Raw genomic sequence first — 237,811 nt, 5'->3', positions numbered from 1 at the left:
CCCAAAGAGAAAAAGCATACGATTTGAATAAATTATCTCATCAAACTAGTGTCGAATGGCCTGAGGTCTGGTGTGCATGCATACATGTGAATACACATACACACATACACACACTTACCAAGCAAAATATTCCATGTGCTCAGGGTTCATTTTCCAAAAGCTAACCAAGGGTCAGTCTTAAGAACATGCTTTCCTTGGAAATGTGCAAGATTTGAGCCATCTGTCTTATTGAGTTAATTCTTTCCTGCTTGGGTCTTTCTTTCTTCTTAAGAAAGAAATCTAATTTTCTGTATCTAAAGTTCATTCTCTGTATTTCTCTGTATTATCTTATAAAACAACAATTCACTTAACGTATAGAGAACAAAACCAACAGAATGAGTGAGAACGCTCAAAAGAAAAAGTGGCTTATAGATTGCTAATTGTTATAAAATCTCTCTTTTTTTATGTGGAATAGTTTTAGTGGAGCATAGGAGAAGACAATTAGATTATATTTCTTGCTCTCCCTTACAGCTAATTGTGACCATGTGACTGAATTCTCATTAATGGAATATGTATGTCAATTCTACTGCACTGCTTAAAAGGAAATTACTTTCCTTGGGCTTTTTTATTTCCTAATTTCTATGGGAAAGAGGATGGGTCAGCAGCCCAGCTTCCACCACACTGTCAGACAACATCTTAATTAGTGACAGAGCACTAAGATGAAATGGAAATGTATTCCTGAGTAGCTTGAGGAACAGAGCTGCCATTTTACACTGACCAGCAAGATTATTGGGACCAAAACTATACCCTAACCAAGAGGGACCTCCTGGCACCAGCATAGCTCTGCTGGGCCAACCTGGAGACAATAGCCCAACAAAATGATCAACAAGACTATGGCCAGACCAAAGCACCAAGGACTGCTGCCATGGAAACCTCCAACCATTTCCATTTCTTTCCTATGTAACACTGAGACTTCTATCAGCACCTTCAAGACAGATGTTAGGCCATTAAACCTTTGACCTTAATGGTATGATCACATTGAGAGTGAAGCTACTTTTCTGCCTTCGCCACTGCTTGTCTCTTTTCTTGGATAGGTAGCTGAGCCTAATCCATTGGGATTCCCTGGAGACAAGGCTTTTTCCCTACCTCTGTTAACACCACAAGTAAGTCATACATTTCCACAATACCTAACATTATTTGATCAAATTAAAATTAGAAAAACCAAGATCCAGAAATTCTGTATCTGATAACATTTTCCAAGAAATTCTTATGCATGTCCAGAATGAGAAGTACACAAAGATGTTCAACAGGCATTGTTTGAGGTGGCACAGAGTTAAAGGTAACCTATTTATCTATCACTAGAACATATATAAACAGAATCTGGTGGGTTTATAGCAGTCAGGTATTTTAAAACAAGTAACCAGTTTTATGGTATGGGCCACAAGTAATCAAAATGAATAGCAGTCTTGGTGTGGGGCAGGATTCTAGACACCTCTCACCCACTCCTCCAATAAAATAAAAAATTTAAAAACCAAGAGCTCCTTGGGGATATACCCAAAAGACTGTGACACAGGTTACTCCAGAGGCACCTGCACACCCATGTTTATTGCGGCACTTTTCATAATAGCCAAGTTATGGAAACAGCCAAGATGCCCCACCACTGACGAATGGATTAAGAAAATGTGGTTATCTATACACAATGGAATTTTATGCAGCCATGAAGAAGAGCAAAATGTTATCATTCGCTGGTAAATGGATGGAATTGGAGAACATCATTCTGAGTGAGGTTAGCCTGGCCCAAAAATCGTATGTTCTCCCTCATATGTGGACATTAGATCAAGGGCAAACACAACAAGGGGATTGGACTTTGAGCACATGATAAAAGCGAGAGCACACAAGGGAGGCGTGAGGATAGGTAAGACACCTAAAAAATTAGCTAGCATTTGTTGCCCTCAACACAGAGAAACTAAAGCAGATACCTTAAAAGCAACTGAGGCCAATAGGAAAAGGGGACCAGGAAATAGAGAAAAGATTAGATCAAAAAGAATTAACCTAGAAGGTAACACACATGCACAGGAAATCAATGTGAGTCAATGCCCTGTATAGCTATCCTTATCTCAACCAGCAAAAAACTCTTGTTCCTTCCTATTATAGCTTATACTCTCTGTACAACAAAATTAGAAATAAGGGCAAAATAGTTTCTGCTGGGTATTGAGGGGGTGGGAGGGAGAGGGAGGGGGTGGAGTGGGTGGTAAGGGAGGGGGTAGGGGCAGGGGGGAGAAATGACCCAAGCCTTGAATGCACATATGAATAATAAAAGAAAAAAAAAAAAACCAAGAGCTCAGCATTAACCTTGTGGATGCTGGATTGTGGAGGGACTGAGAGATTTACTGAAACAGCTCTCAGGAGAAACCAAAAAGAGACTTTCTGCTAATCCACGTGAAATCACTTATATGACCATACACAGGCATGCAAATGGAAAAACAGACCTGTGTGGAGCACTAGGCATTGGTTAGAATAACAGGACTACATATTTACATGGCAACATGAACTGAACAATAAGAAATAAAATAAAAATTATAGCATAAACCCATTTAAATTAAATATATTTGGACACAAGCAGCACTGCATATTTTATGAGAACACAGAACCAGAGGATATACTTCACTTGCACTTGTTACATGAGAAGACAGAAAAGGCAAAGCAGATCGGAAATGAAGACAATAAATAAATAAGAAAGGACCTTGTGTAGATCAATGATGATAATGTGTCAAAAAATTCAGCTTACAACTAAATTTCTTTAGTCCAGTCAAATGTGTAGTCAGCCTGTCTCTATAAATGTTTTGTGTTAATGGGTTATACAGAAGAAAATAACCAGATCACAGGCAAAACTTTTATCCAAAAAGCTTGACTCTGCAAAGAAATACCACTTTTCTTTTTTTTTTTCTTTTTTTTTTTAATTTTATTATTCATATGTGCATACAAGGCTTGGTTCATTTCTCCCCCCTGCCCCCACCCCCTCCCTTACCACCTACTCCGCCCCCTCCCTCTTCCCCCTACCCCCTCAATACCCAGCAGAAACTATTTTGCCCTTATTTCTAATTTTGTTGTAGATAGAGTATAAGCAATAATAGGAAGGAACCAGGGTTTTTGCTGGTTGAGATAAGGATAGCTATACAGGGCATTGACTCACATTGATTTCCTGTGCGTGGGTGTTACCTTCTAGGTTAATTCTTTTTTAATCTAACCTTTTCTCTAGTTCCTGGTCCCCTAAAATACCACTTTTCAAGCTCAGTTCATAGGAGGAAGATGTCTTATTAGGTTCTTAGGGGAGGAACTATAGAAAAGATGGGATTTAGGCTGAGTCTTAAATAATCAATTAGATTTCTTCTGGCAAAGATGGGAGGTGATAGGATTCCTGATAAAGAAAACAATACTCACAAAAGCATAGCAATGGTGGGGAAGAATGAATCATGTAAGATAGGTGGTATAGGAGCATGAAGGAGAAAAGTCAGGGATACACCACTGAGAACAATTTGGGTTAGAATCTGAAAGGATGTTAAATTGTAGAGAAAGAAATGCAAAAAGAAAAAAGCAATTGGATTTGTTGCTATGATTATTACTAACAGAGAGACTACACATTCAAAGCTATGCTTTAGGAGGACTGATCCTGCCACCCTGCTTAGAATGGATTGAAGAGAAAGGTTCTCAGAAGAACCTAGAGATGTAGCTCAATGGCAGAGCACTTGCCTAGCATGCATGAGACTCTGGATTCCAACTCCAGTTTTGAAAAAATAAATAAATAAATTTTTAAATATAAAGTCAAACAGTGAGGAAGCAAAGAAATTATCAAAGTTTCTTCTTGAATAGTAAAATTAAATATAAAAAAACAGGCATGAAAAATACAGATAATAATCTATAGGCTATGTGATTAGAAGTGAAACATGAAGGTGAAGCCATTGTTTATCTCAGACATAAGTGATCAGAGGGGACAGCAATTGTGTCAGTGAAGGAAAAGAAAGGGACATGGGGATGGATATTAACTGTAGGACAAAGAAGAAAAATTTTTTGTGATAGGAATTTTGAGATAGGTAATACACGAGCATACTTGTTGTTCAAGCAAGAGGGATGAAATCTTCTTGCAACCTGGAAATGATGTCATAGCCTAAAAACACCATTATATTCAAATTATGAATTGAAGTCAGAAGTAAAATTGGGAAGAACAAGGGCAGGAATATTGCTATTTCTTGCTGTTCTTATTGTTCATCGGGTATACATAGATCTAGCAGCTCTTTTTCCCCTGTGTAAAATGACTTTACCCTTGTCTCCAGAGAGTCATGTATACTATTCTAGCAATGATTTTTCCCAGCAGAATTTGAATTTGGGTAAAAGCAAATTTTATTACTCAATAAATGTCCTGAAATGTTTTCTGGCAATATCATCCTCCCTTATAAATGACAATACAAAAATGGATATGCAGAGATTTACAAATAAGAAATAAAATGAGATTTGCCATTTGAATTCAGGAACATTTTTCGCTTTTAAGACAAAGTGTTTGACATAGATGGGGGATACATTTTGAGAGCATAACTACCACCACATGAATATTTGCCACCTGAATATGATTCTAAGACACATTAAAGCTCCTATTTCTCTCAGGTCTAAAAGCGATTTCAGAATAGAAAACAGTATTTCTTAAAGTGGTTAGGGATAAATGGTAATTTACTCAAAAGCTATTTTCTGAGGGATTTTTTTATAAACAAACTCACAAGTTGATTATTTGAAGCTCCCTCCATTCCTTCCTATTTCACAACTCTACTATGTTGATATTTGGGAAACCAGTGCACTCTATCTGTTATTTTATTCTGTTTATTGATAAAACAGAACACTCTTGACAAAAAGAGAACACTCTTCAAGAATGAGTGATACAGATTGCACAGGTGAATGTGCTAAAAGTCCCACTGTGCTCTAAAATCATTTTAAAATTAATTCCACTAAACAATTGTTTGTTTCCATCAAATTGCCTGAAAGTCTTAATTGTGAGCCAAGGTGAGCAAATACTATTTGACAAACATTGTGCTGCATTAATTATTTATCTTCTGTTGGATAAGAAATGTTCCTATGGGGACTTTGGGGGGAGAAAATATGTAAACTTATTTTCATACTTAATGATTATTTTCTTCTACATTCCCTGTCTTTTTTGTAGGCCAAATTTCCATAATGTTCCACCCCACCATCATCGTTTGAATATTAGTAAATTCCTGGAAGATAAACTTGATCAATTTTTTTCATAGCTTAAACTCACCAATGGCTTTTTTATCATACACAACAAGATTTTCATTCTTGGTTTTCTTCCCCAGTTTACCTTTCACTAGCTCTTTAGTCTTTTTCACCTTTTCAAACAACTGGTTTCTAGGTTTTACAGTTCCTCTAACACTGAGTGCTCTTCTATGCCTCTGCATGATTTCTGATACAACTTGCTCTGTCCAGGATCTTTTTTTTTTTTAATTCATATGTGCATACAAGGCTTGGTTCATTTCTCCCCCCTGCCCCCACCCCCTCCCTTACCACCCACTCCGCCCCCTCCCTCTTCCACCTACCCCCCCCAATACCCAGCAGAAACTATTTTGCCCTTATTTCTATTTTTGTTGTAGAGAGAATATAAGCAATAATAGGAAGGAGCAAGGGTTTTTGCTGGTTGAGATAAGGATAGCTATACAGGGCATTAATTCACATTGATCTCCTGTGCGTGGGTGTTACCTTCTAGGTTAATTCTTCTTTAACTAACCTTTTCTCTAGTACCTGTTCCCCTTTTCCTATTGGCTTCAGTTGCTTTTAAGGTATCTGCTTTAGTTTCTCTGCATTGAGGGCAACAAATGCTAGCTAATTTTTTAGGTGTCTTACCTATCCTCACCCCTCCCTTGTGTGCTCTCGCTTTTATCATGTGCTCATAGTCCAATCCCCTTGTTGTGTTTACTCTTGATCTAATGTCCACATATGAGGGAGAACATATGATTTTTGGTCTTTTGGGCCAGGCTAACCTCACTCAGAATGATGTTCTCCAATTCCATCCATTTACCAGCGAATGATAACATTTCGTTCTTCTTCACGGCTGCATAGAATTCCATTGTGTATAGATACCACATTTTCTTAATCCATTTGTCGATGGTGGGACATCTTGGCTGTTTCCATAACTTGGCTATTGTGAATAGTGTCACAATAAACATGGGTGTGCAGGTGCCTCTGGAGTAACAGTCTTTTGGGTATATCCCCAAGAGTGGTATTGCTGGATAAAATGGTAGATCAATGTCTAGCTTTTTAAGTAGCCTCCAAATTTTTTTCCAGAGTGGTTGTACTAGTCTACATTCCCACCAACAGTGTAAGAGGATTCCTTTTTCCCCGCATCCTCGCCAACACCTGATGTTGGTGGTATTGCTGATGATGGCTATTCTAACAGGGGTGAGGTGGAATCTTAGTGTGGTTTTAATTTGCATTTCCTTTATTGCTAGAGATGGTGAGCATTTTTTCATGTGTTTTCTGGCCATTTGAATTTCTTCTTTTGAGAAAGTTCTGTTTAGTTCACGTGCCGATTTCTTTATTGGTTCATTAGTTTTGGGAGAATTTAGTTTTTTAAGTTCCCTATATATTCTGGTTATCAGTCCTTTGTCTGATGTATAGTTGGCAAATATTTTCTCCCACTCTGTGGGTGTTCTCTTCAGTTTAGAGACCATTTCTTTTGATGAACAGAAGCTTTTTAGTTTTATGAGGTCCCATTTATCTATGCTATCTCTTAGTTGCTGTGCTGCTGGGCTTTCATTGAGAAAGTTCTTACCTATACCTACTAACTCCAGAGTATTTCCTACTCTTTCTTGTATCAACTTAAGAGTTTGTGGTCTGATATTAAGGTCCTTGATCCATTTTGAGTTAATCTTGGTATAGGGTGATATACATGGATCTAGTTTCAGTTTTTTGCAGACTGCTAACCAATTTTCCCAGCAGTTTTTGTTGAAGAGGCTGCTATTTCTCCATCGTATATTTTTAGCTCCTTTGTCAAAGACAAGTTGGTTATAGTTGTGTGGCTTCATATCTGGGTCCTCTATTCTGTTCCACTGGTCTTCATGTCTGTTTCTGTGCCAGTACCATGCTGTTTTTATCATTATTGCTTTGTAATATAGTTTGAAGTCAGGAATTGTGATACCTCCTGCATTGTTCTTTTGACTGAGTATTGTCTTGGCTATTCATGGCCTCTTGTGTTTCCATATAAATTTCACAGTAGATTTTTCAATCTCTTTAATGAATGTCATTGGAATTTTGATGGGAATTGCATTAAACATGTAGATTACTTTTGGGAGTATCGACATTTTCACTATGTTGATTCTACCAATCCATGAGCATGGGAGATCACTCCACTTTCTATAGTCTTCCTCAATCTCTTTCTTCAGAAGTGTATAGTTTTCCTTGTAGAGGTCTTTCACATCTTTTGTTAGGTTTACACCTAGGTACTTGATTTTTTTTGAGGCTATTGTAAATGGAATTGTTTTCATACATTCTTTTTCAGTTTGCTCATTGTTAGTGTATAGAAATGCTAATTATTTTTCTATGTTGATTTTATATGCTGCTACCTTGCTATAGCTATTGATGATGTCTAGAAGCTTCTGAGTAGAGTTTTTTGGGTCTTTAAGATATAGGATCATGTCATCTGCAAATAGGGATATTTTGACAGTTTCTTTACCTATTTGTATTCCTCTTATTCCTTCTTCTTGCCTAATTGCTCTGGCTAGGAATTCCAGTACTATGTTGAATAGGAGTGGAGATAGTGGGCATCCTTGTCTGGTTCCTGATTTTACAGGGAATGGTTTCAGGTTTTCTCCGTTAAGTATAATGCTGGCTGTAGGTTTGTCATCTATAGCTTTTATAATGTTGAGGAAATTTCCTTCTATTCCTAGTTTCTTAGAGCTTTTATCATGAAATGATGTTGGATCTTATCAAAGGCTTTTTCTGCATCTATTGAGATGATCAAGTGGTTTTTGTCTTTGCTTCTGTTAATGTGGTTTCTTACGTTTATTGATTTTCATATGTTGAACCACCCCTGCATCCCTGGGATGAAGCCTACTTGGTCGTGGTGAATAATCTTTTTGATGTGTTGCTGAATTCGGTTTGCCATTTTTTGTTGAGGATTTTTGCATCAATGTTCATTAAGGAGATTGGCCTATAGTTCTCCTTTTTGGAGGTGTCTTTGCCTGGTTTTGGGATAAGTGTAATACTGGCTTCATAAAATGTGTTAGGCAGTTTTCTTTCCCTTTCTATTTCATGGAACAGTTTAAGGAGGGTTGGTATCAGTTCTTCTTTAAAGGTCTGGTAGAATTCAGCAGAGAATCCATCAGGTCCTGGACTTTTCTTTTTGGAGAGACTCTTGATTGCTGCTTCAATTTCATTTTGTGTTATAGGTCTATTCAGGTGATTAATTTCCTCTTGGTTCAGTTTTGGATGATCATATGTATCTAGAAATCTGTCCATTTCTTTAAGATTTTCAAATTTATTTGAATATAGGTTCTCAAAGTAGTCTCTGATGATTTCCTGGACTTCCATGGTGTTTGTTGTTATCTCCCCTTTTGCATTCCTAATTCTACTAATTTGGGTTTTTTCTCTCCTCATTTTAGTCAGGTTTGCCAGGGGTCTATCGATCTTGTTTATTTTTTCAAAGAACCAACTTTTTGTTTCATTAATTCTTTGTATGGTTTTTTTGGTTTCTATTTCGTTGATTTCAGCTCTTATTTTTATTATTTCTCTCCTTCTATTTGTTTTGGGATTTGCTTGTTCTTGTTTTTCTAGGAGTTTGAGATGTATCATTAGGTCATTGATTTGGGATCTTTCAATCTTTTTAATATATGCACTCATGGCTATAAACTTTCCTCTCAGGACTGCCTTAGCTGTGTCCCATAGATTCCGGTAGGTTGTGTTTTCATTTTCATTGACTTCCAGGAACTTTTTAATTTCCTCTTTTATTGCATCGATGATCCATTGTTCATTAAGTAATGAGTTGTTTAGTTTCCAGCTGTTTGCATGTTTTTTGTCTTTACTTTTGTTGTTGAGTTCTACTTTTACTGCATTGTGGTCAGATAGTATGCACGGTATTATTTCTATTTTCTTATATTTGCTGAAGCTTGCTTTGTGCCCTAGGATATGATCTATTTTGCAGAAGGTTCCATGGGCTGCTGAGAACATTGGATGAAATGTTCTGTAGATATCTACTAGGTCCATTTGACCTATTGCATATTTTAGATCTTGGATTTCTTTATTGATTTTTTGTTTGGATGACCTATCTATTGATGAAAATGGGGTGCTAAAGACTTCCACAACCACTGTGTTGGCGTTTATATATGCTTTTAGGTCTTTCAGGGTATGTTTGATGAAATTGGGTGCATACAGATTGATGATTATTATTTCCTTTTGGTCTATTTCCCCTTTTATTAGTATGGAATGTCCTTCTTTATCTTGTTTGATCAATGTAGGCTTGAAGTCTACTTTGTCAGAGATAAGTATTGCTACACCTGCCTGTTTTTGGGGTCCATTGGCTTGGTAAATCTTCTTCCAGCCTTTCATATAAGCATATGCTTATTTCTGTCGGTGAGATGAGTCTCCTGTAAGCAACAAATTGTTGGATCTTCTTTTTTAATCCATTTTGTTAAACGGTGTCTTTTGATGGGTGAATTAAGTCCGTTAACATTAAGCGTTAGTACTGATAGGTATGTGGTGATTCCTGCCATTTAGTTGTCTTAGTTGTTTGAAGGTTTGATTGTGTGTACCTAACTTGATGTTACTCTCTACTGTCTTGCTTTTTCTTTTCCTGTGGTTTGGTGCTGCCTGCCTTTTCATGGTTATGTTGAGTGTCACTTTCTGTGTGCAGAATCCCTTGCAGAATCTTTTGTAATGGTGGCTTTGTGGTCACATATTGTTTTAGTTTCTGCTTATCATGGAAGACTTTTATTGCTCCATCTATTTTGAATGATAGCTTTGCTGGGTAGAGTATCCTGGGGTTGAATTTGTTTTCATTCAGTGCCCAGAAGATCTCACCCCACACTCTTCTTGCTTTTAATGTTTCTGTTGAGAAGTCTGCTGTGATTTTGATGGGTTTACCTTTGTATGTTACTTGTTTTTTCTCTCTTACAGCCTTCAATATTCTTTCCTTAGTTTCTGAACTTGCTGTTTTAATGATGATATGTCGTGGAGTAGTTCTATTTTGATCTTGTCTGTTTGGTGTCCTGGAGGCCTCTTGCATCTGTATGGGAATATCTTTCTCTAGATTTGGGAAATTTTCCGTTATTATTTTGTTGAATATATTACACATTCCCTTCGCTTGCACCTCTTCTCCTTCTTCGATGCCCATGATTCTCAAGTTTGGTCTTTTGATGGAATCAGTGAGTTCTTGCATTTTCTTTTCACAGGTCTTGAGTTGTTTAATTAATAGTTCTTCGGTTTTTCCTTTAATTACCATTTCATCTTCAAGTTCTGAGATTCTGTCTTCTGTTTGTTCTTTTCTGCTAGATTGGCCTTCCGTTTTGTTTTGCAGTTCTGTTTCGTTCTTTTTTCTGAGGTTTTCCATATTTTGGCAGTTTTCCTCTTTATTGTTGTCTATTTTTGTCCTGAGTTCATTTATCTGTTTATTCATTGTGTTTGCTCTTTCACTTTGGTGTTTATACAGTGCTTCTATGGTTTCCTTTATTTCTTCTTTTGCTTTTTCAAATTCTCTATTTTTGTTGTCTTGGAATTTCTTGAGTGTCTCCTGTACATTTTGGTTGACCCTATCCAGTATCATCTCTATAAAATTCTCATTGAGTACTTGTAGTATGTCTTCTTTTAAATTATTCTTGTGGGCTTTATTGGGTCCTTTGGCATAGTTTATCTTCATTTTGTTGGAGTCTGGATCTGAGTTTCTGTTCTCTTCATTCCCCTCTGGTTCCTGTACTAATTTTTTGCTGTGGGAAAACTTGTTTCCCTGTTTTTTCTGTCTTCCCGTCAAGGTATCAGACAAGAAAGTTTCAAAGGTATAAACAGGAAGTGTTAGTGTACTAATCGACAGTAAGCCGAACAAACATTAGAGAGACAGAGAGAGGATTGAAAATCAAAGATAAAAAAAATAAAAACTAAGTAAATGAAAGAAATATCTATATATAAAAATGAATTAAAATAAAATGGAAAATAGAAAATTAAAAAAAAAAAACTTCCAAGTTTTTATGCAATGCAGTTTCAGTCTTAATAATATGGGTGTCCGTCTCAATCTCCAGTCCTGGAGTTGGTGCCTCAGATGTTGTTCTGTAGTTGTCTCATCAAAGGGGATGCATAAAGTAGAACAAAACTACACACTCACACACACACACACACACACACACACCCCACCAAGTGTCCCACGTTCAAATGCAATATAGTTTCAGTAAGTTTTTCGGCTTGCATGTGTAATTCAGTTGTTCTCTCATCAAAGGTAGGGAGAAAAAGAAAAAAAAGAGTCTGGAGACAGTTCTGAGAGTGGTATCTGCAACTGTGGCTTGCCTGCCTGCTGCTCTTAGCCTGCTGTAGCTGGCGGCGTTATTTATGCAGGTCTCTGGGGTGAACTTAGCACTCACCTGGTCCCACAGGCTTTGTTTGCTCAGAGTTCTCCTGTGCGGGAGCCTCTGCTACAGGCTTTCCCCTTTCCAAGCACTGGGAAAGGTGACACTGCCCCCGTGTTGTCAGGCCTGCATGTTTATTTACAGTTCATGTGGGAGGTGGGTCTTCCCCCCTCTCCTGTGCAGCTTTCCTCCTACTGCCACTTTCACAAGCTTTTCTGCTCCTGCTTACTGGGCGGTGCTGCTGCTCCTGCTGGCCGCCATGTTTGTTTACAGTTCACGTGGGAAGTGAGTCTTCCCTCCTCTCCTGTGGAGTTTTCTTCCCTCCTCCACTCTCACAAGCTTCCCTGCTCCTGGTTGTTGGGCGCGTGCCCCGCTCCCACCAGAGCCTCTCCGGCCTGCCCGGCTTGTTTATTTACAGTTTATTTACAGTCCCGGGAAGGATTCCCTTCCCCCAATCTTCAGCACTCAAGGCACCCCACCCTCTTTCCAGCGTGTCTTAATTGTTCTTATTGCTTAGTACTCAGTTTCTCTTTTTTTCCCCGGGTGGAGGTCAGTCTGTCCAGGGGGCTATGCTGCTCTGGCCCAGGCTTGTCTGTGGGGGTACCGCGGTACCATAAAGCTTACCTGGTCCGAGTCTTCCCAAGCCGTATGGGCGCCAGCCACTGGAGGCCCTGGGGGCCCTCCTCATTTCTCCGTTTAATGTGAAGTGGAGATTCTCTGCACCAGCTGGAGGTGTGGAGGGGTCAAAGTTATGCTCAGTGATTATGCCTGCAAAGTGTGTCTCCAGCGTCTCTCCAAGACTTCACTATACGAGGCTCGCTTTCTGCTTCCTCCCTCTAGCTGCCATCTTGGAATATGTCCAGGCTCTTTTCTGTAGCTTCATCTGTATCCCTGAACAGTGCTGCCCAATGTCACTAATTCCATCCATTCTCTACATTCAATCACCATGGCAAAGAGCTATTTACCTTTGAAGATTCAGTTCAAGTTTCTATTGCATAAAGTTTTTCTTTTTAGAAAATGCCAGCCCCACCCCCTACCATTGCTAATTGCATTCTGAAATATATACCCAGTCTTTGCTTTCAGAATCTTTTTTTCTTCTGATCATATCTGTATTATGACACCTATAATAGTCAATCATACTTATTTGTTTCTATATCTCTCTATTAGAAGAAGCACATTTTATGCAGCAGGTTTACATAAAGTATGTGTTCAGTAAGTGTTAGTTAAATGACTGTTCACTATTCTATCTATCTTACTTAGAATAGCCTACCCATTCTAAGGACTGACCTCTTAACTTTGAAAGTAGAATCACTTTATTTCATTGTCCTATTTTATGGGATCTGGCTTAGTGATGTATTTTTTACATAAAAAGATGGTATTGAAAGAGTTGTAAGTTCAGTGATTTGGAGGTAGAGTTCTTATAAAACTGCAGCAGTAATTTTTTTGCTATATGATACTAGATATGTCCTAGTCTGAATGTGTTCCTCAATACAAAATTCATGTTCAAACTTAATCACCAATGTGATAGAGCAAGGACTCTTAGCAAGTGATGAACTTATGAAGGTGGAGCTCTCATCAGTAGGATTAGTGATTTTATAAAAGAGGTTGAAAGGAGCACACTTGTCCAATTTTGCCCTTCTGGCATGTGAAAACACAGCAGTCAAGGCATCATCTTGTATGTAGATATCTGGCCCTCACCAGGCACTTAACCCACCAGTCCTTTGATTGTGGACTTCCTAACCTCCAGAACTATGAAAAATAAATTTTTATTACTTACAAATTACTCCTACTATGGTATTTTGTTCATAGCAACAGGAACAGACTTTTCAATAATGTTTCCTTGTCTCTTAAATAGTAATTGTAAAGGTACTACCTCATAGGGTAGCTACAAGAGTTGAATGAGGAAATTTCTCTAAGGTGGGCTACAGAATCTTCAACAGAGAAAGAGAAGGCATTGTTCAGTTTTAGCTACAACTACATATTAATACTACTTTGAAATATTTTGGCCTGCTAGAGCAAAATGCCTGAGACTGCGTAATTTAAAAAGAATGGAAGTTTATTTCATTCATGGTTCTAGAGGCTGGAAGTGCAGCATCTGCTCAACATCTGGAGTCCTCTTGATGGTCATAACCTGGCAGAGGACATCACATAGCAAGACAAAGCAAACTACTAGTTCAGGTCTCTCTCCTTCTTACAAAGCCACTAATTTCATCATTGGGCCCTCCCTCCTGATCTCATCTAATTCTAATTACTTCCCAATGGCACACCTCCAAACACCATCAACATATATATTTGAGAATTAGGTTTCAACACAAGAACTTCTGGGGAAACATTCAAACTATAGTAGAAAGCTATACAATGGAACTCAATTTGAACTATGCCTATGCTATGATTCATTAATGTATTATGAGTATGTAGGCTCTTTCCTTTTCTCCAACTTTATTTGCTTTCAAATGTGTGCTCTCTTTGTCCAGAAGACTTTAATCAGAGCCTACTGATAGGAACACAGCCACAACCACTGTGTTATAGACAAGGTCCAAAGCTATTCAGCACTCTTGCTCAAAAAGTAGAAATCCTACAATCTTCATCACCACATTCCATAACAATTATCTGTAGAATAAAGATTATAAGACTGAGTAACTGTACTTCTTTCCACTATTTCCAGCTGTATGTCTGATAATAACTGAGCCCTCTCCCCATACTCCCCATGCACACACACACACACACAAATAAATCCACTTGGAAATTAAAGAGAAAAGCAAATTTACTTTCTGTTTTATTGCCTATTTTGAAACAACTCTACATTAGGGGTAATGATAGACTTGGTGAGAGTTATTTTAAATCAAAAGATACTCAATTCAAAACTATTTTTTCGTGAAAATTAAGAAAAGCCAAAGGGTGATTAGAGCTTTTCAATTCATTATTTCTGTTTCCATATACCTGGATGTGATAGTCTTTAAGAACCATCTGTGTTTATAGGAAAGTAGTCAAAGTAATAAATAGAACTAGTCAAAGTGATGAATATAAAGTTAAAAACTTTATGCATGGAGGCTGAATGTCTAAAATATGACTTAATGAAACTTAAAGTTCTCAAAAATATTTCATGTCTAGTAGCTCTACAAAACTCTGAAGTATAGTTTAAAGATGACATGTGTACTGTCAATATACTTTTTCATTTAATAATTTAATATATAAGTAAAGTGCTTTAAGAGATCAATCATTTCTACTTCCCTTTGTATGTGTAACTTCTCTTTTTATGGCTTCATTCAATTATTTTGTGGCAGCAAGTAAATATAGTTTGATTCAAATGACCATCATAAGTTGTCAAAATTAGATGCTTTTAATGTGAACAATTGTACTTTTTTATTCTGTTCCTGAATACTGAGCTACATAACTTGAAAATTTTATTACAGTACATAAAAGCATTCTCTCAACTTCAGTGAATGTAGGAAGCAGCACAGAGCCTAGTTCATAAAAGATGTTCGACAAGGGTATAATAAATTGAACCTAGCTTTCAAATATTTAGTTTGGGATGAAAATAACTAAATCATACATGAATTAACTCTCTATTTGCTGAATTCTAAAACCACAACCTGAGACAAGTTATTCAGCTTGAAAATTATCTACTGTAAATACAATTTGCCTGATCTGTATTCTAGAGGGAAAGTCAGCAAAATCATCTAAATTCCCTTTAGTCTCCTGATAAAAGCCCTGAAAGTGCTTTCTAACTTCAATGTTGTGCCAGAAAGTTCCATACTTCCTAGCCATTATATAGGCAACTGGATCTCCATTCCTACGAAACAACACAAAAAAACTGAGCAACAAATCCAAAGAGAAAGGATGAAGCATGAAGTGGACCCTGTGGCAGTTAAAAATCTTTCACCCTTCCTACATTCTCCTGTGCTTTTTGTTTTTTTTTTTTTCTTCTTCTTTTAAATTCTGTTTTCTGCATTTCCAAGATCCTTGCACAACCATGTAGCCAAAATTTTTCTACTCAACTGCACCATATGGAACTGAATTTGCAATTGAGCAGTTTAAGATGGGCTGCATTCTGGGAAGCTCATCTTCTGGCAAGTGAGGTAACAAAGGATTTGGAGAGCATCGCCCATTGCCACCTGCAGTGGGCAGAAGTAGCAATGGTGCTTTCATTACAGAAGTCTCCAAATGTGATTGGGCAGTCATAACCACAAGATTCCTATCGTTCCTTAGTGGCAAGCCTTGAGAGTCCGTGTGCTCTGTCCACTTCATCAGTAAAAACCCTTCTCACTTAAATGAACAAAAAGGATGTGTCTTTCCCAACTATTAGAGGAAATAACAAATTCTAGATGTCAAAATGCTGTGGCTCTATCTGTGTCAGTGCCATTTGCCACCTCTGTGACTGAAAATAGTCAATTATCTTCGCTGGGCTATGTTTTCCTCATTAATGAATTAATATTGGGAAAAAATTCTAGGTGTATTAAAACTTAAAAATATAAAGTCATTAGTGTTCTAGAGAAGAAATGTGTGCATACTTATTTACAGTTTCAATGAGAAAGAACTTCTAGGCATAAGACATAACCTATAAATAAAAATATATATGTTTAATAACTTAAAAATAGAAAATTGATAACATTTTATAGCAAATAAATACCCTAAGCAAGTGGCAAAGTGGATGAAAGTGTAGAATGTATGCAACAGACCAAAACCTGTTTTTTTTCAAAGGGATTATATTAATAATAAGAAAAGATAACATAAACAAATACCCTCCATGAATAAATAGAAAATTTTTAAAATCCAATATGTTCAGGAAACAATGTTCAATCTCACTCAAATGTGAAGAACTTAAAACCATTCTAAGAATAGGGGAATAAAGGAGAGTGATGGAGGGAATAAATTTAACTAAGATATATTGTAAGCCCTTTTGTAAATGTCACTCCGTACCCCCAGAGCAATGAAATACTGTTCTTCATGTTAAAGTTTTAAGCTGGATGTTACCAAATACAGATGAAGGAGCAATACTATCATTCTCTACTGATGAAAATGTAAGTTAACATAGCCTTTGGAAAGGAAATTCTATCACATGTACTTTGGTGGCATCAATTACATTTTTAAAAACTTACCTCAAGGATAATTTTATAAAATGTGTAAAAATCTCTAAAAGTGTATTTATCACAGCATTGTCTGCAATAGAAAAAAATGCAAAAACCTACATATGCATCAGTATGAACATAGTTCAAAATAATGGAAGGTGGCCACAGTGCAGGACAGTTCAGAGCACCTGAGGAAGATGAACTGTCAATAAGGCCTGGGTGGGGTCTGTGGTCATAGGCCTGGCCATTGGGGAGGAGGAGGGTGAAGGGTCTGGAAGAAATTGGCAGTGGGCATAGCCTGGGCCCAGCCCCATGTTCCACCTCATGGTGACTCATCTGAGCCAGCCATGAAGCTGCAGTGTGTGGTGAATGGCCTGGAGCTGCTGAGCACACCTGCAACATGCACGAGCCATGCCAGCACCTGGTGATCCCATCACACCTCTACACCTGGCCCTCTTAACAGCTGCCTCCTTAAGGTGGGCTCAAAAACAGAAGTTGCCAAGTGCAAAGAGAAATTTGCCAACTCTAAAGATTACACCATCGACTAGACTTTGATACACCTAGGTGCATCTTGGCAGCACTGACCAAGGACAATCACCTGACTGTCCAGGTGCACCTTCACAGACTCCAGTGGGTCTAGCTGTCCAGGTGAACTTCCACAGACTCCAGTGGGTCAACATGGTAGATCTGTCTAGATTTATAGAGAACATCTTTTTGAGGCCAGTTATAGGTTCTCTAAGGAATCTTGCTGAATTTCAGAGTAGACACAGCATGAAGACCCCAGTCAGAATGGAGTAGCCAGGTATCTGTACCACTCAGCAGGTCAAGAATAACAACTGAGTACAGACATGTCCTCAGTGAACCCTGGCTGCCCAGTTTTTAATACTTTTATTAGCATATGATAGCTGTACAGGAGAATACATTGTGATCTTTACATATGTACTTATGGTATATCTTAGTTAGATTTACCTCCTCTATTGTTCTCCCTTTTCCCCACTCTCCCTCTTCTCAGAACAATTTTAATAGGTTTCTTTCTTTTATTTTCATATATGAATACAAAAATACATCAAGCATATTCATCTTCATCTACCCTTTCATTATTCCCACCCCCTTTCACTGGTATCCACCCCCAGAAGAGACCTGTTTACTTTCCTGGCCTTCATTTTTTAAGTGAATATTGATAGTCCAAAGGCATTTCAACTTGCCACTTCAGACCTGAATATATCGTGCTTCAATCAAATTACCCCCATTACTTACTTTTTCTCTATCACCATGCTATCCTAATATTCAACAGCTTACAGTGCATTATATATTATACATTATACTCATGTATAGATGGGTTATTTCAATATTTTTCACTCTCTAACATTTTCTTTCCCTCTCTTGCCTCCCATAGTCCCCTCAGATAGACCCATTAATACAATCTTGTTTTCTCTCTCACTTTATATATGTGTGTATATATATATATATATATAAAATCATGTATGTATTTATACATACATTTAGCTTATAGGTCTAACTTCCACATATAAGGAAAAACATATGACCTTTGACTTTTTGAGCCTGGCTCACTTTGCTTAATATTCTCTAGTTCCATCCTTTTATTACAAACAAGTTAATTGCATTCTTCTTTATGCTGAATAAAAGTCCATTGTGTATATATACCACATTTTCTTAATCCATTCATCAGCTGTGGGGCATCTGGGATGCTTTCAAAGGTGATTATTATAAATATTGTTACAAAAAACATGGGTGTGCATTGGCCTTATTGTATCCTGGAGCACATGCCTTTGGGTATATGCCCAGGAGTGGTCTCTCTGGATCTCATGATAGTTCTATTTTCAGTTTTTTGATGGACCTCCATGTTGCTTTCCACAGCAGTTGCTTTTTCAGTCTTCTGCAGGTGGAAATTCAGTTTTCCCTGCACCATATTTTTGTAGAGACTATCTTTTCTCCAGTGCATATTTTGGGCTTCTTTGTCAAAAATCAGATGATTGTAGTTGTGGGTTTCTATCAGGGTATTCTGTTCCATTCCATTGGTCTTCATGTCTTCAGAATAAAAGAAGCTTTTAATTTTTAATTTATAGCATTTTGTACTGTTTGAATTTCTAACAATATTCTCTACTACCTTTTTTCATGTTGATAAGGGTCATGTGGGTGGCAAGATGAGCCACTTTTTGGTTTTATTCTTCCTATTTTTCTATATGATATCCACCCACCCCCATACCACCCTTAAGTCATTTCTTAAATATGAAACTTATTAAGGACTTATTGGGCTAAGTAATTTCACATTTACTACTTCTTAATACTCACAGAAAGTCCAATGGCTAGTATATATTACCCCACATTAAAGAGTAGGAGAGTGAAACTGAGCACTGATAAGAAATTTGCTAAAAATCATAAAACTTGTATGTAAGACACTCAAGTCAATGTCTTCCTAAACCAAAGTCCATGTTCATAGCTGCCTTCATCAATTCAAGTGGCTGTCCTGCTTATATTTGGATATTCTATACTAGAATAAAGATGAGCCTGTTAGCCTTTCTTTATGTTGAACAACATTGTAAACTAATTATCTCTGTTAATTCCACTTACTGAGAAAAATTACTTTCTTTCTGGTTTTGCTGAACAATCTCATCTAGGTACTAACTATTCAAATATTTGAAGTCAGTTATCATAGCCACTACCTGCCCCACAAATCCTCATCAAACCCATGTTCATATGAAAGTGCACACACGCACACACACCTCCCATAAATCATTCTTCCTGCAGCATCTACAGATTCTATCAAATCAGGCCCATTAAATAGTTCTTGAAGCCATCACTTTTGTATTTCCTCACCATCTGGATCTTGATATCTTATGGCTTTTTGCCTTCTTAAAATTAAAGTTAATATAAAGTAAGTAATTTTCCCCAAGAATGCAAAGCTACCAATAGGTAGCTTTTGAATACAGGATATCTGGCTACTACTTTCTTTTAGGTCAATATTAATATTCCTCATCATACATACACAATAATTTATAGTGATATTTGTGTACATTTATTCACAATCAAATATATTAATAGATTGATAGATGGGTAATCATTTGATAGTCTACCAATATAAATCCAAATAAAACCAAAACAAATCCTTCCTCCATTAAGCTGTTTCTCTCAAGTATTTGTCACATCAATAAAAAGTTTGACTAACACAATGGAGCAGAAAGGGACTATCATGTAACAGCCACCATAGTTACCATTCACCCAAAACAATACAGATAATAGAGCCCACATCCCTCACCCTTTGACCTCCATCGCATTTCCCTCCATTCTACCCACTTTCCACATTCACTCCTGTAGGCCTATATGATACATGATATAAGAATTTTACCAATTTATCCACAGCCACCCACATAAATCCTAAATAAGCTCTTCTTCCTATTTAACAATAATAATGGCTACAATTTTTGTGTTTTGCTCTATAGATATGATGAAAGAGAAATAGCCAATGGATAACCAGCTGGTCCCATTAAGTTGTTTTGTCTTCTTTCTCTAGCCCTCTATAATTCACTGTCTCTGGTCTGGCTTTCTTCCTTCAAACAAAACTGTACCTTGCATTCTGTCTTCCAGCTCCCTTCAATTACCCCTACATTAGTCATCGTTTCTTCATAAAGTCCCAAATCCCTTCCCTTCCATTTTTTCTTTGATCATATTCCATACTCCACTCCCAGGAAAAATTGGTTACAATCCAATCCTTGATGTCAGGATTATACTAAAAATGAACTTAAAAATATTTATTAGCATCAGCTATAAAGAGTACGGTTCCTCCTCCAAATGACACAGGAGGAATATTCTCTTATATTCCTTTAAAATATGACTTCTTAAACAGAAATATTCTTTGACTCTAGGCATAAAATCTGTGTTTCTTCATCTCCTGAGACTTATCCAAAGCATATTTCATTTCTTATCCAAGTTCTTGAAAGGGTTGTGTTTCATGAAATCATTTTCCTGTGGTTGGTGATAATTAATAGCTTCCTTTCATAAAGCACTATAAGCCTTTGCACATTATCCTGGAATTATGCAGAGCTTCATATGTAAAACTGACTTGGACACACTGACTAATTTATTTGGTTTTATTCTGACTCACCATATGTCATTGTTTGTGTCAAATTTTATAAATCTTGCTTCATTTTGGAAAAAAATGATTCATATATAAGACTCAACTGTGATTGAATGAGTTTTCGTACACAATAGAGAACAAACGTGTATGTGTTTATGGTATACACACTTACTTTTCCAGTAATAACCTATTACAAATGAATTTTCACATTTTGACCTAATAAATTCCCACAAGTCATTATTATGTACATTAAAACAATGCCACTATGAAACAGCTATTAAAACTATACTATGAAACTGTCACATGTTTCAGAGACCCTAGACATTGTATGTTTTGAGTTTAAATTCAGAAGAGTAATATTAACCCATCCTTAACCTTGAAGTTAGAAAAACTTAATTTTAGCTAAGCTTTAAGTAATATTCCCAATCAATAAGTAAACCAAAATCAATATGAACATTGAGCATGTATAATATATATTTATATAGAACATCTATCATGTAAGGAGACTAAAATAAACAGGCAGACCCATTAATTTTTGGCACATGAATAGCCATTATTTCAAACATTGGTTATACTTTTTATTCCATTTGACACTATTGAGTTCCTAGTCCTACAATAGTCTTGATAGTTGAAATATAAGTGATCCATGAGTTCTGATGGCTCAATAAATTATGTAAAAGCTAGACACATTCAGTGGTAACCATACTGTGAATTGTGAATTTTGATCTTTTCTTTTTTTTAATTTTTATCATTTTATTATTCATATGTGTATACAACGCTTGGGTCATTTCTCCCCCCTGCCCCCACCCCCTCCCTTACCACCCACTCCACCCCCTCCCTCTCACTCCACCCCCTCAAAACCTGCAGAAACTATTTTGCCCTTATCTCTAATTTTGTTGAAGAGAGAGTATAAGCAATAATAGGAAGGAACAAGGATTTTTGCTAGTTGAGATAAGGTTAGCTATACAGGGAGCTGACTCACATTAATTTCCTGTGCATGTGTGTTACCTTCTAGGTTCATTCTTTTTGATCTAACCTTTTCTCTAGTTCCTGGTCCCCTTCTCCTATTGGCCTCAGTTGCTTTTAAGGTATCTGCTTTAGTATCTCTGCGTTAAGGGCAACAAATGCTAGCTAATTTTTTAGGTATCTTACCTATCCTCACCCCTCCCTTGTGTGCTTTCGCTTTTATCATGTGCTCAAAGTCCTGAGTTGACAATATACTACATAATACTCTCACATGATGTTGAGGAAGCTAAGTTCTCAAGCAGCCTTCCAATCACAGAGGGAAATGACCAACACTCAACAATGGACTGTGATGCTAAGCAATGATATTTGATAAGTTTGGTGCACTGGATGCTTTTTCAATTTATGGCATTTTCAATTTATGATGGCTTTATCAGACATAACCGGATCATATATCAAGGAGCATCTGTACTGTTAATAATGGAATATCTTGAATTTGATTCACATTTTCCAAAGTGAAGAGTATACAAGAAATGTTAAGTTATAATATAGAGAATTCTGTGCTGAAAAAATCTTAAAAAAATTAACTCCATTAAAGTGAAAAAAATTAACTCCATTAACATGATGGCACAGAATTAAAGAGGAATTTGGTACAGATGTAAACATTCATGTCAATACTGGACAGATGTTTAAATGTTACCCTGCTTCCTTGAACAGATGCAATACATAATTCACTGTTCTATTTCAGTAAGCAGACAGCATCATAATGAAATAAACAGACACATTTGGCAACAAGAGCTCATCATTTTTATGAATTAAATTTTTTGAAGATGAAACATTTCAAAGGGTTTTGCTGGAGTATATCATTGTACCTGGTGTAAATTTATTGTCTTTTTTCTTTCTTTCAAAATTGACTAAGTCAAATCAAGTTTCTATGAGATTAAATGAGCTGATGAAAAGCTGTTCCTAAATCTTTGAAGTGGTTTGGGCTTTTTTTTTTTTTTTTTTTTTTTTTTTTTGATGAAGGCAAATCTGTCTTATAGCACGTTGATGTAAATTATAGTAGTGAATGTCATATCTCCATCTGTCCCAACAATCTGTTAAAGCATGCAATTCTTTTCTAGGGAAAAGAGTTCATGATCTTTTAGAACAATGTTATTGGTGCCCTTCTTCCCAATAAACTGTGTCTTGGCAAATTTGACCAATGACCTAATTCTCCACGCTGGCAGAATTTCTTGGTGACATCCCAAAAGCTTATGAGTATGTCTTCTCAATTCTTAGAAAGGGTTTTATCAGCCCTAGACAACATGTGCCACCGTGTGTGTCCAGCCACATCCATGCAACAGACATTGCATTTAGTAAGCACCACGAGACTAGAAGCTGTTCACAACAGCATATTTACTCAGGAAAAGAGGTGAAAGATGTCAAAGATGGAAAATGGAGCTTTCAATCACAGCAAGGGCAAATTGACCACATCCTTAGGGTCTAGTTTTTGGGGCACCACCATTTGTTTGATGGAAAGAGCCCATCTGCTTTCCATTGAGGGAGTTACTTAACATTCAAAGCCCCACTTAATAACAATATCTACATCAATGAGCAAATGAAATTATTTTTGTGACAGTAATTCATAAAGCACCACAAAGATATTATTTCAGGTGAGACAACCACAATTCTGTCTGTGGTAATCATTATGGAACCCAAATCTGTATATTACTTACACATTAGCGCTTTTGAATATTTAGATTTTTAAAAGTCTAAATTTGACAAAGTAAACAAAACATAGTAACTAGAAACTTAGAATATTAACCTGAAAGACATTTTAAAGATTATTTAGTTATCTGCCTCATTTTAAAAAGTTTCTAAAAACTGATTATCAAGAGAGTTAAATGGTGTGGCACTAATCTTAGTAGTGACTAACATAGCTTTACTTAAATTTCTTTGGTTAAGTAAAACCATTTGTGTCTGCAGTTATTTTAAGCTGAGCAAAATAGCTTATTATAAGATTATTCTTTTGCTTTAGAAAAAGAATACTTCACTGTACACAGAATGTAACTAGTTATTGAGACAATGGTATAGGGACTGGTCATGGTAAGGGTGAATTCAATGACATTGTAGTCTCTGTCTGCAAAGAGCTACAGTCAATTTACCAAGGAAACAAAACAAACAAAATCATAGGCACGAGCACAGGCAAGCACCTAACAAAAATGTAAATGTCATAAAGTTTACAAGTGAAATAGGTCACGTCTCAATCCATTACTATGATTGTTGCTACCACATTGCTTTTCAGTTTATGTAGAAGATCTTCTTTCTCCTCTGCAGTAGATCCAATTGGCCTTCAATTCACTTTTCAACTATTATGAGTATAAAACTTTTTTCAGGTCGGACACCACCTACCAATTCCCTCCTTGTACTCCTCTTTCCCCAAGTACAAGATCCCTCTTACTGTCAGTGCTGCTATTATTCACTGCAATGTATGGCGACCATTGATTTATTATTTTTCTCCCTATACTGTGAGATGCATAAAAAGGAGGAAGATCACCTCCTCCAATCATGCTGTCATCCCCTTCTTATCCATGTAGATGTAACCTTTAACATGAAGGTATTCCAAAAGAATGTGCAATCAATATGAGTGCTTTAATGTGACAGTGAAATAAGAGGATAGAGGCAATGCCTTCTACAAAGAAAGAAAGTTTATGGGCTGAAGATGTGACTCACACTGCTTAACCAGTGTGGGTTCAAAGCCCAGTACTGCCAAAAAGAAGTATGGCTTAATAATGAAACTGGTTAAAGATTTTCTTTTGTGGGCAAACAGTCTTGACTTCATTGATCACTCACTGTAGCAAGTCCCAGCTTCCAATGCTCTCCAGCATTTGGAAGAATGATGCTGTGAGCAGAATGCAACATCAGAGAAATGAGAGTAAAGAAAACTGCAACACCATGTTATAGTGAGAGATGAGGGATAGGTTCTATTTGGGAATATTTTAAAAAAAGGTTTGTTTTTTCATAGTGACTCAATGAGACAACAGTCCCACTCCTTATTTTAGGTTATACATCTGTTTGTTCTATGTCATACACTAACAAAACTTTAGTTTGTTTGCATACTCAAGCTTATTACATGATAACTTTTAAGGATCAAAAATATAATAGCAATATTAAGATACATTTTATCCTCACATTTCTATTGATATAAATTTTGAAGACACTATAATATCAAGAATTGAAAGTAAGCATTTTTGGAAAGTCATGATGGCATGCACCTTGGGGAGTCAAAAGCAGGAGGATCTTGAATTCAAGCCTAGCCTACACTACATAGTGAGTTTGAGTTTGAGGCCAGCCTGGGCTAAATAGTGAAACTCTGTCTCAGAAAAAAAGGAAAAGAGGGAGGGATGGAGGAAGGAAATAAATATGTATTTGGGGAATATGGGATGTGTTTACTGCTCATTCTAAAGAAAGTTACAGTTATATTTGCTCACAAATATGCATTATACTTCAAGAATAAGAGTGAACATGTAACATAAATATTGAAGATTCAAAAGAATATATTTTATAAGAAAAATTGCAAACATTACACATAAGCATCTGCAAGCTATCATGAGAACATATATATATATGGTTTTAGATACGTTATAAAAGCAAGGTTTTACTCAGAAAACATGATAGATATGCCCAGGCTGTTGAGAACTGGTATGTCAACAATCATTAAGAGACACTCTTAGAGACTTGTTGCACTTAAGTGCACATTCAGGGAGAAAAAGGCTTTCTGGGAAAGCATTATAAATCCTCTCCCAGTGTTTTGATGTGCCTTTTGATCTTTACAAAAAATGCATTTTCAGTCCTGTGCCCCCAAACCCACCAAACTTGTATAACACAACTCCTATTCATTTGTAAAAGCAAGGGGAAACACATTTTTTTAGCTCAAAGAAGCTATTACTTGCTTTTTCCTAGTTATATTGCATTGTACATTCTATAAACTCTTTTTAGAAAAAGAAAAAATTAGGTTTGGTAATTCAAATATAATATCAAGGAGTTTTAAGAATATGTATCAGGGCCTTGGCTTAATCTGGAACACAAATTTCATTTTTTTAATTCACTAATGAAAGACTCAAGAAAAGCTAAAAAAATTAAAAATCAGAAAATCAAAATCCCATATAACAGGATTTTAAACAATCAAGACTAAATGCTGAAGTGAATATATGATAGATAGATAGATATAGATAGATTAGATAGATAGATAGATGATAGAGAGATAGATGACAGATAGAGGTAGAGACATTGATATATAGATAGATAGAAGTTCCTGGAAGGATATGTTGGTTGAGGTCAATAGAAGTTTTTGGCCTGACCACAGGAAGTTTGGCCTTCCAGTCTCCTAAAGTGTCAATCTGGGGCACCTAAGCCTCACTGCTCCAGATCATGTGGGGAAAAGAGGAGCTAAAGCAACACAAGACCATCACTCACTTGATTTAAACACCAAGCTACTGTTTGTGCTGTGAGCGGCAACTTCTGTTTAGGAGTTGTAAATGTACTCATCCTATACAGAAAAAAAATTTGGATCACATTTATACAATCTTATAGAATCAAAATGATTCAAGGTAATCTTTACAGACTATTCTTTTAAAACAATGCTTGTTTCAATGTAATTGTACAGAACTTACCTAAATTATTCTTTAGGAACTGAATGTAAAAATGTACTAATATTTTCCTAATCCAAATTTCTCAAAAATCCCTGATCACCAGAAGTTTAAAATGCTTGTCAAAATAATCAAAATTTTCCATTCCTAAAATACATATAGTAAATTTTTTGTTGCATTTTCAGGAGACAGATACTAAATGACAATAGTTCAGATAGGTTGATGTATGATAGAGATAGATACATAGATACACAGATGATAGATAGGCAGATAAATATATAAACAAATATAAAATTTAGTTTTTAAATACTTAAACATATTAATAAACATGTGACAAGATATTTTCATTCAGCTTATTTTAATATGGAAACTTAACTGCTTTAATTTTTCTTCTTCTGCCTTATGCATTAGAATAATAGACTAAAGGCCAAACCTAGTGGTTTACCCTGTAATCCCAGCTACTCAGGAGGCAGAGCTCTAGAGGATCCCAGGTCCAGTCCAATCTGGGCAAAAAGTTAGCAAGACCCAATCCCAAAAAACATAGCTGAGAATGGTGGTACATGCCTGTGATTCCAGCTAAGTGAGAGGCACAGGTAAGAGGATCAGAGACTGAGATGGGCCTAGGCAAAAATACAAAACCCTATCCAAAAAATAACTAAAGCAAAAATAGGCTTGGAGAGTGTCTCAAGTGGTATAGCACCTGCCTAGCAAGTGCAAGGTCCTGAGCTGAAACATCATGACAAGGAGAGAGCACATATGGGAGATATAGGAATAGGTAGAAAACCCAAAACATGAAAGCGTTTGATGTCCCCACTCCAGAGGAGCTAATACAGAAAACTTATAGTGATAGAGGTTATTATGAGAAGGGGATCAGTAACCAGTGTAAAGATCAGTTAGAGATGAATCAATATGGGTTGTAACACATGTGTACATGAAAGCATTGCTAAGAATATTTCTATATAGCTATCCTTAACTCAACTAGCAAAAATGCTTTGTCTTCCTTATAAGGGCAGATCAGGACCTGCCTGGAACTGAGGGGGGGAGGGAAGGGGGAATGGGGCAGGGGGGAGGAATGACCCAAACAATGTATGCACATGTGAATAAATGAGAGAGAGAAAGAGAGAATATAATTATAACACTTTAGCTCCTTAGCTCTTTAGCTCCTGCTAGGACTAGAAGATTTTTGTTCTTAACCTCCAGTTTTCATTTGATAGTAATTCAAGCTGAATGGATTTTCAGTATCCAGTGGGGAAAAAATTAAAGGAGAATGACAGGGAATGGGGATGGGGTGGGGATAGAATGATCAGGAGGATGAAGCAAATAGGATCTGAAGATAAAGAAACAAGTATAGGGGTTTATCAAGTAGTTCCCCATAAACCACAGAAGTCATTTCCAAGAAGATGCAAAAAAAAAAAAAAAAAAAAGAAAAGAGGAAGGAAAAGGAAGGAGGGGAGGGAGGGAGGGAAAGAAGGAAAGAGGAAGAGATGGAGGAAGGAGTGAAGGGGGAAGAGATGGAGGAAGGAAGGAAGGAAGGAGGGAGAGATGGAGGAAGGAAGGAAGGAAAAGTATCTGATACCAGGGAAGATTCTAATTGGTGAGCCAAGAAACAGTCATCCTACTTCATTTACTCAGTCCTTAACATGTTATCTACTCAAAACCTCCCACAACCTGCACCCTCAGGATCTAGGCCAGGTAATCCAATATCAGTACTAGAGAGGACTTCACTCTGTCAGAAGGCTGTACCTTATTTATTGGCTGCCCATTGGGGTGATGCTATACATGAAAAAACTTCATTTGCTTCTGTTGTACTCATGTCATATAGCCAGCCCTCAAAATACCCTGAAATATTGTCAAACCCAAAGGTACAAGGGTTTTGGAAATTTGAACAAGTCTTCACACAGTCACAAGAAAGGACTCAACTCAAAAAGTTCAAACCTTCTAAATTGCTGCCTTTAGACATATTTGAATGAAAACTAAATTGAGTGTCCTTCAGACATTCTTTAATGAGTCAAATGATACTTCAGGACCTTTCTGTGTAAGTATAGTACATAGAAAAGACTACATGACAGGAAATTTCTCCCTTAAAAGGTGAAAGAAATCAAGTCATACTTGATAATGTTAAATAACACAAGTCAATTTACTAAGAGTTAATGACCTACCCAGAAAAAGGCTATCAAAGTTTGGAGAGCTTTATGGATGGAATGCTCAAGGAAGGCTTGGGAAAATGATGGAGTTTGAATTGGGCCTTGGAGAAAACACAGTATCTTAGAAGGGAGGATGAAAGTAACAGTTTTTACTCATTATGGGAAGGCATGAAAATGGTTGTCTTCTTATGAATCTACATGGCATACCATGGAAAATATCTTTGAATAAAGGCTTCAGTTTGTAAGTCAACTTATATATCAGATGACTTCAAATGATGCTCATGAACTAATAATAGCCAATTGATGATACCTACAGACAGGCATCATCTGAGTGCCCTATTTTTTGCCAGGTTCTGTGCTTATCATTTGTGATACAACTGTGAGCAAAAATAGCCATGTTTCACTACTAGCATATTAAGGGCAACAGATTTTTAATCAGATACCCACAGATTCATGTGAGACTGAGGAAAATTAATAACCTGTCACATCACTAAAGGACTGAAGGATGGACTGCAGGAGGTCCCAAAAGGTGATAAGTGGTCAAGGAGATACCTCTCCTCCCTAGGGAATGCCCATTTGCATCTGAAAGGCATCTCTTCCATCAGGCAATGCAAACAGACTATAAAACCCCACTCCCCACCCTGACCCATGGGATCACCAGTTTCCAGGTCCTCTGCATTCTCCAATATGCTGTCTTTCTCTTCTCTACAAATAAAATTTTTCTGACTTCTGCTGTTAGAGTCTGTCTGTGCTTTCATTCTCAGAGCGGGCTCAAGAGCCCTGAGCACCCGAAATTCCTGTGTGTGTCATCCATTTTCATATTTGGTGATGCACAAAGGGACCAGCCATCACCTGAGGTCGGTATAGGTTGTGCCAAACTGGGAAAGGCTGCCTAGGAATGTGACCATGAGTATCCAGTACTCCTGTGGAATCTATTTTCCAGGAGATTCACCCCACCACAGCCTAGCTATGGTGGAACTCTCAGGTCGACCTTTTCTCTCTCTCTCTCTCTCTCTCTCTCTCTCTCTCTGTCTTGTTAAGGAGGGTTTCTCCCTTGGGAAACTGAGGAAAAGCTCCAAGCCCACTACAGCTGTACAGCAGGCAATCTGAGGAAACTCAGACGCCAGGTGGGGGATTATACCACACTGCCAATGCTACGTGGGCAGAACCCGACTTCAGTGTGCCAAGGCTTTTTCTTTTTCCTCTCCTTAAACTCTAACTCTCTGTCTTTCAAGATCTGACTCACTTAAGGGGAGGCCCAAAAACAGCCAGTGGAAAGGAAAGTTTGTTTTCAAGCCACAAAAGATGTTCTGGCCAAGGCACTCCTAGGTGTCACCCAAAGGCTGGAGACACAACTTGCTTACCCACCCTAAGGCTCTGAAGGTGGCTAAGTCTCAGACTCCTCCAGCCATGTCTGGGGCAAACAGACAATCATATCTCTTACACTTCCTTCATGGTTTCCGTGGCCCAAGAGTGGAGGTCACCTCTTGCTTCCAGTGCTCCAGTACTGCCTTTGGGCAGGATCGACCTGGACAGCAGGGATGACCAATAATCCTTCATTCGTTGAGCCTGGAAATTCTCTTTTCCCCCAACCCTCAGCCTCTCCTTCCCCTTTGCCAGGCAATTCAGGATGAGTGTCCCCCTCTCACCCTTTGCTCTAAATAGCAGTGAGCTTCTTTCTTCAGGGAGTTTGGGAAAAATTCTTACAGGCACCAGAAAGTGCTAATCTCCAATTTAGGCTTAACTATCAGGTTAATTGGTTAAACAGGTTCCACAGCCTGCCCTCAGGGAGAGGAAAAAAAAAAACAGTTAAAAGGCAAAAACCTTAGGTCTCTGTTTTTGCCACTTATTGGAGCAAAAACCTCCAGATGCTTTCACTCTCTCTTTTCATAGAAAGCATATATGCCTCACAGGATATATAAGGGGACAAAATTCTACTTCATCAGGAGTCCCCATCCATGTCTCTACAAGGGTCCTCCTTCTGGCCATGTGAACCCTCTTGGTTAGTTTGACAGAGTTATTTATTTTTTAATTACAAGCTTTCAGCTGGTAGAGGAGAACTAGGCCTACCTGAGTTGCAGGGCAAACAGGCAAGTCAAAGTAGATGAGAGATTGGTCAAAGATCATCTCAGGGGGGTGGGTCAAATGAGGTATCTGTAAATCCTCCACAACTTTACTCACAAGTGGCAGTTGAAGAAGCAATGGAGAGAGGGATGCCCTCTCCCATTAGAGTTTCTCCTCATCCAGGGACACCTAGATAAAAGGAGAAACCTCTGTTGAGGTGACCAATTTTCCCTTGTTTTCCTTTTTTAGATGGAGAATCAAGCTTCAAAGATCCAGGAAGGATCCCCCCTTGCCTGCCTATTAAAACATTGGAAAGATCTTGATCCAGAAAGTCTTCAGCAAAAGTGACTCAAGGTTTACTGCACCCAGGCTTGGCCACAGTATCCTCTGGGAGATGAGAAAAGATGGCTAGAAGGAGGGAGCATTAATTATAATACCATTCTGCAATTAGATATGTTCTGTAAAAAGGAGGGAAAGTGGACCAAAGTTCCACTGTTCTTTTTCCTAAGAGATCACCCAGAATGGCTAAACAAATGCAGGCTAGATACCCAGACCATGGTAACCCTTTGCAAAAAGCCCCCAAACTCCCTTGAACCAAAAAACCCATCTAATATTCCATCAGCTCCACCTCTTCCCCCTTACCCAGCTATCTCACACACTAGATGTCATTCCACAGGACTCTATCCCCTCCACTTAATTCCTGAAGGGGATAGGGCTCATGTTCTTTTTGGAGTGAGTGAACTTAAATAAATAAAAAAGGATTTAGGAAATTACACAGAAAACCCAGATCAGTACATCCAAACATTTAGAGAAGTCAGTCAAAGCTTTGACCTGAGCTGGAAAGGTGTAATGCTATTACTATCTCAGACCCTCACTTTTCTGGAGAAACAGCAGGTTCTAGATCAGGCAGTCACAGCTGGAGACAGTTATCACTTAGATAAAAGCAGCCCTACAGGCCTGTCTCAGACTGGGCCCTCACAGGAGAAGGAGGAGGGGGAGGGAGAAGAAAGACAAAGCCACTGGATACCTAAAAGGGAACCTCAATTCCCAGTTCCAGCAGGAGATTAGGCAGTACCTAGGTATGACCCTAAGTGGGACCCTGAAAATGACAAGGATGAATGGAGTCATAACCATTTCATCCACTGCATTCTTGAGGGTCTAAGGTGAGCCAAGGTAAAACCTCTTAATTACTCCCAAGTCATGGCTGTACAGCAAGGACCCTTAGAAACTCCATTAGCTTTCCTACAGAGACTTAAGGATACTTTACAAAAGCATGTCAACATTATTATTAACAGAGTCACAGGAAGAGGAAATGGTCCTAAAAGATAATTTTCTAACACAGTCAACACCAGATATCCATAAAAAGAAACTGGTGGCTGAAGGGAGCAGACATCTGGACTAATTGGTCCATGTAGCCACATCTGTATTCTATAACAGGGACTTAGAAAAAGAAATGAAAGACTGGAAAAGGAAAAGAGAAAGGATAAGCGGCAGGAGGCTCTGATCGCAGTGCTCAGAGAGGCTTCCCCAGTGCAAAGTCCAAACCCAAGGACATGCTTTCAATGTGGACAGGCAGGCCATTTTAGGAGAAAGTGCCCACAGAGAAAGTTACATCCAGGACCCTGCCTCATTTGTTAGGGAAAACATTGAAAGGCACACTGTCCCCTGGGAACTGAGGCCAGAGCCTCCCACCCAATCATGGGTCCCTGGGCCTCCCATCCAGGCTCTGTAACCACCGTAAAAACAGAAGAGCCCCAAATTAAGCACAAGGTCAGCCTCCTTATCAATACTGGAGCCAGCATCTCAACTATTCCTTTCTCTTCCAGACCCAGGTCCTCCAAAAAAATTGCTGGTCGAGGCATATCAGGCCAGCTTCTAGATTGTTATTTGACTCAGCCTTTAGCCTGCTCCTGGGGAGATTTCCATTTCTGTCCCTCCTTTTTAATTGTCCCAGAAACTCCTACTCCTCTGCTAGGGTGAGACCTTCTATCTAAATTGGGGTTACAGCTCCTTTTATCCCCAGGAGAGTACTTTTGCTTGCCCCTAATACAGGAACAAGTAGACCCTACAGTGTGAACAGATGGACCCAGTCCTAATTCATCTCAAGGACCCTTCCTGGTTTCCCCATCAAAAACAATATCTTTTAAAGCCAGAAGTTAAGGAGGAGCTAATTCCCATAATCAAAGACATAAAGAGACAGGGACTGCTAATAGACTGCTCCAGCCCATATAATACTCCTATTCTCAGTGTTAGGAAGGGACCTGACAAATGGAGGATAGTCCAGGATCTCCACCTGATCAATGAAGCAGTAGTGCCTCTCTACCCTGTAGTTCCAAATCCCTATACATTTTTAGCCCAAATACCTCCAGGTACTGCTTATTACTCTGTCTTGGATTTAAAAGATGCCTTCTTTTGCATTCCCTTACACTCTAAAAGTCAGCCTATCTTTAGCTTTGAGGACCCCACAAGAAAGTCAGGACAGGTCACTTGGACTGTCCTTGCACAGGGATTCCGAGACAGCTCCCACCTCTTTGTGTTAGCTCTAACCCAACACTTGGCAGAATGGCAATATCCAAAAGCTACTCTGCTACAATATTTAGATGACTTCCTGCTCTGTGGACCAACTGAGCCTGTTATTTCATGAGCCACTGAGTCCTTACTAAACTTCTTAGCAGATAGAGGTTATAAAATCTCTAAAGAAAAAGCCTAATTGTGTCAGTCTAGGGTTACATATTTACATCTTGTCCTGGAGAAAGAAATGAGGTCTCCAGGAGAAGACAGAATCTGTCCAATCCTGACATTTCCTCTACCTAAAACTCCAAAGCAATTGAGGGCCTTTTTGGGGTTCACAGGATACTGTAGAATTTGGATCCTGGGATATGCAGACCTAGCCAGGCCCTTATATCAAATCCTTAAGGAAGCACAGAAGGATACCCAGTATTGAATGGGATGACAAGTCAGAAAATGCATTCCACAGGTTAAAAGAGGCTCTTATGACAGCTCCTGCCCTAAGTCTCCCAGTACAAGACAAGTTTCAATTATATATCTCTGAAAAGGGAAGACTGGGAGATTCCAAGATGGTGGCTAGAGGGAGGAAGCAGAAAGCGAGCCTCCTATAGTGAAATCTTGGAGAGACGCTGGAGACACACTTTGCAAACAAAACCACTGAGAAGAGGCAAAACTTTGACCCCTCCACACCTCCAGCCAGCACAGAGAAACTCCACTTCACATTAAGCAGAGAAACAAGGAGAGCCCCCAGGCTGCCAGTTGCCCATGCCCAGACAGCTTGGTAAGACACGGACAAGGTGAGCTTCTCGGTACCACAGTACTCCCACAACCAGAGCAGCATAGCCCCCTGGACAGACTGACCTCCACCCGTGGAAAAAAGAGAAACTGACTAATAAGCAATAAGAACAATAAAGACACGCAAGAAAGAGGGTGGGGTGCACTGAGCGCTGAAGATTGGGGGAAGAGAATCCTTCCCAGAACTGTAAATAAACAGGTCAGGCAGGCCGGAGAGGCTCCGACAGGAGCGGAGGCGCATGCCCAGCAACCAGGAGCGGAAAAGCTTGTGAAAGTGGTGGAGGGAGGAAAACACAGGAGAGAGGGGAAGACCCACTTCCCACGTGAACTGTAAACAAACTGCCAGCCAGCAGGAGCAGCAGCACACACCCAGCAATCAGGAGCAGGAAAACTTGTAAAAGTGGCGATGGGAGGAAAACTCCACAAGAGAGGAGGGAAGACCCACTTCCCATGTGAACTGTAAATAAACACGCAGGCCTGAGAAAGCGAGTGCAGTGTCACCTTCCCCAGTGTGCTTGGAAAAGGGAAAGCTTGTAGCAGAGGCGCACAGAAAACTCTGAGTAAACAAAGCCTGCAGGGCCCGGTGAGGGCTAAGCTCACCCCAGAGATCTGCATAAATGACACCTCCAGCAACAGCAGGTTGACAGCACCAGGCAGGCAAGCCAAAGCCGCAGATACTATTCACAGAACAGTCTACAGACTCTTTTTTTTTTTCTTTTTCTCCCTACCTTTGATGAGAGAACAACCAAATTACACCTGTTTGCTGAAAAACTTACTGAAACTGTATTGCATTTGAACTTGGGACACTTGATGGGGTTTGTGTGTATGTGTGTATAGTTTTGTTCTACTTTATGTGTCCCCTTTGATGAGACAACTACAGAACAACATCTGAGGCACCATCTCCAGGATTGGAGATTGAGACAGACACCCAAATACTTAAGACTGAAACTTCATTGCACTTGAATTCAGAGGTTTTTTGGTTTTTTTGGGTTTTTTTTGTTTTTGTTTAATTTTTAATTTTTCATTTTGTTTATTTTATTATTATATATATATATTTGTTTCATTTACTTATTTTTTATTTTTATTCTTATCTTTTTTTTATTTTTTATTTTCAATCCTCTCTCTGTCTCTCTAATGCCAGTTCTGCTTACTGTCGATTAGTACAATAACACTCCCTGTTTATACCTTTGAAACTTTCTTGTCTGATTCCTTGTTCTGTTTTCTCCTTCTTGTCTGTTTACTTGTCTTTCCCTTTTCTTTAACTTCTTGCTTTCCATCTCCTTTCACCCTTCCATTCTAAATATCACCATTCTTATTATTACAAGCTAGAAAATACTTAATTGCACACAGTACAGGGACAGTAACAACACCAAGGACAATGACAGGAAGACAGAAAAAACAGGGAAACCAGTTTCCCCACAGCAAAAAAATTAGTACAGGAACCAAAGGGGAATGAAGAAAACAGATACTCAGATCCAGACGCCAACAAAATGAAGATAAACTATGCCAAAGAACCCAATGAAGCCCACAAGAATAATTTAAAAGAAGACATACAACAGGTATTCAATGAGAATTTTATAGACTTGATACTGGATAGGATCAACCAAAATGTACAGGAGACACTCAAGAAATTACAAGACAATAAAAGTAGAGAATTTGAAAAAGCAAAAGAAGAAATAAAGGAAAACATAGAAGCACTGTATGAACACCAAAGTGAAAGAGAGAACACAATGAATAAACAGATAAATGAACTCAGGACAAAAATAGACAACATAAAAGAGGAAACCACCCAGGATATGGAAAACCTCAGAAAAAAGAACGAAACAAAACTGCAAAACAAAACGGAAGGCCAATCCAGCAGAAAAGAACAAACAGAAGACAGAATCTCAGAACTTGAAGATGAAATGGTAATTAAAGGAAAAACTGAAGAACCATTATTAACTCAAGACCTGTGAAAAGAAAATGCAAGAATTCACCGACTCCATCAAAAGACCAAACTTGAGAAACATAGGCATTGAAGAAGGAGAAGAGGTACAAGCAAAGGGAATGTGTAATATATTCAACAAAATAATAACGGAAAATTTACCCAAATCTAGAGAAAGATATTCCCATACAGATGCAAGAGGCCTCCAGAATACCAAACAGACCAGATTAAAATAGAACTACCCCATGACGTATCATCATTGAAACAACAAGTTCAGAAACTAAGGAAAGAATATTGAAGAGAGAAAAAACAAGTAATATACAAAGGTAAACCCATCAAAATCACAGCAGACTTTATAACAGAAACATTAAAAGTAAGAAGAGCGTGGGGTGAGATCTTCTGGGCACTGAATGAAAACAAATTCAACCCCAGGATACTCAAACCAGCAAAACTATCATTCAAAATAGATGGAGCAATAAAAGTCTTCCATGATAAGCAGAAACTCAAACAATATGTGACAACAAAGCCAACATTACAAAAGATTCTGCAAGGGTTTCTGCACACAGAAAGTGAAACCCAACTTAACCATGAAAAAACAGGCAGCACCAAACCACAGGAAAAGAAAAAGCAAGAAAGTAGAGAGTAACCTCAACTTAGGTACACACAATCAAACCTTCAAACAACTAAGACAACTAAATGGCAGGAATCACCACATACCTATCAGTACTAACACTTGATGTTAATGGACTTAATTCACCCATCAAAAAGCACCACTTGATGAAATGGATTAAAAGGGAAGATCCAACAATTTGTTGCTTACAGGAGACCCATCTCACCAACAGAAGTAAGCATAGGCTTAGGATGAAAGGCTGGAAGAAGATTTACCAAGCCAATGGTCCCCAAAAACAGTCAGGAGTAGCAATATTTATGTCTGACAAAGTAGACTTCACACCTACATTGATCAAACGAGATATAGAAGGACAATTCCATACTAATAAAAGGGGAAATAGACCAAAAAGAAATAATAATCATCAACCTGTATGCAACCAATGCCATGCACCCAATTTCATCAAACATATCCCGAAAGACCTAAAAGCATATATTAACACCAACGCAGTGGTTGTGGGAGACTTTAACACCCCATTATCATCAATAAACAGGTCATCCAAACAAAAAATCAATAAAGAAATCCTAGATCTAAAATATACAATAGATCAAATGGACCTAGTTGATGTCTACAGAACATTCCATACAAGTTCTATACAATATACATTCTTCTTAGCAGCCCATGGAAACTTCTCCAAAATAGATCATATCCTAGGGCACAAAGCAAGCCTCAGCAAATATAAGAAAATAGAAATAATACCGTGCATACTATCTGACCAAAATGCAGTAAAAGTAGAACTCAACAACAAAAGTAAAGACAAAAAACATGCAAACAGCTGGAAACTAAATAACTCATTACTTAATGAACAATGGATCATCGATGAAATAAAAGAGAAAATTAAAAAGTTCCTGGAAGTCAATGAAAATGAAAACACAACCTACCGGAACCTATGGGACACAGCTAAGGCAGTCCTGAGAGGAAAGTTTATAGCCATGAGTGCATATATTAAAAAGACTGAAAGATCCCAAATCAATGACCTAATGATACATCTCAAACTCCTAGAAAAACAAGAACAAGCAAATCTCAAAACAAATAGAAGGGGAGAAATAATAAAAATAAGAGTTGAAATCAACGAAATAGAAACCAGAAAACCACACAAAGAATTAGTGAAACAAAAAGTTGGTTCTTTGAAAAAATAAACAAGATCGATAGACCCCTGGCAAACCTGACTAAAATGAGGAGAGAAAAAACCCAAATTAGTAGAATTAGGAATGCAAAAGGGGAGATAACAACAAACACCATGGAAGTCCAGGAAATCATCAGAGACTACTTTGAGAACCTATATTCAAATAAATTTGAAAATCTAAAAGAAATGGACAGATTTCTAGATACATATGATCATCCAAAACTGAACCAAGAGGAAATTAATCACCTGAATAGACCTATAACACAAAATGAAATTGAAGCAGCAATCAAGAGTCTCCCCAAAAAGAAAAGTCAAGGACCTGATGGATTCTCTGCTGAATTCTACCAGACCTTTAAAGAAGAACTGATACCAACCCTCCTTAAACTGTTCCATGAAATAGAAAGGGAAGGAAAACTGCCTAACACATTTTATGAAGCCAGTATTACACTTACCCAACACCATGCAAAGACACCTCCAAAAAGGAGAACTATAGGCCAATCTCCTTAACGAACATTGACCCAAAAATCCTCAACAAAATAATGGCAAACCAAATTCAACAACACATCAAAAAGATTATTCACCACGACCAAGTAGGCTTCATCCCAGGGATGCAGGGGTGGTTCAACATATGAAAATCAATAAACGTAAGAAACCACATTAACAGAAGCAAAGACAAAAACCACTTGATCATCTCAATAGATGCAAAAGAAGCCTTTGATAAGATCCAACACCATTTCAAGATAAAAGCTCTAAGAAAACTAGGAATAGAAGGAAAGTACCTTAACATTATAAAAGCTATATGTGACAAACCTACAGCCAGCATTATACTTAACGGAGAAAAACTGAAACCATTCCCTCTAAAATCAGGAACCAGACAAGGATGCCCACTATCTCCATCCAACTCAACCTAGTACTGGAATTCCTACCCAGAGCAATTAGGCAAAAAGAAGGAATAAAAGGAATACAAATAGTTAAAGAAACTGTCAAAATATCCCTATTTGCAGATGATATGATCCTATATCTTAAAGACCCAAAAAACTCTGCTCAGAAGCTTCTACACATCATCAATAGCTATAGCATGGTAGCAGGATATAAAATCAACATAGAAAAATCATTAGCATTTTATACACTAACAATGAGCAAACTGGAAAAGAATGTATGAAAACAATTCCATTTACAATAGCCTCAAAAAAAATCAAGTACCTAGGTGTAAACCTAACAAAACATGTGAAAGACCTCTACAAGGAAAACTATACACTTCTGAAGAAAGAGATTGAGGAAGACTATAGAAAGTGGAGTGATCTCCCATGCTCATGGATTGGTAGAATCAACATAGTAAAAATGTCGGTACTCCCCCAAAGTAATCTACATGTTTAATGCAATTCCCATCAAAATTCCAATGACATTCATTAAAGAGATTGAAAAATGTACTGTGAAATTTATGTGGAAACACAAGAGGCCATGAATAGCCAAGGCAATACTCAGTCAAAAGAACAATGCTGGAGGTATCACAATACCTGACTTCAAACTATATTACAAAGCAATAATGATTAAAAACAGCATGGTACTGGCACAAAAAAAGACATGAAGACCAGTGGAACAGAATAGAGGACCCAGATATGAAGCCACACAACTATAACCAACTTGTCTTTGACAACGGAGCTAAAAATATACGATGGAGAAATAGCAGCCTCTTCAACAAAAACTGCTGGGAAAACTGGTTAGCAGTCTGCAAAAAACTGAAACTAGATCCATGTATATCACCCTATACCAACATTAACTCAAAATGGATCAAGGATCTTAATATCAGACCCCAAACTCTTAAGTTGATCCAGGAAAGAGTAGGAAATACTCTGGAGTTAGTAGGTATAGGTAAGAACTTTCTCAATGAAACCCCAGCAGCACAGCAACTAAGAGATAGCATAGATAAATGGGACCTCATAAAGCTAAAAAGCTTCTGTTCATCAAAAGAAATGGTCTCTAAACTGAAGAGAACACCCACAGAGTGGGAGAAAATATTTGCCAACTATACATCAGACAAAGGACTGATAACCAGAATATATAGGGAACTTAAAAAACTAAATTCTCCCAAAACTAATGAACCAATAAAGAAATGGGCATGTGAACTAAACAGAACTTTCTCAAAAGAAGAAATTCAAATGGCCAAAAAACACATGAAAAAATGCTCACCATCTCTAGCAATAAAGGAAATGCAAATTAAAACCACACTAAGATTCCACCTCACCCCTGTTAGAATAGCCATCATCAGCAACACCACCAACAACAGGTGTTGGCAAGGATGTGGGGAAAAACGAACCCTCTTACATTGTTGATGGGAATGTAAACTAGTACAACCACTCTGGAAAAAAATTTGGAGGCTACTTAAAAAGCTAGACATTGATCTACCATTTGATCCGGCAATACCACTTTTGGGGATATACCCAAAAGACTGTGACACAGGTTACTCCAGAGGCACCTGCACACCCCTGTTTATTGCGGCACTATTCATAATAGCCAAGTTATGGAAGCAGCCAAGATGCCCCACCACTGACGAATGGATTAAGAAAATGTGGTATCTATACACAATGGAATTTTATGCAGCCATGAAGAAGAACGAAATGTTATCATTCGCTGGTAAATGGATGGAATTGGAGAACATCATTCTGAGTGAGGTTAGCCTGGCCCAAAAGACCAAAAATCATATGTTCTCCCTCATATGTGGACATTAGATCAAGGGCAAACACAACAAGAGGATTGGACTTTGAGCACATAAAAGCGAGAGCACACAAGGGAAGGATGAGGATAGTAAGACACCTAAAAAATTAGCTAGCATATGTTGCCCTTAATGCAGAGAAACTAAAGCAGATACCTTAAAAGCAACTGAGGCCAATAGGAAAAGGGGACCAGGAAATAGAGAAAAGATTAGATCAAAAAGAATTAACCTAGAAGGTAACATACACGCACAGGAAATCAATGTGAGTCAATGCCCTGTATAGCTATCCTTATCTCAACCAGCAAAAACCCTTGTTCCTTCCTATTATGGCTTATACTCTCTCTACAACAAAATTAGAAATAAGGGCAAAATAGTTTCTGCTAGGTATTAAGGGGGTTGGGGGGAGAGGGAGGGGGCAGAGTGGGGTGTAAGGGAGGGGGTGGGGGCAGGGTGGAGAAATGACCCAAGCCTTGTATGCACATATGAATAATAAAACAATAAAAAAAAGAAAGACAGAACAAAAAAAAAAAAGAAGGAAAAGGGAAGACTGGCCTTAGGTATGGTGACTCCACTCTGGGGCATCACTCCCCAGCCAGTAGGCTACTTAAGCAAAGAGTTAGGTCAGGTAGCCAAGTGATGGCCAGGATGCCTTAGAGCAATGGCTGCAGTATGCCTTCTAGTGCCTGAAGCTCAGAAACGTATCCTAAACCACTCCCTAACAGTTTATACCCCCACAACCTAGGTGGAATTTTAAACTCAAAGGAGAACTTTGGCTATCTGACAGCCGTCTACTTAAATACCAGGCCCAGATCTATATTACCAGTAGAATTATACACTGATGGCAGTTTCTTTGTCAAGAATGGTGTCAGACATGCAGGGTTTGCAGTTGTGACAGAATTTGACACCCTCAAATCAGGTCCTCTTCCTCCCAATACAAGTGCTCAATTGGCAGAATTAGTGGCCCTAACAGAAGCCCTAAGACTGTCAAAAGAAAAGAGAGGAAACCTCAATACAGATTCTAACTACATCTTCCTGATCCTGCATGCTCATGCAGCCAACTAGAAAAAAAGGAAAATGCTAACTATAATAGGAGCAGCTTCACATAGAGATAAAAGGGAGATTACTGTAATAGCTTTAGGGATAACTGCATTAATTACAGCCCTAGCTGGAATCAGCTATGGGGTAATTGCCAGTCATGTAACTGCAAAACACCTAACCAAAGTGGAAGAGGACACCTCAGACCACATAGGCCTTGCCATTTAGGACATGCAAAGGTCTTTGTTGTTCCTTGCCTGTGTGGTCATGGACCACTGCCTGGCCCTAGATTTTCTTTTCGCCAAACAAGGGTGAGTATGTGCCATTGCCAATACCTCCTGTTGCATGTATATAAACACTTCAGGCATTGTAGAGGAACGTGCAGATTACATTCTCCAACAGGCTAAATGGCCCCCGGAGCATTCTCTTGAGACTCAGGTTTCTACACAGGTATGGGACCAAATAAAATCCTGGCTCCCCTCCAGGACTTGGTTCCTACCCTTTCTAGGGCCTACAGTTGCCATTATTCTCTTGCTTGTGTTTGGGCCTTGCATTTTTTATTTTATTTTATTTTTATTCATATGTGCATACAATGTTTGGGTCATTTCTCCCCCCTCCCCCACCCCCTCCCTTTCCACCCACTCCACCCCCTACCTCTTCCCCCCACCCCCTTGCTACCTGGCAGAAACTATTTTGCCCTTATCTCTAATTTTGTTGAAGAGAGAGTATAAGCAATAATAGGAAGGACCAAGGGATTTTGCTAGTTGAAATAAGGATAGCTATACAGGGAGTTGACTCGCATTGATTTCCTGTGCATGTGTGTTACCTTCTAGGTTAATTCTTTTTGATCTCACCTTTTCTCTAGTTCCTGGTCCCCTTTTCCTATTGGCGTCAGTTGCTTTTAAGGTATCCGCTTTGGTTTCTCTGCGTTAAGGGCAACAAATGCTAGCTATTTTTTAGGTGTCTTACCTATCTTCACCCCTTCCTTTGTGTGCTCTCGCTTTTATCATGACGCACAGGAAATTAATGTGAGTCAACTCCCTGTAAGCTATCCTTATCTCAACCAGAAAAAACCCTTGTTTCTTCCTATTATGGCTTATACCCTCTCTACAACAAAATTAGAAATAAGGGCAAAATAGTTTCTGCTGGGTATTGAGGGGGTAGGGGGGAGAGGGAGGAGGTGGAGTGGGTGGTAAGGGAGGGGGTGGGGGCAGGGGGGAGAAATGACCCAAGCCTTGTATGCACATATGAATAATAAAATAAAGTATCTGCTTTAGTTTCTCTGCGTTGAGGGCAACAAACGCTATCTAGTTTTTTAGGTGTCTTACCTATCCCCATACCTCCCTTGTGTGCTCTCACTTTATTATGTGATCAAAGTCCAATTCCCTTTTTGTGTTTGCCCTTGATCTAATGTCCACATATGAGGGAGAACATATGATTTTTGGTCTTTTGGGCCAGGCTAACCTCACTCAGAATGATGTTCTCCAATTCCATCCATTTACCAGCGAATGGTTACATTTTGTTCTTCTGCATGGCTGCATAAAATTCCATTGTGTATAAATACCACATTTTCTTAATCCATTCGTCAGTGGTGGGGCATCTTGGCTGTTTCCATAACTTGGCTATTGTGCCGCAATAAACATGGGTGTGCAGGTGCCTCTGGAGTAACCTGTGTCACTGTCTTTTGGGTATATCCCCAAGAGTGGTATTGGGCCTTGCATTTTAAACTTACTTGTCCAATTTGTTTCTTCTCGCCTAGAATCCATCAAACTACAAATGCCTCTGATGGAGATGAAAAGGACCTACTATCGCGATCCCCTCGACAATCCCTCTCATGGTCAGCCCTGACGCTGTAGGCCCCTTCATCGCCCCCTGTCAGCAGGAAGCAGTTACTGAATAGACTTCATCATCCCTATCCCTAACAGCAGTTAGGGTGACCATTGAGAGGGGGAATGAAGGACTAAAGGATGGACTGCAGGAGGTCCCAAAAGGTGATAAGTGGTCAAGGAGACACCTCTCCTCCTTAGGGAATGCCCATTTGCATCTGAAAGGCATCTCTGCCATCAGGCAATGCAAAAAGGCTATAAAACCCCACTCCCCACCCTGACCCATAGGATCACTGGTTTCCAGGTCCCCCTGCATTCTCCAATATGCAGTCTTTCTCTTCTCTTCTCTACAAATAAAATCTTTCCAACTTCTGCTGTTAGAGTCATCTGCGCTTTCATTCTCAGAGCAGGCTCAAGAACCCTGAGCACCTGAAATTCCTGCACGTGTCATCCGTGGGTCATCACTAGTGAACTGAACAGAAAGCATATTAATTCAGAAATAGGTGACCCAAAGCTCATGCTTACTACTCTGAAATGTCTCATGGGGCAGCAGAAAAGTGACTACACTTAATGTAACACAGCAGGAAAACATTGCTTTCATAGCTTTAAGTAATAGGGATACAAATTTTAGTTTAGTGAATTTTCACCACAATTACAAATGTCCCGAATTTGACTGTTGTTCTTTTCAGATGGAAAGTTAAGCAGAGATTGAATTACTGCCTGCCTGATGCATTGTAAGGAGAATTTTACATTGAATGACCTACAAAGTTCTTTTCAAATTTCAGTCATTCAATCCATGATTTTTTTTCTTTATACATGATTACTGAACTAACAGTAAACACCGATGATCCCTGCAGAAGAATATATATAAAACAATCATTTCAAAAAATTCTGTAATTTGCTTGGATGTTCATCTAATATAATTTCCACTGATCAATTTATTTCTTTATTTCTTAAGTCTTCCTCCCAATCCTCACCTGAAAGCTCCTTTGTTGATTTATTCTACTTTTTCATTATCAAATCAAGAGGAAATTTGAAACATTTGGCTTCCTTAAGCATCTTTTAAATGCTCAGCGTACTCTATATCAAATTAGTATTCAACATCATTTCTTCAAAAGCTTAAATTAAGACTTGATTTTAATTACCTCTCAATTACATCTTATACCACTTCTGTGAGTTAGCTATTTTAAAGGAAGTGAAGTTGCTAGGAAGAATTAGATTTTAAAATGCAATATGACAACTTTAGATTTAACTTCTGTTGCAATTATGAAATAGTTCTCCCAAGCAAGCTGCCTACATATAATTTGTTTTCTTTTTTTTTTTTTTTTTTTTTGATTACTTACCTCTCACTTGTCTCCTTAAATTTCCACATGGTCCAATGCCTTTTTTTAAAACAATGTATGGAAAATAAGGTTCTTCAGCTGTCTGATATAAACACCAGGTAGAAATAGACAAAGGCTGCAGGACAAGGACCTCTATATATTTTTCCATAGTTTTAAAGGCCTTGAAATAGTTAACAAAAGATTCATAAATGTTAATCATCTAGACTTTTATTTCCCTTCTTTAACTGGTTTTAAGGGTTTGTCCAGAGCACAGAAATTCCCATTGGTATTTGAGTACATTCATAATGAAGCAAATAGATATAATGTTAGTAGAAATGATGGTGGTGGTGGTAACAGTTATATTTATCAAATATCTAGTATGTCATTTACAGTTATAAACATTAGATAGACAGGGATTAATTAATTTCATCCCAATAGCAACTCTAGGGGAAAGATCCTACTTATTTTGGCCTCATGTAAAGGAGAAAATTGAGACACATAACTAGTTACTAAGTTAGTGAGAAATAGAGCCCCCAGATTCTAACACTGGAAGTGGGGAATCTCAAAACCCTATGTTCTTAGCCATATAGATATTACAAATATCACTAATTTTTCTTCTGGTTTAGAAATAAACAGGTAACTCCCTTACTCCATGTCTTCAACTGTGAATAAAGAACACTAACTGTCTCAAAACACAACATTGTGCATGCACTGCTGAATTAATAACTGCAAATAAATACTTATGGCATCATATTTGCAAAAAGTAAAGCAAAAGCTTTAGATAAGCAAGATCCTTAGTGAACACAGACTTATACCTGAAAGACTTCAGTTTGAAAGCCGGAAGTAGCTTGGGGATAGATAAGAAGAACAGAGCACACAGGACAGTTGTGGGGACAAGGTAAGAATGACTTGTCACTAGAGAGAAGCTGAAGGCAGACAAGTGAGGAATCTTGCAGGTAGACCGTATTTTCAGGAAGAAGTCTGTTGATGAGACAGGTTGAAGGAAAGAGACTGAATCATGACTAGCCCTGGAGCTGCCAATCTTAGATGGCTGGAGAGAAGCAAAGAGTATAAAATGTTTCACTCAACTTGAGGCAAAAATTTTAGAAGTTATAATGACAAGAGAAAAAAATCATATGTGTGGAAAAAAATGAAATCACAATAGGTACAAAATTGATATTGAAGAAAAAGAAACCCATTGTAGAAAAATTAAAAGATTTGATTTAAGAAAATTACCCATAAATTTAAAAAGACTTAAATCTATAGATCAGAGAACCTGAGTATCTCAGCAAGGAAAAGTCCACATGAAACATTCAATAGCAAGGCATTTCTGACTTAAGCTCAGAAAGAGCTGAGAAGAGAGAAAGGAAAAGTTATCTAAAAACCGATAAGCCCAGAACTTATACTTGAACTTTGAAAATGGTAGAGATAAACTTTAAAACCATAAAAGTAATGAGTTAAGATTGATGCAAAAGAAAAGAGCTAAGGTAGAAAATGTACGAATATAATTACCTTATTATTAATCGCAGTAAAGAGTTAATAGACACTATTAGGAAATACAGAAGTAACTGCATTATATAAATTTACAGTTAAAAACATAACCATTAGGGGAAATCACACTAATGACAATAAGTACTTATAAATTAATAATAAATCACACAAAATGAAATAACACAAACTCAAACCACATTGCAAGAGTATCAAGAATGAAAAATAAGAAAAATTTCAATAATATGGTAAAACACATAACACCAAACATTTTACATCAGTGCCTAAACCAGCCCAATGGTTTGGTTCACAAAGACTCCTAAAATGAATCAGAGAGCCAAATGTAAAAAGATGGACAAATATATACCAGGCAAATGAAAACAAAAAGAAAAATGATACTATAATCATTTATATTTGAGGCACAAATATAAAAGATCATACACTACACAAAAAGGAATGCCCCAGAAGAAAATGTGTACAATCTGCAATGCAGGTTACAGGTACGGTTAAACAACGTTGCAACAAACTCAAAAACAAGGATAGGATGTACAAAGAGAAATAGCCAAATGTATCAGTGGTAAGAAACATTAATTTACTTCTCAAATCCTTCATATATCAAGTTAACAAATAATAAGTAAAGATGTAGGAATCCTAAAAAAATATTGTTAATAATGTAGCATGGGATTTGGAGGTGTAGCTCAATGATAGAGCACTTACCTAGCATGCATTAGGACCCAGGTTTGATTGCCAGTACAATAAGTAAATATATAAATAATTTTTATAAGTATTACTTATAAATAATATAAGTAATCACTGTGTGTTCAACCCTGATATCATAAAAAGAAAGATTATACCTACTTTTTACATAGCCATGAAACATTAATATTTCCATTTATGTGGCAAAAAAAAACCCTTCAAATTCCAAAAAGATAGAAACAGGAAAGTCAACATAATTTTGATCACAAAAAATAAAGCTAGAAATTAATAACAAAACCAGAAAGGAAAAATATTCTACCTGAAATTTACAAAGCTATCAAATTAAAATAGAAATAAAAATTAAATGGCAAGACATCTACAGAATAATAGTGAAGGCAACTTATATTAAAAATCTATCCCACAAATGGAATGAAGGATATCTTCATGTATTTTGTCTTTCCCTAATGGCAAGTTTTCATGTCCTCAAAATCCTCTGACTTCTTGTTGCCAGAGTGTGAAGTATCATTTTGCGTCTTCACATTTCACTTGGCATATGTTAGGGAGAATAGAAAAAGAAAACCAACAATTCATTGAAATTGAACTTTGAGTAAGTTAAATGCCTCCTGAACATGGTATCTCTTTCCCAGAAAAAAAAAAAAAAGAAACTATTCCACAGTGCTGAGAGGAAAATTCATGTACATGGTATTTGCTCCTGTATATGTCCATCCTCCTATTTGACTATGTACTCATCGTTAGGAAGAGGGGTCATAACAACTGCTCACCATGCCTGTGTCATCAGAAGCACCTAATAAATATTTCTGAATGACTAAAGGAATTATTTGGGAATGTTAGGAGAGACTTACATATTTAATGAGTAGGTTAGGAGAAAATCTGCAGCCAACTCTGATAGTTGATGCATGTACGATTACTTATGAAGATTGCTGGAGGATTATTTTACTTCTGATAGATCTTTGAAGAACAGAAAGGAAAAAACTAATCTCTCCAAGGTGCTGTGGCAAAGAAAATTATCACAACCATAATGCAAAAAAGTAAGAAATGCATGAGTACCTTTATATCTAAATTACATTTATTTTTAACTGATACATAAACAGATAAAACTGTGCACATCAGTGGGTACCATGTGACATTTCAATACATGTATTCATTGTATAATGTTTAAAGCAGGTTGAACAAAACATTCTTCTCAAACATTAATCATTTCTTTATGCTAAAAACTTTCAAAATCACTTCCAGCTTTTTGAAATACACTGTACATTATTGTTGTCTATAGTCAACCTACTGTCCAGTAGCACACAGGATTTCTCACTCCCATCTCACTGGACCATACCTGTTGACCAACCTTTCCCCATCCATCCCTACCCATTACTCTACACAGTTTCTGTAACCATCATTCTACTCTCGACTTCTAGAAAATCAACATTTTTAAATTCCACATATGAGTGAGATCATGCAGTTCTTGTCTTTTTTGTGTCTGACTTGTTTCACATAGCATAATGTATTTCAGTTCCAAACATGTTGCAAATAATAGGATTTCATTCTTTTGTACAGCTGAATAGTATTCCATTGTGTTTATGTACTGCATTGTATTTATCCATACATTGGTGGATACTTGGTTGCTTCCATTCTTGCCTGTTTTTGTTTTGTTTTGTTTTTTCTTGAGAGAGGTTCTTACTGTGTAGCCCAGGTTGACTTTGAACTCATCATACCCTGCCTTGGTCTCCCAAGTGCTGGGATTACAAGTATGTACCACCACATGAGGCATTTTTGGCTATTTTGAATAGTGTTGCAAAAAACATAGGAGTACAGATATCTCTTTGCTATCCTAATTTCCTTCTCTTTGGATATATGCACAAGAATGTGATTGCTAGATCACATGGCATTTCAATTTTAATTTTTTGAAGAACCTCAATACTATTTGCTACAGTTGCTGCATAAATTTACATTCCCACCAATAGTGTGCAAGAGTTCTTTTTTCTCACATCTTCACCAGTGCTTAAAGTTAGTCTTTTTGATAATAGCCATCCTTACTGGCTGAGGTGTTGTATCTTATTGTGGTCTTCAACTCATTTCCACATTGCTTTGTTGAGCATTTTCTCGAACACTTATTGGCCATTTGTCTGTCTTCTTTTGAGAAAAGTTTATTTAGGACAATCAACCACTTTTAAATTGGGTTATTTGTGGGGTTTTGTTACTTAACTTTTAGACCTCCTTATAGATTCTGGATATTAACCCTTTGTTTATGTATGCTGCAACTATTTTCTACCCCTCTTTAGGTTTTTCTCTTCACTCTGACAATTGTTTCTTTTGCTGAGCAGAAGGAGCAGAAGCTTTTTAGTTTGATGTAATTCTATTTGTCTCTTCTGGGGGCCTTGTCAAAAAAAGTCCTGTCCTTTCCAATGTTTTGATAAAAATGCACAATTACTCTTAATGCTCTCCAGAGGCAAACTGGAGCACTTTGTTATTCAAAACTGACAGTGGGAAACAAAAAGTTTATTCCCTGTTGCAAACTAATCAAAGAAAAGTAAAATTGTAAGAATTTCATACCTATGCTGAGCTTAATCATAAATGCCTGAAATCCCAACTCTTGGATGGCTCAGGCAAGAGGATCATGAGTTCCAGTCCTGGGTTACCTAGTAAGAGCTTTTCTGTTAAAAAAAAAAAAAAAAAAGGAATTTCATCTTAGAAAGGTAATACTGAATGTGTTCACATTTCTTGTACAATTTTTTGACTTGACACTTCAAAATGTCATTGAAAGTCTTGCAGAAATTTTCAAAACTGTCCCACAGTAACCAGTGCTCCAACAAAATACATTTAGGAACTTTTAAAGGTTCATTTTGTAATTTCATAGAAATTTAACATTCACTCTTTATAGAGGATTGCAATTATTGTTGACGAAAGATGTTTCATTCTTAAAGAAAATGTTCTTTTTTTTTTCCTTTCTGATGAAGAGAACTCTAGAGGGAATCAACATTGGTAACTCTATTTTCTGTCTATATAGTTTGCCTTTAGTTTTTACTAGAATATATCTGTATTCCTACAAATCTGTATTGCTTACATTGTACATTTACAACCATTAATTAATAGATTACTACAATTTCATTCGTTATTTTATTATCTTTGATTACTACTAGGGAAAAGTTGGCTCAGCTCATATTTGAGCTTAGTGTTTTGTAGTAAGTCCTCATAAGCAACCTAAAAATAATTAGTTATTAATCATCTGCTAGCTACAGGCATATTTTATAGAGGGAAATTATAATTTTCCCTGAAAAACATTACCAGATGGATCATAGTTAGAATCATTCATTGTTCCATATTGAAAGGTAAATTAATTTTTATGTTCCTTATCAGAATTAGTTTTTATTTTTTTAATAAAGCTTTAATCTTGAGCATAATGTGACCAAAACATATCACATTCTTAGAAATGCCTGTTCTTTCTTTAATGGATTTGGGAAGTGTATGGCTTTTGTCATTTAAAAAAGGAATTTTCTTATTTAATGTTTGTCCTCATCTGCTAAGAATTTAATGTAAAAGACTTACTTTCACTTGCATAATGATATACAAATGGTAGACTTAATTATTTTCCTTAAGAACATCAAATGTCTTGAACCAACAAAGCCCATGATGTCTTCACCAACAGAATAAAGGTTTTTAATTGACCTTTTAAAAAAATTATATAACTTCCTCAAACTGAGTCCACTTTAATTATGTGCACATCAAACCAAGGCTGAAACAATTCGTTTTTGTGTTTTCTACTGTAATAAGACTCAGGAAAAGCAGTGAGAAACCACAAAAGCCATCTGCTTTCTGATGCATGGTTATGCCTGTTTATCTTAAAACAGCACCAACATTTTAAGTGAATATGTTTCTAAATGTGACTGACTTTTTATTGTCTATTTCCCAATATCCTTTATTTCCAAATTTTCTATAACTGATGCCTATTTTTAATGAACAAAGATATTTAAATATGAGAAATTTTATGAAATGCTCATAGAATTAAAGTACCTGCAAATGGGAAAGCAAACAAACATTTGCAGGGGTAAAAGAAGTAATGAAACTGAGATTTATAAAAGATTTTGTCCACACAAACTGGTTTATATCCAAGCAAGAAAAAAATACTATGTAACAAAGACTCTGAAAATCAGATTCAGAAATATTTCTGTTTTTATCGCTAGGAAGGTATGGGAAAAACATTTTCCTAATTTCTTTGATCGGTGCTTTATATGAATTATTGAAAGTCTTAGAAAAAGTAAAACCAACATTCTTAAACTGAATCTATGTTTATACAGACAAAAATGAAAAATTATGTAAGAAACTATTTAAACAAAATTTTAATTGAATTGTCTTAGAGTTCTTCAAATTTGTTCCTAGAAGGGTTGGCAGAGTGGCTCAAGTGGTAGAGCACCTGCCTAGCTAAGTGTAAGGCCCTGAGTTCAAATCCCAGCACCATACAAAAATTGTACATATAAATACTTCCTGAAAAAAATTTTTTTCCTGTTCATTATAAAACTAGACTTTCATATGCACTTTGCAATATAATTTTGCCATTCAAAAAGTCTATTAAGTTTGTAGTTAAAATATATGCCACTGGCAGAGATGAAATATTTAAAGCTAAATAAGAATTGTTCCTATCTTTAGATAGATTCTAATATGAAATATATTACTAAATTACAGAAGTTTTTAATATATTAAAATTATATGCAACAGATAATGTTCAATTAATATATGTTGAAAAATATCTCATATGTAAATATTTTTTCAATCAGAAGAAACTAACCAAGCAGAAATCTAAGCTTTCAAAACTCTCTCAGAAAGCAGCATGGAATGATTCCCCATAACAGTTCATTATTGAAACCGAATGCAATGGGCGGTCCCTGGGTGAGTGCCAAGTCTGCAAGCACAGCCCAGAGATAAAAGGGTGAGAGAGAAAAAGCTGATTGCTTGCAGCAGTAAGGAGAGTACTGGGGATCATTCCTAAAGCAGCAGCTCCCGGAACAAAGAAAGCAAGGATTTTACTAGCGAAATTTACACAAATTCTTATAGGAAAGACTTCCATCTCATGTGGAGGCCTACACTTTTCTGAGCATGCTCACTTTGAGGATATGCTTAGAAACACTTCTGAATGAAGAATTTAATATTATAATGAGCGAAGTTACTCTCCATCACCTAAAAATAGGCAGTAAGAATGACTCAGGGATCTTGGCTGGTTCTTTTTAAGTTTCTTTGGATAACCTTATCTGAAAAAAAGAAACAGCTGGGAAGACAGTGTCAGTCACTTAAAAGGGCAGCAGCTTTAGGTTCATGTACACACAGGATTATCCTTAGCTATTAACACAATTACAGTATTAATAAATTAGATAAAAATACTAAAATCTTCAAGTGAATGATTAAAAATTGCTCTACAAAATTCTTTTATTAAAAAATATGATTACTTTCAATTTAGACAAATGAAAGTCAGAAAAGGGCATAAAAATCTACAAAATCTTGAAGGTAACAGGCAGGATGACTCTTAATTTTCTCACCAAATTCTGATGTACTCTAGCTCTGCTAAACTCTTCTGCCCAGGACCTAGGGTGGAGAAGGGCAGGAAGCTTTGAAAAAATAAAATAAGAAGAATCCATTTCCACCAAAATTTGGTCTGAGCTAAAGTTTGATCAATAAGAATTTAGAGGTTAAATCCTTGTGGATTATTAAAGAGAGCAAGAGGTGTTGGAACCAAAATCTTACCTTATTACCCATAAAACACACTGGTCTGCAACAAAATATCTTGTAACAAACATCTGTCTCCTTCAATAACATCTTCTCTCTTCAAAATCAGCTTTAATCAGAGTAAATCAGAATACACCACTATAGGCCTCATGCAGGACTCTTAAATATGGTTCACAGTTTAGAAAATATCACTTCAAGATTTCAGACAGAAGAATTTAAAGGTTAGGAATCATTTACTTGGCACAAAGAAAGAGATAAAGTTTGACTATAAAAGATCTAAAAAATTCACAGACCCATTTCCCCACCTAAAATGTCTATACTTAAGGGAAAGTAATTTCTGTATAGCATTTATATACTGAAAGTTATTCTAAGTTCACATTCTTAAAGTATCTTTTTTTATTCTGGAATAAAAATATTTTATGTAAATCAACCTTCTCTTATAGTATTCAAAAAGAAAAATCTGATTGTTTGCATACATAAATTCTCTGAGAATGTTCTTCCAAGAATGGTTTCTCTATAAAGGATATACACTTTTCCTCATCAAATGTGATGTAGAAAAATGTTGTGGTATAATGTTTACTTCATTTGTGTTTATATTTTCATTTAGCTTTTTATAATTAGCTTCTGGTAGTCTAGTATAGATATAATGCATTCCAGAAAATTCTGTTTTCCCATGATTCTCTTATCAAATGGAGTTCCCAATATTTAGAAACTACTTAATTAATTCAAGCTCAGTTATGCATAGTAATATATTCCTAAAAGAAAGTCAACTTTGGCTTAAAGAGGTATGTTCAGACTTTTCCTGCTGTTCTAAAAATTAAACAACTATCCATTGCTTTACCACCATTTCCATTCATGACTCTGATCATGGAAAGATTGGAAATCATGCAAAAACTACTTTTTTTTAAGATACAGCTTACTACTGAAAATCTCTAGAAAAAATAGCAATGTACAATTTCTCAGGACTCTCTAACAATGAATAGACCTAGCATTTTTTTCCATCCAGTATCATTTTATTATTGTCTTAGCTATTAATGAATATACTATAAAGATAGGGAGGATTTTATTTAAGTTTAGTTTATTTCTTTCTTCTTTTTATCTCTCTCTCTCTTTCTCTCTCTCTCTTTCTCTCTCTCTCTTTCTCTCTCTCTCTCCTTCCCTCCCTTCCTCTTTCTTTCTCTCTCACTCCCTCCCTCTTTCTCTCCTCCCTATATCATTCTTTCCTTCACTGAGATTTCTTTACAGATAGAAGTGATTAATGCATATTGCAAGAATCCACAGACTTTGATTAGCTTAAGGATAAGTTAATCATCATCCTTTTCCTCTTGGAAATACACACATAAACGCACACAAGTGCTGTTATCAGTTGGAGTCCTACCAAGAAACATTCCTCAAAGAGATTATTTAACAATGTGGAAAAGAAAGATGCCATTAACCACACGAGAATTTGTGTCATTCGAACTTGGTGAGTTCTGTCACTGTAGTAATGGGACTGATAGAAGCTGTGTCCCAGAGTAAAGGAAGCAGCCACAGCCCACAAAGAGACTTTGTAGGAAGAGGAGGAGAGGGAACCAACACTCCAACCTCAGTCTTCTCTGGGTTTTCCATCTCCTGCTATGTGTGGCCATTGGCTGAATCAAATAAAAGCCAAATGGTGAGGAGCTCAAGCACATGCTATTTGGAGTTTAGACTACAGAGATCTCAAATGCTGCAAAGAAAAGTGGAGAATTTTTAGAAGAAAAGGAAAGGGCCTCTTGGAGCGCTACTGTGGCTTACAGGCACATACATAAACTCACTCATACCCTTCCTATTCCCAAGGTTCATACAATTAATAACTTGCCCAGGTGATTGAATTCACTAAACTATCTAGGTATTTTAGGGGAAAAAAGCTTTTAAAAAAAGTTCCAGTAGTGGTTTCAATAGCATAGTCTCCTCAAATTCCATTTTCATGGTCTTTGTGCATAATTCAGAGATGTGATATATATATTCTTTTTCTCATGGAGAGATGATTTATGTTAGAAAAATATTTTCTTTGTTTAATGATTTTAAACCATTCCACATCAATGGTTTCATAGTCTCATGTCCAGGAAAATGTCAGTTTTAGCTAATTATTCTTTACATCATTGTTGTGGTAATGATTATGGTTTATTGAATCACCTCTTTACCAGGCAGCATGTTTGTAAACTTGCATGTGTTTTGTAATACCAGACCTAAAATATCTCAATGAAGGAGTAAGTAGCAATTTTTAGGAAATTTTTTTAAGAAAAGAATTTTTAGGAAAGAACTGACATTCAAAGGCTAAGTAATTCATCCAGGGTCATTGTGATAGTAATGGTGGAGCGGGAGATTCAAACTAACTTTTCCTATCCCAAAGTCTGTTTATTTCTTACCAATCTTGCTGCCTCTCCTTGGATTACAAGTTATCTTCTTAGTTCATCTTCTTGATTTAAGACGCCTGACACCCAAGCAACAGCTAAAGTCCTTGATACCAATGTATTCAGAGTAATCTCCACTTGTACATTTTTCATATAGACCTATACAGAAAGTCATTCATCTTAAACTCTCATCAGCATATCAGCATAGCATATGTAATTTATTTTTACTACAACAATCATTGCCATAAGTCATAGTTATTCATGGTAACTCATTAATAGTACTTATTTTATCTTATTTTTGCAAGTTGTATTGGCACTTATGATAATAATATCCACTCACATTAATGGAAAATGATTATGCATGGAGAGAAGGATTATATGGTAATTGGAGGCTGGGGGTAGGCCTCTGCAAAGTTCCCAGTAAAAGGACACTGGTAATGATAGTGGAAAGGACACAGAGGATGCTAGCAGGGCCAGTGGGTTCCAATGCAAAAAGCAGGGGTGGGAGGAAGTTCCATTAAAAGGTCTAAAATATTAGACTTTTCCTTTTGCTCATAATTTCTGTGTCTTCATGGTGAGTTTTATTTTCTATGTTCCATTATTTCACATGCACTTAATCTTCATAATAACATCACAAATAAGGTAAACTTATTCAAAATTATAGGTGATAAACTGGTGGTATTTGCATTTTTATTCTGTTTTATTTTTACCACTATTTAAATTCTTTAAATATTTTATTAGCATATATAGGAGGTTTGTGTTTGTTGTGACATTTCCAGACATACACACATTATACCCTAGTTTGTTTCATCCCCTTCATTATTATCCCTCTTCTCCCATTCACCTTCTTAAAATGACAACAAGTTTCAGTGTTCCATATTCATACAGTATAGGAAGTACATGAACCCTCTTCATTTAACCTCCCCCTTCCACTAGTACCCTTCCCTTAAATGACCTGTTTTACATTCCTGCCCTTCCTTGTTTTAGTGTCTGTTCAATGTTCACTGTGGTTTTGCCTTGATATTGTACCTGTAACGTGTTGTACTATCTGTAAGGTACTGCCGAATTAAGACCACGCCATGTGTGGAAAGGAAAGATTTATTAAGATCCAGACTGCATGGCTGCACCCCCCCACCAGATCAGGGAGCAGTGACTTGGGTAAATTAGGTAGTGGGCTTTATAGGAGGGGCTGAGCCATGGGGAAGGGAGAGAGTCTCTGGTCTCTGATTATCTGCAATCATCAGATGGAACAGGTCGACATGCCTGGCTAGTTGAGTAACTGGAAGTTCCTGAGTTGTTTTGCAAGCCAAGAAACAATCAGGCAGGGAGAAACAAGCAGTCATAAATCAGGGGGTCTGGTTTCAAGGTGTAGCCTCGGGTCCTTCCACCAGCCCCAAGAATGCCAGGGACCTGACACTATAATCAGTCTAACCCCCTCTATTACTATTCCTTACCCTTTCCCACCTACATCATACTGTTCAATGGTTTTCAGTGCTTTTCACTGTGCCTTGTTCCTATACAGATGTGATGTATATCAATATTATTCACGCCCTATCATTCTTTTTTTCTTTTCCCCCTCACTTAGTCTCCTCTAACAGTCCCACTTTTGCAAATACATCATATATGCATATATATATATATATATATATATATATATATATATGATAATGCCTGTATTTGGATTTCCCTTTCATATATGAGAGAAAATATGCAACCTTTATCTTTCTGAACCTGGCTTACTTTCTTTACATGGTGTTCTTCAGTTCCATCCATTTACCTGTGAATGACAAAACTCATTCTTTTTTATAGCTGAATAATATTTCATTGTATACATATACCACATTTTCTTAATTAATTCATCAGTTATAGGGCATCTGGGTTGCTTCCATAGCTTGGCTATTGTGACTAATGCTGCAATAAACACGAGTGCATTTATATAAACATGAGTGCACTTATATAAGCAAGAGTATTTATTATAACCTGACTTACATTACTTTGGATTTATCCTAAGAATGGATCATATGGAAGTTCTGGCTTTAGTTTTTTGAGGAGCCTTCATACTGTTTTCGATTGTGGTTGTACTAATTTACATTCCCACCAACAATGTATGAGGGTTCCTTTACACCTTGCATCCTCACCAGCATTTGGTTTTTTGTTGTCGTTGTTCTTTTTTTTAATTTTATTTTATCATTTTTACATTTACTTAAGTGTTTGTGTTCTTGATGGTAGCCATTCTAACAGGGGTGAGGTGGAATCTTAGTGTGGTTCTGATCTGTATTTCCTTTACAACCAGGATGGTGAACATTGCTTCATGTGGGTTTTTTTGTTTTTTGTTTTGAACATTTGTACTTCTTCCTTTAAATTTTTTTTATTCAGTTCATTTGCCCATTTCTTCATTGGGTCATTGATTTGGGGGGAGTTATTTTTTTGAGATTCCCTATAAATTCTGGTTATAAATCCCTTGTCAGATGTATAATTGGCAAAGATTTTCTCCCATTCTGTGGGCAGCCTCTTCAGTCTGGTGACTGTTTCCTTGGCTGCGCAGGAGCTTTTTGCATTTCATGTAGTCCATTTGTCAATCCTGTTTCTTAGTTGCTAGCCACTGGCTTTGCCTTTTTAAAAAGTTTACTAAGATTTTGTCTCATGAAAAAGTCAATGCTGTATGCAACTACTAATAATCAGTTGGTGACTCCTCATTTCAGCAATATTCTCTTTTAGATAGATTTCTTATCTATGTTACTACTTGTACTTTTAATATAAACTTGGTATATTTTATTTTTTGCATAAAACATTTCTCAATAATAAGAAAGTATAAATTCTGTAGTGGGTCTCGTGAGCAAAATAAATTAGAGGAACTCCATGCGCCACAGTTGAAAAACCCCAGCTTATCTAGCTACACACGCCAGTGAAGCTGATTTGAATGGGGAATTGTTTTAGAAGTCCATGAAAATATTCAGGGCAGAATGCCAACCACAAAATCTATCTTCAAGTTTACTCACTGGAGTCTGAAAAGGCACATTAAAAATATTGCCAATTAATTACTTTAATTAATAAATTAATAAATTTTATAAGGTACTGCTAAGTTTTCTATATGGATGATTATAAATCTTGAGCCCCATTTCCCAATCCATTAGTTGTTTTTGTTTGGCATATGGAATGGATAATTGGGATAGAAGTGTCTTCCTCCCAGGCAGTCATTTCTAACACTAGTTCACTGAATATAGTAACACAGTTGAATAGGGAGACTGCTTTTGCTTAGATATTTTCCTAGTTACACATCTCTAACACCAATTCCATGGCGACTTAAACCACTCTAGAACCACTGAAAATCAGAAGAGCATCTGAAACATTCTGGAAGGCCTGTCATCACTTTTAGTGTTTATTTTTATTTTTCTCATAAAGATGATGAAACTGTGATTATTTACCAAACACTACTAGATGCTAAGGACTTGTGGGTTTCATTGTTTCATTTAATTTACACAACAGTTTTTTAAAGTATCCTATCATCTTGCAGTGAAGATGGAGAACTGAGTCTTAGAAAAAGTTAAGTAAATTTTTCAGAAGGTATGAAAACATAAAAAGGAGACGGAAGGCCCAGAGTCAGCAAAGTTGATCTTTGCAACTTGGGAATTATCTTGGTAAATGTGAATCCTCACTCTCTGGTCTCCGGAATTTACTTCTGACTGCTCACTCTGCCTAAATGATTTCCAGCCACTTTCTAACTGAGAATTGTACCTAATCATCTTGCTCAATGTCTACAGTGTAAGTAAAGTCCCCAGCTACGATGGTTCAGTTTATAGTTGTTCTGCCTTATAAGAGTTCAAAACTCTGTGTATTCAGTGACACCAGTCCTGGATTTTGGATTTTGATCTTCATCTAAGCTAGCCACAAGCCATATGATATTCTCTTCTGATGCTGGATTGCAGCAGCAAGCTTTATTTACAGTTAGCCATTTCAATAAGGAGACTCTACAGTGAACTGTGTTGCTAAATAATGCTGTTCAGTAGGTTAGGTGAATTACATGCATTTTTAGGATATATTTTCAATTTTTGATGGGTTGGTTAAAATGTACTTCATAGCAAATCAAAGAGCCTCTGTATTTATCAGCATCTATCATTATTTAAATGGTTTTACTTGTTAAATGTCTGTCTCTCCTTTTTGTTTTTTTAAATTTTTGGATCTGCTGGAGGTTGATCTCAGGGCCTGGTGCTTGGAATATAGGTGCTCTACCACTCTTGCAGTTCTTTTTGTGTTTCTGTTTGTTACTTTTAAGATAGGGTCTCACTTCATGTCCAGGCCAGCCTGGACTGTCATCTTCCTTTCTGTGCCTCCCCACTTAGCTGGGATGACAGAAGCATACCACCATGCCCAGCCATTGGTTGAGATGGAGTCTTATGGCTCAGCCTGGATGGGCTTAAACCATGATCTTCCCAATCTCTGTCTCCCGAGTAGCTGAGATTATGGACTTAAGTCACCACATCTGTCCTGTCTCTCCCTTTTGAATGAAAGCTCCATGAACAATAGAAAAGTCTCCTTTTATCTCCTTCTGTTTCATTTCCAGAACTGTACATACTTCTTGACAAATAGTAAATATTCAGTAAATATTTATTAAGCAAATAAATGAATCCTGAGACTACAGAAAATGTGTAAGAGGACATGGTCCTGAACACCAAGATAATGACAGCTCCCACCTAGGATATCAAATTCATGGGTTACTCACACACAAAAGTGGAACATAAAATGAAGAGGGTTTCCTTAGGCTACCTAAATGACTAACTGATATGATATTTATGGAAGTCAGTCTTCTGGTGTTTAGATAATCAGACCAAAAATGTTGGAAATTAATTACTTTAATTTATTAATACATTTATAGGATGCATTTAAGTTTTTCCTATCCATAATTATGAGTTTTGAGCCCATTGTTGGACTATCTGGCCACGTGAACATGAAGTAAACAGCCTCTGAGAGTTCATGCCACAAGGAAGTTTTGTCCATCACATAAAGACATGTTCCCCCAACTGTCAGGAAGCATCGTAGTGGGCAGGGGCACAGGTAGTAAGTGGAAATACTCTGTTGCCCCAGGGCTCACCCCTGACCAGATATGGCTTCCCAATCATAAACCTCATGCAAACTATTTGAGTCCACCCATGTGATTCAGTTCCAGAACAGTGTTACCTTTAAAGAAGTAACAGTCAAATAATACTTAATCATTAAAGCAGAATCTAAGTCTTTGCTCATGTCTCTCAAAAGGCGTCAAGGAAAGCAGTTCAAATTCCTTATGACTACAGTGTTGCCCCTCTTTTTTTTCTCCCCACACACTCTCCAGAGACTCCCATTTTCCAATTTGTCTCCCTCCCAAACACGTTCCCTGCTGTTTATTCTACCTAGATTTCCAATATAGCATTTTCAAATACCTTTTCCCTTGCCTGTTACTGGCAATTACAGGCAAACCAAGGTAATGTTCTGTGATCAACACAACACAATAAATTTTATGGTATCACACCTATAAATGTACAAAATTTCCCTACAAAACATCATTATTTTTTATTTCTCTCCCTATTTATAAATAACTATTATTCATAAGGGTATGCTATCATTTTTTTTTGGTCCTCTTCCTAAATCCACTGGGAAATATTTTATCTTGGAAATAAGCTTCCATAGTTTTAAAATGAGTAAACATTTGCAGGAAAAAAAAGGTGACGCTCAATGACAGGAAAACAGTATTATTCCCATCAAAGGAAATTTTATTTTCCCTCAAATCTTAGCAGTCCTTTCTTTGTTACCAGAAAGATTTTTGAGGCATGTATCGTATTTAGATAACTATTACTGGCTCAAGGAAAAATTCATATACCTGTAAGGTGTACTAATATGTTGCTTCAAAGCTGTGATCCCATGGTTTTATAGTCTCTTCCTAAAGTAAATGGAATCATTTAAAATGTATCTGCACACTTCACAGTTCCCTTTCAAAACTAAAACTCTCTCAAGCCAAAATATCTCCCTGAGGTGAGTTCTTGTCAGAATATAATCATACTATTTTTATTTGAAGAATTTTTTCAGTGGCCCACATACCATCTCTACCTCTGTAGAATATACTGATGAATAATTCCTAAAGTACACTTCTTAGGGAAATCAGGACTATAACTCATACTTGCAAACATATATATATGTATATATGTATGTATGTGCATAGATATACCTATCCATACACATACATGTGTGGGGATTATATATTGAAATTATCAGATTAATAAATGAACAAAACACCCAGCTAAAAACCAGTTGGTGAAAAGGAAGGAATTTAGAGCTATGGAGACTCATGCACTGAATTGTCTTTAGAAACTTGACAGCGTTTCTATCCACCTTTCTCAATGCTGTCCTTTGTGACACAGAAGCTAGAAGCGATGTTTCTCACAATTCCAGTCAGCAGCGTTGCAGATTAAAAAGTTCCAACAAGAGGCATTGGATGGGATTTGAGATGGAGAAGGAAGCACAAATCAAATTATTGTTTCTCCATTGCAAGATTTACAGGCTTCAGCCAATGGTATGCTTTGCATCTGCCTCTGGGTGGTTCCCTGAGAAACATTTTATCTCTGTTCCAGAGGCAACTATGAACATAACCAGTAGCTTATCATTCCAGAGACTCTCCTGATACTAGAACACCTGAAAGTAAACATCTAATTACCTTTCTGATTGATAGATGTTGAATGGCTTTTTTGTATTCTTGACCAACATTTGGATAATATGTGTTATACTTTTGTAAAATGGCAGATGGTCATGAGCAGATTTTATCAGCTGGATGGTAAATTATTGGACATATGTCCTCTGCTTTATGACTTGGTTAGGGCACAGAATCCTATTGACTTTAACAGTATTGTATCTTCTGCCTGTTGGCCTTGATGGAAAGTACTAGTCAAATCAAAATGTACTTATACCTATTATAGGTACAATGTTCTTTGTTGCCAAATAAACAGGGGGGAAAGGAGAATGTCATGGGTCTTGCTCTGCAAATGCTCACTAAACTCCCCAAAAGATCAACAGAGCTTTCTCAAAGGAAGAAGTTCAAATGGCTAAAGATCACACAAAAAATGCTCACCATCCCTGGCCATAAAGGAAATGCAAATCAAAATCACACTAAGATTCCACCTCACTGCTATTAGAATGGCCATTATCAAAAACACCTCTGACAACAAATGTTGGCCAGAGTGCAGGGGTAAAGGAACCCTCATACACTGCTGGTGGGAATGTAAGCTAGTACAACCACTCTGAAAAACAATATGGAGGCTCCTCAAAGAACAAAAAATAGAACTGCAGTATGATCCAGCAATGCCGCTCCTAGGGATATACCTGAAGGAATGTGAATCAAGTTACAACAAAGTCACCTGCACACCCATGTTTATTGCAGCACTATTCACAATAGCTAAGCTATGAAAACAGCCAAGATGTCCCACTACCAATGAATGGATTAGGAAAATGTGGTAATTATATACAATGGAATTTTACTCAGCAACAAAAACAAATGAAATTTTGTCATTTGCAGGTAAATGGATGGAAATGGAGAACATCTTAAGAGAAGTTAGCCAGGCTCAGAAAGCCAAAAGCCACATGTTCTCTTTCATATGTGGAATATAGACCTATATAAATAAGGCAATATTATAAAAATGTGGTCACCATAAGGGGAGGTAACATGCAAGAAGAGTAGGGTAAAAGAAGGAAACTAAGAAGATGAATATGGCTGATATACTGTCTATACAAGAATGAATTTTTTTTATAGAATTCTTTAAGTGGCTGAAACCACCATACGAAAGGGACTAATGTAGAATGAAGAAAAATAGAGGAGATGAACAAACTGGGGTTATAATACATATATACATGGAAGTATCACAAGGAAACTCCCTGTGTAGCTACTTTTATCTCAAACAATTAAAAATGACATTTTGTTTCTTTTTTTTCTTCTAAAAAATTGGAGAACAGAAGCATGGAACAGGAGGTCCTACCCAGGGACGGGGGAGAGGTTAGTACAGTGGGAGGGGGGCTGGGAGGGGAAAGGAGGTAGAAAAGTGAAAAACATACAAAAAAATGTGTATACATGTAAGTAAATGCAAAAATAATACCCACTGAAACCATTCCAGGAGTGAAGGAGGGGGTAAAGGAGAGCTGTGGAGGAGGTGAATTCAAGTGTGATATACATGATACATTGTAAGAACCTTTGTAAATGTAAATGCCACAATGAATCCCCACCCAGCACAACAGTAAAAAAATCTAGTAGGGGAAGTAAGAGTAATATGCGTAAAAAAGTATTGACCAAAGTAAGACAGCATCCCATGTTCGTGGAAGGATGGGTCATCTTTCCCCCTTTTTCATTCATCCATCCTAGTTTACTAGTCAGGGAACTAGGTGGCAATCTCTAACAGAAGTTTTTAGTGAGTAGTACTTTTTCTCAGGGGAAAAAAGAAAAAGCCCACAGAGTTTAAAAAAAGAAAAGAAACAAACAAAGTAATCTGGAGAAAGGGCACTGGAAGAGATTCTGTGAGCAGAGACACTTCTTCCCAATTGATAATCTTGCCTGGAAGACAAGCTAGAGATGGGGTTGAAATATACTTAAAGTCTAAGAAAGCCAAAAGACTGCAAAATACCAGGAGAAATGACATTAAATTGAGACTCTAGAAACCTGAAGTTTTAATCTCAACTTTGCTACTGTCTCTGACTTTTTATTTATTCCTCACTGCTTCGCTTCTCTGAGCTTTCAACTCATCTTCAATAACTATCAAAGTACACTCCCGATCTACCATTCAATCCATCTGGGATGTGAGGACCAGGAGAGGTTTTTCTGTCCTTCCTTCCAAGTAATCCTACAATTCCCCTGGGTATCTGGCAATGTTCCAGTTTCTTTCTGCGGAGATTTCTAGAGCCAAATAGACATGTCAGTTTTCAGAACTTACATATTCAATATATGTGTGATCAAAAAGAATAAGAGAATAAATTATTGCTGTGCATCCAAGGCAAAATCATCCTGAGTCACTTCATTTAACTCAGGAGAGAAACTCTCTTACTGATTCTCACCACCTTTTAAATGCACAGAATTCAACAAAGGCATCTTATAAGGTTCTCCAAGAGCTCCACCAGAAGGATAAGGATTAGCTCTATCTCCTTGCAAGAAATATAAACATACCCTTATCTTTGAATATACAGCAATCTAAATTTGGAGATGCTCATGAATATTTAAGTAATCAGTAAGTAGTAGTAATCATTCCTATTTTATAATTAAAGTGGATGGATCTTATTTTTAATTTAGGGAGAGGTTTTTTTTTTTCTCTCTCTCTCTCTCCCTGTTAAGCAATCACAGCAATTCTTGATTGAATGTGTGATTTATGTGGTAAGAAACATCTATCAAAATAAAAAGTCACTCTGCTCTGGAAAAAAATTACTGGATTAAATTGGGCAAAATTTTTTGACTGTTATGATTTTGTCTATTTTTTTTAATTCTCAAACTACAGATATACAAGCCAAAATATGTAATATTAGCATGCATACCTACATGAATTCTGTGTGACATGAAATAGGAACATGAAATTGCCTTGCATTTATGAAGAAATCCTATTCCTGAATCCAAGTTCACCTTTAACCACAATTCTCACTCATTCCAATTTCTTTTTGTTGTTGTTGTTTTCAATACTACTCCTACAAACTAAACATTTAAGTGAAAGTTTACGCTTTTTAAAATACATCCATTTTTACCTACAATAGGAAGCACAGAAGGATTTAAGCTAATTTATTTTTACCTTAAAATATAATTGAGCAGATTAATTTCATATTGAATTTTCTTGTACTTAGAACAGTTCTAAAGCAACTCTGAGGATGATGATCTCAGAGTACTTTATATGTACTCTGTATTTTATATGTGGAAGCAGATAATTGGTAGAGACAACATGAAGCCCTTCTCTTTCTTCATTCTGTGCCTGTTAGCTTAGCATCAAGGAGATACTCTTACTAGCACAATCAGAGATGAAGAACACCCTTAAACATCAAGTTAAATCATTTACTTTGCCTGGAATTCACCACTAACTACACTTTACTGAATCAGTTGAGCACCAGGCTATTGCACAAGGTAGGAATTCCTTCATGATAGAATCCACATCTGATACATGTTTGCCTGCACTATATGAGTGTAACACTTTGCATGCAGTAGCACTCCAGAATGTGTAGCTCTTCTTCATCAACACAATATTGCCTAAAATTTGGCTCAAAATAAACCACCCCATCTGCCAGTGCTTTTTCTCTGCTTCTTTGAATTTCTCACAAAAAAACACTTAAAATGAGACATTTGTGAAGTCCTCTAGGCACAGAACATAAGTTATTTTTGTTAACTATTTCCATATTAACAGTTATTAGATGGCCTGGAACATAATATTAGAGAGTAAAAGGGCTGAAAAGTTATACTGGGGTTAATACAAGTTAATTTAAACAAAGAGAGAGAGATTCCTTCTTCCCCTTTTATTGATTATGACTTACTTGATATATGTCTTGGGGTTACTTGTTTCTTTGTTTTTTTTTTACTCTAATAGTGTTTTATTTCAGACTCTGATCCTTGCCCCATGATTAGAAAAAGGATGTTGCCTGTTTGCGCCACAGTCCCTGCTGTGAAAAAAAACTGATTTCAGATATTTGCTCTCTTAAACATTCTGCCTTTCATATAGACTCAGTAGCTGGACATGTGATTTTAGAAAGAAAAAGAAGAAGGTCCGTGGTTGTGCTTACCAGCCACCCATCTTGACCCAGCCATCAACCATGGTTGTGAGAATGAGCCTGATGAAAAGACCTGAGCTGGGCATGAGAGAACAAGGTGATGGTCATGGACAGCTTCACAGCTTCTAGCAGCCCTGTCATCCAGGCTTCATCCCAGCAATCGCTTTTGCTATCAGACTAGCTGAGGCTTATGGACCTCTCCTTGTGACTGTTCACAGTCCTCCCACAGTTTCAGCAGGGGAATGGGAATCATCACTGTTTTGAGGATGGGCTGCTTAGAGGGTGCCCTTGAGGCCACTGTCTTGCCATGCAGTCTCCAGCTCCCCTAGGGGTTCATCAGGTGTTTTCAAACACGACATAGTCTGGGACATTTTGGGGTATATCTTCTTGTCCATACCTCAACCAGCCAGAGTCTGCTGCGTGTACATGCTTACAGTGCCCTGGCCATGCTTGAGCAGCGAACCTGAACCACCTAGGCTGGCTCTAAAGATTCCATGAAGCTCCAGCAGACAGCCTTTTATTTGATGTCCCAGACCATGCCTGGAAAACACTGTTCAGTTACCAAGGTGTGAAGCTGGTCATGGTGCGAGTTGTTTAGGCAAAGGTGAACTTCAGTGACGATATCCTTAGCTTTTTCAGGGAAGTCCTTTGTTTTAAAATTGGAATTATATTCTTTTATCTTCCAGATTGACAATTGTGGTGCCGCATTCTTCTTCAATCACTCAGGTCTCTGTTTCAGTCCTTCCTTTGAAAGAGATGACATGCGAGCATCACCTTCATGAGGAATAGTAGGCATCAAAAATACCAGCTGTAATGGCCACATGTGTGGGACAGTCTAAATGTTCCAGATGAATATCCAATTCTGCCTTTCAGGCATCTTCTAGAAACTCCTTTTCTGTTTTGTATTTGGGTTCATAAGTAAGGGGTGTGAAACATTTCTTTGTTCTTACTGTAACTATAGTTGTGGACTGAGTCACCAAGACTGGCTGCTGAGACCAGCATCCCAAAGCCCAGATACGCAAGACCTTGTTTGGTTATTATTGTCAATTATTTTACCCATTATTTTGGTAACATAAATATATTTTGAGTGAGAAGGGAAATGGCATCACAAAAAGTCATGAGTTTCAGAGTCCAAAATGCTTCAGACCACCTCAATCTCAGTCACTTACATCTATCCATGAAATATATCTTTTCTGACCATGTACTGGAGGTGGGGGGTTGACCTTGGGATCAACAGGCAAACAATGATCATTAGGATATGATTCCTGTTCTCAAAAAGTTTGAATCTAGATGTGATGGAAGAGCCATAAAAGTGTAAATGTAACACATATGTGGTATAATTAGAGAAAGCACAGGAAACTGAGGAACTGTGCAAGAAGTAAATCTTTGGAGAGCCAATGATGCCTTGTATAGGATGTGCTTTGGAAAAACTTGTACAGAGATGAATCATTTTAGTTCTAACCTTAGTTTAATAGCATAGAACAGAAAGAGTAGATGGCTAGAAGAACAAGGAGATGATGCAAACATCTTCCTTTGAAGAACAGATCTTTTGTACCCAAATAAATTTTAAGAGCATTTTTCCAGTTTTGTGTTGTAAAGTTGCCTATGCTTGCTTGTCTAGGAAATCTCCCTCAACAAGGAAGCTATAAATAGTAACATTAAATGTTAATTAGTGAATAATTGATTTGATCTTACCATTTTACAAATCCAAATGGAATATTATAGGTTAATAATTGATACTAATGGCTCGAAAGCCTAGCATGGTGGTACATGCCTATAATCTCAGCACTTGGGAGACCGATACAGAATGATGGTATATTCCAGCCATCCAGGGTTGGGCTGCAAAGCAAGACCTTGTCTCAAAAAAAAAGTTATGAAAACAACTTATAAAACATACAACAAATAAGATATTATTCCTTGGAGCCTGGGGATATGGCTCAAATGGTAGAGTGCTTGCCTAGCAAGCACCAAACACAAAGCCCTGAGTTCAAACCCAAGTACCACCAAAAACAAAAATCCAGGATTTAAAATATTATTCCTCAGAAAACTTGTGTGTCACCATCAGGTTTCTGGTTAGGAAAATATCAGCCAGTCTAGGCAGTTCACGCAGAAACAAATATAATAAAGTAAGTTAGTGTATAATCGGTTACAGAGTGGTGCTGTGGAGGTCAAAGAAAGTCCCTCCTGCTGCTCCAGAAGTGAGCACATGCACGCTCACAGGCCTCTGCCACCAGTGGCTCCACTGCATGCAGATTTCAAGTGGTTGACACACAAGAGGACGCTGGGAAGCTCCTGGCAGGATTTTACATATGCCCATCTGTTGAAGCCCATGAACCTGCCTGCAGGAGCAATAATGGCTTCTGCTGCTATTCCCCCTTCCAAATCTTGCACAAGAGACTCACAGGGGTAGAATCCAATCCAGAACCCTGCTGGCATAGATTCGGGAAAATGTTATTATCAAGAATTCAAGAGAAAACATAGGAGAGGGAAAATGATGCTGAATTTTCATTAGACCATCTGGCACACATCTCTTTAAATTCAGTGCTCTCACTTATTAAGAATAATTTTGATTCACATTTTTTAGGAATTTATGAAATTAGCCCTTGCTGCATTTTTCATCCTTTGGCACCCTATAAGGCTTTCATACATATGTCGCTTTCTACTTTTCTCTCATTCTAGACTTACTGGGAATAAAAGCATAGCTAAGTAAAAAGTCCAAGGAATGTAAAAAAGTAGTGAAGACAATGTTCAATCTGCTTTAGCAGCATAACCTATGCAAAATAATGCTCAGTAAATATAAAAAATCCAAGTACAACATGATCAATAATCCTGCTTCTGAGTATTTATCCAAAAAAACTGAAATCAGTATCTCATGGAGATAGCTGTACTTCTCTGTACATTGAAGCATTATTCACAATAGCCTAGAGGCGGAGACAACCCAAATGTGCATCCACAGATTAATGCACTCAATGGAGTATTATTCAGCCATGGAAAAGAACAAAATTGCATCATTTGCAGAAAAGAATATGAAACTAGAGATCATTAGGTTACATGAAATAATTCAGACTGAGAAAGACAAATATTATGTTTTCTCTTGTGTAGAATCGAGATTTTTTTGAGAAAATTCAAAAATTTTGAATATAGCATTCAAGTTTAAAAATGTCACCCACTGTTTTATACAATTAATTAAAAAAATTAGCTCTTTTTCCGACTGGAACCATGAAGGGTACTAAAAAGATGAAAAAAAGGAAATTGCTCTTGGGTTACCTATAAAGTTTACTTTTTCTTTCTTTTTTATTATTCTTTATTTTTATTCCTGTTAGTTCTTTTTTGGTTTTTTTGAGACAGGGTGTTTCTATTTAGCCCAGGCTGTCTCTAAATTCATGCTCTCCTTGCCTCAGCCTCCAGAATGCTGAGATTGCCGATATGCACCACCAGGCCCAGTTTATTTCTATTAAGTTTTTATTTATATCTTATTGATATTTGCCTTGAAGTCTCCATTTGTTTCTAGTTTTTCTTGCACAATACTATAATCATCCAGGAATAGTGCTACAAATACAGCTTTGGCTATATAGCATTTGAGTTAATATTTTTAGAATCATACTTAATAACTATTATATGTCTCTTCCATCTAAGAAATTTTAGGGGGGGCACTTAAAAATCAGCATGGTTGTCATTTTCATTCAGATTTTTAAAAATTAATTTCTATATTATTTAAATCATAATGTGCAACAATACAATGCATGAATTGTCCCTTTGAAATTTATTAACGTTATTACTGAGAATCAAGTTGTACAAGTTTAAAGTGGGCCTTAAATAGAATGACTAGTGTCCTTGTAAGAAGGCATGTAAAGACACAATGGCAAAGAATAAGCTGTGTGGTAACAAAGGCAGAGGTTGGAGTGTCATGGACTCCCAGCAATCACCAAGTGCTAGAAAAGAACAGACTCTCCTTCAGGGTCCCCTGCAGGAAACAACCCTGTTGACAACCTATTGAGCTTTGGTCTCATGAACTCTGAGAGAATAAATTTCTGTTGTTCTAAGTCACCCAGTGTTGTGGTGACTGCTTAGCGGTCTCTTGGAAACCAGTATAATAGATCATCACAATATCTGCAAGTAGTGGCATGTGTATCTCTTTCCTTTAAATCTTTATACTGCATTTCTTTTTCCCAAAGTGTATCATATGTGCCCCTTTCACAACTAAAATTACTATGAAGTTTTTTACCTTTAGTCAACTAATGAGCAAATTCAATTCTTGGGGTCTCTTTAATATTAAAGCAAACTTGCACTCTTAGACTATTTTTTCATGATGTATTATTTTGATACACTTTTGAATTTGGTGGCTAATATTTTATAAAGGACTTTCACATATGTGTTTACATGTCATGTGGGTAACTTTTGTTATGTTTGCCTAGTTTTAAATCCAGGTCAAGCTAACTACATAAAATAATCTGACAGATCTTGCCAAGTTTTCATTTTCTAGAAGAAATTTTATAGGTTTGGAATAATACCTCAGAACTTTGCTAGAATTTTGGCTCAGGAGTTTCAGAAAGGGGAATCTGAATATGATCTCAGTTTATTTTCATGTTTATTAGTCTATTCAGTTTTTTTCTTCAATTTTGTGAGCTTTTATTTTTCCTATACTTGTGAAAGTGTGTATATATTTCATATTGGGTTTTACTTTGATTAAAATATAGCTTTCTTAATATGTTATTTTTAATCTCCATTGTGATTACAGGTTTTACCTTCTTCTTTCTGTATTTTTCCTATTTGCCTGTCATTTTCTGTTTTTCTTTTTCTCCTTTATCAACCTTGCCAGAAGTCTCCCTATTTCCGTAATCATTTCAAAGACCTGTTTGAGGTTTAGTTAATCTTCTCTGTTGCTTTTTCTGGTGTTTTTGTACTGTATTTCATGGGTCTCTGCCTGTTATTATCTTTATACTCAATACTCTAAGTTCATAAATTGAACACTTGAGCTGACTCGTTTTTAATCTTTCTTATTTTCTGATTCAAATTTTAAAGCTGTAAATCACCACTTCCACCCCCTCCTAGTATTACTGTAACTCTGTATTTCAGGGGAAGTGGTATATAGTATCTTTGGGTAAATCTTGTCTCTGGGCAGAGAATGAGCCAATCACTGTGTGAGATTATGCAAGATGTCTCCCCACCTTATGAACAATAAGATATCATTAATATCATGTAAGAAAAAACATGAAGTGAGGAACAAGAAAGTAAGAAACGATTAGTTTCAACCATCCATGTTGATAGGTAAAGGAAGAAAAAGACTAGCTAGAGATGAAATAGATACCGAGTATCTTTTTGATATTGTGGTTTGTGTCAATAGGGCCATTCACATTTTAGGGATAATTCCTCTTGTTATTTTAGGCTCACTAAAAATGTTTTGCTAGTATATCTCCTATTTTTCTCCCTCTCTTTGATCACCAACATCATCCAAGTTATAATCAGAGTCATCAAATCCTTACTATATGCCAGATGCTGTATTAAGCATTAAGGAACTCAGGTAAAAGAAAAGCTGAGTTTCTTCCCTCAAAATTTTAAATCTGTGATTTCTCATCTAGAGCTCCTGATATCCTTGTTTATACATCTTCTTTCTAAGAAAACATTCAACTTATTAATTTTCCTGTACTAAAAAAAAAAAGACTCTATATGTACTTAATAAGGACAGCAGTGTTTTGTAGCTACCTTAAGTGGGATTATCCTCCTCACAACCTAAGTGAAGGGTTGGGTATGAGGGTGAAATGGGAAGAAGAAGTGCTAATTTCCTCACTTGGGCAGTAGTGAGGGTGCCAATCACTAGTATAGAAAATATATAAGGAAGAGCATTCTGGGGAAAGACAACTAATTCAGGATTTGAGGGGTTTTTTCTATTATTGTGTAGATCTCTGGCCCTACTGTGTACTTAATGTTGTACACCAGCAAAGCAAAGTCACTTTCTCAGCAGAACTTACATGTTCCTCATTTTCTGGTCTCTCCTCCATTGAGTCTCTGAATTATTTTTCATCTAAATGTAGTTATAACTACATAGATTTTTTTCCTAAAAATTCCTCTTAAGCCAATTATCTCTACATATTCAGAAATCTACTTCTTATCTTATCTTGTTTCAATTTCTGGACCAAAATCAAGGAAGAGTTATTAATTCTGTATAGCATTTCACATATTAAAAAACAAACACTGTTAATATTATGATCTTAGTTTGGGCTGCTATAAAAGTACCATAAAATGAGTAGCTTATAAGCAACAAGAAATATATTTCTCACAGTCCAAGATCAAAGTGAGAATATGACCAGGTTCTGGTAAGAGAACTCATCCAGGTTGGTTGTTGACTGCCTAGTTCTTATCCACATATGACAAAAAACAAATGAGTTTGCTCTTTGGACTCTTCTTATAAGGGCACTAACCCCATTTGTCATGACTCCACCCTTGTGACCTGGTTACCTTCATAGGTGCTATCTCAAGCACCATCACAATGGGGATAAGATACCAACATATGAATTTAGCGGGAGGAAAACAATCACTTCACAGCATTTACAATTTCTATTTTAGAAATGAGCTTAGGAAGGTGTGGTAACCATCCTGTTGACGCATTTATTAAGGCAAACATCCAGTAAGAAGTGTAAGAATTCTGGCCCTAATACCAACATTATGGCATTATTCTACGGTAAACAAACTGTCCTATTAGATACCAAATTTGTAATATTGTAAACAGAATGTATTAACTTCCCCTTTTGTAAATTTTCTCCTGTAAATATCAGAGTCATTTTCATGCTTTCCCTACCACACACTATGTCAAAACAATCATAAAATTCTTTAAAAGTTCTTCAGTGGAGTATCTAGTTCCTCCTTCAGACATTGACCTACCCCATGCCCTTGTCAACTCCCTCAATGTCACACTCACCTGATCAACACCACACTTTTCTCCCTGTGGACAGTCATGCAAATTTTGTCACCATTTTCATGACTTCCCCTACATATAGCTCTTTATATTTTCCCAAATAATCTTTGTAGCTTAATTCATTCATTTTAAGAAATATTTGGGGGACTGAGTGGCTCCAGTGGTAGAGTACCTGGCTAGCAAGCATGATGCCCTGAGTTCAAACCCCCCACATAAAAAGAATGCCTTATATAAAAAAAAAACCCAGAAATATTTGTTAAAGCCAAGCATGATAGCATATGCATGTAATTCCAGCACTTAGGAGGTAGAAGCAGGAGGATTGCAAGTTTGAGGCAAACCTGGGCTTTCCTTTTAAGACCCTGTCTCGAAACGGGAAAAAAAAGGCCTATCTGCTGAGTCACTATTACGTGGCAAGCCCTATACTCCAGATGCTGGAGCTTCTGTAAGTTATTACAAACATTTATTTGCACAAACGTTATCCCATTAATCTTCCCCTCAAAAAGCTTATGAGAGAATATTAGTAGTATTTTTTCGATTCCTTGGATGAAAAACTGAAATTTAAAGAGCTTATGAATCACTCCAGGATCAGAACAGAGAAAACCTGAAATAATGATTAAATCTAGTTTAAACCTAGTTTATCTGAATTCCACATCATCGCAGTTAATCTTATTGTATTAGTCAGTATTCTGCAGAGAAACAAAACCAATAGTGTGTGTGTGTGTGTGTCTGTGTGTCTGTGTGAAAGAGGGAGAGGGAGAGAGAGACAGAGAGAGAGAGATTTGTTGTGGGGGATTGGCTCACATGACCACAGAGACTGAGAAATCACACGATCTGACATATGAAAACTGGGACCCAGGAAAACGAGTAGTGTAAGTTCAGCCCAAACTCAAAGGCCCAAGAATCAAGGGAGTTGTGCAGTGCGGTTCCTGTACCAGTCCAAAGGCTCAAGAATCAGGAGTGTAAAGTCAAAGGGTAGAAGAGGATTGATGTCCCAGTTTAAGTAGAAACAGAAAATTCATTGCTTCTCCACCTTCGTTTTATTCATACCCTCAAAGGACTGGATGATACTCTTGTGAATTGCAAGGGTGGATCTTTCTTACCCTAGTGAGTCAAATGCTAATCTCTTCCAGAAACACTCTCACAGTCATACTCAGAAATTTTTATAAGTTACCACGGTATTCCTTATCCCAGACAAGTTGACAAATAAGATTATCCTTCACAGGTCCACCCTTTGCCAAGTTGGCACCTAACAAATATATAATGACTGATTAAACTTTTGTTCTGTTTTGATTTTTGTTTTTAACTATTCCAGTTCTACCCTCTAAAATATTTGGTATTCAAGTTCCATTTGGAGCTAGCTAATGTGAATTACATAGTGGCAAGCTTTAAATATTCATAGAAAAAGGAGTCTCAGTGTTGATGCATAGCAAAGAAGTATTGGGAGAGTACAGAAGACAGGACATTAAGGAATCCATCTCTTTGAAATTGCAGCTCATTTAAGCTCCCAAGGAGCTGTGACTTACCAGAGGTAAGTGCAAGCAACCAGTCTCTTATTTTCCCTCTCTACTAAAAAAAAATATATTCTTTTTCTTTCTTTGATGTATAAGAGCTCTGACACTTACAGAATCTTATCCACAAAATGGATGTGTTTCTCTCCGACTGCCTCTCCAATAATTGCTTCCTCTAAATATAAAAATATCTGAGGAGAAAAATAAATGACCAAGAATTATACATACAGTTTACAAAAATTAATACATATTATATGGCTTGCCTTTCAGCATGAGTATTATCCTAAAAATTTTGAAAGACATACTAAAGTTCAAAAGGATACCTTTCCCATCAATGCATGACCTATAGGTCAAGTTTGCTCTGAAATATTGCAGAATTTCAATGAGCAAGGCATTTGGGAACACAGGATTAAAAATGATGGTATGAGAATTAAAAGTAGAGACTTTTGAGATCTGGAAATTTTCACGTGGATGAACTTGGACTGTTTTATGTTCAGTATTTCAACTTTTTGATGTTTTGTACAACAGCACTTGAAAATTTTAAGAAAAATTGTGGAGTGAACAATCCAGCAATTATAAACTAGAGTAAATACATATTTCTATTTTAATCCAGCCTCACTAATTTGACCAGGTTTTTACCTATTTCCTTACTTTCTGAGCCACTCTATAGGATTAGAAACTGACTATGCCTGTTTGAATTTGAGGCAATGTAAATATCCAATATAAAAAGGCCACCTAGAGAGCCATGTATATTATGGAGGAATAAGGAGTATAATTACAAGAGTAAAGGAAGTTGTTATTGCTGATGAGGATGAAGACTAAGAGAAATAAATGTTTTCAGTCAAACATGATGGTACAAATCTGAGATCCCAACATTTAGGAGCCTGAAGCAGAAGGAACATGAGTTTGAGGCCAGCCTGGGTTTCATAGTGAGACATGGTAGAAAGGAAGGAAAAAGGAAAAGAAGAAGGAAGATTTTCAGAAAATGGGATCACTGGCTCTGAAGACAGAATTGACCTGCTACCTTACGGTCTTCTCCCAGCTCTGTTTACTATGTGTGTCTCTGCAGAAACTGACAAGCTTCATCACCTAAATATTGGATTTGAAATATATCAACCCATTGCCAACTTTATGCAAAACAGCAACCAAGAACGTTATAACAAACAAGGAAGTGTCCCACAGATAAAGCTATGGAACACAGTAATGCTTCTCTACCTTGGATCACCTGGAGATTTGTTTAACTTGTAGATTCTGATTCAGTAAGTCTTGGGAGGGGCCAAAGAGTCTGCATTGCAAATGTGATAGGCCCAGACTGGCCTTGAACTCACAATCCTTTAGCTTCAGTCACCCAAGTTCTGTAGGACTGCTAGGCCTTGCACTACCATGCCCAGCTTCACATGAGCTTCTAATGCTGAAAGATATAGAAGCATTATCTGACTATCCAAGCAATGCAACTGAAGATGGGATAAATTGCCAACTGCCTCCTAACAAATGGGAAGATTTCCAAAGCACCAAGAGGCTGGTGTGATCAATTGACTCAATGTCTAGGACTACCATTAGCCAGAAGCTTACCATTGACTTTGAAAGGAACCTCTTACCTTCCAGCTATCTGTGATTGGATGGAGGAATTAAAACATGTATTTGAGTAGTCAAGTAGGAATGGACCAGCATCCAGACTTGTGAAATGGTTATCAACAGAGCTCTTTTTAAATGAACACAGCTTCATCAACTGCTTTTGATAGAACTGATGATGATATTGTGTTAAAAACATACCTAACAATGACTCTAAGTTTGAAAATGAGTCAAAGGAATGAAATTGTACATGCAAACACGTAAGAAAAACTTGAATCAATTCATGTACCTTATTTATCCTCTTATGTACAGACATTAGTGATATATGCTTTTCAAAACCCTATGTCCAAGAGTCCAAAGTATTCTTTATATAAATGTAAAATAAAGACTTTAAGTGCCAAAGTACAGTATCATAACCAGCAGAGAATTTTCCCCATGAATATTTTTTTTCCTTGCTGGCACTGGGGTTTGAACTCAGGGCCTCTCGCTTGCTAGCCAGGTGCTCTACCACTTGAGCCACTCTGCTGTATTAAGGTACATTTTTCTCTCAAATAATGCTTTCCTTAGTTTGATCAAATATTGCAGATTGATAATCAAACATCATACTCCTCTTCTACTAGCAGTCACACATACACAACATTCAAATGATACTTTGAAAATAAAATGAAAGCATGGAAAGTCAACAAAAAATAACCTAGAATGGTTTTCTGTAATTAAAAAAAAAGCTAAATTATCTCCCCCAAAAACCAACCTATAAATTGTTGACTGGGGAGTTGGTAATGTACAGATTGTACTCACAGAGATTAGGATGTAAACTCAGCAGACAAGTACAATTAAACATATAATCACACAAATAACATTGTTTTTACTACAAAGGAAGAATACAGTAACAAAAAGGAATGATCAGGAGGAAGGATGGGAAGGGGATCTTTAAAAAGAAAGCATCCAAGAGAAGGCATGTCCTGATCCTAGAAATAAGTGCCCAATCTTCCCACAAATGCGTCGCAAGCGAAGACAAATGTAATAGGCATTTAATCATTCAATTCATTCCCCATGGTCTGGCTCCATGCTCACCATGGAATCTTTAGATTATAATTTCTTTTTTTCTTTTTTTGTAGTTTTGATAAAGGAAAAAGAATTCTCTCTCAGCAATATAAATATTCTACTTTACCTGAACATTCAATATTTTAAAAAGGTGAATTAATAAGTTAGAACTCTGGACAACACACCAGTCTCTTAGGCATTTGGTTTGGTAAGAATGCCCAGAAGATATCACCTCAGGTCAATCTTGAAAAATTAATTTCTGGGCCTACAGAGCTGACAGCCATATACCCAGCAACATGATGACCTTACCAAATAATGATTCTGACCTTGTCTAAACTGCCAGCTGGCTCCCCAAATATGTACTTCTTGAACTGTAACAATTACTACAATTCTCATAACAAAAAACATCAGAAAAGTAACAGACTACATTTTCTATACCACTTTTTAACTTCTGACTTATTTCCTAGAGGTACAGCTTCTTAATCAAAAGCTACTTTGTTTTCCTGCATTTATGCTTATTAACCTAAATATTAGTAAGTGATTGGCAGATGATAAATTATTCATAATTCCCATTTGTATCTCATTGAGGAAAACTGTAGCATTAAGTTTTACTATGCAATCTCATCTAAACCAAATCATCAGTATGGGCTTCCAAAGGACATACTGAGAATTTATCTAATAATGTGACAAATTAGATTAGTAGAAACAAGGAATAAAGACAAAAGGTAAATATACTAATACTGCCTTTCAAAAGGGGGAAGACAACCATTTAGGTTACCTAATATTTAACATTAATGACTTCAAAGTAAATTATATACAAGTGAGTTGTAGTTCCCAAACTTTAACATATATCAGATTTAGATAGAGGGCTTGTTAAGACACAGATTGCTGGGCTTCATTCCAAAGTTTCAATTTTAGGAGGCCTGGAGTGGGGCCAAAGAATTTGCATTTCTAACAAGTATCCAGATGTTGCTGATGCTGCTGGCTGGAGGTCCATACTTTGAGAACCACTGTTTTTATTCAAGGGAGGTTGAAATGAAGGTAAAAAGAAAAAGTCTTAAGATAGTGTTTGGTAACATGAACTGTGCATTAGAATCACTTGAATGCACCCCAAGCCATTTAAATGAGAATTTCTGAGAGGTGGTGCCCCTCTGCCATGCTTTTTTAATTTTACTAATAAAAAGTCAGTGTGGAGTTTGGAAAAGAGTGATAAGCCAGCTCAACATCTGCATGTAGTCCATCATTGGATACTTCATTGACAAATGACTTGGGACTCATTAGTTTCTTATGTGAATTCATGAATCTCACTCATTATAACATAGAAGTTAGCAGCATAGGCTCTGGAGCCACACTTCTAATCCCACTTCAACTTCCCTGTACCTCACATTTCCCTCATCTGTAAAATAAGAATAATAAAAGCACCTCCTTCTAAAGTGGGATGTATGAGAACATGGCTCTTGGAAATGCCAAGCAAACATTTGCTATTATTATTAATAGTTCTACTGCTGCCCACTGGCCCCTCTGTTACTCCACCAGGATCGCAGGCCCTATCAAAGTACCTTCCATTAATCCCTGATTGCCCCCAAAGTGGTACAGGAAGATGCACTGTAGCTCTTGTAAGAGAATCATTAATGATTGAAGCAAGAGGGTCTAGCACCTTGTTCAGCATTGTGAATTGAGTTACCTGTTTAAGGGAATACTGCCTACCTCTCAGTGTTTTTATGGGTGAGAAACATCAAATTTGTGCAAAATCGCCTCTTTCAAGTGAATGGAACCAACACTGCATCTCTTGTAAGAAAACTATGAATGTTAGTAGCAGGAGGGTCAAGCACCTTGTTTTCCGATGAGAATTGAGTAACTTGTTTAAAGGAATACTGCCTACAACTCAGTGTTTTCATGAGTGAGGAATATCACCTTTGTGCAAAATCACCCCATTCAAGTGAAGGGAAGACTGCTGCAGAAATCAGTTATGCTACTTTCTCCTCTTCTACACCATCTTGTCCATGTACACTACCCACAAAACTGTTTATAAAGCTTCATTTTTGCACTACATGCCTTAGATATGAACGGACTTTAGATTTTCAAGGTGAGAGACTTCACATATGAAGTTGTGCCCCAGTACTCCTCTGTTTGTGCTAGAGAATGACAGTCCCCTGAACAGAGCACATTATGTCCAATGGCTGAACGATTGTTGGAGTCAGTTGCAAGGGGTAAAAAGTATGGATTTAGGTTGATATGACTGTAGCTATCTTGAGTCATAATCACCGTGATTGTCTCGGGATAGCCCTAGTGGTTTTTCCTATATAGTTTCCCAGTGGTGACAAAGAGACAAAACTATTAGAGTAGCATGTGGAGTTTTACCATCAGACCCTAGAAATGTGCTACACTGATGAAGTCACTTTTGCCCTGAACAAATTTGTGGAGATCCACTTAAATCTTGCTACGATGCGTCTGTCAATAAGACTCCCAGTAAGTTGTAATTTGCCAATCCCATCTGTCTGCCTCTTTTCTGTGGTCCCACAGTACCTTGGAGTTGGTTCTCACACACTGGGACTGGGTTGTCCTGGAACACCTACTACTTATAATTAGCATTGAAAGTTCTATTTTCAAGCTTTTTCAAAACTGTAGATTGGTACAAATATATCATTTAACTTAGTATGAAGAGATTTAATTATGGAGGGAGTATACAATAAAGAGGTATAGTCATTGCCTTTAGAGGAGAAAACTACAGTTTATAAAACAGGTGAGTTGCTGAAATCCACAGAATTATTTAATGCTGGAACTAACTCTTTAATGCACAGTCTCTAATATGAAATACTCTACTTTCTTCACTAGGTCAAGTTGCCTCTTTCTAATGATGCCTAATGATGACTTTACTACAAATTATAATTACACTATCAAAATGCTAAAAAGAGTAAGTGAGCTCATTGTTAGAATCCCATCATCACACACATGATTCCTCTCTACTCTTCTGATTGACTACGAAATGGACTAGCTGACATTCACAAGTCTTTTAGTCACAGCTATTCTGTAAAGTTAAAAATTCACATAACAGTACAAAACTAGAATTATAAAGCTCGTAGTATTCTACATAAAGAGTGAGGAGGATCTGGAAAATATCTTATAAGCATCACAATTTAGCTCAAGTACTAGAGGCTCCCTCAAGAAGATACACATAATATTTACTAGTATCCTTCAAAATCGTCTGCACATCTTCTTGTGCAGATTCAGTCTGCAACCACCAGTAAAAGTGTCAATTTTTTCAAAAGTATATGCAATTTCAAATAGTCTATTTTCACCAAATATTCTAATCAAAATATGCTTTGGGTTAAAATTAATTTTCAAATCTTAGTAACTAATTAGGATTTTTAACCTCTTTTCATTAATATATTTATTTATTTATTTAACAAGGCATATTGTCTCCCTACAGATAAAAAGAAAAACTACTGCAAAGGCTCAGAATGGTCAACTCACATTTCCTGCATCTGGATGCTTACACTGTCCATCTGCTTACCTTTATCCTCTACTAAGTTCTTAGAGAACAGAATGTTTCAATTTCTACATCTCTGATGCTCAGTAGATAGGTTATCAAACAGAGTATAGCTGTTACATCAGGGTTCCTGCTACTTATTACCTATGTAACTTTGGACAAATTACTTAACTCTTTTAAGCTTCAATTTTTGTATCTGCATTCTGGGGAAATAACTAAAACCAATCTGATAAGGTATTATGATTATTAAATGAAATAACACATGCAATATTACCTTCAATGTTTTCAATCATTATGTTCATTGAACCACTTAAATACTGAATAAATGAGTCCATGAATCAACAAATGGATGAACACAAGAATGATATGTGGCAATATGAAACAAATGACATATGAGTAACAAAAGCATTATTTGGAAACCTTTTGACTTCCCAACCAAGCTGTGGACATTAAAGAGGCAATGCAGAGCCTATCATACTGAGAAACCTGCTTAAACTTTTTAAAAATATTAATCTGATGGGTGTCAATGAACTTGACAGGTTGTGTTGATACTCTTAGTTGAGTCTTGAAAGGTAATGCTACAGAAATGCATGAGTTTCAATTAAAAAAAAAGTAGCTGGATGGTCCTTTTTTTTTCTTTTATTATTCATATGTGCATACAAGGCTTGGGTCATTGCTCCCCCCTGCCCCCACCCCCTCCCTTACCACCCACTCCACCCCTCCCCCCACCCCCTCAATACCCAGCAGAAACTATTTTGCCCTTATCTCTAATTTTGTTGTAGAGAGAGTATAAGCAATAATAGGAAGGAACAAGGGTTTTTGCTGGTTGAGATAAGGATAGCTATACAGGGCATTGACTCACATTGATTTCCTGTGCATATGTGTTACCTTCTAGGTTAATTCTTTTTGATCTAACCTTTTCTCTAGTTCCTGGTCCCCTTTTCCTATTGGCCTCAGTTGCTTTTAAGGTATCTGCTTTAGTTTCTCTGCGTTAAGGGCAACAAATGCTAGCTAATTTTTTAGGTGTCTTACCTATCCTCACCCCTCCCTTGTGTGCTCTCACTTTTATCATGTGCTCAAAGTCCAATCCCATTGTTGTGTTTGCCCTTGATCTAATGTCCACATATGAGGGAGAACATACAATTTTTGGTCTTTTGGGCCAGGCTAACCTCACTCAGAATTGGATGGTCCTTTTTTAAGCAGTAAAGCTTATGAAAAATAGCAAACAACAAAGAATCCAGTCTAGATTAAAAAAAAAAAAAAAGACTGCAAAGTCATGGCAACTAAATACCTTATAATGGATCCTGGACCAGAAAAGGGGACATTTTTGAGACAGTTTGAAGTTTAAACAAAGCCTATGGATTGAATGGTAGCATTATGTCCAATGCTTACTTTCTGATTTGTAAATAAACAAATCTCAAATCATTCAGAAAAGACTAATGATAATTAGTGCATATGTATTAACATGCAGAGAAAGAGAACAAAATATAATAAAACATAAAATGTTATCCAACTGGAGAATTGAATTAAGCATATCCTGATTTCCTTGTAGTGTTCTTGTAACTTTTCTGTACATTTGAAATTATTTCAAAATATATATAATTTTCTAAATTTCTAATAAGTATATTAGGAGATTCAATATAAGTGGTACTTACAAATCAATTTCAGAACTTATATTTAATGAAACTAGTGAATTCTTTGAAAACCCAGAAGAATATGGGCAACATTGGTCAAACAAGAGCCCTGGGATTTTATAAAGGACAAATCAAAGAAACAAATAATTATTTTGTATAACAAAAATAAGGGAGAAAATTAAATGAATGATAGTGTAATTAACAAAATAAAGAATTAGAAGAAGCTGCTGGATTGGTGGTAAAGATGATAAATTTGTTTTTAAGTAGGTTGCTCATAATGTGATTTAAAGACATTCCAAATTAAACATTCAACTGGCTGTAGGAACCATAAGGATGAAACCCAAGGATGAAGTAGATTCTGGCTTCTAAACAAAGAACTAAGTCATTCTTAGAATAGTTAAAAATTGATGTATAAGTCAACTGTCCTTCAGTTCTAAGAAACCTAATGTAATAAAGTTCTTAGCATTGGTAAATTTGAGTATTGAAAGTAATAGCCTCATTTTAAGCCAAGGATAAAAACATATGCTTTATACATATTTTACCGTTAAGATGACCAATAGCCATTATTCGTAAACAACCACTTTCATCACCAGTTGGATGTATATTTTATTGGAACGAACAGCCTCCTGGTTTAGCTCAGAAACTCCTAAAACATTAAACTTGTATCACTGATAAATTTAGAATATAAAGAAAAACACTCACACACAGGTAAAAGCAGCTTAGCTAGAAAGCTAATTGTAGATAGATAATCTTCTTTGGGAATTGCACTATTAATCTGCTTACATAACAGTAGATCATGATGTTCAATTAACTGAAATGCTTTCGGTTAGCTCACTAGATGATAAAAAATAAATAAGCAGTAATAGTCCATAATTGGAACCAAATACTGAAGCAGGATAATCAACTTTGTAAAAGAATGAGAAAACTTCACATAGATGTCCCATCCATATTCACAGAACTCCGTCACAACCTGATTACTGTTTATAAACTCCTAACATAAGAATTTTTTTCAAAACATTTATTCTATTAGTCACAGTCTAAACCAATATAGCTTTCATTAGTCACAGATGCCACTAGTTATTAACAATTTCCTGAAGGCATTTTAACCTTAATTTCTGTTGCATTTGCTGCTCGTGCATTTTAATTATAAATTAAAAGTAATGCAAATATCATAATCAAAGAAATGGAGAGCATTTCTGCTTATTGAAATACTATATTTAAAATCACTTCAGTTTTAGAAATTCTTCATGTCTGCTGAGTTGTTTTACATCTAGTCACACTACATCTGCAGGTGACTCAAGATAAAAAAATCTAAAATATTCTAAATTTGTCATCACATAAAATCACCCTGCCAAATACATATAAATAGTTTTATACATATTTTATCATGGAAAATTTTCTCTCAGTATCACTTGCTATAAATCAACTTTGTAAGATCATTACACATTTGATGTCATCAACTCAAGAAAAATGAATACATTCAGAAGTTTTCTTTGAATATTTATTTTTGAACTTAAAATTAGTATTTTGCAAACTCTATAAAAAGAAAAATAACATGGAATCAATGTCTTTGGTCCCTTTTGAAAAGCTATAAATCTATAGCATATACATAACGTAAAGAAAATTGTGTATATGTATATATATGTGATACATATAAAATGTTTATTATTTATATTCAGCAGTACTTTAACCTATCTTTGTTATGAGTCTACTTAGAATACTGTGTTGGCCACACAAACTGTAATATCTTAATTAATTGAATGTTGTTTCTGACAACTGTAAATGTCACAGAGAACTCCTTATTCTTCAAAACCTGTCATGAACATTAGTTCTTCAGCAGAGCTTCATTCTCCATTTCATAGTCCACTCACACAAAGGCAGACAGGTCTCTTGCTAACACAACACTGCTCACTTATTCTACGATAGAAGTTGTATTGTGATTGTTTATATTCTCTCCCTTTCCCTCCCTCCCTTCAGTGTATCCAGGACAGAATCCATGTTTGGTCATCTCTATATACCCCACAGCAGCTACCCAGCACCAAAACACAGTAAGATTTCATATTTACTGCTCAATAAAATTATATGCCTTAGTAAATAAAATATCTTAAACTTTGTACACCCAGAATCACATTTTATTTCGTTCAATTAAATGACAAATATTTTAAGCACTTAATTTATAAAAGATAATGTTTCTATGTCATCTTATTTATTAACTTGTATAATCTTCTCCAAATCCTTAAGAGCTTGTTATTCTAGCTTCCATTGTACAGACAAGAGTCAAAACCTGATTTATAGGTGACCTGACAACAGGAGTAAGTGCTTTCTCCTCTAAAGTCTTATAACTGAAAAAATATTCAAATTTAATCATCTACTTTCCTCCCTTAATAAGTATAATGTGTTCAGTATAATGAATTTTTCAGAATTCGGCCACCATTCAGATTTATTATTGGTTATATCTTCTCCTAAAAATAGACACCTGCCCCAATATAAGGAATGGGAGAACTGCTGTTATTTCCTTTCAAGTTACTGCTTCATATTGTCCACTGTGTACCAAGTATTCCCTTTATACTCAATTGTTAATCTTCTCATTAAAATAACATTTAGACTATTTATTCGAGTTTAATTCTGAGGGACCTTAGATAATGGCTTAAATGTTACTTTCTAGTAGACATAGGACAAAATTTAATTTTGTCAGTTTTGTAAACTGAGTTTGTTTTCAATAGTCTGCCAGAAAAACAGAGAACTCCAACCCACCCTCTCATTGCCCACTAGGAAGCAGAGGAGACCTTGACTTGAGAGCAAGTAGAGGCAGAGTCCTCCTCATCCCAATCCCCCTCCAATGGGAGTATATGAAATACCATCACTAAGGATTCCTTCAAAGAAAGATAGCATTTCCCAAACCTGACTCATATTAAGTGAAAACTTTATTACATATCTTTCAGCATTGGTCTGGACAATTTCGTAGGAATGATGTTTAAGTAGAGTAAAACCTAAAAGATTTATATAGACCCCATTTGGTTATAATGTCATGGAACTATAATGCTAATATCTATTTGTAAATGTAACATAAAACTTAAAAAGTAATACAATTAGAACAATGTCAATATGATAGTCAATGCTGTGCTAAATCTAAATTAATAGTCACAACACTACGGTACTCTTCACTACTCTCTTATTTGTATTTTAAATACTATTTTACTGTGTGTTACTTATATAACTTTATGGTATCAAAGAAACCATTTCCTTAAAGACAAACCATTATTTTATGGATGCTTCTCTTAACCTACCTCAAACCCAACTGAAGACATCTTGATGCAATTGGGCCATAGCATCTGTGTCCCTTTAAAGAATTTTTCTCTACTTCTCACATTCTACATCTGCCTCAGCTTCATAGCTGAAAGATGGTCAAAACCATTATCCTCATCATTCACTTGACCAACATTCCGAAAGATTGAACTGGGCACAAGGGATCAAGAGTCCAAAGCAAGGAGCAGCTTACTCTCTGATAAGAAAAAACAGATCTGGAAATAGTTTCAAGGTGAAACATGAGAAAGTAGAGATCTCTATATGTCACAAGGTACATTAGGGACAACAGAGAAGGGACTGTACACTCACCTGCTGATGGCTGAAGAGAGGAGAAAAGAGGCGAGAGAGGGAACTACTCAGCCTGAGCTACATAAATGAGAGGAGGAGCAGCACTGGAAGCAGGAGAACAGTATATATTAGCAAAGACATGGATACAAGTAAGCAACAGCAGACTAGTTCAAAATAATTTACTATGACAGATGCCGAGAGTGAGAAGAAGCAGGGACTATAGATAAAAGAGAAAGCTCAGCAGGAGTCAAAGATGAAGGACCCAGAATGTCTTGGCAACAAGTTTTGACATTATGCCTTAGGGCATAAGGAGTGGCTGACTTGGGGGGTGGGGAGAAGGTAGTGGGGAAAGGGGTAGGAAGGTGAATATGACACAAAAAAATGTGTACACATGTAAGTAAATGCAAAAATGATACCTGTTGACACTACTCCAGGAATGGGGGAAAGAAGGATAAAGGAGAGCTGTGGAGGGGGTGAATTCAAGTATGATATACTTGATATATTGTTAGGACTTTTGTAAATGCCACAATGTACCCCTACCCAGCACAACAATAATTAAAAAAAAAAAAAAAGGCCAATTGCTTTTAATCACATTGGCACACACTTGGGAGCGACTTGGTCCAGAAATTGTGGAATACTATTGGTGAAATTCCTTTTTTTTTTTGTCGTTTGAATGGTTAGAGGGCTCCTGTGCTGAACAAAACAAAATCACAGAATTTATAATGGGAAGGAAACTTAGATACTATTTTGTCATTTCCAAGTTAAAGTAAGAGACTTGCCTAGGTTCTCCCACCTACTACAGTGAAAAATAGTAACCCAAATTCATGTCCCTCACTTTAGAATTCTTTACAATTGTCTCTTTTCTGACCTTTGTGTTGTTTTGCTAGACAAAGTGAAAGTACTCAACTATAATTTTAATGTCTGTGTTAATACCATTCTACTGCCAATATCAGTGTGTAGAAAAGTATTTTAAGTCATTTTGAAAGATGCTTTAAAAAATATCCTTATTGCTTTTCTTCTGGCCTGTGACAATCCTAAGCAATGAATTGTCAAAACAGATCCCAGAATCATAGCTGTCACCTAGCAATATTTAAATGATTCAGTGGACACAGGCCACCGAAAGAGCTAGATAAAATATGCTTTTAATGAAAAACCCAATAGTATCAAACACAGAACCCAGTACTATTTTCTCCTTCATTCAGACAGTTTGAATTTGGATTTGCAAAGTTTTTCAGCATTGTATTCAAAATAATTTCTCACAAAAGAAAAGTGGTTTGGTTTGGGGGCATCTACCTTTTATACCCCCTTACAAAGCTCACACACTACCAGCCAGCCATGCAACATGAAGGCATCAATGTATAATTATTTACAAAAAAAAATGTAGGCAAATGGGAAATTAAATGCAATTCGTATGTAGGGACTTCCTGGTATCTTTCCACCAGTGAATATATTAAGCAGATTCATAAGGGGGTCTGGTGAGTTTATTTATTCCACCAAGAGACCCAGTCTGAGAGAAAATTAGCCACAGACCTGCTGTTAACACTTTCCCTTCTCATTACTTGTCTCTAATGTTTGCATGTTAATATCAAAATGTAATCAACTATAGGAGGATTATTAGAGGATTATCTGACAAAAATCCTAAAAAGACTTCACACATATTTGCTATTTTATTCAGAATTATTTCTGAAGCAATAGTGAAATCGAAAACAAATTTTGCTTTTGAAAACAAAGCAAAAATAAGTAGCTTTGCAAGGTATGGTGCTAATGCCTATAATCTCTGTACTTAGGAAGCTGAAACAGGAAGATCTTGAGTTCAAATTCATTGTAACCTTCAGAGCAAGACCCTATCTCAAAAAAATAAATAAAGGTAACTTTGTGTTTCCAGGACATTTAAATCAAATCACTTATTCAACCAAGTTATTTATTAGACAAATTTCTTTTTGACAAAATGATCAAATCTAAAATTAAAACTTCTAATATATTTTGAAAATCAGTAAAGGACATGAAATTTTGGTAATTTGGAAAACTAAATTTTCCCTTCAAAAGAACTTAATTTTCTTTTATTCTATGAACTATAACTAGTGTACTTTTTATTTCTCCAAATGGCAAAAATACAAAGGACAAAAAGGATTTGATAAGTTAACTCAGGCTCACCTGGGTGTGGAGGGTGGTTTAAATGTTTTGGTTTTAATTTGAAAGTGCATAAGAGAAGTTGATCCATTAAAAATAAAAATAACTTTAAAAACCCTTCCAATAGAACAGAACATCAAGGAAGTTTGGGCTTTGAGTAAAGAAAAAAGGGTCTCAAACAATTCACTTTCTTGTACCTGTATCGTTCAAAGATTTGAGGCCCAAATTTATACAGAGAGAGAGAGAGAAAGAGAGAGAGAGAGAGAGAGAGAGAAAGGAGAGTAAGCAAGTTTTTCAGTGATGTGGCTGTCAACCACCAGAATGACAGAAAAAAAGAATTTTAAAAATAGTTACCCCACCAACAACAGGTGTTGGCGAGGATGCAGGGAAAAAGGAACCCTCTTACACTGTTGGTGGGAATGTAGACTAGTACAACCACTCTGGAATAAAATTTGGAGGCTACTTAAAAAGCTGGACATCAATCTACCATTTGATCCAGCAATACCACTCTTGGGGATATACCCAAAAGACTGTTACTCCAGAGGCACCTGCACATCCATGTTTATTGCGGCACTATTCACAATAGCCAAGTTATGGAAACAGCCAAGATGCCCCAGCACTGACGAATGGATTAAGAAAATGTGGTATCTATACACAATGGAATTCTATGCAGCCATGAAGAAGAACGAAATGTTATCATTCGCTGGTAAATGGATGGAATTGGAGAACATCATTCTGAGTGAGGTTAGCCTGGCTCAAAAGACCAAAAATCGTATGTTCTCCCTCATATGTAGACATTAGATCAAGGGCAAACACAACAAGGGGATTGGACTTTGAGCACATGATAAAAGCGAGAGCACACAAGGGAGGGGTGAGGATAGGTAAGACACCTAAAAAACTAGCTAGCATTTGTTGCCCTTAACGCAGAGAAACTAAAGCAGATACCTTAAAGCAACTGAGGCCAATAGGAAAAGGGGACCAGGAACTAGAGAAAAGGTTAGATGAAAAAGAATTAACCTAGAAGGTAACACCCACGCACAGGAAATCAATGTGAGTCAATGCCCTGTATAGCTATCCTTATCTCAACCAGCAAAAACCCTTGTTCCTTCCTATTATTGCTTATACTCTCTCTACAACAAAATTAGAAATAAGGGCAAAATAGTTTCTGCTGGGTATTGGTGGGGAGAGAGGGAGGGGGCGGAGTGGGTGGTAAGGGAGGGGGTGGGGGCAGGGGGGAGAAATGAACCAAGCCTTGTATGCACATATGAATAATAAAAGAAAAATGAAAAAGAAAATAGTTACCCCATGGTCAAGAACTACAGATGGGCCCTTTGAGGAAGTGAACTTTATATTGGATTTGCTTTATATTTGAACCTTCACGATGGTTTCGGTTTTTTTGTTTTTGCTTTTGTTTTTTTGCTTAAACTATACAGATAGAGAAAGGTAGGTGAGAAATTAGAAGGAAAGAAAAGAGTAAACCAATGGACAGTGCAATCACATTTAAACAATTCAAATCAGCTATGAAGTTTTGTTTAATCCTCAACTCATAAATTATTCACAAGGGCATTTAGACTCTCAAAAGTTCACAAGCAGAGTGCAAATCACCCAAGCAGAAGTAATTTGCTGCTTTTAAGCCAAAGCCCTTACTAGCTAGGGAGTTGCCTACAGGAATTAACCAGAACAAAATCCTGATTAAACAACTAATTGGCTTGTCTACTAATGAAAAGAAAAACAAAGTACATTTCTCTACCTCCAGACACAGGATGATAAAAACAGAAGTTTTCCAGGACTACCTCAGAGAAGATGTTTAAATCACTCTCAGTAAAATTCAACAAGGTGATGCCTACAGAAAGAAACAATGAGAATGGACGACATTCTCATCCAAGCAGTCCATCTCAGCAATTCACAACGCAGGTATGTTCTTTACATTCCTGAATCAGTCTTGATTCTTATCGTAACAGAAATTTACACAACAGAAGTGCTTTGATATATAGGATTGATTACCAGTGTTATCTGGTTTCCATCTGAGTTGTATACTGTTTGGGACACATCCTCAGTAATTTACATATTCTGTAAATATTTGCTTAAAGACAGAAAGATAAATGTTTAGGAGATTATATTAAGGTTTGGAAAAGCCAAATAAGACTTTTCATTGCTGATTTTCACTTCTAGCATCATTTCCAAATGAATCATTTCTCAAATACTAAATTACCCATATGATTTAGTTTCAACAAAGAATATCTAGCATCCTAGTCTAGATATTGATGCATTGTAACAATAAATTCTCTAGAACAATTGGTCTCAATAGGGAGAAATTTCATCACTGAGGGGACATTTGACAATGGGGACATTTTTGTTTGTCACAACTTGAGAGTGGGATGTTACTGGTATCTAGCTGCCAGAAGTCCAGAAATCCCACTAAACACCCTAGAATCTACAAGATGTAATCCTTCATGTAAGATTTCTGCCAAGATAGAGGAACACTGCTCTATACAAATCTTTTCTTAAGTTCTAAGACTGTCTGCAAAAAAATGGCTTTTAACCCTGCTAGAAGAACCAGAGACAGTATATACAAGCACATAGTAGGTACTTTCCAACTGGAAATTATTGATATATTTATCATTATTAATAATTTGTGTTTTATGACAGGTATAAGTCCAAAGTGATAATGATAAGAGTGACATTTACTCACAACTATCTGCAGAATAATTTTCATGAATTACTCACTAGACTTACCTAAAAAGGTACATGAGGTTTTTAGAACAATAGCTACTTTTCTGTTGGGAAAAGCTGAATGAGAGATGTCAAGTACAAGCAGGAGTGTACCTCAGAGATTAAAGTAACACAGTCTAATGATTCATGTTAAAGGAGCCTAAAGGATGGACAAAATTGTGATTACTTGACACTGGCCTTGGGAAAATTACCTTTCTTTTCTGATTAATGTTGTCTGTCCTTGTGTAGAGAGGAGAGGTGGAGGGTGGTTCTCAGCATTGCTTCACAAGAGTGCCTTGACTTCTTTCCAATTCTCATGTCAAAACAAATGATACTATATTGGAAAGTTATTTATATGTTTAAAATTCACAGAGTGTCACAAACATTGAGCTTCATATGATCCTTCTGCTAGTCTTTCTGTTTTGCTATATTCATATTTAACCCTTGGCTGTCATGATTATTTTCACACAGAAAACAAAAAATAGTAAAATATTATTTTCTTGAAGAATATAATAGCTACCACCAATTACTATGCACCAAGCAATGTGCTAAGCCCTTTCTAAGCCTTGTTGTACATAATCCTCACAAAAGTCATAGGTCCTGTTATAACTTGCTCCTTAAACGTCATTAACAAATGGCAGAGCCTAGATTGGAACCTGATTTGACCTGATATCAACACCTGAGAGCTAAATCACCAGGCTGTCCTCCCTTAAAACAGAAGGCACTAATTGAATCAGTCCTTTCAGATACTCTGACTGCAGGATACAGGGATGTTAGAAGGAAAAATGAGCAAAAACTTCTTAAAGCATTGTCTTTCCTTCAGAAACAGTAACATTGATGCAGGCATACTAGCTCACACTTGTAATCCCAGCTTCTCAGGAGATGGGGGAAGGAGGATGATGAGTTTAAGGCCAACCCAGGCAGAAGATAGTGAGACCCTGTCTCAGAAACAAAATAAAAGTGGAAGGACTGGGGATATAGCTCAAGTGGTAAGGTACATGCCTAGCAAATGTGAAGCCCTGGGTTCAAGACCCCATACCACGAAAAAAAAAAAAAACAGAAAGAAATAGTAATACAAAAGAAGTATTTAGCCTAAGCCTAGGTAGAATAACTCATATACTGTGTCATTCTAACAACCATGTTTTATTGATGTTAATCACAAAGTGTTCTGGCATCATATTATATCTTAATGGTCATATTTGGAAATTATTTGGATCTGTTTTTTTTAAGAACATGTGGGTATAAGAAAAACATTTTTTAATCTGGTCTTAAATATGCTAAATGTTATCGACAGTATAACAATTGCTGATAGCTATTACATTCTTCAAGAGAATAATATACTAGCCACTTTGTACTCTGTTGAAAATACTCATGAAAGCCAAGGATTAAATATAAATATAGTTTTATTTTCTCCCACAACATATAACCTTTTAAAATGGCATTTAAACAATAAGCCTCTGAAATACAAATAGGTTGAGTCCTATAATGAAATATCTAGGAATGAAAAAAATCAACTTATATTATGCTTTTTAAAAGTGTCATTTAAAGAGTTCATTCACAAACCAAAATATAGGAGATATTTCCTTCTTATCAATAACCAATAATCCAAGAACTACAGCCTAATTCAAATATGCTATCTATTACTTCAGAATAAGATACTATTCACATAAGTCTACTTTTATATGACACAAAAAGACTGTGGTGGAAATTTTTATGATGCATAAGTACTAGGTTGAAGTCAGATGCATTAATCACTCTTTATAAGTTGTCCTGGATTCACGCTTTTCTAGCTATGTGCATGTGAACTAGCTGCTTACCTTCCTATTCAATAACATAACAATAATAACAACAATAACGATGGTGATTATGATGTTGACAGTTGCCTTGAGTGACATGATTACAGTGAGGTTTAAAGAAGACATTTGATTACTCTCCTTTGCATTTTAAAATGCTTCTCTGACAGTGTCCAAAAATAATGTCAAAAACTTCATATTACAGCACATGACACATTCAACGTCTTTGTCCCTGCATACTTTCTAGTCTCAACTTCTCAACCTCTTTCCCACCTAACCACTTCTGTTGTCTCCCTCCCCCATGTACAATCACACCTTAAGCTTTTGCTGAATGTTTTCCATGTCCAGTCTATCTCATCTTTGTAAAATCAAGTCGCTTCCTTCTTAATAGTCCCCTTCCCTTCTCTACAATTCCAGTAGAATTGACCACTCCACCTTTATGGCCCATTTCAATCCTCTACAGATAATATCTTATCACCTGCACTTCCATGCATTCACATTTTGTGTGTGTGTGTATTCCCTCTTGTAGACTGTGCAGCTTAGGAGCCAACCTTTCTATGTTCTAACCTGATAACTTGATTCACTAAGGCATATACTTGGTCATGTCCAGTGTGACATAATTACATCTCAAATGAAAGCTTAGATGCCCAGACAAATATTGAGGTAGAGGCAAAATGAAATCATGGAAAGAAGAGTTATGAATGAAGGGACAAAACTGCCTTCTCTCTGACATTTTCAATTCTACCACTAAAGACCTTGATTAGGACCAACATTAGTGTTGTGCAAAGTGAAAATCAGAATCAGAAGGAACATAAGTCAGAGACACACTAACAAAAACAGAATTTTCATGGCCAAAAAAAATTAAAGGGGTCAAAGTCAATTATTCAATAGTAGAGCCAAGAATGTCTATTTAAGCACAAGAATCATTATTTTTAATAATCACAGACAGATGTTTAATTTTAATGATTGTATCAATAACTGAGTGAAAAACAGCTTTGTATTCTATATGCAACTTCATTTTTGTGTAAACATAACTTCTCTTTTGTTTTTCAAGGAAGAAAACAAAAATGAAAAAACGTCTGTAAAGAGCAAAAGGACTCCAGTCACATTTGAAGAGTCAAACACCAAAATACAAGGTCAGAATGTAATCTGTGGAAAAAAACAAAGTAAGTAAAATGCACCTTTGTCTAAAATGTTTGTCTGGCAAAAAAGAAATGTCTTGACTAAACAAATTATGTAGAATCATTGTGAGATTATGTGAAGAACTTAATATTTACAAAAAACTTGGGCTGGCGGAATTGCTCAAGTCATAGAGCACCTGCCTAATGGGCATGAGGCACTGAGTTCAAACCCCAGGACCACCAAAACACCCCAAAACAAATAGCAAAAAAAAACATTCCTTTATTCAATCACTCATACATCCATTCACCTGATGCTATTTATCACCTACCTTGTGCAAAGCACCATCCCGTGGCCTGGAGATATGGTGATAGACAATACAGACCAACTGTGTGCTAACATGGAACTTATATTCTAGAAAAAATTAAATAGATCATAGACAAGTAGGTGCATCAGGAGCAATGTAATTTCAGACAACAGTAAGAGCTGCTAAAACAATAAAACAGGTGTAGATAGCACATGTCCAAACGTTCGGTGTCCACACCTCTGCTCCTTCCCTCTAAACTCTCTTCATTACCTAAGGCTACTACACTCATTTCTACATGGATGACTCAAAATTCATACCAGAAAAACTTTTAAAGGCTCAGTCCAATATTTTCCAAGTAGGCACTGTACATATATACCTATATGTTCTGATGAATTCCAAAGAAAATGCACTTAATACTGAATCTCTTAACTTTCCCTTTAAATATGCTTCTGCTCCTGACTTCCTTGTCTTTTGTACTATCATTTTTTTAATCTCCCAAGTTCAAACCCTCACACATCTCATTCCTCTACCTGAGAGTCCTGTTAAGGAAATCACTCACCAAATCCCTGTTCACAATAGCAATCAGACTCTCTTGCTTCCTTTGCAATTCCAGTAATACCATCCTGGTTCAGTCCTTCATTGGTTACAGCAACCCTACACTATTCCCAGGTTCTAAGTGTTCACTGTTGTTTAGGACCCCTTTTCATCCAGCCCAAATACTGCAGCTTATATTACTCTCTACTCAACACAACTTTGACATCATACTTCAGCTCACAAACCTAAAGTGTCTCCAGAGTTTCTGCAGGACAAACCCCAGAAACCTTCACTTGACTTCATAGGACCTGGTGCAGTCTATTCCCAACACCCGTTTCAAGCTCTTCTCTACTACTTACCCCCAGGATAAACACTACATCCTAACCAAGCAAGCATAAAAAATGATAGTGGAATCTCCAGAACTGAACATGAATTTTATGAAAACATAAAATTATTGTCATAAAACTAAAACAAATGTTTTCCTTTTCATCTATTAAACAGTGTGTAATGATTTTAATGGCTTTCTATTTGTACTACAAGCATTATTTTAATTCAGCTTTTATTAGCCAAAACTTCCCATCCCTAAGAAGGAAAAAAATAAGAAATACATGAGAGTTATAAGCAAGGTTGTACATAAAGAAATGATTCAGAGGCTAGTGGTATAGTTTCATGATAGAGCACTTGCCTAGCAAGTACAATATCCTGTATTTAATCCCCAGTACTGCAAAATAATAATTATTATTATTAACTTTTAATTTCTTTTTTAAAAATAAGTCACAAAAAAGATTGATAATGAATAAATTCCTATCAAGCAATATTCCCACAGTCAAAAGTACTGCACTGAACATATTGTTCCACTCTTGTATGTGGCTGTTCCTGTTCACAAGAAAAGGATCTATGTGAAGAAAATAACCAAATTTAAAAGAGGTGTACAATAAACACATAATTGGGAGGAAATAAGAGGTTCCCAGTTAGGAGAATAACATTAGAGATTAATTTTTTTCCCGAGTTAATTTATATTTCTATTTTTATAATCATCTCTCTACTTCAACAATAATGAAAATGAGGCATGAATTTTAAAGGGGGTGGAATCAGTGTGAGGGAGGAAGAGGATTAGAGGACACCAGGAGGTGAAGAGGTTCCATGTATATTGCACGTATATGTATGAAGTTAGCATGAGGGAATACTCCAACCAATGTTTGTAAAAGGGGAGGAAATGGGGCTAAGGGAACATAAGGAAAGGGGTGAACTTGTTCAAAGTACACTGCATCAGTCCATGACATTTTCACAATGCAACTGCTTTGTACTATGAATGATTACATTTTTTAAAGTATATAAATAAATGAATAGGAGGAATTCACATTGGTTTCCTTGAATTAATTTATTTACTTACTTAACTTGAAGAACAGCGCTGATCATTCTGATCAGAATGTAAAGACTGAGTTGTTCTCATACAGATAAGGTGTTTTCATCACTGGCTTCCTTCTACATTTTCATCGCAGCCAAAGAAATAGGAAAGTAATAGCTCCCAAATGGTAGTCATCATTCTCTTACCTGCCAAGTGGGATAGGATTGGGGAGTATTCCACAATAAGTTTCTCCACATGAATGCAACATAAAGTCACTTTCTAATTGATGACTGAAGCAAGGCTACTAAATTACTAGATTGTCTTAGTTGGAATATTTATTATGATGTGTTAATGAAAGATGAAAACATTTAATGACCACTTGCTCCATTTCTAGAAAAAATTCACATAAAAAACTTTCACAAGTAGTAAGAATCATATGCCAAGAGGATGTATTAAAAAAAATAGTGAACTTGCTTTTTTCAATCAGTATTTGAAGACCATTAATCTTCAATTTTTAAAAAGAGAGGAAGGCTCTTCTGTAGATCATAAAATAATTTTTTTGTGGTACTGAGGTTTGAACACTGGCTAGACAGGCACTCTGCCGTCCCTTTTTTGCGTTGGGTATTTTTTTATTATTATTATATTATTGTTGTACATTGAGGCATTTACAAAAGTTCTTATAATATATCACAGTTCAATTCACCCCCTTCCATCATTCTCCTTTATCCCCCCCCATATTCCTGGAATAGTCACAACATGGCTCATATTTCCATTTTCACACATGAGTACATAATATTTCCACTACATTAAATCTCCTTCACTCTTTCCTTATATCCTCCCCCCACTGGTACCAACCCCCCAGACAGGTCTTATTTTATCTCCCTGTTCCCTGTGTTTGAAAAGAGGCATTTTTGTTTGCTTAATACAGGCAGTTTCATCATGACACTTTTATGTATATATGTATTTTAACCTATTGGTTCATGCCCTCTATTTTTCTATCTTAGTCCCCTTTTTATGTTGGGTATTTTCAAGATGGGGATCTCTCAAACTATTTGCCTGAATTGGCTTCAAACTACAATCTTCCTGATCTCTGCTCCTGAGTAGCTAGAATTGCAGACATGAGCCACCAGCACCCAAATATAAAACAATCTTCATTGCACACACTGAAATGTGATTAACAAATGGAGGTGTTGAACAAATACTCTACAAATCTACAGGAGCCAAGGGAAGTCAAGGGGAAAAAAGAGCATGGAATTACCAGGATAATTCAAGCTACAGTTCTGCTTGAAAATGAGTTTCTTGATAATAGAGTTTCAAATCTACAATTCTTCACCCAGAAAAATACAACCATTAAGGCATAAGGTTCATATCATTGTGATAACAAGTTTATCCTTATCCTTGTTATACATTTTTAAAGTGTATCTGTAAGCTTAAATTTTTCATAGCTGGTCATAAAAATTCTTGTGGAAGTTTCATTTAACAGAGGAGCTATTTAAGTAGGAAGGAAAGAAATAGTTTCATTTAAATCTGCAGACTTAGCATGTCTTCAAAACATTCAATAAGACCAAGTTAGATTTAAGATATTTTATTTCAAAAAAGCAAAATTATTAGTGTTTAAAGATAGCCTCTGAGATATGCTTGATATTTTTATGTTCTTCACTTCAAAACAAGCAGGTGCAATGTCATAAAATCTGCAGATGTTGGTTTCTGATTATAGAACTCTTATCTTCTGCAGAGCATGGTTTAATTTATATCTGCCATGGAAATGAAGAAGGCAACACATTTTGGATTCAAATAACATAACTAACCAATGTCATCTTGTGATTACAATCATCTTTCTTAGGCTTTGACCTCACTTATATTACATTAAATGCCTCTTTAAGCAAATATTTTGTACCAGTAGAGAATATGTAAATGACTTACCTAATGATAATTTACAGTGCTTTAAAGTAACCTTATTTTAATGGAAATGCATAAAAATTTAGTGTTTATAATAAGTATAGCATGGTAGCTGAGTAATGGCCATGAAAGATTATGATATAACCCCCCAAGCATATTAATTCATTACCTTACAATGATTTTTTTTAAATTAAGGATATTCAGATTACCCAGATATCCTCAAGCATAATCAATGGGTCTTTTTGAGAGGAAGGCAAGAGGGTCAAAGACAGTTGAAGGAGATGGATTGATGAAGGACAGGCTAAGTTGATTATTCTGGGGGTGGAGGAAAGGACAACAAACCAAGGAATGCAGATAGCCTCTAAAAGGTGGAAAAGACAAAGAAACAGTAGTCTCTCTGGAAGCCTATAAAAGGAACACAGCTTTTCAAGCCCATTTTAATCTTCTGGCTTCCAGAACTAAAAGAGAATAAACTTGTGCTGCTTTAAACCAATATATTTGTGGTGATTTGTTATAGCAGCAGTAGAAATTGAACATATATGGCTTTAAAATATTCCAATTTAAAATATAAAAAGTAAGAATTTTATCTAAACATTGATCTACCATATGATCCAGCGATACCACTCTTGGGAATATACTCAAAAGAATGTGACACAGGTTACTCCAGAGGCACCTGCACACCCATGTTTATTACAGCACTATTCACAATAGCCAAGTTATGGAAACAACCAAGATGCCCCACCACTGACGAATGGATTAAGAAAATGTGGTATTTGTATACAGTGGAATTTTATGCAGCCATGAAGAAGAACGAAATGTTATCATTCACTGGTAAATGGATGGAATTGGAGAACATCATTCTGAGTGAGGTTAGCTTGGCCCAAAAGACCAAAAATCATATGTTCTCCCTAATATGCAGACATTAGATCAAGGGCAAACACAAAAAGGGAATTGGACTTTGATCACATGATAAAGCAAGAGCAGACAAGGGAGGCATGAGGATAAGTAAGACACCCAAAAAACTAGATAGCATTTGTTGTCCTCAATGCAGAGAAACTAAAGCAGATACTTTAAAGCAACTGAGGCCAATAGGAGTAGAGGACCAGAAACTACAGAAAAGGTTAGATCAAAAAGAATTAACCTAGAAGGTAACACACATGCACAGGAAATCAATGCATGTCAACTCCCTGTATAGCTATCCTTATCTCAACTAGTAAAAACCCTTGGTCCTTCCTATTATTGCTTATACTCTCTCTTCAACAAAATTAGAGATAAAGGCAAAATAGTTTCTGCCAGGTAGGGAGGGGGTGGGGGGAAGAGAGAGGGGGCAGGGGGGTAAGGGAGGGGGTGAGAGAAGGGGGGAGAAATGACCCAAACCTTGTATGCACATATGAATAAAAGAAAAAGAAAAAAAGAATTTTAAAAAGCAAAATTGAACTTTACTACAAGAAATCATGAAACTCCATAAGAAAAGCAGTGTATTACACAGAAAGGCCATTTGAGAGTTCAACACCTCTGCTACTCTCTAGTTCTTTAGTCAAGATATTCAACAACTCTGAGTATCAGTTTGCTCATGTGTAAAATAAAGACAATACCATCATCACTAGGTTGTGAATGAAAATTAAATTAGGTAGCATATGTAAAGCATTTCACACTGAGGTTGATGACCTGGAAGAGTGATAGAAGGCAGATGAACAGCACAAACACAGATGATACATGCTGTGTCTAAAGAAGCCAGAGACCACTCAACTTCACCATTCATTGCAGTAATGGTCAAGTGTTGCAAAATGTTCCACCATCTCTAAAGAGATAATAAGTGCAAACTTTAATTTGAGATCTTTCAAATTTTAAATGTTTAAATATTTTTAAATCATTGAGAAAAAAATGAACTCTTGTCCAATTCAGTCCACAAGAACATTTTGTGACCTCTACACGGCAGACACTCGATGTGGGTCACATACACGGGCATTGACATCCCTACACAAAATTCCTAGTCTGGCAATGATTTTAGTTACCCTCTTACTCTTCCTTCCTCTTAACTCATGATGTCTGCCCTAGACTTTGCTTTATAAACAAATGGGGTGCCTTGCTGGACTCCCTGTGTCAAATAGTTCTTCAGAGGCAAGACCTCTAGCCTCCAAGTCTGGTCCATTTCCAGGTCTAGAGAGGTGTTCTAGGCCTCACCCTGGCCTCAAGCAAAACTGACCTTGATCCAAACTGACCTTGCTGCGTCTCAGCCAATTCAATTTAGACAGTAATTGAGAAAGATATAAGCTACTCTCAAACACAAACACTGTGTTTTAAAAGAAAGAGCAGGGCAGAAAAGGGAGAAAGGAAATTCTGACTTGTTTAAGTAAGAAATCAATCTTCAGTCCTTAACAGTAACAGTTAACAAATACAATTTAATTTGATCCATGTGGAAAGGGAAAATAAGAGACTATACTGAAATTTAATTTATAAGAATCAGTAAAGGCTTCCTGATCCAAGACCAACCAGTTTGGAATGCATAGGACGTACTATTATGACTAAACGTAGTAGCATGGTCCACCCCATACTATCAGTTCTATTTGTCAGCCAAAAGGTAAGATAGGAATATCTATATTTTTAAGTATGAAATTTTTATCAAAATTGTTTCCATTTCTCCATTTCAGCCAAACAGAAATAGTGTTAGATAGTAAACAACGAGATTTATAAAGCTTAGTGGGAAGTATACTTTTATATATCTGATATGGTGATAAACAAAAGAATTGGGAAATGAATAAAGTTGGCATGTGAAATTTCTGAAAACTTAGTGCATGAAGAAGATAAATATGAACGTGCTTTCCTAGTTTGAAATGATGAAGAAAATTCCTAACAGAGACATTATTAGGACACTTTCAGTGGCAGAAGTTCATTCTAAGAAAACTTGTGAACTGAGTTAATTACTTTGTCTCTCACTCATAGTGGGCATGGCTGCATTTCTCATGACTACTGTGTTTTCTCTGTGCACTGCTCTCTTCCCATCTACTCATTTCTTAGGCCAAGTTCCAGAGAATAGTCTGACTGGTATGGGTAACAATCACTGTTCCCATGGGCAGAGTTCTTCATACCACCATCAGGCTCCCCACCAGCCACACTCTAGGTTAGGTGCCCAGGTATGTGCCATCAGTAACTATTCCTGCATATAATACAGAAACAGCTGCCTCACTGAAGAGAGAGAGGCAGATAAGATTCACATCAGCTAAAAGGAGAAGTTATGCATAGAAAACATACCCCATTTTAAATATCTACTAAAAGAACAGACTCTGGGTGGTAAAAAAAATATTGTTATTACTTGTTCTATAAACTAAAACATTGAGAGATTCTAACCAGCATGGGTAGTGTGTTTTTTTAAGTGCCTTTTTTTTTGTAGTTTGCATGATTCAAATATATTTGCATAATTCAATTAAACTTTGTGCTTTTCTGCTTCTTTCTGCTGAAAAATACAGCTGATTTGTGGGAAGTTGCATTATGTTTTTCTGAGCTCTAGGACTCTATTAAGTAAATGGAAGCTCTTGCATGTCCCACATATAATAGTGCTATGCAGACTGGAAAGAGTATATCTTTTTTTTTAAAAAAGGCAATTTACCTGGTCTGGCTGGTGGAGCACTTTGTATTTATATTGCATTTTTCTCAAATGGAGCCTTTATCTAATCCCTACAGAAATCCCCATGACAAAAGTATTTCTCATTTTATGGATGAGGAAACTATTATAGAAAAGTGACTTTTGCGGAGTCACCCAGAGAATTAGTGATGTAGGGATTAGAGTTCTTTATTCAGTACCCATTGCTGGTATCTCACCACATTCCTTAATATCTGCACATGAAATGTGTTTTCTAAATGAGCCACTCTCAATATAAAGGTTCCTGAAACAAAGCATGACACTGAGAGACAACAAGATCCCAAGGTCCTGACATAATACCAAAGCTACCTTAGATGAATCCATATTCTTTATATTTGTTCTTTGTTAATTTCTATGCTTGAGATGACATATCCTAAAGTCAAAAAACTTCACAAGTACTCTTTGCTTTTGCCTTTTATAATATAAGAAATAAATCTATTTTCTTTCCTATGTAACATCCCTTCAAAGGCTTTGAAATAACTCTCAGATCACTAATCTTTAAGGAATCAAAATTGCTTAAACCATTATTCATATGGGATGATTTCCAGAACTCTCATCTACTCTGAGTCCTTCTCTGGATTTTCTTACAGATTGCACATTCATTTCTTAATATAAAGTTGTCATTTTCTGTTTTTACCAATGGCACTTTTTCAGATTCTATTTTATATGCATGGCTATGTTTGTCAACTTCCTCCTTGTCATTTTACAGTCTACAAATACATATTGTTTCAAAGTGATCAAAGTGTCAAAATTAAAATTATTTTAAGTACATTATATACTTTAACAGCTATGAGATTAACCACAAGCTGAGTCAAAAATGCAATCATGGGTAACATAAAATAATCATTAATTATACTCTTCTTAAAATTGTGGTACTCATTACCTTAACTCAACATGTTAAATCACTGAGATAAAAATAATAGTATCATTTATGCATGTATTAAATGTATCCAGATTTAATCTCTATGAATTCATCCAGCAGCTAGTTACTCAGGTACTGTTGATTCTTAAGGAAAGTAGATTTGTTTTTGAGACAGAATTCACAATGGATTTGGTATCATAAGAATGAGAAATTCACCCAAGTGAAGTCATCCTCCAGAACAAACATTTCAACCAATGAAAGCATTTTCAAGTCTTCTTTTTATATCCATCCAAAGATAATTCAATAGAGTGCTTTCTAATTTACAACTGTATTTCAAATTAGGTTCTTTCTTTGAATCCTTCCTTTTCTAGCACTTATTTGATGCCACTGATAAGATGTGGAAGGTTAATGTGTTTCTGCATCATTTATTTCCTATCTCAAAGAAGCAAGCAGATGTTTCACACCTGCTCTGGTCTCTGTGATGTGCTGCTACGGGGTTCTGAGCAGGTTGAAAGTGTGTTACACAGACCCAGTGTGAAACGTGCCAGCCTGGAGATGGACTCAGCCAGATGTGTAAAGGGCAAACTCAATAGTACCCATTCTTGCACATTCAATAAGAGCAACCATATCAGAACACTTTGATTCCAGATTTCACTATCTGCTATGGACACACATTCCAGGGCAGAATTTGACCAAGTGCACTTGCGAGGTCTGGCAATCACTACATAGTGAGCAAAGAGCGTGACTGCCAGAAAGACTTTGGATAGCTACAAAAGAGGAAATCCTGTTACCCAGGTGTGAAGTTGGGAAGAACTTCAATGTGCAGTTGACAAAGTCTCACCTGGATTCCAGAGCAAGATTTGTCTGTATTGTCAATTTCTCTTTCATAAGGATGATTCAAACACTCAGACCATCTGTTCCTACAATCCTGGCTGTGTGGACAAAAAGATACCCACACTGAACTACAATTGATGGGAATCCTTGTGTTTTAATCCTCTTGGGGTTTTAAAGTTGTTCTACTTCAAATTCAAGAATAGGCAATAACAGGTTTCTCATCTTCATCAACAACTATAAAGTATTTATTTTATAACTAATGGCTTACCCACAAGTCAAATTAGACTCGATTAATTCCCAAATAGCTGAGACTCCTAATAGCCTATTAAAATAGAGGCAGGCTATTTTAGAAAGGTGTGGAAATGTCTCTGGAAGATGTACTAAGGATCTACTTGGAATTAACTTAATCCAATATTATGATGAGTTAAAAAATTCTTACTAAAATGGAAGAAAAGAACTATTGAATAAGAGTCAGGCATTTAATTGGTTCTAGATGAAAAATAACACTGCAAATGTAATACACATGCCATAACTTGAATGAGCAATGATGGTAGATGATATATCATATATTCATGTGTCTTTATATGAAATAGTCAAAAAAGCCCCTTAAGAAATACTGTTTTGAAACTGAGTGTGGTGTTGCATGCCTGTAATCCCAACACTCAAGAGACTGAGTTGAGAGGACTGCCCATTCAAGGCCAGCCTGAGCTACATAGTTAGAACCTATCTCAAAAAAACAGTAATAATACAGTATTATAGATTCAAGACTTTTTCTGATTTTTAAAAATCATTTTTCAAGGTCTATTATAATCCTAATTTTTTTGTTAAGAGCAGATGTTCCTACAAAAATATAAGAACACAATTGGCCATAGCCATTTTTTGGTCTAGACTCCTTTGAGGAGCTCACAATAACTCTAGATCCTCTCCATGAAAAAAAAAAATCCAAGCACAGAAAAAAATCCATGGGCATTCTCCAGGATTCCAGTCCATAAATGCACTAGACATCCATGGCCAGAAATTATGAACTCTGTTTTGAAATATCTTACCATAATTTTCCCAGTGTTTGTGGATATGAGAAAAGGATAGCCTGCTCTTTACATCAGTATAATGTGGTGTAGTGTCAGAGATCTGAAAAAGTGATTTTTTTGTTTGTTTGTTTGAATGGGAAAGAATAACTTGGTCTAAACATAGGGAATACAGATTCTTCTCGTGTTTCTATCAAACCCCTCTTAGTACAAAATTATTTATTGTAAGTGCATTTTAACTTAGAAAGCTATTAGAAACTGGTTAATATACTACATGAGCCTGTATAGAAAGGCCTCTATCCTACAATCTTTGATATAATCTCATACCCATTGCAATATTTCTACTAGAATGTGTTCCTTACACAGACTTCAAACATGTGATTACACTGAGGGTCCTTGGTACCCCAAATAAATTGGTGGTGGGGGGTGCTGGAGGATTTTCCACTTAAACATAATGGAAATATATTTAATACTGCTTTCTTTCATTCTTTCTTTTAGACAAAACTACTATATAATTCCAAAATAAAAAGAGTGTCCTGGGAAATCCAGGGGCTTAAGCTTTCTAATTCACAAACTTCTTAAGTATATTAGTGACTTAGCTTTATGATTCCATTTATTCCTAAAAAGTTCAGGACATCGGAAAAGATGGATTGTTGAAAATTCCATACTAAAAGGCTTATATAGTGAAATTTCTTTTAAGTGATCACCCTCTAATTTACCATTCTTGCACATCCAAATTTTCAATATTAGGTTTGCTTAAATTTTAAAACTGTAATGTATTACAGTACAAAATGATTAATGATTTGAGGCTAGGTTTCAATTATATAAGTGCAGTACATCCAATTAAAAGCAAATTAAAAACTGTGGATAATGAATAACCATTAAATTGTATTATTTTTCTTTATCTTTTTAAGTCTTTTAATATTATATAATTTACTTCCATTAAAAACTTTTCTATGATCCAAATATTTACCAGTGAGTTTATTATTTACTGGGTAAATTATAATTTTGTATATTAATTGAAAATTGTAGGTTTGATGAGAAACATTTGATTTCTGAACTAAAAGTAAAACAAGTATATACTAGTTTGTGTTGCTTCTTTAGAAAAGAAGCCATAGCAAAAGAAAACGAAATCAAAATCAAAGACTTGATTCCATAAAAATTAGAATGCAAATTCTAAAGTGATGCCAATGAGATAATTTCTGCCTATTTTACTTTGCTAAATTTTATGATTCATCAATTTTAGCAAAAGATTGTGAACACTTTAGCAAAATCAAATTGTCTTTTAGATGATGAATGCATTACCTCAGCTTTGCTAATCTCAGAAAGAAATACATGTGGACTTTTACTACCTACCACCCTTCAAAGTATATTTTTCATTGACCTGAGGTATTTACATGCTAAGTCCCCGTGCATAAGGTCCCACTTTGCTTAGCAGAATCCTTGGGGAGGCCTTCATAAAAGGCAAACAGCATCTCCACAGCTTAGATGCCAAGTGTAACTGTGTTGAGAGTGGCACATATTCTATCTCTATGCTCTTTCCTTGTCACAGATAAATCTACTGAGAAAAATTCCTTCAGAGATTTGACCACAAATCCTGACTCTCAAAGTCCAGCAGAACAAACCCAAGCAATGTCAGAGCAGAAGGACTTGGAGACTGGGCAAAAAGGCCCAATCAGGTGAGAGTTTAGTAAGACAAGTATCACATATTGGAGATGTTGCTCAGCTGGCACAAAAATTTGGAAGACCTACTTCCCTCTTTCGTTGAGCAAAAGGGTAAGAGAACCACAAGAATTGCATGAGCCAATGGGTGAGTGAGAAGCCCTCTCAGCACCCCAAGGGTCTTCCCTAAGGAGTATACACCCCAGTCCCAAAAGCAGCAGGAGGAAGTGGATCCAGTGGAAGGCATTTTCCAGAATCCAAAGACAGGGCCCAGCAGGATTCCTAACTGGACTCTGGAGTCCCCATGGAGGTACAAGTGTTAGTTAATGAAAGTTCCCAGCCAACAGTACCATCCCTTGGAAGTCAGGCTGTCTTGCAAGAAAGGTGACCCTTGACTAGGACTGATGGATTTGAATGTTCACACTGGAGTTGGACACATGGGCCCCATTGTGACCAGCTTGGAACTGCAGGCACCAGTGTTTGAAAATCACAAAATGGATGCCCCTTGTGGTGTTGGACATGTGGATGACCTGGTGGTGGACATAACTGGTCCATGGTTCAGTGGGGCCAGGTAAAAGAGAGAATTTGTCTAGCATACTCTGGTTTACATCCTTAAGTTCAACAAGGAGTTGAAGAATACAGATAAGGTGGTGTCAGGGTCCCCATCATTCTGAGGCATAAATCTCAGTGCTGCCACTGTCCAGCAGTTCTGGGCACAAACCCTCCTCCTCTAGGTCCAGGATTTGTCTCTTGAGACTCCACCTGAAGCAGGTCATGAAGTAGGTCTGCGAAGAGGCTCCAGGCATGGTTCCAGCCATCCCCACTGTGCAGCACTGTCCATTTTTGGAAGCCTTCTAGGGTGGCCCGCTGTGCCACACCGTCCTCCTGCTCTCTTTACTCACTGGCCTAGACGTGTATGTTTAAATGAAAGAATTGAAGAGAATTTTCTGAATTCACAAGGAAATCACTTTTTCAATTCTGTAAATATTTTATTGTTCTGAAAGATTATGACTTTCTTTCATCTGCTAAAGAAAGAGCAACATGATAACCGAAAATAATTACAGAAAATACTATCTTTATACCACTTTAGGAATACAGTTTTATAAATACTTCCCCCAAAATAATTGGAAATATCACAAAGAGATGTTAATTTAAATGTGAATCCATGAATCCACAATAAGACACAGCTAGGAATGCCTCATCTTGCCACTTCTTGGCAAGGTGTTATGTGCCTGCTGATTCAACTTGAATTGCTTAACTACAGTTGAGATGATTGCAATGAGCAATAAAACAATAAAAACATATTCTTATTTAATAAGAAAGAAGTATTATCATTGAATAAGAAAAGTACCTATTCCTCCATCCCACCCCCACCCTACCTCACCTCACCTTTCCTTCTCCCAGTGGCTCCCCTACTCTGTTAAAACATCCCTTGACAAAAGGAATTTCCATGATTATCTAGGACCCAGTATACTTCCGATTGAACAATAGGCAGTAGAAACAAAGTGCATTTTCTGAACACAAATTTGTCTGCATATGAAAATAAACACAAGCTCACTCTAAGACATACACACACAAAATGCTCTTTGACAAAAATAAAATTTGACATATCATTTAGGCAGAGAGAATATGCTTAAACTCTGAGGTAAGGACTAGAATCTTACAACAAAATAAGTAATTATTTATATTATTTATATAATTGTTGATGTTTACAGACTGATTTGCACCTCTATTAGCAGGTCATCATTATCTTCACTGCACAGATAAGTAGCCAAGGCACAGAGAGGTTAATTAGTTTGCCTGTATCTCAGATAAGATTAGACTGCTGAAGACTTGAATTCTTGAGTGGAACTTTTTCTCCCTCCCACCTGTACACATTCCTTTAATCAACGTCTTAACCTTCTGAACTAATCTCTTTCTAGCATTTATCTTAATACATTTTAAGTTTTTGCAGTAGTCTGTGGTGGTAGGTTTTCAAAGGACTGAAGGCAAACCCAAAACTAATATTTTAGGGATACAGTCCTTTTAGCCCATGTTCACTCCTAGTATAGTACTTTTACTCTTCTGAAATGTAAAAATGGAAAACTTTTAATCTCCCAGAAAGTAGGTCAATCAGTATAGCTCTAAAACCCAAAACTCCTCCTGGACATGGCTGATAAGACTGCCTGGTCTGCCTCCTACCTCCTAGCACCCGACTCCTATCCTACCTTCCTACCTTTTTGCTCCAGCCACCCCATCCTAGTTCACTCTCTTACGCTTCTCATTTTCCTGCCACAGGCTTTTGCACATATTGTTTTCTCTGCTTCTTCAATTCTTTTCTCTCTGTTAAAGGAAACTAGTCCTAATTTACTCTTACTCACTCTTCAGAAATCAGTGTAACCATTGCTTCTTGGCCTTCATTGCCTTTCCTGGTCTTCCTAACTAGGAAGACTCTAGTATAAGAGTTTTTTCATGCTTTGTGTCTCTGTTGCAATTCATGTGACTATCTGACTCAAGTCCATCAGTCTTATCCTTTCAACTGTGTGCTTCATTATGACAGGGACATTGATGTCAGTTTTACTAATGATTGATGTCTCCTGTACCTAGCTCAATGTCTGACACAGAGTAAACATTCAACAAATATTGATCAGATTAAGTAATTGATGAATCCAAACATATTAGACTTGTTTCTCTGGAATTTCTAAATTTTCAAAACCACATACCTTCTTCAGGAAGAGAGAGCAAGACACAAGTGGCACCCAAGGCTTCCATTCCTGGTCAGAATCATGGGTAGAAGCAAGCATGGCCAGTAGTACATTACAGAGACCGGGAGGACACAATCTTAGGTTCCAAGTCTCAATTCCTTCCTCCTTTTCTTACTTGGCTTTCTATCACTAAAATTATCCTGAGCTGGAAAAATTGGGGTATTTTTATAGGGGGTTGGAGGTACTGGGGTTTGAACTCAGGGCTTCATGCTTGTTAGGCAGGTATACTGACATTTGAGCCATGGCCCCATCCCTTTTTAAATTGAATTATTTTGGAGATAGGAACTAGCTTCTTTACCTGTGACTGGGTTCAAGTGTACTCCTCCTATGTGTCCCATGTACCTGTGATTACAGCAGCACACCACCATGCCAGACTTTTTTGTTGAGACAGGATCTTTCTACAGTTTTGCTTGGGCTAGCCTTGAACCACAATCCTCCTGATCTCTACCTCCCGAATAGGTGGGATTACAGGTATGTACACCCTGCTTTGCCTCAATTTTCAAGTTCTGAAAAATTTTAGGTTATTAATAAATCAAATTTAAAAATTGGTTTCTTATTCTAAGTGCATTTACCTTACCCTCTGGCCTAAGCCCTGGGCTGAATAGGAACTAAAGGTTAATTGGTATTAGAGAAAATGTACCCTGTGAAAATTGTTATCACTGTGTGAGAATTTCAGTGTGAAAGTATTGATGACATCTTTAGTTTCTGTTATGCTTAGAAGATGGGAAAAGGTTGACACCATGAGGAATAGAGGCCTAGAAAATACCATCTATTTCAGTCAGAATTCTCCAGAGAAACAGAATCAATATGATATCTGCATACGTAGAATGAAATTTATTATTGGGGATTGGCTCATGAGATTATGAAGGTTAAAAGTCCCAAGATCTACAGTTAGCAAACTGGAGCCCAAGGAGAGCTCATGGTATAATTCTAGTCCAAGTCTGAGAATTAGAAGAACCAATAGTACAAGTTCCAGTTGAAAAGATGGCAAGGTAAACTCAAAAAGAATCAGTAGGTCAGTTTCTTGTGTGAAGACATGGAAAAACCAATATTCAAGCTCAAAAAAGTCACACAGAAAGACATACCTTACTCTTAGGAGGACCAGCGTTTTTGTTCTATGCAGACCTTCAACTGACTGAATGAGATCCACTCACATTAGAGAGGAAGTCTTCTTTACTCAGCCTAGTGGTTTAAATGTGAATTTCATCCAACACACCTTTGAAGGCACACCCAAAATATCGTCTGCCCAAATATCAGGGAGCCCTATGGCCCAGTCAATTTGACACATGATGTCACACTGAGCTCCATTATGCACATAATTGGAGCTAGCGATCTTGGTTTTTATGGTGCTAGGGTACAGTGTATTCTCACCATCTCCCATTCTCCTTGCCTCATTGAACCCACACTTATTCCAAACTCTTTAATGCAGAACCTCTACACTTGAGCATACAGAATAATTGTCTTCACGATGTCATACAACAGAATCCATTATTATTTACACAACTGACCATCCAGTTTACAAAATGTTTCCTGTGCCCTTGTCTCAAATATCACTTTGAGAAAAAAGAATATTGGTATGTGTTTAAGTATATTATGTCTACTTAGCTATTTATATAAGCACAAAAAGAAGTGATTGAAGTTTACATTATTATAAAGATGTGAATTTCATAAAACAAAAATCACTTCTGTGATTTTTTTAACCTAACCCTCAATAAGATTCTAAATACAACCAATGATCAATTTCCTATCCTCATCATAGTAATAACACTTATCTCAAAGACATGTCAACCAAGAAGAACTTTTTTAAGATATTCCAATATCACTTGTCCACATTTCTGGCTGAAATCCATTTGTATTAAACTAGCTTTCTTTTTCCCCTTCCTTTTTTTTTTTTAATCCTTTCACAACATTTTCTAAATTGTCCATCTGAGAAAAGAAATTCTCTGCAAATCTTCTTCCAAAAAAGCAACCAATTTGTTACCTTGTCAGATGAATCATTTAGCTTCTGAAAGACATGGGGTTCGCCCCTGGAAAGACCCATAGATACCATTTGTCCATTACCAAGAAAAATGGCCTGTTTCTGGATTCTATTCCTTCACATCTTTATTTTTTTAATATAAAAAGATATATTTTGATGGACACTAATGAATACCAAGCAAAAGAAGATGTGTTTTGCTTGGAAATGTCAAGTAACTACATCTGGGAAAGGAGACAGAGTTAAATGGCTGATAGGTTAAGTGGTTAAGTGATGAGTGAGGAAGTGAGTAAAACGTTCAGTGCCCATGACGGAGGTGTACTGCAAGACCGACTTTCACTGTATAGAACATGGCTCTTCATCACCACTGCAACCAATGCTGCTGAGAAAGAAGGTTATTTCTATGAATAGTTTTCATAGAAGAAAGGCAATCAGTCTCTATTTGGGTGGTTTTAAAATAGGCAATCATTTCACAGCAGGCACGATGAGAGCAGAATAGAATTCTCAATGTTGTCAGCGTTCATAAACACTGATGTTTATTGTCTTGTAACTAGAAAAAGCAAGAATCACTGCAGGAAAGATGCTTAAAAATCCATATGTGACTTTATAGTTGAAATAGAAAAGGAATGTCAGCTATTGAGTTTAAAAAATGAAATGCAATTTATACTTGAACAATTTATAAGCTTGTAATAAAAAAAAGGAAACCAGCTATATATTTGTGAGTTTTATACAATGTATAATGAAAATCATGCACCATTACTTTTAGACCTAAATTAAAATTCCCCTGTATGTTAAGCAATACTTTTATAATTAAGCATTAAAAACACTTTGAACAGATTGTCAATTCATTTTTAATAATGATTGCAAACTTATATTTCTAATACTATGACATTAAATATTTGTGAAAATTCTTTGAAAGAAAATAATTTAAAATACTAGGTAAAATATAAAACCATAATATATGGCTGAAATAGTAGATAATTAAAATTAAATGAAATTTCATTTTATTAGTGTTTGCCCTCAGAATTTATTCCACATTTTTATGGCCTGAGTTTATTTTTGTTTTTTGTTTATTTGGAGTTTTTCATTTCTTAATTTTGTTCTTTTTTAAAATTTTTTAATTATCATATTATTATTGTTGCTCTGGGGATACATTGTGACATTTACATAAGTGCTTAAACATATCAGTTAAGTTCACCCCTCCATCGTTCTCCTTCCCTCTCCCCCATTCTTAGAATAGTTTCCACAAGCCTCATTTTTCGTTTTCTACATGAGAGGCCACCACAGGCAATGTCCTCCCTCCCTCCAGACCCTTCTGCCACCACTTAGACTGGGCCTGATCTATGTTCCTGTCTACGTCTATTTTTAAATGAGATAGAACTAAAATATCCCCTTAAGACCAGGAACTAGAGAAAAGGTGAGATCAAGAAGAATTAACCTAGAAGGTAACACACATGCACAGGAAGTCAATGTGAGTCAATGCCCTGTATAGCTATCCTTATCTCAACCAGCAAAAACCCTTGTTCCTTCCTATTATTGCTTATACTCTCTCTTCAACAAAACTAGAAATAAGGGCAAAATAGTTTCTGCTGGGTATTGAGGGGGGGGAGAGGGAGGGGGCGGAGTGGGTGGTAAGGGAGGGGGTGGGGGCAGGGGGGAGGAATGACCCAAGCCTTGTATGCACATATGAATAATAAAACAATAAAAAAATTAAAAAATAAAATATCCCCTTTAAAGACCAGTGATTGACATCAAAAAATTAAGAGTTTGATTAATTCTTAATTTCCTTAATTTAATATGAACATTAAGATGATTTTGGAAAACACTCAATTAAAACACAATTCTTAACTTCCATACTAAATTGCATACCATTTTAAACAGTATACTAAACTTACAGTTTTAAATTATATGACAATAAGTAAGAGAGAGAGTATGTAATTCTGTCAGTTACAAAATGGAGCCCATGATCTCACTCTCCTAGCATGGGTGATTATAAAATATTTCTTCTGTAAGAATGCATAGCATTTAAAAAGTTATTAAGAGTATAGTATATTTGTGAGTCTTTGCTTTTCCTCATGAGGGCAGGAAATGCTCCTCTCCCTTCTTCTCCCCCGACTTTGTCTACACTTTATCCTATTACACTAAAATAATTCTTTGCTAAAACTTTTAAAAAAGGAATATAGTATGTTTGAATGTTAACAAACTGAATCCAAACACATTTATAGAATTATTTCCAGAAACTGACAAATACAATTATTTTAAGCTTACATAAAACATCCATAAAAGTTGATCATATGCTGTGCCAGAGGTGCAGTGTAAAACCTATTCAGGAGCTCTTTAGAAATACAAACGTTTGCATTTTACCTTACCCACAGCTACCTTGATCTGCTCAATAGTGGATAAAAGCCATGAACATGTCTTTAAGCCTTCTCAGGAAAATTGGGCACAATGTCTCACACCTGTGATCCCAGCTCTCAGGATTCAGAAATTGGGAGGATTGCAATTCAAAGATGGCCTAGGAAAAAAGTAAGGGAAACCCCATCTCAATCAGTAAGTCGGCCTGGGGTGCACCTTGCATCTCCTGTAATGTCAGCTATGCAAGAGGCATCGGTAGGAGGATCATGCACCAACATTGATTTCAGGCAGAAACTCCAGACCAGATCCAAACAATAACTAAGGCTAAACAGGGCTAGAGGCATGGCTAGCATGTGCAAATCCCTGGATTCAGAGCCCAGTGCAACAGAAAACTAAACAACAACAAAAAAAATACCTTCTCAGGAAATTCCATTGTACACCTAGGATGGTACAATGCTCTGTCTCTCTAGAGCATAAAGTGGACCTCAGAAGTGCAAAGATTTAATGTCACATTGAATATATTTTCTAAACACTATACCATAAAGCTAGAAGTTAATTTTCTCAAAGCCTCAAGTTTGTAAAACATCTTACACAATTAAAATTTTAAACGAGCTTTTAAGTAACCCTGAGCTCAAAATAATAAATCATAAGGGAAATTTAAAAATACTTAGAAAGGGACAATAATGAAAATTTTACATATAAAACTTGAGAAATGAAAAAAAAACTATAAAGTATTTGTTTTTGCTTTTCTGTTTTCCTCTTTATTTTAGTGGCAATACTGGAGTTTGAACTCAAGACCTTGTGCTTGCTAGTCAAGCACTGTGCTACTTGAGCCACACCTCTAGCCCTTTTTGCTCTGGGTTATATTTTAGATAGGGTCTCTCATTTTTGCCAGGACTGGCCTCCCTCTTAGCAGGGACCTTAGGTGCACACCACAGTACCCCAGTTATTTGTAGAGATGGGAGTCTCACTAACTTTTTGCCCGGGCTGGCTTTGACTCCCACGTAGTGTAAGGATTACAGGCATGAGCCACAGAACCAGGCCCTCTTTTTTTTTATATAACTAGTTGATTTTAAATACAAGTTGATTGTAAATTTTATTTAGGAGAAAAAAAAAGTAAAATACCCAGAAAACAATAAAAAATCAGAATAACAAATATGGTTTGAGTCTTGCCAGATATTAAAACTTACTTAATCATCTATAATTTAAAAAGTATGATTAAGTACATAAGTAGGTAAATCAAAACAACAGATAGAAAATGTAGAAATTGATCTAACTACATATGAAAATGTTATAAGATTGGCATTAAAATCAATAAGAAAAAGATACAGTTAATAAGTAGTGTTGATGTAACTAGATAGCTGCATGAAAAATACTTCAGCTGGATTTATCCTTCACACACACCCCGGTATAAATTCCCAACAAGCCAGAGGTTTAACTGCAATAGAAACATGCTTGATAAATTTTACTACATAAACACACAAAAAAAATACTTAATACCACAAAAAAATAAGCAAAATTTAAAAAGAACTAATAAAATATCCAGATATGAAAACACTCATTGCTACTTTCTTGGGGATTGATCATTTTATTTTTAAGGTTGATGATACATTTAAATTTTGATTTACATTAAGATACTTTAAGATTGTTAATGACTATCAATTTGATATCTTTGTGATGTTGCTGCCATTATTTTCTTTTTTTTTCAAAATTGAATACTAGAAGCCAGTGTACTTTAATTAACAGGCTAAAGTCAACCAATAGAACATATAATCCCAGGTGTAAAAGAGTTGTTCTAGTATTCAATACGGTATAATTTGAAGATCCATCCTTAACTTCAAAGAAACTAATTTTATTAGTAGTATCTGCATATGTTGTGAATATGATACAGTATTCACATACTGTAAATTGTATGTCATATGTTTTGTACTGAATTATCTGCTAAAGCCTCCATTGGTGCTTTCTTAAAGCCATTAATAATGTTGGCAGAAATTAGATGCCATGCACCAAGATGAAGCAGGCTACTTTCAGAAACTGCAAGAGTACATTCTGTTGATGGTTAGACATGAGTCAGCACATAAAAGACATAAGGTTTATGAGTCTGTAGAGTGCCCCTAAAAGAGGAACCAGCCTACAGACATAGCTTGTAGTCCTGTCTTAAATTGCTTCAGTGTTTATCATGGAGAGATGACAGTTCAGTTGCCTATTGCCATAGAAAAACAAAGCAAGCACAATTTCTGTGTCTACTTTCTGTCTTTTGGCATAGAAAGAAGTAAATTAGACAATTTTTTATCACTTTATGGCACTGATATTATGACTTTCAATAGATGGACCTAGACAAATGAGAGAAGCCATATTACAATTGATTGATGGATATTGATTGAAAGATTTTGAAAATTACATGGAGGACGAACTCAGATTTCTAGGATGAATCATGAGTAAGACTCATGAATAACACACTCTGATAATTTGAAAATAACTGAGCAAGCCTGATAATAAAAGAAACAGGAGGAAGAAGAATACTAAGATGAATTTGTGTGACACAAAAATTTTTCCTTTCACAAAAAGCCATCTAGCTGATAGTTGTCATATGGAGAAGGAGAAGACGGTCCACTGATGCATAGTCTCTGATTTTTAGTTGACATTTTTTTATCTAGAGGTCCATATTTTGAAATTGTATGAAAACAAATCAAAATTCTTTTATACAATAAGCCAAACAAAACATAGCTATAAGTCACCAATTTACCATCTCTGCCTTGAAAGAATAGATGAATTTTAAGTAAGTTCACTGTCAAAAAATATAATTCCATTATAAAGTTAGAGATATGGTCTGTAGGAAAACATTCATTAATGCTGTTCCCAGTATAAAATATTTCTAAAGCACAGAATCAGAACTATAAGAATTGTTTATATGTTTTAATTAACTTTATTGCATTTCCTCCAGTTTATTTTGATTGTTGCTTTTAGGATGTTGGGTTATGCTGCAATATTTTTTGATACCTTTTATTTTTAGATATTTTTGCCTGGCACTATTTAGTAAGCAGTTTTGCATGGTATGCAGAAGGTTTGTAGCTAGCCTCATAAATGCGTTCATAATAGTCTAAATATAAATCAACAGCAAGAACCTAGACAAGAAGTTTGGTTGATTCTATCTTAAAGTTAGAATGGGGGCTGGAAAATCCCATTAAAATAGGTGAAGTGGAAGCTCCCCATTGTCAGAGAATAAATGTATGACTCACAGCATTTCCTAAAATCCTTTTGGGAGGAGGAAAGTGATCAGTCAGCCAAGGCTTAGCATTAGATGGAAATGAGCATAGAGAAAGGGGTGTGGGGGATGGATGTCTCCTAGTGACTGCAGCACATGAGAGTTCCACCTAGTAAAAGATCATTTCAGGCATGGAAAATGGCAAAGCTAGCACATTGATTCATAGCATATAGATTTTCAAGAAGCAGCAAAAACGCTCTGCAGATAAGCTGAGGGAAGCAAACCCATAAGCAACCTAAAAGTAGGCTGGCCTATAAGAATCAGGACAGGGAATGGGAGTTTATAAGACACCATGTCCTCTCTCCTCCCTTTGTGAGCTAGGAAGGGACTTAAATGCTTTAGCAATGAACAGCAAATTTATTGGGAAAAACCATTTGCTAGAGTGAGGCAATTGCCAGAAGGACTGGCCAATTCATCTCAAATGTTTAGCACAGGATACATGTAGCTGAAAGTAATCACTTTGTGAATAAAACATTATGTGTTTTACTCTAGCACACTCCTAGAAGGGGAATTACAAAGTGAAAGCAAATATGTATTTTTAAGTTTCTGATAAAATTTTTATGAGTATAATTTTAGGCTTAAATATTATTCTCACTTTAAATACAGATTTTTTTTTTTCATGTAAGGCTGTTTCCACCACCCATGAAATGTCTTGGCAGTTCTTTCTTTATATGGAAGGTAATGTTTTCATTAATTTTTGCTCTATTCTAGCATCCCATACTATCTGGACAGTTTGTTATATAATGTGGTAAAACATAAAACAGAAAGCTTAAATATCTAATAATTCTATAGCAATAAATGTTCACCCTAATTCTGCTGAGACAGTAATAGTGTAGCAATTCGTTTATGTGCCAAAAAACAGCTAGGCAAATTGCCTCTACCTGGCCTAATGATTCATTTCATTGCAACTGTTCATATGCAAATCTTCACCAGTCCCCTAATTCAGGCAGCCAACTGGCAGAACAGGACTACCTGAATCAGCCAAGTACTGGTTATCGTAAGATACAGGCAGACAATGAAGTAATAACCATGCTAGTCGATGCTATAGGAAAAGCAGCAAAGGGACTACTGGACAAAACAGGAACTATCAGAAGAAAAGTTCCATGTGCACATGACTGTGTTGGTAACCATTTCGTCAGTTTCTACTCCTATTTCTCTAAATGAACTGATCCTATTGTGACTCTGTTGGTGTGCTAAGTCCCCATTCACTATTCACAGACATCACTCTGGCGATCTTTCCCTTTCTCTCCTACAACAGCTAATCATTTTTTCCTCTCGGATCATTTCTACAAACCTATAGACATGTTATAGCATTCCCCACACCTAAACAACCATAGCAAAAAAAAATGGCTCTTTTGGATCCATGTGAAGGCCAGTTGCCCTGCTTCCCTTCCACAGCTTTACAGCAAATTACTGAAACCAGCTATCTACATTCACATTTTCTATTTCCTCTGTCCCATGTTCTTCTGAAACTGCTTCAACCAGAATTTTTTTTATTGTTGTGCTGGTGTGGGGGGGGTACATTGTGGCATTTACAAAAATTCATACAATATACCAAATATATCATACTTGAATTCACCCTCTCCACCATTCTCCTTAATCTCCCTCCTCCAGCCCCAGAATAGTTTCAATAGGTATCATTTTTCCATTTACATACATGTGTACACAGTATTTGCACTATATTCACCCTCCCACACCCTTTCCCCACCTCCTCCACCCTCCCACTGGTTCCAAGCCCCCCAGGCAGGACCTGTTCCATCCTCCTGTTCTCTGATTTTGTAAAAGAAAAAAATGACATTTCTGTTTGTTTAAGATAGCTTACACAGGTTATGTTTTTTTCTTCTAGAAAATCAGAGAACAGGAGGGCAGTACCAATTCAGCCTCAAGGGGATGGGGGGGAAGGGTGTCTAGCACTGGCAGGAGGGGAGAAGTGGAGGGGAAAGAGGTAGGAGGATGAATAAGGTGCGAATAATGTATACACATGTATGTAAATGCAAAAATTATATCTATTGAAACTGTTCTAGGCGATATGTTATCATTCGCTGGTAAATGGATGGAATTGGAGAACACCATTCTGAGTGAGGTTAGCCTGGCCCAAAAGACCAAAAATCGTATGTTCTCCCTCATATGTGGACATTAGATCAAGGGCAAACACAACAAGGGGATTGAACTATGAGCACATGATAAAAGCGAGAGCACACAAGGGAGGGGTGAGGATAGGTAAGACACCTAAAAAATTAACTAGCATTTGTTGCCCTTAATGCAGAGAAACTAAAGCAGATACCTTAAAAGCAACTGAGGCAATAGGAAAAGGGGACCAGGAACTAGAGAAAAGGTGAGATCAAAAAGAATTAACCTAGAAGGTAACACATATGCACAGGAAATTAATGTGAGTCAACTCCCTGTATAGCTATCCTTATCTCAACCAGCAAAAACCCTTGTTCCTTCCTATTATTGCTTATACTCTCTCTACAACAAAATTAGAAATAAGGGCAAAATAGTTTCTGCTGGGTATTGAGGGGGTGGGGGGGAGAGGGAGGGGGCGGAGTGGGTGGTAAGGGAGGGGGTGGGGGCAGGGGGGAGAAATGACCCAAGCCTTGTATGCACATATGCATAATAAAAGAAAAAAAAAAAAGAAAGAAACTGTTCTAGGAATCAGGGGAGGGGGAATAAAAGAGCAGTGGAGGGGATGAATTCAAGTATGATATATTTGATACATTGTAAGAACCTTTGTAAATGCTACAATGTACTCCCACCCAGCACAACAATAAAAAAAATGAAAATAAAATAAATGATTAATAAAAAAATAGCTACACAGAGAGTTTCCTTGTGACATTTCTATGTATTATAACTTGAGTTGATTCATCTCCTCTATTTTTCTTCTTTCTACCTTAGTCTCCTTCTTATGGTAGCAACCAGGATTTTATTCTTTCATTAAAACTTTATGTTATTAACTATTACCTGCATTTACCCAAATCAACAATGTCCTTTACCCTGTCAGAGACAATGACCAGTCCTTGGTTCTGCTTTTTTCCACCTATCAGTAGCTATTCACAAGTAATCCTTCACTCTGTTCTTGAAACACAGTTTGCATTTGGCTCCCCAGATTATACTTTATCAGACTGATGTGTTACCTCACTTCACTGGTGTGTCTTCCTCACTATTCATTGATGGATACCCAACCTCTAAACTCTAAGCACCCAACTACATTCTTCGCCTCTTCTTTATTCTTTCTATATTCTCTTAGTGGATGGTTTTATCCGGAGTGATGGCTTCAAGCATCATTGACACCAGAAGACACCCAAATTTATATCTTCAATCTTGGTTTTGCTCCAAAACCCAAGGTTGAATTAACAATTGCCTATGCAATTTCTCCACTTTAGCTATCAAACATGTCAAAATGTATATGTCCAAAAGCAACTCAAGTTTTTTCTCAACTCTTCCAAACCTGTTCCTCCTATAGTCTTTCCCATCTCAGTAAAAGACATCTTCATTCATCTCTTCAATCAAGCCAATCATGCTCTCGTACTCTACAGCTAAACTAATAATGAATTCTGTTGCCTACTCCTTTGGGATGGATCCAGAATCCTGACACATGCTATGTAAACTTATCACTATGACTACCTTCGTCTATCATCTCTCATATAGCTATTGCAGCAATTCCAAATTGGTCACCTAGCTTTTGTTCTTTGCTCTCCTATGATCTATACTCAACAGAATACCCCAAATGGGACTGTTGATGTGTAAATCATTCCTCTGTCCTCTGGATTCTCCAGTGGCTCCTCATCTTACACTGAGCAAAAGCTGAAGTCTTTAGGATACCCACAGGAATCCATGTTAGCCCTTTACCTGACCTAAACTCCCAATATTCTCACCATCTTACTGAGACCCAGCCACACTGGAACATTCTTCCCCAGATCCTATGGAACTTCCTTTTTCGATTCCTTCAAGGTCTACTCAAATGTCATCTTACTGGAGGGCCTTCTCTGACCACTCTGTAGAAAATAGCAGTAACTTTCATTCTCCATCTCTCTTACCCTGATTTGCTTTTTATCATAGCATTTATGACAGTCTGATATATTTTGTTTTTTGTTTTTGTTTTTGTTTTGAGACAGGGTCTTAATATATAGCCCAGGTTGACCTCAAACTCCCAGGTGCTAGGATTACAGTTGTACACCAACATACCCAGCTTATATTCTACATTTTTAAATGTTTGTATTGTCTGTTTCTCTCACTACTAGAAAGTAAAATATTTGAGAATAGAATTTGGTAATGATTACTTCTATATTCTTTATTCCCAAAAGACTCATTGATGTATAGTAGGCCTATGGTAAATGAATGCTAAATGAATTATGGATGAATGAATGATATCCTTAAGTAGTATAATTTTGAAGAGAGATGATATTTTCCCATAAATTTGTGTCAATTCTTAAATCCTTAAATTTAAAACGTTGTCAAGTTAATTTCTCTCAAGTAACTCAGCACATATTTTATGAATGTATTTGATCAAGCTCCATGTCTGATTTCATAATGTTTTTATCACAAATACCACCAAATCTTTTTTCACTGGCTCACAGTAAATTCAAAGTCTAATGTACTTTTAAGCTATCTGGGATCAAGAACAAAAATTAAACCCTCATGCTTTAATTAATTCCACAAATATAAGAACTAGAAGTTATGCATCTGATTTCTTGTCTAGAATTGTTGGTTTCACCTGCAATCATTCTGATGGCTCATGTGATAGCAAGATTTGGAAAAAGCACTGCAATCAGAGAGTGATGGCACTAGGTGTTCACCCCCAGAGTCTAGGATATGATTTAAAACTAATGAAAAGAAAGCAAAGACTCAAGTCTGAGCCTTAGTATGCATCAGTCCATGTAACAAGAGCACCAGACTGTGAGACACAGTAAGCCTTCTATTCAAAGTAAAGCTAATTGGGAAAAGGTTTTGCTTTCCCCCAGGATTAAGATACAAGTGGTGGCCACATGAAAGAGTTCTCAAGGCTGTTGCACTTTTACCTACTTGGAGCTCAATGCAGTGTTTTCTCACACTAATGAGCAATGCATTTACTCACATGCTTTTAAAATTAGAAGCAGAGGGTATTTTTTTAAAGTAATGAATGTTTTGTTTAAGCTGTACCAACATATGTTTTGAAAGAAACTGAAAATGTAACATATGGTTCATGTGGACTTAAATAGGCCTTGTTCAGACATTAATCTGGGGCGGGGGGCACAGGGGCTGTTTTCCTGGTCCACCTCTTTAAAAGCAACACAATCTTTACTCAGTAATCAGTCTATTCTTCTTAGGTCAGGTATTTTGTTTGAGCAGGACTGGGAAAAGTACTTCACTCCTTACTTTGAAAGATAATTTTTAAAAATATTCCCCTCCAAAAATATAAGGTACAATACAAAGAGAACTGTGCTCTGTTTCTCAACAAGTAATTTATACAAACAACTGCATTTAAATTACTATACTTAGCTCACTGTCATTTGGGGCCTCAATAAAGAATGTTATGAAGGTAACAAGTCTTCGTCACCAATAACTGGTGAAAATTTAACCAGCTATCAAAAGTTTCTGTCTTTGTTTCTTCCAATCATCACCTGCTTCTGCATTACTCACGACCCTTGTCCCATGTCTCACTATGATCCACACCATTTGGATCAGCTCCATGCTTTGGGACAAACACAGATTTAGCAAATCTAATAACTTATTATCTCACTGCTCACCCAAGGCCAAAGCCTCAGGCTCCATATATAAACCAACTGGAAGAGTGCTTGTGACTGAGGATGTAACTCCTCTGAGCCTTCTTGCTCCTGTCATCAATGTCCTTGAAATCCAGGGACAACTTTTTTGTGCAGCATCTCTTCCAATTGCAGTCAGAGGAGGTTTTCTACTTTTAAGGGTTCACATGGCTAGATTGGACCCAGCCACATAACCTAAAATAATCTCCCATTCCACACTCTATAGCCCACAGTTACCTTTTGCTATGCAATATAACATACTGACAAAGATGAGGACTTGGACACTTTGGGGAACCATTCTGCCAGCATCTTGTCTTTTACTTCACACCTGAGATTTATTCACTCTGGTAATTTAGTTTCCTGACCCATGGTATAATTTGGGCTGTAGACACTGAGAAAGACTGAAACAATGAAAACAAAAACTTTCTAAGATGATAGGTTTAATTGGCCAAAGAGAAAGCTGCCTACTCACTAACAGAAACACATTCTACTCAAAGTGAAATATTGGCAAAGGACTTTAGCAGATAATTAGAAATCCTAGACAATTTGCTTTTTCCAAGATGCTTTGGGGAGGTGTGAGCAGAGGCTTGTTGTCTGTGAACAACTTTAAATGCTTGGACATGAGCTCATTTACACTAATTTCAAGCCTAATGTTTAACATTAATCTGTCCTTAAACTCAGCAGCTAATACATTTCTAGCTCCTGAGTTGCTAGTGATAGCTGAGTGAAAAAAACCTAGTATCTCCCTACCATTTAGTCATACAGATGACACCATATGAAGAAAGATAGTGTTTTGAAAATCTGGTCCTTTAAACTCGTAATGCATTTTTCTATTTTAACAATGTTCGAAATGACAGATGCCAAGGTAGACCAACAAAATTCAATTTGGACTATAATTTATTTAAGATCAAGGTTGCACAAAAAGAACTATAGAAGTAAATAGTAAGAAATTGTATTCCATATCACAGCTTGGAATATATCACACTGCAATACCCCTGACAGGGAGATTCCTGTCTCACTGGTCTCCCTGACTAGAGCAAGTGCCAATCAACTAGGAAAAAACTTCCAAGTCCTTCATATGCCTCCCAAAGTCCAGGCAGAAAGTCTTACAGAGTGATGCCTTTGGCAAGTGACAAAAGCTACAAGACTTTTGGAGGTATGAGTCACATACCGCCAAAATTTCCACCTTGGCAACCTCAAGGAAGCCAGGTGTCCAGAGATTGATATTTTCTTTCTATTCTTCACCAACACTTGTCAATGGCTCCACCTCCATTGTAGCTATGTTTTCCCCATCCCTGGGTAATAGTATAGGAAAATACACCCAAATAGATTTTTCCCTTCCCTTTTGTCCCTATCATAAGCACAGTCTTTTAATAATTTGCAATAAGTTTTGACAGCTACAAATAAGAATTTTAATTTTTCCAGTATTTATTCCTACTTATAGTATGATTTGCACATGTCCACTAATGTAGGAAATTTGAAAAATAGCACAAAAGTAAAATCCCAACACTCAAATATAGCACCACAGCTATATATAGGTAAATAGATAGATAGATAGATACATAGTTCCTTGTTGAAAAATACAAATGAATGGACAAGTTCATAGTGTAAGATTCAGACAAGGCTTTGCTTGGTTGCACAAGCTCTCAAGCAATATTCAATAGCCCAGCCCTGGCTCCTACTGTGCAGGAGGCTGCTGAAGTAAAGCGTGGATTAAGTGAAGAAAAAGAGGCGCAGTGGCACTCAGTCACAAGGTTTAACCTCTCTGCTCAGAGCTGCTCCCGTAACATGCAGTTACACTGCTCTCTAGTGCCTGTCCTCCAGATGTCATGCTGCAGCTCACAGTCGCAATGGGATAGCTGAGAAAAGATCAAAGGAAAATAATGACTAAGGGGAAGAAGGAAATGATTGGAAAAGGAATTAAGTTATGTGCACTCAGTGAACTTCTATTCCGGGAAAAATAAATTATTATAAAGCTCTTATTTCTTTTCCATCTCCTCACTTACTCCCAATCCTCTTTTCCAACACAGTACAGTCTTTCTTTTGTTCAGTCTGACCTTGGCCATACCTGGAAGGAAAAGAATCACTATAATAAAGCCATGAATAAAGAATATTATGCTTGTTAGAAGTATTTGGATTCATGTGAAAGATTTTAATCCTATTTGAAATAGGAATCTAATGAATACAAAAAGAACAAACAAGTTAAAGGAAAATTAAGAAGACATTACAAATCACAAGAAAATGAAAGATTATTCAAAAACTGTGCTAGGTGGTGAGCTATTTGTAAGAAGGGAAAGAATATTTACCTCCTTACCTCAGATGAAAGAGCCAAAGAGTTCTCAGAAATTAAAATTAAAATCAATTTTTTTAACTATATGAAAATTAAAGTGAATCTTTATCAAATACATGATAAACTTTCTAAGGTGGAAGAAATGACAAAAACAAACGTGAATAATTATATTAGCTCAAAAATAAAAATTTCCCTATGTTAAAAAATAGAGCAGGGAAGACAGTACACAGATAAAATGCTTAACACCTACAGAACACAAAGAGATGAGAAAAGGACTATGACTTCAAAACAAGCAATTAACAAGTGAGAAAAGAGTGATTTATAAGTAAATGCGCACACCTTCTTTCTGATAGTAACCACATACCACTTGCTAAATTCACATGCCACTTTTTGGCCTGACAAGTTAGCAGAAATGTTTTCATAAAAATATCCAATGCTAGAAAAGGAGAAGCAAAATAAGCCTTCTCTCTGGGATTCTTAGAAGTATACATACTCAAAAGTATTCAATGCTACTATTTTGGAGAATATATTCTAAGAAATTATTCTTCAATGTTTAAAATCTTCATGGTCAAAGATGCAACAAAGATGTTGCAATTTTTATATTTATATACTGCGTCTACAACATGAGATGTGTAAGCATTTTAAATGATAGAACAATGCAACAATCCTCAAGAAGCATTGCCCGCTGGTGAAGTCTGCCACGCTTTAGAACAGATTACAGAGTCATTGATCCTCTCAGCTTTCAAAGACAGTAATAGGAGCTGTCTTTGCAGCCTGAGTCCCAGTAAAGTTGCCTCTGGACTCAAGCAACTTCATCTGTTTACCTTTGAGTACATTTAAAGTAGTTACCTTCAGCCTGCTTGATGGCTCATGACTGTAATTCCAGATATTCACCAGGGAGAGATTGGGAAGATCACAGTTCAAGGCCAGCTTGAGCAAAAATTTAGCAAAACCTCCTCTCTACACACAGCCTGATGTAATGGTTCATGTCTGGAATCCCAGCTACACAAGATGAACAGGTAGGAGGATCACAGTCTGAGGCCAGCTCCATGCAAAAAACAGGAGACCCTCTCTGAGTAACTAAGGCTAAAAAGGGCTGAGGATGTGATTCAAGTGGTAGAGCACTGCCTAGCAAGAAGGAGACCCTGAAGTTCAAATCTCAGTCTGCCAAAAAGAAGATACTTTCTAGAGCTCATAATATAAAGAAAGTAAAGAAACATTTTATAGAAGCATTTCATGGTATATACATTAGTGTGAGTTATTGCAGTCATTAAAATGTTTACAAAGCAATTTTTGTAACAAACCCCTTTGAACATCAACTTAAATAGTAACAATGAAAAACAGGACTGCAAAATAGGTGCGGGGCGGGGGGGTGGGGTACTAGCTGGAAGGGAGAGGATGAATGAATGAAGGACATTAAGATAAGGGTATGTGGTTGATGGACTTCATATACCTGTATGAAATAGAACAAAGAAACCTCTTGCAATTGCTTTAAATGGGGCAGGGAAGGAGTTGAGGGGGAGAGACGATGGGGACAATCTAACTAATGTACAATGTAAGTCTAATTGGAATTGTCACTATGACTCCCCCCCATATAATGAACATATTCTAATTTTTAAAAACCTAAAAAAAAGTTGTCAGATTGTAAATAGAACAAAACAATACAGAATTATATGTAACATATAACTCAAACATGTCTGTATGTAGAGCAAAAACTGAAAAAATATGCATCAAAATGTTAATAGTGGCTTTTTTCCAAATAATAGACCTAAAACATTTTTCCTTTCCTTTACTTTCTCTGTATTTCCCAAGTCTTCAATAATTACCATGCCATTTTAAATATTAAAAACTAATTTTTAAAATCTACAATCATAAAATACTTACCAAAGGAGTTCAAAAATACTACAGGGAAAGTGATCGTTTCTGAGTGGTTTATCTGTTGAATGATTTTTTTTTAAATAAAATCTTTGTGCTGGGGGCTGGTGGCACACGCCTGTAAATCCTAGCTACTCAGGAGGCAGAGATCAGAAGGATCATGATTTGAAGCCAGCCTAGGCAAAGAGGTTAAGATATCCTACCTCAAAAACAGCACAGAAAGACCAAGATGGTGGATAGCTGACAGACCCTGGGAACCTGAGCTCCACAATTTTAGAAGAATACTTCAGATTCTCTGTAGCAGGGATCTGGTAACTCTGCTTTTTTGCCAACTAAGATACCACCAATACATAGAGTGTACACGATGTTCAACAACTGACCCTTAAATTAGCTTTTTATAGCATATAACAGCTCCAGAAGCCCAGCACTAGAACCAGCAACAGCTGCCAGCCGGCCCACTGGAAAGCCATTCCCACTCCCCTCCCTGCCTTTTGTTTTATTTTATTTGCTTATTTTTGGCTTCTTTTCTCCTGTCTTGGAAAAGCAAAACTGCAATGCAGAGAAATGCAGAATGAGTTCAACAAGCATCTGGGATGTTCTGGACCCGCCATAATTCGTGAACACAGAACCTCAACTTCTGCCTACCTGCACAGTCCTGGAGTTGATCCAATTCCACCAAGTGTAACTAGTGAAAGAAATAAGGGAATAAATCAAAAAGCTCCTGGAATTTAATGAGAATGATAGCACAACCTACTAGAACCTATGGGACACAGAAAAGCAGTCATAAGGAGAAAGTTTATAACCATGAGAGCATATTAAAAGGGCAGAAAGATCTCAAAGAAATGACCTAATGCTGCATCTCAAACTCCTAGAAAAACAAGAACAAGCTAAACCCGAAACTAGCAGAAGGAGAGAAATAATAAAAATAAGGCCCCAAATCAATGAAATAGAGACCAAAAAAAACATGCAAAGAATCAACAAAACAAGAAGCTGATTCTTTGAAAAGATAAATAAGATTGACAAACCCTTGGAAAATCTGACTAAAATGAAGACGGAAAGGACCCAAGTTGATAAAATTAGAAATGAAAAAAGGGAGATAACAACAAACACCAAGAAAATCCAGGGAATTGTCAGAGACTACTTTGAGAACCTATATTCAAATAAATTGGAAAATCTAGAAGAAATGGACAAAGTTCTAGATAAACATGATCATTCAAAATTGAACCAAGAGGATATTAATCACCTATACAGATCTGTAACACACAATGAAACTGAAGCAGCAATAGTATCCCATAAAAGAAAAGTCCAGGATCTGACAGATTCACTGCTGAATTCTACCAGACTTTTCAAGAACTAATGCCAACACTCCCCACACTTTTCCATGAAGTAGAAGGGGAAGGAACACTACCAAACTCACTCTATGAAACCAGTATTATACTCATCCCCAAATTAGACAAGGACACAACAAAAAAAGAGAATTACAGGCCAATACCTTTAATGAACATAGATGTAAAACTCGTCAATAAAATATTGGTAAACCAAATTCAACAGCATATCAAAAATATCATACACCATGATCAAATCAGTTTCATCCCAGGGTTGCAGGGATGATTCAACATACACAAATCCCTAAATGTAATACTGCATATTAACAGAAGCAAAGACAAAAACCACTTGATCATCTCAATAGATACAGAAAAAGCCTTCAAAACAATTCAACATTCTTTCATGATAAAAGCTCTGATGAAACTAGGAATAGAAGGAATGTACCTCAACATAATAAAGGCTATATATGACAAGCTTATAGCCAACATCATACTAAATGGGGAAAAACTGAAGCCATTGCCTCTAAAGTCAGGAATGGGACAAAGGTGTCTACTCTCTCCTTTCTTATTCAACATAGTCTTGAAATTCCTAGCCAGAGCAATAAGACAGGAAGAAGAAATAAAAGGAATACAACTTTAAAAGGATGTAGTCACACTATCCCTAGTTGCAGATGACATGATCTCATTCCTAAAAGACCCCAAAAACCTCATAGATATCATAAACATCTTCAGCAAAGTAGCAGGTACAAATCAATTTACAAAATTCAGTAGCCTTTCTATACACCAATAATGAACAGATTGAGAAAGAATATGGAAAATAATTCCATTTACAATAGCCTCAAAAAAAATACCCAGGAATAAACTTAACAAAGAATGTGAAAGACCTTTACAAGGCAAACTATAAACCAGTGAAGAAAGAAATTCAAGAAGACTACAGAAGATGGAAAGATCTATGCTCATGGATTGGTAGAACCAACATAATGAAAATGGCTATATTACCAAAAGCAATCTACATGTTCAATGCAATCCCCATCAAAATTCCAATGACATTCATCACAGAGATTGAAAAATCAATCCTAAAGTTCATTTGGAAACACAAAGGGCTGCAAATAGCCAAGGAAATACTGAGCAAAAAGAGCAAGGCTGGAGGTATCACAATACCTGACTTCAAACTGTAATACAGAGCCATAGCAATATAAACAGCATAGTACTGGCACAAAAACAGATATAAAGACCAGTGGAATAGAATAGTAGACCCAGATATGAATCCACACAGCTATGCCCAACTGATTTTTTTAAAAAGGACCAAAAGCATATGATGGAGTTTTAAAAGACAGCCTCCTCAACAAATGTTGCTGGGAAAGCTAGTATCTGCATGCAGAAAACTGAAACTAGATCCATGTTTTTCACCCTGTACACTTATCAACTCAAGGTAGATTAAGGATCTTAATATAAAACTTGATACTTTGAAGCTAATGTAGGAAAGAGCAAGGAATACATTGGAATTAGTAGGCATAGGAAATTACTTCCTAAATAGAGCTCAAATGGCTCAGCAACAAGAAAAAGGATTGACAAATGGGACTACATGAAATTAAAAAGCTTCTGCACAACAAAAGAAATGGTCACTAAATTGAAGAGGCTGCTCACAGAATGTGAGAAAATCTTTGCCAGCATTACATCTGACAAGGGATTGATAACCAGAATACACAGGGAGTTCAGAAAACTAAACTCCCAAAACAATCAATGACCCAGTGAAGAAATTGGCAAGTGAATTGAATAGAGCTTTCTTAGGGGAAGAAGTTCAAATGGCTAAAAAACACATGGAGAAATCTCAACACCCCTGGCAATAAAGGAAATGTAAATCAAAACCACATTAAGATTCCACCTGACTCCTGTTAGAATGGCTACCACCAAGAATACAAACAACAACAAATGTTGATAAGGATGTAGGAAAAAAAGAACCCTTGTACATTGCTGGATAAAATGTAAATTAATACAACCACTATGGAAAACAGTATAGAGCCTCCTCAAAAACTAAAAATAGACCTGCCATATGATCCAGCAATAGATCCTAGGGATATACCCAAAGGAATGTAAGTCAGGTTACAATAAAGGCACCTGCACACCCATGTCTTTTGCAACATTATTCACAATAGCTAAGATGCTATATGTTTCCATATGCTATATGGAAACAGCCAAGATGCCCCACTACTGATGAATGGATTAAGAAAATGTAGTATTTACGATGGAGAAATAGCAGCCTCTTCAACAAAAACTGCTGGGAAAACTGGTTAACACTCTGCAAAAAACTGAAACTAGATCCATGTATATCACCCTATACCAATATTAACTCAAAATGGATCAAGGATCTTAATATCAGACCACAAACTCTAAAGTTGATACAGGAAAGAGTAGGAAATACTCTGGAGTTATTAGGTATAGGTGAGAACTTTCTCAATGAAACCCCAGCAGCACAGCCACTAAGAGATAGCATAGATAAATGGAACCTCATAAAACTAAAAAGCTTCTGTTCATCAAAAGAAATGGTCTCTAAACTGAAGAGAACACCCACAGAGTGGGAGAAAATATTTGCCAGCTACACATCAACAAAGGACTGATAACCAGAAGATATAGGGAACTTAAAAAGCTAAATTCTCCCAAAACTAATGAACCAATAAAGAAATGGGCAAGTGAACTAAACAGAACTTTCTCAAAAGAAGAAATTCAAATGGCCAAAAAACACATGAAAAAATGCTCACCATCTCTAGCAATAAAGGAAATGCAAATTAAAACCACACTAAGATTCCACCTTACCCCTGTTAGAATAGCCATCATCAGCAACACCACCAACAACAGGTGTTGGTGAGGATGTGGGGAAAAAGGAACCCTCTTACACTGTCGGTGGGAATGTAAACTAGCACAACCACTCTGGAAAAAAATTTGGAGGCTACCTAAAAAGCTAAACATTGATCTACCATTTTATCCAGCAATACCACTCTTGGGGATACACCCAAAAGACTGTGACACAGGTTACTCCAGAGGCACCTACACACCCATGTTTAGTGCCAAGTTATGGAAACAGCCAAGATGCCCCACCACTGACGAATGGATTAAGAAAATGTGGTATCTATACACAATGGAATTTTATGCAGCCATGAAGAAGAACGATTCACTGGTAAATGGATGGAATTGGAGAACATCATTCTGAGTGAGGTTAGCCTGGCCCAAAAGACCAAAAATCGTATGTTCTCCCTCATATGTGGACATTAGACCAAGGGCAAACACAACAATGGGATTGGACTATGAGCACATGATAAAAGCGAGAGCACACAAGGGAGGGGTGAGGATAGGTAAGACACCTAAAAAACTAGCTAGCATTTGTTGCCCTTAATGCAGAGAAACTAAAGCAGATACCTTAAAAGCAACTGAGGCCAATAGGAAAAGGGGACCAGGAACTAGAGAAAAGGGTAGATCAAAAAGAATTAATCTAGAAGGTAACACATATGCACAGGAAATTAATGTGAGTCAACTCCCTGTATAGCTATCCTTATCTCAACCAGCAAAAACCCTTGTTCCTTCCTATTATTGCTTATACTCTCTCTTCAATAAAATTAGAGATAAGGGCAAAATAGTTTCTGTTGGGTATTGAGGGGGTTGGGGGGAAAGGGATGGGGCAGAGTGGGTGGTAAGGGAGGGGGTGGGTCGGGGGGGAGAAATGACCCAAGCCTTGTATGCACATATGAATAATAAAACAATATTTTAAAATGTAGCATTTATATATAATGGAATTTCATTCAGCCAAAGAAGAATGAAATTTTGTCATTTGCAGGTAAATGGATGGAAATGGAGAACATCATCTTAAGTGAAGTTAGTCAGATTCAGAAGGCCAAAAGCCACATGTTTTCCTTCATATGTGGAAAATAGACCTAATACAAATACAGCAATATTACGAAAAACAGGTCATACTAAGGGGAGGTCACATATGGGGGAGACGGGTAAAAGAAGAAAGTTAAGAAGATGAATATGGTTTATGTACTCTCTATACAAGATTAATATAGAACTTTTAGACCTGTTGAAACCACCATAAGAAAGGGATTAAGATAGAAAGAAGAAAAATAGAGATGAACCAATTTGGGGTATAATACATATATACATGTAAGTATATTTGTATTAAGATAGCTACACAAGGAAACTCCCTCTGTAGCTTTCTTAAACAAGAAAAAATGTCACCCTGCCTGGGGTGTTAGTACCAGTGGGACAGGGGAGAAGGTAGGGAAAATGTGTGGGATGGTGAATATAGTGCAAATACTGTGTACACATGTATGAAAATGGAAGAATGAATCCTGTTGAAACTATTCAGGAATAGGAGGAAGAAGGGATAAAGGAGATTGGTAGATGCAGTGAATTCAAGTGTAATATATTTGATACATTATAAGAACTTTTGTAAGTGCCATAATGTACCCCCACCCAGCACAACAATTAAAAAAAAAACACAAAACTGGGCTGACAGAGTAACTCAAATGGTAGAGCACTTGCCTAGCGAGCATAAGGCCCTAAATTCGAACCCCAGTGCTGCCAAATAAATAAGTAAATAAAATCTGCTCTAAGGTGAAATAATAGTGATTGTCAGTATAGTAGATGCTGTGATCTACCTGCTTTCCTAATCTTTTAAATTAGCCCCAACAGTCCACAGCTGCCACATTCAAAGACTGGGTAGTTATTCATCTACATGTGATATAGAGAGGATTCTTGTTTAAGATAATTTGATGAGTGCAGGCTCCAGCACTTACCTCAGTACCCCAATTTACAAAAATTATGTATTATTGTTAGTATTAGCTCCTAACATGTACTTCAGAAAATATCTCAACACTGAAAGAAATCAAATCCCATGAACTCTGTAATATTACCAATGTTTGCATGTTTTCAATTTTAAAATTAAAAATGTGAAGTTCCAGTCCATAATTCTATAGCCTTATGCTTGCCAAAAACATTTTTCTGCTACCAAGGAATAGCTGAATTGAAAAGAAAAGGATAGATACTACATGCATAGTTTTTAATTTGGATTATTGTGAGCTCATAGCAATTAAAATAGATTAAAACAAAGTTTATTTTCATAACAAAAGTACTTTGAAAAAGGAAGTACTCATTATGAACTGAGGAGACAAAGATTTTAGTGGAGCTAGGATTTAATATTTGTGACATTGTTTATATGTTATACTATATTTAACACAATAATTATCCAGTAGCTGGAAGTCAGGACTGGGAGTTATTCAAAATCACTCCTTTCCTTTATCCTACCAGGTCATTCACTTTTGATTCATACCATAACCTAAGAATACAGGAAGTGGGAGGAGAAAGGAAGTAAGAATATAAACAATTTAATCTTTATAACTGTATCTAAGGGACCTTTTTTTTTTCATTTTTCTTTTATTATTCATATGTGCATACAAGGCTTGGTTCATTTCTCCCCCCTGCCCCCACCCCCTCCCTTACCACCCACTCCGCCCCCTCCCTCTCCCCCCCTCAATACCCAGCAGAAACTATTTTGCCCTTATTTCTAATTTTGTTGTAGAGAGAGTATAAGCAATAATAGGAAGGAACAAGGGGTTTTGCTGGTTGAGATAAGGATAGCTATACAGGGCATTGACTCACATTGATTTCCTGTGCGTGGGTGTTACCTTCTAGGTTAATTCTTCTTGATCTCACCTTTTCTCTAGTACCTGTTCCCCTTTTCCTATTGGCCTCAGTTGCTTTAAGGTATCTGCTTTAGTTTCTCTGCATTAAGGGCAACAAATGCTAGCTAGTTTTTTAGGTGTCTTACCTATCCTCACCCCTCCCTTGTGTGCTCTCGTTTTTATCATGTGCTCATAGTCCAATCCCCTTGTTGTGTTTGCCCTTGATCTAATGTCCACATATGAGGGAGAACATATGATTTTTGGTTTTTTGAGCCAGGCTAACCTCACTCAGAATGATGTTCTCCAATTCCATCCATTTACCAGCGAATGATAACATTTCGTTCTTCTTCATGGCTGCATAGAATTCCATTGTGTATAGATACCACATTTTCTTAATCCATTCGTCAGTGCTGGGGCATCTTGGCTGTTTCCATAACTTGGCTATTGTGAATAGTGCCGCAATAAACATGGATGTGCAGGTGCCTCTGGAGTAACAGTCTTTTGGGTATATCCCCAAGAGTGGTATTGTTGGATCAAATGGTAGATCGATGTCCAGCTTTTTAAGTAGCCTCCAAATTTTTTTCCAGAGTGGTTGTACTAGTCTACATTCCCACCAACAGTGTAAGAGGGTTCCTTTTTCCCGCATCCTCGCCAATACCTGTTGTTGGTGGTGTTGCTGATGATGGCTATTCTAACAGGGGTGAGGTGGAATCTTAGTGTGGTTTTAATTTGCATTTCCTTTATTGCTGGAGATGGTGAGCATTTTTTCGTGTGTTTTCTGGCCATTTGAATTTCTTCTTTTGAGAAAGTTCTGTTTAGTTCACGTGCCCATTTCTTTATTGGTTCATTAGTTTTGGGAGAATTTAGTTTTTTAAGTTCCCTGTATATTCTGGTTATCAGTCCTTTGTCTGATGTGTAGTTGGCAAATATTTTCTCCCACTCTGTGGGTGTTCTCTTCAGTTTAGAGACCATTTCTTTTGATGAACAGAAGCTTTTTAGTTTTATGATCTAAGGGACCTTTTGTAAATAGAAAATAAAATTAGAGAAAGAAGTCTTACTCTAAGAAAATATCTTAGAATTTTTACCATAACTATCATTTAGATGCAATTAACTGAAAATGTTCATTATAGAAATTCCCACTGATGAATGGATCAAGAAAATGTAGTACTTGTACACAATGGAATTTTACTCAGCCATGAAGAAAAATGAAATCTTATCATTTGCAGGTAAATGGATGGAAAACATCATTCTGAGCGAGGTCAGCCAGGCTCAGAAGACCAAAAATATGTTCTCTCTCACATGCAGACTTTAGATCTAAGGCAAATGCAGCAATGTGGTTGGACTTGGATCACAAGACAAGGGGAGAACACATACGGGAGATATAGGAATAGGTAGAAAGCCCAAAACATGAAAGCGTTTGATGTCCTCACTCCAGAGGAACTAATACAGAAACCTTAAAACGACAGGTTATCATGAGCAGGGGATCAGGAACCAAGGTAAAGATCAGTTAGAGTTGAATCAACATGGGTCGTAACACATGGGCACACAAAAGCAATAGCAGGAATCTCTCTGTACAGCTATCCTTAACTCAACTACCAAAAACCCTTTGTCTTCCTTATTATGCTTATGTCTTTTCTTCAACAAAATCAGTAATAAGGACAGAACAGGACCTGCCTGGAACTGAGGTGGGGGAAGGAGGGAAAAGGGACAGGGTGGAGAAATGACCCAAACAATGTATACACCTGTGAATAAGTAAACAATAAATAAATACATAAGAACAACAACAAAAAGAAATTCCCTAGTGATGAATTTCCATTCTATTTAAGTAAATGGCATTGAGCAATTAAAAACGAAAGACAATATACTTTAATAATTTCCAAGGTGTTGTACAAATGCCTCCAATAGTTAAGTTAATCACTGAGAAAAACAAAACAAAGCACATAGTTTCAGATGTATCTATTAATTAAGTGAAATAAGCCCAAAAATGCCTCTCACAGGATGTTGCTTTCTTTCCTTTTTTTGGAGGGGGGGTACTGAGGTTTGAACTCAGGGCTTTGTGCTTGCTAGGCAGACACTCTACCACTTGAGTCATGCCTCCAGTCCTAGGACACTGCATTTATGCTGTGGAATTCACCTTGGAAATGCTTAGACCTCCTTTTTATGAAAGTGCAATAAAACATTTACAGCAATTAAGCATCTTTGTATTGCTAAAACAAGAAATTGAATATCCTTAAATTTTGTAGAGGTTTTGCTCTTTTACTTGGTTAGATTTGGATTGAAAGAAAGAGAAAATAAAAGAGAAAGATTAAGAGGTGGAGGGAACAGGGAAAGGAAGAGCAAGGAAGGGGAGGAGAGGAAGAATAAAAGTGGAAAAGGAGAGAAACTAAATTTTTGCTTGCAAAGGACTCTCCTCTCAGAAAGCCTGCACAGGAAGATTAAAGGATTCTCCACCTGATGAAATTGGAAGATCATGAGTATTGCTCAAATGAAATACCCAATGAATTTAGCAAAAGGAATCTAACACAATGATATTGAAAATATAGAAAATTAAATCTCTAATCTCATTGCAGTTTTCAGACAACGAAAGACTTGGCAGCTTTCAGCATTTTTTTTCTTTTACTGATTGTTATAATGTCAGTACATTATTTGTCTTGACCAACATCACATATATTCAACAAATATCTAAATACTAAAGAGTGGTTCATCAGAAATGGTAAGTGTATATAACAATATAATATATAATAATAGCACCCAGTAGTCTTAATGTCATTGTTTATCTGTAAAATTAGGGCTAATTTGTGTATTTAAATTATTAATCATTTTAAATTCTACAGAAATTTCCAATAAATAATTATAAGAGATGTAGTAGAGGGAAAATGTCCCTCAAATTTTGAGGGACCTAAAAATTGCACTTTCAGAACAAAAATCAAATTGTTGGAGCATTCCACTTCACTAACCTTCAAAGTGTAAAGATGCACCCAAATATAATCACTACCTCTGTCAATGATGACTAATTGTAAGAAAATAGTTATTAGCTGAGAAAAATAGTAAATTACCAGGATAATATATTAGATGGCCAAACAGACGAGGGTCCTCAGACTTTCTTTCTGCCTTTCAGGATTTTATAATACTAAGACTTACAATAAACAGGGGTGGAAGACTTACAGAAGAGTCCAGAGCATGAAAGTTCAAGAAGGAAGAGAAGTAAGAGAGAAAAAGAAAATATTTTCCCACTAACGATCTGTCCTCATGACCTCAATTGTAAACTGGTTGTGGTCTAGTGTGATCCAGTGTTAAACTGTGAAGAAGTCAACATTTATCTTCATGGTCCACCAATGTCCTTGATTTCACCATTTTAATACTTTTCTAATTTATTTTCAACCCCTTCATCTCTTCCTCATTGAAAATCCCAGCTTCCTAATATTCTCCCTCACCATCCCTTCTCACTAACAATCCCCCTCACTCCACCACCTAAATCTGCTTCAGAAATAAAATATGTTAATTTATACCTTAATACAAATTACATACTCTCTCTCCAAAATGCAAGTTAAGTCTAATTCTATTTATGGAAAGAAAAGTTTTTTCCCTATGAATAAACTGCAAATGTCACCAAACACATGGGGAAATGCTAGCATTTTTAAAAAGAATTATGCTCCATAGAATATTGTTTTCTTTGTTTGTAAAAATATTTTATTTCCCCAATCAAAGCCTCCAACAGGCACAAACTTAAAATATGCTTTCAAGTCCACTCATAATAATTATTAATTAACCTAGACTATACAGTCATAATAATGTTCACATGGGTACAATCAAGTATCACATTGCCCTGATGTCAATGACATTTGTGTTTGAGTTCCAAGGAGAGTCCAAGTAACAAATAAGATGTAGAAGAATCTGTACTTACAAATGAATTGAATCTCATGTATGTAAATGAATGGGTGAACTGACTTTCAAAGAGGAACATGATGGAGAATCTGGAAACTGTAATTATCTAACTTTATACTGATTCCTGGAATAACTCTAGAATGGATTTGGAGGGGCATTCCCCAGTCACAGAGAACTATTTTTCTCATCATTAGCATGTATTACTTGTACAAAGGTGTTTCGTTGTGATTTTTCTATACATGCATGTAATGTATTTTGATCATATTCACCCTCTATTTCTTTCTTATCCTTCTCCCTTAATTTTTTATAATTTTCACAGGTTTCTTTATGCTATTTTCACTAATGAATCTAATGTACTTTGATCTTTTTTTTAACTTTCTTTTGTAATAACGGTTATTTTAAACACTGAACTCTTTTAGACACATCTTTAACACCTGCAGAGGTGACTTTACTGCAAAACTAATAATGCTTAAGTTTCAGAGTAAATCACTGAAGACCTTGAGTTGAGATTAGAATTCAGTTTTCTATCCTTCTTTAAAGTGGACCTAAAATTTTGCAAGTTTCCAGCACTAGAGACTTGCCTGCCAGCAAATAAAAATGCCCAATGTTCACAAGTGGCCACACCACACCTGTCAACAGCTATGGTGCTGTGATCTTTTGTCTCCAGCATGGCCTTGGTGACCAGAATATCACCACATGCTGAGTGAGATAAGCCAAGCTCTAAAGGCCAAACATCACAGGTTCTTGGTTATTTGTGGAACAGAGACCTGAAATGATGATGATAATAATAGTAACAGGGCCTGAATTTAACTGGGGGACTGCGTAGGGGAGGGTTTGTGATAGGAGGAGGGGAAAAGGAAAGGACACTGAGGGGTGAAGAGGGTAGAAGTACACTATATGTATCTATCTATAGATGATAGATAGATAGATAGATGGATAGATGATAGATGAAAATATAACGAAACACTGAAAAAGGAGAGAGGAGGAAACGGAAATACAATGGAAGGGGTGAACGAGTTCAAATTGTATGGTATGCATATATGGAATTACTATAATGAAAAGTCCCCTCATATTATTAAAGAATCCTAATGCAAAATTAAAATAAAATTTAAAAAAAACTTTACAAACCTGGGACTATAGGTAGCATGGCAGAATCTACAATAGTCCCAGTTTCTTGTCAATTGTGGGATATCCTGAGTTCATGTTATTGCATGAAAGCCAAATATAAATTTCACTTTCCAAAAAGATTCAGGAACGAGTCTGCTGACAATTACTTCTTCTCCTCAAGTATCAAATTAAAAGTAACAGATCAATAGGGTGTCTGAAATACTTTAGAAATATTGTCTCTTTAACGTTGCTTTTGCAGTTTGTGCCTATAGAATGATTCTGTCACATTCATGGAGCGGAATTGAGTCGCAGATGCAAACTTGCATGACTATAGATGCTCCTTATTTGCATAAAAACCTGTGATGCACATCCTAGATCTGCACTGACTACAAACAGATCAAATGGAGAACTCCCTCAACCATGCCCATATGATTTATGAGGAAGTTTTACAGCTATGTGCTGTTATGCCTCAGAAACTAGGGTATTTGAATTAAATATGCAGTGTAATACAGTTTGTGACAGACTACACAAATTATTTGCACAAAACATGGCAAGTAAATTTGACTGTAAAATTTGATGATGATGTTCATCAGGAGAGAGGTCCACCTTTCTGAAAAGCTTTGGAAACATGTTATAGTACCATATGGTGTTCCCGGTATTTCCTCTTAAAGATTCTAAGAACCGGCCGAGTGGCTCAAGTGGTAAGAGCACCTGACTAGCAAGCCTGAGGCCCTGAGTTCAACCCCAAGGCAGCCAATAAATAAATAAATAAATAAGAATACTAACTTCAAAGGATGAAAACTCAAACATATAAAAAAAATCCATGAGTTTATAATAACACTGCAGATTCTTAAGTATTTTCCTATAGTTTTTCTTATTAGTCTCCTCTGTAAAATATTACCTTTATCTCATATCTAAGCAAACTAAGTATCCTTCAGTTTAAATATCAACAAACTCATCCTCCAGCACGTACGTCTAAAATAGGACCCAAATATTATGTCTACATTCTGTTTAGTAGTGGTCTATGTCACCTGAATATACTCTACTTCTTAAGAGAAAATATTCATTATAAAACAGTTTGACCTCTTAAAATCAAAATACCTTATAAGGATGAACAAACATTGGGCACTAATTATTTCCTTTTCTGTCTTCCATGGCTCTAATTTGTTTGTAACCTTCTATCACCTATTTACATGCATGGCTTTTCAATCAGATAAAGTGAGCTTCACTTGGTTTGTTTGAAAAGCATAATAGTACTGGGCTTTGAACTCCTGGCCTTGAGCATCCTAGGCAGAACTTCCACTACTTGAGCCATACCTCTAGCCCTGCCTACCCACTCTACTCTTAAGGAAGAATTTACCTGAGAACTTTTCCCAGCCAGACACTGAACATCCTAATTTCTAGATGGTCAAAGGCTGGGAGCCCGTAGTTCTAGGGCTATAAAAGCTGTGGCCATAGCCACATTCAGGTCACCAAAGTTTAGACTTCTTTCCCACAGTCCTGTACACCAATGCGCAGAATCGTGACCTTATTTACAGCTTTGATTATCAGCATTCCCACTTTTTCTCCTTCCCCAGTCTGATTTCCTTTTGTGCTATTTCTGGTTTCTCTGAGGCTCACATGTGATTTTACTTCATTGACTCACACAGTCTTGGTTTCCTTTTTTCTACAAATTGCCTTCATTTGCATTTAGATCATTGAATTGCTCTGAGTGGATCCCCACCCTGCCAGAAACTTTCCACACACACCTCCATTTGCAGTCTTATGAATGAAGCCCATCTCTGCATTGTGCAGTCTTGCTTCAATCTCCAGATCTCAGGCACTTCTGCTGCCAAGGCATGAAAAAAGCCTCAGGAGAGACAGGTATGGGAGCACACAACTATAATCCCAGCTACTTGGGAGGCAGAGACAGGAATATCGAACCCAAGGCCAGTCCCAGCAAAAAACTTAGTAAGACACTATCTGAAAAACAAACTACAAGCAAAAAGCACTGGGGGTGTGGCTCAGGTGATAGAGCACTTGTGAGGCATTGAGTTCAATCCCCAGTACAAAAAAAAAAGAGCCTCAGAGCAATTGGCATTTGTTTACATTTTCTGTCAGGCTTTTGATATCCCTTGTCTCACTGCAATTTACTCATATTGGAAGAAGTTGGCTGACTGCTTTTGGGTCTGTGGTGAGGCAGAATATCATAGTAGCAGCACATGGTACAAAAACCTCTCACTTCCTAGTAGCAATGAATAAGAGGCAGGAAGGCATTAGGTTCCCAACATCCCCTTCAAGGACATGTCCCCAATGACCTAATGGCCTTCCATTAGACTCTGCTTCCTAAAGGTTTTACCACCTCCCAATAACAGCCATGGGCTGTCAACCAGGCCTTTAACACATGAGCTTTCGGGGACCATTTAAGATCCAAACCATGATACTGACTGCTGTAGGAAGAAGCTTGCTCTTCCATCAGGGGTTTTAGGATTTTCCTGTTTAATTTCAGTATTCTGATATTTATGACAGATGAAGGAAATTTATCCTTTGACAACCTCTTTGAATCTGAAGATTTATGCATTTCTTCAGAATGCAGTGTCTTTGCCTAATTTTATCTGCCCCTCCTCCTATAGTCTCTTCTGTACGAACTGTCTAGGAACTTCTAATTCTGCCTTTTGTACCTTTTTTACCTGCCTGTACATCTATCTTTTCTTATCTTTTTTGTGTATACTTTTCATCTCTTGGGCTATTTTCCAGAGAATACTTCAACTCACCAATTTTTTCTTCTGTTATGTAAGTAATTATGCTAATCTCATCTTGTTTGTTTTGTTATTGTTTTGGTTTTTTGGATAATCCATTTTTATCTCTAAGTCTCCAGTTAAATTTTTTCACAGTAATCTATCCCAACTGACATAAATGTCCTCTCTTATGTCTAGAAATATATTAAACTTTTTTGAAATTGTTATGCTATTAATTCTGTTTCCTCAAATGTTAGTTTTTCTGTTTTCTTTAGTGATCCTCATAGTACTGATTTTGTGCAGTTGTTTGGTAATTGTAGGTTTACATGATTACCTTTACACTTGAAATTCCTCATAATTTATGTATACCTGAAGCATACAAAGAGGGGACAGTACGAGGGTCTATCTTGAGGTTAGGGGTATTTTAATCAACATTGTTTAGAATTATTGGCCCCTGTTGATAGTGGAAAGCAGACCAACTTTTAGTTGTTTTAGGAATTTAGAAAATCTCCTACAAATCATGCAACTCATTTATTCCACATACCTGGAAAAAATCATTCCCACTAAGCTCTGTCTCACTACCTCCCTTCCCGAACTCACTACTTGGTAAACCATTGCTGTACATACTGTTTTGTTTACTGTAATCTTTCAATAGTGATTGCAGGTTGAAACATTGCCAAGAGGAGCATAACACTAACTCATCGTCTGGGCATACAGTTCTCCATTCATTCTGCTTTTTGCCATCTACTTGGGCTACAGCTGTGCATCTCCCACCCAAATCCTCTGGATGCCTTAGAAGCAGTTGCTTCTGCTTCCATCCACTCAATTCAGGTTTGGGAGAAAGGCAACTTACTTCACAACTCTGAAGATGACTCTGCATGCCAGTACCCTAATGGTTGACCATAGCCCCTTTTGGTTCCTTGTACCCATTCCTTCAAGGGTAGAACACTCCCAGAAACCTCTCAGTTTGCAACAAACCAATGCTAGTATTTTTTATCAATAACAACAACACTGTTATGAGCCCTTCACAATTTTTTTTGTTTATCTACTTTATTTTTTGTCTCCTCCAAACCGTATTATTTAAGAATGATTTCCTTGATTTGTGTTACAGTTAATGGTAGAATTTCACTTATCTCAAGAGCACAGTACATTTAAAAGCACAGGATTTCATTTTTGGGGACTAGAGTGTATCATAATAACACTGATACACCCAGCTCCTTACTACATAATAGTACTATGTATTTCTCAGCCAGAATATTTTCTTTTCTCGTGTGTGTCGGTTAAGTACTTTTTTCTCTTTATTCATATATTTATATGAACATAAATTGTTTGGGCCATTTCTCCCCCCTGCCCCTCCCACCTCCCTGTCCACCCACCCCCTCACTTCCAGGCAAAACCGGTTCTGCCCTTTTCTCCAGATTTGTTGAAGAGAAGACATAAGCAATAATAAGAAAGTAAAAGTGTTTTTGCTAGTTGAGATAAGGATAACTATACAGAGAGATTCCTAGCATTGCTTCCATGGAGAAAGTGTATTATAACCTGAATTTATTCATTTTTACTAGATCTCTTCTCTACTTCCCGGTCACCTTCCCATATTGACCTCTGTCGCTTTAAGGTTACTGTATTAGCCCCTCTGCAGTGGGGACATCAAGCACTTTCAAGTTTTGGGTTTCCTACCTATCCCCATTCCTCCTGTATGTGCTCTCCCCTTAGCGTGTGACCCAAGTCCAAGAACATTGCTGCATTTGCCCTCGATCTAAAGACCGCATATGAGGGAGAACATACGATTTTTGATCTTCTGAGCCTGGATAACCTCGCTCACAATGATGTTCTCCAGTTCCAACTATTAACTTGCAGATGATAAGATTTCATTCTTCTTCATGGCTGACTAAAATTCCATTGGGTACAAGTACAACATTTTCTTAATCCATTCATCAGTAGTGAGGCATCTTGGCTGTTTCCGTAACTTGGCTATTGTGAATAGTGCTGCAATAAACATGGGTGTGCAGGCGCCTCTGGAGTAACCTGTATCACATTCTTTTGGGTATATCCCCAGGAGTGGGATTGCTGGATCATATGGCAAATTTATGTTTACTTTTTTAACAAGCCTCCATTTTGTTTTCCAAGAGTGGTTGCAATATCTTGCATTCCCACCAGCAGTGTGGCCACAGCTTTTACAGCCCTAGAACTACGGGCTCCTAGCCTCTGAACATCTAGAAATTAGGATGTTCAGTGTCTGGCTGGGAAAAGTTCTCAGGTAAATTCTTCCTTAAGAGTAGAGTGGGTAGGCAGGGCTAGAGGTATGGCTCAAGTAGTGGAAGTTCTGCCTAGGATGCTCAAGGCCAGGAGTTTAAAGCCCAGTACTATTATGCTTTTCAAACAAACCAAGTGAAGCTCACTTTATCTGATTGAAAAGCCATGCATGTAAATAGGTGATAGAAGGTTACAAACAAATTAGAGCCATGGAAGACAGAAAAGGAAATAATTAGTGCCCAATGTTTGTTCATCCTTATAAGGTATTTTGATTTTAAGAGGTCAAACTGTCTTATAATGAATATTTTCTCTTAAGAAGTAGAGTATATACAGGTGACATAGACCACTACTAAACAGAATGTAGACATAATATTTGGGTCCTATTTTAGACGTACGTGCTGGAGGGTGAGTTTGTTGATATTTAAACTGAAGGATACTTAGTTTGCTTAGATATGAGATAAAGGTAATATTTTACAGAGGAGACTAATAAAAACTATATTACGAATCCCATTTGCTTGCATCTCTTCTCCTTCTTCAATGTCCATGATTCTCAGGTTTGGTCTTTTGATGAAGTCAGTGAGTTCTTGCATATTCCTTTCACAGGTCTTGAGTTGTTTGACTAATAGCTCTTCAGTCTTTCCTTTAATTTCCATTTTATCTTTAAGTTCTGAGATTCTGTCTTCTGCTTATTCTAGTCCACTAGAGTGGCCGTCCATTGTGTTTTGTATTTCTGTTTCATTATTTTTTCTGAGGTTTTGCATATCATGGGTCACTTCCTCTTTAATATTGTCTATTTTTGTCTTTACTTCATTTATTTCTGTATTTATAGTGTTCTCTGTTTCACTTTGGTGCTTATTTAGGGCTCCTATGAGTTCATTTATTTGTTTCTGTGTCTTCTCATATTCTTTATTTTTGTTGTCTTGAAATTTCTTGAGTGCCTCTTACACATTTTGGTTAACCATGTCTAGTAACATCTCCACTACATTCTCAGTGATTACTTTGAGGATTTCTTCTTTGAGGATGTTCTGATGGGCAGCATTGAGTTCCTTGGTGTCATTTATCTTTGTTTTGTTGGAGTCTGGAACTGGGTATCCATTTTCTTCATTTCCCTCTGAATCCTATATTAAATTATTTTGGGGGAGAGAATGGTTTCCATCCCTTTTTCATCCTCCCATCACTCCACTTGGTACCTTGCAACTATGTTCTTGATAGGCTATTGGTGGTTTCAGTCACCTGTTTTCTTTCCCCTGGTTTAATTTTGTTTTGTGGCTGTATTGGGTTTATAGCTAAGTGTGTGTGTGTTATTTCTGTCCCTGGTCTTGGTATTATTTCTAATTCACAATAGTAAAACTAACAAAAAAGAAAAACCCAAAGAAATCAACATGAAGAGATGAACAAACACAAGCAAATAAACAAATAAACAAACAAAAAATTCCAGGTTCAGGAACAGTAGAAATTCAGTCCTATTTTGAGTTCTGGTGCTACTCCTCCAGCATCTAATCCTGGTGTTATTTAACCAGAAGCTCTGTCATAGTCTTGCCAGGTTATTGGGTAGTGTTTGCTTCTTCTTTCAGAGGCAACTGCTTGGTCAGCTCCTCCCTCAGTGGGGTGTGGCCGTTTAAGTTTGTATGTTGTCCTCAAGTTACAGAATCAGCTCTGTAGCCCACCAGCTGTCTTGCTTTGGAGTTGGGTTTTCACTATGCTTGACTACTGAGGGCTTGTTTCTTTGCCTTGCCCCCTTTCTCTGGGCAAGGTTGCTGAATATTTTTCAATTTTTCAGTGTCATTTTACTTTGGATGTTGCTCACTGGCTCAGGAGATGAGATTTGTGGACTGCTATCTGCCCTCTTTCAAGCAGAGGCTTATCACTAGCTCATTGTCAGCACTTCTGCTTTTCTAGCCTTTGTTTACTGAAAGTTCATGTGGAGATTAGCTCCTTGCCTCTCCCCGCTTCTCTGGTGCACTTCCAGCAACTCTACCCCTCTACTGTGTGTTGTTTATTGTTCTTTTTTTTTGCAGGGGTGGGGTCAGTCTGCCCAGGGGGCTATGCTGGTTTATCCCAGGGGTGGCTGGGGGAAAACCATGTGACACTTGGTACTCTCCTGTTGGTCTGCCGAATGTCTCCCAAGCAGGTTTGGAGCCAGAGTCTGTGGCAGCCCTCCTGTTTTCTTAGTGCAATGCCATGTGGAGAAGCTTTCTAGGGGCTAGGGGTTCAGGATGTTGAAATTTTGATTCTCCTTGCTGCTTTATTTCTGCCAAGTGTGGCTCCAGTATCTCAGTGAGGTTTTGGAGTCTCAGAACTCACACTGTCTGCTTATATGCACTAGTTGCCATCTTGGGTCTCCCTCCAGAATCACCTTTCACAATTTATGAGCATTAAATAAGTTAATAGGAATTCATATGCCTTCTTTCATATGCTTCTCAGATTTCCTGATTTATTGGTAGCAATATCCTATTTTCCAGAATTGAAGAGTTTTACAAATATTTTTGCTGTCATTTCTAGAAATTTGTAGCATTCAGCCTACTATCTTGAGCTAATTTTCCATTTGCTTCTTCATTTTTTTATTTAATTATTTAGGGGATTAATGGGTTTGAACTCAGGGCTTTGTACTTGTTAGGCAAATGCTCTACCACTTCAGCCACATCCCCAGCCTTCCATTTGCTTCTTAAAATAGCTTTATCCCTTTTTTCTAGACACATATATACTCTGTATCAGTATGCTAGTACTGTCATAACAAAATACCATAGACTGTGTGGCTTAAACAACTGAAAGTTACTTTCTCACAGTTCTGGAACCCAGAAGGTTCTATAGGACTGGTTTCTGGTGGGTCTTGCTTCTGGATTATAAAAGGCCACTTCTTGCTACAGTTCCACTTAGGCTTTCTTCTGTGTATGTGTGTGTGTGTGTGTGTGTGTGTGTGTGTGTGTGTGTGTTTGAGAGAGAGAGAGAGCGAGAGAGATAACACTCTGGTATCTTTCCCCTTCTTATAAAATCACCAGTCCTTTCACCCTTTCACATTAGGATCTCCACTCTTATGACCTCACTTAAACCTCCTGAAAGCCCATCTCCAAGTATAGTCACATTGGTTATTAGGTCTTCAAAGCATAAATTTTAGGGTTACACATTTCATCCATACAGATTCTAATAGAACAGTTTATAAATTAAATGTCAATCTACTTAAAACAAGTAAATAAGAAAAAACAAAGAAGAGTATATGTAAAGAGAGAAATATTAGCTAAAGGAACTTCAAAGTGAATGTAGAATATGTTATCTTTCCTAATTTAAAGTAAGTATACAATGAATATCTGTTGAATAAATGTATGAGATGCTCAAAAGGCACCTCAGAAGTTCTCCAACAAAACAATTTTCAGAAACACCTCTGCATACATTCTTTGACTTTTTCAGGTTGCAATTATGCATTAAAAATGGTAAAAAACACATTCATCCTACTTGTTTCTTACCTACTCGAAAATAAATCCCTGAAATTTAAAATGTTTAGTGAGATGAAATGAATTAATATTGACAATATTTTCATAACATTTTTGTTATCTTAGTCTTAAAATAGTTACCTAACTTTTAATAGGGTTAGGTACCACTACATTTATGGCCCATTAGAGTGTGGCTCACCAACAACAAAAATAAGCAACATAGGCATAACATCCAGCACTGACAGATTAATAGAAGAAAAGCTCTAGAGAGTACACTGCTGGCAGGGTTGGAGAATAAACTTTGGAGCCATAAAAGCATTGTAGCATGTTATAGATAGATCAAAAGTAATTTAGGTTAGGAAATGGTGTGTCATAATATATATATGTACATTGCCATATGTACAAGCAAATGTATATAAACAACAACATATGTATAAGAAAAATGTGATAAACAATTTAAAATTTTCATAGTATTTAGAGGTGAGTGTGAGCGTGGAAGATTAGTTGTTACATCAATTTCTAGCAAAATTTGCTAAACTTTGTAGGCTTAATGGTAGACAGCCAGATATTTTGCTAAAAATCAGAATTTTGTGCTATTTATAACTACTTTCATTCAGAAATATGCCCTCCATCTTCTCCTATTAAAAACAGGTTTATTTTCTCCACATGTAATTTTTGATGGCAACCTGTGCATTTATCCTTAATCATTGCCCAAATATACCAAAGGAAAAAGACCTTTCCTACCTCTCTCCCAAAAACTTCTTAAATTAGAATATATACAATACTCATTGCCTAATTCAGGAATGTTATTCAACAATATAGAAGTAGCAGGATTAAAAGGACTTTTTAACCAACTGGGATTTTAAAAAATTAATTAAGTCACTAAAAAATGAATTCATTCTTACTTGAGAGGAATCTAGCAAAGTAAAGTTTTCAAAAGCTGAAGTTTATTCAATATTTTATTAGTAGAAATGAATGCTACTCAAGTGAGTTTAAAAAGTACTGACTAGAGATCCAAAATATTATCTGCAAACAAAGGAAGAGTCTGTACATTTTTCACAAAATGTTTAGAATGAGGAGAAAATGATGAAATTCAACAGCCTCATACATTTTTCCTAACCAATTTTCTTACAGATTGCCAGTGAAATCTTAAAGTCCTCTGACCCTTGTCCTACTCACTTCATGTGCTACATGAGATACCACTGACCTCCTTTTCAAACCTTTACCTTCCCTAATTTATGTGACATTTTTGTCTTTCAGATCTACCTTTCTAATTGCTACTTCTCAGTTTCTTTTTATGCTACTCCTTAAATGTCAGCAAATTCCAAGGTTGTGAACTCCCAATTTTTTCTTGTTCTGTGTAGGCTCTTCCCAGTAATTTAAACCATGGAATAACTGCCACCCTCTCCTCCCAATATGTGACTCCTACTTCATCATCTCTAGCTCAGACCTCCCTTCTGATTTCCAGACATGAATTCACAAATGCCTGCTGTACTGAATGCATTTAAAGAGACCTTGATTTAAATGACACCTAGTATGTGCATACATATATATATATATATACATATACACATATATGTATGTAAAAATGGATACACACACACATATATCTATCCATCCGAGTTACCCATGTGGTATTACAATTATCCATGTTGTTGTGCATACACACATATATATATATATATATATATATATACACATATATGTATGTAAAAATGGATACACACACACATATATCTATCCATCCGAGTTACCCATGTGGTATTACAATTATCCATGTTGTTGACAGGATTAGTGCACTAAGGCTGCAATAACAAAGTGCCTCAAACTGAGGTGCTTAAAATAGCAGTTTATTCTTACAGTTCTAGGAGTTAGAAGACCCAAATCAAAGTGTTGATGAGGTTAGTCCTCCTACAAGTGCTAGGGGGAGAAACTGTTCCATGCTTCTGGTGGTTGCCTACAATTGTGGTTTTCTCTTAATTTATAGATATATTTCTCCAACCTCTGCCTCTAATGTCAAATGACCTTCTCCCAATGTGTCTTTTCCATGTGTTCATGTGACCTTCTCATAAGCACTCCAGGCAGTAGATTTAAGACCCACCCTGCTGCAGTATTAACTCAAGTACCAATGTTTCTCAACTTATGATAGGTTACACCCTAATAAGGCCATTGTTCAATTGAAAATATCCTAAATTGAAAATGCATTTAGTACACCTAACCTACCAGACATCACAGCTTAGCAACACTATATACTGTAAAGTACCGGTTGTTTACCCTCATGATTGCCAGGCCAACTGGTTTATTGTTATTGTCCAGCATCACAAGACAGTATCATACTGCATATTGGTAATCCAGTTAAAGACCAAAATTCAAAATTTGAAGCAGTTTCCATGGAATACTTACCACTTTTGTACCATCATAGACAAATATTTGTAAGTTGAACCATCATAAGTCAGAGAGCATCTGCAGTTACATCTATAAAGACCTAATTTCCAAAGAAGGTCATATGCTAGGGTTCAGATTGACATGAATTTTGGCAGAATGTTGACAGAAAACCAGTCCCCTAGCCTCAATGTCAATTTATAAATAACGAGAGCAGGGTTTTCAGAAAATGGAAATAAATTTTATTATCCATCACATGAAGAGGAGGACAGAGAAAGCCAACCTCTCAAAGTTCTATCATCACACTTTCGTTTTAAAAGGGAAGTTCTGGAGCTCAGTTTGAGTATGTGACAAAAATGCATGTCTCAGAATAGGTGCTGGACTTCGTTCTTCAGGTGGCCTGGCACCACATCTCCGAAGATGTATGTCTTGGCTGACAGGCTTACTTTTCTGGTGGTCAAAGAGAGTTAAGGGGTAGAAGACTACCTGATTTAATTGAACAGTAAAGGGTGTTAACCTTGTGCTCTCCAGAATGCAGACAAAGGTGGGGAGGGGTGGCAATGTCAGTTTGTTTAACAAGCAGAGTAAATTGGCCAGCATGCAAGCTGGCTGCACTAAACTTTTTTCCCTGTTGTAGTGTTGGTTACATTTCCCCACTGTCAATTTACTCTTTCCATTTCTATGGAAAAGAGGCATCACAACCATCTAACTGTTTCCTATGTGAAGTTAACTTGTGGACCCAAGTAAGGAGTCATCAAAAGTAGATTTTTAAACACCCATTACAAGAATATTAGTCAATGCACTACACTGACCAAACTTTCATACTCTTCCATTTACCCACATAATTTAACTTGCTTCTCTCCCTTTTTCAAGTCTTGTTTCTTCCTTACTACAGCTGGTTATCTTCTTTCTTTTTTCAATTATTTTTTTCTAAACCATAGCTAAATTTCATCCTTCTGATGCTTAGACTTCTGCTATGGTTTTACATCAGTGTCAACTGACTTTTCAAGGAAAATTGTAAGTGATTTAAGATCCTGTTAAAATGTGTAAGTATATGTTAAACAACAGCATATATAACACAGTTAAATAACATAAGCTAAGCACTTCAGGACAAATGCTGTATGTTCTCCTCATATGTTGAAGTTAAGTAATTGTTCATAGAAATAGAGACTGACCAGTGGTCACTTGAGATTAAAGAGCAAAAGAGACAGGAGGGACAGAGAGAGGTTAAATAGTACATACCAAAATACGGTTGGATAGAAGTAGGTGCACAGTAATTTATTCACAGCAATTTATTATAGATTTTATAAAAAACTATACAGAAGTTTGAAGATTATAAATGTTTAAAGAGATAGAAATGCTAATTATCATTACACATTACATACATGTATAAATTACCACAGCATAGTTCATAAATATGTATAATTATTATGTGTCTGTTAAAAAATAAAAAGAAAGAAATGTAAAAAAAAAGAGAGAGAAGTAAAATCTCAATTAAAAAAAAAAATCTAATCATCCTTTCATGTTTGGCTAAACCAGAAATCTTAAAGTAGAGAACATCTTATTCCTAAATGTACATGAAAACTTTCCAAGAGTCTGAATAAGCATAGTTTTTAAAAAATTGGTTTCAAGATATGCACTCTAGGTGTATACCCTTTCTTGAAATCAGTGTTTCTAAGTATAGCTGCAAACAACAAGCTTTTCTTTCCCATCTTGCCTTTTACGATGGCCTTTTTTCCACTTTATACAAGGAAGGTCTGCATCTCACCCATATAAGTCTTCTACATTGCCTTATTGTGCTAAGACCACTGCAAATCCAAAGAGACAGTGACCAACTATGTGGTTTTTTTTTTTTTGCCTATAATTCTGATTGAATTTAAAGAAATGAAGAACTACCAAAATTCTATTCTTTTTCATCAACTTTCTAAAATGAGTTCTCTCTACTTTTAAAAACTCACAAAGTTTATTATAACAACAAATCTTTATTCCCTCATATAAGCACATAAATAAAATTTACAAGTCACAAGCATCTCAAAAGGTGATTCAATGAGACTTTCCTTCTATGTTTGTTTATCAAAATTTGTAAAGTATTTTTGCTATTACCAAATTTTTCATCATATAGTTATGAGGAATAATTCTTTTAAAACATACTCCTTTGGCTAACTGACCACTATTTTTCTCCCCTTGTAATGGCATCCTAATGAATCTTAGCTTCCTTCTGCAAAAAAAAAAAAAAAGAAAGAAAGAAAGAAGTAATATGAACTAGAAGTACCACATATCACTCAAATGAATCATAGTCATAAAATGCATGTCCATCAGTTATTCCCCTTCTATCCCTTTTTCTGTTCAGTCACAAAATTCTCCAAAGAAAAACATATCCATAGCTTCTGTATGCATACAGGCAGAGAATAAGCTCAAAGATTACTCTAGAAAAAAAGTAGGAAACAAAGAAAAGAAAATTAAATACAATGACATTAATGTTCTAGCTCTCACAAAAATATATAATAGTTGAAATATATTTGAGATATCAGCATGCTTTCTAATACTGTTTTCAGTATTTTCCCCATGAGATAGGTTTACACAACACAAAGTGGTGTGATTAAGTGGTAATTATGTGGTCAATTAGGGCTTATAGGTAATTCAGGAAATGAAGAAACATTCTCCTTAGGTCACTTTGAATACCTGACTTTATAGTTAATGATGCATGAATTCTCGACTTTGCTTTTCATAGATTTTTTTAAAGTATTGAGGCATATCAAATAAGGTCAAACAAAAGTTTAGAAGTAGCAAGCTTATTCAACAAGCAATTAGTAAAAAATCTCCCTTGCCCTAGGTCTTGTGAAGTATAAAGAAAAAACATAATTCCTGACCTTGAGAACTTCACAATCTATGATGACATCATTCAATTAAGTTGCTTCAAATATCCTTTTTACTCTTATGACCACCAAGTTCTTCTCACCAAAACTCTATTTTTTAATGCCTCTTGGGTAACAGAAACAAGACCTTATTCAAGGTCCTACAAACACCTTGAACTGAACCTACACAAAAAATAAGAGCTCATTTTTTTCCCATAAACTCACTACATATAAACATCTGCTTTTTGGATTCATATTTATATGAGAATCATCTACATGAATTTAGTCTCTTATAATAAAAACTTGTGATTCTAGATACTTTACTTGAGTTACCAAACCTTGAGAAAATTCACCAAGTCCTGTGAGTTCTGCCTCTAAAATATTTTTTCAATACCTCTTTTCATCTCATCAGCAATAATCTAACTTATTAGAGAACTTCTTCCTTATCTCCATACTTTCATGCTACCCTTCAATCCTTGCTCCCATCATTACTCCTTCTCCAAAATATAAATCTATCTGTTCATTTGCTTATAGTCCACATTGGGTCCTTTTTGCAACTTAATATCAAAATTCCTGAGCAGGAGTTCATAACCTTGCTTTCCTCATTTTGCCTTTCCAGACCCAATTACCACCTTCTCCTACACACACATACACGTACTATTCAACCATACCAAAACACTTCCTGAATATGTCATGTTCTCTTGCATCTTTAAATGCATTGCTCTTGAGACTTAGAAGAACAGTCTTCATTTCTCTGTCAAAGGTCTATTCATCCCTTAGATAACAAACATCCCCTACAAAGTCCCTCCTTGACATTCCCAGCTAAGTGTGAACATAGTACTTTCTCTATATCCTTTGTTATTTACCCTTGTTACTTGTTATTTACTATTTATTTATATCTGTACATCCCCCATTAAATTGTGAATATCTATAGAACCAATCTGTAACTCATTTGTATTTTCTGTACATAAAGTAGAAGCTTAAAAGCTGCTTGTTAGATGAATAAACTTCTAGTCATGCTAAGACTAAGAAAGAATGAATATGTAGAGCATGTTTTAATAGTGGAACTACTCTAAGGAACTTGGGAAAGAAGGGAAAGGAAAAAAGAAAGAGCATCAACAATATTGTAAAACATAACATACGTGAGGTAGAGGATATAACAATATATATTGAAAGCTGTTGAAAAAAAAGGGGTGGGGAGTGTAGGGGTAAGGGAGAGTAATGGAAGCAATTGAATGGACCAAAGTAAAATATACTCACAGTGGGGATACATTGAACAACCCTTTTGAACATTGACTTAGAAATTAATAGTGAAAGACAGGACTATAAAATTTGTATAGTTGGGGGAGATGAATGAAGGAGATTAAAGTGAGGGATATGGTTGATGAACTTCATATACCTATACGAAATAGAACAATGAACCTCTAATTGCTTGAAGTACAGCACAAAGGTGGTTGAAGGGAAGAGATAATGGGGGTGATCTAAACAATGTACGACGTAAGCCTATTTGGAATTGTCACAATTAATCTGCCCTGTACAGTGAATATATCCTAATAAAAAATTTTAAAAAGAAAGAATAAATGCATGATTCAAAATGTCACATGATACACAATAAAATGTATTGGGTATTCTTATGCTTTATGTATTAGTAAAACTTAAATTCTAGCCAGGCACAGTGGCTCACACTTGCAATCCAAGCTATTTGAGAGGCTAAGATTAGGATTGCAGTTTGGGGCCAGCCCAAACAAAAGTTCATGAGACCTCATCTCAACAGATAGTTGGGCCTGGCCATGCACACCTGTCATCCCAGCTAGGTAGAAAGCCTAAAATAGGAATATCGAAGTCCAGGCAGTTCAGGCAAAAAGCAGTACTCTTTCTCAAAACTAATCAGAGCCAAAAGGGCTAGGAGGGAGGGTGTGTCTTTTACGGTGGAATGCCTGCTTAGCAAGCATGAGTCCTGAGTTCAAATCAAAGTACCATTAAAAAAAATAAATTTAAATTTTAAAATTATGACAAAAGGAAACAATGTGATGAAATTTTTTTCCTTTATTGTTGTGCTGGGTGGGGGTACATTGTGGCATTTGAAAAAGTTCTTACAATGTATCAACTATATCACACTTCAATTCACCCCTTCCACTGCTCTCCTTTATCCCTCCCCCCAATTCACGAACAGTTTCAATAGGTACTTTTGCATTGCATGCATGTGTACACGATGTGATGAAATTTATCATATTTTGGTTTTATGGACCTATTTCTGTATTAATATGTATTTAATTTTCTTACACTGTAGCTCAAACTTCACCATTCTTAAACGGGCTTATAAATGTCTTACTCACTATGACACATTTGAAGTATCTTGATGCTGATACGGGACCTTTGACCTTTGAAGGATGCATAAATTATATTATGATCATTAAAAAGTAAAGAAAGAAAAACACCCATAGTCTAAGAATCTGTAAACAATTATAGATGTAATGCATTTGTGGACCAAGTAGGGGATAAAGATTCATGAACCAGAGGCTCATTGTAAGATTCCCCTAAATAGACTCTACATGTTCCAATGTGAACCCATGGACTCTAGTTTGGAAAGGAGATGGAAAGAGAATATGTGGACATGAGAGATGAGATGGATAGAGCCAACATGGAACCAAACAGACCCAGGGCCAGACATGGAAAAGAAGAGAGAGTGTGAGAGTTCGGAACAAAACCTCTGAGGAAATTCAGATCTTTAGGAGATATACTAGTTTATTCACCCTATTCTGCACTAGTCTATTAGTATGTTTTCTCAGAAGGGAAGTTCATTCAAATACATCAGCTGTATTTTTCCATTACTGTCCTTCAAATTACCACAAACTCAGCAACATAAAATGCTTGTTTATTAGTTCATGGTACCACAGATCAGAATTCTGGGTGGACCTGGTTAGATTTTCTAAAGATTCAAAAGGCCAAAATCAAGTCGTCAGTCAGTCCAGGTGAGGCTCCCATTTGGAAGCTTTGGAGGAGGACCTACTTTCAAACTTATTCAGGTTGTTAGCAAAAATCAGTTCCTATGGATATAGGACTAAGGTCCTTGTTTTCTTGTTGCTGCATCTGGTGCTTAAGTTCCTTGTGCTGAAAGGCACTAACTTGTTTGGGTCTATGAATTAGGAGCCAGATTTGACATCTTTATCTCCATTTCTGTATCTGTCTTTACTCTGAGCCATTCACTTTGAGTCACTTTTAAATCTAGGAAGGACAGAATATCTTTACAAGGAGGGGTGGACAAAACTGCTCCCAAGGAAGGGAACAGCAGAGCCTCCACAGGACTGACCACCACCAGGTAACAATGACTTGTTTATCCTGACCAGATAGCTCCTTTCAAGAAATGGTAGCCATAACAGTTTCTCCCAAACTCCTTCCAAAACAAGGACTGAAATAATGACCAACCAGGGCACTCCTGTGACTAGGACTGTTTAACTATGCATACCTCTTATCTCCTGCCCTAATTCTTTTTCTATTTAAACCAAAAGCTCTGTACCCCAAAGATGGGCTGAAGTGTTTTCTTTCCACAGCATTGTGTTGCATAGTAAACCACCTTTCTCAGTTCTTCACCATTACTTGCCTATTTGGCATACTAGGGCAAGTGGCCAGACCGTCATGACATGTGGAACCCCAGAAATGATCAGTTAGCCAGGGATAATTCTTATCCTGTCACTGTCCAAGACTCATGCAATTTTTTTCAGGTTCTTCAAAGTCAGCAATGGAGGATTTATCCCTAGCTTCCCCATTGTGCTTCAAATCTTTTTTTTTTTTCCTTTGTTCTTTTTTTTGTGTGTGTGCTTCAAATCTTTGACTTTCAGCTCTGTGACCAGCTGGAGAAATTCCCTGCTTTTAAAGGGCTCATGTAGTTATAACAGACCCACCTGTGTAATCTCCTTACCTTGAAGTGAACTATGACATATAAAAAGGAGTAATTATGTGACTAAAGTCTATCATGTTCATTGTCCCCAGGATTATGCAGGACATGTATACTGACCACAGGGCATCCTGGGTCATCTTAGATTTCTACCTACTGTGCCAGCTATACCTGTACTACTTCTAGTAATGCAATGTTTTTTAAGGTGCTGAGAGTCCAACCCAGGGCCTTGTAGATGCTAGGCAAGTGATGATTTAATGACAAAATCACAGTCATTACTGCAATATTGTCAAGAATGACCATTTGCTGTTTGTGGATTTTAATTCCTCCAATTTTAGTAGCAGTCTGATAAGTAAGCACACAGTTTCTAATTTCTCAAGAACAAGTTTGCAATCCACCAGAACTATTTCTATTGAATTTTAATGTTTGAATTGTTCTATTCAATTACAGAAAGGGGAAGTTAGTAATCTCAAACATATAAGGAGGGTGAAAGTACTTTACCTCTTCCCTGTACACATATCCTCATGGACAGAGCTCTCTCCCTATGCTTTTTTCTCACTTAGCCCAAAGAGCAAGCCAGTTGGAACCCCTGTTATAAATGAGAATGCTGATGCTCACCTACACAACCTGGTGAGAAGAATGCGCCAAAGAACAGCCCTGTACAAAAGAAAGTTGACAGAGGGAGAAATTTCCTCACCTGAAACCAGCCCACCTACTGGTAAGCATTGTTCCCTGGAAGCACAAGTATTTTGCAAATGTTACAGTTTGGGTTCCCTAAAAGCAGACCCCAAGACAGTGATTTGGGTACAAATGAACCCAGAGTTTTGGACCCAAGGCCCAAACTCCTGGGATTCCACATGCTAGGTCCAGCACTCACTCTAATATGTCAAATAAAGAGGCAGGGAAAGGACATGCCTTGGGAAGAGGCCTAGTAAACACTCAGCCCATCTTCAACCATCTTTGGGATACAGACACAAATGATAGGTTTAAATAGTCAAAGAACTGGGGACAGGGGACCAAGTTATGCATAGTTTAATAGTCCCAGTCACAGATGTGTCTGGTTGGCTATTATCTCAGTCCTTGTTCTAGGAGAGGTCCCAGAGTTGTTATCTGGAGGGTGATCCATCCTGAGGAGGCTCTACTGTTAGGGGTAGTTTCAGTTCCTTTTCATGAAGATGTTATCGTTCTGTCCTTTCTTGAATACAAGGTGATTGTAAAGTGACTGCAAAGAGAGTGGCTTAGAGCAAAGACAAATACAAAATGAAGGACAAACGCCATGATTTTTTCCTGTGTTCAGTTAACTCATGGACCTGAGTAAGGAGTCCATGCTTTTCAGCAAAATCATTCTGAGCACCTCTTGTACAAATAGTTTATTTTGAGAGTGATAAGAGAGAAAGAGAAGGGAGCTAATATCTAGATGCATTAATAAGAGCTCTTTCCCTACTCTACCTCCTGCCTCACAAGGCTTAAAACAGCAGGAAAAAACAAAAAACCTAAGAGTTATCCTAATGAAAGAGGAAAAGCTGGTTCTGCTGGGCCTGCTGTTAACTCCCAGCACTGTGGGCAACCTGCTCAAGAAAGCCCTCAGAAGGGCAGAGTCATAGAGAGCTCTCTACTGGTGACATTCAGGTCCAAGCCATATACTTGGGCCACCACCAGTAGATACTGTATCAGGTTTTATTGCAAATATTAAATAATACCTAGATATACAAAGTACATATTACAAAAATATAAGAATATTACCTGAGTATATCCAACAAAGACATCAATAATGCAATCACATAATGGATGGGATAATTATCAACTTCCCTAATAATTACAGAAATTTACTTACAACAAAAGAAGAATAAAGCTCAGCATAAAATGATACAAATTATGATTATACCTACATAAAATTCTTACATGTATATAGAAAAAGAAAAGAAGAAATTTTGGATTAATACCACAAATACTAATCAAATTGATAATTACATGGGATAGAGTTGAGGGCAGTTCGTTTTTCAAAATGAACTGTGTATTGTAAAATGGTTTATTTTTAAATAGATGAGACTAAGACATCTCAGAGTCATTATAGTTTGATAAAGATGCATTAAAAATCATATTTTGAGCTTTGTTTAACCATAGCTTAAAGGATAGGTGTGAAGGATGTGTTTTAGGACCTTTGTGAATGTGAGGTTTGATTTGTAATACCTCCGTGACACCTTATTACTTGCTATGTAATTTACTCCTAAACCTGCTATGTATTTCCCAAATTCTAGTGTTTTCAGTACTTGGATATTTTCCTCTATTTCATTATTTTATTTTATTGTGTGTATTTAAGGTGTATAACATAATGTTTTGATATATAGATAGTGAAATAAATGCTTCATCTGCTTGTATTGAGGGGGAAGATTTTTAAATATTCTATCTTTATCAACTTCAAGCTTTTTGCTCATTAAGCTAACTTATGCTAACTTAACCTATTAAAATGTTTTCTCTTTTTTTTTCTCAAGCAAAGCCTACAGCTGTATCATCAATACAGGAAAGCAATTCTAAGCTAAAAAAAGAACATTGTTGTGGCATGCTGTGTTGCAAATTCCAGAAGGTGCCTCTGACAAAGTACCTAAAAAGAATTAGACTTCCAAGAAGCATAGATTCATACACAGGTACCATCAAACAGTATCCCATTGGGAGGGCTTGCTATCACCAAGAGTCCTTTTGACCAAAAGTCATAGATAGCTTCTGATTTCCTACATTCTGAAGCAATCCAGAAAGCATAATTTAAGCTATATAATTTGCAAAGGATTGTTTACTCCTGTCTGGTGAAGATAAGAGATAAAATATTCCTAGCTATTTTTAAGGGCCTGGTCTGTACCTAATTACCTTTGGAAAGAAGGCCCCAAAGCACTCGGCAGTATGTATTCTGACAGACGCATAAAAATTTATTATACTGTGTCCATCTTCTTCTATGGCTTCACACAGTTAATTATTCTAATCAAAAAGATACTTTCCCATGGCCTCCCATGGGCAGAGGAAGGGAACGTGTAAAGGAGCGTGGACTGCCTTAGTGGGTTGCTTCACTGCTCTCTCCTCTCAGGGCTACACCCTTCTGGAAGAGGGGTCTTTTCTCCCACCTGCCGTGGACATCCTGCAGCTTAACTGCTGGGAGTGGAGACCTTTTGTGGCAGTGAGGCCTGAGCAGGGTCCCTCTGACTTTTCTTGGGTTCCCACTTTCCTGAATTTAAGTGTGGTTACTCATTGAGATAGAGGCGGGGCAGCCAGGAGACAGGAAGGAAGTTGGAAGTGTTGGTAAGATCTTTCTCCATTCCTTGGACAGCACAATGCTGCCTACTCTGGAAGCAAAATTGTGTTGAATAAACGTTTAGGAGAGGCCCTTACTGCAAATCACTTATCTCCAGAGAATACTGCCTCAATTTGACCAAACCAAGAAAGAGAATTTTTCAGTGTTTGTTCCATGCCTTTTGCATGACTTGTGTGGCTGGATTTCTAGATCGACTGTATCTGCTGTGGCTCTTGCTTGTCGCCATGGCTTATAATTGGAACTGCTGGCTGATACCACTGCGTCTCGTCTTTCCATATCAAACCCAGCACAACACACATTACTGGCTTATTGTGGACATCATCTGTGATATCATCTACCTTTGTGATATGCTACTAATCCAGCCAAGGCTCCAGTTTGTAAGAGGAGGAGAAATAATAGTAAGTGGGGTTTTGGAAAAAGATACAAGCAAATGAACAATAACTAATTGAAGTACAAAAAATAAATTAACAACATTGATTTATTTAATGTTTGACTATCTGTGCATGGAGAGGTCTTTAACACACAGGAAACCCTCAATAACATTGATAAAATAATGAAACTACCACTGAATGTTCACTGCATACTAAAGAACATATATCTCACTATGCCTTAGTTTCCTCATTTTCAAATGGAAATGCAATAGTACCTTGATAACACTGATAGGAAAGTTTGCACTGATGAATATAAAGTACTTGAGTGAATATTAAGTGTCAGGTATCATTATTAGGCTAGGCCATTTGTTTTATAATAATGTCTCAATTCTTTCAATGACACTACCAAAAAAAAAAAAAAAAAAAAAAGATGCTACTACCCCATTTATAGATAACAGAACTGAGGTTGCCAAGGGTAGGTGATTTGGTCCAAAGCATAAAGCTAGGAAGTGGGAGAGCCAGTATTCAAACCCAGGCTTTACCTCCAAAATCATGCTGGTTCAAGTCAGCAAGTAGTCAGTAGTGCCGAGTCTGTACAGTAAAAACCATACACACAGTTTGCATAAATAAGGTTCCTAAAATGTATAAATTACCAATACAAAAAGAAAAAAAACAGTTTAATATACAGTCCTCATCTGTTTGTATAAGGAATAGAAGCAGTTGTTTCCCATCACAGTACAGTCTGCCATTCACTTCAGGATTTTTTTAAGACAGGTACATTTTCACTCATTAGAGGCTACTCAATCTTTTAAGCAACAAGAGTAGTGTTATGAGAAGGCACTAGACTATAATTTGTTTAGGGGACAGACTGTGTCTTATTTATTGTTTCATAGTCAGCATCGAGATGCAGTCCCTGCACACAGTACAGAAGTCAAGCCAATGTTTTGAGACCTGGACACATTGGGAAAACCTAACTTAAAAAACAAAGCTTTCATCACCTCTTAATGCAAATTCACCATGTTGCCCAGTAGGGTGGCCACGAGGCACGTGTGTCTATTCAAATTTTAATTAACCATAATTAAATGAAAGTAAAAATTCAAATTTCTCAGCCACACTATCCATTTTTCCAGTGCTCAACAACCACATGTAGCTAGCGGCTACCATTCTGGATTGCACAGAAGAGTTCCACCATTGCAAAATATTCTATGAAAAGTGCTATAAGGGACTGAGAGAGTAATGAGGCTCAGGTTCTCCATTGAGAGTTAGCCCACAGAGACATGTGACTTGCCAACATGTGCAAATCACAAGAACACAGAACACACCACAGTTATTTATTTTTTTAAAGAATATGGTATCTTCTAGTCTACTTTGTTTTCAATCTGAACTTTCCAAACTCATCACATTCTGTGTTTTGGGTTTTTGTGTGTGTGTGTGTGTTATTTGTTTGTTTATTTGTTTTTTACATTACTGTGGTTTGAACTTAGGGTTTCCCACTTGCTAGGCAAGTGTTCTACTGCTTGAATGATACATCCAGCCTTTTTTATTCTGATTATTTTGGAGATAAGGTCTTGGTTTTTGCCCAAGCTGGCCTGGACTGTTATCTTCCTGTTTATGCTTCCCTCTGTAGCTGGGGTAGCAAGAGTGCCACCACAACTACCTTTTTCTGTTGAGATGGGGTGGGGTCTCACAAACTTTTTGGTTCAGGCTGGACTGAAAACACAAGCCTCCCAATCCTCCTGTTCTCAGCCTCACAAGTAGCTAGGATTACAGATGTGACTCCCTGGTGCCTGGCTAGCTCATCATGGTCAGATGAAGTGGCCTGCCCCCTTAGAAACTAGCATTCTTGCCCTTAGGAGAAAGTATCTTCCTATAGATTTATTCTCAGTATTGGAATTTCATAGTCTATTCAGTTAATCTAAGACAGAAACAGAAACATGTATTTTACAAGGACATACCCACATCTTACAGCACCTACTACTTGGCCCCTTCCCTGGCTAACCAAGAAAATGCGTCCTTTCTGACTGAAGTCTGCTGTGAGATCCTTCTCACAAGTCACAGCAAGGGCTCTAGAGAGCATGCCCTTCAATGTCTGAGGAGGAAGAGCAAATCAAAGTGTGCATTAACTTAAAGTATACATGTTTTTGGAGAAGACAGTTAGGTTCCTTAATCTCCTGAATATTTTCCTTTGAATCTCTAGGAGATCTTACATTATCAAAAATCTGAAAGGAGTTGCTTTGGCTATTTTTTTTCTTTTAAAAAATTTATTTTTCTGGGGAGTGACCCCTATGTTCAAAATCTCTCCTGGAAAGAAATTCTAAAGGGAAGAGCCAAAGCTGTAGCAAAAATTTGATCAAAAATATCCCTTGTGCAGACTGCAGAGCATTAGTTAACTCACCAGCACTACCCCAGAGCTCACTGGCAGCTTGATGAATGATGATGACGGTGTACAAATAAGAAGTAAACAACGCCAAAAAAAGAGCACTAATTTCAACCTCCATTAGATGCACAAAGGGGGAGAAAATCAATGTTTGACAAATGGAAAATGACAAAATCAGTAAAGGGAGACTTTTATTTTCAATTTTCTAAGAGGTCTTTGCACACAATGGAGTGTTAAGGCCAAGAAAAATAACCAATGAAAACACACTCAACAAGCTCTATTTAAAATGCATTATCACAAGCTACAAATATAGAGCAGAAACTAATTGCTTTGTTTATTTGTAAGAAACTTAATGGTTTCTTTAATTTAGAGTAGGTAGTTTTAGCCTTTGAAACTTGATTACATTTTGTGCAAGATTATGTACTCTGAGTCCCTAATCTGAAGACCTCACTACATTAACCTATCCATGCTACCTTTGGTGTACACCACCAACTATTCATTCACCTATTCAATGTTATTACCTACATTTACCAGGTAGACATAGCTAACTATTCTATGTATGTACATTTTTAAGAAATACTGCACCAGAGTTTGAAGATGGAAATATCAATTCTGTAAGGCCTTCAGGGAAAACAGGCAGAGGTGCTAATAGCCACAATAGAGGGAATCAGGAAGGTTTACAAGTTCTCCACAACATTTATTCACAATATCTTCCTTTGAAAATAGTGGTACATAGCCATGTTTATTGCAGCACTACTCACAATAGCCAAGTTATGGATCAGGTTAGGTGCTCACCAACAGATAAATAGATAAAGAGAATGTGGAATATTTATACAAAATGGAGTATTATGCAACTAATGAAGAAGAAAGTTATGTCATTTGCAGGAAAATGGATGGAACAGGAGATCATCTTTTTTTTTTTAGTGATGCAATATATAATTTGGATCTGATTCAGTAAATTGTAGACAGAGAAATTCCCACCTAAATCAGCAGTTTCTTACAGGCATATAAAAATGATCATACTCACATCCCAAGACTGCCAAAGAAACTCTTTGTTTTATACTAGGACCTTGTTACTTATTTAAGTGATCACTTTTCAGTTTTGAAGATTATCTAAGTCACAAGATTAGAGTAGTCACCACTTAGACTTCACCTATAATTAATTTTAAATTGCGTGGTTCCTCAGAAACAGTGAACAGCATGTTATTCATACAGCACAGTAATATATTTTATGCATTGGTGTTGATGGGATTCATTTTATAAGACTGACTTTAAGTAGCTCCCATTTTTTTTATCATTTTTACATTTACTCACATGTATATAAATTGTTTGGTTCACCCTCTTGTTCTCCGATATTACTAAAGAGAAAACATAAGAGATAATATGACAGGCATAGCGTTTTTGCTAGTCTGAGATAAGGATAGCTATACAGAGAGATTCCTAGCATTGCTTCCATGCACATATGTATTACACCCATATTGATTCATCTCTACCACAACTTTTCACTACTTTCAGACCTCTTCACTACTTCCTGGTCCCCTTCCCATAGTGGCCTCAGCCAGTTTAAGATTACTATATTCACTCCTCTACAGTGAGCACATCAACCACATTCACGTTTTTTATTTCTTCCCTTTTCGTATTCTTTCCATGCACGTTCTCCGCTTAGTGTGTGACCCATGTCCAATAATATTACTGCATTTGCTTTTGGTCTATAATCTGCATATGAAAGAGGATATGTGATTTTTGGCCTTCTGAGCCTGGCTGACTTCACTTAAGATGATGTTTTCCAGTTCCAGCCATTTACTTGCAGATGACAAAATTTCATTCTTCTTTGTGGATGAATAAAATTTCATTGTGTATAAATACCACATTTTCTTGTTCCACTCATTAGCAGTGGGGCATCTTGGCTATTTCCATAGCTTGGCTATTGTGAATAGTGCTGCACTATTGAGCAGGTGCCCCCATATTATTTTCCAAAGTGGTTGTCCTAGTTTGCATTCCCACCAGCTATGTATGAGGGTTCCTTCCCCCCTCCCATCCTCACCAACATTTGTTTTTCATGGTGTTTTTGATTATAGATATTCTAACAGTAGTGAAATGGAATCTTAGTGTGGTTTTGATTTGCATTTCCTTTTTGGCCAAGGGTGGTGAGCATTTTTTCATGCATTTTTTGGCCATTTGGACTTCTTCCTTTGAAAAAGTTCTGTTGACCACATCTTTATTGATTCATTGATTTGGGGGGAATTTAGTTCTCTGTGTATTCTGGTTATCAATCCTTTGTCTGATGTATAGCTAGCAAATATTTTCTCCCACTCTGTGGGTGATCTCTTCAATTTAGAGGCCATTTCTTTGCTGTACAGAAGCTTTTAGATTTCATGTAGTCCCATTTGTCCATCCTTTCTCTTAGTTGCTGGGCTTCTGGAGTTCTACTGAGGAAGTCCTTGCCTATACCTTTAGCTTCCAGAGTATTCCTTGCAGTTTCCTGTACTACCTGCAAGGTTTCGGGTCTGATATTAAGGTCCGTAATCCAGTTTCAGTTGATACTAGTACAGTGTGACAGGCACTGCTTCAGTTTCAGTTTTTTACTGGCAGATAACCACTTTTCCCAGCAACATTTGTTAAAGAGGCTGTCTTTTCTCCATCGTATGTTTTTGGCCCCTTTGCCATCAAAAACAGATTAAACTGTTATTTAATCTACATTACAGTTGTTTCAGATTATATTCTTTTTGATGTACTTCTGTCTGTGCTCTGTAAAATTATGGAATTGTTTATGAGAAGAGGCTAATAATGAGTAAATATGCTAACATCTGAGTAGAGCTTCTTCAAAAACTATCTGTTGGAAAAGGATTTAGGTGCAATTAACATGTCCTTCCTAAAGTAAACCTCCCCTGAAGAAATGTTGCTTGCATAATGAGGAAGCTTAAAAGAGAGAGAATTAAATAGGGTGACATTTTAAAAATAAGTGCCTAATTGTTACCTGTAAACATGCTGATCCTCATAAGGCTAATGATTCAAAATTTATTTAGTGCTCTAAAGAAGAGGGATTCTAAAATCACTAGATGGCATTTTCACTTAATCTAGCAAGTTTTAGTTGCATTTACATTTATTCAGTCACAGGATTATCGACTACTCTGAAAGTAAAAGGATAAATGTGCAACAAAACATTCTTCCTGGGTGGAGGGAGACAGTAGTATTTTAACTTACTTGTTTGGCACTTGAAGTGTGTCTGCCCCCTATAAGCTCTGAAAGAGCAGACAGATTTTGCTCAAGGTTGACACATGATATATAAGGCTATCAGCTTAATACTGTCTATGTCTACTTGTAGCTCAGGAAGTCATTTTATTTCACAGTACAAATCATTAAATGGGCATATTATGTATTTTCTAACATTGTTCTGTACAATTTAGTGTATGTATGTAGGTAATATTAAAGCCCAAAAAGTGGGAAAGTCAGCAGCAATTGGAGAGTTAATTAAATAATCTTCAACATTGCTTGTCAGAAGTTTAAAACCTCTGAACTTGAACAGTGTGTATAATTGTCACTGCTTCCATATGTCCAAGTACTAATACTTTAATCAACTAATGAAGGGTGCATGGAAAATCTCTTCTTATATATAACAGGAACATATAAATCCAACATTATCATTAATTATTTTAAATCTGAATATTCATATTAAATGACTCCCTACTCATCTGGTATCTATATGCATTTACTGAATACCTACCATATATTAGTCACTATCAGGAACTGAAAAAGCACAGGTCAAACTACTCATCCACCTTTCTTACTTACTCATGTATGAAGAATAGAATGACAAAAGAAAAATGATGGAATTTTATGCTGTAAAAGTGAGCCCAAGGGTGCTATGAGTCTCAAGGAAAACCACTGGAAGAAGGACATATGTGGTCTATCATGATGATAGTTAGAGTTATTTGCACCCATCCATCCCTGCAATAAAAGAAACACATGTCTTGAGCTCTGAGACTAACATGGGCAAAGTGGCTAAGATGAGAAACTCTGACACATTTGCAGAAATGCTAAATAGAGTAGTTGTGAGATGCTGCAGGAGGCCAGTGAGACAGAGAATGCAGAGGTGTTTCTTTTTCTTACAATCATGTACACTTACAGGATTTTACATAAATAAGGATCTGACATAGAGTACTTAATAATGCCCACCATTGTAGAACAGATAGAGGGGGAACAAGACTTAATTAACACAAGGAAATCTTTGGCAAAAGAAGAGAATGAGCACAGGAAAATTTTAAGAGGAAGAATCTATAGAACTTGGTTGTTGGTTGGATGAGGGTTGAGGGAGAAAGCGGTCCAAAATCATGAAACACTATAGATGAGGTTGCTCACAGGATGTGCAACAGCAACAGAAGGAGGATCTTAATTAGACTTAAGGGGAATGGAGAATGACAATGAATTCATTGGTGCAAACACTCATGAAAGTAATATTAGATGGAAGTAGAAATTTGGTAGCATCAGCATATATGGTGGTCCTTGAAACTACAAAAGTGGGTGAGATTTTTCCAGAAAGTAAGTATAGAGAAAAGAGAATACACCAAAATCTTTAGGGCTGCTGACTTTTATTTTTATTTTATTATTATCATTTTTAAATTTGCATTTACTTACATGTGTATACATTATTTGGGCCACCTCCCTTCCCCCATCCCCCACTTACAGGCAGAACCTGTTCCACCCTCTTGTTCTCTGATTTTGTAGAAGAAAAAGCATAAAAGATAAGAAGAAAAAACATGGTGTTTATGCTAGTTTGAGATAAAGATAGCCATATAGGGATGTTCTTTGTGTTGTTTCCATGCACATGTGTATTACACCCACATTGGTTCATCTTTACCAGACTTCTTCACTACTTCTTAGTCCCGTTCCCATAGTGGCCTCTGCCAGTTTAAAATTACCTATATTTGCTCCTCTACAGTGAACACATCGACCACATTCAACTTTTAGGTTTCCTTCCCTTTCCCTATTCTTCCCGTGTGCATTCTGCCATTAGAGTGTGACCCATGTCCAATAATATTACTGCATTTGTCTTAGTTCTATAATCCACATATGAGGGAGGGCATGTGATTTTTGGCCTTCTGAGCCTGGCTGACTTCACGTAAGATTATGTTCTCCAGTTCCATCCATTTACTTGCAAATGACAAAATTTCATTCTTTGTGTATGAATAAAATTCCATTGTGTATAAATACCACATTTTCTTAATCCACTCATCAGTAGTGGGGCATCTTGGCTGTTTCCATAGCTTGGCTATTGTCAATAGGGCTGCAATAAACAAGAGTGTGCAGGTGCCTTTATAATAAACTGAGTCACATTCCTTCATGTTTATCTCTAGGAGTAGTATCACTGGATCATATGGCAGATCTATGTTTAGTTTTTTAAGAAGCCTCCATATTGTTTTACAGAGTGGTTGCACTAGCTTACATTCCCACCAGCAGTATATGAGGTTCATTTTTCCCCGCATCCTTGTCAACATTTGTTGGTGGTGTTCTTGATGATATCCATTCTAACAGGAATGAGGTGGAATTTTAGTTTTCTAAAATTCCTTTTACAGCAAGGGATTTGCGTTACCTTTATAGCCAGGGATGGTGAGCAATTTTTCTTGTGTGTTTTGGCCATTTGGACTTCTTTCTTTGAAAAAGTTCTGTTTAGTTCAGTTGCCCACATCTTCATTGGTTCATTGATTTTGGGGTAGTTTAGTTTTTTGAGCTCTCTGTATATTCTGGTTATCAATCCTTTGTCTGACATATAGCTGGCAAATATTTTCTCCCACTCTGTTGGTGGTCTCTTCAATTTAGAGAGCATTTCTTTTGTTGTGCAGAAGCTTTTTAATTTTATGTAGTCCCATTTGTCCAAATGAACTTTAGGATAGATTTTTCAGTCTCTATGATGAATATCATTGGGATTTTGATGGAGGTTGCATTGAACATGTAGATTGCTTTTGGTAGTACAGCCATTTTTACTATGTTGACTCTGCCAATCCACGAGCATAGGAGATCTTACTGCTCTCTGTAGTCTTCTTCCATCTTTTTCTTCAGGGGTTTGTAGTTCTCCTTGTAGAGGTCATTTATGTCCTTTGTTAAGTTTATTCCTAGTTATTTGATTTTTTTTTTTTGAGGATATTGTAAATGGAGTTGTTTTCCTCTATTCTTTCTCAGTTTTTTCATTGTTGGTACATAGAAAAGCTACTGATTTTTGTAAGTTGACTTTGTATCCTGCTACATTGCTGAAGCTGAATTACATTTATTGATTTGCATATGTTGAACCATCCCTGCATCCCTCAGATGAAATCAGGGTTTTTTTGGTCATGGTGAATGATCTTTCTGATATGTTGTTGGATTCAGTTTGCCATTATTTTATTAAGCATTTTTTGCATCAATGTTCATTAAAGAGATTGACCTGTAGTTCTCCATTTTGGATGTGTCCTTGTCCACTTTGGGGATGAGAGTAATATTGGATTCATAGAATGAGTTAGGAGAGTTCCCTCCCTTTCTATTTCATGGAAAAGTTTAAGGAGTGTTGGTATTAGTTCTTTAAAGGTTTGGTAGAATTCAGCAGAGAATCCATCAGGTCCTGGGCTTTTCTTTTTGGGGAGACTATTGCTTTTTCAATTTTATTACATGATATAGATCTGTTTAGGTGGTTAATATCATCTTGGTTGAGTTTTGGATGGAGGTACGTATCTAGAAATTTGTCCATTTCTCCAAGATTTTCAAATTTATTAGAAGTAAGTTCTCAAAGTAGTCTCTGATGATTCCCTGGATTTCCGTGGTATTTGTTCTTATCTCTCCTTTTTCATCTCTGATTTTGCTGATTTGGGTCTTTTCCCTCCTCATTTAGTCAGATTTGTAAGGGACTTGTCCATCTTGTTTATTTTTTCAAAGAACCAGCTTTTTGTTTTGTTGAGTCGTTGTGTGGGGTTTTTTGTTTTGTTTGGTTTGGTGTCTATTTCATTAATTTCTGCCCTTATTTTTATTATTTCTCTCTTTCTGCTTGTTTTGGGTTTTGCTTGTTCTTGTTTTTCTAGGAATTTGGGATTTAACTTTAGGTCATTTATTTGAGATCTTTCTATGCTTTCAATATATGCACTCATGGCTATAAACTTTCCTTTTAGGACTGCCTTTGCTGTGTCCCATAGGGCCTGGTAGGTGGTGTTTTCATTTCATTAGCTTCCAGGAAACTTTTTATTTCCTCTATTATTTTTTCTATGACTCTGTCCATTGAGCAATGTGTTATTCAGCCTCCAATTATTTGCATATTTTCTGTTGTTGTTTTTGTTGTTGTTTTAATGCATTGTGATCAGATAGAATGCAAGGAATTATTTCTATTTTCTTATATTTGCTGAGGATTGCTTTGTGCCCTAAGATATGTTCAATTTTGGAGAAAGTTCCATGGGCTGCTGAGGACAATGTATATCATGCTGTTACGGATAAAATATTCTGTAGACATCAGTTAGGTTCATTTGACTTATGGTATCATTTAATTCTAGGATTTCTTTGTTGAATTTTTGTTTGGATGACCTATCTATTGGTGATAGAAGGCTATATTTTTTATTGTTTTATTATTCATATGTTCATACAAGGCTTGGGTCATTTCTCCCTCCTGCCCCCACCCCCTCCCTTACCACCCACACCACCCCCTCCCTCTCCTCCCCACCCCCTCAATACCCAGCAGAAACTATTTTGCCCTTATCTCTAATTTTGTTGAAGAAAGAGCATAAGCAATACTAGGAAGGAACAAGGGTTTTTGCTGGTTGAGATAAGGATAGCCAAACAGGGAGTTGACTCACATTAATATCCTGTGCATGTGTGTTACTTTCTAGGTTAATTCTTTTTGATCTCACCTTTTCTCTAGTTCCTGGTCTCCTTCTCCTATTGGCCTCAGTTGTTTTTAAGGTATCTGCTTTAGTTTCTCTGCATTAAGGGCAACAAATGCTAGCTAATTTTTTAGGTGTCTTACCTATCCTCACCCCTCCCTTGTGTGCTAAAGCTTTTATCATGTGCTTACAGTCCAATCCCCTTGTTGTGTTTGCCCTTGATCTAATGTCCGCATATGAGGGAGAACATACGATTTTTGGTCTTTTGGGCCAGGCTAACCTCACTCAGAATGATGTTCTCCAATTCCATCCATTTACTGGTGAATGATAACATTTCGTTCTTCTTCATGGCTGCATAAAATTCCATTGTGTATAGATACCACATTTTCTTAATCCATTCATCAGTGGTGGGGCATCTTGGCTGTTTCCATAACTTGGCTATTGTGAATAGTGCTGCAATAAACATGGGTCTCCCACCACCACTGTGTTGGAGTCTATATGTGATTTTAAGTCCTTTAATATATGTTTGATGAAACTGGGTGCAGTAACATTGGGTGAATATAGGTTAATAATTGTTATTTCCTTTTAATGTATTGCCCCTTTTAATAGTATGAAATTTTCTTCTTTATCTTGTTTGTAGGTTTGAAGTGTATTTTGTCTGATATAAGTATTGCTACTCCTGCCTGTTTTGGGGGGCATTGGCTTGGTAAATCTCCTTCCAGCCTTTCACCCCAAGCCAGTAATAAGATGGGTCTCTTCTAAACAACAGATTGTCAGATCTTCCTTTTTAATCCAGTTTGTGAAACTATGTCTTTTGATGGGGGAGTGGAGTCCATTGACATTCAGTGTTACTATTGATAGGTATGTGGTGATTCCTGCTATTTAGTTGTTTTTGTTGTTTAAGGATTTGATTGTGTGCAGCCAAATCAATGCTACTCTCTGACTACTTGTCTTTTCTTCTCCTGTGATTTGATACTTCCTGTCCTCTCATGCTTTTGTTTGTTTTCATCTTCTTTGTGTAGAATTCCTTGTAGAATCTTCTGAGGTGGGGGCTTGGGGGTCATATATTGTTTTAGTTTTAGTTTCTGTTAATTGTGGAAGACATTTATTGCTCCATCAATTTTGAATAATAGTGTTGCTGTGTAGAGTATCCTAAGGCTGAAGTTATTTCATTCTGTGCCCAAAATACCTCATTTCATGCCCTTCTTGCTTTTAAGGTTTCTGTTGAGAAATCTGCTGTTATTTTGATGGGTTTACCTTTATATGTTATTTTTTTTTCTCTCTTACAGCCCTCAATATTCTTTCTCTCTTCTCTGTGCATGTTGTTTTAATGATACTATGTCATGGGGAATTTCTATTTTGGTCAAGTCTATTTGGTGTCCTGGAGGCTTTCTGAACCTGAATAGGCAAAACTTTCTCAAGATTTGGGAAGTTTTCCATTATTATTTTATTAAATATATTACATTTCCCTTTGGCTTGCACCCTTTTCTCCTTTTTCAATGCCCATGATTCTCAGGTTTTGTATTTTGATAGAGTTGCTGAGTTCTTGCATATTCCTTTCACATCTTTTGAGTTGTTTGACTAAGATTTCTTCTGTTTTTTTCTTTAATTTCTATTTTATCTTCAAGCTCTGAGATTTTGTCTTCCACTTGGTCTAGTCTGCTGGAGGGCCTTCCACTGTGTTTTTTATTTTACCAAAGGGGCTTTTTATTTCCAGGATTTCTGTTTGATTCTTTTGTCTGAAGTTTTCAATATCTTTGTTCAACTCCTCTTTTATGTTTCATGTTGTCACCTTCAATTCATATATCTCTTTTTTTTAAAGTGTCCTTTGTTTCACTTTGGTATCTATTGAAGTCCTCTCTGAGTTCATTTACTTGTTTCTGTGTCTTCTCATGTTCTTTATTTTTGGTGTCTTGAAATTTCTTAAATGCACCTTGTACATTTTGGTTAACCAAGTCTAGTATCTGCTCCATGAATTTGTCAGTGATTTCTTCCAAGATTTCCTCTTTGAGGGGACTTTTTTGTGGGCATCACTGGGCTCCTTAGTAACATTTATCATTGTTTTGTTGGGGTCAGGAACTGAGTTTCCATTTTCTTCATTTCCCACTGAATACTGTATTGAATCATTTTTTTTAAGAGTATAGTTTCCATCTCTTCTTCTTCCCATTGCTCCACTTGGTGCTGTGCAACTATGTTCTTGATATGTTAGCTGGTGGTTTTAATTGCCTGTTTTCTTTCCCTTGATTTAGTTTTTGTATTGTGACTGACTTGGTTGTTGTCTAGGTTGATGTGCTCTTTCTGTCCATGGCCTGGAGGTTTAATTTAGCAATAACAAATTCACTGGTTCAATGCCAGACCAGTTGTTTACATATTATATAGCAAACCCCTTGGTGATAATATCTATATACAGTGAGAGTTGGGTGGTAATGGTTGTTTGGTTAAAAATTGAAACTTGGGTAATTGGTAAAGATGGCATTAAAATGGGGGACAGAAAGAGGAGGAGTGGGTGGGAGAAGAGGTATGTAGGCTGCTGGGTTTTGTGGCCCTTATGTGTGTTAGGGTGCATTTCCACTGCTGTCATGGAAGGTGCTTGTGTCAGGAATTGCAGGGGCCTGGGCTTGTGTATGGTTGGTACAGTAGGCTAGTCAGTGGGTAGTGAGTGTGTAGGATGAAGAGGTAGTGTGGTGAGAGGTTAGAGAAGGATAGGAGGGGGAGGCAAAGACAGGGTGAGAATGTGGATGAAAGGGGCAGAAAGAGTAGTTGGGAGGGAGAACAATGGATTGTAGCATAAGAAAAGGAGGAAAGTGATGGTAGTAAGAATAAGGATAAGAAAATAGTGATGGTGAAGTTAATAATACAAAAAAAAAAAGAAAAGAACCAGGTACAGCAACAACAAAATTTTCAGTCTGCTCAGTAAGAATTCTGGACTTACTCTTCTGGCTTCCAATCCTGGTATTGGTCCTTGGTATTCTGGACTTTATGGGGGAGGGTTCTGCCCCTCTTGTCAGACACCTTGGGGTAGAATTTGCTAGAGGGTTTTTTTTTTCTTTTTTTTCCACTTTCCTTGGTCTTATGGGACATCCATTGCAAGTGGGAGCTCTGAAGTGGTCTTATGAGGTGACTGACTTTTGAGCAGTATTTGGATCCTTCTGTCCACAGTGCAGATTGTGATTGGGACCTGAGGTAACTCACTGTTGGATCTGCAGATTTGGGAGGCTTTGAAACCAGCGGTGGGGAGAAATGGCATGCCACTTTTCTCAAGGCAGACACTTCCTAAGACTTGGTTTAGTGCCAGTGGGGCACAGGGAGGCACTAAACCTCCCTGGATGGAGGAAAGCAGGATGTAGCAGAGTTTGATTCTGGTCAGTGCTCTATCTTCTGCTTATTGAAATAAAGAAAAAAAAAAGGGAGAACCAGCCAGGGGGCTTTTTTCCCAGGGCAGACACACCCTGTTGGCTGTGCCATACCTGGATTTTTCCAGCTGTTAGGTGTAGTTAAAGGCTGATTTGAGGGTCAGTCCTTGAATTTTATGTGCACTTAATATGTTGGCAGTTATTAGTTTGTCTGGAAGCAATCCAAATTATTGAAGTGTAGTTCCCATGTCTTGAGGAGGGTTCTGGAGCCACAGAGCTTAAGAATACCAATTCCCTACTCTAACCACCATCTTGCATCTTGACCCCTATTACTTTTAAATGTAAAGAAATTTGAGAGAAAAAGTATGAAAGTCACAGTTACACAGTATAAAAAAAAATGTGCTTTTCCCCATAAAAAAAAATTGCAAGAACTTGCATTTCTTTGAATGATAGCTATCCTGTTGGAAATTTCTAGATGTTCCACTGTTCTTTCTTCCTTTCTATCCCCTTGTGGAGGTGGTGAAAAACAGAACTTTCTGGTGGTCTTCACAACTGTTTTGTACTCCCAAGACTTCTCTTTAAGGATCCTAAAATTTTCTCTTTTTTTTTTTTCTCTGTCTCACAAGTCGTCCTGACAAATGGTACAGGACTATGGGTGCAGTACACATCTTAAGTCTTTATTTACAGGATTACACTGCATCTACCGAGGTATTTATTTGGGATAAACATTCATTTTAACTCATAATGCTGTATGTATTAATCTAAATTTCAGAGAAACATGTGACTCCCATTCTAAAACCAACTTAGTTAGAAGTTTGAATGTCTGGCAGAAGATACAACTCCTAGAATTGTTTCTGTAATTCACAGGACTACTCCCCATCTATCTTGGTTTTTGATTGGGAGAAACATCCATCTTGCTCATAATCCTATATTATGCTGAAGTTTACAGAAACATTTAGCTCCCATTCTAAAACCAACTTAGTTAAAAGGTTGAACTTCTACCAATAGGTTCAACTCCTGGAATTGAGACATATTTCACAGGATTACTCCCTATATAACATGATTTTTGTTTGGAGGAAACATTCATTTTAGCTCATAGTGTTATATGTATCATTCTGACTTTCTTAGAAACATGCAACTCCCATTCCTTAACCAACTTAGCTAAAAGGCTGAATGTCTGGCAGTAGGTTCAACTCCTGGATTGGAGCCTGTATTTCAAAGGATTGCCCCTCATTTATCACTGTTTTTAATTGGAAGAAACATTAATTTTAGCTCATAATGCTGCATTATGCTGAATTTCATAGAAACATGTAGCTCTCATTCTTTAACCTACCTAGATGGAAGGTTGAATATCTGGGAGTAATATCAAGTCCTGGAACTAAGTCCATATTTCACTGGATTACCCCTCATCTAACACCATTTCTAGTTGGGGAAACACTCACTTTAGCTCATAATGCTGTATGCCTTATTCTGAATTTCATAGAAACATGCAACTCCCATTCTAAAACCAACTTAGGAGGTTGAATGTCTGAAAGTAAGTTTAACTCCTGGAATTGAGTCTGTCTTTCTCAGGATTACACACTATCTATCATGGTTTTTGATTGGGTGAAACATACATTTTAGCACTTTATGCTGTATTATGCAAAATTTCATAAGAACATATACTCCCATACTGTCAGTATTAGGTAACAATTTGCTGTTTATACTTTTCAGTTTTGTTCAGGGTGGAATTCAATCTGCCTAGGGGCTGCACTGGATTATGTTCCAGGGGGCTAGGTAGGGAAGTTGTGTGTAGTGTGTGTTGCTCACCAGTTGGTTCTGCAGATTTACACAGGCAGCTTTCAAACTGACCAGTGGAGAGAAATGGTATGCCACTTTTCTTAAGGCAAACACCTACTGGGACTGGGTTCAGCATGGTGGGGCATAGGGAGGCTTTCCACAGGTTAGGTGTCCAGGATGTCTCAGGGTCTTCTGCTTTTTGAATAAAAGGAAAGAAAAGGGAGAAATGGCCAGGGGGCTTTTTTCCTAGGGCAGACAAACCCTGTTGGGTTGTGCCATGCTGGGTTTTTCCCAACTATTAAGTACAATTAAAAGCTATTTTAAGAATGTGGTATCTATACACAATGGAATTTTATGCAGCTATGAAGAAGAACCAAATGTTATCATTCGCTGATAAATGGATGGAATTGGAGAACATCATTTTGAGTGAGGTTAGCCTGGCCCAAAAGACCAAAAACCATATGTTCTCCCTCATATGCGGACTTTAGATCAAGGGCAAATACAACAAGGGGATTGAACTTTGATCACAAGATAAAAGCGAGAGCACACAAGGGAGATATGAGGATAGGTAAGACACCTAAAAAATTAGTTAGCATTTGTTGCCCTCAACACAGAGAAACTAAGGCAGATACCTTAAAAGCAACTGAGGCCAATAGGAGAAGGGGACCAGGAACTAGAGAAAAGGTTAGATCAAAAAGAATTAACCTAGAAGGTAACACACATGCACAGGAAATTAATGTGAGTCAACTCCCTGTATAGCTATCCTTATCTCAACTAGCAAAAACCCTTGTTCCTTCCTATTATTGCTTATGCTCTCTCTTCAACAAAATTAGAGATAAGGGCAAAATAGTTTCTGCCGGGTATGGAGGGGGTGAGGGGGAGAGGGAGGGGGCAGGGTGGGTGGTAAGGCAGGGGGTGGGAGTAGGGGGGGAAATGACCCAAGCATTGTATACACATATGAATAATAAATAAATAAATAAAATAAAAGCTGTTTTAAGGGTCAGTCCTTGAATTTTATGTGCACCTAATGTGCTGGTGGCTATTATTTTGGCTAGAAACAATCAGAATTACCCAAGTGTAGCTATCCCATCTCACAGTGATTTCTGGAGTTATGGAGCTCAGGAATTCTGATTCCCCACCCTATCCACCATCTTGGAGCTCCCAGCTGCTACTTTTAAATGGCTACCCAAGAGTCCAAGGACACCAACAAGTTCAACCTAAACATGTAAAAGTAAACCAAGAGTGGTATAATTGCTTCTTTGGAAAGAGAAATTTTCAAGGACAAAACTGTTCCCCAAAATGTCAAAAGCTTCAAAATTTTTCATTCATTTCTTCATTCCTTTATTTTCATTAATATTTACTGGACTCTTAGTATATTCCAGGCCCTAGTTATGTCCAGTTGCTAAGCAAAATCAACCCTGTCCTCAGATGGATTACCATTTAATCAAGTAGAATAACTTTAAATAAAGGACCTAAGAAATGTTATGTATTACTTGAAAATGTGGTGTCATATTAGGATGTAAGTGCTAGAAAAGGTTCCCTGGGTGTAATAATTAGGAAGTTATTTGCATCTTTTGTGCTGTTTGCCTTAATGGAAAGAAGTGAAATTGCCACCACACTTCCATGAGCTAAAAATGAATGTAAGGAAAAGATGTGGAATAGAGCAATGTAGGTGACTCTATGAGAATCTCAACTATGACAAACAGTAGGGCAATAACTACAAGAAAAAATCCATAGAAGTTTTTTTGTTTTAATGGGTAATAGGGTGGCACATAGTTTAGACTAAGGTTGGAAGAAACCAGTAGAGAGAAATAACTATAAAGAAAAAAATGAGAAAATAATTCATGAAGTTGGCTAAAATTAATTAAATTTTATATATTGCAGGTAGATTCAAATGAGCTAAAGAGACATTACAGAACTTCTACAAAATTTCAGGTAGGTGACTCACAAAATAATTTCAAACCTGTTCAAGTAACCCATTACTATTTTTACTTTAAGTTGCATTTCTACAAATGACTCATCTTCCTTTATAACAAAGTTCATACAGAGGAGGTTTTATTGGACAAAGGCAGACCTGAAGCATTTTTTTTGTTTGGGGGGGTTGGGGGTGGCTCCCCCTTTGGTTGTAGGCAGCTCAGACTGACTTCAAACTCATTATATTGTGCAGATGGCCTCAAACTCACCCTCCCAACTGGGTATAGGTGTGAGCCACCACATTTGGTTCAAGACCTGAAGTTATCATTTCTCAATAACTTTATAATATATTCCCCTGTATGTGCAAACGGGTAATTCAATATATGGTTCTTTATTAAGCAGATCAAACTAAGTGCCCATTTAAATTCTATGTTAAAACATCAGTAAAGGAGTATGTCTTGTTTTGGTTACAGAATCCTAGTCTCCAATTCCTGTAGACTAATGATGTAAGAGTCTGAAAAATTATTTGAACTATCTAAAAAACATCCTTTTCTCATCTTGTTTTATCACCATAAAATGATAAAGTGTAAAGAGGAAATGCAAAAGACAAGAAAGTAGACTGGCAGAGTGACTCAAGTGGTAGAGCACCTGCCTAGCAAACATGAGAACTTGGGTTCAACCCCAGTACTGAAAAAAAAAGACAAGAATTTACTGTTTATGAATGCTCCTTTTCTTCTTCACTCTGAAAAATAAGCAGAGATTGGAGATGATCCAAGATTACCCAGTCTGGATGCAAGAACTCCAGCCTCCTGCTGCAAGGATAGTAATTTCATCACTTCAAATTTTGTTTAAAAACTCTGGATTTAGGTCCCAAATTGTCCCTATTAGATAGGTAACTTAAGTATTTATATGTACCCTATATTTCAAGACCACATAAAATTTAATGAAAATAAATAACCTATTTTATATTAAATAATTTCTTGCTATTGCAAGCAGGAAAGTATTACAACAATGATGTTGTCATTTCATAATTACCAAGGTAAGAGAAGACCAGAATAATGTAAACATATGACAAGTTTTAAAATTTGTTACTGTAATAGCATAGTACTTTCAACATCTTCTCCTATCAGAGCTTCTAGTTACAGAACTGATTCTTCCTTCTCTCTCTTAGCCTGCACAGTGTCTGGATAAAAACTTACATTGCAGTAAATTGATAGCAAAATGGTGCTACATAGCAGGAGAAAGCACTGGAGAACCTAGATCAGTCACACCAATCTGATCCACTCTGAATGCTGGAGAATCATCTGAACCCAAAATATATTACTGCAATGAATGTGCAATGGTTTCAAAGAAAATCACAAGTTGGTTTGATTTTTAGTTCCAAAGTCTCATATTTAAAAGACTATTAAAATGTATTTTAATATTAGCACCCAGACCATCACTGAATTATATGAGCAAGCTCAGCAAAAATTTCAGCAAAGGCAGTGCCTAGGGAGTGATCAGATGCATGAGGTAGGAATGAAATACATTGGAAGTTGGCTACAAAATAGTGTGCTTGTTTTCATGGCACTGGTTTACCTTTCAATGGCATCATGCATATTTAACTAAAGGCAATATTAGATTAAGCAATAAATAATTCATTGTGGCTGGTCAATTTTTACACACATTGGTATAAATATGGTCAATGCCCAAAAAAGCATGTAAACACAATATAATAATAAATACATTCTTCCAACAGTTGGATATTGCATCAGTAATACCATTTGATGTTTTCTACCTCTTCTTTGGGTTTAATCCAATATTTAGAGCAAATAGGATATTAAAGGTAAGAAAACTACATTTAACTACCTTCTCCTTACAATAATGGAAAAATTGAAGCAGCTTAAAATATTCTAAAATTACCAATGTTCTTATTTTTTTCAAGCTGTCTTCCATTTTTCTGCCCTTATCAATGATATGGTTTTTTAATGGGTAAAGGAATGTCATTGTTTCTACTGATGGAAATTGTTTCTGGTTGCTTGTATGTTATATGTCAAAACAGGTATTTTTATAACCTAAAATAGCAATACTGCTGTACTTCGAAATATAACTATGATTACAAATGAATCTTTTATAACTTTTTTCCATTTGCTCTTTTTTTTAATCAAACAATTACTTAATGCCTGAAATAGGAACTATAAAATGAGAGATTTAGGCTAGGTTTCCTTTAAGTTATCTTACACATATAAAATTCTACAATTCTAGAAAAAATGTAAACATATTTTTGCATCACAAAATTACATACATGCTTGGATATCACTAAAATGTTTACCAAAAGGGAAGTAGTTAAAAGTACATGTATTTTGTAGATTTTTTAAAAATTAATAAAGAGGCCAAGTACAGTCATAAGTAAGCTCATGCCTGTAATCCCAGCTACTTGAAAGGCAGAGATTGGGAAGATTGCAATTGGAGGTCAGCCCAAGCAAAAAGCCAGCATGACTGAATCTCAACAACAAAAATTCCCAAAAACCTGGGCATTGTGGCATGCATCTGTCATGTGTAAGTGGGAGGAACTAAGTCCAGGCCCCCATAAAGCAAGAAAGGTTGGTGTGGTACGGCACCTGTCTAGCAAGTACAAGGCTCTAAGTACAAACCCCAGTACCATTTTAAAAAATGATATATAAAAAGGAAATCTTTCTCTTTTTCTTTTTAGACAAGGTTTCACTGTGTAACTTACATTGGTCTTGAGCTTGTGGTCCTCCTTCCTTAGTCTCCCAAGTGCTAGGACTACAGCATTGCACCACCACACCCAGCAAGACGAAATTTTCTGTCTACTAAATATGAACAGACCTCCAAGATAAACTGCTAAATAAAAAGGGATTAAAAAGCTAGATACAGAACAGTTTACAGACCAATGCTAATTTCTATAATACAAAAAGAAAAAGTATGAAAATTTTCTGTATTTGCATTAATACCAAAAGACTACAAAGAAAGAAAAAACTAATAAAAGTGGGAAAAAGAAGAAAGAGGGAAAATAAGGATGGATGGAGTAAGCATGACCAAGAGTTTTGAACGCATGTATTTCATATTGATTTTGAACTATGTAAATGTATTACCTACTCAAAAAGATTCTAAATCATGAATATTTCATAGTTCATAACTTTATTGGGTACCTAAATTTGAGACGAATCAGAGTTTAAAATTTCATATAAAATTTTAAGAATAGCAATGATAAATTGTGCTTCCAAAGATAATCTTAAAAGAAACAGAAAAGATTTTATGAAATTTGGTTGATTATCTTTTTTGCACTTTGAGGAGATAAGATAGTATAATCTGGTGACACTGGTGGACCCTAACCACAAGAATAACAGTAGCTCTCATTCCTTTAGTCTACTCTTGGGGCTACATACTTCACTAAACTTTGAGTCATTTATTTCATCTATCCCTACCAACAACTTCATTGTAGAGATGAAGAGAGCGGGAATTAGCATAGTGAAAATACCTGTTTAGATACACGGTTGGTTGGGGGGCAGTATCTGGACTCTATCACAACTTTATCTGTCTCCAGATTCTCTTCTGTAATTGGATTGGCAGATAAACATCAGGTAGAAAAGGGCTTCCCTTCCATGCTCACGATTTCTCCAAGTTAAAAGTGTCTTTACTCCATATATCCACATACCCAACACAACTCTAGCAGCTTCTGGTTTGACTTAGATGTGAGTACAGATTGAGACAGAACACACATTACAAGGGTAACAAGGATCAAGCCATCCCTCATCAAATTTCTGGTCTCACATGGAAGTTACAGGAGGCACTTGCTCAATATAACCAATTTTTTAGAAAAACCAGTTCCTATGGATCAAAGAGTTGACTGACATTATAATAAAAGTTTATGAAATGCTAAGTCTTCACAAGCCATTTCTATAGATTTAAGATGTTGGAGAGCAGGGTTTTTTAAATATTGGAAATAATGAAAGTCAACATTGATTTTCATCATTGATAAGGCTTTCTTAGCCTTATATTCCTATAATTCACTTGTTTATAAGGGTATTATTTGAGTGGGCAATTCTCCAGGATAAATATTTATCATTTATCTGTCTTCAAGTTACAAATAGGAAAACAAAATAAGAATGATAAATTTTCTCTTAGGCTAAATTTTAAATATTGCCCCTTTGTACAAACTTCTATTAAGAGAACAGTAAACAAGTTACCACATCCTGAAATTATTATAATCAGAGTATTTGAGGGATATTTTCTTACTCAGGATTTTTATTTTTTTGTGAATACACCGTTCATAGCTTTATTCTGATGGCACCATCAGTGTTACCTTGTCCCCTTTGGTCTCCTGGACCCCTCTAGGATAATATCCAGAAGCAGAAGACAGTAAGAATGTATACTAAGGACTTTCCTGAGCTCTTCTCTGTTTTAATTCTCAATAGAAGTATGCTTTCATGGGAAATGAAATATGCTATACTCAACACCTTCCAACATTTACACACTGCTATAGATAATTCAATTCAGCAGTGTCTGTGAGATGTGGCACTGTGTGGGAAACAGATGTGTGACCCAACTCGCTGTCCTGAGGAAAGTTGGATCTTGTGGAGTTCTACTTCCACACCAAGGGCAGCCAGTCTGAGGAAACTGGCCCAGGGATGTGATCTCAGTAACTGGGTTAGAAAGCCCACCAAGGCACAAGTCCCTGGCTGCTGTGAAGGAGGAGGATCGTACACAGTGGGAGAGAGTCTGCATTGAGAAGTAGGTAGATAAGGGGATGTTCTTCATTCTGAAAGGAGTCAGAGTAAAATGGAGAGGTTTCCTCTTAACTTACTCAGGAATTTTAGAAAAGCGAATCATTTGTTATACTTCTAGTTTAAAAGTTATTGATAGTTCATATATTATCTTTAATCCCAAATGTTCTATTGCAGTCATTTCTAGATTGGATGAATTTTGAGCTAAGCAATCTCTAATGTCCCTTATGTCTACAAGATCCTACAATTCCAAATTCATTAAATAAATTAACTCATTTGCACACAACTCTTTCAGGAGGCATGTCCTCTAGTTGTATGTTTTACAGATGAGGCAACCAAGATACAGAAGTAGTAAGAGACTTTTCCAAGGTCACACAGTAAGTGGCAGCATAGAACTGGCATTTGGTTCTGGGATTCATGGTTTTAGTACTGTGTTACAATGCATACAGTAATGAAGGAGGAAGAGGAGAGGAGGGGCAAGAAAGCATGGAGGCAGTAAGAGCTGAGATAAAAATAGAAATAAGCAGGAAAGAACCTAGAGGGAAATGGCAACTCTGGATTACATCACATCAACTCATTGTACCTTTGGATAACATCAACAGCTAGCTGATGCCAACACTTACTGGACTTCCAATTTTGTCAAAATAAATGTCTACTGGATCTTGCTTAAAAACATGCTAATGTTGAGCAATATGATGTTTCTATCTATGACTTCAACGTATGACATTATACTTTTGCTCTTTTACTTAAGTTTGGGGGAGTGCGATTTTAATTATTGTGAAATAGAGTTCTATCGCACACTTTGAAAAAGACAGTATGATTGATTTTCAACAATCACTACAAATAAGATTATAACTAGAAGGTAGAAGTAAATAAATCAAGAAACACTAGAGGTTTGGCAGTATGCTGCCCAGAGGAAAATACCACTGCACGGGACCTCAACTTTATAAAAGCATGCAGATACAATTACTGCCACCAAGAAATGATTTCTATTTTACATAGTTTTGTCTAAATAGATATTTCTGAAGCTAACATATTTTGTATTTGTTTTGCTTATTTCCTACATAGTACTATTCATTTTTTGAGTTTAATCATCACCTAGAGTCTATAATGGACAAGGCACATGTCTACAGGTAACGTATCACCTTATATTTGCAAGAAATTGAGAAAGCAATGGTACAACATTTTAGTCAGCATTTGGGGGAAAATGGTCACCCTGTTCAAGACAAGTGATAATTTCAGATTTTGGCTAAATAAAGTATAAGGATATGATCTCAAGGAGATTTTGATATTTCAAGTGACATAAAGATATAAAAGTCAAAACAGATTTTAGAAAACACTGGAGTGAAAAATGAGACTCAATACCTCCTTCTTTCAAAGCAGTACAGATTAGCATGCTCTTTTGTAAGTCAACTTTTTATCTCTCTCATGCAATTCATTCACTCATAATCTAAAATTTCACTCTTTGCTGTATGAACTTCTCTTGCACAGAGACCTCTAGTCACAGTTCATCGCAGCAAGTCCCATGAGATTTTCAGAGATATCCAGTTAAATCAGCATGGCATATTTTATGTGACTCAAAAATCAAGAGATGACCCTTGAGGCATGTCTTTCACAGAGTTGACTCATACCATCTGTGAAAAGAAAGGAAAAATAAAATTTTTACACTCTGTCAGTCCCAGTCAAGACACTGCAGCCAGACTACATGCAGTGGTACCATCACTTTCTACTGTACTAATGAGAGTTAGCAGTTGGCAAATCTAAAACAAGGGGATTCAGTGGAGACTTAGAGCAAAAGAAAAAAATGTTCAAGTAGGCTGTATTCCAGAAACCACATGAATCCTTCCTTTGCATTTATTCTCCCTGACAGAGTCATTCGAACAATTGGATACTTGCTGTTTATTTTGCACATTAATGCCTGTATTTATTACTGGGCCTCCAACTATGAAGGAATTGGCACAACTAAATGGGTATATAATGGCAAAGGAAACAAGTAAGTTGTAATTTTGAAAGAAACTTTTATTTATTCCTCTTAATTTTCTGTTTCAGTGTGTGAATTTTATTAAATCAATGTTTTTTTAACTATTGGTTACTACTATCAATTCATAGACCATAAAACCTCTTTAGTATGTAACAATGTTTTTAAGTGACTATGAGTATAGAATAGAAAATATCAAAGTCTGTCTGATAGTTGGGGTGTGTTGTGTGTGTGTGTGTGTGTGTGTGTGTGTGTGTGTGTGTGTATGTCCTGGGTTGGCCTGTGATATGTATTTCTTACTCTAGGTGATTATCAAAAAAGTTTGGAAGCATCTGCTTTAGATAACTGAGTAGTAAGGCAACTTTTAATAACTCTAATACTGATTGTTAGTAAAGAACAATGTTAATTTAGAGGGCAGGTGCAGTGGCTAATTAGTTTACTACTGAAGGGTTTTATGGGTTTATGAGTCAGCTATAACCACAAACAAAGAGTAGCAAGGAATATAAATAAAACTTGACAATTAGGTTTATGCAAGTATCCCAGGAATAAAAGAGATCATTTGGAAACTTTAGTGCAAAAAAATCAGGACTCAGTAATGGCAACTGGGATATTTAACAGCAAATTTTCCTTTAGGTAGATACAAGCGCCTGATATAAAGTTGACTACACTATCTTTCTGCTCCAGTGAAATATCATTGAACAGATTGTAAGATGATTTCCCTACTGGAAAAAAGGATGCCCCAGCATTGCTCTGAAGGGCAACACACAGCAGACTTCGGATGAAGAAAACATATACCATACAGCAAAGAAAGCAAAAATATCTTATAAAATTACACACTAGCTAGAAGAAGTTGGATATGTGAAAAGGATTATAACATTTTTTGAACTTTTAACCAGAACTGATTTCATAAAACTTATAGTCTGAAGGCCCACTGATTGTGAAGACATACACAAAGGAAATCTAGTTCTGAATCACCAACCCTTTAAGTTCATAACCAAATTTGATTAAAAAGTAATTATCTTTAGAACATGAATTAGCTTATGTATGCATTTATTTTGATGCAAATAATTTTAGAAAATAAATTACACATTCATCACTATAGCTAAAATTTAAAAGGTTGATATTGCCAAGTTTTGTGATAAGACTGATATGTTAGAGTTTTTGTCGTTGTGACAAATACCTGACAGAAACAACTTAATGGAGATAAGGTTTATTTTGGCTCATAGTTTCTGAAGTTTCAGGCTATGGTAGACTGACTCCATTACTGTGGGCCCAAGATGAGGCAGAATATCATGGCAGCTGGAGGGAGTTGGTAGGAGGCTGTTCACCTCATGGTAGCCAGGAAGCAGGGAGAGAGAAAAATACCTACTACCGGGCTCTCTTCTTTTTCCCCTTTTATTCCATCCAGTCTCTGGTGCCATCCACATTCAATCCAAGTCATCCCTCCTTATTTAATCCTCTCTTGAAACATCCTCACAGACATATCCACAGGGACACTTTACTGATCTTTTAGGTACTTCTCAACCCAGTCAAGTTGATAAGCAAGATTAACCATCATAACTGACAACATCAATTGTTGTAATCTACTAAATCTCTCATACATTGGCAGGAAAGCAAAATGGTACAACAATTCTGGGAAAGATCAGGCATTTACTTTTCAAACTAAACCTGTATGCACCTTACAACTCAAAAATTCCAAACCTAGATATTTACCCAAGAAAATTTAAAATACATATCCAGAGAAAAAGCTTGTATAAGAATATTCATAGAAGCTCTGTTCATAACCAAAAAACTTAAAAAAGCCTAGATATTCTTTCATAAATGAATAGATTTTTTTAAACAGTACTATATACCTATAAAAGATACTACTCAGCAATATAATGGAACAAATTACTGATACACAACATGAATAACTCTCAAAACCATTATGCTGACTGAAAGATCTCTTACACAAAAGTGTCTATACTGTGGGGTTTCATTTATGTGATAGAAAAAACTCAGAACAGTGGCTGCCTCTTGAGCACTGGGGATAAGGACTTACTAGGAAAAGGACCAAGAGAAGTTTCTGACGTTATGGTAATATTTTGTATCTTGATAGGTGTTTGGTTTACACAGGCATTTGTCAAAAAATTCATCAAATGATACAAAAATCAGTATCATCTTATACTAATTATCCAAAAAGGAAATTTTTAAATGATCCTATTTACAAAACTATCAAAAGAAACAAAATGCTAAGAGGTCCAAAACTTACATGTGAAAAACTATAAAATAAAAATGAAAGAAATTAAAGCAGGAGCAAATAAATGGCAAGACATCTGTGTTCATAGATTAGAATAATTAATATTATTAACATATTCAAAATACCAAAGAGATCTACAGAATTGATGCAAACCCTGTCAAAACCCCAAAGGCAGACCAGGAACTAGAGAAAAGGTTAGTTTGAGAAGAATTAATTTAGAATGTAACACCTATGTACAGGAAAGCAATGCAAGTAAAATCCCTGTATAGCTATCCTTATCTCAACTAGCAAAAACCCTTGGTCCTTCCTATTATTGCTTATACTCGCTCTTCAACAAAACTAGAGATAAGGGCAAAATAGTTTCTCCCTGGTAGCCATGGGGAAAGATAGTCTCTTCAATAAATGGTGCTGGGAAAACTACATGTCAACATGCAAAAGAAAAAGTAGACCATTGTCTTATATCATACACAAAAAATAAGCTCTAATGGTTTAAAGATATAAATGTAAGACTTTAAACTATTAAGCTGCTAGAAGAAAACATATGAGAAATGTTTCATGACCTTGGTCTGGGTAATGACTCCAAAAACACAGGTAGCAAAAGCAAATATAGACAAGTGGGTTTACACTACTCTATAAAGCTCTGCCCTGCAAAGGAAACAACTACAAAAGAAGATATATGAATGAATGGTCAAAAAGTATATGAAAAGGTGCTCAACAGAATTAATTATCAGGGAAGTGCAAATCAAAACCAAAAAGAGGTATCATCTCAACCTAGTTAAAATGGCTGTAATAAAAAAGACAAGGATATGGAGAAAAAGGGACTATCCTATACTTTTGGTGGGATTGTAAATTAGTATAGCCATAATGAAAGAAAGTATGGAGGTGTCTTACAGAATAAAAATTGTCCTTTTGATTATAGCCAACCTAACTGGGTAAAATAATATCTCACGTGACTTTGATTTGCATTTCCCTGATGATTCATGTTATTGAACTTTTTTCATACACTTGTTCACCATTTGCATTGGCATGACTGGGGTTTGAACTCAGGATTATGCAAGCTAGTTTACCACTTGAGCTGCACCTTCTTTTGAGAGATGTCTATTCAGATTATTTACCTATTTTTATTCAAATTATTTGTCTCCTATTTTTGCTGGTGAGTTTTTTGAGTTCCTTTTATATTCAGAGAAGAGGAATTCCTGTTTTCACGGTAATTTTTTATAGCAAATTCCTCCTTATTGTTTTAACTTGGAGCAGTGTGTATATTTCATGTGCTACATAGTTCACAGATAGTCCATGTATTTAATCATTCAGATAAAATCTCCTTGAAAAGATCTATCTGCCCGGGGTGTAGATATTAGAGATGGACACTCTTGGCTAATTAAGCTAATCCTAGAAAATCAATATGATGCCATCTAATTAAATTACAAATCTTACCTTTGATTGTGCATGTCTGGGTATAGGACAAGACTGAGAAAAGAATCCAAAAATAAACCACAAAGCATCAGGGCAGAAAACTTCCAATTAACATCACATAATATTTAATACAAAAAAAAAGTTCAAGGATAACCCTTGAGATTTGGAAAATCAATACCAAAGTTTCACATTTTGCTGTTCTTTTTAACACCTATAAATAAGAAAATGAAGGAAGGTAATTTGTGTGTTTGTTCCTGTTAACACTATAGTAACCTTGGAAGGGACAGGAATCCCAGAACACTTCTAATGGAACTGACAGTGTAGGGAGAAAATCTAGTCCCTGCCCATTTTGGAGCAAAAGTATGTTTAATAAATTTGCTTAATTTAAAGAGACCCACAGGTCCAGGACCTGTGACCAAAATAAATTAGGTAATAAGAACTTATAAATTTGAATTTGAAAAGTTAAAATGCAATCCATAAAATTACTTTCATAGTGCTTCAAGGTGGTTCTCTTTGACATCAATTTCACTTTAATATTAGTAAATCCAAGGAAGCCTGCTAGAAAAAAATTACACAGCGGTAATAACTTTTACTCTCACAGAACAGGGGTTTCAAACCCTACCAATGACTTAATTTTTTTTTCTGTTCCTATAGCCATTGGTTTAAAAAAAATAAAAAAAATCCATGCCCTTCAAAGGGTATTGAATTTTTAAATGAGTGATTTCTTTCTGTATCTGTCTTTATTTGAATGTTGACTTTAGTTTGTTTCATTCTTTGTAAACTCAACTTCTTAATATTTGCAGATCCTAAAATCACAAACCATTTTCACAAGAAAAAAGATTACCCTTGTTTAAAGATTAATACACAGTTATCTAAAGTGCTATTATTATAGATGACTCACTAGCATAAGAAATAAAAGCCTGACTAGGACAAGATTTTGTAAAAACTTCTTGTTTTCTGTGTCTACTATGAACACTATAATAGATAGTTTGGACCTACTAAATCCAAATACCTCTCCATAAAATATTTGAAAATGGAGCTGGTGGAGTAGTTCAAGTGGTAGAGCACCTACCTAGCAAGTGCAAAGGCCTGAGTTTGAACCCTAGTACATCAAAAAAATAAATAAATAAATAACAAATTGAAGTTGTTCTTTATCCACAGGATTTTATTTTTAAGGATTCAAGAGGAATGTCTAACACAGGCTATAATCTCAGAACTAAATGGAGTATACCAACTGGTATACCTAATCGTGCACGAGAGTTGTAATATATGACTGTAACTATACAGTGGAGTTATAACAGTAACTTCCATTCCCACCTCACTATGGACTCCATGAGATCCATACACAAATGCAGCTAAATCAATACTCTGTCCTAATTATTGCCATATTCTTTTCTCTTCTTCTCTGTGTTATAGTGACCTAAGCCTCTTCATTTTCCAATTGTTCCAGCTAAGTACAGAATCCTTATCAAGTATCTTTCTGTGTATATTTGGTTTCTTCAATACTAAAGTTCTAGATAAATTACCTGTTACATCCAAGAGTAATTTCCCTATTACAATGTTGCTCAGTTTTTTTTGTCTCCACCATGGCTTGCATATTCAACACTACAACAAAATATGGGTGGAAACATAGTGAAGGTATCTCTTCTTTTTCAATCAGTATAAACAATTGGATCTGGACTATGAGGTTCTCTAGTCAGCATATACTTATCTCTATTATAGTCCCCCAAAGTTAATAGTGTGGTGGTTTGCTCTTCCTCAACTTGAGAAATGGATTCGAATTTCTCTTCCCTTGAATCTGAGCTGACTTTAGTGATCTGCTTCACAAATAAAGTGTAATAAGAAATTAAGATGCTATAGAACTTCTGGGTTATAGGAAAGCTTCTTGCTACTTCCTGGGCTGCTTTGCTCCAGGGCAGATGCAATGTAAGGAATCCATCACCCCTGAGACTGCCATGTTATAAAGAAGTCCAAACTAGTCATGTTGGAGACATAAATGGAAAGGGAGATACCCAGCCATTCCCCGTTATTCCAACTATCCCAGACCAGGCTCTAGCATGTGAGAGAAGAAGCTACAAGCAGACATTCTGTAGAGAAGAACAGAGGAATCCCCCTAACAGTAAAACTCTAGGTTCTAGTCAAAAGGCCTCAGCCACATCTTCCCAGATATCTCTAACCATTCAAATCACTGCAGCTGAGGTACCACTCATCATGGAACATAGGTGGATCATCTCTTCTGGGTCTTGCACAAATTCCTCACCCACAAAATATGAGCTGACTAAAACGGTAGTTGTTTTGTATAACTAAATTTTGGGGAAAGCTAGTAAAAGCCCTTCATGGGTTTTGCTTAGTCATTTCACATTGTTTGTTATGAAGTTTACATTAGTGTGTTTACCAGTGTTGCCTATATATAGAAAGATCTTGATTAAGAAAAAAAATGTTATTATTCAATAATAATCTATGTTCCCAAGCAAAATGGTTTTTCAGTGATATATAAAAAAGGAAAAATATATTTTCTCTTTTCATAGGTATCTGAGATGTTATTATTGGGCAGTTCGAACTTTAATTACCATTGGAGGCCTTCCAGAGCCACAAACCTCATTTGAAATTGTTTTCCAACTATTGAATTATTTTTCTGGAGTTTTCGTGTTCTCCAGCTTAATTGGTCAGGTAAGTTGAATGCGAATCCCTAGTTATACAATGTTTTGTTTTTGGAAGGCTAGCAAGTGTTTATAAATTTTATGGAAGAAAAATTGAAATCTTTCTATTTTTTCTCTTCCTCCTCCTCTTCCTTATTTTCCTCCTCCTCCTTCTTCCTTTATGACATTCCATCTATTTTAATGACATGAAGGAGAATATGATTGAGTCAACATTGTCTTTACATTTTTAAGCCATTACATCTATCAGAAGAGCTATTAGCAAAGTTCAGTAGTTTGGACTCTCAGAGAAAGTTATTTCTAAGTTAACTTCTTACCTGGAGCATCCTGAAAGCCCTTTAAAACTCTCTTATTTACTTAAACATCAAATGTTATCATAAAAACTCTGGCTTAAGAGGTCATTTAAATCAGAGACTATAAAATACCATCTTGAATAATTAATAAAGTGTTGTTTCATAGATGTTTGCTATGGCTTCTTGTCCTTAAAGAGATCACTGTCTAGTATGAAGGCAAATCAAGTACATAAATAGCTGTATTACCAGGTATTAGCATTTACAAGTAAAAGAATCCAAAATGTTTGTGAATTTTCAAGTCATAAGAAATGAAAAGTTCAACACATATGTCTTTAGAAGTTATACTTCTTTGGAAGGTACTTTACATACCACGTGCTAGAGAGCAAAAAGACCATGTTTAGACATGTGTACTATGTCACAAATGATTATTCCTACTAGAGAAATCATTGACTCCTTCTCACCACACTTACAGTAGTATGAATGAAACTCATGGATTCACAAATTTTAACAATAAAAACTCTTCACTAGAATATCTGATATTCCTCATATCTGCTAGTCCTCAAAAACGCTCAGAATTCAAACATTATACTCAAGCATCTGGTAATCACAAGACAAGTCTGGAAGCTTTTATTGGTCAGAAAAGGGAAGCCTCCCAGGAGGTATTATGGAGCAGGATGCACTTGAACCAGGTAGTAGTCAGTATATCTACACAGGTATTTCAATTGAACAGAAAAAAAAATGTCATCAACAAAGCATTTTTGCTAATTGATCAGAAAAGATGTCTGTGACAAACATGAGAAATGTTTGAAGAATTGGACAGAGTCCAGAATGATTGGAGTGAAGGACATTTGTAAATAAGAGATGGTTTTAAGGATAAGCTATTTCAAGGGCTGTTGATATTAAATGAAAGGATATTAAACTTTATCATAAAGACATGAGAAGCCAGGCAGGAGAGGATTTTGAAGAAGGAGATTCAAGGAAGACCAATTAAAATAAAATATGAATTGGAAGGAATGATACTGTTTTAAAATATAGGTTTTACTATTATTTAGGTATGATAAAGCTACCAGATCAGGGGACAACTGTCATTGAAAAGGTTCTAGTTCAGCAAGCTCCTAGACATCCACGTAGAATAATACAGAAAATAGAAATTTTGTTAACATACATACACAAGGAAATGGCAACTCCAGCCTGAACATGTTAATGGACTAGGGAGGGAGGCCATAAAGAAAATTCCATTTAGAAAATATTGTGTTAGAACACAAACATCAAGCAGTTAAAAGCTGCAAGTACAAAATACCATAATCTTTGTGGCTAGGGAAATTGTGTTGAAATTGAAACATTCAATATAAATCAATTTGGATATAAATGGAAAATTTCACATTATTTCTCAATTTCTTATATAATCATTGTGATCTAGTCACACCACATTCATTGTTTTCTCAGTTTCATGATGAGGAAACTTTAGTTTAAGAAAATTAAGAGGTATCTGTAATTCATACATGGAATTCATACAGTCATGTGATAACCATATGTAATAATATTGATAGCAATAATAAAATCTAACACTTACTGAGCACTTACAATGTCCAAGGCAATCTTCACAAGACCAAGAAGTGGTACCTGCTTGGCACCCACTCAATTCTCTTGCTACTTAAAATGTAGTTTTTGAACTAGTGGCAGGCACATCATGAGAAATTCAAAACTCAATGCCCTACTTCAGACATACTGCATCAGAACCTGCATTTTAATAAGATCTTTGTGTGATTCTCATGAGCATGAAAGTTTGAAAAATGCTGCTTTTTGTACCACACACACACTTGCCTTTGGATTTGAGCTTCCACCTAGAACAAGAAGAAAAATCCAGTCACTGAAAATATGGTATTAGAGCACAAGAGAAATTTAGAAGCTAGAGAAACAGATTTGTACCTTAAACTCTAATAAAAGATGCAACTATACATCAGACAAAGGACTGATAACCAGAATATATAGGGAACTTAAAAAACTAAATTCTCCCAAAACTAATGAACCAATAAAGAAATGGGCAAGTGAACTAAACAGAACTTTCTCAAAAGAAGAAATTCAAATGGCCAGAAAACACATGAAAAAATGCTCACCATCTCTAGCAATAAAGGAAATGCAAATTAAAACCACGCTAAGATTCCACCTCACCCCTGTTAGAATAGCCAACATCAACAGGTGTTGGCGAGGATGCGGGGAAAAAGGAACCCTCTTACACTGTTGGTGGGAATGTAGACTAGTACAACCACTCTGGAAAAAAATTTGGAGGCTACTTAAAAAGCTAGACATCGATCTACCATTTGATCCAGCAATACCACTCCTGGGGATATACCCAAAAGACTGTTACTCCAGAGGCACCTGCACATCCATGTTTATTGCGGCACTATTCACAATAGCCAAGTTATGGAAACAGCCAAGATGCCCTACCACTGACGAATGGATTAAGAAAATGTGGTATCTATACACAATGGAATTTTATGCAGCCATGAAGAAGAACGAAATGTTATCATTCGCTGGTGAATGGATGGAATTAGAGAACATCATTCTGAGTGAGGATAGCCTGGCCCAAAAGACCAAAAATTGTATGTTCTCCCTCATATGTGGACATTAGATCAAGGGTAAACACAACAATGGGATTGGACTTTGAGCACATGATAAAAGCGAGAGCACACAAGGGAGGGGTGAGGATAGGTAAGACACTTAAAAAATTAGCTAGCATTTGTTGCCCTTAATGCAGTGAAACTAAAGCAGATACCTTAAAGCAACTGAGGCCAATAGGAAAAGGGGAACAGGTACTAGAGAAAAGGTTAGATCAAAAAGAATTAACCTAGAAGGTAACACCCACGCACAGGAAATCAATGTGAGTCAATGCCCTATATAGCTATCCTTATCTCAACCAGCAAAAACCCTTGTTCCTTCCTATTATTGCTTATACTCTCTCTACAAAAAAATTAGAAATAAGGGCAAAATAGTTTCTGCTGGGTATTGAGGCGGGGGAAGAGGGAGGGGGCGGAGTGGGTGGTAAGGGAGGGGGTGGGGACAGGGGGGAGAAATGAACCAAGCCTTGTATGCACATATGAATAATAAAAGAAAAAGGAAAAAAAAAAGATGCTAAGAAGAATAGGTAGAAATAAAAGCAAGAGAGCCTAGAACAAAAATCTCCATTTGCTAAGTGGAGGGAGAAAGAGGACTAAGGGAACATAATAGAGGGGATAATAGAGGGGGTGAGCTTATTCAAAGTGCACTGTACACATTGATGGACTATCACAATGAAATCCTCTCCTAATAGTAACATATGTTAATAAAAATAGTAAAAAAAAAAACCCTATTGTTATTAAAAACTCCGCATTTACTTAAATTCCACATATAGCCATACCCCAAAACTAATCATCACTTTTTAACTTCAATATTCTTTTCTCTAATGCAACACAATAGAGCCCAACACTTTAACTCTCATACCCTCATGGGTTTCCTTAAACCGGAATCTGTCATAAAATACAAGACTTTCTCAACTCTTATACCAACAAAATCCAGCGTTGTTGAAGGATAGCACTTAAGTGATTCCCATTAATGTCACTACAAATTCTTAGGCCCTCAACACCAGTCAGAAATGCTTTTAAGTTGTCCTTGGTTCCTAACTAACATGCTATTAAATCTCCCAACCCAACTCCTAACATCCCAAGTCTCCTGGTGTTAGATGATCAGTAATGTTAGTCACCTGCCAAGACTGATATAGAAGAAAGAGATCTTAGGAACTGAGGCTGTGGAAGACTATTTGGGAAAGCCATTGAGAAGTAAGAGACTCAGAAAGATGGATACAGTTGGACTGTCTATACAGTGCCTCAGCAGATACTTTTGAAAGGGAGAACTTATTTAAAATGGGAAACTGTGGAAAAGAATCGCAATAAAAGGCATAATGTGAGCTAGACTCCAAACAATGACTAGTCGTTTCCAAAAGCAGAAAAGGCTCTACCTACTAGAATGAATGAGCAACGGCTTAGCGTGAAAGTAAGACCCTAGCTTGCTCCTATTATAAACCCACAGTCAAAGAGAATTTACAACCACTTGCTTCCCTCTATGTGAGAGGAAGAGTTGAGCAATATATCTTTTTTGTGCTGAGACCTTAAAGATCAGCTTTTAACCTAGAGTGGGTTTTTGTGGGTGAGTTATAAGCATCCAAGAACTGAACCTGACAGTTCCTTAAGTATTGTCACAGCAGTAGATGGTGCTTCAGTAATTTCAGCACATTTCAGCTTCTGTTGAACACTATGCCTTAAGCATGATGAGATTTGATTTTTATCTGGCACACAAAACAAATGGAAGTACAGAGGTTGCAAATTCATGATGAATTGAGTCCATGAAACCAGTCACACTGCATAATCTATGAAGGATGCTTTCAGAATGACAATCACAAAAATGGATTAGCCCTTCTGCCAGATAATTGCTCAACTTTCATTTCTCATTCCTTGCATATGCACAAGCTGTATAGCTTTTTATATATCAACATTTTTGCAATAATATAGAATGATACAGAGAAGTTTATGTGCAGTGACCTACATTATGTGACTGAATCATCACAGAAATCTCGCGTGGTAGATATGGAGAGTTTTATTACTGTCAGAGAAAGGATGTGATTTACCCAATGTTTTATGGAAAGTGGGTAAAATTAGGACCCAATACCAGTGGCATTAGAAGGAGATGTGTTAAAAATGCTCAAGTCAACTGGACATTTAGTAACTTTCAGTTCCTCTGGTGTGTGTGAAGTGATCATATTTGTGGATTTTTTTTAGATGCGAGATGTAATTGGGGCAGCTACAGCCAATCAGAACAACTTCCAGGTTTGCATGGATCGTACCATTGCCTACATGAACAATTACTGCATTCCTCTAAGTGTGCAGAATCGAGTTCGGACTTGGTTTGAATACACATGGGACTCTCAGAGAATGCTAGGTAAGCATGGCAGATTACTGATTAAATTCCTATGTGTCATATAATGAAAATCATGTAAGGTAAAAGGTGAAACGAATTGGATTTCAACAAAAAATTAAAAACAATTAAATGATCATTAAAGAATTAATACAAAAGTGATTTTTTGTCTTAAATATGTACCCATATTTTGTTGGTAAGACAAATCTTGGAAGAGAAAGTTCAAATTCTATTCAGTAGGTATTACACACTTTGCCTCACCAAAAAAAAAAGAAAGAAAAATTAAGTGTTACCAACCCCTTTTAAGAGACAAGGAGACAGCAGAGGCTCCTAACTGAAAAATTTGCTCAAAGGTACAGAATCAGCCAACTTGAACTAAAACCTGCATCTGTTCTCTAAACTCTTACTCATTCTGTGACATCACCTTCTTCCTGACACCATAGTAAAGAATATCATACTTTCAGACTACACTCTTCCAGTGCAGAATACACAGTTGGTTCTCAGAGACTCTTAATAACTAATAGTGTCTACCAGTAGTAGATACTGGACTTAAAAATATTTTTATTAAGGGACATAAAATAGGTTGAAGATAAAGTTCAACTTTTTGTTTAGTCTATAAAAATAAGAATTAGTGACACTGGAAGTCAAAATTAAAAAAAAGTTACTGCTTCCAGGAGAAAAAATGAGATTCTCAAATCACAAATATTCCTAAGAGCAGAAAGGATGCATTGGTCATTGAAAAGTGGATCTTTCTTTCACCTTTCTACCACTCATAAGAGACTCCAGCCTCATATCTGGAACCTCCTCCTGAATGACTAAAGCAGCATGCTTCTCTCTTTAGCATGTGTAGCCACCTCTGAGGGCAGTTCAAGTGAGAAAGAAGCAACCCAGAGTGATGCCTCACCCACCTCTCCTTTTAGCAGCTGTGGGTACCAATCCTACTCCATGGCTTAGGAAGTAACTAGAGACAAACAGCCCTCAGAAACAAAAAGCTACACTTTTGTATGGAGGATGTTTATATTTAGAATTTATATTGGAATCAAAAATAGGGATCTAATGGACTAATTTTTCTCTTTTCTCAATAGAAATAAGAAAACATCCAAAATAATCAACCCTCATAAACCCTGGGCATACTAGTCATCAAGAATAGGCAGTTTTGTTTATGAACTGTTTTGTCAGTCGGAAGGCCCCATTTAATTCACATGTAGAAAAATCTGTAGTGCATTCAGATTTTTTATTGAGTTAATAAGCAACTAAATAACAATAATTTGAGTTTACTCACTTAGCACTTTTCTTCTTTAGATTCCATTCCCAGCTGAGCCACCTACTAATTATGCACAATTCAGCAAGTCACTTACAGCTTCTCTGGGTTTCAGTTCTTTTGTTTTTCTTTTTTCTGCAAAGCAGGAATGAGAACACTTACCCTTAGGGTTGTCACAAGGGTCAAATAAGATAATGGGCATGACAGAGCTCTGTGAGCTTTCAAACACCACCTGCCGCATATTATTATTTGCCATCCCTAAGATGTTAGGCCTGGAACCAAGACAGGCAGAAAACAAGAATTAGATCCTTTTTTGCACCCTCGCTTGTTCACTAGCTTTCGTCTCATGATCATAAAATTTCATATGTAAAGTTTGAGCAAGCACAATTCTCTGGAATTATTCAGTATGTCATTCATAGTTAAACCTTCTTTTCTCAGAAGAAATTCAAATGGCCAAAAAATGCATGAAAAAATGCTTATCATCTCTAGCCATAAAGGAAATGCAAATCAAAACCACACTAAGATTCCACCTCACCCCTATTAGAATAGCCCTCATCAAAAACACCACCAACAACATGTGTTGGCGAGGATGTGGGGAAAAAGGAACCCTAATCCACTGCTGGTGGGAATGCAAGCTGGTGCAACCACTCTGCAAAAAAACTTGGAGACTTCTTAAAAATCTAAACATAGATCTGCCATATGATCCAGCAATCTCACTCCTGGGGATATACCCAAAGGAATGCAACACCAGTTGCTCCAGAGGCACCTGCACACCCATGTTTATTGCAGTGCTATTCACAATAGCCAAGTTATGGAAATAGCCAAGATGCCCCACTACTGATGAACAGATCAAGAAAATGGGGTATTTATACACAATGGAATTTTAGCCATGAAGAAGAATGAAATCTTATCATCTGCAAGTTAATAGTTGGAACTAGAGAACATCATTTAACCAGGCTCAGAAGACCAAAAATCATATATTCTCCCTCATATGCGGACTTTAGATCTAGGGCAAATGCAGCAATGTAGTTGGACTTGGATCACATGACAAGGGGAGAGCACATACAGGAGATACTGGAATAGGTAGTAAACCCAAAACATGAAAGCATTTGATGTCCCCACTCCAGAGGAACTAATACAGAAACCTTAAAGCAACAGAGGTCAACATGAGAAGGGGATCAGGAACCAGTGTAAAGATCAGTTAAAGATGAATCAACTTGGATTATTGCACATTTGTACATGAAAGCAATGCTAGGAATCTCTCTGTATAGCTATCCTTAACTAGCAAAAATGCTTTGTCTTCCTTATTATGCTTATGTTTTCTATTCCACAAAATTAGAGATAAGGGCAGAACAGGTTTTGCCTGGAAGCAAGGGAGGGAGGGAGGGAGAGGGTGGGGGAGGGGGGCAGGGTGGAGAAATGACCCAAACAATGTATGCACATGTGAATAAATTAATTTTTAAAAAAACTTCTCTGATGAGCATAATAATATTGTTGTGACAGGTATCTAGATCCAATAGATGGAATGAAAAATCAGAATTTTATCATCCATTTATTTATAAAATGTTTACATTTTTTCTTTTAATTTTTTTCTACTTATACTTTGGTGGTTATTTCACTGATTATTCTGCTCTGAGGTTGATATGTTTATCTTTACAAAGATGAGTCTGACTTGCTTGAGAACCTGCCAACTACCATGCAGTTATACCTCGCCATTGATATGAACTTCAAGATCATCAGCAAAGTCGATTTGTTCAAGGCAAGTGCTTTTACAATTAATAGAAAAACATATCAATTTCTTTGCAAAAATCTTTCCCAGAATTTATGATTTTTTTAATGTTTGAACAAAGTCAGAGTAACCTGGAAAATTTGTGAGAGTCAAATAAATTACAGGTCTCTCCTGCACAGATGACTTACTCTTCAGAATCCTTTCTCTTCTAATTGGTGTCAAAGAAGAATAGTTCTTCAGACGCTTCTTGCATTAATTTAAATATAATTAAAAACTCTATAGCTCTATGTCTTTGCTAGTATGTGCATCTACTTATGTACTTTGGCAATGTATGATGAGTCAGGCCTTGGATTAGCCCTGGATTGGCCTGACAATTGGAAAATCATGTAATACAAGGTTATATGCTTAATCATGTATCTATCACAAATGCTTTGGACATAGACTTTTAAGATGGTCATATTTAAGTTTATGAAGATTTTTCATTTTCAGAAAAAAATGTATAACAAAGAGATTTTTTAAAATACTTTTAAATATTTTTATTTTATTTATTTTTTATTTATTCATATGTGCATACATTATTTGGGTCATTGCTCCCCCCTGCTCCTCACCCCCTCCTCTACCCTCTCCCTTTCTCCCCACCCCCTCTCACTTTATAACAAAGAAATTTTAACCTTAGAATGCTTTTAATTTTACTACTCCCTTCATTATGTATTATGCTGCATAAAAGTTTGTCTTGTCTAAGACTTAATTTAGTGTGAGGCATTCACTGATTCATTTATTTAATTAATTCATTCAACAAATATTTATTAAGTTCCTACTCTGCATCAAACACCACTTTAACCACTGGAAATACATCAGTTGAAAACTAACATATGTGTGGAAATTTAGTTACAGAATAGGGAAGAGAAAAATAATACATAATGTGAAGAGGGAATAAAACCATGATGTTCATGGTTAAAATCAAACAGGTTAAAGTGAATGAGGATAGTGATAGTCACGAAAGGCCTCTCTGATGAAGTGCATTTGAGCAGAGGTCTACAGGAAGCAGGGCAGTGACCTCTCCAGATACTAAGGGAGGAAAGAAAAGGTTGGGAAGTAGGGAGAATACTACAGAGATGGAGAAGATGAAACTCTGAGCTGGGAACTCATCAAGGAGACCAAAGGGACTGGAGCAAAGTTAGAGTGATAGAAAATAAGAGAAGTCAGAGAAAAGTAGTAAAACGTGAGGCCATAAGAAAGATCAGGTTAATGGAGGAACTTGGAGGCTATTGTATAAAGTGTGCATTGGAATGTGTTCTGAGATGCAAAGACACTGAAGACCTTGAGCAGGAAATAATATATTTGAGATCAGTTTCAGAGGGATCATCTTTCCTGAAGGGTGGAGAATCTATCTTAGGAAACAAATGTGGACAGCAAAAAGGCCAAATGGATGTTACCATGACCATCTACAGAAGAGATGATGATGATTGGGTCCAGAGGAGTGGGAGCAGAATCATTGAGAAGGGGCCAAATATTGAGTGTGTTCAAAGGATAAGCCTACAGTTTTCGATGTTTGATTGTGTTAAAAGGGTAAGAGACAGAAAAGGACAAGAATGATGACAACAATTTAGACCTAAGGAATAGAGGAGGAAAGATATTTACAAAATAAAAAAGTTTGGAGTAAAGAAGGGGGTTAGAAACCAACTCTTATGCTTTGAAAGATGGTATTCCCTCCAAAATTCATGTTGAAATTCAATCCTCAAAGCAACAGAATTAAGAGATACGGCCTTTAGGTAGTGATTAAGTCATAAAGACTGCTCTCGTGAATGTGAGTAGCACCTTCATAAAAAGACTCAGATACCTTAAAACCAACTGAGGCCAATAGGAAAAGGGGACCAGGAACTAGAGAAAAGGTGAGATCAAAAAGAATTAACCTAGAAGGTAACACCCACGCACAGGAAATCAATGTGAGTCAATGCCCTGTATAACTATCCTTATCTCAACCAGCAAAACCCCTTGTTCCTTCCTATTATTGCTTATACTCTCTCTACAACAAAATTAGAAATAAGGGCAAAATAGTTTCTGCTGGGTATTGAGGGGGTGGGGGGGAGAGGGAGGGGGCGGAGTGGGTGGTAAGGGAGGGGGTGGGGCAGGGGGGTGAAATGACCCAAGCCTTGTATGCACATATGAATAATAAAAGAAAAAAGAATAAAAAAAAATAAAAGGACAATAAAAAAGAATAAAAAAAAAAAAGACTCAGTTAAAAGAACGCTGTTTTGCCATGTGAGAACACACTGTTCCTCCCCTCCAGAAGCCATCTTGGAAAACAGAGCAGCACTTACCAGACACCAAACCTGCTGGCTGGCACCTTGACATTAGACTTCTCAGCTGTCAGAACTATAAGAAACAAATTTTTATGATTTATAAATTACTGGTCTATGGCATTTTATTAGAGCAGCACAAAGTAGATACCTTAGTTTGCCATGATTGCTAAAAACATTCACATAGAAATGTCATGTAGGCAATTTGACTTATATATCTGTGTTCTAAGAAGATGAATGTGGACATATCAGCATGTTAATGTCTTTTAAGCCACAGCACTCGGTGTGATCACCTAGTATGCAAGTGTAGACAGAATAGGAAATGTAATCCATGAAGCATGTGCCTTGAAAATACATAATGACAAAAAGGGCATGGTTGGCTCGAGTTTGTAATCATGGCTACACTGGGGCTGTGGCTCAAGTGGTAGAGAGCCTGTCTAGCAGGCTCAAGACCCTGTGTTCTAACTAAAGTACCATCAAAAATACATACTCACTACCACTGGAGACAAGATGAAGAAGCAAGAGCATATTGTAGAAAAGTTAGGCAGAATCACACCCAATATTAGGTTAACTGATAACTCTATAGGATACTAGAATCAGATCAATATCCTAGGCCTCCTCTTGATTTTTTTTATTTTATTATTCATATGTGCATACAAGGCTTGGGTCATTCCTCCCCCCTGCCCCCACCCCCTCCCTTACCACCCACACCACTCCCTCCCTCTTCCCCCTATCCCTTCAGTACCCAGCAGAAACTATTTTGCACTTATTTCTAATTTTGTTGTAGAGAGAGTATAAGCCATAATAGGAAGGAACAAGGGGTTTTGCTGGTTGAGATAAGGATAGCTATACAAGGCATTGACTCACATTGATTTCCTGTGCGTGGGTGTTACCTTCTAGGTTAATTCTTTTTGATCTACCTTTTTCTCTAGTTCCTGGTCCCCTTTTCCTATTGGCCTCAGTTGCTTTTAAGGTATCTGCTTTAGTTTCTCTGTGTTAAGGGCAACAAGTGCTAGCTAATTTTTTAGGTGTCTTACCTATCCTCACCCCTCCCTTGTGTGCTCTCGCTTTTATCATGTGCTCAAAGTCCAATCCCATTGTTGTGTTTGCCCTTGATCTAGTGTCCACATATGAGGGAGAACATACAATTTTTGGTCTTTTGGGCCAAGCTAACCTCACTCAGAATGATGTTCTCCAATTCCATCCATTCACCAGCAAATGATAACATTTCATTCCTCTTCATGGCTGCATAAAATTCCATGTGTATAGATACCACATTTTCTTAATCCATTTGTCGGTGGTGGGGCATCTTGGCTGTTTCCATAACTTGGCTATTGTGAATAGTGCCGCAATAAACATGGGTGTGCAGGTGCCTCTGGAGTAACCTGTGTCACAGTCTTTGGGGTATATCCCCAAGAGTGGTATTGCTGGATCAAATGGTAGATCAATGTCTAGCTTTTTAAGTAGCCTCCAAATTTTTTTCCAGAGTGGTTGTACTAGTTTACATTCCCACCAACAGTGTACGAGGGTTCCTTTTTCCCTGCATCTTCGCCAACACCTGTTGTTGGTGGTGTTGCTAATGATGGCTATTCTAACAGGGGTGAGGTGGAATCTTAGCGTGGTTTTAATTTGCATTTCCTTTATTGCTAGAGATGGTGAGCATTTTTTCATGTGTTTTCTGGCCATTTGAATTTCTTCTTTTGAGAAAGTTCTGTTTAGTTCACTTGCCCATTTCTTTATTGGTTCATTAGTTTTGGGAGAATTTAGTTTTTTAAGTTCCCTATATATTCTGGTTATCAGTCCTTTGTCTGATGTATAGCTGGCAAATATTTTCTCCCACTCTGTGGGTGTTCTCTTCAGTTTAGAGACCATTTCTTTTGATGAACAGAAGCTTTTTAGCTTTATGAGGTCCCATTTATCTATGCTATCTCTTAGTTGCTGTGCTGCTCCTCCTCTTGATTATGTTGTGGTCTAGATTTCCATCAAGAGTTTGATAGAAATATAAAAGATGTCATACTCAAATTGGCAGGTGACACAAAGCAAAAAAGAATAATTTAAAATGTGTTAATTATAATTTTTTAAGATAAATGTTTAAAACAATGAAGAAAACCAACAAGATTAACTGCAGCAAGTATAAAAGTAAAATTCTGAACTTACATCTATGACAGAAATTTGGGAGTTTTGTTCCTTTCTAGTAGAGGTGGACTATTGCATGCATTTGTCACAATTGATCCAATTGTCCCTTATGTCTTTATATCACTGTATATAAATTATGTTTCTATTTTAAAAGAAGAGTGGCCTCCAAAGAAAATGTCTAGATGCTGAGGAAGTTGAGTTGTGGGGAAAAAATACATTGAAGGGCAGCAGAAGTTTAATGTACCAAGGTTTGTTATATGGACAAGAAATGAGACAGTGTACATTGGTCAGCAAAACAACATTAAGCTATGACCCCATTTCTAAGGTGTGGACACTTGTAATGTGCGCAAAAAGTTTTCCAGTCTTCTATCAGGGAGAGTGTGAAAGGGGTTCCTGCTTTGGTTAGCAAGGTCATGTATGTAAATGAATCTCACAATGCAGCTTGCCATCCATCAAATTCATTAAGTAAGTCACAACCAGCATATAAGATTGGAAAGTATCAGAACACCTCACACATAGGAAAGGGTATTACCAAAAAAAATTCAGTTATTTATTTTTAAATATACATATACATAATTATCTGTATACTGGGCCCAATGAAACTTCATGTCTTATAGGCTGTGGTCAAAATCCTTATCTCAAACTAGCAAAAATGCTATGTCTTTCTTATTATAACTTACGTCTTCTCTTCAACAAAACTGGAGAAAAGGGCAGAACAGGTTCTACCTGAAAGTGAGGGAGGTGGAGGAAGAGGGAGTGGACAAAGAGTAAGGGGAGAGATGGCCTAAACAATGTATGCACATATGAATAAATGAATAAATTTCTTAAAAAGAAAGAAAACATGTATGAAAGCCACTAGACTAAATTGACAGAGTTTTAAAATGTTATTTTAAAAAACTCTTTATATCTTGATGTCTATTTTAATTAAGAATAAATGACTGCAATTAGCTATTTTCCTAAAGGGAAAAAAAAAAGACTAAATTAAATGCCAATAAATTTTATGGTATTATCTCCAAGGGAAGTTACTAGTTTTCAAATTCATAGTTTCCCTTGGTTTTTACATATGGTTTTGGAAATCTCTCAAGTCAGCAGCAGCTGATTGAGAAAAAAGGTTAAATCTTCACATCTTGCTAACATTGTGTATAAACTTAGATTCTTTCCTGACATTTCCATTAAAGATGAAGCTCTTCCCAGAAAGAACCCATTTCCATTTATATTTCTGTACAATGAAAAAGCAATTTTCCCCCAAAACCAAGTGAAGTAGAAAATAAGTGAAGCTTATTTTCTTGGAGACAGTCTTCCCAGTTTATACAAATTTATTATTTTTTAGGGAGGACACAGGTTGGCTAGGGATCCCACAATCTACATCTCATAATTTAGACCTAATTGATTCTTGCATTGCTTCAAGTCAGTCATCTGCATTCACAGAGAGCTGCCTTTGCACACAGGGAGCCTAGTGCTCAAAGCAGGGGCAAGTGCTTGTAATGGCCCTTAGGAGCCTTCACAGGGAGAAGCTGGAGGTATCTAGAGGCTCAGTGGGGAAAAATATAAGGCTATTTACTATGAAAGAGGTCTTTGGAACTAGAGTGTGGGGTGGTGCCCAAAGATTAATCTTGAAAGGTCAGTCAAAGCCAGACTGCTTTGTGTGGTGTGACCCACAACACAAGCAAAGGAGCTGTGAAAGGAAGACAAGCAGGATAGATTTCAGTCCTTCCAAAGACAAAATTCACTGCTATACTGGAGAGACCAGAATACTGAAGGATACAAACAGGGTGACTGTCAACTATATCTTGAATTTTCCTTGAAAACAAATCTTCCATATCTTTGACAGGCAAGCAGGAAGAGAGAGACAGAGAGACCCAGCACCAAGGTCAGAGGTTAGCAGGCAGTCTCCTGCCAGTCTTCAGGATAGGGTTAATAAATGGTATTGATGATTATTAAAGTCACAAATGCCTATTTTAGGATACCCAAAGGAATGTTTGGCACCTTCAGCCAAAATTTTCAGAACTTTTTTCCATTTTGTAAATATGAGAATGAACACAGATCGAGTAGAGCACCAGAGAATGATCATAACCTGAATGAACTTGCTTCAGCACCATGACCCAGCTCCTGCTACTAGGCCCCACCGCCCAAAGATTCCACCACCTCCCAACAGCACCTCTGGCTGGGCAGCCAAGCCTTCAACACATAGGCCCTTTGGGGGCATTTCAAATCCAAACTATTGCCATAAGGAACCAGAAATGTCACTAGAGTCAAAAGTAACTCTTCTTTGCCCATTTTCACAGACTTAAGCTTAGTACAGAGACTAAATTCACACATATTTTCCCATTCTACTAAAAAAAAAAAAAAGACCCTGAATCTCATCTATTTTTCTCTCTTAATCAAAGCAGGTAGAATCAGAATCACAGATTTTTCTCTAAAACTTTGCTTCAATCAAGTGTGGTTAATTAGTAAGGTGTTCTGCTTCGACATGGGGTGATCAGAGTTTTGAAGTAGCTTAAACATGAAGAATCACATTATATATTTTTTAAATTTTCACAAAATGGTTCTTGTTCCTTGCAGTCATTTTTTACCAGGCTCAAGCATGAGTATTAAACTAATAAGGAGAGATTCATTTCTATAAGATTGGAAAAATTTACTTCCTTTATGATGACTTATTATTCTAATTTTGAATTTTAAATATACATTTGAAAATTAAATGCTATGAAAATCATACTTTCACTACTAAAATTCCAGAAATGTTAGAAAATGTAATGAAAGCTCTGTTGTGCCACCTAGTGGCTAGTAGCAATATCTCATTCTTCAGAAACAAAGAGCCCACAGCTGAAAAGGAAGCCAAGGATCCAGAGATAGCAAAATTGGAATAGAGATACCACCTGTCTGTCAAGGAAGGTACAATGGTCTATTTGCTACTAGGTTAAAAATACAGAAGCCATCCCAAACAAGACACCTTACTGTGATCTGTGACTCATGATTTGTGATTATGTGGCAAATAGTGCCTGTGACTTCTTCCTACAATAGGAAAAACCAGGAAGCATTTGCATGTGAGTGACAGTCTGAGCCAGGAATAGAATTGGAATGGCAAAATGACTTCTACTACTCACACTCAGATCCTCAACAGTGACATCCTATTCAGAAATGCCACTATGTATTTTGCTACACTGAAACTATGTATCGTTTTTGCCAAGTGTTATTTTTACCATAGTGGTATCAGTAATAAATTATTATTTCTAGACATTATGAGGTATTTTGAATAGTAAGCACATGACCTAGATGAAGCCAATTCAACTGCATGTCTTGAGCAGTTTTTCTGAAAAAGGCACTGAGTGAGGCAGTAGAGGGTACCCCCAGTTATTGTGTCCATAATGTCTCTGCTCTTCAGAACTCCCCAGTAGGGTGGGGAAACTAAAAAAGTATAAAATAGCATACTTGGTTGTTATGTGATGATTAAGTGAGCTGAACATATAAAGTATGTGTATCAGTGTCTGGCACATAGGAAGCTGTATTTAGCACTACTGGTACTAACTGAGAAATAAAACCAATGTAAGTTTCTACACAGGTAAAGTCAGGTTCTTTATGTAGCCCTACTTGATCACAAGAAGATGGGTTGGATTCATCCTTAAGGGTCCATCCAACTGTGTGACTTCCCACTTTGACATCATAAAGCTCCTGGAAAAATAGAATTATTGTCAGATATCAAGGACAGCTGATGGAGATGACTTTTTAGAGAAAGTCAACCATTGAGTGTAGAGTCAGTTCTGATATAACTTAAAACTCAATATTGATAATCCATAGCATCATATCTTTTTTTTTCCTTTTTTTTATTATTATTCATATGTGCATACAAGGCTTGGGTCATTTCTCCCCCCTGCCCCCACTCCCTCCCTTACCACCCACTCCACCTCCTCCCTCTCCCCCCTACCCCCTCAATACCCAGCAGAAACTATTTTGCCCTTATTTCTAAGGGCAAGATATCTCATGATATCTTGTCAATTATTTATCCCATTTGACTTTGGTTAACTGTGATGCAAACAACCAATCAATAGCATCACTGGCATAGTCAAGGTATAGGCAACTGAATTCAGACATCCTTGCCCTAGACCTACCACCAACCATTTGTTTGTTTAGTGGGAATGGAGTTTAAGATAGGACAAAGCATTTCCTTTTACAGTAAAGGAAGCAGACCTGGAAAAAGCACTGAAGACCATTGCTTATACTTGAGGGTGACTTATATTCACAATGAGTTATAAATTATTGATAATATCTTAAGTTCTGTTGCAAAGAAAGTAAAACTAAGCTTAGAAATGGATATATTCTATAGGATTAAGGGGTAGACATTCCAAAGATAAATTGGCCAACTTTACAACTGTGGTCAGAGTTTGCCATTGTTAAAAAAGAATTTCTTGGATACAGCAACAACTATCTTACCTATAGTTCACATTTTGAATAAAAATAGGATTTCCTGCAACTCAATTCAATCTCCAGAATCTTTACTCAAATGTATAACACAGTTTTTATACAGCCCTGAATTTCTCATTGTCCAAAATAAAATGATCTCTAACAACTTTATTGCATACATCAGCCCATATTTATTTAGTGTCTAGCATGTCCCAAGCCTTGGGGAGACCCTGTGGAGACAGCAGTGAATAATGCACACACCTTGACCTCAAGTTGGTCAGGATGTAGATAAAAACACACACTCCAATGATATTCTTCCTCTTACACATGCTGTATGTGTCACCTAAAAGAATATCAAAAGGCTTCCTTAGATTTCTAACCTTCATCTAAAAAGCAAGACTAATGACAATATATTCATTGATGTCAGGCATTGCAGGGAGGTTGGAAGAATTAAACAGGTAAAGTAGAAACAACAGTAAAATTTAATACAAATGCAATGTGCTAATATAATGTTAGTGTTGATGTTTACACAGGCACTCTCACTTTACAGAAAAATGGGGGGCCAGGTATGTTTGTGTGCACCTGTAATGTCAGCTATGCAGGAGGCAGAGGTGGAAGGTATTGTGATTTGAAGCAACCTAGGAAAAAATGTAAACCCTATGTGAAAAATAAACTAAAGTAAAAATTACTAGGAGCTTGGTTCAAGTGGTACCACGTGTGCCAAGCAGGCACACAACCCTGAGTTCAAACCCCAGTACCGCCAAAAAGACAAAAGGGTATTTAGGAAACAATGCTGTACTTCTGTAAATCAGAAAACCTCCTAATGACTTCTATCAAAGAAAAGGAGCTAAGTCACAAAGAAAGAATAAAAGAAGCAGCAAGCCCCAGGAAGTAATTCTTCTTAATCATGTAATAGTGGAGCAAAGTAAATTTGGATAAAAATAATCATTTTGTGGAGAAAAAAGAAAAAGATAATAGTTCTCAAACATATAAAATAGAATGACTTCATAATGCAAACTTCACTTCACTAATCCTAAATCCAGGTGTGAAGAAGGATTTAGTCCTAAACCACACCTGCCAAAGCCAGAGGCACTTTCCCATACAGCAATCCTGCAGAGACAGAATTCTTTAACTGGTGAAACAAATTCTAAGTTTTTGCAATATACAGCTACTATGTTCAATGACTGGATCTATGTTCTATCCAAGAATGTTAACAAAAATTCATATTTAAAATAGTTCGAATGCTTTTCTTTGAGAAAATCCAAGCAATGACCTGAAAGCTATTGAAACAAGTGCTGTGCCTTCCTACTGAGAAAAGAGCTAATTGTCTGCTTATCTATTTAGGGCTTATTTCCCTAGGTTGTCTAAAGTTTCCCATTGATTTGGTCTCCCTTATTAGTGCTTTCTGCCAGTGAGCTCACATGGAGGGTAGGAGAGGGAAGATGAGGTATATTTCTCCACAGAGACAAAAATTCTTGGTTTTATTAACTTTTCTTTCTTTCTTTTTCTTTTTCTTTTCTTTTTTTTTGTGTGTATGTGAAACTAGGGTTTGAACTCAGAGCCTCAAGCTTGCAAGGCAAGTACTCTACCACTTAGGCCACTCCACCAGCCCTTTATGCTTCAGTTATTTTTGGATAGGGTCTCACATTTTTGCCCAGGGCTAGCTTCAGACTGTGATCCTCCTACCTATGCCTTCCATGTAGCCTGGATCACAGGAGTGTCCCACCAGACACAGTTTATTGGTTGAGATGGGGTCTCACTAACTTTTTCCCAAGGCTAGCCTCAAATGCTGATTCTCCCAACCTCTGCCTCTGAGGTAACTGGGATTACAGGCATGCACCAACATGCCTGACCTCTTTCTTATTAGCTCTTATTAGCATTTTATGTTAATGAAAATTAAAGTTGAATTCTGTCCAATTCTCTGCTGATCTATTCTCCTTCTTCCATCCCTTAAAGAAATCCTTCCAATTGTCATTTTTATAATTTTATTTTTAATCCATAAAATATAAACAGGCAGTATATTGTGTAGTATTTTTCATAATCTCATAATGAACTGAATATATTTCATACCTTGCTTTTGTTTAGACCACATTACTTGTTGTATGTGTAGTATTTATAATTATAGTTTAGTTAACCAATCTACAATATTCCAATCTATGCTTCATCTACATTATTTTATCCACATTGACACCATGCTGTTTCCATTTTTTTCAGTATTGAAAACAGTACAATAGGTCCTTTTTTCAACAGGGGATATATTCCATTATTCCCTGTGGATACTTAAAACCTATAATTTTATGCCTTTTCCATCTGATCTAAGCATTTATGAAACATGGTAGCTTTAACTTTTGTAGTTTGAAGTACAACAGCAAAACTGGCTTAAAGTTTTGTTTCCTTTTTTACAGTTTACAGACAGAGGATTCATTCCTACCATAGTTCTTAGCAAACTCAGCGTACAATTTTGTTTTCTCTTCTTAAGCTGAGAACTTTCACCTTTTTATTTAAGGGAAGCATTTTAAGACTTCTTGTTGGCATAGCCAAATTGCCAACAACACAGTCTTGCTTTGAGACTATAATTAAATAAAATCCAGGTTGTTTGAACATGAACACTGTGATACCATAGTCAGTCAGGTAGCTAACAGACTACCAAGTGACACGCTGGTGGCACTTGGCATGGATGTGCTGGACACAGGACTGACTTCTGTCCTGGGTGAGATACAGCTGGAGAGCTCAAGATACAGGGCACTGCTCAGAATGATGTGCAATTTAAAATTTAAGAATTGATTGTTTCTGAAATTTTCCATTCAATATTTTTAGACCATGATAGATCACAAGTCGCTGCCACTCTGGAAGGTGAAACTGTGAATAAGGGGAGACTGCTGGACTGCCATATTATGATTTCCCCCAGTTTGGTATTGGGATCTGTCTCTCCAGAAACCTTACTTTACAAGGCTCCTGCAGGGTGCTTATAGTGTGTCTTTCATAGAATACTTCCTGACTCTGAAAGACAGCCCAATGCCTCAGTAACCAGAAGTCTTTCTCACAGGAAACTTGTTTATAATGGAAGACACCCTTGTGGGTCTTTTCTGACCTGCGTCTAGTTTATTGCTACTAAGACAGCCACTCTCTAAGGGATCTCTGACTTGGAAAGAAGTTAGCTTCCAGTGTGCCAATCAGGCGAGACACAGAGTAGGCAGAACAACAGAACACTTTAAAAAAATGGAGGCAGCTTTATTATTTACAGATCCCCAAAAACAGCACACCTCGTGGCACAGATGAGAAGGGAGAAGCTGTCCAGGCACTCATCCTTAAGCAGCAGGTGGATAATCGGGGAAGAGGAAGGACTGTGGATCAAAGCATTCGTTGGGGTCCAGGGTGTACCCAAGCAGGTTTCTCAAGGGGATTTCTAGTGGTTGGCTTATAACAATCAGGCACAATTCCATGGAGTCACTGGGCCACATCTGCATAGTCCATGTGGGGTGTGGAGGTCAATGGGGTGAGTCAAGTAGGTTGTGTCTAACTGTCCAATAGGGAAGTGGTCACAAGGAAGTGGTTACTTAAGGCAGATGGTCTGATCAGCAGTCTTGAGGAACTGGAAAGAAAGATCTGGAAACTGTCAGGGGACTAAACTCTGTTTCTGGTGTGAAATAGTTAAACTTACATCCAAAGTAGGTGCCAAGGCAATGTAACGTTACATGAATTCATTACACATAATCTTTATATACATATATGTAATCAAATTACTACCAAAGGAAAACAACATTTACAATTATTAATAATTCCTATGAATACAACATAATGAAGTCAAGAATATTCATCAAAGTACATTCCAAAAGGAATTGTTTAAGGAATGAAAACATTATTCTGATTAAGATGATAAAAACTAATGTCCCCCAATCCAATTGTGCACATGAAAGTAAATATAAGCAAGCAGAGTTTTTGATAACATCTATCTCTGAATACTTACACTGTAAATCTTCTTCATGGATGTGAATGCCTGAGAATTAGCATCACTGAAATAGTGTTCCAGATTTGTACCTTTGACTCTGGATCCAAGCAAACTTGGGTCAAAAATATGGTGTCTGTACTAACACACACAGACTTTTCCTCTTGTCATTATTCTCTAAACAATGCAAGAACTATTTACACAGTATTTGTTTTGAAATTAGGCAATGTAGGCATTATAAATAATCTAGAGATGATTTAAAGTGTATACATTTTATATAAAGGGATTGAGCATCCACAGTTTTTGGTGTCTATGGGAATCTTTGATCCAATTCCATGAAGGACAATTGGATATGCTGAAGAACTTCCAAAAATATTTTAATGTTTAAAAAAAACAGCAAAGATATCAACTTTCCTTAGTGGAGAAAGTCAAAGATTACTCTGAAGTTTCTGGTTTTTTCTAACTGGGTTTCGAATGATTAATTTCTGAAAAGAACCATTCTGAAGCAGTGTTAGCATTTAAAGAAATTGAGCACATGAGCCATTTACATAGAGTATTTTTGCTGAAAAGAAAATAATCATGCTTCTTGGGGAAGAAAACACTTATTTGTGATTTGTTTTAGCAAAAAATGACAACCTATAAGATATGGTGATACTAATCAAAATAAAGTTTATGGTTGAGCATGGTGGGGCACACCTGTAATCCCAGCTACTCAGGAGGCATACATAGGAGGAATGAGGTTTTGAGACCAGCCTAGGCAAAAGTTAGCAAGACCCTACCTCAAAACACAAGCCAGGTATGGTGGACTGTGTCTATAATCCCAGCTACTCAGAAGGCAATACCCTATCTGAAAAATAAAAACAAAAAGATTGGGTGTATGGTTTAAGCAGTAGAGAGCTCAATCCTTTGTACCACCAAAAAAAAAAAAAAAGGAAACAGAGAGAGAAGGGAAGGGAAGGCAAGGGAAGGAAGGGAAGGGAAAAAGAAAGGAAGGAAGAAAGAGAGAGAGAAGGAAGGAAGGGAGGAAGGAAGGAAAGAAGGAAGAAAGGAAGAAAAGAAAGAAAGAGAGAGAGAGAGAGAAAAAGAAAGAAAGAAAGAAAGAAAGAAAGAAAGAAAGAAAGAAAGAAAGAAAGAAAGAAAGAAAGAAAGAAAGAAAGAAAGAAAGAAAGAAAGAAAGAAAGAAAGAAAGAAAGAAAGAAAGTCATGGAGGGAGAGGGAAGATTATTCACTTGGTGCAAAGCAACTACATAACAAGAAAAAAATACAGTAAATTTCCCTTTACCTACAGGGATCTTTGAATCTTTGCAAATACAAATCATACGCATTATCAAATGACTGAGACTCTGCTACCCCTTTCTTCCATTCCATTCCCAAACAAAAGTAACCTCCCTGATCTTGTCCCTGGGTTATCTTATAATATGACTATCTTTTAAATCATTACAGCTTTTCTGTTTATTATAACATCACCCAACAAGACTTCCTTTCTTTCATTTTTAATTCCTCCCAGGCATCCCACAAAGCTGTTCTCATAGAAGTTTTTCATCAATACTTTTTGCCTGCTTTAAGTTGGTATTCCTTATGGCTGTGGCCTTTTTTCTATTCTGAGGAACCAAGTCTATGCTTTCTCAAATGAATTTTTAAAACTCCAACATCAAGTTCATCTGAATGCTTCTCACTGTTGGCTACATGAAGATACTTGAAACATAAATTATTAATTTTCCTTATCAACCAGACAACCCCAAGGTCTAAATTTTATATGGATCTAGGTCAAATGCTTGCGATTGAAACCATTACAGAAAACTAGTGAGCGCTAAAGGAATGGCTATCCAATCCACAAATGGGCGGCAGGCCCTTTGCTGGTCCTCCTCCTTCCTCTGCTAACTGACTTTATGATTAGTTCTCTACAAAATCACAATGCCCCTAAGGGTTGAGCAGAACTAAGCACAAAGGGAAAGTTGCTACATGTTCTCATTTCTGGGAGAAAAAAATTAAAATATTTGGTGGAAGCAAAAGATTCAAGACCACTAGGTAAAGTGAGATTTTTGAAGCATCTCTATATTTTATTAGCCCAACAAATAGATGACTTACAATTATTTTGACAAAATGCACATATAGACATATTGTAACAAATAAAATTTGTTTCTTATGTTATTCAAGTGAATATAAGATTCATTCACTCAACAGATACTCCTTTCATATCTGTTATACACATTTTCTCTACCTTTAAGAAGATGATAATTAAGTTAGGAAAAAAGACATAAGTTTGCAGAGTTAAATAATAGCTAACAATAATACTATTGTTATGGTATGATAACAATGATGTTATAAGTAAGAAAAATATTTAGTAGAGGTTGTGACCTGTGTTAGTCCTAATATATTAGTTGTGAATATCTGTCATTAGTTAAGCACCATGTTAAGTTTTGTTTATAGGTACCATTTTTATAACTATTTTAGGTTATAGGAAACTGGGAGCATGAGAGTACATAGCAGTAGGTAGTAGAAACAGGATTACCCCATATCTATCAAAGTTCCAGACTCTTGCCATTATCCTAAAGGTATTTTTTTAGGTTTGGGTCAAGGCAAGTCCATATCCACTGGCAATCAATATTTTAGTGCTAATGCAGACAACATCTATTACTATTTCCATTGCATTTAAAATTCATTTGGAATATTAGCCTTTTATCTGTGTCTATAAAATTATTTTTTTTGTATAGGGTTGTGATACCCAGATGATTTATGACATGCTGCTAAGACTAAAATCCACTATTTACTTACCTGGTGACTTTATCTGCAAAAAGGTGAGTGCATAGTATCTTCACATACAAAGCTAATGCATTTGAGGAATTCAGACATAGATAAAGAACATAGTTAAAATAAAATTTGTTCAGGGTGACTTCCACAATAAGAAATAATTATGATATAGATCTGTTAAACATTAATGTACTCTCATGTTCAAAATGGAACATGACAATATAGATTTCATTGAATATGAACAGAAGAGAAGTGTGGTTAGTATAAAAATCTGCTTTGTATAAATCAATCACCACACCTCATTGATCCCAAATATTTAAAGTAAAGGCATAAGCTACAGTAGTGATAGGTTCTTCTGCCCTCTTCATGGCTTTGGCAAACTATCAGTTACCTCCTTTTGCTCGTCCAGTTAGTGGCTGATCAATGCCACATTTTTAAAACTTTACTGTGCACTTTAGAATACAAAAGTAATACATATTCATCATTTTAGAATAGGAAATACCTAATACACAAAGGAAAAATTCTACCTCCCAGAAAATAATCACTATTTATATTTTTGCCTAACTTTTTATACAGATTGATGGATAGAGCTTGTTTTATGAAATTAATCTCATGCTATACATAGGTCTTGAAACGTGTTTGTCATGTAACAATGTCATATAAACATTTTACCCATTACTAAGTAATCTTATACAACATGATGTTTTAAGCAGTATAATGTTCTAGTCTGTGAATATATCAATTTCAACTGATTGCTGTTATAAATAACTCTAAAATGAACATCTCCTATATAAATATTTTTGCACATCTCAGATCACTCTCTTCAGAGAGGAGAGAAGGAATGATGACCCTGGGTTTTATATCTGGAGAAACTAACTCAATAGTGAAGTCAATAATCAAAATAAAATTGAGAAAGATGGCCAGTTCAAAGAAATAGGAGATGATGCAAGACCTTGGGGAGTTCACAAGTGAATGAGGATTCCAAGTAGGGTTAGAGTAAACACTGAGTGTATTAGGACATAAAGTGAGGGCCTTTCTTCCTCCTAACTGCTGGCAAGATTTCCTAAAGATTTTTGCACTAAGTCTTGGAAAATAAATGGGAGTGAATCAAGTCAAAGAGGAAAGCCAAGACAGAGAAGAAGGAACAGTGTCTGCAAGAGGAGTGCAGAGAAATATGGTGAGACAAAGGTTAGAGCAATGTTGAATGATTCATTTAATAAAACTAATGAATATTTTTCAGTATTCTGGGGCAGGCACTGTACTGAGTACTGAGCAAAGAAAAAATATGGTCTCATCTTCCTGGGGCTTGCAATCTACTGCTTGGTATTCAGTTCACAGTGTACATCAGAATTACCTGAATGTAAGAGTCTGGTCTACACATCTAGGGATTCAACTCAAATAGGGATGAAGTCTACATATTGGCATTTGAAAAGCTCTCCTATGATCTTAAAATGCAGCCAAAGTTGAGAATCGCTAGCCCAGTGGAAGACAAAAGCAATAAATAAGTGAAATTAAATAATGTATAATTCAAAAATGTGCTAAGTTGTATAAAGCTAAAATAGAATTTACCAGGAGCATATGTGGTGGCAAGACGCTTAGTTTAGATTGCAGGCTGAGAAAGAGGGAAGTTGTCAGTCTGTTGGCATGACATTTTTAAAACCTAAAGAAAAATAGTTCTTTAGTAAAAAGACAAACACAAAAAAATGAACAGATAGTATTTTTTATGAAGACTTGCCATGAGCCAATAGACAAAGCCAGACTTGATACACCCAATGTATCAAGTAAGTGAGTGGAAGCAAGTAAGTGAGTGGGAGAGCGAGGAAAGACAGAGTGAAATGGAGTGCAAAGTGCTGCAAAGCACCAGCTGGAGAGAGCAGATGCTGGTGGGACTCAGTCTGATGAGAAATGATGGAACTGCAGGTAAATGTTGGGGAACTGTATTGTAATGGAAACTCACTTCAGGAGAAAGAAGGCCAAGGCTGTAACTTTGAAGAATACCAAATTTTGCAGAGTAGGTCAATGGAAAAAAAGAATCAGGAGCTACGAAAGAAAAAAAGAGGGAATAATGGTGGAGACATTGGGACATAATAGAAGCCAAGAATATTCCACACAAATTTGTTAAAAGTGGGCAAATTGGTGAAATGAAATCATCTTCATGAAAATGGGAAATACAAGCCACAGCAGTTTAAGGACCCCTGTGGGGCAGTGGTGCATTGGAACAATATAGCCTTAATGCACCAAAATGGTCTTTCAATTTGTCCCAGTAACAGCAGGGACTGAAAATTGAGATAATTCATAGGAACTTTAGCACTTGTGCCCCTAAGCAGGGCAAATTTGCTTAACAAAGTGTGAAATGCAGTGCAGAGATGCAGCCTTCTAGTTTCTAATTTTTTCAGCACATCACATTCCTCATCCAATAGCAAAAACAGATCAATGGGCACAGATGAGAGAAGGAAAAGAAGTAGAAAAGGGAGCAGAAATGAGAATAGCTAAGAACTACAAATCACATTTCTGTTTTTGTTTTTAACTTTGGTTTTTATTTTGATGACAGTAGATATTGACAGAGAAAAAAGACTGTTACTTGACCAGACTTTAGACAGCTGAATCTGCTCAATTTGGTTTTTGCTTATTATTTCCACAAAACAGTGTAGGAAAGGGGAAAGGGGAAAAAAGTCATGTTCAATTTGAGATAACCTAAATAATTGAAGAAATGGCAGGGTTTGGGACTGAGTTTGCTGAACAGCCTAATTCTCAGAATGGTTTCTAAACTTCCTGGGTCAGAGCTTGGACTGCTTCATGACTATCTGGGAGTTTTCTCAGGATGCTATGTGCAATATAGAAATCACCCAGAGGTCTTGATAAAGTACAGATTTCTGGAACTTCATTTCCAGAAGTTCTTATCCAATATTCCTGCATTGGAGCCTGAGAATTTCACCTCTCAACAAGCTCTTAAGTGATGCTAGTTATCCAGGAACTACAACAAAAACTGCACTGCTCTTTTCTGATGGGGTACACTTGAGACTCATAGTGTCCCCACTAGCTTTGGAACCAGCCTCCCACAAAGGAACCCAGAACTTTCCACATGCATTCTTCCTAAGGATTACCTAATTCTAGTGGAAGCTCTTATATTTCCATTCTTTCTCCAAATTAGAACATAAACCAACCACATGAGCTAAGTTCGATCTTATTTTGTACTTGCTGTCAGCCCTTATTCTCTGAGGGATGTCGCCTTCATTTGAATGCTAATTAAACTTGCAGGAAAGGCTTAAATTAGCCCAGAAATATGCAAGAAATAGTGGAAGTTTTGGATCGTTGATTATGCCAGATCTCCTTGGAAAATTATTGAAATGATCATTAAGAAATAATTAAAAGTGCTGAACTATATTTAAGTGCCCATTATGTACTTTTACCTCCAGTCAGTTGTAATAACTACATTTGAAAAATCATTCCAGTTCCTTGAGAATTAGTTCATGCAAAAAATAAGGAATATGACCTTGTCCTAATCATTGCTTCCTGGAGCATCTCTTGGAAAACTAATTTCCAGACACTGTGCCTTATTTTTTAAAGTATTTGCAGCTATTTTATTGGTTTTTAAAAGATTGGTCTTGACATTGGATTCACCATTAGATATGTTATATCTGCTTGTATTGTACTGGGTGACATGAGTCTTGCCAGTTCTATTGCTGTCACCTGCCAGCCTTGTAACTTTGGTTAAGACACTTAACTTTCTAAGCCTCTACTGCTAATATTTTTGGGGGGATTGGTACTGGAGTTTGAACTCAGGGCCTCATGCTTGCTAGGCAGATGCTCTACCACTTGAGCCACTCTGCCAATCCACCACTGGTAATTTTTAAATAATAATAATAATACTTCTCCTATTTGCACTCATGGGAAATTTGCAAAAATAAAATGATTTATTATTTATGAAAAGCTTTCCAACTAAAAAGTATCATATTCTGATAAAACAAATATAGTAATTAAAATAAGAGTTATGTAAATATCAGATATTTTAATGATTTTTGAAAGTACTCTGCAAAGGCAAGATTTATTATTAGCATTGGTATTATATAAATAACTATAATAAAATCCATCTATCTTGAAATTTCTACTTTGAGCTGTATTAGAATATAAACATATGCTTAGTGTTTTTGCACAATGCAAAATTTAAAAATCTTTCATCGATCACTTAGATGTGGCTTCTAAGCTGCCTTTTGCATCTAGTTACTAAGTTACAGAATGTTGGTTAGTCAGCTAGCCTATCTGTGCCCTTGTTTTTCTTTCTATAAAATGGAAATAATAGTATTGATTCTACCTTCCTCATGAGGGTATCTGAGAGAAAAAAATGAGACTTTTAATTTCCCAAATGTCAACTAAGAGGTGGAGTGTGATAACTTTACACCCAACCTGACAATGATAATACATTTATTGTTCAGGAAAAATAACCCTTGGTATCAAAGGACTTCAAAACTTCCCAGAGACAGTAAAATTGTATTTCCCTCATTTGTAAATGAATGCCTACTATATATTAAGCCTTGTGCTCAGCACGGGAACAATGTAAGCATTATCTAAACCATCACAGGGCACAAACTATGATCAATAGTGTTTCATCTTAAGTTGATTTGTTAATGAGAATATTTGATAAATTCAAATAACCCAGTCCCCTCTGAAACCAAGTATGTGAATTTATTACATTCATACTATTTTTACAGCTGTCTTAGTACATTTTCTGTTGCTATAACTAAATACCATGGACTGGGAAATTTATAAAGAATAAAAGTTTATTTAGGTCATGGTTCTATAGGCTGAAAACTCCAAGAGCATGGCACTGGCATCTGCTCAGCATCTGGTGAGGACTCTCTTGCTGGATCATGACTTGGTAGAGAGCTTCACATGACCATACAGGGCAAACTTGTCAAGGAAAATTGGCTTTTACAACAAAGCCACTCTGGTGATAGATGTTCCACTAATCCATTCATGAAGGCAGAGCCCCATGACCTAATCACCTCCCAAATTTTCCTTCTCCAAACACCATTAACACAAAAATTTGGAGATTAAGTTTCCAACACTCGAAATTTACAGGACACAATCGGCACAGAATGATCAAGACCCTGCTTACTCTGACACTGTTACCCAACTAATTCACCCAGTGCTAGGCAAACTGTCCTCTTTATAATTTAACACTCTTTCTTGACCTAAACGACATTGGGGTTCATGTAAGACATGTTTATACTTTTTGGAAGTTGGAGAAAAAGATATGTCCAAGGACCCCATGGTCACCAGCTAGTTTGATGATTTGCTGTAAGAATTTACACGATTCAATAAAAAGCTTTATTTATTTTATTATTTATCGCCTTAAGATTTATTACAGCTAAGAATATAGTCAGAAAAAAGTGCCAAAAAGATGTACATAGCAAAGACTAGAGAAATCAAGTGTGAGCATCCCAGGTTCTACTTCTGTGAAGATCACACGGACACAATTTTCTCTCCAGTGAACTACAGAGACATGACCTTGAGAAGTCTATCTGAATCTTGGATTCAGAGTTCTTAAATTAGGCTGGCCACATAAGTACATGACCAGGCATGATTCAGACTCCAAACTAGGTAATAAGTTAACATTAAAAAAATCATTGCATTTACATTAAGTAATGCTGACAGACTGATCTACACCACCATACCACCTCAAGCATATAGAATAACACCACTGACCATGACTATGTGAACATTCCAGTAGTGCAGTCTCAGGGATTGTGCATGGGTGATTGTGTAGTTTTCCTAGAGTCCCCACAGCAAAGCAAGAACTTAGTAAAACAACCTGCTGCATTAACACTTCTGAATATGGAGTCAGAATAATAAACTTAAGGTCTCTTTTGCCTCGGTTCCCTGAATCAGACCTCAATACCAGAGGCCAGAAAAATAGAATTGACCTTTGAATGGCTGCAACTCAATAGTCTTTGGATAGACTAAGCACCTTCTTCAGAGCATAGCAGTAGTCACCAAATCATCTCAACCATACGTACAATCAGTACTTCTTCTGCCGGTGCCCATTCCTGGAGCATTGTTCTTACTGAAATATCTTCACGGGCCCAGTGGTCATTTACAGTACTCATGTGTTGGGAAGTACCATCTTCCAAATCATTTCAAGCCAATGTCTGCAGTTACATAAGGTCTTAAGAAAATTACTTTTACAGTGATGTTCCCTTCATTTGCATTTGCTACCCTAGAAGAGTTTACATTTCTTAATTTGGAATATAATTGTCAAGAATAAAGGAACTACCATCTCTTCTATATATTTGACGTATAGGGAGAAATTGGTAAGGAAATGTATATCATCAAGCAAGGAGAAGTCCAAGTTCTTGGCGGCCCTGATGGTGCTCAAGTTATAGTCATTCTGAAAGCTGGGGCAGTGTTTGGAGAAATCAGGTATGTGAAAGACACCTGACCTCATGAATATTGAAGTCCACCACTTGTCAAGAAAGGACAATCTCAGGTTTTAAAATAAGTAAAGTTTTTGCTTGAATTTGTCACAGGTTGTGCTGAGAGCATTTTTATAGTAACGATGTGCACAATTCTATTCCTTCTTTCCCTTCCCTCAAAAGACCTAAAGGCAAACACTGGGTCATTCCTCTCTTTAGTCTTAGGTCCTAGGACCTAGCTCAGTTCCCAGCATTAGGGTGCTCAGTATATGTTGAATGAATATGCAAATGATGAATGAACAGTGAGAGAAGAGGTAAGACTTGTAGGATTGTTGAAAGACTTGGCTAATCAGGGGTTTTGAGCAGGCTGAATAACCAAATTGCCTGAGTTTGAATCCCATTTTTACCACTTACTAGCTTTATTCCTTTGTCACATGAACACTCTATTCCTTAATTCCATCATCTTTTTATACATTTCTGTTTTGTTTTGCTTTTTTTTCCTTTGAGAAAGTCTCACTGTGTAGCCTAGGCTTACCTGGAACTCACAGTCCTCATGCCTTAGCCTCCCAAGTGCTGACATTACAGATGTGTGCCATCATGCCCACCTATTCCCTCATGTTAAAATAATTAGAATTAGGGCTGGGGGTGGCTCAAGTGACAGAGTGCCTGCTTCGTAAGTACAAGGCCCTGAGTTCAAACCCCAGTACTATCAAAAAAAATTAAAAAGAAAGTAAGACTATTTAGAAGTATTATAGTACATATCTTAGAGGGTTAGTAAATGAGTTAATTCATTAAAAGCACCTAGAACAGTGTCTACATCTACTGAAAGTTGAATAAATATTAACTACTGTTACCATTATTTCCTGTTGGCCAGTACTTTATTCTAGAACAAGTAAGACCTTAAGAGCAAGAATACAGAGAACAAACTTATGGATTTTGTGGGTTAAACACTTCTATACACATTATTGCATTTAACCTTATTCATTTTTCATCCAAGAGATGTATTGATTGAGTGTTAGCACATGCAACATTGTCATATGTTGTTCTAAACTCTAGAAATGTACTGTTAATACAAGTACATATGTCTGGCAGGCAGAAACTGATGACAGTAAAACAATTAAGCAGACAAGACAAATTCACATAATCATAACTGCTACAAATGCATAAAAGCATTAGAATGTGACAGGGGATGCTACCTTAGATACAGTGCTCAGGGAGGACCTCTCTGAATAGATAAGATTTGGCTTAAGACTTCAGGAGCCATTCAGAAGTGAGGAAGAGCCTTGGATGATAAGACGGCAAAGGTCTAGAGGTGAAACAAACAAGCTTGTCCGGCAGTTGCACAGTGAACAATGACACTGCAGCAAGAAGAGGCCAAGGAGATGAGCAAAGGACAGAGCATGTGAGGCCTCTTAGGCTGTGATAAGGAATTTGTATTTTATTCTGTATATGAATGGATGCTACTAAAAAGTTTTAGACAAAAGACTGATGAAATTTGAATTTTGATTTTAAAAGACCACTCCAAGAGCTATGTGGGAAAGAGGCAATAGAAGAACAAGAATGACAGAGAATTCCAATCAGAAGTGAAAGATGATGGTGTCTTGAACTAGGAAGCCAGTTCTTAGGATGAAAAGAAGAATTCACTGTCAGGCAGTTAAATTATTCCATAATTGAGAAAACTGTTTTTCCAAGTTGCCAAGGATAAGACAGTTCATGAATGATAGGGTCAACACTCAAACCTAAGTCTTCATGAATTGAGGCCCAGTGATCTGTCAACCAGACCACAGGGGAAAAGGCATTTGTCCAATCTCTGACTTCACAGAGATAAGAAGTTATCTCTGAGCTCCAGAGATGTGGACAATTTCAGATGACTTTCACATTAGCGTAGCTGGGGTTTCCTTAGAATGTTGCTGCATACTATTCTTCTGTGCAACATCCCTTCACTTTTCAATTGTTCTCTCTGCTTAACAACTGGGTGGGCACTCCTGTGAGGGGCCTGCCTAGGGCAGTGACAGAAACACATCTTAGAATGTCCAGAACCTATGTTCTTTGCCTGTTTCCTATTAATTTCATACTGGGAGTCCTTGCAAGATGATTTAATATTTTTGTGACTCAATAATCACTGTTATTATCAAGGTCATAAAATATACAATGCCTAATCTGAAACATTGCAGAAATTAATTAGTTGACCTCTCCCAAGGGTTGAGTGTTCCCTGAAGATTAAAGCTTTATGAGTACAAGTATATTAATTGGTGATATTATCATCACAGGAGGAAAAACCTTAGGAATAGAATCCAGGTGCTAGTGAATTGCAACTGAAAGTCATCCTGGATTCCTGACATCAGCTCAAATAATCTCCTCTTACCCATTTGGTTTCTAAAGCCAAATTGAAATCAGTAGACCACACATGCTCTAAACTTGCTCAACAGTCTGGTTGACTCAAGCAAAGGGGAGGGTTTTTGCCTTGATTTGCTTCCTGGCTGTGGCTGAGAAGAAACAGGATGCATCTGCCTCTTCCAGATGCCCAGGGGCTTCACAGACCCACAGCTGTCCTCCACCCCTACAGCACTAGTCATTTATTCCAGATGGAGCCCTGTCTGCCAAACACCCAGGCACTGGAAAGATCCAGTTATAGTGTTTACTACTCAGAAATGCTGTGACCTTTGCTAAAATAAGCTAAATCCAGCACTATCATGTAGCTTTTTAAAGATGGTTCTTTTTTCTTAGGAAAAAATAAGGAAGAAAAGAACTGAGGGATTTCAAGGACATTATATATTAATCCAAAAGAGCAAAGCCCTGACTAAAATACAGATTTACATCCTGTCATGAAGAAAACCCAGACCACATTTCCAATTAACATCTGAAGTGCACAGACACACCATTCTTAGAAGAAGGGCCCAGGGTTTGCCAAGGCATGGCGGTCTGACTCCATCCTTTTCCTTACATGTTCATTTAGTGTCAAGTCTTATTCAGTGAACATATTTAACCACTTCTTATCTGTCTTCCACATCTGTTAAAAATCTCATTTTTCTTGAAATGACTCTTAATTTTTACCCTCATATTGCTAATAGAATTCTAATAGGATTCCCTTCTGGCTTCATTTCACCTTAGAGTATCCTTTCCCTGGAAAATCCCCACTCATCCTCAAGAACCAATTCTAATGCCATCTCTTCAAAGCCATCTCTAGCCACCCCCAACAAATAGTAGCTCTCTGTGCTTTGCCTCCACAGTATTTCCCCTCATGCCTCTAATGCAGAATTACTACTCATTTATTGTTAATTTGTTCAGATGTGTCTTTCCAACAGAGTGAGCTATTAAAGTGTGAGAACTAGTACTTATTCATCTTTATATTCTCAGCAGCTACAAGAAAACTACAGAAGACAAGGTGATTTTTATTTATATCCTGCCTCCATTAAAAAAACTTGCATCTGCTATTCAGCAATTTTTAACTAATTATAGTTAATCGTCATCTGATAAAAACAAAAAGACAACTATATTCTGTGTAGTGCCTCAAAAGTTACTGGGTAATTCCTTCTTTGCCAGGCACAGTGCTAGCCTTGAGAGTACAAAGATGAACAAAAACAATTGCTTCCTTCAAAGGCCTCACAAACAAGTAAGACAAGTAAATGAAAACTTCAATATCAAGTGATTCAATGTACGCATTGAGCCCATGATGAGAATATGCACAGAAGACTTCAAAAGGTCTGGCAATTATTGGAGGTCATTTGGTGTATCAGTTAGCTTTCCATCACTATAATAAATACCTGAGATAATTAACTGAGAAAGAGAAAAGGTTTGCTTTCGATCTTGGCTTCAGAGGTTGCCCTGATGCTGTTAGGCCTGTGGCAAGACTGAACATCATGGCAGAAACATGTGGCAGAGCAAAACTGCTCACCTGTGGCCAGGGATCAAAAGAGAAAGAAAAGGAAGGACACAACCCAACAACCTAAAGATCCTCCACTCGTCCTCACATCTTAAAGTTTTTAACACCTCCCAGTAGTGCCACCATGGGGGCCAAGTCTTTCCCACATGGACCTTTGGAGGACACTTAATATTCAGACTAGCAAGTGGTCTGTCAGAAGACCACTTCAAATGATATGTGGTGAGAACAATGTGCACATAGGTCAACCCTCGTAGCCTTACTTTGGGGAATGTAAAGGATTACTCACTTGATGCCTATAGTGGGGTGAAGGGTGGAACCAACAAAGATATGTCCATATTCTAGTCCCCAAAACCTGTGACTAGGACCTTATTTGGAAAAGGTGTCTTTGAAGATATTATTAAGATGAGGATCTCCGGATGAGGTCATCCTAGATACTCTGAATAAGTCTCAAATCTGGTAATAAGGGTTGTTATAAAAGACAGAAGAGAAGAGAAGGCCATGTGAAGAGTGAGGCAGAAACAAAAGTTATGCAGACACAGGCAAGGAGTGTGTGGAGATGTGTGACAGATACAAGAAAAGATTTTCCACTAGGGTCATGAGAGAGAGCACAGCCTTTTTGACACCTTGATTTTGTATTTACAGCTCCCAGAACCATGAAAGAATAAACTTCTGTGGTTATAGGCCACTTGTTCCATGGTGATCTGTTAGTGAAGCCCTAGCAAACTAATCAAAGACTTTAAATTTTTAACTTTTGAATTTTTACTGGGAGAAAAGAAAGGGATGCTTGACACCTCCCTCTGCTTTACACTACGTGGCCAGTCAACCTCCAAGAGCTGTTTATCTCACCTCCAAATATGTGTTAAATCATTGGCCACCACTTTGGTCCAATACATCTCCATCTCTAACTGAACACCTACAGCAGCCTGCTGCAGGAGACCCACTCCAATAACCACATTCAACACAGCCCAGCCTCCACTCTGTACCTAAAGTCATCTTTTGGAAACCCAGATCTGATCATGTCACTGTCCTCCTGCCTAGAACCATATGATGCTTTCATATATTCTTAAGGATAAGTACAAAGTTCTTATCCTGACCTACAAAATCCTACCCCTCTACTTCATGTTGTACCTTTAATCCAGACATCCTGCTGCTCCCTTTCAGTTCCTTAAATGTATCATATTCCCACAGGGAGACTTTGGCACATGCTGTTACTTCTGTCTAGATACTTTTCCCACCCTTCTTCCTAGATCTCAGCTTCTCTCAGACCTTCCTTGATTCTTCACTATAAGGACCTCACAGGTCTTCTTGCTATATGCTCTTGTCAAATTATGTGCCCACCTTTCAGAGCACTTATTTTTGTAGCTGTCTGCTCATTGGTGCATTTATTTCTTCAGTTTTCTTCTTTTCTAAGTTGGAAGTACCAGGGCTACCATGAATGGCTGTACCAGCTGTGTTCTCTGCACCAGGATGTCCAGTGAGGGGCTGAGAGGGCTGGAATACAACCTGCATTTCACCCCAGAGCCATGAGCCCTACTGTGCTCTCTCTTGTGTGTAAGTACCTTTTGCTTTGCAAAAGGGAGCCTTCTTCTAGCTAAGTTTTGCACCCACAGGACTGCATGCCCAGAGAGGCTACATTTTTCTGGTTTTCACAAAGATTCTGCATAGGTTCCCAGAGATCCTGCTAGACACCATGTGTGGTTCGTCCCACAGCTCATCCCCAACCCTTAGGATACTGCTTGGTCCATATAATGCCTAATAAATAGTTCCTGAATAAATAAGTGAGTGCAATTATCTTTCTATCTTTGTGAGTGCACAAACACACATTCATTTTTGTCATGCGTATGCATAGCCACCCTTGTGCCCTTTTCATCAGTTTTTTTAATTAAGAATAGCTCTGCGATATTTATCTTTGAAAAAGTACTTTGGTTTTCTTTTAACTTATTTCTTCGAGGTTTATTACCAAAAGTGGAATAAGTAGGTCAAAAGGTAGAAACATTTCTATAACTCTTTTAATATATGGGGAGATTATTTTCCAGAAAAAAATGAGTCCATTTATGATAAAACCAGCAATGTATAGCTGTTTTTCCTCAGCATTGCTGACATGGCTTTTTTATTCTCATTGGCTTTGCATTTTAATGGGTTGTTTTAATTTGCATTTCTCTAAATAGTCCCTTGAAAATAATAGGTCCTCAATAAATATTTGCTAAGTGAATTCATTTCCTATGGACCTATTTATTTCCATGAATGTCATCTTTCACCTGCTGCATTTTTTAACTCATCATCTTTTTTTCCATCACATATAACAACTTATTGGGTAGAATTTAGATATTGATATATTCTTATATGTTTTAGATAATCTGGTTTTCACACAAAATATTTGTGCTTTGTTTTTTCACCAGTTATACTGGTCAAATCACTCATTCTGGTAATTTCTTTTTGTTTGTTCTCTTTTTCATTACTTAGAGAATACTTTATTTGTTTCTGCAATCAAACCCATGTAGATAAGACCTTACATGTTTAATACAGTGTTTTTCCCCAGTACAAATGGAAAAAATTAAGTTTAACATTTCTAAACCAATATGGCTATTAATTTCTGTGCAATGCCAACTCAACATGGTAAACAGGGATACTAAGGATTTCTTTTTGGTATTTACTTTATATCATCTTAAAGGGGCCAAATATTTTGAAAACTAATTTCAAGTCTCCTTTTTCTCTTCAAACCATTTTACCTATTTTTCCTGAAGTTTTTATTTTTTTATTATAATTTTTTGTTAGGATATATTTGTTATATGGGGGGAGATTCATAGTGACAGTTCCAATTATGCTTATGTTGTAAACTGGTCAAATCACCCCCATCATCTCTCCCCCTCAACCCCCTCCTGCCCCACTTAAAGCAATTGCAAGAGGTTTTTTTGTTCTATTTCATATAAGTATATGAATTCCATCAACCATACACCCTCACCATTATCGCCTTCATTCACCCTCACCCCACTCAAAAGTACCCCCTCCCCACACACTGTATCTATTTTACAGTCCTGTCTTTCATTATTAATATTTAAGTTAATGTTAAAAGGGGTTTTTCAATTTATCCCCACTGTGAGTATATTTTACTTTAGTCCACTGAACAGTCAGTTTTTAAATAGTGGTACTAGGGAGGTTTCTAGATCTTTGGAGTATTTCAATTCTATATTCTTTACCTTCATCAGAATAACTCTGATTTTTTTGTCTTCCTTTACTAAAAAGGCAGAATAGTTACATGTATGAGCAAGGTAAAGAATTAATTAATTAATAATGAGGAGCAAAAACCTCTTCACTTCCATTCTTTTCCTATCTCAAATCCGAGAATGATACCTGAGTCAAAAAATATATATATATATATATAAAATATATATATATATATATAAATATATATATATATTTTCACTAGTCTCTGGTTGTTAACATCTTTTTGCTTAAAGCTAAAAGCATACCTCATCTAAGACTCATGAAATCCCTGTAAACAAATTATATTATCAGTACATTTTTAAAATATTTATTCAAATATTCTCAAGAGCCGTCCTAAAGTAATTTTATGTGATGTTCCATGAAGGCTCTTTACCACCATTTGGAATAGCAGACAAGTATAGATTCCAGTCAGACCTTTCATGCCAACCTGATTGTCTTCCTGCCTATTTTTCCTAACATCCATTGAAAAGTCTGTATCATTTGAAACAGTCTCAATGACTTAGTGGGAATTACTAGAGTTTCGGTATAAAGAAAAGACATTGTTGTTGTTATTGTTGTTTTGGCTGTGGTGGGAATCAAACCCAGGACCTTGTACTTGCTAGGCAAGTACTCTACTACTGAATCCATGACTCCAGTTCTTTTGCTTTTAGTTTGTTTTTCAGATAGAGTCTCGTGCTATTTTCCTTTAGGCTTCCTACCTCGGCCTCCTGAATAGCTGGAATTACAGAATGTACTACCACATTCAGCCCTAGATTTTAACCTCAGTGATAAATCTCTTTGAGTATTTGTTCTTGAACAACTCACTTATCTGATTCTGGACCTTAGTTTCCATGTCTATAAGTTATAGGTAAGGACCTACCTTACCAAGTTGATGTGATCATTAAACAAGAAAACCTAAGGACTTAGTTTTGAAAAGAAAAACACTTCTAAAATAAACTTTGTACAGATATATGTCACTGTTAGCTCTTTTGACTTCAATGAAACACTTAGCTAGAGTAATATATTAGTTCATTTGATATAGTATTTTCTTGCCCAAGTTGAAAGTATTCCTCTGGAAATTGAAAGAAGACTAAAAAGCAGGGAAGGAAATAAAGAACACATGCTATTGTTTTTCTCCTCACTCCTTCCTTGGAATTTTTACCAGATTCTTCTTTGTTCATCTAGTTCTCTAAGGCCAATTCAACACTGAAATCAGGCCTGAAAGAGGAGGATGGGATCAAACATTTAGACTGTAAAATATAAACTCTCCAGCTTTGTCAAAAATCCATGTATGCAAACGTTCCCCAAAATATTTTCCAAAAATTTCTAGGCTAACACATGTTTGCCATTCAGTACATAGTTTTATGAATATCGAGTATCAGCAAAAAGCAAGAAGCCCAGGTGTAGGGGACCCTAAGAGCATTCTCTGATTTTTTCTCACCCACAAAAGTTTTGCTAGAATTTATTTTTATTCAAGTTGGAAAATCACCAAGGAACAAAATGATTCCCAGTAACACTGACAAAGATAAAAGAATATCTCTGAGTAAGTCCCCTCGGGTGATCTAACCTCATGTCCCCACATAGAACTAGTTGAAACTTGCCCAGTGAGAACAAACATTCAAAGTTTTAGTCTCCTTAGCATCCACATGATGCTTTTCCCACTTTTCCCCACATTTGCAGTCAGTCTGCTAGGTGTTGATTCTACAAGAGAAAATACATTTAGACTAGAACCGTCTTTATTTTAGGAAACATTCTCATTTCTCACAGTTATCAAGGTATTAATCATTCTAAACTGTGTTTGTCTGGCTAAGACGGCTTCCTGGCTAAGTTTGTACCCCAGTACCACAACTTATGGGCTGTGAGCCTGGGCAAGTTGCTCAACTGACATTTACTTCTTCCTCAGCCAAAATGGAAGAAAATGGAGTCACAATAATATATAACTCACTTGATAGGATTGAAAAGCATTGATTGGATTCTTACACAAAAAGAACTGGGAAAACCATCTGACTTAAAGTAAGCAGTTTATGTTAGCTGTTAGGGTTGTTATTATTAATATTTACTAGGCTGATTGTCTTTACATGTGCTTACTCCTTGACACAAACAGCTTGAGGACACATGTTAATCATCTTTATAACCCAAGAAATAGCCATTATGGAGTATGTTATTTCTACATACTCTTAATTTACATCTCATTTATTTTTTCTTTTTCATTTCAATTTATACAGGGAATTCTTCATCTTCCTCAGCATAATCGGCCTCCAAAGCACAAGTATCCATACAATCTCAAACTTATATAGAAAACTACCTACCAGTGTGCCCGGTTGTGGGCTGGGGTTGTAGCTCAGTGGCAGAGTGATTGCCTAGCATGTAAGAGGTCCTGAGTGCAATTCCCAGCATGACAAAAATAAACGATGATAGATAGATAGATAGATAGATAGATACACCCTTTAGAGAAAGGCGATGTTGTTTAAGGATTGTTTACCAAAATATCCTAAACAGTACCACGAATCATTCCAGAGCAACAAAAAGATAGTAGGTATCTGGAATGCATTGTACTGACCAACCTCACTCCACTTATAGACTTCCTCTTACAGAACATGCTTGAGAACAATGCACAGCCAGTCTTACTATTTTTTCTATTGTGAGAATATGAAGTTTTCCACTACTTTACATTACAACCTTCAGGATGTATTGCTACCTGTCTCAAAACCAAGAATTGATCTATTTTTATAGTATAAATGACTTAAAGTCAAATTTGTAACCCTCCTATAGCAAAGTTCTGACTCCTTTTCATGTCCTCAGTCTTGCTTTTCTTTTGCTTCTACAACATGTCCTTTTATGTTTTACTTTTCCAGGAGAATGTTTTCTGATTATGGTAGCTCTGTTAGAAAGGGCTATGCAGGTTGTACACTACACAAATCTCGGGCTCCCATCACATTATGCTTTGAATATGAAGCATACAACTTGTACTATCATCCGTGGCAGTACCGAAAAAAGCTTAGAATTAGTGAATGACTAGGGACTATCTGAATATTGTAGCTCTTTCTGAAACACACACATATACTGTATATGCTACATGTGCGTGTGATTATGAATGTGTGTCTTATCCTGCTTTCTCTTGCTATACAACACAACCTGAAAGTAGGTAATTAGCAAAGAACAGAAAGAAGTTTATTGACTCATTAATTCTGGGAAGTTCTCCCTAACAATGAAGTCTAAGAGCAGAGGATTAGCACCTTCTCAACATCTGGAGAGAGCTTCTTACTACATCTTCACACCACAAAGGCTATCATATCACATGGTGAGACACAGCAAGCAGGCTGGCTCTTCTTATAAAGCCAGTACCTTCTTGGAGGCCATTTGTGACCTCAAATAATCCTAATTATCTACCAAAAGCACCATCTCCAAATGCCATTAACATATGAATTTGGGAATTAATATTCTGATACATGAACTTTGGGGAACACTGTCAAACCATAACAGTGTGAGGTGTGTGTGTCCAAGTAGCAACTCTGACATTTACAGATACAGGTTTTCTCACATTGTCTGTCTGAGATATTCACACAACTACTTTGGTTCACTCATCCAGCTTTGGCACAATAGTATTAAACAAGAAGCTTAATGTCCAGTTACACATTACAAACTAAGTATTAAAACTCTCATAAATTTTCATTTCACTTTCTTCATAATTCAGTATCACAAGTCTATGAACAGTTTTTTTTCGTCTACTACAGTACCAGGGACTGAACCCAGGACCTGACACATGTTAGGCAATTGCTCTCCACTTGAGCTGTGCTTGTAGCCCCTTTTGATTTTTGTTTGTTTGTTTGTTTGTTTTTGAGCCAGGGTCTCACTACCTTTGACCTGGGCCGGCCTCAAACTTGAGATCCTTCTGCCTGTGCCTCCCAAGTAAACCATATCCTTGGCTTTTTTGTTTGTTTGATTGTTTATCTTGCAAAATAGGATCTCACTGCGTAGCCAGGGACTGACCTTAAGCTCTAAATTCTCCTGCCTCAGCCTCCTGAGTATTGGGATTACAGGGGTGTACCACCATGCCTGGATCAGCTAGTTCTTAAAGATAACCTCCTATGGTAGATACTGAAGATGACTTTGTTTCCTACAGAGAGTTTAGTAACTTGCTCAAAAACACAAAAAACGTCCTTCGGTTTCAAAGAATTTCTTTGCATAAAACCATATCATGCTTTAGTAAATCTCCTCTTCCCTTACTTCAGCTCACTGTGCTAGGGACTTAATCAATACTTACTTGACTGAATTGAAAAATCAAAAACATCCTTGAGTCTAAGGTCACAGAAATTAGAGGTAGATCTAGGATTAGAACCAATTTCTTTGTTTCCTGGGACATTCCTCAACTTACACTTCTTTTTACCCAGAATATTAAACATTAACCTCTATTATTTGTCCTGGGCTCTCTGAGGAACTCTGTGTGGGGTGGGAATATTTAGGGATATTCTTACTAAGCAATTTATTGAGTGAAACTTTCCATTGGTGGAATGCTTGAGAAGCATTTTTTGGGCAAAAGGGAAAAAGAAGATGCTATTTTAAACATTGCTGAGAGAATTTGGGCAAAATCCATCTGGCAGACAGACTATTTCTTCTGCTCAAAACCTCATCAAACACTCCAAACATGTAACCTGTAGGCAAGTTTAATTAAAGCTTGAGAAATCTCAAAATAACCTGACATTTAAGTATGTTATTTCCATTCTCCTCTTATAGTGTGACATACTCACAGAGGCTCTCTTAGGTTCAAATTAAGTTTCCCAATGCCATCCTGCCCTGCCTACCCAGTGTTCAAAGCTTCAGGAATGTGAATGAAATAGACATATCCAATCATTGTCCCTTAAATATTAATACCCATCTCCTAGAGAGGTAGGAAGGCATATAGGAATTTGGGTAGATGAGTGAGTGAAAAGATGATTGTGATGACTGATGATAAATAGATAGATGATAGATAGAATATTAGATAGATGATAGTTGGAGTAAATTTTGTTTCTCTTCTCTAACAAAGCAGAGCTTGTCTTAGAAAGAACTTTGGAAAAGGACTAAAGTTCTTTTTTTCTTTTGCCATAGAACAAAAGACTTGAAAGTTAAAATTGTTGAGCAAAATAAGTAGCATTAATATAGTTACACTGAAGGATTCCAAATGTATTCTTTCTGTCTTGGAAGAGTAACTCCTCTCTTAAATTGTCTGGACAGTCCCAGACTGCCCTCCCTCCATTTTTAATATTAGACGCAGTTAAGGAGCCAAGTTTGATGTCATAGGTAGATTTACATTAGGATTTTCCCCTCTTTTCTTTCCTTCTTACTCTGGATTTTGGGTTTTTTTTTGTTTTTTGTTTTTTTTTGCTGTCCTTTGCTTTGTCCTGTTGAGACAGGGTATCACTACACAGCCCAGGCTGGCCTTCAACGCAGGGCCTCCTGCCTCAGCATCCTGAGTGTGGGATTTAGATGCCCAGCTTCTTGCTCTGATTTCAAGTGAGCACTTTTTAAAACTGTATTAGCATATAATAATTTTATGTGTGGGGAATACATTGTGACATTTACATATGCGCTTATATTATTCTTAATTTGATTCATTCCCTCTATCATTCTCCCTAATTCTTCCTCCCCCCTTCTTAGAAAAAGTTTCATTGCTCCATTTTCATACATGCATAGGAAGTACACATGCCCTCTTCCACCCTCTCCCTTTCCCCTCCCCCTCCCACTGGTACCCATCCCCAAACAGGACTTATTTTACCTTACTGTTCTTCATTTTTTAAAGTGTATATTGATTATTCAAGGGGATTTCACCTTGGTATTTCACAAATGTATATATCATAACTTAATTAGGTTAGCCCACTCTGTTACTTACTCTTTCTCTATCACACTGCTCCCCTATTATTCTACAACTTACAGTCTATCATGCTCCTTTCTTCTTTTGCCTCCCCATAGTCCCCTTAGACAGACTCACTAATATAATCGTAATATATATATATGATCACATAAGTATTTATGTATGCATTTTTTTCTTACAGATCTAGCTCCCACTTTTGAGGGGAAACATGTGATCACTGTCCTTCTGAGCCTGGCTTACTCTGCTTAAATTGATCATCTCCAGCTCTATCCATTTACTTACAAACAACATAACTTCATTCTTCTTTATGGCTGAATATTACTCCACTGTGTATACCATATTTTCTTAGTTCATTCATCTGGACTGTTTCCAAAGCTTGGATATTGTGTATAGCACTACAATAAACATGGGTGTGCAAGTAGCTCTATTATATCCTGGCTTACATTCCTTTGCTTATATGCCCAGGAGTGATATCACTGAATCGTATGCTAGATCTACTTGTAGTTTTTTCAGGAACCTCCACACTGTTTTCCATAGCAGTTACACCAATTTACATTTCCACCAACAGTGGGTAATTGTACCTTTTATCTGCATCCTCTCCAGTGTTGGCTGTTGTTTGTTATTAATGATAGTCATTTTGACTAGACTGAGGTAAAATCTCAATGGCATTTTGATTTGTATTTCCTTTAAGACCAAGATTGAGAATGTCTTCATGCATTTATTGGCCATTTTTACTTCTTTTGAGAATTGTCTGTTCAGTTCATTTGTTTCAGTTCATTTGTTATTCAGTAGGCAAATCAATTAATTGAACACTTTATATGATTCGTTTTTATCTCTTCTTTTAGCATAATAGTTTTACTTAGCCACCTGTCATGGTACACATGTGTAATCCCCACACTTCAAAAGTATATGAAGGAGGATTGCAAATTTAAGGTCAGCCTTGGCTACATAGTAAGACTATGACTCAAAAATGAAAGTTTAATGCTGCCCTGAAGTTTTCATTATACATTTTAAACTAATCTAAGTCTATCTGCATATAACACCACTTCACATGTAGAACTGCTACCTTATGACAGAACATTCACAATTCTCTCCTCCCAGCCCTTATAACATTGTTGTCATTCATTTCATGTACCCATATGCTACTATTACCACATACTCTGCCACTTTATTATTTAAGCAATTATCTTTTAGATAAATTAATAAGAAGAAAAATAATGGGGAAAGAGGACCAGAGAAGGAAGGGGAGCAGCAGCAAGAGAAGGCAGTGAGGGGGATGAATATTCCATTACATGTATGTTTCAGCTTTCAAAATCACCCCATATTTCTTTATAAATAATAAATAACTTTATTTTAAATAATAAACAGTTCTGTTTATTCCTCTGTATTTCAGTCCCAAAAGTGTCACTGACCTATCTTCAAGCTCACTGATTCTTCCAAGGCCAGCCTACTGAATGCCAGTCAAAGGCATTCTTTATTTCTGTTACAGTGCTCTTGATTTCTAGCATTTCCTTCTGATTCTTTGTTAGAATTTCCATCTCTCTGTTTATATGACTCATCTATTCTTCATAATGTCTACTTTTTTATTGGATTCCTTATCATTAATCATTGTTTTTTAATTCGCTGTCCAGGAATTCCAAAAGGTCTGTTATCTCAGACTGTTTCTAACACTTGCTTTGTCTTCTCAGACTGTATTTTTTCTTGCCTTTTATCATTCCTTGTAATTGTTATAGTTCAAAGTCAAAAAGATGTAATAGATAAAAGGATCTGAGGTAAGTAGACCTATAATGTGAAATTTAAACTAACCTGACTAGGAGTTGGGGTATGTTTAATATTTGCCAAAGCTGTAGGTGCCAGAAGTTTCAGATGCCTGTGTCCTTGCTTTTGTCTCCCCTGAAGACCGCTTCCTTAAGTTCTCCTCCTCAGGGAAAAGTTTGCCTCTCGCAGCTGTTTCAGATGCAATTCACTGTCCTTACATGGGAGTCCTCTTGGTATAAAGGTAAACTGCAGGGGAGAGAAACATCTCAAATCTCATCTTAAAATGATTAAGTCTCAGTCTTTTCGGATACGTATCTCCAGGTTGCAACCTTACAGGAGTTTCTCAGCTTCCCATCTCCCTTAGCTAGGACAAAAAGTCCTGAGGGCTACACTGGACACAATGTTATTCCGTCAGGTGGGAAAAGACTCTGGCAAAGTATTTTTCCCTGTACATGAGGCCTGCATAATGGGGAAAAACTGCTCTGGGCATAAGTGGTTATGCTATTTGCTATTTATTTTCTTTAAAGATCTCAGTGGAGGAAGAGGGAAACTGGTGGCCAAGATACACTTTTCTCTCTTACAGCCTTCTGGCAACCGGAGGAGGAAACCGTAGGACTGCTGACGTGGTGGCACGTGGGTTTGCCAATCTTTTAACTCTAGACAAAAAAACCCTCCAAGAAATTCTGCTGCATTACCCAGATTCTGAAAAGCTCCTCATGAGGAAAGCCAGGTACAACTTTTGAAACCCTAGGATGAGGATCAGTGTGTTAAAATTGCAGTCAGCTTTTTCCATGAGATAAGGAACACAAGTGTCAATGCAGTATGCATTGAAAATTCACAGGTAGGAGAAATTACTATTTTTTTCTGGTAGATTTTGCCAAAACTCTCACAGAGCTACCCAAAACAATGTTTATCTCCTGTCCACAGAGTGCTTCTGAAGCAGAAGGGAAAGGCCACAGAGGCAACCCCTCCAAGAAAAGGACTTGCCTTCCTCTTCCCAACAAAAGAAGAGACACCTAAAATATTTAAAGCTCTCCTGGGAAGCACAGGAAAAGCAGATCTTGGAAGACTCCTCAAACTGAAAAAAAACCAAACCGTTCAGGTAATAAGGCAGAGTGAATGGATGATTGTAATTGAGAGAGCCCTGAACTGCTCCTATTCTAATTCTATCTCAGATACTGGGATAATGTGGATTAATCTGGTGCTAATAATTATTGCTTCAGAGAGATAGATAGATAATTTATTACTGTTTAAACTTTATGCCCTTATACCATCACAGGTTTATTGTAGGTTACCTAAATATATATGTATTTATAAATGCAGTCAACCTTTATTATTCATAGATTCTGTATTTGTTAATCTCTCTACTCACTATAATTCATTTATAACCTCCAAATAAACACTCATGATGATTTTGTGGGCATTCATAGGCAAGTGCATATGTAGAGTGGCAAAATAAAACCCAAAAACAACAACAACAACAAAAACTGTCTGATGCATACACTCCCAAGGAAGACCTCTTGTTCCTCACTCTACTTACTCGCTTCAGCTCTATACTGCAAACAAGTGACCCTTTTTCAATCTATTTGGTGCGTTGTTTTTTCATTTGTGTACCTTTTTTATTTCTTTTTTTTTTTTGGAGATTTTGTTGTCATGAAATGGCTTCCAAGAATAGTGTTGATTTTAAAGTTCCTAAAGTGCAAAAACACCTTGAGGTACCTTACAGAGAAAATATGTGTGTCAGATCACCTCCACTCAGACACTAGTCATATAATGCTGCTGCCTACAGTTCAATGTAATGAATCAACAACTCATAAAATTAATCAATTTATCAAATTATATGTGTCTCCCAAGTAGAAACATGCACAAAAGGAAGTTATATGTTGATCAGTTAACAAAAAATGTTGTGCTCTAAGACTCATAGGAACCTAACCCTGTATTTCCCCTAGGTGCAATGGTTCATATTTGCAAATTCAGTACTTAGTGGCAACTTTATAAAACAAAATACCATGAGTAATTAGAGTCAACAGTATATGTACAGACAAATGTATGCACATGGAAATATTACTGTATAAATCATGTTGCCAATATGCCAGCAAACATTTTCACAACTATTTAGTTCATATACATGAAAAATGTGTTGAAAGCCAGAAATAATCTCACAGATTTCCTGCATTCTTACATCTATGACATTCCTTACATGTCATAGATGAACAAACTGAGACTAAGATTAAGGAATTTGGATAAAATCACAACTAGTTAACAGTGCAAAACAAAAAACATGATGGCTCGGTGCTCACTTCCATAAGCTGCCTTCTGATTCCTAGAATGTAAAAATATCCAAATGTTATTGGTCTGTCCTCCTTTTTTTTCTTTCTAGGTTTTTTTTTTTTGATTTTCATAATAAATCTATGAGAGAAGGTAGAGAAATAGAGCACAAATTCAAGTTTTCTGAATCTAGTCATTATGTTATCTCTAACACTATTGGAAATGGGTAGCTGTGTACCTTTCAGAAAATGAGTAAATCACCTTTGATAAGTCAGTCACATTCAAGAGAATAAAACGTTCATCTTTCTTTTCCATATGCACAATACTATAGTTTTAAAAAAGTTATACAATGTAAACCAAATGCCTCATTTATATCAATTTGCAAAAAAGACATAAGGAAATGTGTGAGTAAGTACATTAAGTTAGAGTCTCAACTTTACCTGTGCAAGTTCATACTTCAGGCAAGCCTCTCACAAGTGTACCACAAGCATTGCCAATAAAGATCATGGTATGTTTTTACTATGAAATTTCTATAGATAATACTGAATAGAATGGTTCCAAAATGACAGCTCAAGTTCCAATGGGACAAATGAAGATGATTGAACTAAGAAAGAGATATGAGTTTCTCCCATGAACTCATGCAGGAGGAAAAATTCATACTTGTTATAGTATCTTCATATAGTACTTGGTAATAGTTTTTATTAAAAATAAAAATTTTAAATTTAAGCTCTATAAACTAAATAAAACAAGCAAAAATTTGAAAGGCAAAGAGTCCTGAGTACTGAGTCTAATGATTCTAAGTACATGAAAAACAATAGGAAGAGAATTCCTTGACGGGGACAAAAGTACAATATAGACTAACACTGCAAATCCAATGTAAAGGCTAAGCTCCATGCTCCAGCACACCAGAAAACTCTGTCAAATGATAGTTGGAAGCAAGGTAGACATGATTCTCACATGCATTTAATTCAAACAGTGTTTGTCTTGGCAGTGACTCCAATATCCTCATTTCAATTTCACCACGAATTCTTTGTGACTGCTTCTTCCAGAAAGAAAATGAAAACGCCAAAGCAGGAGAAGATAAAGAAGAATATGAAGATAAAGGAAGAGAGCCAGGACAGAAAACACTGTATGGGTGCAAATGTACAGCAAATTCTTCTACAGGAGAGGAAACGCCCCTGTGGATTAGAAGGGCAGTTCTACCGAAAGGCACTTCCCCTCAGTCACTCATCATTAGTATGGCTCCTTCTGCTGAGGCTGGGGAAGAGGTTCTGACTATTGAAGTCAAAGAAAAGACTAAGCAATAAATGTTTCATTATCTTTAGATGCAACCCAGCTAGTTCCCAATGAGATTGTACCCAGGATTGTAACTTAAATTAATAAGGGGAACCGACCTTGAGGGGTCAGTTGAGAAACCACAGGCAAATCCCTAGCTTTGTTTCTAGGACTTATCTGAGAATATGATTTTATGCAGTGGTAATAAGGTTATTTAAAACCATTCCTATTCCCCACTGTCATTAGCTTTGTACAATTGCTATTTCTTCTTCTTTTTTTTTTTTAACCTTCTGCTCATTCCTGATGCCATTTCTTCTTTCCATGTTGATTAGCTTGGTCTTGACTCTGAAGTGATTCTTATCCTTTTCTCCTAAATGTTTGTTGTGTGCAATTTCTGGTATGGCACTGTTAATCTTGGCTAACATCTTATGTGTGTGTGGCTGGGGGAGGGGCTGGCTAATAAGATTTTAATAAAATAGGTCAATAATCAAGTGATATTCATTTAAATGAAAATGATTATGCACTAAAATAGCACATCAACCCAGAAGCTGAGACCAAAAGGAAGCAGAG

The 237,811-nt window shown here is 36.7% G+C and overlaps 1 protein-coding gene and 2 pseudogenes across 1 annotated transcript; 2 read left to right on the top strand and 1 right to left on the bottom strand.

The window, feature by feature from the left end:
• The first annotated feature begins 16,552 nt into the window (after positions 1–16,552).
• Positions 16,553–17,494, top strand: LOC109696203 (general transcription factor 3C polypeptide 4 pseudogene; annotated as a pseudogene).
• Positions 17,495–65,669: 48,175 nt separating this feature from the next.
• Positions 65,670–67,933, bottom strand: LOC109696207 (large ribosomal subunit protein mL45-like; annotated as a pseudogene).
• A 21,288-nt stretch (positions 67,934–89,221) lies between these two features.
• Cngb3 (cyclic nucleotide gated channel subunit beta 3) lies at positions 89,222–237,379 on the top strand. Its single transcript, XM_074066994.1, has 18 exons — positions 89,222–89,296; positions 92,942–93,053; positions 105,008–105,134; positions 155,448–155,602; positions 157,377–157,529; positions 158,375–158,583; positions 175,785–175,835; positions 177,553–177,639; positions 181,610–181,674; positions 182,412–182,534; positions 188,700–188,841; positions 193,933–194,092; positions 196,991–197,088; positions 212,553–212,636; positions 218,891–219,009; positions 234,282–234,428; positions 234,626–234,800; positions 237,016–237,379. Exons 1-18 carry the CDS (start codon positions 89,222–89,224, stop codon positions 237,271–237,273), a joined length of 2,340 nt encoding a protein of 779 aa, XP_073923095.1. The 3' UTR covers positions 237,274–237,379.
• Positions 237,380–237,811: the final 432 nt, after the last annotated feature.

This window comes from Castor canadensis, chromosome 3 (assembly GCF_047511655.1).
Source record: "Castor canadensis chromosome 3, mCasCan1.hap1v2, whole genome shotgun sequence".
NCBI classification, from domain to species: Eukaryota; Metazoa; Chordata; class Mammalia; order Rodentia; family Castoridae; genus Castor; species Castor canadensis.
The sequence above is the reverse complement of the archived record's forward strand: the minus strand, read 5'-3'. Positions and strand labels throughout refer to the sequence as shown.

Bases quoted from the DNA above. Each gene is read 5' to 3' on its own strand.
- Cngb3 (XM_074066994.1), top strand. From the start codon at position 89,222: ATGCCTACAGAAAGAAACAATGAGAATGGACGACATTCTCATCCAAGC. The intron at 93,054-105,007 runs GTAAGTAAAATG...TCCTTGTCACAG, and splicing joins AATCTGTGGAAAAAAACAAA to ATAAATCTACTGAGAAAAAT. The intron at 182,535-188,699 runs GTAAGTTGTAAT...CTCTTTTCATAG, and splicing joins TATAATGGCAAAGGAAACAA to GTATCTGAGATGTTATTATT.